The following is a 288,358-nucleotide window of genomic DNA, read 5'->3' on the forward strand; positions in this document are numbered from 1 at the left end:
ATACTCCTCTTTCCCTCCTCTCCTTTCACCATCCAAAGGTTCTCCACATGCCTTTTCTGGCCCCACTCTCTTTTTTCATTCTTGCACATTTAATCTTGTCTTGCCTCATGCAGGTCAGAAGGCCTAAACTAACATAGGTGGTGGCAGGGGTGATCTTAGAATACAAGTGGTAGGATGAAGTTTTGGACCGGCTTTTTCATTACCTGGTAAGCAAGGAGAAATATCACCCTGATTGGTGTGTAGGGCATGAATAAACCCACGTACAGTGTAGTTGCCAACATGCTAGATTTCACCAATAGTGACCTGAAAAAACATCCTAGAGAGGTGACTGACCTTGCACGTAGGATTCGGGCATTTGAATGAAATGGGGAGAAAAATGCCTAAAAGGACAGGAGGGTCGGCTGGTTATTGCCAAGTTACTGTGCTTCTTTGCAGAGGGATAATGAGCACATGAGGGCTATTAACGAGCAGTTAAAGTCTATGTGTGAGAGCTTACTTTAGTAGCTCACAAAAAAGGCCTTATTTCTGACTGTCGAATTGTAGACACAACCGAACAGCTAACTGAAGATCTGTTCTCTAAAGTCGCAGACTTCTAGAGACATTTAAATGCTTATTTGATGGAAGTCTGCTATGCTAAAGACAGGAAAACTTACATGAGGGCACATGAACAGAGTGGCCACAGTGGCAGAAATGAAGACTATGTAATGGGCTCCCACTTACCAAGGCCAATCTAGCTAATGCTGCCTCTAAATGTCCAATATGTTAGCAGCCAATACAACTCTAAAATTTATATAGAAAGGCAAAGGGTCAAGAATAGTAAAGATAATCTTGAAATAAAATCAACAAGGTGTACAAGCATGCTTTCTTGGATATCAATTCTTTCTAAAGGCTATAACCATTAAAAAATGGTGACAGTGGTATAAAAATAGACCAAAGGAACACAAAGCCTATAAATAGACTCGTGTATTTGTGGGTATCTGTATTGTCATCCTGATACAGTTATATCATACACTCATATACCAACATAAATACATAAGTATATATATTTTTTGTCTGTTTATGTATTTTTGAAAAAACTGGCCCTGTAGAGCAGCAGGGAAAGGACAGTCTTCAATAAATGCTGCTAACTTGATTAGATATCTATATGGAAACACAATGAAAGTTAACCCTAACCTCACATGGCACACAAAAATCAATTCCAGATAAATTATAAATCTAACTGTGCAAGGTAAAAAACAAAAGCCTCCAGAAGACAATATAGGAGAATCACTTACAACCTTGGCATAGAAAACTCTTTCTTAAACAGAGGACAAAAAGCATTAACCATAAAGAAGACTGATAAATGGACTATGTTAAAATTACTAACTTATTTTCAAAGAGCACCACTAAAGTGAGAAGACAAGCAACAGAGAGGAAGAAGATATGGCTACTAATAAGCACATGAAAAGATGCTCAACTTCATTAGTAATTGAGGAAAAGAAAACTTACGTGCCACAATGAGACACTGCCACAAACCCACCAGAATTAAACATAATAGTATCAGAGGCTGGCAAGGATGCGGAGCAACCGGAATTCTCAGACTGCAGGTGGGAGAATAAGTTGGTATAACTTCTTTGGAAAACTGTTTTGCCTTATCTACTAAGGCTGAAGATATGCGTATCTTATGACTTAGCAATTCCACTTCTAGGTATATACTTAACAAGAATGCCAGAATGTGAATAGGAAACATTAAAAAATGTTTACACCAGTATTATTTGTAAAAATGCCAAACTAGAACATCCATCAACAGTAGAATGGATAAGTTGTGGTGCATTTATACCAGGGACTACTACAAAGCAATGAAAATGATCAAAGCACAGTTTACATACAGTAGCATGGTTGAATCTAAAGTTTTAAGAGAAGTCAGACACCAAAAGTACAAACTAAGAGATTCTATTTATGTAAAATTTAAAATATGGGCAAATATTATATTCAGAAACGCAAGCTTAGGTGATAAAAAGTTTACACGAAAGAAAGGACGTGATTACCATAGTTAGAATAGTGGTTACCCTTGGCGCTGGAGTTGAGAGAAAGCATGGTAATTAGGATGGGGCAAGAGAGAGGCTTTCTGAAGTGATGATACTATTCTGCTTCTTGGCCTGGATGGTGGTTACATCAGTATTCACACTGTAGTAGATTAATGAGCTGAAAATTTTATGCACTTTTCTATATGCATGTTTTATAATAAAAAAGATTAAACAACCAAAAAAAAGGAATGGACTGATCTTTGATATCAAGATGAAAGGCTTAGTACTTGGTTAGCAGACCCTTCTCTTTGAGTTATTTTATCAATAATGTAAGCAGTTCACATTCAATTATCCAGATGCTTCTACTGAGACTCTCTGCCAGACATTTCTGAGACAGTTGGCTAAAATTAAAGAAAGTTTATTGCCAAAGAGCTGTGGAAAATTAACCAATCCAAGAATCAAATCTAAAAATCTGGCCTTGTTTAACATGCTCTAAAGAACAAAATTAACAGAATCAAGTACAGTATTTATTTTTTGAGCTGAGAGAAGTGTCTTGAAAAGAAAATGGATTCTCACTGACAAAGTAAATGAGGCAGATGATATCACTAAAACACAAAAGGACAGATAAAAAGTTAAATCCCAAAGAGCCTCCCTTTGCTACTTCTTTGTTTTGAATTACATAACCTTCATGGCAGAATTACCTGTGACAGACTCCTCAGAAGATTTCTAGATCTGAAAGATACAGAATAAAGGGTAGCTGAGCATGTTAAAATGGGAATATGGCAGAAATTCTGCAGGTGTAACAGGATAAAATGGAGGAACTGTATAATAAACAATGGTAGCAAGAAAATCAAGATGCTCCAAGCTTTGGGGAGGTGGTATGTAAAGTCTTAAAAAGACAAAAGACATACAATAGAGAAAGGAAAGCCTCTTCAATAAACGGTGGTGGGAAAATTGGAAAGCTACATGCAAAAGAATGAAACTAGACTACTGTCACCATACACTGAAATTAACTCAAAATGGATCAAACACCTAAATATAAGACGTGAAACAATAAATTGCATAGAAGAAAACATAAGAACTAAACACATGGACCTTGGTTTTAGACAAGATTTTATGAATTTGAACTTGAAGGCAAGGGAAGTAAAAGCAAAAATAAATGAATAGGACTATATCAAACTAAAAAGCTTCTGCACAGCAAAAGAAACCACCAATAAAACAAAGAGGCAACCAACTGAATGGGAGAAGATATTTGCAAACAACACATCCAATAAGGAGCTAATATTTAAAATATATAAAGAACTCACAACTCAACAACAAAAAAACAAACGATCCAATTAAAAAATGGGCAGAGGACCTGAACAGACTCTTCTCCCAGGAAGATGTACGAATGGCCAACAGACATATGAAAAGATGCTCAACTTCACTAGCTATTAGGAAAATGCAAATCAAAACCCTGAGACCACCTCACATCTAGACAAGTAATAACAAGTGGTACAGAGGTTGTGGGAGAAAAGGAATCCTCATACACTGCTGGCGGGAATGTAAATTGGTACAGTCACTATGGAAAACGGAATGGAGGTTTCTTGAAAAGTTAAGAAGAGAACTACCATATGACCCAGCAATCTCTCTTCTGGGTATCTACTCCCCAAATTTGAAAACATTTATTTGTAAAGATATATGCACTTTGATGTTTACTGCAGCATTATTTATGGTGGCCAATACATGGAAAACAACCAGTGTCCTTCTAGAGATGACTGGATAAACACACAATGGAATATTATTACCCAGCTATAAGATGAAATACGGCTACTTGCAACAACATGGATAGACCTTGAGATTATCATGCTAAGCAAAATAAGTCAGACAGAAAAAGTTGACAACCATATGATTTCACTCATAGTGGGATATGAAACTGAAAGCAGTCACCAAAAAAGACAAAAACTTATATACACAGACAACAGTTTAGTGGTTTACCAGAGAGAAAGGGGGAAAGGGGAGGCAAAGGGGGTCATATATATGGTGATGGAAGATTTGGCTTGGGGTGGTGAACACACAATGCAATATACAGGTGATGTATTATTGAACTGTAAACTTGAAACCTATAAAATTTTATTAACCAATGTAACCCCAATAAATTTAATTAAAAAAAAAAAGTAATCTGCAAGATTTGACAATCCAGGAGAGCCTGCTAGAGTGTGCTTAATGAGGGAGGAGATCAAACTAACATTACGGCACATTAGATGAGAACAACTTCAACAAGAGAGTTTAATCATGGGATTACGATACTAAGGAGAGCAGAGAGTCTTCCCTAGAGATAGCCTTTCCAACCCACAATACAGTAAGAATCCAACTCTCTCTGGATTTATCCAACTCTTTGTGGCATTGTCTTCAGACTGCTAGAAAAAAAAAATCACACGTTGCAGAGTTGAGTCACTATAAAATTCATAGTCACCAATTTCACTATGAAAACATAGTCATAGTGTTTTCAAGACTGACAATTTCTTGTTTCCCTCAAAAGCTCCCATTTTTCACAATGTTGACTTCAAACCTTATATACTTTCATTACGCTCCTTCTCCTCCCCAATCACCGAGTAGCATCGTCATCTATTTCAATGAGAAAATATATGCCATTAGGAAACTTTCTCAACTTTCTGGCACTGGACTTTCAAATCTAACTGCTCACACAGCCATCCTTGTCTCCTTCCTGAAGGTTTCCTTTCACTAAGATTAATCCCTCCCTCTAACCATGTCAATGATCCTTTCCCTGCCAACATCCCAAACTGTATCACTTATCCTCCCAAACCCGCTTCTCCTCTAATGGTTCTTTTATCAGCAAGCCAGAACTCTGGAAGTTATCCTTGACTCCTTCCTCTCTAATTACCAAGACTAGTGTATTCCACACCCTAAATCTCTCTTGAATCTATCTGATTATCTACCTCCTCTGTCACCACCATTCCTAATTATTATCCATTACCTACTAAAAGAGCTTGACTGATCTCTTAACCTCCAAGTTTACTTCTAATTTGTTACCACTTTGTAGCTGCCAATTATCCTTCCAAAATGCTGTTCTGCTATGTTACTTCCTCAATTTTACTGCCTATGGAATAAAATGAAAATATAAATTGGTACGGCCACTATGGAAAACAGAATGGAGGTTCCTTGAAAAATTATGGTTCCTAAGGCCTTCTCATGATTTGCTCCTGCTTACCTTTCTAATTTCTCTCTCATTACTCCACTCTCTTCATGCTCTGCATCAAGAATTTCCATACATTCGTACACCAATTTCCTTTGCCTTGGGAGTCTGTCCACCCTCACCTTAACATTTTCCTGCCTAGGTCCACCTTGAACTTTAAATGTCACTTCCTTTTAGAGGCCTTTCCTGACTTTTTTAGACTGGATTTGGTCTCTGTACTATGAGATTCCCAAACATAACATTCATTGTTCTTTGTTAATTTATCTGTATGCTGAGAAAGTAGGGCTCTGTCTATTCACTGTTGTGGCCCCAATATGTAGTAGAGTAACTCTGCAGGAATCAAAAAATTTTGTTGAATAAAAAAATATAATACATGTAAAAATAAGTACAAAAGTAAAAATATACCATCTGTAAAAGGATATGTGCTCCTTTACCTGGAATGGTATAGACAGAGAGTTCCCACAGATTTTCTTCAAACTTAGAAATGTAACATTTCAGCGCTTTCATAGGTAAGAATGAAAGAGATACTTTTAAGTTATATTAGAAGCTATTACAATAGGAGACAAATTGTGATTTGATGGCTCTTAGGTCTTTTAGATTGCTTCCAGGTCAGAAAGGTGAAGGGGAAATTTTATTACTCTTGGAGACATCGATGCCCTGTATGAAAAAGAGTAGTAGTACCAGAAAAACTAGGCTAAAGGCAAGATGGATAAACAAGAAATGTGTCAAGAAGGCTTTGAGTATAACACACACATACACAGAAACATATTTATATATACAATAAAATACTTAAAATCATTAGCACACACACACACATGCAAAACTATAATAGGAGAGAGGAAAAACTATAAATATCCCGAGAAAGATGACTTCAATACATGCTGCTGTTTAATTTTTTTTCTAAAGAAAAAAAATGTCAGAGCAGCTGGCCTTACAATAATGAGAAAAGGTATTGATAACTAGTCTGTAAAAAAAAATAGTGCCTGAAATGTTCATTCAAGGCTGGTATTCATTCTTTATTCAGAGCCTGGTTGTGAGGCTTGAAAAGCAACAGAGATTACTGATGCAGTCTACAGCCAAGACATGGAGAACATAAATAAATTTGTTCTTAGTACGGCAATGAATAACGGCAAGAAAAGACTTACTCGTTGTATTACCAGGGTCCTACGCCTTCTGTTTGGCCTTAGTAGGAGGATTTCTATTTACTACATTTATATGCATAATTTCGAAATACTGTAATTTGATATTTCATTATCATTAGTTCAACCCAGTAAAGCGATCTTTAAATCTGGTATTACATGAATAATACCTTGTGCTGGTTTGTTTGTATTTTTAAATTAAGTAAATAATACAGAAATCATGAATTTCAAAAGGAATTTCTTCAACTATTTAGGAGCATTAAGTAATTTATGTTTCCAGTTTAGGAAGGTAGTTTTTAAAAAAAAGCTGGTGTTAAGATAAATGTAGTAAAGTGAAAATGAAAAACTAAACAGCAGTAATGTTTACTAAGGGCAAAGATAAAGCTATGTTTTGAAAGTAATTCATGAGAATTCCTGTTAAATTAAAACACTTGATCAATTTTGCTCTGTCTTAAAAAAATGACTTTATTGATAACTTTCACCTTTTGGCCTGAAGAGCCAATTCTTAAATGTCTGTCTGTCACACACACACACACACACACACACACACACACACACACACACACGAGTTTTGATGAAATTAGGGCTAGTTTTAGGTCAACTGTGTTACTGAGATTAGTGGGGAAAATGTTTTTTAAACAGGAACAGTGTCTACTAGGTAAGTATGATCTTAAGAGCCCTAGTAGACAGAATAAAGAGGAGTATTTCTGAACCCGCTTACAAGAACAGATATTGTAAGCTGCCTATTTAAGACAAGGTCCTAGCTGTCTTGTGAATTATCTATTTGACAAGTTCAAATAGGTAATTATTGTGATGCAAAATGGCTTTAAGTATTTAAGAAAGCTTATAATAAAAGAATTAGATAAATTGAAAAGGAATATGAACTCCTGTGGTGGTCTGAGAAGACTTCATAAAAATGGGGATGTAAGATGATTGTTGAAGAAAGGGAAGGGCTTTCTAAAAGTGAAAATAAAGGGAGGTGTTTCATACTTTACAGAACACAACACAAACTTATCTTTTAATAAATATTTATAAGGTGCAAATGCTTCAGAAGTCATCTCCTCTGCCCAAATAGATGATAAATTATGAAAAGCAGTGGTTATAGTTTAAAATGCCTTTAAAATGTGCAGCTTACAAATATCCCCTACTTAGGAAAAGTTATAGACACACTCCCTCTCCCTCCACAGTGACTGAATTTCATCCCAAACACCACTGTGGCTGCTAGTTATTTCCTCCCCCTCCTTCTGTCCCATTATTGGGAAAGGGAAGGAAATGTTGTATATACACACAAAAAAAGCCAGACAGATTGACAGCTTCAAGGAGGTAGAGCATACACAGAATAAAGAACAAATAATTTAAAGACTAAAGAGTGTGTAATATAGAGGTAAATGGGTGACTTCAAGCAAAACAAACGAAGCCAATTATTTCCCCATGATACACAATTCATTTTTTCTGACTCTATGCTTATGCATGACCTTGTGGAATAGTAATGTAATTAAATGAGGAAAAGATAGCTATCACCCAGTAACTTTCATTCTTCCTAGGATATTAAAATTGATCACTGAGTTATTTGATCCAAAATTCTCTCAGCAAGTTAGCTTGAATTTCTAGACTGAAAGGTGATTACAATTTTAAAATAAATACTATATACATGGCCTCTTCAGTCTATGGGTACTTTTTTTTTTTATTTTTAATGCCTACAGCACCTGGTCTTCCAAGGTGGTCTCTCATCCAAGTACTAACCAGGCCCGACCGTGCTTAGCTTCTGAGATCAGACATCAGGCTTGTTCGGTGTGTCATGGCTGAAGACTATAGACTGTGGCTCTACTGGGGTGTGAACCCAGGACCTTCAGCATGTAAAGCAGACATCCTAACCGCTACACTATGGAACCACATCCTGTGGGTACACTTTTTTACCTTCCAGGAATGTTGTTATAAACAAACAAAAATTATCATAAACTATTTAAGCTTTACAATAAATCCATTCTATTATTAAGAAATCTTCAACCATTTCCATTTCTATCATTCTTGACTGCTTCAACTCCCATACCATTGTATTTGTTATTTAGCTACCAAAATTGAGCTTTATAAAACTATCTACTAGCTACCACCATTTGATCATAATACTTAGAAAGAGAAACTTTAAATTGTGCCTTATTTTCTTTTTATTATTATTATTATTATTTATTTATCTATTTATTATGGTGACATTGAATGAAATCCAGTAAGTTTCAAGTGTACAATTCAACAGTAAGTTATATATATATTTCATTGTGTGCTCACTGCCCATAGTTAGATTTCTTTCTGTCACCATATATTTGATCCTTTTTACCCCATTTACTGTGCCATATTTTCTTGAGTTAAATTCAACACTATAGTTCTGTAAGGTTGGAAAGAAACTTCAAACTGCTATGCAGCCTCTTGTTCCAGGCAAAGCTACCAAGAGTGAAGCAAATCTTTTTGTTTATAAGAGCCATTAGGAAATGTTCTTTTTTATACCCAAACGAGAAGTTTACCATTCCATTATACAAGATTATAAGTTATTACTTACCCGCCTGAATAACTCTCATGTAATCAAGTTACCAATGACAGCAGGTATCAGCTATCTATTGCCACAACAATGTTATGTGAAATAATCTACCTCAAAATTTAGGTGTAAGAGCATAAGCATTTAGTTTTGCTCATGAGTTTATAGGTCAGCCGAACAGTTCTCCTGAGCTAGGCTGATCTTAGCTGGGCTTGCTCATCTGAATACAGTCAGGCAGCAGCTGAGCTTGTACTTGGCTGGTCTAAGATGGCTTCACTTGGGATAGTTCTCTGCATGAGGTTTCTGATCCTCTAGCAGGCTGGCCTGAGCCTATGTTTGCCATATGCTATTGGCCAAAACAAGTCTCAGATTCAAGGGGGTGGACTAGAATCCATCTCTTGATGGGAAGAGGTGGAAATTGCATTGCAAAAGGGGTAGATAGAGGCAAAGATAAAGACTGCAGTCATTTTTACAGTTAAGCTACCAAAACCTCATTTAGTCTTTTCTTCACACTAAATAATCTGTTATTAATGCTACTTTCTCTCCACCCCTGAATCTGGACTGTGTAAACATTAACTACTCATATTAACACTGCAAAATATAATTTCAAGAATGATGTTAAAGTGAAGTCAAGGTGTGCTGAAATTAGATAGGAAGTTGAGATTTTAATTTAAGAGCATAAGTTGAAAAATGCCAATTTTGTGATCTTAAGGAAAAAATGATACAAAAGTTATCCTACACACAAGACAATATGAACCTGTAAAATTAAAAGAAAATTACATTGCATAAGTGGGTTTTTAAATCTTCATTTACTATCTATATATTAAGAGCTTACTTTATATTATTTGATAAACTTTCGCAAAGTTTTATTCAAAGATCAACACCCATGAACCTTTAAAATGAACCATTTATTAAATCAGACTGTTATTCTTAACAGTTATGTAAGTTACATGTATGTTTATGTCAGAGTATTTTACATGGAAATCTTTTGAACTCTTATAGGCAAGCAAAATCGTACCACACAATATATAAGGGTGAAGGGAGTACTGCTAAACATTCGAATAAGGCAAGTATTTAAAAACAACAAAACAATAATTAAAAAAAATTCAAGCATTCCTTTTAAGAGAATTCAATACTACGAGCTAACTGTACTTTCTGAGTGTATTCATATAATCAAGGCAGTGTTTCTTCTTTTAAAACATCAAGAAATAGAATAAGGCTCATTAATAGATACAGCTGCCCTCAAGATTTCAATCTCAGTTGCTTTCTTTAAATTAAAATTCACAAAGTGCACAATTAAGATATATCAAAAAACTGAATCTGCTACTCTAACAACAGCTGTCCATGCTTAATACTTAGTGGTTTATTTGACCAAATTATATCTTTTCAGGGAAAAATAAAAAAGATAAGCCACTGTAAAACATTTAGTTTGAAATGTATGCTAATATTTTTCTTAGAAATCAAAAATATTATGGAGGAAAAAGGGTTATTTATCTTAAGGAAAAGAAAGCAAAACACCGGAATGACCAAACATTTTCAAAGAACAAGCACCACAAAGGACATCTGCATTCAGTTTTGTATTATTTATCAATGCATTTTTCTTACTCCAACCAATCAACTTCATCAAATTCTGAATCATCTTCTGAATCACTATATTCCACAGCAATACGACGGGACAGGATGGTGGCAACGTCATTTTCAATGCGTTCATGTTTAGCTTCCTGTTCACGCTGCTCTTCTACTTTTCGTAGCTGAATACCTGATACATTAAATCCAAACCATTCATTGTAAATCAAAATACTAAATACTAAATATTATTAATCTCTCTGAAATAAAATCAAATACACATGAGAACTATTAATAGAAGAATAAAAAACAAGATCTATTAAAAAGAATTTGAAGGAATCCTATTTAGAGAGATGTTAATTTCTTCATTATGTTATCATCTGTGATATTAGCTGGTGAAACTTACCAGATATCCCAGTGGATATCTACAGTTTATTAAGCCATTATGATCTACTGTGTCTCCCTGCTCACCAAATCCTAAAAAGTTAACCAGATGATACTTTTCTTCTGTTACCTCTCTGGTCAAATAAGATAAACATTGGTTGAATATATTTTCTGTGGCTTTATTCTCCCTGGTACTTGAAAAGAAGGCACTCTTATTCATTCTATCCTGTTAGTGCCTGGCATATATTCTTAGGAAATGTTGGCTGCATTAATGAATTAATATGTCTCTTTTTTTGTTGTTACTGAGAAACTTAAAGACATCTGGTACATTAAGTGTCACTGGGAGCAAGTATCGTTGAGACATTAAAGGGACAGCCTTAACTCTGAAGAAAATATAATTTCTAAGGTTTTAATATACATATTAAACATAACATAAAGGGTTTTAATTTTCTGTAACATTTAAGTCTGCTACTTTTAATTTCTTGCTTATTCAATAAACACTTAAGAATCCTTACTAAGTATGAAAATAAAATGATTAAATGTGATATATTTTCTTGAAAATGATTTAAAATATAAGTGAAACATAGCTTTACTTTCTAAAGACCATTTGAACAAAACACGATCATTTAAAATCTTATAAATGAGGAAAATATTATTGTTTCAAATATTTAGAAAGTTTCTAAATCTACAATAGCAACGCTTTTAATGGCCCCGAGAAAATTACCTTTTCGTATTGCTTCCAGAAGTACACTCCTGGCATCACTGATTACGGGTAGGGTTGATGGATGACGCTTTGGCTCAGAAGCAGGTATAACTTGTGATGGAGGAGATGGAGGCATTAATGGAATATGGGGACCTGGGGCAGTAGATGGAGTTGGATGTAGCCCAGAGGGAGGATGAGCAAGAGCTGCAACTGTGACAGGTGATGATGGTCGAATGCCAGGTGGAGGCAAAGGAGGCGGTGGTGGGGGTGGAGGCAGCCCCTGGACTTCACCTTGTGGGAGTGGATGAACTGGTACAGTCTCACATACTGGGGCAGCTCTAGCTACCGGTGGAGAGGGCTGTACTAGAGGAGGTGCAATTGGAGGAGGAGCTGGGTGAAGAACTCCAGGGGCAATCTGAAGAGGAGCTGGAGGTGGCGGTACTGCTGGAGCTTGCAAAGCAGTGGTTGGAGGTGGAGGTGGGGGAGGTACTGGTGGGGGAGGAGTTGAAGTCATTGAAGCTCTTAATGAAGAAGTTGACAAGGCAGATGGAAGAGGTGGTGGAGGAGGTGGGGGGGTGGGGCTCACAAACACAGGTGTCCTGCCTGTAGCTGGTGACTGAGGGCGAGTTTCTATCAAACCTGTAGCAGAACTGAAATGATAAAGAGATCCTAGCAAGTTATTAAAAGAGAAAAAATTAACCATACAATATATAAATGACTATCAGTAATTATATTAAGGTAGATTCATTAAAATGTTCCTATAAAAATGAAAAAAATTTCCAGCAATATTTAGAATGAAACGAGAACTAAAAGTACTCCAACAAAATAATTGTTAGGTGGTACTTTGGTTTGTAAAATTCTAAATGATCTCATCCCTGCATTTAACTTTCCTATCAACTCAAGCATTTCATGCTTACTTTGATAAGTAAAATGCTCAGTTTAACACTGTGATGTGTGTCTTTGTAATAACTCAACATTTATCATATTATGATATTTGTAGCAATACCTATGGCCAACACAATGCTGTATTTATACTGAAGCTATTAAGAGTTACCATATGGCATTTCTAATTACAAACTACAATGAAAACTAATTACAAACTACAAAAGGAAATTTACGGACCTCTTCCTCCCTGAGGATGAAACATCAAATGAGTCAAAGACAGAGGGTTGATATTTTTAACTGAAAATCGTAACACTTATCTTTGTTTCTCTTTTAAAACTTGTAATTTGGATAACAATGGACAAAATTAAACTTCAAAACAGCTTTACCAAAAAATTATTATGAAGAATTGCCTATTTTCTCTCAAACTCTTAGACTATTTCCCCTAATATCAAATTAACATTTATAACCAACACCTTTGGTTCCATTTTTTAGTCTCTTACAACATTACAAAAATTCTTAATTTGTATTAATACAGAGTTCAGTCCTCTCTTAACACTGTCAATAGGTTCTATGACCTGAAGTGAAATAACATAGCGAAACCAATTTCACCAAAGGCTAACTGATATAAACAATAGCTAAGTTCCTATGACATCTAATCGTTAAATGATGTTGAACAAAATGACATTATTCAAGAACCTGCTATACTGCATGTTATGTGCTTGATAACAAAACTATAGTAAAATGGAATGCACTTTAATCTTTAAATTCTCATTAGTTAAATTTTCCCAAGAGAATGCATGTATCAGCTATTACAGAGGCTGGAAAATTACCTCCCACAGGCCAAATCTGACCCACTCCCTATTTTTGAAAATGAAGTTTTGTTGGAACATAAATATATCTATTTAATTACACATGTGGTCCATGACTGCCTTCATGCAACAATGGCAGAGTTGAGCAATTGTGACAGAAACATATACCCACAAGGCCTAAAATATTTACTATCTGTGCTTTTAAAGAAAAAGGCTGCTAACCCTTGAGATAAAACATCAAAATTTGTTTGAACATACCTGATACAGGTGGGTATGGGTTTTGCGTCTCCTGATCCATGCATTGGTGGAGGTGGAGGTGGTTCATGTGGTCTGACTAAGACTCTTTCCTCAGCTCTAGTCAGAAGTTCACTCATCTGACTAAATGGCAAGGCAGAAAGTGAATAAGATCCATCCATATGATCCACATATGTCTGAGGTCTAAAAAAATATACAGTATCAGTATATTTTTCTTGAATTATTGGTGGAGTAAAGTGCCACACATGAGATATTTAAAGTTCATCTATCCTTTGAATGTTAATATTTTAACAACTTTTAGGAAACTTATTTCAGATATTTATTACACTGTCTTGTTTTTAAAACAAAAAATGCTGCTTAAAATACAAACTTTCCTTGCTGATTCGGGTTCATTTCGGTGACCTTCAGTTATTTTATAATATAACACTAATTCAAGTCACAAGGATGAAAAATATTACATATATAATCTTATGAACATGAAAATAATTAACTTTTAGCAAATTTCATTCCAAGTTATCTGCTTCTATTTTCTTTACAATAAAATGTCACTGACAAAAGCTAAAATAGAAAAACTGGAATTTCTTACCACAAGGATATCTTGTTGCTCTTAAACGTAAATGATTTCCAAATGTTTTAGACCCAAGGAGAAAGGCCTCCCTGATACAAGCACCACAGAGATGGTTAACTACATTGTTTTTGCTTTTCAGTGTTTTCAAAGGTGCTACATATGTATGCAGAAAATAGAATGCTAGGTAACATTGCAACATGTGACTTAAGCAAATTTAAGCAAAATTTTAGATACCTTGAGCATGCAGACATATCTACTGATTATAGTACATGCTAAAAACAAAGTTAGATTTAAAAAATGTGCACAAAACAAGTTAGAAATATTGCATTTACACTACTGAGTCAGCTAAATACCTCAATTGCTTAACAGGAGTTGAAATAAATATTTGCTATAAATGATTAACTTTTTTTAAAAAAAATCTTAATTCTTTCAGTCTCTTTCCGTAATGCATATAGTCTTACATGTATATTACTCCTAAATAGGCTAAAATATTTCACTTATGGCCTAATAATTTACATGTATTATTCAAGAAAAAAACCTTAAACTTTTTTCCATTCAAAATAAATAACTATAATATATATAATAATAACTACAATCAATTAACTATATGCAAATAAATTTCTCCACAGGAGATGCTAGTATGTTTGCTAGGGTGGCGTATTACTTATATAGGGCCCCTAGCTCCTGAGAAAGGAAAATGACCTATTCTTTATTTTTGCAAAATGGGACAAGTAATTTTGTTTGAAAGTCCTGATATATCTGAGGTTGGAGATGTGGTACAGAAAAGAAGTTGGGAAAAAGAAAAAAGAAGAAAATATAACCCTTTCTTAACTCCTATTTTATATATAGTGAATCAGTAACACTTCAAAAAAAAAAAAAAAAACTTCAGACTCCATTCCTCTATTACAAAATTCTAGCAGACTCTGCCTAAAATACTGAAAGGGAATTGAGACTTCATAGGAAAGTTAAAACAATGCTGAGGGTCATATACTCCAAGCAACTCTTTAAAGATAACAGAGCTAAAGTCCAGGTATGAAAATGATCTGCCCAAGAGCAGACTTTAGTAGGCTTACAGTGGTCAAGGTTTCAAAATCATCTCTATGGTTATAACATGATCTGCCAGTTCAGCATTTCAGGACCTAATACTTACAGGTATAAATATTAAAAATAAAGCCAGTAATTTATCATTAATTTTGTTAAAAAACAAATAAAAGAAAAGAAACCTTGTTTCAAAATGAGAGGCTGGGCCGTTAGCAACTTCAATATGCTTATGTAAGAGATTTGCATCATCTTCAGCCAGCTCTGGACCTTGGGCCAGCTTCTGCCATTCTCTCCGCCTGTCATGAGGTGCTCTTGGCACTTTTTCTGGTTCATGAGGACGATCCAGATTTTTCTGCTATAACAGATGTATTGAAACAAAGCCAAATGCTGAAGTGCTAAGTTTTTAAAAAGAGGTTATAACAATCGAAATAAAATTCTAACATCAATATTGAAAAAGACAATGTTATCATAATATAGTAAAAGAAACACAGTTCGTTTGCACATTCAGAATTAAATCTTAGCTAGTTGTCTTGTAATCTGTTTCTTGTCATGTTTCTTTAATCTCTAACTGGAATTGATGCACCAGATAAAAATAGTATGCCTATGTAATAAAATTTGAGGTTAGAAAGTCCTTTTAGATGAAAAATAATTCGCCAACTTTTTAACATTTATGGGCACTGCCTATCTCTAACCAAACCTTAAAATTTACTAACATTATATTATCTGGGAATTCACTAATTAGCTAACTAATATATTAGAAAAAAACCCAATTATCCAATTAACTCATTATAATTGTGTCACTCAACAGAAAACAAGGGTATCTGAAAAATAAAACAAAAAGTGATTTAAATCATGAGAGAAAGCATAGAAAAGTCTAGAGTAGGTACAAAGTCAAATGCCCAAAGGGGCCAGGCAAAGAACATACATAAATGAAGAGAGCAGGGCATAAGATGGGGAAAGCAGTGACTAGACAGACATGTCCATTTAAGACATTCCAGTGAGAAACATTTAAGACCACTGTGATTAACAAACAAAACACTGCTCGTAGGTGTGATTTAGGCCTCCAGACACCAGTTTGCAAACTCTAGCTAGAACACTGGGATACTGTCCAGCTAAGAACATAATAACAAGAAGGCATTATGGGGAAGAAGAGGGGAAAGCAGAGAGCCACAGGAGAAACAGAGGGGAGATGAAGACAGACGTTGTCTCTTTCATAATTCTGCCTAAATTCAACATTGCTTTCTCCTTCTATATTTCTAGTTATCATTAACATGGAATAAAGTAGATCCAAGGGAATTAGAAACCAGATAACAGGAATTTAGGGAGAATAACCTTTCCAAAACATTTAGGATATACTTTGTGGTTAGAAAATATTAGCTTTATCTGCTTTCCCAATATCTGTACCATATGCCTTTGTTCCTTCTTATCAGAATGCCCATCTCTTTCCAGTTCCACTTCATTCCTATTCGTTGTTCAAGATACATTATAAGCTTTGTTGCAAGTGTTTACCAACCCTGTCCTCTGCCTAAAGTAGGTGCTGTTTTGGGCTATCCACACCTTCCATGCATACATCTGTTATGGCACTTATCACACCACATTATAATAATCTAATTGCTCATCTGCTCAAATTAGACTGTGATCTTTGTATGATAATAAAGACTTCAATATTTGAGTATATGGACCCAATGAAATAAAACTGTCAAAGTGTAAGACTAATAAAGTTCCAAATATGCAACAAAAGACAAATACACGAAAACTAACTTCAATATTTTGAATCTCTTGTAATACCTTCTGCTTCCTCTTTTCCTTCCTCTTATCCTCTGTATCTTGCAACATTTTTTCTTTCCATAGATCAAAGAAATATGAAGGATTGGTATAAAACTTCAAACCTTCTTTACCATCATCTCTGAAATACATAAAACCAATTAAAATATATATCAGGAAGACTTAGGTGATCGAAAAAGAAATAGTTTTACTGAAATGTCTTTCCTATTATGTTAATAAAATATAGCATGTGTAAAAATAGTGACAAAATTAATTAGAATATTGTACTGATAGAATATTTCTCATCGGTCAGGCAGAAAACTAAGGAAAATTGAAAACTAAATGTTTTTCAGAGTTGTTATTAACTTAAAGTACAGCTGGATAATTTTCATCCCTAACTTATGCTGAATCTCTAGTTTTATAAAAGTCCTTTGAGAAATTCCAATAATTACAAATGGTTCTGCCAAAGACAAAAGCCTGAAAGGACAATAATATTTAGAATAGAGAAACTGTAGAGGGTTTCTGTCAATATTCTAATTTACTTATCATCTTACCAAACCTCCCAAATACCCCCAATAGTCATTGTTGCAGTAATAGTTGCTTATATTCAAATGACTTGCAAACTGACAAATAGTTTCAAATAACTACCTGAATACCATTTTATTCAGTATATGTGCTGTGAATCTTAAATTACCTATTTAAGAAACCATGTGAAAGGACTCCAAAAAAAAGCTGAATAATTCCAGATCGTATTTTAAGTGGTAAAAAACATTTGAAAAACAGATATTACATATTCACTATGTAAATTTAATTCACTATGTAAATTTAATGCAAGAGTAGATAAAATAAGCAAAAATAATATTTATTTTGTTATTGCGGTGGAATTCTGAGCTCTTTTTTTATTTTTTGTGTGATTGGAAATTAAATTAGAAAGACATTAACTCCTTGGCCGTTCATGATAAGTCTGCTATTAGCTTTTCTTATTAATACCTGTCAAAACAATTCCCTTGAATTAGTCCTATCTTTTGTAAGTCAGAACTTTGGGAACTTACCTAGTGAATAAGAAAATGTTTTCTGAAGGTAGTGGATAAGAAGGGTTCTCTTGATCAAAATAAAGAATGTTTGGGGGCTTAGCGTTTAAAGGTAGATTGCTACCTATCTGAATTTGAAGTCTGAGATAAATAACCATTCTTCATGTTTATTAGTCTACTGACCTGTAAGGAGTGAGTATATTGAGAGGTGGCGGCTGTTCACAAACATCATATGTTTCCTGCAATGGAATAGGCAAAGTCTTGCGATCAAAAAGCTGCTGATCTTGAATTGTAGAACTTCGAAAAGCTTTTCTCATTGTTATATCTTGCAAAGACACTAAAACAAAAATTTAAAAAATGTATTTGGTTTATTTTACTAAGGTGATTTAACATAAAAACAAATTCATATACTTTATTTGTTTAAAACAGCCTGGCTCAGGGGGTTGCAACTATAGAGGCTTATGAATCAGGAACCATATTTGTAAATGCTCTATCTAATTATATCCCACATCATTTTGTGCCTAATTCTCCCAATCAGACGGGTTTCAATGCAACCTTTGATTTCTAAGGATCAGAACACTCTAATGACACCTGAAGCTCATCTGTCTTTCCCACCAAATACACCTTTTTTTCCCTCTATTTGCCATCCCGGGTCCCCACCAACCTATATTCTCTTCTTTCTTTTTTCTCTAACTGTTTTTCCTATCACCCTTTATTACTTTTATTTAGCTTATACCAATAACTCTGAGAAAATTACTTGGTTATCAGTGGCATTCTGAGCAAAACATGCTGTTGACCTCTATGCTATATTGACTATAAGTATTATACATATACTATAAAGTTAAAATTAATTTTACAGTAAAGAAAATATTTTCAAGTACTGTGCAATCTACATTATCATCTACTTCACTTATCTTTGCTCTTGTCCCATAAGGACCTCTACTTAGCTATAAGCTCTTGAAGACTAAGATTGTCTTGTACATTAGCATCTCCAGCAACGAGCACAGCCCCATCGTATATGTGATATAAAATAACTTCATTTACTCATTTTCTTTTGGATTATGAAGCATGTTAACATAAAGAAAAAAAAATGTACCAAAATCCTATACTCTTAAGGCTTTGAGTGATTTCTTGAAATTAAAAAATTAGGTGATTTCGTTTGCATATTTAATATGGCTTTAAGTATACAGATAAATGCTTTATATAATAGCGAGGTCAGTACTAAGCAACCGTAACAATTGTTTAATTCTTCTTCTGCCTATAACAGTATCTCTATTACCCTCACAAGTAAAATTTATTTGACATGAGCCTTTGGATCTATGGAATAAGTGAAGCAGTGAGGCTGCCTCTGCAAAGGCCACACCATGGCTGTACTCCCAGTAGAAATTCCAGGGCACAATGTGTAACACACATAAAAACACCAAAAGAAAATCCAAAGAAATAGTTTTTTCCCTCATTATCACTAAAAAGTAGTATGAAGCTATTTAGTGACTACATACTACATGCGCTAGATGCTTTCATTTAATTTTTATTTTATTTAATCTTTATGATTCAGTGAGATAGGAATTATTATTTAATTTTTTAAACAGAAGAAAATCAAGGCTAGAAAACATTATATAACTGGTCCAAGGAAAAATGCTTCAGAAACAGTAAAGTCAGAACAGAAAACCCAGGTCTATCTGCCTTTGAAGTTGATCCTTTTGCCACAATACCACAGCTGTTCCTCTGGTTCCCGTCAGAAGTTGCCTCTGCTTTCTACAATCAAAATGGATCAATTCTTGCCACTCTCCCACCTCACTTATTAACCTTAAGTACATAACCAGATGGAACCTAGTGTTCATTCTCCCAAAACTTTCTTAGAAAGATATAAGACTATGTAAAGGTCTATCTTCAACTCTTCTCATTTATCATTCGTCTTTTTTTTTGACAGACCACTGTGACAAAGCCCCTTCCAGGAGCCAACAATGACATCTGATATTATTTAAATAATATTATATAATACAGTAAGTTAGCACGATATTTACAACTATAAGTGAATTAAATGTAATTGTACAGGTCTTTGCTTAAAACTCATTTTTACATACTTTCGAAAGTATATTGGTAGTTCTCACCATTACTTACTGTTTAATAGTAATTAAAAAACGAAAATATTGACCTTCCACTCTAAAATTTAGTATTATATTCATAGCTACTTTGTCTGAACTCTTTAAAAATCTAGGTTAAATAACTTTGAAAATTCCTTCTATCCAACATCCCCCAAACAATTTCAAATTAAGTAGTTCAGCTTTTAGGCTCTGAATTTTTAGCCAATGATCCACATTATTTTAAAGAAGACTATAAACAATTCTGACGGCTGTCAGCACACTGGGATTTTTAAAAAACACTTAAACACATTTTAAGTTATTTACTGGTATCTGTATTTTTGTTTTCAATTTTAATAGGAATGCTAAGAGATTTAACAGTTTTTTTAAACTAAATGTTAGTTTTAATTTCTGATACTATAAGAACTGCCCATGTATTTCTGTATTATTAGATGGCATATATTTATAACTTAAATGTTTTAAGTTATTTTAAAAAAGAAATTTTGGATGTAAATGATATATATAAAAGTATGGCCATAAAATATTTTTTCACTACTAGCAATGATTTTATTTCAAGAATTTCAAGAAGTATGACTAATGTATATGTATATGCTTCAAAGGAAACCATCAAGAAAAACTCACAAAATAGGAGAAATATTTGCAAATCATATCAGATAAAAAACCTGGATCTAGAATATATAGAATTCTTATAACTCAACAATAAAAAGAAAAATAAATCCAATTCAAAATGGTAAAAGAATATGAATTGGCATTTCTCTAAAGAAGGTGCACGAACTGCTGATAAGTCACTTAAACCCTGGTTTAAAATCCAAGCTCTACCACTTCCTGCTGGGTGACTTGTCTCTAAAAGGCTTATAAGCCATGAAAAAATGCTCAAAATCATTAGTCATCAGGAAAATACAAATAAACTCTATGATATGAACCAATATGGAAAACATTATGTTAAGTGAAAAAGCCAGTCACAAAAGACCGCATATTATATGATTCCACTCATATGAAGTGACCAGAAGAGGCTAATCCATAGAAACAGAAAATAGATTAGTGAACGACAGAAGCGAGGGGAAGGGGAGATGGAGAGTGACTGCTAATGGGTTTCTTTTGGGAGTGATGAAATGTTCTAAACTTGCTTGTGCTGAGAGTTGCATAACTCTGTGAATATGCCAAAATCCACTGCATTGTACAATTTAACTTTGGATGGGCTAATTGTAGGGTGTATGAAATGTATCTCAATAAAACATTTTGGTTTTTGGTTTTTGTTTTTTAAAAAAAGGACTGTTCAGGTTTTGTTCACAACCAAATCTATGAGTTTATGTCTTTGGAAGCAATAGAAACTTAGCATAGTAAGTATCTGCTTCTTCTTATGTGGGCATTAAATGAGGTTATGTCAAAAAAAAGTTTGTTCAATCACTAAGACAGCTATCATTACGTTCTTTTTGCTTTTTTTCAGTGATATATTTTAATATACTTATTGTTCAAGTTTTGATCTATTAAAGCATTTATATTAATAGTTTTTGAAGAAAGTTATGAGTCACATTTAGAATAAATGAAAATTATATTCTAAATAAGTTCCATTTCTTTTTGATTTTAAAAAAAACAAACAGAAAGGGATTTGAGAAACATCAGCATTCAATGTATTCTATCAAGGCATAAAATGTTTTACCATTGAAGTTTCTACCATTATTTCAGCCTGTAATATAGGTTTTTTTTTAACCTGATATCCCTGGTTTAATAATCAATATAGAACATTTTCGTCCTGTATATGGGCAACTTGGATTTTTCTGAAATGTTCATTTAAAGTGGGAAATAATATTCAAATAACTAAATCAGATTTCAGCAATGTAACATTTTGCACACACAAAAACCTATTAAAAAGAATTACATTCCTATAGAATCAATTTCAATTACTAAGAATTTCAAGTAATTTTAATTTTCAAATAATTTCTTATTTCTAAGACAAAAGTATACAAATAAACTGTAAGAGAGGTAAGAAAAGAGAATAGAGGAAAAGTCTGGCTAAAATTTTTTTCCTGTCAAAAACTCAATAGTCATTTAGTATAAAAAAAGAAGAGGTCAAAAAAGTAAAAATGAGTAAAGTCAGCAGAGTCATCCTGATGGCATTTATAGATGATTCACTGATTTATTACAACATGTACATCAAAGGTCATGGGTAGAAGAGAATTGAAATAAATCTGCATTTACTACTGTTCTTAAATATTTCACTCATCTCACCTAACCTAAAACAAATATTTGAAAGAAAGTATAATATGAATAAACTTACATTCTTCTTCTTTAGGGTCAAGCTGTGTAACACTAACTGATAAACGGTCCACTCGTTCTTGTAATGAGTTCACTCTGAAGGAAAAACTATGTGCTTCATTGAATAATTCTCCAAATATATCTTCAGCATATTTACCTAAGCAAAAATGAAACATATACCATAAAATTTAATGTGATTAGAGATAAATAACAATTTAACACTTAAAAGTTCTGTCCTGATAAATCTGGCATTTTTTGCAACTAGTTTAAATTTTCAACTATAGCCTAAAGTAACTCAAATGTGACAGTCAGAAAACAACACAAGCCCTGGGAAATCTGCCTTTAACCACTAGTTCTATCACTTCCTGCTAGTAACCTGTGTCTAAAATGGAAGTACTCTACCTGCTTTACCCACATCTATCTACCTGTTGAGGATTAGAGAAGATTAAGATATTAAAGTACATACACATATTTTATCTCTTAATCTCAAATCAGCATTCATAAAGAAACTCTGCACTAGAACTGAATTTCAGGCCAGAATTTCAAGTGGCAGAATCCAAGATTTTTTATAAGCCTAGTAGATTACCTGTCTTACGTATGCCCAAAACAGATTCTACAAATTTATATTTTACATTTCTCTTATTCCAGTTTTTTTAAAAAACATCATAAATCTAAAATCATTGTATTTCTCTAGTTGTGTAAATTTCCATTACTGAAAAGAATAAACCAAAATAACCCTACTCTAAAAGAAGTTTTAGAAGACCTACAATGAAAAAATATTCAAGTGTATTTAGAACATATAAACTAATGTATACTTACAACATAAAGCTAAGTCTATTACTATCTATATTTTTGAATTTAAAAAAAAAAAGGTTGATGACGTTCCTAGATCAAGACATTTTAGTCCCAAGTATACTGACTAGATTAAATCTAGCTCAGTAGTAAGCTCTATCAAGATAGTTCCTATGACAGAGAAATACTAAATACTTATTAAGTGAATTCATTAATCTTACTAGTTTTTGAATAATACTGCATTTTTTTCCAAAGCATTTCAATATATTACCAGTAAAACCAATAAACATTTACTGAGGGGTCATTTATGCCAGATACGTGTACGACCTACTGATACACTAAGAAGTAAAATATAAAATTCTTGCTCTAGATGATTATATAATTTTTAGGGGAAAAAAAAGGTCAGAACTTAAGAGAAAAACGATAGTTTTGTATATATTTATTCATTCACATATATTCTTTAAACCAAACCAACTAAAAATATCTTATGTGCCAGACACTGTACCAGAGCTTGGCAATATAAAATGATTAGAAGAAAGTCTCTGGCATTGATGAGATTTGAGCAGACATTTAAACACATGAAAAGCAATTTATAAGACTAAATCTCTCCTCCATTTGCTTTGAGACCTTGGTATCAATTTCTTCACCTATAAAATAGGGATAAAAATATCTGCTTTAAGAAGTTGTAAGAAAAAGAGATAGTATGAACAAAGGGGCTGGCAGAGCACCTGATACAGGGCAGAAGTTCAACATGGGGCTCTCACTGTAATAAGAGTCACGTAGCATATGCAGAAAAAAGCACCTAACTTTTGGATGTGAGCTGGTGTTCAAGACACTTCCAGAGACAGAGTTTCTCTGACAGATGAGGGAAACATCCCAGGTGTTAGAAGAGGCCAGTATAAAGTTATTCATTTATTCAGTGATGTTAGCGATGGAAATGCTAGGGATACACAGATGGAAGAGGCAATTTCATTCTAAGAGAGCTCGGTTTAATACAGGGATCCTTGCCACCTGTATATTACCTGAAATTATATGCACACTTTAAAATGCATCTGCGTTTTTTCTGGAAAGACAGCCAATAGTTCTTTAACAGATTTTTTTGCTCCTCCCACCATAAGTTTAAGTGCTAAGTACTTCAGTGGATAAGATAAGCATTCCTTTTCATATCCTTTCTTATTTCCAAATCTACCTCCTCCTTCCCTGAGAATGGTGAAAGGAATAAAGTTTGCAATGTAAAACTGACTGTATATGTATCTGAACTTTAACTAACCTTACATTTATTATACTACTTCGCTACTTGAGAACCTACAAGTTCTCATTATCTATGATATTAAAATCTGAGTCTCCTCATCTAACATTCTCTCTCCCATTTGTCCTTTTAATCCCCCTTACATATTTATTTTTGCCTCTATTTATTTGTCTAATTCTTCATGCAAGCTGAAATGGCTTCCTTCCTCATTCCTCTCCATTTTCCAAATTCTTTTTGTTCCTTTAAAAGCCTAATTCAATTCATATTCCTTTCAGCAAGCCTCCTCTAAGGACTTCACCTTGTGTTTCTCTTTTCTTAGTTCTACAATCTAAAACTCATGATTTAAATTACATGCATGTGCACACTGTTTAGAAAGGTTTCAGTATTCACCTTATTAACTCTTCAACTAAACAGGGTATGGTCTTTTCAGACAAGAACCATGTAGCTCTGTTACACGGCAAAGTATTGTTATCTGTCCACTGTCTATCTATGTATCCATTAGTCTTATCAAGCCAATCTATTTATCCATCCTCCTACCCATCTATCTTGTTAGCTAGCTAGTAGCTTTGTTTGAGAACAAGAAGTAGGCTCTATCAGCTCTTCTTGGCAGCATGATCTGCCAATATTCAATAAGAAAAAAGCCTTAGAAGAGAGAAAAGTAAAAGAACCCTCCGGTAATTGAGTCCCAATGGTTGTTAAAGCAAGACAACCATAAAATGGGAAAGAAATTTTCATAAAGCAGAAGAAATTTACATAAAATTAATTCTAGGTTTTCCGTAATTACATATTATAAAACAAAAATGTGTTCCATGAAGAAAAAAGCCCTGGGATGTACAGTTCTGTGAGGAAGAGGTCAGGAGTATGTTCGGCCCCACGCCATGCTGAGCCCCGCAGTTTAACTTCATTGCTGTGTCCTCCAGTACTTTTAATGCTAACAATAGTACCAAAGTGAAAATCTCAATTACCTAGAACCATTTTGGATAGCCAAGTTTTCAAAGTGATTCAGAGATTATTTAAAACATTAATTATTTTGACTATTTTTTATGGAAACCAATATAAAAATCTATTCTAAGCTTCTCTGTCTTAAATAGAATACAAAAATTAAACATAACCATTTCTTGAGGACTCATAGTCATGAATTGATTATGAAAACCAACTAGTGCCTTGGGCCAGAAAACAGCTTTGAAATGTATAAGAATATGTGCTTTTAAATTAAATGGCCTCTTTCTGGTTTTTATGTTGATTCTTCCTTCATACAACTTTGTCCTTTGCTGTAAACCACCTCTTTGGGCTGGCTTCCGTTAAGAACTACTTCTATTATCTCCCCCAGATCTCCCCTTTAATGTTCTGAAGCATAAATATTTGGAAATCAGGTCATCAAACCTGTATAAACTATCAAAGTAAAAGTAAACAGGTTCTGATGTGCTCAGTCTTTAGGGCATGGGCTTGCCTATTCCGACTACCTAGAGGCCTTTTGAATTTAATTCCAGGTTCTCCACTGTCAAGCGGGAAAGCTGCCACAGAACTTAATTCCAAAGTGATAAACTACTGTTACACCTTGCTACAATATTTCACAGGTTTTCTCTTTGTTTCTAAATCTCTAAGAACTGCTTACAAAATGCCTATAGAGTCTCTGATTCCAAATCAAGTACTCAAAACTTAATTTAGTTATATTTTTACAATGTATTTCTATTTTCAGAGTTTGGCTACAACATAGCCATGTGCTTGCTGGCAGGTGTTCCTTATATGGACTATTCCAGACTTGAAAACTCATTAACTTTTCACCTTGAAGTTCTGTAAGTCCTGCAAATTAACACCCTTAATCATTATATTAGTTCTCAATTCTATATTGGGTATATACCTAAAATGAGATGTCAGTATTAAACCCAAAATTCATTAATTTTAAAACATCTTAACCAAATTAATCAATGTCATTTCTATGTTAACACACGTATTTTAATATTAACATGCTGATGTACTCGGGTATATGTATTACATATAAATTCTATATACAGTCATGTTATGTTAGAGTCAATTAGGGCTAGACAACACACACAAAAATGTTAGCAAATGTCTTTAAACGATATAGTTAATCATTTGTTAATACAATATCTAGGATTCTTCTTTTGACATGTCTATATTCTATACTGACTTTCCCAAGGAAGATACAAGTAAACAATATGTTAGTGACTCACTGCCAATAACCAACCTGAAAAAATTAACCACCTAAAGGGATAAGGAATATACTTAAATTCAAATAAACTACCTTTTAATTTATTCTTACAACTTATTTCATAGGCAGTGTAGAAATTTACTGCTCTCCCGGAGAGCATTCAAATGTGTTGCTCCAGTTACACAGGTCTAAGTACAAATGTTCTCATTTGAAACAAATGAGATTAACAATCTCTTTCTATCTTATGCTAAGTACTCAATTACAAAAAGAAAGGACAAAAGTTAAAAAAGAAAAGAAGAGCCAATCCTGTCTTTAAGGACAATCTATGTCAGAGGGTAGAGATAAGAAGATCAATGTAAGACCATTTTGAGAATCTATCTAGGCCAAGAACACCTGGTTTTATCTTTAAAATAAATTATAAATGTCTTATTAGAAAACTAATCCTTCAATTCCAGAGATAGACTAGATTTCTTTTTTTAATTTTCTAATATTAAATAAATTATTTCCATTATTCTAAATTTACTTCCTTAACCTCGGTAGCTCTGTTCTATAATCTCATAATGGGAACGCATTGCCTGTCTCCTTCTCTACTATGTGCCCCTCCCACTGCTTTTTATTTATTACCTGGCCACTCTGCTTGCTTTTTTTTCTGTCAGAGGTCAGGTTCACTTGCTATTTTGACATCATGCTGCATATCAGACTCTTGACTGATATCTTAAGGTCCTTTGGACAACTCTATTGGCTAACTTAATCCTGACTAGTGACTCCCCCGTACCGTTTGCTTTTAGATATTTGATAATATAAAAATATTTCCCTAGGCTAATAAAATGTATGTAAAGAGAAACGAGTGCTCCCAAAACACTAACAAGTAAACAGCAATAATAACAACAAGCTAAAGTATAACTCTGGCTCTTTCACAGATCAAATCTTACTTTAAAAACAATCTCAGTAATTATCATGTGACTCTGTTCCTCAAAATTCTATCCTTATTTCTCTTTCCCAGAGGAAACATGCGGGGGAAGATGAAATTATTCTAAAACTCATTAATTATACTTAAATGACTATATTTTTCAAAATAATTTTGTATTCTCATCAAATATTCCCCCAACCCCAATTAATCTCAAGAATATCTTCTTAATACGGTATAGCATAACATTCTAGTTTGGGAGTAGTATTTTTAATCGGGATAAAAATACTTACTTAGACTACTTAGTTGTCTAATTATATTTGCCAAGGAAATGTTGGTTACACATTCCAGTTCATTCTTAACTCCTCTAGGCAGTGCGGTGTGGCACAGATGCCTAGGATCGATGTTTCTTTTCACTAATGGCATCTTGAGCTCAACCTCTGTGCCCGTTCACCTGTAGGAAATCAAACAATAAATTAACATTATTTGAATTCAACCAACAGAGAATGAGATCTCGTCTTTCACATTTAATAATAAAATATTTGCTAGTATTAAACAATGAAAATGGAATCACCTGACTAAATGAATCAAAACTGATTTTTTAACCTTCTTTCATCTTCAGTTATTAGAATGTTAACATTATATAAAACATTGAGGGGGAAAAACTCTTACTTTCAATGTCAGCTGTCAGAAACTGCATAAATTCAAACTTTTTTGCTAGCACTTCAGGCCACTCATCACTATGTTAATATAAGGTGCACATCACAATCAGTAACAATTCACATCACTTCCTTTCAAAATAGGTTAGTAACCAGTCATTCCTCATCTGCTAGTCAACTTGCCTCTGGACAGTAAAGCACGTAGCTAGCTGGGTTACATTCCTGCCTCCCAGTGATAAACCCATGTGAAATTTTACAAAACAGGCAACTAAAAGAGGGAACTGGCCAACAAAAATAAAACTGCAAACAAAAAACGATAATGCTCAAGAAAAAAGGATAATGAAATTCAAATTGAATGCCAGTGGAGTAACACAAGAAACAGTTGATTATGGGAATGTTGCCACTGCCAGTGTTTGAGAGACTCCAGATATGCAGTCAAAGGAATTAGTGAAGGCGAACTTATTGACATATGTGAGGAAAGTGAGTGTGACAAAAAGATGTCCCAGAGGCAATGATGCCAGCAAAAAACTTCACACTAAAAGGAACTCAAAGATATTTCACCACATTCAAAGTGCAAAAAATAAAATGTTGAGAGCTGATCTAAATTTAGTAGACAGGTATAAGACAATTTCCCATGGTACAGAAAAGATGCTCATTCTGCTAATTGTGCTATTCTAAGTTATACAAGACAAAGCACTGTTAAAAACTATTCTTGCTAAGTTTTTTTTACAAAGAAATAAAACTTCAATTCTGTTTCTAATGTTTTATATTATACTAACTTTTACTACTTGTTTCATTTTTTATTCCTCTATACATTTATAACCGACGCAGCAGAGTTTTTAATGTCTTGACAATTTTTTTTAAAGATCATAAAACAACTATAATTTTTCCCATTGATTACTAAGATAATTTTTGCACAGTTTTAGTTTGTATGGTCATTTTTTTGGTTCCCTGTACTTACCTACTAATAACAGTGGTTAATGAAGGAAGTAAATTATTATTTATTGATCTTTAATGACGATCAAATGAAAAGTCTTAGATAAATTTAATTGTACCCAAATGTTATCAACATTCTTTAAAAACAAACTTTTGTAAGAAATTTGTCTCCTCTGACCTGTTCAGCATTCTCACTACATTTTAACCCCTTTAAAAAATTGTATAATATGAAACAGAAAAAAAGTAAGCAAAGTTGTACAGTTCAATGATTTAAGCACTCATGCAACTGCACATAAGACATAAAACACTGCCTTGATCGCAGAATCCTCCTGCTCTGGTCTCCACCCCAATCCCTAACTGCTTCTTCTCCCCATATGTAACCAATATTCTGACTTGCATAAGCATTTCCTTGTTTTTCTTGATACTTTTAAGCAGGTACTCTAAACACTACAGTTTTTATTTTTTGTTGTTGTTGTTGTTGTTGTTTATATAAATGTACTCATATATGTCTTATCTTTTTCAGTCAACACTGTACTTGTACCATTCATTCACATTGTTTTGTGTAGGTTTTTTATTGCTGTATAATATTCCACTGCATTATACATTTACTCATTCAAATGTTCATATAAGTGAGTTGTTTCCAGTTTGAAGCTATTGTGAATGTCAAACTGTTTCAATGACTACCAACGTATGCTGCTTTCAGCTATGTAAGAGGCTGCTGCTGCCCTATATCCTCACAATTGATATTGTCCATTTTGAATTTTAGTTATTCTTGTATGTTGTGGTAAATCATTATAGTTTTGTTTCCCCAATTACTAATGAGTTTAAGCACCTTTTCGTATTTATTGATCTTTTGGATTTTTCTCTTTTGAGAAGTATCCCTTCAATGCTCTTTCTATTTATCATGTATTGCAATAGGGCTGATTTGTAGGAACACTGGATATGTGCCATTAGAAAATTATGTATGATGTAAATATCTTCTCTTGGGTCACTTGCTATTTCATTCTTTTGATGTCTTTTAGTGAAAAGGTTTTTATACTCGATATGGTCGAATTTATCAATATTTTCCTTTTAGGCTTAATATGAAAGCATAAATTTTGAAATACCTTTTCTACAATAAGATCATATATATAATCTTCTATATTATCTCTTAGGTTTGTTGTTTTGCTTTGCACTTTTAATTTCTGATGTGGAATTAATTTTTGTGAATGGTGTGTGGCAGCAGTCAACTTTCTTATGTATTATTTCAGTACCATTTTTAAAAAAGACCTTTCTTTTACTTTTCTCTACAGTGGCACTTTGTCATAAATCACATTTATATAAATTTTTACATCCATTCTAGGGGTCTCTACAATTCCATTTGTCTGTCTACCTAGAGTTAATGATACACTATCTTAATGGAGCTTTATAGTATGTCTTGATACCTAAGGGTAAACCCTCCTACCTTGTTCTTCAAAAATGTCCCATTATTCTTGGTCCTTTGTATTTTAGAACTGGATTATCAAGAACACATACACAGAGAAATATACCTATTGGGGATTTGACTGGGACTGTACTAAATCTATAGATCATACTAGGGAGAACTGATATCTATACAACACTGTGTCTTCCTATCCATGAACATATCTCTCCAATTATTTTAGGTTTTTAAAATGTCTCTTAAAAGTCATATACATCTTTTGTTACATTTATTGGAATGTATGTGATTATTTTTTGATAATGGTGGAAAGGCATATTTTTTATATTTCATTTTCTTTATTGTATATACAAAAAAAAGAACTGGTTTTTTAACACCAAGCCTAGATCCAGAGACTCCTAATCTCTACTAACCTGTCTATAATTTTGGATTTTTTAAAAGTACATAATCCACCATATGTGAATGATTATCTTTTTTTTTCTTTGCCTTGTCACACTAGCTAGAACCTTTAATACTGTGTGAAATAGTCTTTTTCCTGAACAAAAGCAAAAGCCTCAAAATTTCACAAGATGTCCGCTATAGGGTGTTTGTTATTGTTGCTTTGTTTTATACTTTTAATAGATTAATTTCCTATATATTTCTAGTTTGCCAAGATATTTTTTATGTTATGAATAACGTTGATTTTATCAACAGTTTTTCCTATATCTATTCTGATGATCATGTAACTTACTTCTTTTATTGTTAATGCAGTGAACTACATTCTTTTTATGTTAAAACAACTTTGGATCCTTTGGATGAACCCAGCTTGGTTGCGATGTATGTGATAGGCAGAACAATGACCCTCGAAAGCTATTTATTTTCTGGTCCTCAGAATCTGTGAATGTTATATTACAAGGCAAAGGGAAATTAAGATAGCAGAGGCAATTAATGTTGTAATCAGCTGACCTCGAAATAGGGAGACTATCTTTTTTTTTTAATATATTGCTGGATTTGGTTTTGGTTTGTTACTATGTTTAGTAATTTTTCCGTTTATGCTCATAAGAGATCTCAGTCCACTATCTTCCTTCCTTTCCTGTAATATCCTTGAGAGGTATTTTTGTTTGCTTCGTATTAAGGTTATGCTGGCCTAATAAAATAAGTTGGGATATGTTCTCTCTTTCACTACATAATTTTTTTCTTAAATGTTTGGTACAGTTTATCTATGAAACCACTTAGCTTCAAGTTTTCTTTGTGGGGAGGTTTAAAATTATGGATTCTTTCTTTATTGTCATAGAACTTTTAAGATTCTCTATTTCTTCAGTTAATTTTGATAAGCTGATTTTCTAGGAATTTATCTACTTCATCTAAAATTTCAAATTGACCTCAAAATATTCTTATAATTTTCCTATGAATATGATTATAAAATATTCTTTTCCATTTATTATAAAAGTTAATTTTGCATCCTTTATTTTCTTTTCCATAACACAAAGGTTTATCAATTTTATTAGTCTTTCTAGAGAACCAATTTTTGGCTTTATTGAATTTCACTACTGTATGTTTGCTTGCCATTTCATTATCGCTGATTTCCATCTGCTTACTGTGGGTTTAATATGCTGTTCTTTTTAAAATTTATTGATACAGATGTTTAACTTATTGATATTCAGCTTCATTTCAAGTATATGGTTTTAAAGCCATAAATTGCCCTTTAAGCATATATTTAACTGTATCCCTCAAAATGATATTTTGATATCATTTTATTATCAGTCACAGCAAAATATTTATAATTTTACATTATGATGACTATGATTTTTGCATTATGATTTTTGTTCTATTTTTGATCCATGGATTATTTGAAAGTGTATTATTCTGATTAACAAACATATGGAGATTTTCCAATTATCTTGTTACTAATTTCTAGCTTAATGGTATTGTGGTCAAAGAATATACTCTGCATAATTTCAACCCTTTTGTATTTATTTTATTGCCGAGCATAGTCAATTATACATAAAGAATGCATGTGTTGTTGTTGTTAGTTGCAGTGTTCTACATATGTTCATTAGTTAGATTTGCTAATTGTGCCCAAATCTTCCATAGCCTTACTGATTTTGTCATCTATCAAAGAGATGTGTTAAGGTCTCCTACTATGATTATAGATTCTTTAAATTCTCCATATGATTTATTTATTTTGAGACTATGGTATTAAGTACAATTATCATTATAAAGTCCCCTCTTCATTTCTAGTAATATGGCTTTTTGCCTAAAAGTGTTTTGTTTGAAATTAATACAGCTATACCAGCTTTCAGTTTTTTTCCCATCCTTTTCCTTTCAACTCTGTTGTATCCTTGTTTTAGACATATCATATTATAACATAGCTAGACATTTCTTTTTTATTATTTTTTAATCCACTTTGATAACCTTTGTGTACTTCATCAGTATGATGCTGATGTTCCCTCTGCCCAGGATACTCTTCTTGCCCACACTGCCTCCCTTCCCTACTTCTACTTATTCTTCAGATTTCAGCTCAAATGAGATCATTCCCTGAATCCCTAGTCCCAGACTAGATTAGTTTCTTCTGTTAAAATAGCACCCTATGGTTTTCCTGATAGCATGTGTCTCAGTTTGAAATTATATATATTTATGACTGATTTCTGTTCTTTTCTTTCACTAGTTATAAAGCAGAGATTATGTGTTTTGTTCTTCATGGTATGCTGGGTGCCTAATAACATGCCTGGCACTTATTTATTGAATAACTAAAAAATTCTTAATTCCAGCTCAAATCTATCTAAGCTGCAGATGCATATGTGCAACTGTCTCCTTGACACTTGTACTTGAAATTCTGCAAGATTCTTCATAGTGAGTATGTCCAAAACTAAACTCATTATACTTTCTCTTCAAATTTAGACATCATCTTCAATACTGCCCCACCATGTCAGTTCCCAACTACATCCATCAGGACATCAAGCCTTATTAGTTCTATCTCACTAACGTCGCTCATGTTCTAACCTTCCTTTTTCTATTCTAACTTGTTTTGATTCAAATCCCATCAATCACTTGGTTGGACTAGACTTTCCGTCTTTAGTCTAACAGCTTCTCTCTGCCCTTCCATCTATATTACCACTTCCATCAATCTATCCCACATCATAGCTTTAAGATTACTATCAAAATTTTGAATCTGGTAATGTCGTTCTCCTGCAAGAAAACAAACCCTTCAAAGGTTCCTTGCTGTGAAAATAAAGTCCAAACATAATAAACTAAGTTCTTCAAGATTTAGCCCCTCCCTATGTCTCCTAGCCTCATTCTCACTATACTCCTTCTACCTTAGCCTCTATCACTCTGAACACACCTTGCTATTTTACAGTCCTGCCTTTTTTCATGCTGTTCTCTGTTCATGCTGTTTCTTGACTTCGCAGAGAATACTCAGTTGTTCAAGACTAGACTTAAGCATTACCTCTTCTCTGAAGCGTTACCGAACCCCCAGGAAGATGCAACCACCTATTCTTTAGTGCCTACAACTCTGATCCATATATGCGTCTACCTAAACATTACAATTACACTCTTCTGAATTGTACATGTCTACGCTCAAATGAGAGCTCTCAGTGAGCAAAAATCTTGCTTTACTCAGCTGATCTAGAAAACAGAAGATGTTCAATAAAGGGTGAAAGAACAAAACAATAAACTGTAAAAAAAGGCAAAACAAAAATTCTTTAGGTTACTGAGCAGAGAGGACACACAGTAACTATTTGTGATTCTAAGGAGCTACTCTTTTATATATGCATAGAAAAGGATTACATCTGAGAAAAATAATACCTTACTATTTGTATTGTGGGATCATAGGCTTGCTTGTTTTGCTCTCCCAAGAGAAATATGGATCATATCTTACTCATTTCTGCATCTTTAGGGACTAGCTCAGTGTCTGGGGTACAGCAGTCACATAAATTTTTATCAGAGGAACGCTGTACAGCATACAAAGTAGTTTGAAAATATTATCCTAATCTCAAAAGAAAAAGGGCTTTTGTTGCAAGCTTTAGGAGAGAAAAAGCTCAACATTCCCTTTTATTTCAATTTCAATACTTTTTCTTATTTCTCCATCTTACTCCTTGGTGATTCTAATCATCATTAATCTAACTCAACTATCTAAGACTTAGTGGTAAAAAGTAAAATAAAGCCTACCAATTTCACCTCCTAAATCCTAAGAAAACTGCCTAATTTCTGACTGTTTTAGAGAGGTCTTAAAACCATCAGACTGGGAAAGGGTAAAAAAATATCCTAAATGTTAAAAGTTATAATCTATTTAGCAAGCAAAAATAAAATCGAATTTACTTCAGAATTTTTAAATACTATAAACAATACATTTTCTACTTTAAAGCAATAAAAAATATTACATTAAATGAACTAATTACAAACATTTTAATATCTTTAATCTACCATTGCCTAACTTGTCTATTTGAGGGTAAAACCTTTTATTAACCAGAAAGCTAAATTATATTGTGCTAAAAGATAAAATAATAATTTTTTTAAATTGTTAATCTATTTTCTTAGATATTATATCAACTAAAGATATTATCAGAACTACAATTTACCAACTATCATATAACAAATGTAGTTATAAAAGTAAATAAGTTTGCCAATGATGCAAAAAAAAAAAAAAACATTCTTAAGTTTCTTCATATATCTTCCTGGGTTCTTAGCAATTACTGTCAATTACTGAAGCAAACATCACAAGTTGTTAGATTATTAGTATACAAACTAAAGAATATGTCTCCTAAAGAGAGATTTTTAAATTATTTAAGATAAAAATTTAGCTAAAATCTCAACAAACATGTCTTAATTTAAAACACCTTTTCAGGGACATAGTTCCACAGTGTAGTGGTTAGCACATCTGCTTTGCACGCAGAAGGTCCTGGGTTCACGCTCTAGTGGAGTCACAGTCCATGGTCTATATATGCCACCCTGAACAAGCCAGATGTCTGATCTTGGAAGCTAAGCAGGGTCAGGCCTGGTTAGCACCTAGGAAGACCAGGTGCTGTAGGCATAAATAATTTAAAAAATAACAAAAAAAACCCCACCTTTTTCAGTTTAATTTGAAATCCTAACATAGCTTTTTAAAATAAAAACAAAACTATCTACAATACTTCTTAAGACATCAGGCTCAACAAATAAGTATATTAAAAGCCCTCTTTTAAAAGAGTAAATAACACTATTTAAATCTAACCAAAGCAAAATGTTTGACAGAATTCTAAATTAAAAATATATTTTGGTGACTATTATAATAATAGTGCATTGTGTAAGTTGTTTTAAGAATGTCTTCTGTTGGTCCATACGTGTGTATGTGCGTGTATAAATGTATAAAGCAACATATATGTAAAGTGTTCAAAATAACCCAAGATCAGATATGAAGGTGAATTTATGGCTTTAAAATCAAAAAAATTAAGTACCTAAAATTTTCATTTTCGTAGATCAAAAAAGGTTTGTAAAATTTATTTAAATTATTTCAAACACTTCTTTAACTTTTCCAGACATACAAAAATTGAAGGAATTCTCCACTACAAGGCCTGCAGAACAGGAAATACTGAAAGGAGTCAGCTTACCTAAAAAATGACAAAGAAAATACATAATTAGGAGTAAGATGACTAGCAGGATAATAGTAGCAGAGGAGTGCAACCCTTAACAGGAACAGGGCATTATAAGCTTAAAAATAAGAAGAGATTTGCTACAGCAAGATAGTAATGAACATTCAGCATACATAGGGACTGAAAAGGGGAGGATTCAAAGATCCCAACTCTCAAAGGGGAATGGAGATAAGAGGTGCACAGAAGAAAAGGGATGACTGTATGTGTGTATGTATGTGTGTGTGTGTGTGTGTGTGTGTTTGTGTATATAACTATCCTTTACATATTCATAATGGTAACCACATGCCAAAGGTTCAGAACTGAAGTATACAATATAAAACAAGGACCAAGGGAAAATCCACAAAAGCCAACCAAAATAAAGGAAACAGAAACACAAGGACAAGGAAGCAATGGAAACACTGAGCTATCAGAAAACAAAATATAAAATGCCTATAAGAAGACCTCATATTTCAATAATCACCCTAAATGTAAATGGACTGAACTCACAAATAAAAAGGCACGGAGTTGCAGAATGGATCAAAAAACAAAACCCAACCATGTGCTGCCTCCAGGAGAAACTTATCAGCTCCAAAGGCAAATATAGACTCAACGTGAAAGGGTAGAAAATGATATTTCAAGCAAATGGCATTCAGAGAAAAGCAGAAATAGTGGTACTGATATCGGACAAAATAAACTTCAAAATAAAAAACGTAGAGAAAGATACTGAGAGACACTTCATAATTATAAAGGGAATCATGCACCAAGAAGACATTCACACTTATTAATATCTATGCTCCCAATCAGAGAACCCTGAAATATGTAAAAAAAAATTACTAACAGAACTAAAAAGAGAAACAGACCAAAACACTATCATAGTAGAGGACCTAAATACCTTACTACTGGATATGGACAGATCATCCAAACAGAAAATCAATAAGGAAATAACATCCTTATATGACACCTTAGACCAACTGGACATAATTGACATTTAGAGAGCCTTCCAAAACAGTTGCTTATATATTCTTCTCTAGTGCACATGGAACAGTCTCAAGGATTGACCACATACTGGGACACAGAGATAGCCTCAACTCATATAAGAGGGTTGAAATCATGCCAGCCATATTCTCTGATCATAATGCCTTGAAACTAGAGATCAACTGTAAAAAGAAAGCAGAAAGAACCACAAATATATGGAGATTAAACAACACACTACTGAAGAATAGCTGGGCAAAAGAAAGAAAAAGAGATCAAGAAATATATAGAAACGAATGATAATGATAGTACAACTTATCAAAACTTTTGGGACACAGCAAAAAATGGCCATAAGAGGAAAATTCATATCATTACAGGCCTATCTCTAAAAATAAGAATGAGCCCAGATAAACAACTCCATCTTAAAAAACTAGAAAAGGAAGAACAAGTGAGGCCTAAGTCAGCAGAAAGAGAGAAATAATCAAAATTAGAGCAGAAATAAATGAAATTGATAACAAACAAAAAAAGCAACAGAAAAAAATAAATACAACGAAGAGCTGGTTCTTTGAGAAGGTTAATAAAATTGACAAACTCCTGGCTAGACTCACTAAAGAAAAAACAGATAGGACACCCAAAAAAAATGAGGGATGAAAGAGGGGAAATTATGACAAACACTGCAAAAATACAAAAGACCATACAAGAATACTATGAAAAAGCATATAACACCAAATTTAATAACCTAGAAGAAATGGACCAGTACTTAGAATAATATATCCATCATAGACTGAGTCAAGAAGAATTGGAAACTCTAAATAGACCGATCAGCAGTATGGAAATTGAAACAATCATCAAAACCTACCAAAAAGTAAAAGTCCAGGACCAGTGGCTTCACCAGTGAATTCAACCAAACATTCAAAGAAGATTATATGCCATGATCAAGTGGGCTTCATCCCAGAAGCACAGGGATGGTTCAACATATGCAAATCAATTAATGTGATACACCACATAAACAAATTAAAAAATAAGAATCATATGATTATATCACTAGATGAAGAAAAGCCTTCAACAAGATACAGCATCTATTTATGATCAAAACACTAAACAAAATTGGTATAGAAGTAAAATACTTTAATATAATAAAGGCCATATATGACAAGCCCTCAGCCAACATTATACTTAATGGTGAAAAACTAAAAACCTTCCCTCTAAGATCAGGAATAAGACAAGACTGTCCATTATCACCACTGTTATTCAATATAACATTGGAGGTCCTAGTGAGTGCAATCAGACAAGAGAAAGATATAAAAGGGATCCAAACAGGAAATGAAGCCAAACTGTCACTATTTGCAGATGGCATGATTCTCTCTATATAAAACCCTATATAAAACCCTAAAGACTCCGTAAGAACACTACTAGAAACAATAAGCAAATACAGTAAAGTCACTGGCTACAAAATCAATGTTCAAAAATCCATAGCGTTCCTATACCCTAATAACAAAGAAGTGGAAAAAATAATTCCTTTTGCAATTGCAATAAAAAAAAAAATACCTAGGAATAAATCTAACGAAACATGTTGAAGGACCTATATAATGAAAACTACAAGATCCTGTTAAAAGAAATCGAAGAAGATACAAAGAAGTGGAAAAATATTCTGTGTTCTTGAATTGGAAGAATCAACATAGTTAAAATGACCTTATTATTTAAAGTATTATACCGACTTAATGCAATTGTGATCAAAATCAGCATTTTTTAAAGAAATGGAACAAAAAATCATCAGAAGCACAAAAGACCTCGAATTGCCAAAGCCACCCTGAGAAAAAAGAATAAGGCTGGAGGCATCACTCTGCCCAACTTCAAATTATACTATAAAGCAACAGTAATCAAAATGGCATGGTATTGGTAGAAAAACAGACACACAGACCACTAAAACAGAATCAAGAGTCCAGAAGAAAACCCATATTTATATGGGCAAATAATTTTCAACAAGAAAGCCAAAACATATAATGGAGAAAGGAAACCCTCTTCAATAAAGGATGCTGGGGAAACTGGAAAGCCACCTGCAAAAGAATGAAACTAGGCTGCTATCACCACATATCAAAATTAACTCAAAATGGATTAAAGACCTCATAATATAAGACCCGAAACAACAAAATGCATAGAAGAAAACATAGGAACTAATCTCAAGGACCTTAGACTTAGAGAATTTTATGAATTTGACCTCAAAGGCAAGGGAAGTAAAAGCAAAAATAAATGAATGAGATCACATCAAACTACGAAGCTTCTGCTCAGCAAAGGAAACCATCAACACAGTAAAAAGACAAACATCTGAATAGGAAAATATATTTGCAAGCAATGCCTCCGATAAGGGCCTAATATCCAAAATATACAAAGAACTCATATGACTCAATAACAACAACAAAAAACAAAGATCCAATTAAAAAATGGGCAGAGGACCTGAATAGACACGTCTCCCTATAAGACAGACAAATGGCCAACAAATATATGAAAATATGTTCAACATTGCTAGCTATTAGGGAAATGCAAATCAAAACCATAATAAGATACCATCTCACACCTGTTAGAGTAGCTATAATCAACAGGACAAGTAATAACAAATGCTGGAGAGGATGTGGAGAAAAAGAACCCTCATACGCTGCTGGTGGGACTGCAAATTGGTACAGCCACTATGGAAAGCAGTAGGGAGGTTCCTCAAAAAACTAAGAAGTGATCTACCATATGATCCAGCAATCCCTCTACTGGGTATTTACCCCAAAGACTTGAAAATTCATATCCAAAAAGACATTTGCATACCGATGTTCATAGCAGCATTATTCACTGTTGTCAGGACATGGAACAACCAAAGCGTCCTACGATAGATTGATTGGCTAAAAAAGCTGTGGTACATATACACAATGGAATATTACTGAGCCATAAGAAGAGATGAAACACTGCCATTTGCAGCAACACAGATGGACCTCGAAATAATTATACTAAGCAAAATAAGCCAAACAGAAAAAGTTGATAATCACATGATATCACTTATATGTGAGATATAAACCTAAAAGCAACAAATGAACAAGACAAGCAGAGACTCATGGACATGGACAATGGACTAGTGGTTACCAGAGGGTAGGAGGTGGGAGAGGTAGACAGGAGAAAAAAATTTTTTAATCATTTCTTCAATAAAAAAAAAAAATCTTCTTTCGTTAACCTGAGAAAAATCAAATGGCTGCTTTTAAAAAAAGTCATAAAATAATTAAAGTTAATAATAGCTTTTTGGGTTATACAAAGAACATAAGAATTAGAAGTATTTTATTATGTCCTCAATGACAAGTGATTAATTCCTAATACTCAGACATCCATGAAACAACAAAGATATGATCAGATATTGGTGTTTCTGAATTTTTAAATGATAATATTAAATAAAGAGATCTTTGTATTAAATTATAGAAATAGTATTTTTAATTTTCATAAGAGCAGTATTTAAATAATTATATTATGTGACCTAAGGAAACAGGTTGGAATAAAATATTCTAATAAAAACAAATTTTAATAATTTTTGAGGGAGCAAATCTTTTTAAGAAATGTCCTACACCTCCCTAAGGTTAGAAGCCACTTAATATGTATAAAAGAACAATTAAATAATTTGAGCACAGGAATGTTTAAATGAAGATATATTATTCATGAAAACAGCTTTCCTAATAAACTTCTATGCAAATGACATAATGCTTTTTAATTCTGACACAACTGGTTAAGATAATAAAAACAATTTTGAAATAAAAACTTCATATTAACATATCAAATCTAATTTTAAAAAATATGCATTCCAATGATCTAAAACCATACATCTTTAAATAAAGTGACTTAATTGAAAAAATATTTAAAAAATATTGTTTAAAAGTGTATCAAAATGACTTTTTACAACTTACTTTCCCCCCAAAATCTATAATGTATATATCTTAAACTTTTATTATTGTAAATAAACAACTGAAATAGATTGACGGTACCAATGAAAAAATATAAGCTTCTGCAGAATAACCTTAGGAATATATAAAATAACAAATTCCTCCTTTGTCATGAGCAGTAAGCTTTAAAACTACTTACTACTCAGGAATCTCTAAAATTCTATACACAAAGAGATGACAAAGTCAAATTACGCTCTCATGCTGCTCATATCCAGCTATTTGATTGCTGTAAGATGCTTTGGCTCTTGCTCAAAAAATTTGTCCTAAGAATGGTACTATCTTTACCAAAAATAAATAAATATGTAGATAATTATATCTTTTAGTTCAGGTCACAATAGCAAAGTATTAAATTTTGACAGGCTAAGGTTGAAAAGAACAAACTACTATGTGAACTAAAATAAAAAAGAAATAAAGAAATAGTAACGCACTGCAGTTCATTATAAACATTACTGTTAGATTCAAGACGAAAATTAGATGTTAATGAAATAATAAATAGCCTTAAACACCAATATAGTGGAAATGAGATTCAGAATACTCGACTTACTAATACGGTCCACTAGATAGTCGTAATCATGTGATTCCATGTTACTCTCAAAGAAAATATGTTATTTCTTTTAAATTAATCTAACCACTATTAAAACTTAATGGACAAATCATTATATAAGCATAATAGTGCTCCAAGATGTTGTTAGTGGTTTAAGAGATGTTAATTTAAAATTTGAGGTATGTAAACCTCAAATTAAACTATATAAAAAACAAGATCAAGTGTTCTTTATACTATTATTACCTCTAAAAATAATTACATATCAAATATGTTGTACTTTATATAAAAAGTAGCACTTTTTAAACACTGCAACCATCCATTTATTGAACACCAGTGACTCAAACATTGTGCTAAGTGCTAAAGATAAAGGGGTGAGCAAAAACATTCTCCTACGGATTAGCTAGAATTTATCATCTAACTGTACTTGTTAAGCGCAAAGAAGTAAAAGTGCTATTTCCTCAAGGAAATGACATTTAAATTAGACCAAGAGGTTTATTAGAAGTTAGGTAGCTAGGTTAGGGGAGTTGAAGAGGGGGGGGGGGAGTTGTGTGTGTGTGTGTGTGTGTGTGTGTGTGTGTGTGTGTGTGTAACTTTGAAGGTGCATCATAAGCAGAGGTGCTGAACTGGAAAGGCGCTTGATGCCCCGGCAGATATGGACCAGGCCAGTGAACAGGAGTGCAGTAAGCAGAGACTGAGAGGCAACAGGTGATCTGATCAAGTAGGACCTTGAAGGTCATTTTGAAGATTTTTAATGCTACCCGAATGGGAAGCCACTTAAGGATTTTAAGCAAAAGAGTGTCAAGATCAGCAATGGCTATTCATTCTACCTGCTCGATAGAGACTTGGGGGGCAGGGAGTAGCGATGGCAGAATAAATGCATGTGGAACAGCTGGAAGATCCAGTTAGATGATGACTGAAGTAGAATGGTAGTCATTTAGTGATATAGAAGCATGTAACTTCAAGATATACCGTAAGGGTAGAATTAACAGGACCAATGATGGATTAGATGTAGCGGTGAGGCCCAAAATACATATTATTTCTGAAGCAGATCAATTATATCAACATATTATTTCCTATCCACAAAATCTATGCGTTAGGAAGAGATTTAAATGAACACAAGTAACAAGTACAACCAGGTAACAGATCACAAAGAGAATAACAATGGTATTCTGGGGCAGAGTTGTGGATGAATGACAGCTTTTAAAGCAAAACTAATCAAGAAGGTAAGAGCATTTAGTGGCTTTTTCCCCTTTACTTTTCCTTTATGTTTCATTATTCTCTTATATGACATATGCCTTCTTTACCTATTTCAGCCCCAAAAGGAGAAATATTAGATCTACTTAACTTTTCTGTTCCCCTACCCTGTTCCCATTCTCTATACCCTATAACTTGCGCTCACCTGACTTCTAGAGGGCTAAGTAAACACAATATTCCTAACATTTCACCTTCTAATGCCCTTACCCATATGAAACGTCCTATCATTTTCTTTCTGTACCAGACAGTATACTAACGAAGATCTGCATTGCTAACAATTCCACTTCTCCAATGTTTAACTATACCTTCCTCCTCATGCGTGTGAGGAAACAGAATAGCTGGTGATTACTGACAATGGCAACAACTAACTACACTATCCTGTGGAACTGTATATCCGTAACGGCGTGGATTTCATTTCTCTTTCTTTTGTTGAAGTTTACCATTCAAATGAGAGCTAAAAGGACCTCACTAAATATTTTAAGGCTAACAGTGAAGTGGCATACACTATAGGGAAAATTTTAATGTTTACACATCAAAAATTGAGTAATTTATTGGCAATTTTTGAAGGAGAAAAAAATTTTCAGACCCCTAACATTAACTTAAACTATTTTTAATGTTACTTAGCAGCATACAGATATAAAACCAGATGTAAAATCCTTAGGCTTATAACTCTTATACAACTATTAAACTGATTTTAAAAGATTTAAAATTAAATACAACCAATAAAATTCAAAATAACAGTATTAAATATGATAAAATCATTTTGCTTTAACTCATTGTTTGCTGTATGAATCTTATATCAACTGCTCCCAAAATCTGTTTTTTTTGTTTATGCCTATCCTATTATGTGTGATATGAACCTTTTCTCTTTTTGAACTTCTATGAAATTTTATTCATACATTACCTGATTGATACTACGTAGGCTTTCCTATATTCAAATTCATTTATTTAGCAAGTACTGCCATCCTTAGGCTGAAACAAAGTTGGACTATTTGGCACCAAAGTTATTTTAAACATAATTATAAACAAGGATCTAAAATTACTTGGCAGGACTCATTACAAGGTGGACATCTAAATGATTCAGAATGTGCTTTCATTAAGTCCTTTAAAAAAACATATATATATTAAATATATATAAATATATTAATATATATATAATATATATATATATATTTAAATTTTAGTTCTCAGAAAACTCACAAACATTCAAAAATATGCCAGGCTGAGAACCAAGCCAAAGACATGACTCAAAGAGACTGAATGAACTGCTCAAAAGACAGGGCAGGGCTAGGAACAGAACCTATTTGTGTGCATGTGTGTTTTAACACACTCTGTTCCTTCTTTTTTTATTAAGATGAATATATATATACAATGTGCACTTTTCAGAACCATTCTAACAGTTCACTCTCCAGGGGCTGAGCAAAATTTCACTTAAGATGAGAAAAAATGATTCTTTCACTAACCCAAATAGATGAACACATATTATTTAATAAATAGAAAAATGCATCATCAGTACGTATCATAGATGAGAGTGACCCCACCACCACCCACAGACTCCTTATGCATGTGATTTATGCCAAGATATGGAAAATTTTATTCCCTTCTCCACCATCTTTCTCTCATTTTCAAGCCAGGCCTTCTCTTATCTTCAGATATGTAATTCCAAATATTGTTTTATCTCATCGAGACAGCCCTATGAATAAACCTCAAAATCAACAAGCCCCAAATTAAAGTCATTATTTTCTCCTAGCAAAACCTGGCTCTGATATTAGTTAACAGCTCCAGTAACCAAGTTAGAAATAGTGAAATCTTTGACTCCTTCCAATTTCACTATATCCAATCTGTCCAAGAATAGCCATTAAATTCCTGAAAGGCCTGTAGGCCTCAAACTGTCAGTATGTTCCTTAAAATTCTTAAAAATATTCACAAATAACCTTCTAAAATTTTTCTACAAATTTATATTTCTATTTCCTCACAAACACCAGGGGAAATGCTTTCTAGTACCTTTGTTATGGCCTATAAGATACACCGTAATTTATTTGATATTCTCCTAATGCTGCACATTTTGGTGACTTCCAATTTTTTGCTGTAATAAATAATGGGATAAACTTTCATTATATAAATCTTCATAAAAGTTTCAGGTTATTTTCTTGGAACATGAAAATTTCAAGGCCTTTGAAATATTTTTCAAATTGCTTCTCATGAAATGATACCATTTTCATTCTCATCACACATAAGGGTATTTTACTACTTTCTCAACTCCATTATTAACTGTCTATGAGACATCTTGTACTTCAATTTCCTCATCTTTAAAACTAGGATAGTAATAACATCTACCTCAAGGGCTCTTTGTGAAGGCTAAAATGGTTACTGCACGTAGAGTTTTTAGAAAAATCCTTGGTGCTCCTGGACAACCAATAGGTCAAAGAAAAAATCAAAAGAGAAATCATAAAATATCTTGAGATAAACAAAAATGAAAACAACACATACTAAAACTAGTAGGATACAGCAAAAGCAGTCCTAAGAGGAAGGCTTACAGTGATAAATGCCTATATTTAAAAAAAGGAAAGATCTCAAATGAAAAACATAACTTTCCAGTCTACGGCCATGGTACCCTGAACACACTCTATCTCAGTCTGATTTCGGAAGCTAAGCAGGGTCAGGCCTGGTTAGTACTTGGATGGGAGACCACCTAGGAAAACCAAGTGCTGTAAATGTTAAAAAATAAATAAATAAATAAATAAATAAATAAATAAATAAATAACCTAACTTTCCAATTCAAGCAACTACAAAAAGAAAAAAAAACAAACAAACTAAACCTGAAGTTAGCAGAAGAAAGGAAATAAAGTTTAGAGCAGAAATAAATAAAATAGAGACTAGAAAGATAACAGAAAAAAATCAATGAAACTAAGAGTTGGCCTTTGAAGAGATAAACAGAATTGACAAAATTTTAGCTAGACAAGGAAAGAGAGGACTCAAACAAAATCATAAAAAAAAGATGATCTGACATCACAGAAATACAAAGTTTCATAAGCAACTACTATGAACAACTTTGTGCCTATAAATTAGATATTCAAAAATAAATGGATAAATTCCAAAAAACATACACCCTACCAAGACTAAATCACGAAGAACCAGAAAATCTGAACAGACTAGTAATGAGTAAGGAGATTGAATCAGTTATCAAAAACTTCACAACAAGAAAGTCTAAGACCAGGTGGTTTTATTGGTAATTTCTACTAAACTTTCCAAGAATTAATACCAATTCTTCTTACATTCTTCTACTAAACATTTAAAGAAGAATTAAAGCCAATATTTCTCAGACCATTTCAAAAAACAGGAGAGGAGGGAACACTCCTAAACGCATTTTACAAAGCCAGCAAACCCTGACACCAAAGCCAGATGATGACACTGCAAGAAAACCACAGGCCAATATCCCTGATGAATATAGATGCAAAAATTCTCATCAAAACGCTAACCAAAGTCAATAGCCCACTAAGAGGATAACACACCATGATCAAATGGGACTTATCCCTGGGATGCTAACACTTGGTATTGTACAGTAATGATTAAAAAACCTAAGCAAGACTAATCACATTTTATTCTAAAATTGCATCTAGTCTATCAATTTTTTAAATTTCTAATATCTTCAGTCATTAAATAATAAGTAATTATAATAAAACATTAAGTGTATTATTCTTGGTTTAATCCTTTCTCAAAAGTAAACTATGAATAGATAAAACTCTTCCATGCTATAGAAACAATATTCTGTAATGTAAGAATTCTGTACATTTTAAGACTTCCAAGATTGGTTTAAATAACAGGATAAACAAAATATGCGACTACACTAATTCATCTATTGTTTAATAAATAAGAATTTTAGAATATTAAATTTAGAATTTAGATACATATTAAGTCAAAGTATTTATTAATCACAATTTTGAGTCAAGGACTCATGAAACTTACAAAATCATCTCATTTCTATTATGTTTGATTCTTAGTTACATCTTCACCTTTCTACTGTTTCTTCTCAATACAAGTAAAAGAAAATACAAATATAGAAAAACTATGAGACATATTATTAACATTTTAATTCTATTCCCTAACTTGGACATCGAAATGCTATGCTGAAGCAATCAGTGAGAATAATAAACCTATATCTTGATTTATCACCCCTTTGCAAACATTTATTATTGTCTTTTTATCCTGTTTTTAGGGGAAAAAATATGTATAAATTTTATTGAGGTATAACTGAAACACAATATGCTGCATCAATAGACAGAATTCTAAGATGGTGCTCACATCTCAAGCCCTCGAGTGCTATTTCTATGATATTACATGTTTAGAAAGATTTTGAAGATATAATCATGGGCAATAATCAGGTGACCTTAACATATGGAGATTATATGCATGAGCTTAACTAATCACATGAACATTTAAAAGCAGAGTGGTTTCTCCAGCAAAATCAAAAGAGGTGGTCAGAGATTCAAATTATGAGAGAGATTCAGTACCCACTGCAGGCTTACAGGTGGAGGGCGCCACTTGGAAAGGACCTGAGAGTGGCCTCTAGGTGCTAAGAGCAATGCCTGGCTGAAAGCTAAAAATAAAACAGGAACCTCAGTTCTAAAACTGCAAGGAAATGCAAATTTGCATGAGCTTGGAAGCCGATTTTTCCTCGAAGCCTCCATAAAGGAGTGTAGCCCAGTCGATACCTTGATTTCAGCCCTACGCAGAAAACCAGTTGAAAACACTCAGATTTCTGACCTACAAAACTGAGATAATTCATAGGAGTTGTTTTAATCAGCTAAATTTGTGGTAACTCATTAAGCAACAAGAGAAAATTAACAGACTGCTCAACTTAAGAGTTTAAAGTCTGATTAGTTTTTTAAAAGTTTTAACAGTTTAACAACAGAAAATTATCACAGCGATCCCTTCAGTTTTCTCTATGCCTCTTTGGAATCCCTCCCTCCCTCCATGTCCACAAACAACCACTGACTTGCTTTCTAAACTATAGATTTGTTAACTTGTAGAATTCTATATAAGTGGAATCACTTTTTTTATCTGCCTTCTGTCCATTAAGTCTAATAATTTTTAGATTAATCCGTGTTGTTGTATTATCAACAATTCACTTATTTTTATCGTTGAATAGTAGTATTTCATTGTATGGATGTATCATAATTTATCCATTCATCTGTTAACAGACATTTGGGTTATTTTCAGTTTTTGACTAAGACAAATAAAGTTACTATGAACATTTTGTACAAGTTTGTGTGTGAATGTGTGGACATATGTTTTTGTTTTTCTTGGGTAAATTATATGCATAAGTTTGTTCTAAGAGTCTGGGGATGCTGAGAAGTGGTGGTGGGCGAAGAGTTTCACTCAGGAGTGAAAAATGAGAGGGGTTCTTTTGAGTTCCAAAAGTAAATTTCAGGAGAAGCTGTGGATACTCCTCTTTCATATCTGGAAAAATCTTAGAGGAAGTGAGAGTCTACAAACTGTTTGAATGATAGCAAGAAAGATGGATTGATAGGCAGAGACTTAAGTATCTTCTTTCTAAATTACACTTTTTTCCCAACTATCTTTCAATGTTTTTATTTTGTTGCCTATATGCCTAATAAAATAAAACAATGCATAGATTACATTTAATGCATTTTCGATGCATTATTACAAAGATGTCTGTATCGGATTTCTCATTTACTATGATGAACAATGTTAACTTTGTATTCTATGAACAGGTACATACAAGAACCATGGCCGACCCTTAGGCATACCTCTAAGGGAGGACTATATATCAGCAAGAACAGAGACCATATAGGAAGTCTTCAATTAATATGTATTTCATACACAAGCAAATAAATAAAGGAGGCCTAAAACAAAACACATAAAGGGGGGAGGGGCTTTGCTACCAATAACAGAGCTTAATAAATCTAAACTTTATTATTAAGCAATCTGAAAGAGTATAAGTGGTGAAATTCAGAATTCAATCTGTCTCATTGACATATCTGAAATGATTATTGAACACTTCAGCGAATATATTTAAGGAAATTTATTTAAAATGTTTTTAAAGAGTAAAAGTAATATGAACTCATCAAGAATGATTATTTATGAAAAAAAATTTGGCGGGGGGACAGCTCCTAGAACATAGGGAGAGAAATTCTACTTCGCCCCACTCCCATTTTTTTCATGATTACTCTTCTGTGAGTCTACTCTTTCCTAATCACATTTTAACTTTTTCATTGTATTCTCAAAATAAGCAAGATATAAACTATGTCAGATAGACAGCATACTTGTTTCAAAAGTCATAAAACAAAAAATAGTGGAGGGAATACTAATTCTATGAAACCAGTATTACAATCAAAACAAGAAACAAAGCTACGTCAAGGAAACTCAACAGACCAACATCTCTTATGAAGTGAGATACAAAAATCCTCAACAAAAATTAGCAACATGAATCCGACAATGTATCAGTGTATTAAAAAAACTATACACCACAACCAAGTGGGATTCATTCCAGTAATGGAAGGCTGGTTCAACATTTGAAAACTAGTTAATATAATCCATCGCATCAACAACAAGCTAAGAAAGAAAAATCACACTGATATTAATAGATGCAGAAAAAAATGTTTGATAAAGTCAACACACATTTATGATAAAACTTCTCGGCAAACTAAAACTAGAGGATAATTTCCTCAACTATGTAAAGAAAATCTATGAAAAACCTAGAGCTAACATCATACTTCATGGTGAGAAGCCAGAAGTTTTCCTGCCAAGATCAGGAATAAGGCAAGGATGTTCTCTCTCACCACATCGTACTTAGATAATGCAATAAGACAAGAAAAGGAAATAAAGTATACAGATTGACAAGGGAGAAATAAAACTGTCTTAATTCCTAGATAATATGATTGTCTATGTAGAAATCCCAAACAGACAAAAAACAAACAAACAAAAAAAACACAACAACAAAAACCCATCTCTTAGAATATCAAGGTTTAAAGATACAAGGTAAATACACAAAATCCAACTATTTTTCTATATACCAGCAATAAACAATTGGAATTTGAAATGAGAAACATATTTACATTAGTACCCCCGAAAAAATACTTAATTATAAATCTAACAAAATACATATAAGGTCTACATGAGGAAGACAACAAAACTCTGATGAATGAAATCAAAGAATTAAATAAATGGAGAGATATTTCATGTTCATGGATAGGAAGATTCAATACTGTCAAAACGTCAGTTCTCCCCAATTTGATCTACAAATTCAAAGCAATCTGAATCAAAATCCCAGCAGATTATTTTGTGGTTATCAACAAACTGATTCTGAACTTTATCTGGAGAGGCAGAAGACCCAGAATAGCCAATGCAATATTGAAGAAGAACAAAGTTTAAAGACTGACGTTATCCAACTTCAAGGCCTACTATAAAGCTACAGAAATCAAAACCACATGGTAATGGCAAAAGTATAAGCAAAAAGATGAATAAAACAGAATACAAAGTCCAAAAACAGACCTACATAAATACAGTCAACTGATCTTTGACAAAAGAGCAAGGGCAATACAATGGAGCAAAGATAATCTTTTCAACAAATGGTGCTGGTACAATTGGACATCCACATGCAAAAAAAAAAAAAAAAATGAATATAAACACAGACCTTACGCCCTTCACAAAAATTAACCCTAAATAGATCACAGATCTAAATGTAAACTGCAAAACTATAAAATGCCTAGAAGATAATGTAGAAAATCCTAGTGACCTTGAGTCTGGCAAGAACTCTTCAGATATAACACCAAATCTATGAAACTATAATTGAGAAGCTGACTCTATTAAAATTTTCTGCTTTGCAAAAGACCCTGTCAAGAGAATGAGAAGAAAAACCATAGACTGGGAGAAGATATTTGCAAAAGACTGAAAAAGGACTGTTATCCAAAATATACAAAAAACTCAACATTAAGAAAACAAACAACCTGATTAAATATTGGGCACAAGATCTAAACAGATACTTCACCAAAAAAAGATACAAAGACACCAACTAAACATGTGAAAAGATGCTCAACATCATATATAATTAGACGATTAAAACAATGAAATGGCACTATATGTCAGGAAAACTGACAATACCAAATGCTAGCAAGGATGTGGAGCAAAAGGAACTTTTCATTCATTAGGTGTGTATTGTCCACTTCAGAAGACAGAAAATTTCTTTAAAAACTAAACAAAACCTTATCATATGATATCCTTGGCATTTACGCAATGCATTGAAACTCTATGTCCACACTATAACCTGCACATGGATGTTCACAGCAGCTTTACTCAGAATTGCCAAAACTTGGAAGCAACTAAGATGTCCTTCAGCAGGTGAATGGATGAAATATGGTATATCCATACAACGAAATATGGTATATCCATACAATGGACTATTATTCTGGGCTAAAAAGAAATGAGCAGTCAAGCCATGAAAAGAAATGGAAGAACTTTGAATGTATATTACTAGCAGCAAGAAGCCAATCTGGAAAGGTTACATACTATATGATTCTAACTATATGACATTCTGGAAAAGGCAAAACTGGAGACAGTAAAAAATCAGTGGTTGCAAGAGGTGGAGAGAGGGGCTTTGAGTGGTAATATAGGTTCACTGAGTGTAATGATGCACCTCTGATACAGGATGTTGACAGTAGGGGAGGTTGTACATGTGGGGTGAGGGAGTGTGTGTGAACTCCATACTTTGTTTAATTTTGCTGTGAACCTAAAACTGCTAGAAAGAATAAAGCCTATTTTTAAAAAAGTAACAAAAGATATGAGTGTACTTAATCCCATAGAACTGTGTATTTTCAAAATGGTGAAAATGATAAATTTTGTTATGCACATTTTACCACAATTTTCGAAAAGTCATAAGAGAATTCTAGCAACAACTGAAACTACAAAAGTATTCTATTCAGATGTCTGTCCCCTTTCTATCTCTTACTCAAATTACTGTCTTAGTCCATTCAAGATGCTGTAACAGAATCCCACAGACTGGATTATTAACAACAGAAATTTATTTCTCACAGTTGAAGGTTGGGAAGTCTAAGATGATTAAGGCAGCTCAAGGCGGTCCAAGATCAAGTATTTGGTGAAGGCCTGCTTCCTACTTCATAGATGGCCATCTTCCCCCCATTGTGTCCTTGCATAGATGGAAAGGGCTAGAGAGCTTTTATAATAACATCGTCATTTAAGAAAGTTTCCTTTAAAGCAATATTTTTCTAACTACAGCAAGTCCTCACTTAACATCGTCAATAGGTTCTGCAACTTTAAGCAAAACGACATATGACAATACCAATTGTCAATTGTATCATAGGCTCCTTAATATAAGCAAGAGTTAGGTTTCTACAGTATCTCATCAAGGTTGAAATGGCATTATCTGAGGATCTGCTGTACCTCCTTCTGGCTTAGACCTTCTACAGTAGTGCTCGTTCAGTGTGGTCCTTAAACTGCATAAGCATTAGCGTCACCTGGGAACCTGGAAGAGGTGCAGAATTTCAGTCCTACCCCAGAACTTCGATCAGAATATACTACTTAACAAGATCCCCACATCGGGATTCAATGTTTGAGTAGTGTTTCCAGAAGACTTAGCTCTTGTGCACCCCTTCTACCTCCTCTTTTAGGTTCCCAGCAAGAGGCATGAATTCTAGGAGTAAAGGAAGCAAGGTACAAAAGTCAAATGGATAGGCCAAGTTTTTATAAAAGGAGAAGGGTAGGTATGTAGTAGTGCAAAATTAAATTTAAAAGGGTATCAAAGGGACAATTGGAAAAGAGAAACATTCATAAGAAAAACCAGTGGGGGGGGGAGGTAGATGGGGTAAAGGGGGTCAAATATGTGGTGACAGAAAGAAATCTAACTATGGGAGGTGAACACACAGTGTAAATATGTGTGTGTGTGTGTGTGTGCCTTATTGTTAAAATGTACAACTGAAACTTACTGGATTTTGTTAACCAATGTCACCATAAAAATAAATAAACAAACAAATAATAAAAAAAAGAAAAATTGGTAGTATAAAAGGATACCATTAACCAAAATAGAAGAAGTCAATACCAGAGAATAAGGCGAATAGAAAATTAGATGAATGCTTATGAAAATAAACAGTTTGATGGACCAGGAAACTAGAGAGAAAGACTATGAAGAGGGTTTACTAGTGAGAAAAAATAATGCCCTATAATAATTCTATTCTGAATTCTCTTCATTCTGACCAAAATATTTCTTAACGCTTTTACTCTGAATATATTTAGGATTATAATGTTTTTAATACTGATGTCATTCTCAGGTTGCATTTATACACCAAAAGTAGTCTTTACAAAAAAATATCCAGATTACAATGAGAATTGTGAGCTTCCTCATTCTATGGAAAGCAAGGCTCAAAAATGACCACAGACACCAGAAAACTAACATGAAATAAAACCTCTTTCAGTTTCTGTGTCACATACATTATTAAAATAATAAACTAATATTGGTATTTTATTCTCTAGGAATGGATTAAACATTTTTATTTTATCCTCAAGCAAAAATATTGCCAGTTGTACTTAATCTGTGAAATTTAAAAGGCAGTTCCCAACAGTGGTTAGGAATACAGAGTCTGACCATAGAGGAGATGGTCAGACTCTAGTTTGAAACTGGCTCTGCCATTTACAAACTGCTAAGGATATAAACCTTTCTCCACCTCTGGGGTTAGCCTAGTACATAGCAAATAAGGACTCAAAAATGTTCATTATTATTTGTGAAAAATTTTTGGAAAGTATCTCATAAAGGAATCTTCAAAATGTAAAGGGCTACCCTATCTCAATATATTGCAATTTCTTTCATTTTAAAGAACAATATTTGAATGAAAGGGAATAGCAGTCATCTGGATTTCTGCCACCTTTCCTTTCATGAACTATTATTTTGCATGACCACAGATCCATTACGCATATGCTTGTAGGAAAGCGCTTTGTTGAACCTTCAGATAGACTGTTTTGGTCCTGAACATAATCAATAACCAAATACAAATGTTAGTTTTTAAGACTCAGAAAACCAGATTCAGGGTTTTAGGAGCTCTGTACCAGGAGTCAGGGACAAAGACCAACTATATTTATTATACCACAATACTGCAAGAAGCAATTCTGCAATTAAAATGCAGCTATATCTTAATCATTTTTGCTTGTATCTATACTCCTAAGTCTAAAAGTACATTCAATTAAATTGCCTTGGCAACTGACTTTCACCTCCTTTTTATACCAACGGATGAAAGAGGATAGAAAAAAAAAAGAGAGAGATCTAGTTTTCAGAATTCTGAAAGTCCACTTGCATGCAATCTGTTTCTAAAAAGATTCAAACCGTAAGACTATTCTGTGAGGATCCATTCCTTAAGAATAACAGTTCTTTGGGCTACTCCATGCCATTTAAGGGAAGTAAAAGACTTAGTCTCCATCCTCTTATCACTTCCCACATTTTCCTCAGGGCTATGACTCTGTTGCTTGTTCTACCAAATAACCCAAGCCAATTTTGTACGCTATTTAATAACTGTGCATTGTTACCCACAAGTATTATCCAGTTTATGAAACCTTAAGTGCCTCAGGACCTATAGATTAAAAATTCTTTGCAACTCTTTAATACCTTATCTTTATACTTCTTGAATATAGGTTGGTCTTGTGGTTTGTTTTGACAATATCATGTGGTGGAATGACACTATGATTTTCAAGAGACCTCATAGCTCTCATAGAACTCTTCCACAGACTAGTTCAGATCAACTCCTGGAGATACATGGCTCAGCCAATATCCAGAACAAAATGCCAGACTAAGATCCTCTTAGACTATTCGGCCCCAGCTGAACAGCCATATAATTATAGCCATATGAGTGACCTTGACAAGATTAGCAGATAAATTGTTCAGCTAATCCCAGCTCAAATTGCTAGCTTACAGAATCATAAACAAATAAAATGGTTGTTTTAAGCCACTAAGGTCTGGGATGGTTTATTATGTGAGAGATAAGATACGGGACAAAATCCCCCTTCTGAAGAAATGAAATTATTTTTGCATAAAGTAAAACTAATAAGTTGTACTATTTTTGCCTTCAATTAAATCAAACCTGCTAATCTGATCATAACTACTGGATTGGTATTTGATCTAAAAGCAGCCACATATGACAAGACAGAAAAGGCCTATCACCTATAAAGTGACATGGCACAAAATTCTGCCACAATGGACAATCCCATGGAAGATACTGACAAACCAAAATACTTTATTAGGTAGTACAAATGCAATATAAACACTGAAAACCTGGTCACTAAAGCTGCTATTGCATCCTGAATTACCTGGTATGAACCCTTATCCTGTAAGCACTAGGACCCCAGGGCTGTGTCTGCTTGGCTTCCTTAATTCCCTACTCTGGAGCATTTATCTGTACAAACTGAAAAGACCTGATATTCTATGTTAACTTCATCTACAGTAAATCTTTATAGTGGTTTTTAAACATTTATAAAACATTTCTAAATAACCTCACTTGAGAAGCAACATGGCATAGTGGGGAGAGTGCAGACTTCACGTCAAGGAAACCTATATTCAATTATAGTACTTGTGTGACCATTAAGTTATTTTTAAGGATTAGAAGAGAAATACATGTAAATTTTTTGAGTATCTGGCAATAGCGTTACAATAAATTCTTTTTTTATATAACTTAGTAAGATTTATTAAGGACATTGATCTTATCAGTTGGCTTTTTTCATATAACCTCAAAAATTAGCAGCTTAAAATAAACAATTCTAAGTCAGCAATTTAGGCTAGGGTCAGCTGGGCAGTTCTGAGGATCTTGGCCCAGGCTCACTCATGTGCCTGTTGATAGCTACTTGGTACATGGCTCGGGGATGAATTGTTCAGCTGATCCCAGGCTGGGATGCCTTGTCTCTTCTAAATGAGTTTTCATCGTCTGGCTAACCTAGACTTGATTACATGTGGAAACACGTAAGATCTCTTAAGACCCAGGCTCAAACTCACAAAACTACTTTCACTGAGTTTACTAGCTAAAGTATATCATAAGGCAAGCCAAGACTTAAAAGATGGAGTTAGAGTCAAAGAGCTGCTTATTGTGGTCATTTTTGCCATCTCCCACAGATCCATACATTAGACATTGTGTTAATGCTTAGGTAAATATAACTCTAAGTGCTAGGTATTTGCTAAATGCTATTTATAAGTAGATGTGTATGTTTTTACGTATTTAATCATCACATTAAATCATAACAAAAAGTCCTCAAGAGAGATTGGGTTATTTTACATGTGGGGAAATTAAAGTTTAAAAAGGCTAGAAACTAGTCCAAAATACTGTTATTACTTATACAGAGTCAAAATTGGAAATCAGGTTTCCTTGATCATACTTAGTTCAATGTTTTTTTCTACTATATTACCCTAAATTGTCTAGAAATTGACTGCGATATCCTAGTGTTCCTACAACATTCCCATAAAGTAGCCTCTAAATATTATCACATAAATATTTTATCTTATAATTAGAGATATAAGTTTTACTTGACTATTTTGATACAGTCTATGCAGCCTACCAAATTACCTGTGATCAACTTAAAAAAGAAGTAGTTTACATGGCACATAAGACATCTTGTTTCAGTTTGATTCTGGGAACTTTACTTTTCAAAGGGAAGAATCAATTCAACAAATTTCCACTGAATGCCTATTGCCTATGCCAGTCACTAAAATAAATATTGAAGATACAGCAATATAGTTTTCTATGATAAACTTAAAAAGTTTTTCTCATATTGATGCTCTCCTTAAAATTTCTGGGATCTACTGTTTTCATTCCTTTTTACATTCAAACCCTGCAAGAGCTGATGAGAATACCAAGTTCAATAAATTGAGTCATCTATAACAGGTATTCACAAATACGCATTTAGTTGCTGAAGTCAGAAGCATGCCAATAATTCTCAACTCCTCTCCATTCATCATTCACATCTTTTGTTCCATTTGGTTGATTCTACCTTGAAAATATATATCTAGTTCACCCACAATTCTCAGCTCCACTAACACTACCTTGGATTAAACCATTATTGTCTCTTGCTCAGACTATAACTGATACCCATTTGGCTTGTGTCCATTCCTGCTTTTTAGAGGAACCAGTGATATTCTTAAAATATAAGTATGATAGTACTTTCTTCTAGTTAGAGCCCTTCACAATAGCTTCTCTATTCCTAATATAATCCCTTCACTGAAGCCTGTAAACCCCCGCTTACCTTTCCATCCTTACCTTAAGCATTCTCTCTGTTGCTCCAGTCATACTACCCTCTTTCCTGACACACCAAGCTCTTTTCCAAGGTACAGCCTTTGTATGCACTGTTTCCTCCTGGCGTCACTGGCTCCTTTTCATTTCTCAAGACTCAGAAAGGCCTTTCTTATCTCCTCTTAAATAGATCCCCTTGTTATCCTGTTATAATGTCCTATTTGTTTCCTTCGGAATAGTATGTTTTCAATTTATAAGCATGTATTTACATGTCTATTTGTTATATATTTCCTATTAGGCTATAAATTTCATGAGCGTAAGAACAATTTCATTCATTACTGTCCCAATATTTAGCATACGGCTTGCTACACAGTAAGTATTAAATAAATAATTTTCAAAGTAATCAGTATTTACTTTTTGCATGGCACCATATTGGTTTATTCTCTAACAAAAGCAAATAGTAAAAGAAGAATGGATGAAAGAAACTAAATTTAACACAGGGAATGAAGACAAAAATGTTTCCAGGATCAATGCCGGACATGAAAATAAAATTTGTTACCTAAAAATAAGTACCGGTTACCACCACCTTAGATTATTACTTGTCCAACAAATAACACCTAATTCCTATATGCCTGGAGTAGATAGGATTAGTAGTTTGCTACTGGAAACACAGGGATAATCACATCACTGTTAAGTGTGACTTTTCACAATAAGGTTTTCTCACCTCTTCTTTTTCTCTACAGAAACAATTCTCAGGTTAAAACTACATTTTTGAAATAAATATACAGAAATGAAATTTATTCACTAATTTCCAAAGACAGTACAGTGTAGTAGTTCCAAAGACAGAATTTCACTATTTCTAGCATAGGCAGTAACTGTGTTGAAACAGATTTTTTAACAATGGTTGTTTGCAGACAGTTAAAGGGAATTTCTAAGGTCACTTATTTTACAGTAAATAGTATGTAAATTAGTATAATGAACTAAATTTAGGAAGCTAATTCTAAAATATTACACTGAATAATAGCATCAAATGAAGTGTTTCCCCAACTATATTCGGAAACAACACACTTGTCTTTTAATACTGTAAAATAACATTTACTGCTGCTGGTTATATAATCAATATATGTTTCTTGAAAAACATTTGGAAGATAGTAACACATATGAAAATAAAAACCATTCCAAATCCCAGCAACCAGAGACTAACAGTTAACACTTTATTCAACAAATAATTACATTTCGGATTGACTACAGTATTATGTAGATATACTCTCGAGAATCTAATTCTCTAAACATATTATGTCCCTACTACCCAATTACAGACTTCTGTTCATACAGTTCTCTTCTCAAAGAATGAACCCAATCTCCATCTACTCACCTTTGGGATTGAGAGTTATTTAAAATCTCTGAGCATCTATTTTATCATAAAATTTTTGTGGGGATTTAATAATGTATACTAAGAGCCTACTACAGGAAGTGCTATACAAACAGTGGTCATTGCTATTAGCTAAAGTCACCTTTAGTGGAACTTTCCCAGATTACTTCAGTTCTAATATTTATATGTCATTTACAATATAGTGCCTCATCATAGGCCAATTTATGTCTCATCTCCCTCACTAGGCTCTGAGATGATATGAGCAGTTCCCAGGTCTCCCCAACTTTATAACTCCCCAGAATGTATACAAAAACGTAAGGTCAATTCAATTTTTTCACATCTATTACCTATAAATTATTAAGTTAGGAGACATTGAGATGAGTAATAAATCTCAATTTCTGCCCTCATGTAACATAGCTTTTAGAGGAAAAGAGACATTATTTAGTGTAAATGACTAATGCCACAAACTCTTTTTTTGAAATCCTGGGGGACAAATATATTTCAGAATTTAGAATTTCTCAGATTTTAGAAAGGTTATACAGTATATATACTATATATTTAGTAACCACTCACAAGAACTAGGTCAGCACCCTATAATCAAACATTATTATTTCCATAGTGAAATGTATATTTACACCTACTGGCATAAATAAAGACCACAAATAGCCTCACATCAGTTCAGGTCAGGTTTTACCACTATATTGGTTTCCAACTGTTGCTGTAACAAATTACCACAAACTTACTGGCTTACATAATATAAATTTATCTTACAGTTTTGGAAGTCAGAAGTCTCACTGGGCTAAAGCCAGAGTGTCTGCACAGCTGGGTTCTTTCTAGAGGATCTATGGGAGAATCTGTTCTTATCCTTTTCCAGCTATCTGCAAACCTCTAGAGACTGTCTAGAAGGCTCCTGGCTTTCTTTCATCTTCAAAGCCAACAATCCCATCACTTCTACCTCTGCTTCTGCCTTCACACCTTTTCTGACTCTTTTGCTCCCCCTCCCCTTTCCCTTATAAGGACCTTTGTGATTACATTGATCATATCTGGCTAATCCAGGATAATCTCATCTCAGAATTCTTAATATAATCACCTCTGCAGAGTCCCTTTTGCCAAGTAACGTAACATATCACAGGTTCTAGGGAATAAGAAAAGAAATGGAAGTCTTTGCGGGGGGTGGGGGCGGGGAGGGGGGAGGGAGCACATTATTCTGCCCACAAGAACCACCAAATGATTTAAAAAACAAAAAACAAAAAACTTCCTTTTGGACTTTAGAACAATAGATAAAAACATTTTGGACCTGTATAACCCTAAAGAGTATAAAGCCAATGATATAAGAAAAGCACAAGATAATTGTAGAAATATAGTAAGTGGAAAGACCACAACTAGGCTAAATATCAGGAAACACTTCATGAAATATAGTACCTGATGAGAGCCTTCAAAGATGCACAGGATTATGACAGGTGAACCCTGGTACAAAAGGTAATTTTCAGACACACTTGTGCTGAAAGTATGAACAAAGAAATGATGTGATTGATGTTACATTGGAAGATTAACTTGATAGGAGGCATGATTCAAATTGGGAAAGGCAGAAGAATAGTAGATCAGTCACTAATCCAAAGAAGTAATAAGTACTGTAACTAGGGTGGTCGGAGAAGTTGAATGAAGTCAAGAGAGGCAGAATCCATATTTTCATCAAAATAATTTTTAATAAAAGTAGCTACCAATTGTAGTGTTTATTGTGTGTCAGGTACTATTCTAAATGCTTTACATCTCACAAAAAACTATGAAAAGAGTTACGCTTTATAAATGAGGTTAAGGCACAAAAAGTATAAGCAATCCTACACTGCATAAGTAGCATGGCTGCAATGTAAATCCAGGTAGATGTGACTCCAAAATCCAAATAAGGAGGAGCCCCAAGTGACATAATGTTAAGTCCCTAATCTGAAATCTGGACAAATTAACTTCAAGTAAACAAAAGATAGGATATAGTAAAGATGAGAGCAGAAATCAATGGAACAGAAAACAGAAAAAATAATGGAGTGGGAAAAAATCAATTAAACTGATAAATCAAGCTAACGGAGGTCAGGAAGAGATACAAATTGGCACTATCTGGAATGAAAGGAATGGTCTCACTATAGATTCCACAGATATTAAAAGAATAGTTAGGGAATATTATAAACAATTTGTGTCAAGTTAAAAGTGAATGAAATGGATATTTATTGAAAAGATACAACTACTAAAGCTTATTCGAGAATAAATACATAGCCCTTTGAAAAAGAAAAACAATATTGGAGAATTTCTACTACCAGACTTCAGTACTGACAAAGCTACATTATTCAAGGTAGTGTTGTATCAGTGTGAAGACAGAAAAATAGTCAATAGAACAGAATATAGTGTTCAGAAGTAATCCTACACATATAAGGTCAATCGATTTTTGACATAGGTGCAAAGACAATTGAATAGAGAAGGGATATTTTTAAAATAGTGCTACAATTGGGTACCTATATTTTAAAAAACAAAAACTTTGATCCTTACCTCACGTCATGAACAAATAGGTCAAAGACTTAAATGTAGAAAGTAAAACTATAAGACTTCTAGAAGAAAATAGAAAACCTTTGTGACCTTGGGTTAGGCAAAAAATTCTTAGATATAATACCAAAAGCGCAATCCATAAAAAAAATTGTTAAACTAGAATTTAACAAAAGTAAGAACATCTGTTTTTTGAAAGACACTGTTAAGGGAAAAAAGACAATCCAGATTGTGAGAAAATATTTGTAAATCATATGTATGATAAAGCACATATATCCAGAATAAAGAATCTTTAAAATTCAATTAGAAAACAAATAATCCAATAGATAATGTCCAAAGATTTGAACAGGTGCTTCACAAACAAAAATATATAAATGGCATATGAAAAGGCGATCAAAATCATTAGTCTTTAGTGAAATGCAAATTAAAACCATAATGAGATACCACTACACACCTATTATAATGGCGAGGATGTAGACCAACTGAACTCATACCCTGCTTGTAGAAATATAAAATGGCATGGTAACTTTGAAAAACACTTTGGCACTTTCCTATAAAGTTAAACATATGCCTACAGTATTACTCAGCCATTCTACTGCTAGGTAGTTACTCAGGAAAAATAAAAGCATATGTCCAAAAATGACATGTACGTGAATGCTCATAGTAGCTGTATTTAATAGCCAAAACCTGAAAACAACTCAAAAAGCCATCAACAGGTGAATGAATAATGTTATTCATTAGAATAGTATTCATACAATGGAAGAGTATTCAGCAATAAAATGAACTAATGATGGTTCTGATAAAATGAGTGAATTAAAATCATTGTGCTGAGTAAAAGCAGCCAAACAAAAAAAGAATATATACTCTATGATTCCACATGAAGCTCTAGAAAATGCAAAGTAATCTATAGTGACAGAAAGTAGATTAGTGGTTGCCTAAAATAGGGATTAGGGTTGGTGGAAGGATTAGGAAGAGTAGGATACAGGGAATACGAAGGAAAACTAGGACATGGGGTGGGTCATTATCTTGACTGTGACAATGGTTTCAGGAATGCATCCATAAATCAACACATCCAATTGCACAATTTATTGTTTGTTAATTATATCTCAAAAAAGCTCTCAAAAGTCCACTTAATCAAAGAGCATTAACTATTTATTTCAATAGTCATATCATGCTATAAAATTCTTATTTTCTATAAGCTATTACTAAAAATACACTATCTAAAATAATGATAGTGATATTTGACATCAACTTCAATGTGCAAGAGGGTAGCTTTTTAAAATTTTTTCTAGTAATATGTAAGCAAAAAATCTTTAAGACTAATGGATTAAAACAGTGCAAATTCAGACAAACTCAGGTAGATCAGTGAGCCTTGCTATCTTGTGTCAACATATTACAATCCTATTCTTATCCTGAAAATAAATGCAGTTATCACAATGGAAAACTGGTGTTGTCTTTAACAACTCCCATCCTATTACTAAAATTAATCTACAACTATAATAATAGATGAGTTGGGTTACTAGGCATTTATAATTTGCTGATGTCAAAATCAAAAATTTCTCCACAGAAGTCATTTCACATAGTGACAAAGTTCCAAACCAGTTCCCAAACCGTATTTAAGCAAGAGATTAATTACCCTCTCTTTCTTCTGTATCACCATTTTTCCTCTACTGGATCAGCACACATGATATAATTTCATTCATTAAAAAAAAAAAAAATTAACAACAAAAACAAATCTCTCTTGGTCCCACTTCTCCCTTCAGCCACTCTATCTACACCACCGCCACCTGCTTCCCACCAAAAATATACCCTGATTGCTTTGCTCTCCTTTATGGCAAAATCCCTTGAATGAGTTCTGATTCCTCTTTTCTAATTCTCACTTAAATGTGTCTCATTCAGGCTTTCACTTCCAACACTATATCAAACTACCTCATTGAGGTCCATTATCTGCAATATCCAGTAGTTAATTCTCAGGCTTCTTCTCTCAACCTCTTAACAGCACCTGACAGTTGTTCACTCCTTGAAACCACTTTCTTAATTTGGCTTTCAGAAGACCAAATTCCTGGCTTCTTCTCATCTACTGTACTTCTAAATCTCAGAGTGCACTAAGACTTAGTGCTTGGATCCTTTTTCTTATTTTTACCCCTATTGACTTCATTAGTGATTTCATATTAAATTTTCTTAAAATGAGATATACATCTCTATGTAACTTAAAGAACTTGTACAGTTCAGTCATCCTCAATAAAGTCAACTGTAGATAATTCCACAGTTATTACAGGGAGGCAGCTACAGATGAAAAACAGATTCAAATAGAAAAATGTTAAAAAGAAAAAAAAGTGAAAATTTTCAATATACCATCACCATCTTTCTTTAGTTAAAATTCAATATTCCTGGTAGAGTCACTTAAAGATAAAAAATAATAAAGCTAAATTGATGAATACCAAAACAAATATTTATTCTACTCATTTATTACATTAGGAACATTTAATACCACATTGAATATTTCATTAAAATGTAAATCAGAGCCCTAACTATGGTCCTGGTCCCATGAGACTATAACAGTAACTTATATTAATCTAGACCTGATTCAAAAGCCTTTTTATAGCAATTATCTCATTTTTCCCTAAAAAGACTCCATAAGATTATTACAGAAAATACTATTTTAACCAGTAAATTTAATGAATTTAAAATTAGTTGGAGAACTCATAAATCCATCCCTACTATAAGAAATATATTTTAAAATTCATGTTCAACTGATGACAAGTTATTAAAGTCATCTTTCTGTACTTGGTATAACATTACAAAAAAGAAATTTCCATTTTCTTTTTAATGCTAATGAATGAAACTGAGTCCTTTACGTACACATCATTAAAAGACATGCTTTATTCCATTTATCTCCATGACTAGACTAACAACGAAAATGATTTTTATGATATTAACACTAATCTATACATGTGGTACACAGTTGTTGGCTGCCTCTATCACAATGAAAAGACTTATTTTTGCAAGTAAGAAAGAGAATACATTTATAATTAAGCACTCACTAGTAATGCATGACCCCTTTGCTGCCCACAAGATTCCTATCTCAAATGATGTGGCTTGCACTGCCTGCCAATCCCAAAGTGTTAGAAGCATAAATATATACATAGACTGGAGGAAGACTTTCTAAAGCACACCGGATATGAGGGTTCCACTGTCAGTACTTTCAGTCCTGAAGACTGAGCAGTAGCACCTTCCCTTCCATTACTAAGCACATCAAGTATCTGAACAAACTCTTAAATAAAAGTTCCACCTCTAAGAACTCCATCTCTGAAATATCCCTTTTCAGACCTAATATTCTAGCCTATCAATACAATTCCTTATTGTAAAATGTATTTGTCCTTTCCAAGTTCCTGGAATCCTTTAATTCTCCTCTATTTTCAAAACCATCAATATACTTTTGGCTTTGCTTCCCTTCCTACCTCACTAGCATTTCACATTCCTCTTCAAAACACTGCCCCAGACCACAAGGTCTTATCACCTGGTCCCAACAGAACAGAATGCAACACAGTATATCCTCTCTGATCACATCTACTGCATCCTCTTCAGGTATTCCCTTTAATTTTCACTTTGTAAATATTAAGTCAAAAGTCAACAGATTCCAGTTCTTTCTATATACTCTCTTCTCCTCATAAATCTATTTCCAGAATCTTGAACTATCACTATACTTATATAAACAACCCCAACATTCTTGTAAATATTTAGTCCTGTGCTATCAGTCTTCCAGACAGCAACACAATTTCTTATTAATCCAAATTCAACATCTCCAAAATCAAACTTATCATCATCAAGACTCCCCACTCTCCCAAAAAAGACAATTTACCCATTCTTTGAACTTCTCTATTTCTAGTAACAGCAGCAAATCAGTTAAGATTTGAGATCATCTTTAAAGTAAAGCAAAGTACTGGATTCTCTACTAATCAATTCAGTAAACGTAACTGTGAATTACTTGCAAAATAACTGAATTCTCATCAAAAAGATATGATACAGCCATTTTTATTCAACTCCTTTAATGGTACACTAATTTGGTGCTCTGCACATGGCTTGCACTCTGGAACCAATTCCCAACACATACCTCCAGTTTCGCTACCTAACAAGTAAATCAAAAAATTTCATTTTCCCCCTATATCTAGAGGAAGCTTGAGTCAGGAATAACCATGAGAGATTAGGCAGTTAAATTTTATCTAGTATTGTGAAGGATTCTGTAGCAGTCTATACTTAAAGCTAAGTTTCTACCTCATAAAAATGAGAATTGTATCTCTTCATGAGGTTGTCATGAGGATTACACCACAAATGCCTAGTACAGTGCCTACCATATAATAGGTGCTCAAAAAATGGTACTATTATTATTACTGGTGCCACTATGAATGTCAGGAGCAGTACACCCACATGGGAAGCCATTCTGCTTCTCCAGGAGGCATCTTCGTTAAAGTGTTATTTTAAAGCAATCTACATCCCAAATTTCCTAGAACAATTCAAATTTTGATTACTGTATTCTATCCACTGTTCTTTCCAACCATTCAATTCCAAAAATATTCACTTTGCCTCCAAACCTAAGACACCCATACTCCTACCATGCCCAAAGTTCTACAGCACTCAAGGCTGCCAGACTTAGCAAATAAACACACAAGATACTCCATGTATTATCTGACAATTGTAAGATACTCCATGTATTATCTGACAATTATACCCCAAGGCCACATTCTCTCTCTTTACCTTCATACACCCACTACAGTCCAGCAGTTCCCAACCTTTTTGGAACTAGGGACCGGTGCTCCTATGAGAATCTAGTGCCTGATGACCTGAGGTAGAGCTGAGAGCTGAGGCGGTGATGTTAGCGCTGGGGAGCGGCTGCAAATACCAATGAAGCTTCTGCATGTTCACCTCCTGCTGTGCAGCCCAGTTCCTAACAGGCCACAGACCGGTACCAATCTGTGGCCCAGGGGCTGGAGACCTCTGCTACACAAGCACGGTGTCAATATTTTTCCTTACAAAAATAATTCTCTGGAGAATTCACTGAATATGAACTTTCTCCAAATAAAATATACCTTGACTTTACTTATAGGCTGTTGGTAACTCAAAAGAGGAAAATGAAATCATCTTGTTTCTTAGTGGTGCTGGGAGTTAAAAAGTAAAAATAAAAATAAAATTTAAAAAATAAATAAAACAATCACCCTAATGAAAACACTCCTTTAAAAAGCTAAAAAGTCTAGCTTCTAAGAATAGGTATGTGAGAATATTAAGACAATAATCTTTTCAGAGGTAGATCCGGAAAGGAGAAATTCCCTGACAGGAAGTATATAAAGAGTAATACTAGAAAGGGAAAATGAACTCTCAGAAAAAAAAAAAAAAAAAAAAAAAAAAGGGTTATACTGAGCTTCTAAGTGCCTCTGAATTTTATGTCAGTGAAAGGAACCACAGAGGTCATCTACTTCAACATTCTGAGAAAACCAAAGCCCTTGCTTACAAGATAAAATGACTTATATAATTTACATACATTACATAGAAGATTCTAGCTCTTTCAGATTTCTCTCATTCTCTGACATGTGCCCCAGATGATGTAAGGATGCCATACACACTAAGATCCTCTTCGTCTCCACTCCCAATGGGTGGGTATCAGAGGACAAGTTTCTAATAACGTTGTCATGTCTAACACAAAAGAAATGTATTCCTAGCATTTCAAGGTAGATTATGAATTGATTTTCTCATAGAAATATTACCGTACACAGTATTATATTTTCAATATAACACTTATACCAATTTTAATCTAATTTTAAAATTTTCTAGTATTATTAGTTAGCCAAAGCCTTTAATTCGGGTATATTATTGGTTAAATTTGAGAGGCTGTCTGCAAATCTAACCACTAAGCATATTGTTTCTGAGAAAGTAAGTTCCAAGTTCTAAACCATTTTACAAGTTTTAAAGTATAAAAAAAATCCCTTTCCAAGTTAAGAGCTAACAATACACAAAGACTCAAAATTATAAACTAAATGTGATCACTAAAAACACATTTCGGAAAAAGTTTCATTTTATAAAAAGCTCCACACTTCAGAGGTCATTTAAAGTTAGGCATTGTGGCACATTTGGCACAAGATACAATTTATATACACCTTTTTATTAATATTTTACTGGAAAACTGAAGTAAGTCAAAAAGAATCAAACATTATTTCTATACTCATCCAATTTAAGAAAAACCAAGAACTCCTTTAATGTACGTTTTCATGAAATGAGGTTTAACAGGTAAAAAAGAAAATTATCATTTCATAAATGAAAGGTTTACAATCTATACATTATACAATAGCTAGCGCTAGTTCAAAAACATGTGGGTGCAAGAATTATATCTGAACAGGTAAATAAAGTTCAAAGAACCTCCAAATACAATTTTTTTTCCTCGAGATACAGCTACATATTTCATGAATTAAAATTTATGTTTGATAAATGTTTTTAAATATTTACTCAGCACATTTACTCAATGGGTATTCTTCACTCATTCATTTTATGTGTCCAACAACAACAAAAAAAATGAGCTCTTACTATTTGTTAAACACTCTATCAACTTTGGATTTATGACAATAAGCATTAAGTCAGTTGCTGTCATCAAGGAGCTTAGAAAAATCTTGAGGTAAGTGTATTTACCAAGTAATAATGACAGCTGAATTTTAGTTGATTGTTTAAGAAAACATTTAAAATATAACCATTCTCAAAAAAGAAACTATACAAATAGTAATTTTAAGGACATTGAATAGTCTTATCATCTACATGAAGTGTCCCCACAAAGTAACCAAAAGCACTGTTTCGGTAAAAGTTCTAATAACGTTTTAATAGTAGTTTTTGTTATGAAAATTAACTGAGTTAATCCTTCAATAAGGAAATCAAAAGCTGCTATCTACTGTGATAATGAAAATCAAGTACGTGGAAATGATACCAAGTCTGAAAAAAAGCAAAATGTATAATTAAATACAGTATAATATTCATACACTATCTCTGAATATATGGTTATTTATAAACCTGATTAATAATATAGCTCCATATCATACCTTACAAATGATCAAAACTATGTATTTTGGATTGTGTCAGCTGCAAGTTTTTCAATGAAAAAGGCCTTAATGTTTTCTGGAGATTTTATTTTTCACAAATTTAATTCAATAATTTACTTATTACCAAGTCATATAATTTTTTCATCAATATTAACTATATCTATATTTATGAATACATACAGACATTAGGTATAATACCTATTAAATTTACAATTATTAAAAATTCATGATGGATGAGAAATATTCAACTGAGAGCCATACCTTTCCAAAGCAAAAGTCAATGTAAATCAGCCATTCTAACATACCATGGAAAATCCCAATGACATTTTTTCATTGTATTTTACACTGAAATATGTCATCACTCATTAGCTAAAAAATTTAAACATTCTTTAAAAGCATTATGAAAACATCTTTACTGAATTTATGCATACTACTAAGCGGAATCAATGGGTATTTTATCTCCATTTACATGTAAGGAAACCAAGGCACAAAGGTATCCATTTTGTCAATTGCAAGGTCATCTCCTAACCACGCAACTGATCCTACATCATCAAATTATATTATGATGTGCGCCACTTCCAAGTGCCATAAAATAATTACTGTACCTTAAAACAACTGCCTCTGCAATGACTATGTGCAATTCCATTTTAACAAGAGGGTATTGGCAACAAGCTTAAGCAAGAAATGCTGAAAAGGGAAGATTACAAAAACAAAAAGAAAACACTTATTTTTGATAATAAATCATTTATTTTAAAATAATGAGAGGTACGGTTTTTAACATAAAATCAAGTAACCAACAGTTGTTTCTTCTGTATTCAAAAAATATTTCATCTTTCAGTAAATCATGCAAAATTGGAGCTTACACATCCTTGAAGACAAAAGTTAGAAAAATAAGAAAAAAACTTGTAACAAATACATGATATTGCAAAGAAATGAAAAAAAATAAAATTTAGACAGGTTAGGGCATGCTGGTTACGGTAGTTAAAATCTCATTTTAAATATTAAATGCTTCCTTTCAACTGAAGGCTATGATTCACAATCAAATACTGTTACTGAAAAATAAACACAAAACTTTTATTCAGAACTTAATTTTATATCATGTACTTTATTTAAATATTCGACATAAACAAAAATACTTTTCCTAACAGAAACTTATAGCATGAGAATAACTGTTCTTGAGAGTTCAAAGACTGAAACTGCATTTGTATTTATGATATAGTGCTATCTATTGACAATTAGAAAAATGAAAGTTACCAACCATACAAATTAAATTTTAGAACATTAGACAGGTTGAATAACCAATAAATCAATTACATCAATTACCGGACAGAAATAAGACTTAGCTAATACGTGAATTTAAGATCAAAGAAAAAATTAAAATATAATTCAAGGCACGCCTTATACATAAATGGATAGGATTAGACCAAGTCGTATTAAAGTACCTAGTCTAGCCGGGGATTAGTTAATTAATCTGCTATAGGATAGGTTGTGAACGTTCAGGTCAGATGGGCTTTCTTTTCATCATTATTCCAGTTCATCATCCTCAAGTGCAAAAGATAAGGCTTCAGAGTACCGAAGCTAGGGGGCATGCTGTAGCAAGGGGAAAAGAAAAATGGGAAAGGTGCAATGGATGCTGCATAGTTGAATAATTATCTGAGTGGCACAATGGGCGAGTCCTGCCGACATCGGAGCTGAGTGAGCGGCGCCCTAACTCTGCTGAGGCATCCCCCATTAACGGGCATCAGATGCAACGGCCCGGCTTCGCCTCCTCTTCAAGCGAAGAAAGGGATCCCCGCACTCGCTTTACAGTGATGTCTCTAGACATAGACGCGCGGCGCAAACACGCAAACGCCTAAGCTTGCTTTACAGAGCCCCCGGCACGTAGCGCAAGGGCTTCTCCGCCACCCGCGCTGCAGCCTTCCCAAGAGCCAGGACGCACGGGGGCAGATAGTGGGTGCAGGGCAGGGGCGCTCAGGCAGTGGCATCTCAGGTGAGACCCGCAGTCTCTCCCCGCCTAGAGCAACCTTGGGGCGCTCCCTGCAACCCAGACCCCGGCGCTCCCGCCGGCTGCCGTCACCCTCAGCACCCAGCCCGGCTGGCGGGTGGGCGGCGTGAGCTCAGGAACCGGCGAATGGGGGTGGGGGCCATCGCGGGGGAGGCGCACCCATCCCCGTAACCTTTGCCGGGGTAGAGCGCCACACACACCACTCTCCGTTCTGGCCAGTGAAGGAGAGTTCCTCCCCAGAACCCCCTCCCCCAAAAAACAGTTCCTGAGAGACTCGTGCTCACCGTGAAACCTTGGGGGGCTCCTGCTTTACCCCTTCTTCATGCTTCGGCGGCAGCCGCCGGTCCCCCTCAGCTCCCGGGACTCCACCTAGAGCCTCCAAGAGTCAGGCGCCCGAGCCGAACCCGATCCAAGCAGTGGCCGAGGTTCCGGGCCACGGGGAACGCCGCCTGCGGCGCCCGCAAGTCGCCGGACCCACAGTGTGCTCGACGCGCGAGTGAACAACACCGCGAACCGCCGCCGCCGCCCCCCACCCGCCCCCTCCCCGCGCGCTCCGCTCCACAACTGGGCGCCGGGACCCGCGCCTGAATCAGGGGGGATCGCTGTACTCTGGTCACCTAACCTCCCATCCTTCCCACCAGTGGCTATTCCCCGCCAGTAAGGGTCATCCAACTTAAGATTCTCGCTGTCCTCTTCAGCCTCCAGTGCCTAGGTGCAGTGGTGGTGGGAAATACAGCCTCCGCCCACTCACCTATCAGCCGGGGTGAAAAATCAATCTTCCCCCCCCTTTTCTGAGGTTTTATGGTATGGCCCTAATCCTCAGTTTGGGGGAGGGGGAGGAGAGAACCGTGCTAGTCCAGGGAATGAGGGAAGATGATAGCCAATTGAATGAACTATCCACTTAGGGGCGGGGTCAAAGAGATTCCTGCCCGCCCCGCCCCGCCCCCTCGCTCCAAACTACATTTCCCATTGTGCCTCTCCCACTTCTCGACGCGCTGCATGCCGGGAGTGCAGGACTTGGAGGCCGCAAAATATATCGGAATTCGTAGTCTTTAATCTAGCTAAAAGGGTCCTGAAAATTATAAGCTATCATAATTCTCTCTATGTCCCTAGATAACTGTTTCCAAATCCTCAGTTATATTGTACTTATTCTAATGTAATTCATTTGTTTAAAATTTCATAAATGATTTCTTAACAAAGAAAGTATATGTGTATCACAGCAATCTGTCAGGACCTTGGAGTCGCTTCTTCTTCCGCCGGGGCCTGTTCGCCGAAGTTCTGTTGCCGTCATGTCGGCTGCGATTGCATCTCTGGCTGCTTCCTATGGTTCGGGTTCAGGATCCGAATCGGACTCGGACAGTGAGGGTGGACGGTGTCAGCTGCCAGCCGCCGATTCCCTCATGCACTTGACTAAATCAGCTTCTGCCAAGCCTTCTCTGGCAGTGGCGGTGGACTCGGCTCCAGAGGTGGCAGTTAAGGTAAGCGCTTTTGCCTTTTTGCGGTGAGGGAATTGGCTTCTGCTCCAAAATCTGGCAGCACTTGTATGGCCCTGGGTTACTTCTTCCTCAGTGCTGAGAGGTAAGTTACTAACTCTCTTGTATCTTTTCTTCCCACGTGCCTTTTCCTTGGGAGAAGTCGGGGGTTGGTAGTTCAAGACAGACCCTCCACTGCTCCCCGCTCTTGCCTCCGGCCATCAGAAAGCAAGTGGGAAGGAGGAGTGGAATCTGAATTTATGGATTAGGATGTGGCCTGAATAGAGCAAATGTAATCTTAGAACATAAGAAAAGCTAACTCAGGACTTCCCAAACTAGAGTATTTACCGTCAGTCAGTCGAAGGGCTGCCTTTGTTTGGTTCTGAAGTCAGAACTAGATTCTGATCCCAGCTCTACCACTTGTGTGGCCAAGTTATATAACCTCCTGTTTCCTGGCCTGTACAATGGAGATTATTTTTAAAGCACCTATCTATATGAGAGGGTTATTGTGGGGATTTAGTGAAATGATGTAAATAAAGCTTGTAACACAGCCTGGTATATAGTAAAAGTGCGAAAATGTTAGCTCTTTTGATTATATATGTCCATACAGTGAGAAAAGGCCTTGGATTTAAGAAACAGTATGCATGATCCCAAATGAGAAAGGTGATAGAGGGAGAAATTGGATCGTATAGTTCATTAAACAAATATTTCTTGAATATATGTTATTTACCAGGAACTTTCTAAAGGATGAAGATACAGAGGCCAACAAGCCAGATGTCTTTGCCATCATAATGCATACATTCTAGTGGAATAAGCAATAAATAAAATGTGGGCAAATAAAGTGGTTACAGATTAGTTTAAGTACTGTGAGGGGAAAAAAAAATAGGGTATTACAGTAAAGAATAAGGTAGGAGTATGACTTCAGTAGGTTGGGCAGGGACATCCTCTGAAAAAAATCAGCTCTGAACAAGAAGTCAGCCATGTGCAAGCTAAAGCAAGCGTTTCCAGTTAAAGGAGACAGCAGCCCTTGAGATGGTAAAGAGATTAGTGTGTTTGAAGAACTGAGGGAAGATTAGGGTGTCTAGAGCCCAAGGAGAACATCCATCAGTTAATAGCATAGGCCCAGTAGAACCTAATAAGGGTGATCAGAAGCTCAAGATGTGGTGAATGGAGGCAGTGTGCAGAAATTTGTTTTTAAGGTGTTCTCAAGTCTAATGTTAATAACTTAAATCTTTTACAGGTATTTAGTGAGTTGTTTATGAACTTTACTTTTTACTAGTGGACAGCCGGTATGAAAGTGCTTAAAACTCCCCAACCTTACAGCCCTTCAGCAACCTCCAGAGTCTTCGTTTCAGTCCTTTCAGAGCTCAGCTTTTGGGAGCTCTCCCACTTCATTGCATTTTCTCCTCAATGCAAAGCAGCCTAGTTTTCTTGGGAAAACTCTTGGAGTTGTAAGACATCATAAAGCATTTAAAGCATTTAGCACAGTGACAGGCACACTGTCTTTATGATTTCCAACTGTAAACTTGCTAGCTCCAGAACTATTAATCTTTTCTCTTAGTATGGCTCCGAGGCACCTCCAGTCCAGTGTGAAGAAAAAATAATGTATTTTTTCCCCCTCAAAATCCATTTCACCTGTTTTTCCCATTTTGATTAATGATCCCATACATTAATCCAAGCCAAGAATAGAGGTGTCTTCTCTTTCTATTCCTCCTTCTTCAGCACCTGAACTTAGTCATTCAGATGGTTTTAACATTTCTGCTTCATTAATTTCTCTCAAATCAATTCCTTCCACTCTGTTTTCACTGACACAGCCTTACTTCATATATTCCCTCCTCCCAGGTGTCATTCTTGACATGACTTTTTCTCTTAACCCCTACTTTTGGTTAGTGGGTCCTGCCCATTGTGATGCAGTAATGTTTATCAAATCTCTCCTTCCTCTTCTACTGTTACCATGTAGTTCAGATTCTTATCATTTCTCTTCTAATAATGATAATAACCTTCTATCTGGTCTTTCTACCTCTTCTTTTCATATCTCCCAAGTTTCATACCCCATTCTTTCTTCACAATGCACCTCTAAAATTCAGTGGTAATCATCACTTCCCTACCCAAAGACACTGTGTTGCCTACTGGGTAATACTAAGTTCCTTCTGTAACATATGAGGCCTGCCATTCTCCCATGCTGAACTCTACAGAGGCTCAAAAGCCTTCTCTTTTTTCCTCTCAAAAATTTTTCCATACTAGTCTCTGCCTAGAAATCCCTTGCCTCCTGCCTTCCCTTTCCCCTCCCCCCAACCAAACTATACTGTCCTTCAGTCTCCTACACATGTTTCCTCCTCTGTCTACCTTAGCACCATTTCACACTTCAGCTCTAGCACTTGCCACATTCCTATAATTTGTTAACCTTATTCTTCCCCCTGGACTACTATGAGACCCTGGGGACCAGAGATAGTCGCATTGTTAGCTTTCATGTCTCCAATGCCTGGTACACAAGATTAAGGGAAATATATTTGGCGAGAGAATGAATGAAAGAATAAGTGAAAAAGAAGTCTTTTGAAAAGCATGTACATTGAGAATCAATGTATATTGATGGGGTAGGGGTGAGGGGGATGACTCCAGAACTGAGTTCAATGACTACCAGAGGTCATTTAGAAGCAGAGCTGGGCTAGACCCTTCCACCTCCCGCCCCACTGTTCTATGATAATAAAGTAAGGGACATTGATCATCACTAGTTTGTGTACCAGCACTTGCTTATTTGAAAAACAAAACAAAACAAAACAAAACAAAAAACATTGCACGTAGTTAATGAAACAATATAAAAAATGACCAAATGAGGAGATGTGTAACATGTAAATATATTCATTTGTATTTGACTAATTGTATCATGACTAATAGCAAGCATTTTGGCAGAGTATAAACTTTTACAGTGTTTTTAATCCATTTCCCTTAATACAAGGGTCAATTCACAAAGAGGGATATAACAGTTTTAAATTTTATCAACTTTTAAGCAAAAGTTGATAAAATTGCAAGAAGTTGAGAAGTCTACAATCACAGTAGATTTTAATATACCTTTCTCAATACTGAATAGAAAAAACAAAAATATCGATAATGATACAGAAAATCTAAACAACAAAACAATCTAAAAGGGGTAAAAAACATAGCACTCAATGCAGAGTATCGTTTTCAAAAACTAATAAAACAATTTGTTTTGCTGACCATAGGTCAGGGATTGGCACATTTTGGTCCAGGTCAGATAGTGAATATTTTAGATTTTGCTGGCCTCATACAGTCTATCACATCTTCCTTTTCTCCTTCCTTCCTCAGCCCTTTCAAATGTAGATACCATTCTTAGCTTGTTGGTACAAAAAAAACAGACTGTGGGCTAGATATAGTCCACAAACTAGTTCTTCAGCTCCTGAACTAGGCCATAAAATAAGTCACAATAAATTTTAAATCATATTATCATGTTGTCTGACCATAGTGCATCTAACCTGCATCAGCCTCAAAAAGATAACTATAAGATTCTAGTATTTTAAAATTATGAAATTGTACTTTTTAGTAACCCATGGGCCAAAAAAAAGAGAAAATATTTTGAATAAGGAAAAATAATATTCATTAGAACGTGTAAGGTGCGGCCATAGCAATATTTAAGTATAGTCTTAAATGTAATAGAAAAGAAGGCGGAAAGTTAGTTTGGTAAGCATCCATTCTTTTGGATTGATTACTTTTTTTTATCATTTCGTTCTTGTATTCATTTCTAAATTATGCCTTCAGTTTCTATTAAATGGTTACTCCTGGAAATTAAAACATGTCTAAATTAATCCATACCTTTGCCTCTTACTGAACAGTTCATGAACACTTCACTTTTATTCACATCTTCCCACCCCTATTTTAGCTATTATCGTCCTATATTTTTTATATGTACTTAAGCTTCAAAAGATGACAGCAAATGATGCTGATTGTTGCATCTCACATGCAAGAGGTTTTTTGTAGTGCATACTTTAGGATGTTGTTTAGTGAGGGTTAACTGGTGGCAACTGCTTTCAGTTTTAGTTTATCTTTAAAATGTTTTTATTTAACCTTCATTCTTGAAGGATATTTCCACTGGGTTTAGTTTCCTTACCTGACAGTTATTTTCTCTCAGCAAAAAATATTCAGTCTTCAGATTTTCATTGTTACTGATAACAAGTCAGCTGTCAGTATAGCTGGGCTTTTTTTCTTTTGACTGTTTTTAAGACACTTGCCACCAACCCCCTTTTATTTGGAATATATTTTTATTATTTATATTCATAATGTGATGCACAAGTGTGGATTTCTTTTTATTCTGCTCAGAATTTGTTGGGTCTCTTTAATTGTGAATTGATTGGTTTAGAATATGAGTCTTCAGTATTTCTGGGAAGTTCTCTTTTCACATGTTATTTTAGTCCTATTACCTTTTATCTTACTCTTAAACCCCAATTAAACATATTTGTTTTCTCCAGTGTATGGCAATGAGTATTTTTCTGCTTAAAAAATTTTTTTGATGCAACATTGTCAGATTTTGCACTTTGAAAATCATGTAATGGACCCTGTTGGGTTACAAGAGTTGCTTATCAACTTTAAAGTTAAAAAATGAAAGCAGACCTGCTTTCTCTCATTTCTGTCAATGACTGTGCTTTTCGCCCAATGTATTCCTTGCTTTAACATAGCCAACCTGCATAAAATTAAAGTTCTGCCTTTAATTTTGAGCACATTTTAAAATTTCTTCTTGAGTTATCTTTCTTAAATGGTGAACTTCAAATGGATTACCTTTTTCCTCTGCATTTAAGAGCCAAACTCAAAGGCTATCTTTATATGAATTTTTATTCTCTTATCTCATTCACCTACCCTCCCATTTTAGGAAGTTTATTCGTTTCTGCTTTCCGGGGGGAAAAACTATACCATAAATTGAAAAGTAGTTTGTAATACGATTAATATTTGTGTTCTGTTTTATAGTTTATAAAGTGCTTTCACATCTATTTTATTTGTATAATAGTAAGAAATGTGAAAAGGACAGGAAAGTAAATATTACTTAGTTTTGTTCTCAAATTTCTTTGAATAAACAAAAGATAAACTTATTTGACCTATAGGGCACACTTCACTTACTGCACTTGAATTTTTATGTATAATTAAAACTGAATAGAAATTCTTTGTAATTCTGTGGTAATTTCAATTGCATGCCTAATTGTTATTGAACTACTCATGGGTATTAAAACAAGGTGTTGTCCAGGTTTTTCTAATTAAATGTAAAATTAATAACCCTTTATTTTCTGAAAAAATGTTCGATTTCTCCTGTGATTTTAGTAGGTTCCAGAGACTGGGAGCTAGTTATATTTTTTATTAGTTGCCACCATTGCTTATATAAAAAGTAATTCTTTTAAAATTGTACTTTGCATTTAAAACCTGGTATCTCATGGTACTCTGTTCAAAATAATTCAAATTTAGAATAACCTTAATTGGAAAGAGCTAGTAAACCATATTATAAAGTGGATCTAGCAACTGTATTCTGTAAAACCCATTGGGGAGGTATGAATGTGTCTAAGCCTCTTGTTATTTTAAGCAGTTTATCACTAAGCGTTGACTATTAAGAGATGAAGCATTTAATTTAGTTTTTATGCAGCATAAGCAATTTATATATAACCTTTTAACTTTATGGTACTGGGTTTTGCTACTGAGCCCTAGGCAAGACAGTGAAGATTCTAGTGTGCACTCTAGGGTAACATCTATGTATCCTTTTTAGGTGGCCCAGCATTTAAACCCCCTTCCTAAAGAGTCTGAATGGGAAGAATCTCCCTACTTGTCCCCTACCTTCAGAAATGCAGTCCCAGATTCTCATTCTCCTTGCTCCCTTTTAGCTAAGGCTCAGGACTGTAGCTTGGGCTCAGCCAGCCAAATGCATCCACCTAAATTCTAATCTAAAGTCAATCCACAAAGAAAGAAGGAAATATTTTTAAGTGGCAGTGGTGACCAACATTATTTAGTGTCTCAAACTAGTAGTTTTAACAGCAGCATCCAGTAGCAGGTAGCAGTTTAGCAGTGGTTTTTAGTAATAGCAAACTGTTGTCCTCACTGAACTGGTTTTTGATATGACTGATTTAGAGTTGTTTCTATCTGTATACTCACCCTCTATTTCTGCCTAATACCCTAAAATGATTTTTCAGTCTTCTTGGCAATGCTATGAGAAACTCAGGATTCAATACTGTTTAATTAGACTGTGAGGGTTTCAGCTGCTTGCAGTTAAGAATCCTGATACTCTGCAAGCCATTTTTTGTTTGTTGTTAATTGGGTCTCTATAACATGGTTCATTGTGGTTACTCTTCCCCTTCTCATTTATTCTATTAGTACTTTTGGGCAAGTGACTTAATCTTACTAATACTTACCTTATAGAAGTACTGTTAAGTATTATATGAGATAATGTTTTTACCCTAGTCCTGGCACTTGACATTAAAGTAATGTTAAATACTTTTTTATAAACACTTCTAGCAAATTATATAATTCACTTATTATATTGGTTAGTGTCTCTCTCCCCTACTAGAATATAAGCTCCACAACGGCAGGGATCTTTGTCTATTTCTATGAGCCTAGAACAGTGCCTGGCACATAATAGGCACACAATCAATATTTATGACCAAACAAATGAATATGAAGTTACCATACTCACTTTATGAAGATGCTTGTGCCCCTAACTACATGAAGAAAATTATCAGCTATGACTCCCAGCATCTCCCACCAGCTTAAACATCTGTCACCCACCACCTGTTCTTGTCTCTATCATCTCTACTATTTCATGTCAAAGAAGAGCTTTCTCTTTTCAGAGGCTAATCTTCCAACTCCGTCCTGGATTCTCCCCTCCCACTTCTTCCAAGATAACCACCCTTTTGATTCTCCCCTCCTTTTCATGTGTTTCTCCCTACTCACTCCTTTCCTTTAGTCTATGATTGACTAAATCTTTGACCTAGTCTTTTTTATAAGGAGGAAGAACAAACTTGTATTCACCCTGAAAATCCTTAAATCTGGTATCCCATCTCTTCTTTATCACCACATGTCTATTACTGTCTTGTTTTTCTAAATCCTTAGTTATACCTCTGCCTCTTACACCTGGCTTCCCACACTCCACCCCACTATCAAAATTGTTTTTGGCAAATGTCTTTAGTGTTATCATTGCCAAATTCAGTGGTTTTGGTCAGCCTTTATTCTATTTAATTTCCTTATGGATTTGACTTTTCTTCAGTTTAATATAACAATTATTTATTGAACATGTGCCAAGTGCCCTGCATTCTACTAGGCAGTGAAAATATAAAATGTAATTAAAGGTCATGTGCAACAAATAATACAATATCACAGGTGCCATTAGGCATTATATAAAACATTTCCTAGGACTATGGACAAAAAAACAGTTTGCCTGAGCCAGGAAGAGGGAAGGTATCAATAAGATGATGACATATTGTCAGATAACAAAAGGAAATGCTTAAGGTGTAAAGACAGTAACATTGCCCTTATCACAGAAAGCATGAAAATGTGTGATAGTTTTAAAAATCATCAATTAGTCAATTATGACAAAAACAGAGATACGTTAAACAAGATAAAGAGGTATAAGACCACACAAGACATGATGAAGTCCTGAACTAGGATAGTAGGGGTTGGGATGTGAAGAAGGGTGGGTGCGGGTGAAGTTGCTGGAGAAATCGTTCAGAGGTCAATTTAGTGAGACTCATTGTTTGATTTACTTGTGACTGAGGGTGGAGTCATGGCGGAATATCTTCTGTTTTGGACGTAGCAAAGTGTGATACTGTGGAACATCCATATAATATTCAGTAGTCACTTAGATATGTGGATCCAGAGGCCAGGAGTGTGGTCAAGACCGCAGATAAAAATTTGGGGTAGAAATTGAAGTCGTGATAAGATAAAGATACAGGCAGTTTTGAAACTAGTGAGGAAAGAAGTTTAAGGGATACCCAAAGGACTATCTTTGAGAAGTATAAAAACTAAGTTGCCTGCTTTGGTGAAGGGCAAGATACGGGAAGATAAAAATGCCCTGTAAAACTACCCTAGGGAACCATACTTACTTTCTGAGGAGAACTGGTAATGAGCCTTGTATCTTTTGTTAGGAAGCTACTGGAGAGTTTAGAGCAAAGGAGTAATGGAATCTGACGAATATTTTAAAAGAAGCACACTGGCTCCTGTGGGGAGTGTCACTTCCTTTTGTTTCCTCTGCTGTCCCTAACCAGTGCCATCTGAGTATATATCTGATAAGGTTTGCTGAATAAAGGAGTGCTCCTTCTGAATTTGGAACCAGATAATCAGGTCTTTTGCATTAATAACAAAGAGGAGTTGGACTCTTTTAAGGCTTTGAGTAGTGTTAACTTATTTAGAAATTTCTGATTTTTTCAGTTGGGATAAAGTCAGTATTTTGAAAGAAAAATATTTTTGTCATGCGTTCTAACCTCCATACCTATATATATTACTTTTATTAGTCTTCGATTGGTAGAATTGTTAATTATATGGCATTAATCATAAAACTGGTATTAAAATAGCTAGTGTGACCTTAATATAGTTTTAAAATAAAATAGTTGTCAGATCTTTAATGTTCACTTGGTTTTCTTTCAGGAAGATTTGGAGACTGGAGTTCACCTTGACCCTGCTGTGAAAGAAGTTCAGTATAATCCTACGTATGAGACTATGTTTGCTCCTGAGGTGAGAAAACATACTATATATAAGATTCTGTCTTTTGCTAAAGTATTTGCTAAATTATGCATAGGTAGATAAACAGCGAAATTTTCAGTTTTCTCACAAAAGTTTACTACTTTTAGAAAATACATCCTGTTATATGTCAACTATATCTCAATTTGAAAAGAAAAACATATCCCTCTGTTCTCTATAAATTTGAATAGTGTATATGTTTTTGTGAGAATACTTTTAAGAATTCACAGTTGTTTATCTACCAGCCTACCTGATAGTATGGAACTATGTTTTTTGAAAAAGAAAATCTCAAAATATCTGACACTTAGATGTCAACTTAGTTAACGTCTTCCTCTCAGTATTGGTAAAGGAGTATTACAAGTTAACCATCAGGGAAAAATAATTTGCTTTATGAATATCATCAATGCATAGTATATTATGAAACATCTAGTTATAAATACTGCTGTGTTGAACACTAAAAAGAGGTGCCACACTGACATAGCCACTGCTTGAAAGTAGTCACAATGTCTACTTCCTTCTCTGAGTAAGACATCTTATGGATTCTTTTTTCCAGAAGATGGTAATGAGAAATGGTGAGGAAAACATTAAAGATGAGAAAAGAAAAAAAAAAAGGAGTTATGAAAATTGTCCATTGTAGGAACATTTGTAGAAAAGATTAAATTTCTAGATATTTTGCCTTTAAAAAGGAAAAAGAATACTTGATAAAATAGAAATGTCAGAAAATGGTCATTATTTTTTTTAAAAAAGGCTTCTGTAGCAGGATCTTTAAGAAGCACTTTAAAGATGGAAGTGAGGAGCCAAACCTTACTGCATCTTGGTTGAGGAAAAGATACTTTTTAATATTTTTTATTTTTTATTGTATGGTCATTGTTTTTGTTGTTGTTGTCGTTATTTTGATAAAGCAAAGACATAAAGCTGTTTCACAATTTGCTTGCTTGGTTTCTGTAATCACTTAAAATATGGCAATTGAAATGTATAGCACAGCCAATGATGTCAGTGCTAGTATTTAGAGAGTGCTCTACCTGTTCTCTAGGTGTAAGAAAAAAACCTCATTTTCATGCTCTGAAATGTGGTACATTTTAAATTTTATTCTGTTATTTTTTAAATCTTTCTAGCCTGTTGAGCTATAGGCTGTTCCATATTCCCTGGTACCATTTTAGCCAGCATATTGAAGAGAGGTTATATATTACATACATGCTTCATGATTTTTTTAAATGCACAGTACTTCAGTGAAATAGGGCCATGGAAATCAGAAAATGAGAAAATTTGGAAGTAATGTCATGTATGACATTCCTATGTGTCAGTGTATATATTTTCAATGAAGGCTCTTTTTTTTTAATTTTTAGATGCTACGCATAACTTATAATACTGCTATGTGATTACAGTTTTCAAAATTCAAGAAAATTTATAAGGTCAAGATTTTTTGTGGTGATATTGACAACGTAGTAGGTGAATTCTCTTTGTGGGATTAACAATTCTTTAATATTTGGGGGGTTTCCCCCTCATGTTAGGAAGCTTCACATTAAATATATATATATAAGTTTATGTTAGGAACACTTCACTGCTTGTCAGTAATTTAAGAAAAGAATGATGAGACTAAAAAGTGAAAAATTACAATTTTTCCTGGTAGCCAATGAATTGCCTGAGGCATAACAGATTATTAATTTTGAAGTTTATGATTAGGATCTGTATAATTTGGCACAGTCTGGAAAGGTGTTACTAGGAACTTTGCTAGATGAAGTTCAGGTTCTCATATTTGAGAATCCATTGTTAGAAACAAGATGTAGCCCCTTTCCTCAAGCTAGTTTTTACCAGAGAGGATATGCTAAATGTATTTTTTAAAAAGATAGAGAGTAGACTGTTTCCTATAGTGCCTCTAAAATAATAGATAGGTTAAAGGAAAGATTGCGTCTGGTTATAAAGATAAGAAAAAGTTCCATAAGAGAAATAGTATTTCAAGTAAGCAATACAGTCTAGTTTAAGAACATGAGATTTGGGGTTAAACAGACCTCTTTCTAGTTCTTGCATGACCTTGGATTATCTTCTTTTTTCACAAGTCAAATGAAGATAATGTCTGCTTTAGTGAGTTATAAGGATAAATGAGATAATGTATGATATGCTTAGGAAACTCTGGCACAGAGTAAGCATTTAACAAATGTTAGCCCTTACTGTTATTTATAGTACTGTTATTAGCATCGATGGTTAGGAAGGCTTTTAGGGGGAAAGATTCCAGGCAGAACAGAAACACATGAGCCAAATCATAAAAGATCTAAAGAAAAGGAATGCTTTAGTCATTATCAGTAAGGGAAGATGGGGAGGTAAGACTAGAATGGTAGTTTGTATAATATTACACAGGGCTCTGGGGGCTAAGGTGAAGAGTTTGGTCTTGATTTAATATATGATAGATTTCTAAGGTTCTTTAGTGGGGGAGTAGCACAATTAAAGCTACCATTTATTACTGTATTCCGGGTACCATATTGAAGGATTTATATGTTTATATACATTATCTCTTTTAGTCTTCACTACAACCCTATGAAGTAAGTATACTTAGCCCTTTTTTATAGCAAGGAAACCAAGTCTCAAATTATACTGCCTGCAAATTTGAGTCCAGATCACTCTTAACGATCGCTCTATAACTGGAAGACCAGTTTGAAGGCCATTGTGGGTATATCCCTATGCCTTTGACTTTGTCAGCTCACTAAATTAACTGAATTGGCTATTTTATTTTATAAAACATTGTCTCTCCCATGTAACCAAGGACTTTTCCTAAATGGTCTACTTAGTTATCCAGATAAACTTTCTCAAATTCATAGATAGAACTTAAAAACAATAGCCATTGTTTTAGTCTAGTCATTTTTCTTCCTTTCACACAATCCTTTTTGTATTTGCTTAGAGGAAAGTGTATTTGTTAGCTTCTCTAGATTCATATAAAACCCATAACCTCAGAGAGATTTTCATACTTAAAATATAGTACTTTTAGGAATAGAAAAAAATGTAAAAGTTAAGAGGAAAAAAATGCCAGTTACTGTTAAAAATCTGGCTGTGTAGGCTGCTATAAATATTAATGTTAAAATGAACTTTAAAATCATATGGCTCAGCTCTTATCTTATAGATGAGGGAACTGAGGCCCAAAGTCATAGAACTAGCCTTAATAAAATATTCGTATGCTAATAATATTTAAACTATTCTTATGTCTTACAAGATTGAAGTATTTCTCCAGTAAAATTGAATTTTAATGACCTTTTCCAAATTTGTGAAAAATAATAACTAATCAATTAAAATTAATTAATTTTCACCTTAAAATTTATGAGTATTCTAAACATTGATGAATGCAATTAACATTAATGAAAAACTTACCAACAATATATGTATGGTTATTAGTTCAGTAACTTGGGTTTTGTTTTATTATATGTGAACTTAATGGTTATGCTTTCATGTGCTTGTCAGTTTTTACTGGTATAAATTTCTTAATTCCTGTGATGATATACTGCTAAGACATTGATCCTCAAGTACTCAAGTACTCTACCTACTGAAGACTCTAGAGAATCACTGCTTTTTAATATGCAGATCTCTTAGATTTATCAACCAGCGCCTTAAAAAATTAAAATGCTTTCTTCAAACTCTATAAATAAATCACTACTCCACTCAGGTGAAAGATGTAAGAATATTTATCTCTCCCAGAAAAATCATATATTCTTCTGGGTGTAGTAATTTGAATTAATACTTAAATGTATATATTTTTATATGGGAGATTATGCTTCCAGTTGACTACGGTGTACTTCAGTATTATCTGAGCTAAAAACTTTTTAATACTTATACCTAATTACCTTGAATTTGTTTTTTTTAATCACTTGAATACAAATTTACACTTATACATAGTTAACTACCAAAAGTTGAGAAGTATTTAGAAATCAGTTTTGTGTGTGTGTTATGCGTTGTTTTGTTTTTAATGTTTAACCCAGAATTAAAAGAAGTACATATTCATGGAGACCAGAAACATCTGGGAGACATTTGTTGAGTAATTGGGAAGAGCTAAGTCCTACTAAATAACATTCTCTGCCTTCATCTGTTGACATTTAATGCCAGTGAGCCAGAAGTGGATGGCTCCTTCCCCCGGTAGCTTCCTGTGTCGTTAGAAGATTTTTTGTTGTCTCAGCTTAAATATCTATAAAACATAAGACTATGGAAATTATGTTTTCCTTTTTTAAATTGGAAATTATAAGCACGATTGATAATTTATTATATGTTAGGAGTTACAATAAGAATAATAGGGATTTTCATCATTTTAGATTTTTTACCCCCAGAGATAAGCCCATGCTGCTTTGCAGATGATAACTGACTATAGCAGGTAGAGCATCTAGGAAACTTTTAAATTATTTTATTATCTTTAATTTTATGGCTGTTTCTTGTTTTATAATAAATTTCATCACTGAATGAAATGAACTGTGAATTCCAGCATTCAGCAATCTAGATTTTTTTCCCTTTGTTTCCACTTATCAGCACAGAAAGAGCTAATATGAGCTGCAAAGTCTTGTACTATCCTTTGTTATAATTTAGAATAAATAGCAATAAAAGCTTTATATATAAATCAGATATTTTAAGATTGAATTATTTTAAACATATAAATGGCAGCCATCAATAAAAAGGAATATTGTAATTTATTTTCTTCTAAAGCAACCTAAAGCAAAAAAATTTAAGGCATCTCTGACATTTAAATTCAGATTTTCGGGCATAGTCTAATGTTGATATTTGGAGATGGCAACATTCAGATTAAGAGAAGGTCAATAATTTATATTTAGGCTCTGGAAATGTATCATAGAAAAGGTAGTTTCTAATGTTAGTGACCTATGATGTTCTAATATCAAAATATTTCATCATGACAATAGACCTTTTAGAAGTCAAATAAAAATATCTCGTCGAATTCCACTATTTCCAAAGTGGGAAGTTCATTTTGTTCTTTACTTTAAAACAAAAAAAAGGAGTTGGATTTTCCCAATACCTTTTATAATAGCATTAAGTTAATAGCACTGGGTATAATATATTCTGGCAATTTTTTTTACCCAATTTTTGTAAAAGAGGCTACAATTATATGTTTAAGGAATGTTATGATGTAATAGAATGCTAGATTAGGATGATTATATGTTTAAGGAATATTATGATGTAATAGAATGCTAGATGAGTATTTATTTTAGCCTTTGTTTTATTAATTAATAAAACTATTGGCTCTAAGGCAAGTAAAATACATCATAATTGGCTTTTTTTCTTCATTTGCAACATGAGAAAGAAATCTCTCTAACTTTCTAGGATTTTTGTACAAATTAAATAATGTTTGGAAAGCCATTTTGGAAATTCAAAGCATAATAAACAGATAATAATGGAGCTATTTTGTGTAAGACTTTCATAGTGTGACTTTTCAGAGTAGAGGAATTTTATTTATATTTATAAGGTCTTTTCCTTGGGACTTTTTCAAGCACTTTATTTTTGTCTATTTTACTATCTTCTGCCCCCAGGGGGATTCTGATTAATCTTTTCTTCATTAGTACTTTCCATATTTTGAGCACTGTTGTAAGTATTGAGGATTCTAAGTCTGCACCTTTGAAGAACTCATAATCTAGTAGAGGAGAAATAATGTATTTTTAATTACATCATGGTGCCATTACTGATATAAAAGTCACCCAAAATCTCCCAAATCATGGTTTAGACAAAACTATATAGTAAGTCTCAATTATCTAGAGAAACCTGTCAAGTAGAACTTCCTGCAGTGACACAGTGTAGTAGATGATGGCAGTGTAGTAGCCAGTGACGAAATGTAGCTATTGAGCTCTTACAATGTGGCTAATTTAACTAAGGAACCAAATATTCTAATTAACTTAAATTTAAATAGCCACATGTCAATTTGGGTGAGCTAGGTTTCCCTCCTTCTTTCCTAGGGGCTGACAAGCAGTCCTAATCAGCCATCGTTCAGTTGAACTGAACTAAGTGACGTGAGCATGTTCCCAAATAGGTTAGTCGACCCTGATGATTTTAGAGTTGAAAATATATTGTACATTGTATGTTATTCCAGTAATTCAAGCTTTACACACTCAAAATTTAAGTTTTTCTTACCTTCTTTTTTTCTTTTCTTTTTTTTCTTGTAACACTGCAGTTTGGACCAGAAAATCCCTTTAGGACACAGCAAATGGCTGCCCCTAGAAATATGCTCTCTGGATATGCTGAACCAGCTCATATCAATGACTTTATGTTTGAACAACAAAGAAGAACTTTTGCCACATACGGTAAGATGATAAGACTTACAGTGTCAAGTTGACTTTATTAGAAGTGATGTGTGTATGTGAGAAAATCTGTTTTCTATCTTTTTAAATTTATTAATCTGGATTCCTTCTAAAAGGGTAGTGTGTTTTCTTATACACATCTATAAATATTTATTCAAATGGGCAGGTAAATTTTTAGCTGTCATTCTAAATCTGCTATGACTTCTGAGTGCTAGAAATATTCTGTTGTCTTAAAAACAGAATATTCTGTTGTACTTGATAATGGACAATTGTTATTGAATATATATTATAAGCAGATTGCCACTGAAGTTAGTAAATGACAGGATAGATTAAGAGGTTACTTTGGTTTTTTGTCTCATACACTTGTTGGCTTTACTCTGTTTCTCAGGTTTTAACCTTAAAAAATTTTCTGTTGATCACGGAGGGGCATCAGGAAATAGGATGGCCACAAATTTATTGTGTGAAATAATTATATCAATGGCAAGATGTAACAAAGTTAATGTATATGCAAGGCTGGGAATTCCCTTTACAAGAAAATGGTCTTTGTAATGTCCTTGTCAAAAGTTCTGCAGATCATAGGTCCTGATCACTTATATCAGATTTCTACATTTTTGGTAGTGCCTTTCTTTTTTCTTCCTATAATACACATCTGTAAGTCGATACACTGATCACCTTTTTGCTCTAAGGAGCTTTTTGGTAAGAGTGGGTGAGCAAAGTAAATGAGAATGTTTTTATGCCTGTTGTAGTAGCAGTCTTCTTTATGAATTAATTACTTGTGCTGATATTTCTTTCTCAATAGAATAATTGAAAAACTCTGAATTTTTTTTACAATAGTTTAATGATCACATTTTAGACATCAGCAATATTGGCTTTTTATTTTCTTTGCAGTTAGAATTCTAGTACCTCCTCCTTTTATTTCTTTTGGTAAAATTTTATTTATAGTTCTAAACAAATTTTTATGCCCATCTACCATTAACATTATGTTTCTAGTGATGCTTTTTAATAAGAATTATTTTCATGAAAAAGTAATACAAATTTTAGACATTTAAGAAAGAGAAGAAGTTTATTTATAATCTCACTATACTAAAATGTCTCCTCTCAGCATTATGGTCTTTATCCCTCCAAGTCTTTTTTCATATTCATATTTGTATTACAGAGCTGTAATCTTTCTAAATTGAAAATTTTGCATCTCACTTTTTTATTCAATATTTTATCATAAGCATATTTCAGTGTTTATTATCTCAAAGCTTATCAGTTTTAAGAGCTATGTAGTATCCCTTGATTAATTGTGTCATAATTTACATTATTCTAATTTTAGAAAGTTACTTTTATTATTTAGTGAGTGATGCAAATGGATTCACTGTAAATTAAAGGTTTAGTACAAATAGTCTTAATTATTTATCACAATATATTCTTAGAAGCTAGTTGTAAAACAATTATCGTGTATTAGATCATTATTTATTAGATCATATTTCACCATGGGAAGGTTATAATTGACTTAACTCTGTGCCAAAAGTCACAACTAAGACTGTGTACCTCTAAAATCACCTAAAAGACTTCAGTATACTTCCAGTCCAGTAAAATGATTATAAATGCATGTACCCATTGCTTGAATAAAGGATCCCATTTAAGTATATATGGAGCACATAAAAGTCAGCTCTATTGCATTGTGAATTTATTATATATTATCTTATAATAAAACATAGTTAAAGAGTTTGCTTGTCTTTTTAGACTTTAGAAGGGCCTTAAGCCCTTTATCTAATAATTTAGATAAAGTTTCCTTTAAAACAAAACAGGAAAAAAGTCCAGTTAAGCATACTGATCTGATACCTACTTTTCTTCTTAAATTATCCTATGGAAAAGAATAAATATTTAAAATTATTCAATAATTCAGTTGGCTTTAGACTTGGCTTAAGAAATGGGCTTATTTTATTTAAAGCTGGTGTTTTTTGCCTCTCCCATTAGGAGCGGTTGAGTTAGGACACAGGTTGAATTATTTAGTGAATTAAAGACAAAAAAATGAGTGTGGGGCTGTATTAGAGTAGGCAGCCTGGAACAGAGGGACTGGCCAGTTCCAAAACAAAAAAGTTATGATCTGTCTCCCTTATAATATTACAACTGAGAGCATCTTCTTTGAATTTAAATCAATAAACTAGTTAATCAACCTCAGGGTTAACAGTCTCCTTTTTTTTTTCCTCCCCCCAAATATTAAGCAGGTATAGCTTCTGTTAATTTAAATGTCTTTTAATTCCTCATAGAAAGTTCTTGTCTAATTTCAGATAGTGATTCCTTTTAGATAGTGAGAGAAACAGTTTTTTCTCACTCTTGTACATAGCATGTAAGGCCATGAGAACTTTCTTTTACCTTCTCTCATTTGCAAAGGACCAGGGAGCAGACCTGCCTTATACCAGTGTTACATACAAGACATAAAGGAATGGCACGTGAATCCAGTTTTACCTAAGTCTCATAGTTATATTCATATTCTCTGATGACATAGAACAAATAATTCTGCTTCCCCCCACCCTACCCCCCATTTTTAAATAGTTGTAGCAATGTTGTAATCTAAGTATATTACTTCTGGAACATTTATATTGTATAATACATTTAGTTTACCACAGAACCCACCTGTAGAGTCCTTATCAGTAAAGATGGTCTCATTTGCTGTATCATCCCGTTTACTCATTACAGTTTTACTTTTAGTTCGCATTTATGGTATTTCTTCTAACTTCTCAGTCTCTCAATGGTTTGTATGAATTCCTTTGTCCTGTTTGCCTCCCTTTTCCTCTTGGATTCCTGACCTGTTCATCCCTTGCTGGTCTTACTTAGGGATTCTCAATGAGATTTCTTGTTTTACTTTCACCCAGAATTTTCTCTGCATCAGTCTATGGAAATGGAGAATAGAATTTAAACACCTTCAGTTTTACCATAGTTGTTAGTAACTTAGTTTTAACTTCAATATTAGGAACTCTTGATTAACCTTTTTAAATGATTTTTTAAATACTCTGCTGAATGAAGGTGTACTTTATATAAAAATTTCTTATTAAGATTATAAGTTGGTTCTAGTTTTCACTGTTAAAAATATGGTAATGTATATATTAAAGTGCAGTAAAATGCTTTTTAAAGTGTGGTGAAATATCTTTGTGCATAAAATTTTGAGTTTTTTCATTATTTTCTTAATGTGAATTCTCAGAAGTAGGTCTAAGAATATAAATGTTTTTAAAGCTTTTGTTATATATTGTGAAAATGCTTTCCAAAAGAATTCTTTCTTCTTACACTGCCACCACTACTACTTCTCCTTACCCAAGATCCATGATTGTTTTTCCTTTATTTGATAAAATATTATCTGTCTTTGTTTAAATTTTATTCTTTTGGACTACTGGTGAGGTGTAAGGTTTTTACATATATAGGCATACCTCATTTTATTGCGCGCCACTTTATTGCGCTTCACAGATGTTGCACTTGTTTTTTTTTTTTTACAAATTAAAGGCAAGATCCTCCGCCAGGAAAAAGATTACTACTCCACTTTATTGCGGTGGTCTGGAACCAAACCCGCAATATCCTCGAGGTATGCCTGTATTTGTAATCATGCTTTTGCAAATTGCATTTACCTATTTGGACACTAATATTCATAGTCTTCTTAAGGATTCTTATCAACATTGATAGCCATTTCAAATATGACTATAAGGGAAAGATATTAACTCCATTAAAAAAGATAAAATGGAAAATACACTTCAGAAAGATAAGAATATTTCAGAACTAAAATGCAGATATATTTATTTATTTGAGATTAGAGAGTAGAAAACAGATTGGACTGAAATTCTGTAGTATTAGAATTCTATCTTATTCTGATGTTGACTGACTTCTAGTTGGATGTCTAGCTAAGTAGTTTAACGTCTCTTATTTGTAAATGAAATACTATTATGCCCTAATTACCTGGGGTGGGAGGCAATAGTGGTAATGGTGATAATACCAGCAAAGATTTTACCACAGAGGATATGGGAAAGCAGAGGAGCTTAAGTTCCTTTTCTCCGAAACCAGACTATGGCCAAATGAGTTAGGGATTGATGCTTACACAGTTAACATAGGAAGGACCAGGAACCAGGAATCACCCTTCCTTCTGTGCTTCCTACTCCATCCCTCTAAACACATAATGCAATGATGTTTATAGAGGCATATTCTTCAAGATTGAATTATATTCTAGATATGTTTTTATGATTGAGGTGGGGACTTTTAACTTATGGTATGTTGTCTAAATTTTATATGAGCCTTATGTAGTCTCATTTTTTAAAAATACCATTTTACAGAACCCTGTTTTAGATATTAAAGAAGTGAAAAATAATATATAGAACTCCGTTCTACATATTAAAGAAATGAACCTATGATTTCAGAGATTCTATTCCAGAACTACTTTTCTGCCATCAAGTTCTCTCTGGCTAAAAACATGTTTTACATACTGAAAAAACTATATGCAAATGAGCTAATAGCCAGGTGGTTGGTTCTATTCTAAGCATATCACGAAAGTGAGTTGGGCACTTACAACCTCAGCTTCTTTGAAAAGTGCATTTGATGACAAATCTTTTTTTGTTTCCCAAAAGAAGTTCCTTTTTATCTTTAGCTGGAAACTGAAAATTTTAACTATATCCACTAAGATGTGCCCCTAAGAAAAAAATAGGCTAGTACTTTTATGTACTCCATGATTGTTCATGTGGTTGTAGGCTATAGACTGATTAATGATCTCTCTCTTGTAAATATACTAGATTACTGTTAAAACTGATTTTACCAAACATTTATCATTCTAGCCACCCCCACTTGAGAAAAAACTGATCTGAGTTAATATAGACTTTCTTGCCTTCAGTTCCCATAGACCACTGGAGACCACATTTATATGTAGCTACATACTCTATCTCTAGTTGAAGGAGTATATTCATATGCTAGTAGATATCCTTATTCCTCTTATCCAAGGATATGTAAATAATGATTTATGAGGTAGAAATATTTTATTTTAAAATTTGGAGGGCAGACTATCTTTACTAGGAATAGGGTATTCAAAATAATAGCTAGATTTTTTCTGATCCTTCTTACCCTATTTCTTTTATTACTTAATAGTTTATATAATTTGATATACTAAGTTATGTATTATCTGTTGCCAAAAAGAAAAAGTTTCTAAATTTCTGAATGTGTAATACATGTATATTTTTAAGCTCTTAAAAAATTTAACACAGTAGTATGATATCTTAGCCCAAGAGGCTCTTAGTAACACGTCGGTATGCTAGCTTCATCCTGTAAGATACTTCTTATTCTACTAAAGTCATTCATGGTCTAGCCTAGATTTGGGTTAATTATTCTATGTAGAAACGTAGTTTAGGAAAGAAGGATTGGTCCTAAGTTAAAGAGACCATTTTTGACATCTGGGGAGGAAAATGTGAAAGGAATATATTTGCATATAATTAAAGTGAATTGTAAATGACAAAAAAAAAGTCAATATTTTGTACTTTTTTCCTTTTAGGTTATGCATTGGACCCTTCATTAGATACTCATCAAGTGGCTACTAAGTATATTGGTTCTGTAGAAGAAGCTGAAAAAAATCAAGGTAATTTATTTGAGATTATATATAGACCTATAATCACTATCTTGCAAATTGACTTTAGACAGCAGGAAAAATCTAGTATTTTATTTAGCTCTTGATTTTTTTTTTTAACTTGAGACAATAATGATTCAGTTTAGAACAATATAGTTTAGAACTTACAGTTTTTGAGCTTGCTTTTGCCACTTACTGGATTTGTAGAGAAGATAGTTGTACCTAAAACAGGGGAATTATTGTGAATACTTGGCATAGTACCAACCCTGTAGAAATCATTTAATAAATTATAATGAATGTATAGTTAATTTTAGCCATTGTTTCTCAATGCTCATGTCAAGCTCCATTACAACGGAACAGAAAAAATTTCATTGTGCATGTCTGTGGAGATTGTCTTTGAAATGTTACGTAAAAGCTGAATTTTTGAATATGTATTTTAAAATACGTGATTGTGCTCATATTCATTTTGTGTTTATTATTAGGCAAAGTATCAAATTCTAAATGCCAGCTTATCACAAACCTCACCAGCTCACTGGAATTTTATTCATAAAATGCTCATTAAAACAATATGCTGTTTGTACAAGGACACTTAGTTGCTACAGACCCTATGTGATCAAGCTGCCCTAGGTATATAAACTATATAATTGTTAAAATAGAATTTTAACAAGCTTTTGTTATAACACAGAACATAAAGGAAACTGATTTGAATTAACATAGGTGAGCTTTTTCCTTTAAGTTAGACCTCTACAAGCCACTCATGTATATAGCTAGATTCTCAGTTAACAATGGAATTGTGACCATGACTCCTATAAACCTTTCTTTATTTCAATTTAATGACTACACACAGTATGCACCCTTCTGTTGTTCAAATCTAAAGCTCAACTACAAACATCATCTTTCTTTTTTCCCTCTTACTGTTAAGATTTTTATTAGAGGTCAAGTTTAGATTGAGATCACTTGGAAGAAATACCAGATTCTTGTGAAACTTTGTTAAATTTATATTGCTGCGTTATAGGTAAATTAAAGATAAGTTATTAGTTATGTAATGTAATTTCATCTAATTCTGTTTTTAAGTGATAAATTTTAGTTTATTCTTGCTTTCAGAGGTAGCTTTATCATTATTTAGCAATATTAAATTGCTGAGTTTCTTTCAAAGGGTGGTAATCCACTTTTATAGATTTGTGATTCACTAAAAGGATTGCATACTGTTACAAGATTACATAGCTGGGTCTTTTTTTAACATAAATTAGAACTTGCAAAATACTGCAGTGTTAGAAAACTTCTTTGCCCAGGTCGAATCCCTTTTTGTATGACATAAGTTGGTATATCTGGCATCTTCATACAGATTTTATTTGTATTTTTTAGTAAATCTTTGGTCACATGAACAATCACCTTTTTCTAACCATATAAATTAAAATTATACATATGCTGCTATTTCTTTAGAAAAACCCATATTTGTGATGTCTATTTTTTTAAATGTAGGTTTAACTGTGTTTGAAACTGGTCAGAAGAAAATTGAAAAGAGGAAAAAGTTCAAAGAAAATGACGCATCTAATATTGATGGTTTCTTGGGACCTTGGGCAAAATATGTGGATGAAAAAGATGTAGCCAAACCTTCAGAAGTAAGCTCTAATGTATTTCATTGTCAATTTAGGTGTATGCTGTATCTCTCTGAAGCATATCTATATTAATAAACTTGAAATTTCCTTAGAAAACCAAATTACTCATCAAAATTTCTCTACTTTGATTAATTGAAAAAATAGTTTCCTTATTTTTCTTTGGAATATTTTTACTTATATTTTTTCTGATTTACTTTCTTCCATACTTTTTTACTACAATTCAACATTGAACAATTTTTAATAAAAATCCCCTTGATAAAGCTGTTAAGCTGCTATAGTAGCTGCTCTTCCGATGCCAGATATTCAGATAGTAACTAAAAAATCAGCCTTTCAATGATTTTAGAGTTGATGTGGGTTTTATTTATTATTTTATGTAAAATTTTTAAAAAAGTAATATATATGTATTTTTTAATTATACTGCAAAGTTTATAAAGTAAAACCGTAGGCCCCTACCATGTTCCACCCTACTTTCTGATCCTTCTGTCTCTTAGACAGTCACTGTTCTAGATCTTAGGGATACAGTAATGGACAAGATCAAGACAATCCTATCCTCATGAAGCTTGTATTCTATCTGTATCTTACCTCCATCTATCTCAATAATATACATAATGCTGCTTTTTACTTATTTTAGACATCATCTGTTTGACTTGTTATTATAAAGATATTCCACTACCTCACCTTCCTTCCACTGCTCCTCCCATAAAAGTTGTGTCAGAAATCTATTGTCATTACTTATATCCCTATGACTATATAAAAACTGTTTACTGAAGAACAACATTATATACTAAAATTCAGTTTGCTTTCTGGAACTAGATGTTCTAACTGCCTAGTCCTCTCACTTGTGTAGTTAGCATAATATGTTAAATTTATTACTAGATGTTTCGGAAAGATAGGTTTTGTATAAAATGAGTTTAAAAGTATTAACTAGTAACCATTATGTGTTTATTATCATTTTGTAATCTGTTATGGAGTTGAGATTGTTATCCTGGGAGACATACTTGAAGCTATTGCTTCACCAAAAAGTAGACCGCATTATAAAGGATTTATGACCAACTTTGGCCGTGATGGGGTTCTAGAACTTCCATTTTAAAGTTCACTCCTAATTTTCCTTAGGAAGAACAAAAAGAATTGGATGAAATTACAGCAAAGAGGCAGAAAAAAGGCAAACAGGAGGAAGAGAAACCTGGGGAGGAAAAGACAATCTTACATGGTAATATATTTTTTATGCTTCTTCATTTTTATGATAAACTTAGAGATTTTTACTTTAGTCTCTGTTCATATAATATCAGTTGCCCTCATTAGCTCCTACTATTCATTATATTGAGAATTATATTCGACAATCTGTATTTCAAAGAAATTACAACAAACTCTGCTGTGTTCTAATAAGGGAGAGAAATAGCATGATTAATAATAGTGATAGATTTTTTTTTTAGTGCTGATGAATTTTTTAAAATGATAAAGAAGAGACCTAAATGTTCCACACATTCTTTCCTAAGATAAACTTGACCCTTTCTGGTATGTCAATAGTGCCCCAGTCATTTTAACCTTTTTTGTTTTTAACCCAAGTCAAATATTCTCCAAGTATTCTCACAGTAACTAAATTATACTTTAAGAGAATACACTTTGTTTTTCATGTGAATAGATTGGAGATTAGGATTCTCATACTTAATTTTGACTTGTGGAAGGAAATGCATATACACCAAAATAAATTATAAATATTCTAGAATGTACCTGATTCATTAATAGTTATATTTAGGAAATTATGTAATGGTTCCTGAATAATTCAGTACTGATAGTATTGATTATTCTAATGTTATATCACATATCAAATATTTAGGTGTGATGAAGCCATATTTGGTTTCTCAAGCTACAGTTTTATATCCAAGAAGTCCATTTAGCACTGTAGTCTTTGCAGCCATAATAACAACAGCCAGCATTTATTTAGTACTTACTCTACCAGGCATGCTACTAAATGCTTTATATATACTATGCCATTGAATTTGCATAAGTAACTTTATGGTAAAATCTGTGTTGAAAGTAGAAAAGAGAATGGAAAAGGAACCTAGACAGGTATAAAAGAGGAAAGCAGGGGGAAATGATAGCTAATATTTTTTGTTTTGTTTTAACTTCCTTCTTATCCTGTTTTGCTTCTGATTCTTCACCAGTCACTGTAATTATACTGCAGTGAAGCCTTTTATGTATCACTAAAATCTGTAACTGAGTAAAAGAATTGTAGATCTTATTTAGAGGTCTTATATTCTCTAGATATTTAGAAATTCAAAAATACCTCTAATTATAAATAATAGTGATGGTTTCCGGCAGCTAACTGTTAGCTAATCTTGGATTTAACATCATCAGAATGTTATTACCGAATCCTTAATGTGGAATAATACCTCTATGAATAAACGTTCGTTTTCATTTTAAGGATACAGATTTCATGGCTTTGGCTTGTATTTGTTCATTGCTTTCCTTTGCCTTCTTGTTTCAGTTAAAGAAATGTATGACTATCAAGGCAGGTCCTATCTCCACATACCTCAGGATGTTGGTGTTAATCTTCGGTCAGCTGTGCCACCTGAAAAGTGTTATCTTCCCAAAAAACAAATTCATGTATGGTCCGGACATACCAAGGTAAGCAAATTGGTTGTTTTGCTTGTTGTGATGTATAATAGTGAAGCCAATGTAAAGTTTCATCTGTTGATGTGGAATATTCACTGTTTCCGGCAAAGATATAGGGAAGTCAAGATAGAGCAGAGAAAATAAACTGAAGATAAACCTGAGTTAGGCTTTGGAGGTGCCCACACATACCAGTCACAAATGATGACTCAGTCTTCAAGGTTACCTGGATCGGCCATGAAATAAGAGTTTGTGATTCTGTTTTTATCCACTTACGGTCTTTCCCTCCACGTTCCTGCCACAGCTTTCCTCCTCTTGGGCACCAAGTCAGTGAGCAATGGGCTTGTCCTAGCATCAGAGCCTTAGTAATTTTGCCTTAGCTCTTGAGGTTGCCACCCTTCAAAGGTTAGCTGTTCCTGGTTTATAAACTATGATAATATTTAAAGTAATGCCAACTAATGAAACTAATGAAAACTTTTGATATTGATAATCTTTGTTGTCTGCACTATTCCAACTGACAATTTACATCTCTTAGCAAAGAGCAAAGGGACTGAGTGAAAGAAGGTAGAGGTGTGGGGAACATTAGCAATTGATCGACTAAGAATACCCTTGGGTGAGGAGGTCAGTATTAAAGGTTAAAAATCAAATCTTCAGAAGCTTAGTGTCAGTAAAGGCTGCCCTTGGCATCCTAATGAAGCTTATTCTGGGACATGATTTTTGAAGAAAAATAATAAATTAGATTGCTTAAAAATATACTGTTCTTTATGTTTAATGTTAGCTGATTTTAGAATTCTTCTGATTGATAACTGTAATACCTTTTTGTAGGGTGTCAGTGCAGTCAGATTGTTTCCTCTCTCTGGCCATTTATTGCTGTCTTGTTCCATGGACTGTAAAATTAAGGTGAGTTTTCCGTAACAGAGTAGGAATCTACAAAGCTAGTGCTTTGGAGAAATTTATTTGGTTAATTATAAGTAAATTTAGATTTGTTAGGTAATTAGATGCTAATTATTGTCTCTTAGGCCCTGTGAATGCAGCACTTTATGAACTGCTTCCAAACATGTTGATTCAGATATGGCTCTGTGGTCCATTTGACTGGGTGCTTTTGTAAGGGTAGATAACTGATGAGGATGTAATCAGTCACTTTGGTTTCAGACACACAAATGTTTACTCAATAACAATGAATTTATAAGAGATTTTTGAGTATGTAACAGAGTTCATTTGTTCCTCAGAACCTTATGAGGTAGAGAGGACACATGCTAGAAATCCCATTTTTAGAGGGTAAATAATGTAATTCATCCTTTTTCTTATAAATGCTAGTAGGCACCAAGTCTCTGAGAAGAGTGAATAGAATGAATCAGCATGGTATGGCTATTAACTATGAGTTTCATGGTTTCTAGAGTCAGCTCTGAAGCAGGATGACTGCCATAGTCACAGGCAAAGACCCAGGTCCTAGAAGTGCTTGCCTAGTATTTATCCTGCAGGAACTGAGACTATCCTGTTGGCCCTGGGTAGCCAGGAGATTCTTTCTGTTTTAGAGGACTAGCAACAGGACTGGATTTGAGGCAGGCAAGAACAAAGGTAGTTTTGAAGCTTTTATGTTAATTCACTTTAGATGTAATGAGAATTATGAGCCTGTTACATTTTAGTATCATCATTTTCATAATATAGCTTCTGTAATATTTGTTACCTCAGAAAAAGTTTTAAAAAAAAAAAAACCTTTCAGTACCAAAATGTCATAAACATGGCAGTTTTAATAACATTTAATTCTTTTAAAAGTAATTCATAGCGTTACATAAGTAGAAACTTCTCATCATAGAAAATATATTAAATACAGAAAAGAATAAGAAGAAAATAAAAGCACCTATATTAGTTCTAAGTTCTAGTGATATTTTGATATATTTTTCAGTATCCGATTTCAAGTTTAGTTTTAAAGTGTGTGTGTGTGTCCATGAGTCCAAATAGTGTAACACAGATTAGCATCGCCAAGCAATATATGTAATGATATATAATGCCTTTGGTTAAGTCCCCTGTACACATATAGATATGTATACACATAGACTAATAAAAAGTTACTAATAAAAAGTTGTCATTTTATCGAAGTCTTATATTTAAATTTAATGCTTCTACGTGTTGTTTTTTTTCCCTAGCTATGGGAGGTTTATGGAGACAGGCGCTGTTTGCGAACATTTATTGGTAATACATTTTTTTTCTGTGACTATAAATCTTTTTGAAAAGACCCGTTAAACTTTTTAACATTGACCACAATTTTACTACACTAGTATGAATGAAAGTCTTGAGCTGAGTCTTGGAGAGGGAGTAAATCTCCCCACGTAGACAAGGAAAGACGACTAGGAAGAGAGAGCAGTAGAAGCAAAAGCAAAAGTGGTATGAGAAAGCGTGCTGCTTTGGGAGAACCACATATATTTCAGAATTGCCAGGGTGGGGGATATGGTGAGAGATGGAAGCGAGAAAAGCAGAAGGAGGGTGGGCACAGTATGGAAGACCTTGTGTGCCATTAATTAGGAGTTTAGACTCTATCCTGAGGGCGCTGGGAAGCCAGCTGTTAAAAGTCTTTTAGGAAAGCAACATGATCAGATACAAAGATCACAATGGCAATATTGGAGGATGCTTTGATGAGGCAGGCCTGGAGGCAGGGAAATGAATTACAAGATTATTTCATTGGTCTGGATTAGAGATGGTGAGAGCCTGAACTAAAGCAGAAATAGAGAGGAAAGGATTAATTAATTGTTAAAATCAGTGAGATTTAGTCACTGGATGTGAGTGATAAGGGTGAGGCAGGAATCTAGGGTGACTCCCAGGTGGTTGGACGAATGGTAATGTCATTCACCAAGAGAGAGAACAGAAGAGGTTTCAGACTCACTGAATTTGATCTTTCTTTGGGATATCGAGATGAAAATGTCCAGTAAGCAATTAGATAGCCAGATGTTAAGCTTTGAAAAGAGGTTGGGAATTGGCAACCTAAGCATGAAAAGGATAAGATTGAGAAAACTCCTTGAAGGACAGAAGAGGGCCAAAGAGAGGAAAGCTTTGTGTCAGACAAGCCTTTTTGGTAGAGAATTGTTTATTGTCTTTGTCAGATTTTGTGTGAAGGCTAGCTACGCTTCTAAATTTAACTGTACTGCATGGAAACACTATTTGTGCAAATCATAGTGGCTCTGTTTTTAGATTGAAGTGGGAGTCTGTTCTGCTGTGCTTTATGATTTTAAGGCCTCACTGCACAAATAGATATTGCCCAAGAAGTCACAGCAGCCTAAAGAAGAAAGACTAGTGGGAAGGCTCTCAGCAGCATACAGGGGAACAAAATGTCTCCTGCAGATATAGTGGATCCGGTCCCCATTTGTCTCCCCTGTACTGCCAACAGTTTTTTGGTGGGAAACTGAAAATTTCCTACATAGGAGGATGTTAGCAGGTATGACTAGGACTCCTGCTATAAAAAAGAATGCCTAATTGCCATGGTACGTAACTCCTGATGAGAGTTCATTGGTGATGGTTGTTCAGGGTTACTATGTATGGTTGACAATTTTGTGTCATGTATGTTTTGGACCATTGTACTTAGCAGTCAGTCATGGTGGGGTGGTAAGGAGTAGGAAAGTTTCTGCTTTCATTGAGCCATGTTTTATTTTTCCCTGTAATTTTCAAAAGAGTTGATGGCTCTGGCAAGATTGATTTTAAGCGAAGCACTTTAAAATTAATTTGTTTTCAAAATGCCATCTTACAACAAAATAGAAGTTAATATTTATTTATAAAAAGGCTTTGTCTCTGAGATTCTGAATCGATTTCTGTGAAATTTGGTAATATGATCACAAATACACAGTTATTGAACACAGGCTGTAATTTTGATGAACTTTGGGTTTAGGTCACTCTGTTTTCACTTCTAGCTTGGTGAGTAATCTGAGAATAAACATTCAAAATGTCACCAGTCATTTCTCATTCATTGACACTAATTGGCCTATTATGTTTTCTTAAATTCTTAGCTGCTTAGTCATCAGTTATATACATTGCATATTAAGAGATTGCCATGACAGACTTCAAAAAAAAAGTTAGATCTTTTCTCTTGGTTCTTACCTAAATGTTATGCATCAGAATCACCTGAGAAGCTTTTTGAAGGAGGGGAGGAGCGAAAACCACCTACATTCCCAAGCCCACATATAACAAATTCTGAGTTATTAAATCAGGGTGTTGGGGTCTAGTGATTTCAACTCACAAGGTGACTTGAAAAACACTGTTTCATGCTGTTTTCCCTTATAGTGTTTATGTTTTAAAAGGAGATACTTCACCTCACCTCCATTCTATTGTCCTTTGCCTTTAGGTCATGGGAAAGCTGTTAGGGACATCTGCTTTAATACTGCAGGAACACAGTTCCTCAGTGCAGCTTATGACAGGTATCTTAAGCTCTGGGACACTGAGACAGGTAAGAGCTCACTTATACTAATACGTAATTATCTTATCAATTAGCATATTTAAATAAAACATGTGAGTGGTCTTCTGTGGCAAAATGGTACCTTCTCTAACTACTAATTCTCATCATTGACTCTCAGCCATTATCACAAAATGTTTATAGAGTTGAAACTCAGCTATATGAGTAACTCTTTCACTATGAAACTTTGTTTCTACCAAATATAATTTATAAAGCAAAAATATTAATAGACAGGAAATTATGAATCTTCCATAGACTTTTTAATTGATCTTTTAGTTCCCCTGCATCACTTAGCACACTGCATTGTACATATTAGAAGCATAATGGATGTCTGATGAGCAATTAAGTTTAATTGCCCAGATTGATTAAAATATAGGTCTAAACTTCCATGGTCCAGTTGTCTTGAGTATTCACAGACATGAATTGCATCATTACATTATAGCTAGTATAATTTTATATAACTAGACAACCATCTTTCATCTTGCTGAGTTTAAAGAGTAAAGATAATAGCTAATGTTTATTGAACACTTATTGTTTACATTATGTGTTTATACAGGCATTATGCTAAATGCTTTCTATATACAGTATTTCATTCAGTCCTTAAAATATCCCTATAAGATATGTACTATTATTATTATTATAGATGAGGAAACTGAGGCTTAAAAAGGTAACTTTTTCAGGGTCACACAGCTAGTAAAATGGCCAAATTGGGTTTAAACCAAGGTCTCTAATGCCAAAGTCCTCCTTTTAACCTCTTTAGCAGTGCAACTCTGGCTGCATATCCTAATCAGCTGGGGAGCTTTATCTATTCTGCAAATGATTTTACAGATTACTATAATCATTAAAAATCCATGAAAAGAACAATGTAGTTTACAACAAAGAACAAGCAGCCTGCCTTTCCTCAGAATTTATTAAGCAAATAATCTCTAGATCTTAATCCCAGGGTTATCTTTAAGTGGTCAAATTTATTTTGCCTACTTTAACTTGGGTCTTTGGTTTTAGGACAGTGTATATCAAGATTTACAAACCGAAAAGTACCCTATTGTGTCAAATTTAATCCTGATGAAGATAAGCAAAATCTCTTCGTGGCTGGGATGTCTGATAAAAAGATTGTGCAAGTAAGTCTTTTAACAGTATTTTTGTTAAGATTCCAGAGCTTTATTTTGTATCAGGGAATGGAATAAGGAATATTAACTTCTTTAATGTTTGTACTTTTAGGGACTACTGATGCTCTCTTCTTAGTAGAAAGTAGTAAATTCATAAAAACATGCAATTGGAAATCGTTTCCTTTCTCTACTTTCCATAATTATGATCTTTGTTTGTTTTCATAAATTTCCATTTGTCTTTATTTCTTCTCATTTGATATACAGTGGGACATTCGAAGTGGAGAAATTGTGCAGGAATATGATCGGCATTTGGGAGCTGTCAACACTATTGTCTTTGTTGATGAAAATAGGAGATTCGTGAGCACATCTGACGATAAGAGCCTAAGAGTTTGGGAATGGTGAGTTTCTGTCAGTAGAAAATCTGATACTATAAAGCAAGCAATTTAAAAATTTGTGGCCGAAGACAAAGCCAGTTATTATGCAGCCATTTGAATATTTTCACAACTGTGATCTCTGGCTTGCCAGTCAAACTGTTTTTGACTATTTAGTATCCAGAATGTGGAGATAAAACTTTAAACATGCTACTTCTCATAGTCTTTGGATAATCTATCCAAAGGATATTTATTTTGAGTCATTTTTCTGGCAGTGGTGAAAAGTTTGTATTGTGCAGTCTTTAACATTCTTTATTAAGCATCTTATTTATCTTTGCAAAATAATTGACATAGAGGCCACAAATATATAGACTATATCGATTACACTAGAAATTGAGCATAAGATCCCGGACTCAGAACCAACCCAAAGAAAATATTGAAAAATCCCCTAATTTTTTAAATGTCTACATTTTGACTATTTAATACTGAAAATTTCCCCCTGTCATCACCTTTGTTTCCTGCCGTTAATAGCCCATATGGTAGAAAACAAATGTTTTACTTGTAGAATATAATCAATATATTGGTTAATTTCCTTTCCTAGAGAAAATTTAAAAAAACTAAAGTCAAGAAATACTAAAAGCTAATTTCATTAAGTATCACAGATCATGTTTTACAATTTATTTCTCAAGAAATACATGATAATCTAGTTAAAATGAATGTTTGAATGGAACCCAGCTAGTTTTGATTGTTATGAAGCATAGCTCAGCCGTGGGTACAGCCCTGCAGGAAGTAGAAAGTATGTCTTTCCACCCCAGAGGTTGTTCTGCTATAGGAAGTGGGAAGCCTTGAACTACAGCCAGTTTCCTCCTGAAACTGAGTCCCTCTGGGAAGCTGAGGAGGTCCCTAACCGTTGTCAGGGTAATTTAGGTAACTGAAAATTTAATGTAATTTTACAGTTTCTCTCACACTCACCACCGGTGCACCCCTCCAAATTACCCCCAATAAAGGGAGAGTCGGCTATATTTTTTATAGTCTTAACATCATCCTTAAGGTCCATGATTTGAGACCATCTTATAATTAAGATCTTCAAAAATGATGTTACCTGCAGAGAATCTGATAGGGACACCAGGTTTTATATGAATCACCTTAGATTATTTACATAGCACTCTGGAGATTGAATATCCATATACTTGCTTTATTTTGTTAAGATACTTTAACAGTTTGATTGTACTTGAACTTTTACATGTTTCTTCAGATGTTTATATCTTCATTTTTCACTTCTTTTTAAAATGCAGAGCAGTATAAAAGAAATTGGGAAATATTTAAATGAAGCACCAATTACAGGGCTTTAAGAATACTTGTGTGTATTCTAAATTTAGAGCATTGGCCAGCAAAATATTTTGACTTAATTAAGGGGTTGTATTGGCAGGGTTTTTTTTTTTTTTTCTTTTTAGAGCTTAAATAATATTCCTAAGAGGCATAATACTATTTTTTTATAAATGATGACATTCTTTAAATTTCGGTTGAATCTTCACTTGCTGCTGAAGCCTTCCTAACTAATCCTCATATGAGGATAGGTGTCTCTTCACTGTCATCCCACAAACCCTTTGCTTCCCATAATTTTTTAGTGCTTGCATATTTATTCCTCTTCCTTGACAACGTCTTAATCATGGGAGAAAAAGACCTCTGTCTGCTCTCCATCTGTCCCCAGCACCAGCATGGTGACTAGCATGTAGTGTGCACTGAATATCTAAGGAAATTATTATCGTCATAGTTATTAATGATGTTACATTTATTGAGCCCTTTCTATGTGCCAGGTACACTAAGCATTTTATTTCAGATCAAAATGATTCCAAACATGACTTTTTTTTTTTTAGCTATATTAAGGTAAACTGGCAAATAAATTATAATATATTTAAGCTATATAATATAATGATTTGATAGACATATACATTATGAAAGTATTCGCACTGAGTTAATTAGCACATCTATCACCACATATTTACCTTTTTGGGGAGTAGCGGGGAATGAGAACACTTAGGTTCTACTCTTAGAAAATTTCAGTTAATTAATACAACATCAACTATAGTTGCCATGTTATGCATTAAATCTTCAGGCCTTACCACTATTCATCTTACTACTAAATGTTCTACCCTTTTACTAGCCTCGGCTTTTTCCCTACACCCTCAGGCCCCGGCAGCCACCATTCTTATTCTGTTCTCCGCTTCTCTGAGTTTGACTTTTTTTCTTTAAAGACTGCACACATAAATGATAGCATGCATTATTTGTCTTTCTCTGTTCAACTTATTTCACTTAGTATGATGTCCTCCAAGTTCATCCGTGTTGTCACGAACAGCAAGATCGCCTTATTTTTTAAGGCTGTTATGTATATAAATATCACATTTTCTTTATCCATTCATCCATTCATGGATAATTTAGGTTGTTTCCATACCTTGGCTATTGTGAATAATGCTATATTGAACATGGAAGTACGAATATCTCTTTGATAGAGTGATTTCGTTCCCTTTGAATATATACCCAGAAGTAGGATTGATAGATCATATGGTAGTTCTATTTTTAATTTGTTGAGGAACATTCATACTGTTTCTGTAGTGGCCATACCAGTTTACATTTCTACCAACTGTATACAAGGGTTCTCTTTTCCCCACATCCTTACCAACATTTGTTATTGCTTGTCTTTTTGATATTAGCAATCTTAGCAAGTGTAAGTTGATGTCTCATTGTGGTTTTGATTTGCATTCCCTTGATGATTGGTGATGTTGAGCACTTTTTCCTGTACCTGATGGACATTTATATGTCTTCTGTAGGAAAATGTCTATTCAGGTCTTTTGCACATTTTTTAATTGGGTTATGTGTGGGGTTTTTTTTTGTTTGTTTGTTTTTGTTTTTGTTTTGCTATTCATTATATTAGTTTCTTATATATTTTGGATATTGACTCCTTATCAGAAATGTGGTTTGCAGATATTTTCTCCCATTTCATTTTGTCAGTGATTTCCTTTGCTGTATGGCAGCTTTTTACTGTGAGGTAGTCCCACTTGTTTATTTTTGCTTTTGTTGTCTTTAAGGTGTCAGATGCAAAAAGTCGTTGCCAAGACCAATGTCAGGGAGCTTATCCCCTATGTTTTTTCCAGGAGTTGTATAGTTTCAGGTCTTATGTTCAAGTCTTTAATCCATTTTGAATTGATTTCTGTGTATGGTATAAGATAGTTCAGTTTCATTCTTTTGCATGTAGATATCAAGTTTTCCAAATACCATTATTTAAGAGACTGTCCTTTCCCCATTGTATAACCTTGGCTCCTTTGTTGAAAATTAATTGACCACATATGCAAGGGTTTTTTTTCTAGGCTCTCTATTCCATTTGATCTGTGTCTGTTTTTATGCCAATACCATGCTGTTTCAATTACTATAGCTTGTAATATAGTTTGAAATTAGGAAATGTGATGCCTCCTGCTTTGTTCTTCTTTCTCAGGATTGCTTTAGAGCCTTTGTGATCCCATACGAATTTAAGGATTGTTTGTTCTATTTCTGTAAAACATGTCATTCAAATTTTGGCAGGTATTACATCGATTCTGTAAATTGCTTTGACTAATACAGACATTTTAATGCTATTAATTCCTTCTATTCATGAATATAGCTTAAAGTCTGTTTTGTCTGATATAACTAATAGCTATCCCTGCTTTCTTTTGATTTCCTTTTTAATGGAATATCTTTATCCCTTCATTTTCATTCTATGTGAAGTAGTTCTTTTGTAGGCAGCATAGAGTTGGTGGTGGTGGTGGTTGTTGTTATTTTTATCCATTCAGCCCACTCTATGGCTTTTGGAAAATTTAGTCCATTTACATTAAAGTAATTGCTGATAGATATGGATTTACTGTTGCATTTTATTCATTGTTTTCTGGTTGTTGTATAGTTCCTTTGTTTCTTCTCTCTTCCTTTGTGACTTGATGTAGTGGTGTGCTTTGATTCTTTTCACTTTATCCTTTGTGTTTTTATTCCATGGTTTTGCTTTGTAGATAACATGAGGCTTCCAATCATATGGATGGATAGTTAGATAAATGAAAGGTTGGTGGAGAGAGAAGATAACTTGTATCTAGATTGATTAGTCAAAAAGTAATAAATGTGAGGATCAGTCTTGCTATAAAGACAAGTAGAAGCAAAACTACCTCAGCATCCCTGGAACTGTCTTCACTACATGAAACTGACCCTGAAATCAGTTACTGGTGATACTGGCAGCTTGCTTACCATGAAGCTAAGAGAGGAAAGGAGGCCCTGACCACCTCGAAATGAGAAGTGACTCCAACAGTAGGAAAATTATCATCTCTAGGACCTTCAGACAAGTGCTATTTGTCAAACTTTTATATCCTTTACCTGCTTAGAGTAACACAATGATACACAAACAAAAGGAAACTTTCTAATTAGCTAAATTCGTAGACGTCATTGACATGTTTTCTCCCAATGTTATTTATTTTGTTAAAATATTTTTTAAAGAAAATTTTAGAGGTTGATATTACCATTTATCTTTTAGTTTTAAATTTTCATGATTTTTATTAGAGTTTTTTCAAAAATGATTTCATTTCTAGACTGAAGATTATTTGCAAGACATAAGTTACAACTCATACTGAATATTAGTTTCTAATTAGAAAAGCATGTGTTTATTAAATACAACTGTGCCTAGTAGACATTTTTACTGGCAATAATGAAGCTCACAGGGTGTTCAAATTCATGTCTAGGTCTAGAGCTCATTGTACCAAGATCCCTCGAAATAAAGGATCTGTTTAAATTGTTTTGTTTACTTTTAATAAAACAATTTGATATGAACCCGGACTATGGGTATTTTAATTTAGAAAATGTATTTATTTTAGCTACTAATAATAAATATGGAGAGGGAAAAACGATTGAACCTTTTTCAGATTGAGGCTCTTTTCAGTACATTTGGTTCATTCTGATACCTTAAATGTGTAAAGGGTTGTCGATTTTATAAATGATAATGTTCCCCAGGTTATGCCTGAAAATGTTTGTCTTTAACCAAGACCCTGATGGAATTTTTTCCTAATGATTCACTTCTACTTCTGGATGGATACATAGATGGATAGAGAAAATCCTTACTTAAACGCAAGTCATTGTCATTATTATTTTCCATGTAATCAAAAAGTCTTGGAACTTGAATCATGGTTTTGAAATTAAAATTGCTCCTTTATATTTTGAGATTACATCAAATTACATGTCCCACACATTATTTTGTAAAAAATAAAAAAACCATTTCTGGTCTGTTATGAAAAGCAACAGGGCCAAAATCCTTCAGAGTTAGTAAAGCAATTTTTATCATGGAGACTATTAAAAATGAAAAGACCCTTTGAACTTCTGATATAATGCTTTTTCTCCTGCATCATACATATTTGGAATATTTTTCATGTCAACTGAAAATAGAAGATTTCCAGGTACCAAGCACTTAATCTCCCTTACCATCATATCTGGAAACAGCTCAACCTGCTTGCAGATCCCTTTACAGCTTTGTTTACCCTCCACTTGCATCGCATTACTCTCACCTGTTTGCAGAGTAAGTTAAGGTTGACTGGCAGGTAAAATAAGAATGTTTCCCTGTAGGCTTGCCTCAGACATCATGCTTCTGCCTACTGTGATACATTTTTAGATAAGCTCATTATTAAAGAACTTTTAGTAAGTTATTTTTTTAACATAAAAGCCAAAGTTTAAATCAAATAGAGTTAAAAAAAAAAAAACTAAATCATTGACACTGTTATAATTATCACAGAAAGGCATTTGTGAAGTAAAAGATGTATATTAAGCAATAGAATGTCATTTTGTGATTTTCCTCCCCCCAGGAAGTTTCCTGAAAGGTTTATTTAATATATCATTTCAAGAGTATCTATTTGTTTCAGAGAGAGTTCTTCTAGAGATTCTTTTTAAGATTACTTATTCTATATACTATTTTTAATTTTTAGGGATATCCCTGTGGATTTCAAGTATATCGCAGAACCCAGTATGCACTCTATGCCCGCAGTAACTTTGTCTCCAAATGGTGAGTTCGTAGATAGAATGTGTGTTTTAAATGAGCTTGTTAAGACATGGTGTGGTTCCTGTTTAAAAGAATCTTGGCCATTCCCTCCTATGGGAAGTCTGTTGCCATGCCTTACCTGTGTAAAGAAATCTCTTCATTATTAGAAATAAGTATTTTTTTCATATTTTTTCCCAGTCTCTCTTTTTTTTTTTTAAATAAAAATAAAAGAAATAATGATTTACAACTTAATGTTGACTAATTATCTGATTTCCTTCTAAGAATCAGGGTGTTTTTTGTTTTTTGTTTTTTAATCTCCTTCTAACAGAATCATGTCCAAAAACTCATTAGTGATTTATTTTGAGCTCTTTCTTTTAGGGGAGAGAAAAATTTGGTCTGGTTCCCCATAATGAGAACACCTTACCAACTCATTATAAAACATTTTCTCAGGCAAAAATAAAAAGGGTAAATCTATTTAATACTGCTTTCTGTTCCGTGACGCGTTGCCTTTTAAGTACAAGGTAATTTGTACTGCAGATGTGCTGGCAGTATACTGATATAATTATAGCTCTGCATGAGGGTATTTAAGTGGAGGATCTGATGTTTGGGCAACATTGTCATCAAAGCCACAGTTAACTCACATGGCTGCTATGAGTGTAGAGCAAGGAAGAGCAGATAATAAATAGTTTGCTCTTCCATTGGAGCGTCTGCCACAGGCAAATCAGCGATCATTTTTGTCAAACGCCATATGATTTTTATGCGAAGACAACCTAACTAGGTCCTATTTTGATAAATCACCATGTTATATACTTTGTCACATTTGTCACTGCATCTGCATTTCATGTACTGTATATTTAAACTATTCTTTACAAGACTTGTGCCCATCTTTAACAAGGCCACTTACCAGCTCAGACTGTGGGCATTGGTCATGTCATTCCCTTAATAATGTCTGCAAATATACAGGTTGAGAGAAGCTCTAGGGGCTTTGGTGAATCCTAGGTGGATAAAAGCGGTGTGGCCTTTCAGCAACAGTTACTGAAATTCTTCTAATCATATCTTTTTTACACATAGTTTTGTTTAATAATCCTAGGTTTCCTCACCTAAAATTGATCTTTCCTTTTCCTGTAATTAACATAGAATTAACATTTCCTTCCCATGGTTGCATTGTCTATACTTTTCATTTCATAAAATTTCAGTTCAGCTCTATTAATGCTAAACTCAGAATTTCTATATATCCTTATTCAAAAAAAATTTTAGATGAAGAGTACTCAATTATAAATAGATTTTGCAGTCCTATATATTTATAAATACCTCTTGCTGGTGACAAATTTGTAATACTTTATAGATATGATAAATTTATTTTCCTATTATTATAAAGTAGTTGGGAACAAAATATTAATGACTGAATATATTTAAAATAAAAAATCTTTTTTAAATTTTCAATTTTTCTCTAAAATATTTTATTTATTGAATTTACAGGGAAATGGCTAGCATGCCAGTCAATGGACAACCAAATCTTGATTTTTGGAGCACAGAACAGATTTAGATTAAATAAGAAAAAAATCTTTAAGGGCCATATGGTAGCAGGTTATGCTTGTCAGGTGGACTTTTCACCAGATATGAGGTAAGTTTAAATCTTCTCATGTATTCTCATATTCAAATATGATATAAGCTACAGTTATATAAATAGTAATACTTTACGTATCACTTTCACATATGTAATTGTATGAGCGCTATGCAGATTGTCAAAATGCCAAATAAAGGAGCAAGAATAATTACAAAAACTATCTTTTACATTTTTAAAGTTTTCTTGGATATCTCTTTATATTGCTTAGTCCTGTGCCCTTTAACCACATAACAAATCCCTGTCTATATAGGAAATGCCTTATTTTCTCTCTGCTTTTCTAATAAGCAAGGCTTGGAGGACTGTAATCACTACATTGTTATAACTGAATGAACACAGAAGAATTAATTCTGTATTGCATTGTTGAAGTTAACAACTTCACTACAGCTTTTCTGTGCTGAAATCTGAAACCCAGCTTCTGAAAATTTTTGGGTTATACTAGATTTATGAAGCCTAGAGTCTTTCTAAGAGTGAAACTATATTCATTCCCACATTCTTAGCTAAAATATATAGGTATAAATAATTCAGAAATCCCTGTAACCGTGTATGTTTAGCCTGGTAATTGGGCCTTAGACTCCTACATGTGAGTCAGTTTTAGGCATATTCAAAAGATGTTGGAGCCAAAAGTAATTATGAATGTGGTAGAGTGGACTACAGTAGAAGGGGTCTAAACGTGTTTGCTGGCTTTGTGTGAAATTGGTTCTCCTATTTGTTTCCAACTGTCTGGATAGCAATTGTGATACCGCATTCATTGTGACCCTTGGGGCTCCCAGGCTTCCAAGTTAAAAATAATTTTTTACTCTTAGAATAGTGCTCATTGGAGATGGTTTTTGGTAGAAGTTTAAAAATTATAGACTTTTATGTTCTACCTTGCTCTTCCCACTGAGTTTTGTGTATTCATATTGGATTTTTTACATTAAGGTAAAAAAGATAAACTCTGTTCCTCGTCCACTTTACCAATTTAAGGTATTCGAATAATTGAAATTTATTTTTTCTTCTCATTGTAGCTATGTGATTTCAGGAGATGGGAATGGAAAATTAAACATCTGGGACTGGAAGACCACAAAACTGTACAGTCGGTTTAAAGCTCATGAAAAAGTGTGTATAGGTGCTGTGTGGCATCCTCATGAAACATCTAAAGTCATAACCTGTGGTTGGGATGGTCTCATTAAATTGTGGGATTAATGAGATTAATCCTTAAACTATCTAGGATCATTTTTGATCCAGTATCATATTTAACGATATTTAATTATTAAATGTGTTGGATGGCAACTTAATTTACAAATTATCATTTCCTTACATGGCCTTATAAAGTTGATACCTTGTTTATAAAAGAAACTTTGTCAATTTGGCTCATATAATTTCATTGGCAACTATTTTGTTCTTTATGGATATTATTTATACAGAGAATGACCATTGACTTTCTGTTTGACAAGTGGTTACTGTTGGTAGGCAGTTTGGGCTTACCTCCATGACAAATTTAAAGGAACCCTTTTGGAGTCAAGAAAGAATTCTTAGTGGATTTGGGGTTCTAAAGGACATAATATAACTAATGACAAGTAACTAAGAAAGGTACCTTGCACTTACCTCTTCAACAAAAAAGAAGTAAGTCACAGGAATTTAATGTGACTCTGAAAGAAGGATGATACCACCCGCAGTTACTGCTTCCTTTATTTCCAGTGGGTCAAGTTCAGGAGTTCCACTGTTTTTATGACACATGTTGTGTATTTTTAGTTGTAAGCCAGCAATCTTCTCAGACTGCAGCATTCCTCTAATGATTAAACAGTGTAAAATACAAATCAGTCCGGAGTTCTTTCCTTGACTTTCTTCCTGATCAGTGTAGTCCAGGACTATTTATAATCAGAGAATTATGTTATTTTTGAAGATGGAATGCACGAGAATGAGTCGAGACTTTGAATTTTATTTGTGTTTACTGTCAGTAAGGACCTGGCTACACTTTCTGAAATCAGGGTTTCTCATGCTGTTGCCTCACAGATGTTACTGCTGAAATGCTCCTCATAGGAGATGGGTATGAGGACATAGTTCACAATATTAACTTGTAATTTCTTTGAAGTTGTATGTTTTATCTTTAAAATTATTCTGATTTAGCTTGTGGATATATTTGACAGAACTTTTTAAGATTGGGAAATTTTAAACTTCTTTCCAAATCTTTGAGTAAAATTGACAATCCAAGAAAATGACTAGAGTTCGCCAGTTTGAGAAGCAGTGACTGGTTGGTTAAAAAAATACATAAATAATTTTTTTAACTTCAGATTGTGAAATCAAGATGTAGTAGCTAACAGCACTTTAGTTTGACAAGCCATTTCTCCAGTTTTATTACAAATCTGTATCAGATGTTTGCATATGGTTTGAAATATTTCAGTACCATGCTAAAAAGATTGGTTCATAGCTTCTCAGAGTGCTGATTTGGAGACCAAAATCATGTTGAGTGTTCATATCCTAAGCTCTGAGTCCCATGCAGTTCATGCCGCAGTCCTTAAGGACATCCATTTTAAAAATTTTAAAAACATTTTTTTTTTAGAGCCCGATATAGATAACTAGCCACATATTAATAAATTTCAAAGCAGAAAATAGAAAAACAGAATAAAAGTGGTAGAGCTATATTTTTGGACACAGAGGCACTCAAAGAAATAAGAATACACTTCCTATCTGCTGCCATTTCTGTATCTTGCCAGGAAAGGTGGCTGCCATTTCCTGAAGAGGAAGGAATTCAGATAAGACTTTTTCTTTAGTCCCAATCACTGGGTTTAACAAATGTAAATTAATCACATTTTGATTAATAATAAAAGAATTAATCGTATATTTAAACTGTCTTATTCAGTACCAGTGTTATGTACGCTACAAATCATAATTTCTAAATCTGAGTTTATTTTATTGTGTTTTTTACTATTTCTAAACTAAGCAACTGTATATAAAAGTCTCTTTTTTTAAAAAAAAATATTTTTAATAAAGCATTTTTGTAAAAAGCGTTATGAAAATTTTCATTCTTAGTCTCCTTTCAAGGCTGTTGAGACACCAAATTAAAGCATTTATGGATTTTAAATGGGTCATTTTGATTTTATGGAGCGATGATGCTTTAGAGGTGAGTATGGTGTATTAATGGGTTTATTCTAATTAAATAATAAAAATACAGGACATTACCCTCAGAGCATACAGATTAACTTTAACACATTTCATACTCACTTAGTGGTGGCACTGAGTTATGATGGCACTCATTTTAAAGTACACAAATGAATGTGTTTCTTTTCCAGCATAAAAAAGTCTCAAGACAATGATGTTACTGGAATTAAGTGGTTACGAACTAACTCCTTTTCTTTACTGCAGACTTTTTGTTCAGACCCAGTGCACATTTCCTTCCTAAAAGTTTTATTAAAGGTTTAATTGAATGAATATTTAAATATTAAAGCACGACCTAGGACTATTTTTTCTTAAACAAAGAGACAGTTTTACGATAAGGAACAGGCAGCAGCATCAAACAAGCACTTCTCTAAATAGAAAAATATGGAGTGATACTTGTGGATGCATTGTGAGGCTGGTCGATATCCCTAGCATGTTTATAAATTATCTGAAAGAAAACATTGACAGTGAAATAGCAACAATTATAGAGACTCTCCTTGAAGAACAGTTTCTCAGAATGTGGACTGAGACCCATCTGAAGCAGAATCACCTGGAGATGGTGTCACTTATTGAGGTAGAGAATTCAGAAGAAAGTAAAGGTTGGTTGGGGGAGCCATAATGAATCCAGGTATGGGGAAAGGAAGTATAAAGTAGCATCCAGTCAATATATCCTTCTGTAGTGTAAAATTTGTATCTCAAAGTGAGATCTATGGAACACTGATACTGTATTTCATCAATGATGCATGGTTTTTACATTTTGACATCTCCGAAATAGAGCTACATCTTCAAATCAGTGCTGTGTAATAGTTTAATTGGCAGCACTCTTTATTTGTAGATTATAAAATAACTGATTGAATACTGTATAAACTAGGCAAAGTACTAAGGGACCTGAGAAGGAGAAGATCCAATCGATAGAAAGAAGGTTCTATCATAGCCCTTGGCTCAAAATTCATCTTACTGATTTTTCTTTGCTCAATGAGTAAATAAAATGAATGAGCTAACAACAGATTAGAATTTTACAGTTATATATTTATTCACTGAGTCAAAGTTGGCAGTTCTAGCAAGGTCCCCCAGATTATATGCACACTAAGGATGAGAATCAGTGAAGTAGGGTCTGAGTTTATCTTAAATATTTCAGAAACCACACTATTCGGTGCATGTAAACTCAGAAATTTAGCTAACCAAAAATATATACACATGTGCATGTGTGTATATGTATGTTGAATATATGTATATACATTTCACATATTAAATGTACACCTTCATATTCATAGTCACTTTAATAATTGTAGAAACAACTGTCTTAACCTAAACATTGCAATATTATCTGGAACTTAAGTAAAAAGAAGTCATGACTTGCAGCCAGAGTCCTTAGACTGGTTTTAATTTTTAGTGACAGAGATAACTCCTTTGCATGTTTGGCTTTCTATAATTGCAATAACTGTCTTCAAATTAACTATTTAGCTCCCACCCTCCACACTCCGACCATCAGCATTTGAGATCTGAAGGACTCGGATCTCAAAACAATTTAAGTATGTGTTCTAGTATAGTGCTGTCTAATAGAATATCTGAGCCTTGTATGTAATTTTAAATTTTCTAATGGCCACATTTTTAAGAAACCCAGAGGATATTAATTTTAATAATATATTTTACATAACATCCAAAGTATTTCAACATTCAATTACTTTTAAAATTAATATTTTCCTTTTCTCATACTAAATCTGAAATCTGATGTATATTTTACACTTAACAGCACATCTCAATTCAGACACTAAATTTTCATCAAATCCTTGATCTGTGTCATACAAAGTAGACTTACATGCCCAAGTTCCAAACATACATAATAACTGAATCAAGTGTAAGTTTCTTTAAAGTAATTAAAAGTTAATATAATGTGAAATTCAGTTTCTCAGTCACACTAGCCATATTCTAAGTGCTCAGTAGCAACGTGGGGCTGATGGCTGCCATATTGCACATACAGTTCTAGTACAACTTCTTAGACACACTGGCTCAAATAGTCTACTGCTTCATCTTCTGAAAGGTATCCTAAGGTTCAAATAATTCGTAAAGAATATAAATGCTCCTATTTTTCTGGGTAGTTTCCTCAGGTTTATCTTCTAGCTCACTTTACGGTATTCTGCTGTGTCTAATCTGTTTAATTCATTAAACTCATTCCATGACTCGTTCTGTTATGGAAAGTCTATTTGTATTTTTTATAGCTTCCTGTTCTTCAAATGTCTTATAGTTTGTATATAGTCTATTATGGTTTTATTCTTTTTAAACAATATATATTTTACTTTATGATTGCTATTCTGTTATCTCACATTCTTGAGCTGGAAATCCCATTGTTTGTTACCTCTGTTAACTCTCGTCGTGGGCCATTTCCTTATTTGCTGTAATTTTTTATTAGGAGTTTATCTTAGTGAGTCTTGCTTTTTTGAGGAAATCCTTTGTAGCCTGAGTTGAACAGTCTCTTCAGAATGGTTTTACATACCCCTGAGACATCACCCCTTAGAACCAATGTTTTATCTTCATTTCTCAGTTTATAATTTTCCTCACCATGTGATTAATATAAATCCAAGTCCTCAAACAAGCAGCGGTTTCAAATTCTCATGAGAAACCTTTATTTTCTCCCAGAGCTACAGCAAGGATGGGCTTCCTTCTGCTGGGGGAGATTTTTAGGGACCTTCTTCCACTGAGGTGGTAGCCATCCAAGGGTCTCAGGGTTACAGGGGGTCTGTCTTAATCCTTTCCTTCAACAGGTCTTAAGTTATGCTTCAGGCCTCTACCCATCCCTGACATACTGAATTCCTGCCTCTGGGATTCCTCAGTTCTTTGTGTCTAAAAATTTTTCCTTCCTGGCTACTATATTTATATACACATACATACAGGTGCACATGCATACACATGTGCACATATACATACATTACATACACATACATATATAAATACGTATGTATACACATATATATATAAACAGAAGAATCGCCGTAGATATATATACCTGATCTAATATCTTCAGATATTGTCACTTTGTTAGGATGGTCTAAAAACATAAAAGCATAAACTAATGCAGTCTGAAACATTCCGTTTTTGACAACCATCGGAGTTTAAGTGTGCTGTTCTCCTGAGAGCACTTCACTTGATGACTAGAGAGTCATCATAATGGCTCCATCTTTTATCTAAGCTTTTCCTTCTGAATAAGTACATCATTTGGATTCTTCTGAATTTATCCTAAGACTTCCCTTAATAGCACACAAATCAAGAAATTATGCTACCACTGTCTAAGCCTTCTCTAATAACAGAAATCTTAGAATAGTGACATTTTCAAGCTAGAAGAAACCTTGGAAATTAGAGATTCCAACCTAAGTAAGAAACTAGGCCAAGAAAGGTGATAACTTTCTTGATATCATGCAGCTAGTTAGCAGCAGGATTAAAAAATCTTTCTCCTCTGACCCTACTATTCTGCCTCCTCTACATGCCACTTAATTGTATATTTGTAAACTGTCAGGTTGGTGTCATAATCTGTGTGGCTTCCAACTTGCTCTTTCTGAGTTAGGTGATTTAAAAGAAACATCAGCTATCTAGATTGTGTTTATTTCATCCTTTATTTAGTAAAACAGCCTGTAGCTAACTCTCATGGGAGAAATCATGAGAGTTAGGACCTATCACCTCATAACTGTTCACATGGATGTTTCTTGGTCATACTTTAGTCAAATTGTTTGGAGAACACAATATCTTTTCTCATCTTGCTTTTACTCTTTGAACATCTGTTTTAATAATTTTTGTCGAAATACCATACCCTATCCTTAGCAGAACTACCCTCATATCATCATACCTTCCTTCCCTCATAAACTTAAAAATGTACTCCATGCTACTGCGAATTGTGGTTTTATACACTGACTCTAAAAAGTTTGTTTTCTGAGAATTGGTACAAAGAAAGGACAATGAGGAATGAGAAGCGAATATTGACGTTTGATATCCTAGGATAACTTCTAGTCAAAATTGAGCCTTCAGTTATTTATTCGATGCAGTTATATAGTTCTCAAGTCCCCAAGGTCAAGAAAGATTTCCAGATTAGCATAAACAACCATGTCAATAAACAACCATGTCAACAAAAGGATAAATTATGTCTAAATTTAAATTAACCAAAATGAGAGACAGTGGTACATCTAAATTCCAAAAGTATTTTCAATGCCAGAAAAAAAAACTTCAATAACAAATGCTGATGAATTAATTTCACTGAAAAGTCCTATGTGAAATAGCTTTCTTTATTCATATTCGACAAATATTTACTGAGCACCTTTTACCTAGCAGACGACTAGGGCTTACGTGTGTAAAGTTAGGGAAACTGGAGAACATCTCAGGGACACATAGCTGAGGGCCTTTAAATGAGGGGTCCCCTGAGAAAACGATATTAGATCTAACATCAATCTTTAAGAAAAAAATATTGTCTTGTACAGATAATTAATAGTTTGTTTTTATTGACAAACTATAATTGTGGTTTCATTACTTTTATAGACCCCACTTGGACCTCTGGTCATTACATGTACCCACCCAGAGGTGACAGCAAAATATCCAACAACCAGTAACACAGGAGAGCAGTTAGAATAGAAGCTAACCACTGCGCTAGGGCAGGGTCCTGGAAGTTGCCTAGTGTGCTGTGAATTAGTTGCTTGATCTTAAGGAGGTCTGAGGATACTGTGGGAGGGACTACAGTGGAGGAGAACAACTCAGGACCACAGCCATTTACCAACCTGATAGTTCACTGGTACATATTGATTGCATATCTATCTGTCCTATGTATACTGAGCTACTCTATTGAAACAGTCTAGATTAGATTTCAAACTTGACGAGAAAAAAAAAAATCCCTTATTGTTTTAGACAATCTTACTGCACAAAACCGATCACTAAGAAAAATGTAAAATATTTTATACAAGAATATGAAGCTGCTAGTTTTACAAGCATTCATTTTAATGAGTATTGAGAACTATCATTTTTCTATAGCATTCTAAACTGTGACATTAAGCTTATCTGATTTATTTTTCTTAAGGACAGAAATACAATAACATTTAAAGAATTTCAATAATTTCTAAATTTAGGCAGTTTAAGAATATACTAAATTTGGGAGATGACTTTACGTGATAAGTAAAGTTCAAATACCTCTTTCAATGTAAGAAAAAAGAAAGACATTTTAGCATAAGGTTAAAGGTACTGAATTCACAAAGAATCAGCAATTGGCTAGTACAAAAGAATGATATTATTGCTTAAAAGGAAAACATAAAGGTATCTCCAAAGAAAGAGAACAATTATATTAATTGAGCTTGGAGGTACTGTTGTATTGTCAAGTATAATCTGTTTAAACGAAGCCTTCATTTTCAATCTGGCAAAATACGATGACGAGGCTGGCTTCCTGTAAAAATCCAAGCTTTACAAAATCCAAACATGTAATACTCAGGAAATGCAAATCTTGCACTATATTTACTACATGCTAAACTCTTACGGCCAAGGCAGAAATGCTTACACAAATAGCTGATTTGGACTGAACACTGTAAATTCATGAATTTACTTTTGTTCCACCCTGATGTAAATATTAATGGACCTTTATTCAACACTAACGAAAGTTTGTTTACTTCTCCCTCGCTCTCTTCATTTGAACATGTCAAATAGTTAAAAATATTTATATGATAACTTATTATAACCATATTAAATACAATCACTCTTAAGAAATAGATTTCCTTTGACTCGAATCTCTAACTATGACATAATGTTTGTGATAAAAGGTGACCTCTGAATCTCACATCCTCAAGTTTTTCACTTAAAAAATGAAGTTTTTTTTTATCATTTGGTAAGACCATTATTAAATTTGTATTTTCAGTTTTATTTATGAGCATTCCTCTGTTAACAGTTAATTAAGAGATGTTTGTTACAGATATTCACATCTGAGCTTGTTTATCTAAGGTCAAAAACTAGTTTAAAACAAAGGAAACTCATGCTGCATTCCCAAGTGACTCTGCCCTTTCTAAAACCCAGGAGGAAAGTGCCGAGTATTGGGATGAGCCAAGACCAAGAATCACTTCCAAGGCCTTGCAAGAGCTTTTCTGGCAACCTGAATATATTGACAGAGAAGTTATTGGGTCCCCATATTTTTTCAGTCACTTCCAAGGCCTCGCAAGAGCTTTTCTGGCAACTTGACTACATTGACAAACAAGCTGTTGTGTCCCAATATTTTTTTTAGTAAGCCTCCATTTGGCAGGCATATTTTAATTAAGTAGATTGTTTAAATTAAACATGCATGCTACAAAAATGATCCCAACTCAAAGATTTGGTCTTAGTATATTTGTAGTATTTTTCCCTTTTACTACAAGGAAAGCAAAAGTATGTCCTTTGGACATCTTACATTTGTTAGAGGCTATCGAAGCAGCATTGTGGAGGGACCAGCATGGGCCCTACGATCTGACAGACCGAAATGTTGATTCTTGCCCCGTTGTCTACTAGTCGAATGATCTGAATGAACTATTTATTAACCTCTCAGAGTTTCTTTACCCATATATTTAATCATGAAAATTACACTTCCTCGCAGCATAGCTGGGAAGATTAGGAATAATGATTACACAGTGCTGGGCACATAGTAATCTCTCAATAAATAGCAGTTCTTCATTTTGTTTGTATTTCATTTGTGTTTCCTTTGTGGTGATTTTGGTAACCATGATTGTTGTTTTACCTGTTCTTCACCAGCAAGATCTCCCCAAACACCAGTGCTGTGGTAACGTAGACCCTTCTCATGGCCTATGACAAGAGTTCTCCACAGTGGGTGATTCTGCCCCCTAGGGGACGTATGGCACTGTCTGAAGACAAATCTGGTTGTCACAACTGAGTGGAAATCGGGGAAGATGCTCCTGGTGGGAAGGGCCAGGAATGCTGCTAAACGCCCTACAATGCACAGAACAACCCTCTCTCCCCCAGCAAAGAATAATCCAGCCCAAAACGGCAGTAGTGCTGAGATTAAGAAACGCTGGCCAACACAATAAGGATAATAAATTCTAGAGGCAGGAAAACCATAGCAACAGTCAGAAAATTCATCATAAATTTGAAACTCTCCATAAAGGAAATGAAGGACAGTCTTAGAAATAAGCATAAAATAAGTACAAATAACTATTGAACAGGCTGCCTAGTAGGTGGGTGTGGGTGGGTGTGTTGTGATTTATTTTGAGTTTGTCTTTTTTCCTTAACAGTACACTCATTCTTGCTTCAAATATATATAGTGTGAAAAGTCAATGTTCTGTACCACCAATCTGGAATAAATGGTAACTTGCCCGGTACAAAGGGGGCTTTCAGTAATGCCATAAATCTTTAATACCATGAATTAAAAATCTTGATATGCATGATATACATATCTAAAACCTGATTATACTGGACACTTAAGATCAGTACATTTCATACTTTAATGTATAAGAAGGTTTAAAGGTTTAGTGGATAAAAAGGTGTATTGTATATACTTCATTGTATAAAATGTTTATTAAAAAATAAAAGGAAAAAATCTGTGATATAACCCAAACAGGAACTTGATGAAAATTACCCTGTTTCAGAGGCTACGTCATGCAAACCAACAGTGTAACTTCAGATTTTTTATGGACCCTTTGCACTTTTGAAATGCCTATGGACAATAAAGCAAACAAACTGCAATTTCAAAGCACACCTATTCATTTATGTTTTAAAAAATCATCACTAATAATTCAGAAAGTCTTGTTTCTTTTGAAGTTAGTAAGATCAACTAACTCTAATATGTTTTGGTTTCCCACTTGACTAATGGTATTTTCAAACTGTTACAAGAAACAAAACCCCAACCCAGAGAATGTCTAGGGTAGTAGATTAAAAAAAAAAAAAAAAAACAGGAAAATGTATAAAGTTTAGTAGTAGTCAGTATTCTATTCCCTCCTCAGTTTTTTTGAACAAACATAAATGTATGTTTTCCTGCTCTTTCAGGATTTAAAAAGCATCAGGAAATATATTTAATTTATAATAAAGGAATAATTTGGTTTATTTTATACTATTTAATTTATTTGAAATAGAATTTTTAAAAATCATTTGTAGGATTAAATGTCTAACCCTACAAAGAGAAATGAAAGTGATCATTTAAACTTTTGAGAACCTGTATTTTCTGCTTTATTTTTTGAAAAATAAAAAAGATTGGTACTGCTGTAACACTGCGTAACCATCCCAGGCTACAGGCTTATAACAAATGCCAACTGGCAGTAAAGAAAAGCTCAATCTTTGAGAGAAGGCATTAAAAAAAAAAAAGATTTGCAACATAGGTGAGTCTATAGTTGAGAATCAGGTTTCAAGTCAGAAGAGGCAACAGTCAAGACACCCAAATTCTGCTTTGTGCTTAGTTTCATAGGAAAAGAAGGAAATTTAAGGCTGTGTTTGAAAAGAATGCTGAGTTGCAGTTCTTGATAGTCTAGTCTTTAAACAGTGACAGAATTTAAGTATGTCTGAGTCCCCAGATACTAGAATCAGTGGATCTCATAAAACCACAGCATGGCCTCAGCAAAGACTGAGAAGACATGACTGGAATCTACAAATGTAAAGAATGTTATTGATCAGGTGAAAAAGAAAAACCATAAAAGAGGTGAGTTCAAGTCAAAAGAAAGGTCCTTTTTTAAACAGTAGGCTTCAAGCATAAGAATTTCATCGACCCAGTAAAAATGGAAAATTTGTCTAATTTCCTTTTCCTGTTGGTGAATTCATGGATTATAGATACATAATGAATTTTAGGAAAAACGGAGGTAAGTGGGGTATTATCTTAAGTTAAGTGAAGGAGGACAAGCATCCCCACTCTGTCAGAGGCAAATAGGCAAAGAGCCTGGGTCTGTGCAGACGGAGGTTGACTTCTGTGGCACTCCTATGTCCATCTTTTCAACCAGTGCAAACTGTACCCTTACTATATGCAGGTGCCAGGCTACAGGCATTACAAAGGCAATAACAATCTCTGTCTCAAGCAGGTAACAGGCTAGTGGGAGACTGGATAAGTAAACTAACAATTAGAATTGTGGTTACACTTCAACCTGCAAATAGTTCTCAAGTCTTTGATGAAATCCTGCGTTCTATTTCCATCTCGTGTTTACCCAACTCAGAGTATAACAGCTACTTGCATTAAAAATGTCTTTCTTCAGGAATAGCTGAGGTTTAGATAAATCTTTGTAACTGTGAAAAAGCCTGAAGTCCTTCAGTTCTAACTCTTTGAGGAGGCTGTACCAGAACCGCACAACACTGCTGTCACTGCCACTGACCTCGAACCCGGGCCAGTGGAGATGGATCTCGAAAATGAGCTGTCCGATCTGTTCCAGGACATCTTCCAGAATAAGGTTTTCCAAAACTTTCCATTCTGCACTTTCCAGATCTGCTTTGAGAATATCAATCTGTAACAAAATGTTGAAATGAGATTAGCAGATTCAATAAACATGGTTAAACAAGCCATCTTGATATTAGGAACATCACTGTGTAACTACCTCTGAAGAAAGAATTTTTCAAATTTTAGATTTAGAAGTCTTTTTCAAATGGCCACTTATGAATTTCTAACCTCACTCCACACCAAACATTAATATACATATAATGAAATACCAGTCGGAAATCATAATGGACACTCTTACTTTCTGCCCAATGGGAATGGATGCCCGAAAGGAGATGCTAGAGCATGTGTGTCGTAAAGCTCCATGCTCATGGCCTCTCCCCAGAAACCTATATGCTGCTCAGAGGAGCCCAGCCATGTCCTGCAGAATGGTGGCCTGCAGAGAGGGACTGACAGAGGGGCCACTGCCTGCAGGGTCCCCCTCACAAACCTTACCTCCCTCTAATTTCATCAGGACTGGAAGGCAAGGGAAGAGTTTGCCGGTTAGACTCAGTTTTCAGGTTAGAATATTAGAGTTGTAAAAAATAATAATTTCATGATTTCTTTAAAAGGTACATACCAGAACAGCATTCTATTTATTTTATGAATACAAGTTCACATTCCAGTTGAGATGGAATATAGGAAGAAGAGTAGGATGGGAGAGATTTTGCAATTAATTAAGTTATGGGAATCAGCTCCTTTTTACTGGCTTTGCACAAAATCTTTTAAAATAATAGAACTCCAAATACCCCCAGAAGGCAATGAAAGCTAATTACTTACTGAGGGCTTATATGTACCTGGCACTATGCTAAGTGCTTCATCTTGCAATATCCATTTACTGCTCTCAACAATTCTTCAAGCACGATTCTCTTAGTGTCCCCATTTAGAGTTTAGGAAACCAGACTCAGAGTAACCTATGCCCAGTCACACAGCTGGGGAGGCAGTGGTGAAATCTGAACAGAGTCTGTCTATATGGCCCATGTTCTTAACCATTACACGATGCTGACTTTCCCAAATCACTAGAGGAATAACAGTAACTTGGAGTCCCTAAAAGGCTTTTGGTTTGAAAAATAATGTGTTATTGGAGAGTGAATAAGGGCCAATAAGTAGAAGTACCATTATCAACATCACCAACTTACATTCACAGAGCACTTTCCAGCTTAAAGAATTACTTTCTACATATATAATCTCAGGAAAACAGCCCTATCAGCAGACAAGGATGTGGTAAGAATGACATTTTGGTGCCAAGAAATGGATGGGGAATGGAAGGGGATAATTAGACCACAGAGAGGAAGCCTGACCGTGTTCAGACCAGAATAATGAAGATGGAGAGAATCATTGCAATAGAACAAAGGCTATTGTCTCAAGAGGTGACAGCACAACCCTAAACAGCTCTTCAAGAAGCTGCTGACTATAGTCACCAATATCCTGCCTAAGAAAGTGAAATAAATGTGCCTGTTTAGAAGGATGAATAAGGGCCAAGACCAACCCTGCCCCAGCCTCTCCTCTCTCTTGGCGCATGTCTGTTCAGTAAGTTTCTGAGGCACAGCTGACTGAGACATGAGGTTCTCGGTGCAAAGGTAACATTCCCTGTGTGATTTCAGAGTTCAGTGGAGAAGAAACACAGAATTTAGACATAATTTCTCTAAGCAAGTGGTCTTTGCCTAGTATCCCAAGCCCCTAATGAGATGCTTTCACTCTCTCGCCTTGGATAGCAAGCACCTCCTGGTCCATCAGGGCAAGAATGATGCTGATAAAAACCCCAAGAATACAAAGAGGCCTTAGAAAAGGCTAATATCTATAAACCAGCTGATTGGTTCAACAGTTCCAAAATCAAAGAGAAAAAGTTAAAAAAAAAAAAAAAAACCTACAACTTTCTTTTCTGAAAGGAATTGAGCAAAGGCAGGTTCCCTGCGAACATACACAAGGCTGAAATTATTCTTGTCAATTCGACTTGATAGAATTAATTCATTCTCTTCTCATCTCTGCTGCCTGGGCACTTCCTTGGCTTTGTTTAGTCTTTGAAGTTTTAAACAGAATATCCCTGAATTGAGGCAATTAAGCTCCAAAAGAAATATTTAATCAAAACCACAAAGTTTTCTAGTTGGTACAGAAAATATCCAAAACTCCAAGTCACATTTGTTGTGTCAATTCACATAGCCAAGAATTTCTTAGGTTCCTTACAGATGTATTTTTTACCATGGTTTTCTGTGAGTTTGTTGAATGTGATCAACAAATCAAAGCGGTAAAGGGAAAGGTAATGTTAATCAGCCTAAAATTGACCTAAAAACTCTAATAGTGAAATTATGGAAGAATATACTTTACAGTGTTTCCCAAACATTTTTTTTTAAATAAACTATTAATGAGAAGTTATAGTGACTGGAAAATAACCAATTATTAGGCTATGGCACAGCAAATATTTACTTCCTTTGGAAATCCAATTTTCATTTACAAAATTCTACCCATTCTGAAGAGCAGAAAGTAAATTCAAACATGACAACACTCCCAACCTCTTTTGATTCAGTGACAAAAATTATCTGCTTCAGTCGGAATCGCATTGGTTGGTCTAACTCGGGCAGCTCAGGTGTGGTGTGGCCCCGAGGAGCACATACGCTCTTGCCTGCCTGAGAGCACAGGCAGCCAAAATGCTGTGAATAAAACATGGTTTTCTCTTCGGTGTGCCTTTGCTATATCTTATATTTCAGAATTATCTATTACATAACTATTTTGCAAATGTACTTTCCATTATCACTGCATAATGCACTTAATATTATTGTTATTATAAGGCACTAAACATTTCCGACTAAAATATGCCAATTTTAAGGTTCTAATATCAGCTTTCAACAATTATGGCACTAAAAATCATGCAAATGATCATATCGGGATAATCAAGTGCCAATCCTAATATACTTAGATTAAATCAGGTTTCTGGAAAAAAACAACTAAATGTTAACTCTCTGTAAACTTTGAAATAACTGAAGACACACTGTTAAGCGGGAGGGCCTTGAAGAAGGTAGATAAAATAACCAACTTGGTATAATTTCAGAGGGGTTCTCCTATCAAAAATTGTCCCCTTTTTCTTGTGCCTAAAGCACACAACAAGTCACCTTTCATAGAACTTTTTGAGGAAATGAGGATTTTAACTGGATTAAGATGTGAAGCCATCTAAGTAGCTTCTCCATCACAGGCACAAGCTTATCCCTGTGTTCATCCACCCAAAACTGCAGAAATGAGAGTAAAGGGAGGAAGTGGTCATAACGTTTGCATTAGTTTTCTGGGACTCCTGTAACAAAGCACCACAAACCGTGTAGCTTCGACGACAGAAATGTATTATATCTCACTGTCTGGAGACTAGACCTCCAAATCAGGTGTCCAACAGTGTGGGCTTCTTCTGAGAGCTGTGAGGGAGAATCTGTCTGGTGCCTCTCTCCCAGCTCCTGGTGGCTTGCTGGCAGTCTTTGGTGTTCCCTGGCTTCTGCATCACTCTGATCTCTGTCTTCATCTTCGCATTGTGTTGTCCCTGTGTGTCTGTGTCTAAATTTTCCCTCTTTATTAAAACACCAGTCATATTGGATTAGAGGGCCCATCTTGTATGACCTCATTTAAGCTAATTACATGGGCAATGATCCTGTTTTCAATTAAGGTCACTTTCTGAAATACTAAGGGTTAGGACTTCAACATAAGAATTAGGGGAGTAGAACACAATGCAACTCACAACAGTGTTTGAGGAAGCTATTGCTATGGAGCTTTGGCAAGGCAGTATGTGCTTGGGAGCCAATTCCCAAGGCTAATGCCAAGGAAAAATGCCCTGTACCAGCAACTCTCTGAGGCAGTTATGGACATCATCTTGCCAGTCACCAGCCAACAATGACAGCTCCAACCTTGATAAGTGTCAAACCCAGGGCAGGTCAACAAGTCTCCAAGGCCAATTAAAACCACCATCATGAAACCTCTGTGCTTCAGTCCCTGGTTCCTTCTCGGCCACACCTCAAGGCCCAGCAAGTACAGTTTGTCTTTGGTACCCTCCCATTCCCAAGCCACATCCCTCTCCCTCTTTCTGGAACTCCTTCAGGTACTCAACATCTTCATGCCTACAGCTCCCCACCTGAGCCTTTTCCCCTCTGAGGGGGCTCTCCAACAAGATAGGCCGATTTCATTACACGCTGGCTGGAACTCAGGAGGACAAAAATGGTAGTTGGAACACCTCTGAAGACCTAGGTCTGGGACTCACCAGCATCACTTCCACTGCATTATATTGGTCAAAGCAAATCGCAAGGCCAGCCCAGATTCAGGGAAGGTGAAATAGATTCTAGCCCTCGAGGGGAGGAGTGGCATATACAGAAAGGATAAGAAAAATTTTTCATGGCCATGTTTGCAGGTAATTGGCTGCAATGATTAAAAGCAATATTACTTTATGTGCCAATCCATGAATGAACCACAGTATTACAGTAGACATAAATCTACATAAGCAATACTCCAGGAAAAATAAATAATAAAGCCTCTATTCATCAGAATATTATTAAAGAAGGGGCATTTGTTAAAACATGGCATTTGCTATTAGATCTGCCTTTCCTTGCAAGTTGACAGAGAACCAAAGACATCCAACGGGTTAAGGATGAGCAATAAAAAAAATACTGACAACGGCAAGTAAATATGTGTAAGCCTTAGGTATGGTATTAGTTTCCTAGTGCCATTATAATCAAATGGCACAGACTGGGTGGCTTCAACCACAGAAGTTTATTTTCTCAACGTTCTGGAGACTGGAAGTTCAAGACCAAGGTGTCAGCAGGTTGGTTTCTCCTGCGGCCTCCCACTAACTCTTACCTCACAAGCTTTTCTACAATATAGACTTGACCCTCCTCCCATCAAGAGATGGAGTTTGGCGTTCCCTTCCCAGAGATAACTTCATAAGGTACAACTTTTGCAGTCATACCAGGCCCCACACTAAGAAAGGCACTTGATTTAATTCTCAGTTATCCTTGACTTGAAAGGATTTGGGGGTGACTTATTATGTAGCAGTAAATAACTAGAAGAGACCAAATACTGTTTGTGCAAATCTTTGTAAAAGTTAATTTACTCGTATAGTGGCAAATACTATATATCCCAAAGCTGTGATTTCTAGAAATTAATAAACATTTAACCAAAATATTTTCTTATTAAAAAAAGACAATACATAGTCATTATTTAAAGTGAGGAGAGCAGGGAGGTAGAAACGGGTAAAGAAGGTCAAATATATGGTAACAGAGGATATTGGACTTTGGGTGGTAAATACATAATCCAATATACAGATGATATATTATAGAATTGTACAGTTAAAATCTATATAATTTTATAAACCAGTATCACTCCCCAAATCTAATATATTTTTAAAAGATAAAAAGTGAAAACTGTTAAAACTACAGATAAGCAAAAAGAAAAAAATTAAAATACCCATAATCTAGAGTTGAAAAACATTTAACTCTTGAACGGCTGGAATATTTCTTGCCAAGCATTTTTCTTTGCCATAAACACACACACACACACACACACACACACACACACACACACACACACCTCACGATTACATACAGCATGCACAGACATAATTCAAACACACATGTTGCTTATGAAATTAAAATTACACTGTGTTTTCAAATCTGCTTTTTGATGTAACAGACCATGAATATCCTTCCAGGCGATTAAATTTTCATCTAAAGCATTCTCTCAAAGTGTCTCTTGGAGCCTTCTTAAGAATGAGACAGGTGACTGAGGGTCCCTAAGAAGGGAGGGGGAATGTGGGTGAGGCCCCAGAAGTTAACTGGATTCAACAGGAGCAGCTCTCCTTTTCTCCTTTTTATATATTTAGAATCCTTCACAAATTTTTGCTCGAAAAGAAGCTTTTCTGCTTAAGAAAAAACATTTGAAAGCTTTCATCTATAACTTGTTTTTTAATGACTTATCTTGGTTTAATTTACTTAACCAATCCTCCTTCTGATGGACATTTAGGTTCTTTTTGGATATTATAAACTGATGTGATCAATGACTTGTAGCTAAATGTTTAAGTGTGTTCTATTATTTGCTTAGAATAAGAATACTCCTAGAAGTAGAGTAGCAGGTACAAAGGATAGACACAACTTACAACGTTTAATAATTTTACTAACCTATAGCCTCTTCCTGTCTTTGCTCTTGAGAAACAGGACAAACCAAGTTGTGCTAAGGCTGGGAGCTCTGTGCAGATGCACCACAAGAGGTTCCTAACTGTCACCAGCCCCATGAACATCCATTTATTTTCTCACCCCAAAGCCATGTGACACTCTAGAACATTCCCAAACATAGCTATGCCTTTAGGTCTGAACGATTCACTAGATGAGACAAAAGCCTTTATGCCACTTAAAGAAAGAGAAAACAAGACAAATCAATTTTAACTAACTGCATGTTAAATTGTCTTTATATAACTTTTTATTTAAAACATTTTAATAAAAAAAGCTTTATCTATTGTTCTAAGCTAAATCTTTAAAAGGATATAGATTCTTTTCCACCTGAGAAATGTGTATTAAAGCTTAAAACTAGCTATTATCATCAGCTATAAAGCTAATTAACCATTATATTAATCAAAATCCCTGGCTAAGAGCCAAAGCTACATGAGTAACACCAATAAAACGTCAATATTAACCATCCAGCTTATCATTACACTAACACAGAACAAGGGACTTCCCATTCAGGCCATAATTGACTTGCAAACACAGCTGCTTGCCTCAATATCAGCTGTCTGGTTTTGGGTCCAGAATCATGCACTCGATGATACATCTCACATTTTTAAAAAGATAAACTGCTAAAAAAAAAAAAAAAAAAGTATGGAAATTGAGTTCTGTAATTGGGCTCATATTTTTGAAATTATTATTTATTTGATCACTCATCTAGTTATTTTGTGAATTTTTAGAATTAGATTATCATCAATTACCTACCACCCCAACAAATCAAGCTACATTCAATATCTATATCCATTACAGTCTGGGTCGATAGTCAATCATAATTTTAAAATAATTGTATCAATACAGCTGCTTCCTGCTTTTCAGTTTAGTTATGAAAAGTCATTTTTGATGATTAAAGTAGTGTCAATCCAGGCTTTTATATATTGACTGCTTAAAGCAAGATAACGTCTATCTGCACCTACAAAACTAAAAGCTGCACACATTAGAAAGAGGATTAAGCTTTTGTAGAAAAATAGAAGAAATTAATCTATCTTAAATGAACAAGAGGATTAAAAGTCTCTTTAAGAGCCTTAGACTTTACATATACTAAATCAGGCTCAATTATCACTGTCAGCTGGCAGAAATGTAACATTACAAGATTTCTGCTAACACCAGGGAAAGGAAGATAAGGCTTTGCCCTACATTATGAAAAACATTAAAGGGTCACTCTAAGCTAATGTAGAACCAATTCTGAACTAATAATAAAATAAGTTTTATGAAGTAATCATCTCACAGAAATAAGTTCAGCAGGGAGCAACAATCGCAAATAAATTTAAAAGACAATAAAGAAAACATTTATAAACAAAGACTTTTTTTTTTTTGCCAGCTCTCCAGCCTATTCCAAAGAACCCAACCTGAAGCTGCTGAGCAAGAATTTTCTGGGCTGGGTGAGGTGATATAATACATAACTTCAGAAACCCAGGTCAGGGACAGATAATGGGTGAGCTGGTGACGAGGAGTCAGAAGTCGGCAGGACTATCGGTGACATGCAACAGCAAGGAATCAAAAGCAGTGCCAATTTAAGCAGGACTGAGGCGGCAGCAAGGGTCCTGACCAAGGGCAGAGTCAGCAGGAAGGCAGTGGCAGGACCAAGGACAGTGCCAGGCTGCTGCTTTGTCTCTTTATTCCTGCCCCACTTTCCTAAGGAGCTGAAGACCATGGGCCTGTTTCTGACCTTAGATCAGAACCCTGTGCCTTAAAGCTACATCGGCTGGTTAATTTATCTTTCTGGCCTAATCATATTCATGCAAGCATTCTCAAGTATTTCCAGAAAGAGATGGGACATAAAACAGACATATATAAACTATTCCTACACGAATAGAGGTATAAACAAATAAATGACCAAGTAAATACCCAAATAAAATGTCTTTTCAGCCAGATACATTCTTGAGGTCCAATAGGAGGCTTTAGACATGAGACTGAGTCAATTGCAGAGCATGGTGGGGCCAGCAGTGTGACTTAAGCTATATAAAATATGCCCCAAAATGCAAAAGACAAGCACTAATTTAGGAGGACACGAAATAAACTCATTGGGTTATTTAGTTATTTTTTTAAATAAACAAATATGAGTAAACAAATAACACTGGTCTGGTGTGGAAATTATAACAGGTTTAGCAGTGAGCGAAGTCCAGCGATAGAAGCCAGAAACGAGAAGCGATAAGGGACGAGTAAGAGGACTCAGGGTGTGTGCTGTATTTCAGGGTCCCCTTGATGTCTTCCATTTCTAGACCCTGTATTGACTTCTAGGGAAATATGTAACATGGTTTCCACTCGTTCGCTTACATGTCTGAGTCCCTTCCCTTACTTGGGCTGTAAGTTCCTTCAGGGTAAGACCTAACTTCTCTTTGAGGGCTCCTGACAGGCAGTCAGTGTAATATCCCAACAGATAACAAGTCCTGTCCATTCTGCCTCTGTAATATCATACACCTGGCCCCTCTTTTCTATCTCTCCACCTCTAGCACCATGATCAACTTTCTTAAGACCCCACTGATTGAAAGAGAGGAGAGAGGAATCAAAGGTTGGAAGTTAGAAATGAGGGCAGCTGTGAATTCCATCCTCCCACTCTGCACAAATGGTGCCAGGGTCTGGATTTTCAATACTTTATGAATCCTACACTTTAGCCAAATGCAATTCTTTGCTAGTCCTCAAAATGCCATGAAATGTCCTGCCCTCGTTCCTTTATTTATGCTACTTTCTCTGTGTGGGACACCAACAATTTCCTCTGGTCACCATCTCTCCTCTCCACCAGCATACAGAGCACCAAGATTGTCCTTTAAATACAGGCTGAATTTTATTTTTTTAAAGAAATTTGTGTTGTTGAGGCTATTCAAAAAGCCTTATCCTCAGGAACTAAAGCAGAGAAAATTATCTAAGAAGGAGCTATTTACCATAATTTTGACAAGACTTGGAAATATATGCAAATCGTTTTTTCTTATGAAATATTTCACTGGCATTAAACTGCAAGGCTCCCGTTCCAAACATTTTCTAGTTAAATGATAGTAATATTGGAATAAGAAACTAGATAACATCAAGATTTAAGTCTATGTATAACATGCAGTTTGTTGTTTTGTTGTATAGTGTCTAAAGCAGTAAACCGTTCAGCTCTAAAAGAATAGGAATGTTTAGGAATATGGGGTTGAGCTGTGCTGTCCTATACAATAGTCACTCACCGTGCATGGCCATTTATTTTTAATTAATTAATTTATTAAAAATCAAATAAAATGAAAATTTCATTTCCTCTGCCACATTTCAAGAGCTCAAGTGCGAGTAGCTACTACACAGGGCTGTGCAGCTGGAGGACATTTCCATTGTCACACAGAGTTCTGCTGGACAGTGTGGCTTCAGATTGTCACATTCATCAGAATCAGTTGGAGGGCTTCTGAGCACACAGCTTCTGGTTCAGGAGACCTGGAGGCAGGAACCCAGCTGATGGTGATGCTGGGGGTCCAATGGCCACACTCTGAGAACCAGTGGGCCTAGCTGATGACACTGGGTGAGCTTTCTGTGGTGTGTGTGTGCAGGAGGGTCAGCCTCAGCACACGTCAGGTCCCCTACCCCTTCTCATGAGCAGATGCAGAAAGTATCTAAACCCTGGCAATCTTTGGGAAGGTATATGGTTGTTTTCTAACACCAGTCATTTTCTTAATTGGCATACGGTTAGGTCAGAGTTTCCTAAACACATCACCAAAGTGTCAGTGAGGTTTGTGTTCCCTGGAACTGTGTGCAAAAATGTGTGTTTATGCTCACGAGTACTTTTCAAAGAACACTGTGGTCACTGAGATCTTGGCTCTGGGGCCAATTGTCTCATCACATGTTTAGCTTTTCAGTAGCTCAGAGGAAAACAGCAGGATGACCACAGGGCTGTCTTTGGATTAAAGAAGAAATGCACGTAAGGTACCTTGCATAGCACTTAACACAGTTATATGCTCCATTGGTGTTAGCTGCTATTATTTTCACCAATTCTCAATGAGGTCTTAATTGGGTCACACACGCACACCCAATTAAAATTACCTTGTTTACGCTAATACTGAAATTTGCCTTCTCTGTACCATAGCAGCTATATTTTGAGTAATGACTCAGGGGAAGAATTAAAATTTGGTACAAGAAATATATAGAAGTATTTCAAACATGATAGCCAAGAACCATCTCTATACAGAACATTGGCAGGTGAAACTGAAAACAGAATTTCTTCAACTGCATTTCCATCTGACAAGAGGCATGAAAGGTATATACCATGTGCCCTAGACTGGACTATCCATTCCACGAAGGATAATAAGTTATTTATTTTTGAATCCCCAGCTTCTAGCATGCATGCTACCAGGCACTATCAAAAATAGTCGATAGGTGGGCGAGTGGATGAACAGACAAATGGAGAGACAGACAGGTGGACGGATGGATGGGTGGACGAGAAGATGGTTCGATGGACCTCCACGCTTCCAGGTTATGGGGGATTGGCGCCAGCAGGGACTTTGTAAACATCTGGTCCAGCTTCCTCATTTTATAGACAGGGAAAACCGAGGCCTAAAGAGGCTAAACAATTTGCCCCAAATCACAAATTTAATAATTTGCAGCAGATATTCTACATCTCATACATCACTTCCGTGCTCTGAGTCTTACACACACACACACACACACACACACACACACACACACACACAGAGCTTTGAGGCAAGTCTACAAGTCTAAGCTTCATTCTCCTTGAGACTTAAGGACTAGCAAAAGGTTCCGTTTAAGGACTGCTACAATACTTGAGAAAGAAACGTGATCCCTTTCTTTTTCCAATATCCCTCTCTTCCAAGAATCTCTTTGTACCACAAGTATCCAGAAAAGCACAATCTGGTATTTTCTAAATTTCCTTCTGATCAGTACCACTCACCACTAAGCACATTAAAACAAATTCAGATCCTATAAAATGCTTTGCTTTTAATAGAGAAAAATGGCAACATATACCACTATTTAGTTTAAAGGCAAGTGTAGTATGGCAGAGGTCTCACTTGCCCACATATCCATTCTTCCTTCTTTCTCAACACTTAACAAAATTCTGATGTCTTCTTCTTCTTTTTGTTTACATGCTTACAGCACCTGGTCATCCTAGGTGCTCTCCCATCCAAGTACTAACCAGGTCTGACCCTACTTAGCTTCTGAGATCAGATGAGATTGGGCTTGTTCAGGGCGGCTTGACCATTGACAAAATCCTGATTTCAAAGTGATCAAATTGCTGCCCTGATTAAAAAAATATATATTTCCTAGTCTTTCTTATGGTTGAGTGGCCATATGTCTAAAATCTGACCAATAAGATATAAGTAAAGTATCATGTAGGATTTCCAAAAAAATTTCCTTTAAAAACTCTACTTAGTGCTTCCTCCATCCCTTGGCTTGGAATGAGAATGTAATGGCTGGAGCTGTCGCAACAATAGTGGACCACGAGGAGAAGGATTACACTCTAGGGATGGAAGAGAGGAGAGCTAGGTTAGCTTGGATCACTGATGACTTTAGAATCTGTATACAAGATGTGTACTACTTACCTCTAGATGCCTCTTATGTGAAAAAAAAATGTTTTTATTGTTAAAGCCACTATAATTTTTTCACAAGTAACCTTGTTTTAAATACATTCAACGTATTCTAGCATTCTTAGCTATCTATAAAGAGTGGCGTTCGTATTTAAAAAGTTATTCAAGTCGAAGCCTTCTGTGAAGAAGTAGTGCCAGTGCGACAGACCGGCAACCCATGCCTACTGGAGGTTTAAGTCTCCTCTTAAAGGTTTACTGCTCTTATTCAGCACTTCCTGAAATGGTAAGGAACTTTCTAATTCTGGGATCCATTACCCTTCCTTTATATTCCCTACATATTTCCTTCTCACCTCCTCCTCCTTTGTCCCAGAACCACGGCAACTCTTTTCCTGCCGGATTCTCACGACCACCACACTGTACCCTCCTTTCCTCTCTGAGCCCAGAAATTTATAATACGTTCACAAAACGGGGCTGTTAAATCACACTTAGTTCCTTTAGCCTGAAAAAGCTAGATTTGAAACATCACGTCAATGAAGTTAGAGCTCTTCTTTATCCATACATTTCTATACATTTGAAATTCTAGTATATACTTCAGCCAGATACTGATATTATTTTGACCATTCAATGAATCCTACATGTCTGTATATTTTTATTGAAAGCATAGATGCTTCTTGAAGAAGCAAAGCAAAATTCAGTCAGTCCTCAAGTGGAGCAAGAAAATAAAGATATCTTTACTCTCATAATACTCCCATAACAACATTCGCTTTAGACAATTTTAAGTTGAATGTGTCAGGTCTTCCATCTAAGAAACAAATGTAACATAATTGGGGTAGATCCTGGCTTTGTGGAGCTTGAAGCTTATTTAATTCAAGAACCCTCTTTAAGAAAAAAAAATACAAAATTATACAATACAGAATTAAGTAAAATCACTTCTGCTTATAATCAAGACATATGCACAAGTCCCAATCCAAGAGAAAAGAGAAGATTAAGTGAAAGCAAACTATATACAGATGTATGGCTAAAAGCCAGGGGAAAAGCGGGGAGGGGAATGAGAAGAGTTTTAAAAAAAAAAACCTGCAAGAAAAAAATACAAGCAGTATCAGTTTTGAACCTCCTGTTAAATTTATGTAGCAGTTATAATGAGAGGAGAAAAAAACCTTTTACACAAAAAGAGCAGTACCGACTACCACATATAGATATCACTCATGCGATCCTCAAAGGAATGTGCTAGATATTCAGGTATAGACGATACCTAAAAACCTCATTTGAGGGAACATATTAAGACAATGACTTATGGAAATAACCATTCATTGGCTCTCAATGGATATTGCTTAAAGCCGCTAACATTGGCTTCAGAGGTGCCATCCTTCAGAACACACTGTATTTTTTATCTTGTATCTACTGATAATAATAATAATAATAATAATAAATAGCCAACTTTAATTAAGCTCTTGGTATGTGCCCAGCCAAGCAGCATGCTGAGCACTTTACATGCAATGCCCCAATTAATACCCCCCACCCCAAAAAACCCTAATGTTTTATTATCCTTATGTTACGAATGGGAAAACTGAGGCCTAGGTAAGTCACACAGCTTGTGAGAGGTGAAGTCAAAAACAAATCCAAGCAGTTTCCATAGAAACCTGAGATTCAGAGAAGTCAACCAACCAAGCCAGGTCACACAGCTATCCAGTGGTAGAATCGGGATTCTAACTGGTGTGACTTCAAAACAGGCTTCTTAATACCCTGTTAGACTCTGACAGTATTAAAAGGATCCAAGCACAAAATATGATATCGTCGAGAATTTCTGGATTTTGCAAAACTGACAGACGGGAGGAAGGCAAATGTGAAGTATGTATTTAATAAGCCTTGTTGAGCTCCTAGCATGTGCGTGGCCCACTTGTTGCCATCTCAGGCATGACAGGCAGCATTCAGGTCTGCCCTCGGGCACGACACACTCATTTAGCAGTTGTAGCTTATTTTATCATTGAAACTAGTGCCTTCTTCCCTTTGTTCAATGCACTTTTTCTAGAATAATAACATTGTCATTTTTAGTCAGTTCGTAGCTTCCCTATAACCCAAAAACATAATTTGGAGCTGGGGCATTTTCTTGGCCACTTCATATTTTATAAAATTTTATGCAAATTAATATGAATACAGAATAAGAAGAAAACCACCATTTGCATCTATCAAGGCTGGAATAACTGCCACAAGGCCCTGGTTCCTGCTAAAAAGGAGTTTCTTCCCACTAATTCATCCCCTCTACACCAAAAAATGGATTATGTATTCCCTTTAATTCCTAATTTCAGGCTCAGGTCCAATTGGAAGGGACCAGGTTTACAGAAACACCATATCACCCGTTAAATTGTGAAAAAAAAAAAAAGTTTTTTGAGCCCTAACATAGAAACAAACACCTCCAGAGGGTAGGGGAGGCGGGGGTAGACAGGATTAAAGAGGTCAAATACGTGGTAACAGAAGGAAATTTAACTATGAAAGGTGAACACACAGTGGAAACATGTGGATGCCTTACTGTTAAAGTGTGCAGCTGAAATTTATTGGATTTCATTAATCATTGTCACTATAAAAAAAACTAAATTAATTAATTTTAAAAAAAGAAAAAGAAACAAACACCTGACATTCGACCCCACCCCAGTCCTCTCCATTCCTTATTAAGGGGACAACAATTTGGGATGCTGTTTTTTTCTGTTTATAAAAAAATAAGACATGGATTTGTTAATAGTCGAGAAAGTATGAAAAAGTTATAGAGAAGAATTTAAAAATGACCAAAATCTCAGTCCCAAGAGGAAATGACTATTAACATTTTTTGTTATATTTTTTGCATTATTTTATCTACCTTAGAAAATAATTGAGATCAAACAGTATATATAATTCTGAAATTATTTCTAGTGGGAGTTTTCTGTTGTTTTTCACTTTAAAAGTCCATCTGCTTAAGACACATGTATGGCTTCCTTATCCTCCAGGCAAAGATCATTTCAACATCTTGACTAGAACGTTCTAGAGATGGCTGCAAACAGTCCAGGTTTTTCTTAAGTGTAATTTAGTAGGTCATCCTGGGACTTTTTGATTCCATAGTAGTAAAGATGCTCCCTGCACCCCCCCCCCCAATTTACTCTACATAACAAGTTGAGAGCTGACCTTCTTGAAAAATATGAAGTGTGACTAACTGTATTTTCACGCTAATAAGAACTTAGTGAAAAGTTTGTGGTATTTTTACATTTCACAACATGCCTTGACTTATACCTGGCAATCTATAAATTGCACAAGCAGGGAGGATTGCACATCCGAAAGAAGAGAAGGGAAACAGTACATACAAAGGAGTGTAGGACTCATTTAAACATTTATCATGATAAAGGTGTGTAAGAGCCTCATTCGTTTGACAAGGAGGTGGCAAAAGAAGAGTATGTGGAGGAGGAGAGGAGGGGGTCGTGACACTCAACTCATCCTCCAACTGCTGTGCACCTTGGAGAGGACTCTGTTGAGATTTCTCCTCTGCAACTTCCCCGAAACTTTTCTTATTCCTCAGTCTGACAAGGAAAGTAGAATGGCCACCCCAATAGAGAGAAAAGACACCTTTACTACCGTGCTTGATATGAATTGACACGTGGGAGATTTGGCAGATGATTATCTTTGAAAATCATCCAAACCCATGTACTACTAACTGAATCAAAGAGATCAACACCTATAATGGATTTTTGTTTTAAGTCTGTGTTGGCCCAGAACAGAGAGAGCGGAGGTGATCATGAAAGTTTTATGGGTTGTCAACCAGGGACTTCATCATCTCGTTTGAGTCCAGTGGTAGTTGCTTTCATAATTTTTAAATTGAGGCTCCCAGGATTTTCTATAATCTTATTCATCTTCCTTCTTAAAAAAAAAAAAAAAAAAAAAAAAAAAACTGCTGGTGCCTGGAAGGCTTCAGCCATAGGCGATGCAGTTTTATTGGAGCTGGTGGAGTTTTCCAGTTGATTTTTTTTTTCCAGTAGAAACAAAGGGTAGGGTGCAGTTTTCCTAACGTGTATACACCACTTATGGTGCTTGGCAGCCAGTCCATTGTTTACCTGTCACCACGAACACCTTTCCTATAATGGATGCTCTATATTTCAGGGGGTGGGTGGTGTCAGGCAGGTATTTTTCAGACACAAGAATTGCTCTGAATCATGTGAAATAGAATGCTAACCTTTTCCTCACAGCCTACCAGCTTCCTCTCTAGATAACGTAATAACATTTGAACTTCCTGGAACGCCAAATCTCTTAGAAGACATTATGCTGGCATCTACAACCGTGCTACCCGGAACAAGCCTGATCTCGGAAGCTAAGCAGAGTTGGGCCTTGTGAGTACTTGGATAGGAGACCACCTAGGAAGACCAGGTGCTGTAGATGTAAAAAATAAAATAAAATAAAATAAAATAAAATAAAATAAAATAAAATAAAATAAAATAAAATAAAATAAAATAAAATAATAAAATATAAAATAAATAAGGGATCATAAACTGACAAGGTCCTTGCAATCTGTGAGATCAACCAAGGGTTGCCTTGCTTGCATTATGCTAGCAAGTTTAAGTTCCTTCATCTATTAATAATCTTCATACCAGTGTTTTCTATAAATGTCTACATAGAGACACATGTGTTCTAATTGTCTTCTTTCTCATGAGGGGAGAAAAAGCAGTAACATCTTGGTTCTGAAGTGAGTTGCCAAATTTGATTGAATTCCTTAGTAACTGAATGCTTAACTAATGAATTCGTGCTGAAAACAGCTTCTTAATATCTTTAGTTAAGAGCATACATTTTCAATTTGTTGTTTCCAAAAAACCGAGTGTAATGAACTAGATGATTTCAATTGTGGGTTTCTCAATCTATGTGTTAGAAATTGTCACCCAGACACACATTTGAACTTGAAAAAACAGTTTCCAAGGAAGGACCATCAAGAGAGTCCATAGTGTATGTGAAACATCTATATAGTCTACATATATTTTTAAAAAATCAATTCTCAGTTATCTATGGAGTAATTTCCAAAACCCATTTAAAAGCAATTATAAGTGCACAGTTCATAACTAAATATCAAATTTTGGATTAACTAGATCCCTGGAGGAAAATAATAATTTGCTGATAGTGCAAAAACAGCTTTCATTGTTTGTGGGAAATGTGGCATATTTTTGTTTTCTTCATAGACAAAAACCCAGTTCAAATCTGTTTATAACAAGCCCCAAAGGAACTTTAAAAGGATTTAGTAATAAGTATTTCTTTCTAAAATGAATTATTAAATAGAGCTCTAAAATGTTTAATGGCATAGCTTTCATTTTATTCCACTGAGATTTGACTTTTTTTTCAAAAATAAACTTGTTTTATTAAAAAATTGGTTGTAAAAATGCAACTGAGAAATAAATGTATAAAACAAAAAGTAGAAGTCCCTTATTTTTGCCCACATGTTAAATTTTAGTAGAGCTTGATATGATAGATATGATAGCTATTGCTAAAATGCCAAGGCTGACTAATGTCACCTTCACCAACACTGGCTTTTATCAATCTTTTTAATGCTTGCTCACCCAATATTTCTAATGAACTATGTCTACTCTCAAGAGATCTTGGCATTGAATCGTCTGCCTCCCACAATGTTTCCAGAATTATCTACCAAAACCTAATTAGTTCGGCCCCTTGTTCAAAGGCCTTTTCTGGCTCCCTGCAGATAGCAAAATGAAATCCAAACTCCCTTACAAAGCTCACCAGGCCCCTCCCAGCCAGGTCCCCACCTCCCCTTTTTGCTTCATGATCCTACTCTATCCACAAATCACCTTTTGTGCCAGATGCTCTGAATTTTTTTTACTCTTTTTGGAAATTATGATTTTCTCACATCTGTCCCCTCGCATTTACTATTTCCCCTCCCTTCTATCTCTATGGATTCCCATTCAACTTCTAAGAGCCAGACTAAATATCTCTTCTGTGCTACTTCCCTGACCCCCAACGAAAAAAGAGCTACTACTCTCCTGCATTTCTTATGCTAGTACTTATTACATTCCTATATAATTTTTAGACAAATGTTTGTCCGCCCCTATAAACCGTGATGTCTTTGAGAGCAAAGACCAACATCACTGTTTCCTTGTCATTGGCTGAGTTCTTGATGTATAGGAGGTCCTCAGAAAGGGTCTACTGAATACCTAAAGAGTGCTTAATAGCATTCAGCAAAAGTGAACAACAACAGAAATCCAATCTCTCTTCTTCATCTATATTTGAAATATATGAGAGTTGTTAGTATATAAGAAGCATTAAAAGCCTGACTGAGCTATGCCAGGAAAGCAGGCCATGAAACTCTGTGAGTGGGCACCTCCACAGCCTCAACCCAAACGGCAAAGAAGGCAAACCATACCCAAGAGTTTCTCCTTTCCACCTTCCTTCTGCCTTCTCTTTCATCTCCCATGACTTTACAGCCACAGCAGTCAGTCTCAGATGCCCTCTCGCTGGCCAAAGCTCCTTATTATAGAATGTATACTGAGCCATACACAAAATTTTTCCCTTTTCCACCTCGGCCAACTTCCATTCCCTCAGCCAAGTATCATGAGACACCTGCCTAAGAAACAAACAAGATTATATAACTTAAGTAGTTGATAGTCAAGAGTAAGCTCAGTCTACCAGAGAGAAATATCATTTAAATATTAGCTAATTAATTCAAATGAATCTAACTAGCAGGATATACTAAAGAGATATGTTCTTTGGAAGGCCTTCCAGAAGTCCCGTGGACTTCTTGAATCAGTATATACCACCAGCCCCAAGATGGAAGAGAGGGTGCCAGCAACCAGATCCCCCATTTCTGAAATGTTGCCCACGCCTGGCACTCCTGCAGGAGCTTCCCATTGTGCCTTCCTGAGAGAGGCAGTGTTCAGAAGATCACAACTGCTCAGGGGATACACTTTTGGACTAGTGAAAAGAGTTAAAAAAATAAATAGAATTAGGGCAAGGAGAACAAGGAGAAAAAGATTTAAGAGAGATGTCAATATTGGAGCAAACACGTAGGAGATACAATGCCTAAAGAGCTGGCACTGGGAACTCACACAAAAAGCCTCCTGAAAGAATCAGAAAGGCACCCTCCCACCATTCTTTTTCTATTTAAAATGTTTTTCCCCTGAAGAAGCTGAGATTCCTATATTAGTTTGAAAAAAAAAAAATTACAGAAGATTGAGTGAATCCGAAAACCCCAGAGCACTTTTCTTCCTGAAATTACGGAAGCCTACTGAGGAGCTGAAAATGTCTCTGCTCCACCCTCACTGTTCATGACATTAGTTTCCACCTCCAATTTGATCTTATTTCCAGGGTGGCCATTCCTCTTATAGCCACACATGCTGAGATCAAAGGATAGAGAAGCTGTTACATATAAGACTAATGTTGTAGAGAGAAGAGTTGGAAAGAGCTCAAACTTTGTTATATAAAAAAATAATTTCAAGGGATAAAAACCATTTTCAGAGGAAGCCAAAAGCAAAAATAGTAGCAACTTTAAACTTCATCTTAGGAGCTTGAGGGATGTTATACCCTTCCATGTGGTTGCCTAGGGAACGAGATTCCTTTATCCGTTGCTATCCAATAATTTCTTAGAAATTGCTACTCTATATTATATTTATGATTGTTGAGTTCTCTAAATGGAAAAGCCCCTCAAAACTTCACTCTAAATGGAAAATCCCCTTAAAGATGCAGTTTAAGTTATAGTTTTGAGATCTTCGTCAGGAAAATGTTATAGAAAGCTAAGGCTCCTTTAATATTTCTTGCTATCCTGACACATTAACATTCTCCTACTTAAACAGGAGCTGTTTTTATCCATAATATCTCATCTTCATTTTGATTACTGAATGTGGAGTCTTCTTATAGATACATAAATTTGTCTCGATTAAGGACGCTTATCTCAGTATGTCAAAAAATACAAATAGAAATATTCTATTCTGGACTAAGCCATGCAAAATTATTCTGACTTTCCCCTAAGTGTTAATAAAAGAACATTCTTGATAACAAAGTGTGTAAGAAGCAAAAATAATATATTCGGCTTTCTGTACATGATACATTTTCTTCAACTTTTCCCTATTATAGGTCCAATCTTGAGTAAGAAAAGTTAGGGTAACTATCATGGGGTGGTTTATTAAAAGTGCCATCAATGATATTAGCATGTTTGTTTTATATAAAAACAATACTGCTGGCCAAATCCCTCTCTACTTCCTGTAATTCAGTCAGGCCGAAGTAATTATTTCACTGACTGCACTGAGTCTTTCATTTCTGGCTCCCTTGTGTTGTTAAATGAATAAAGGGCGTTCCAAGAGCTGACTCTCCAGTGAGTAGGATATTCCTTCTGGTTATGTTCCTTGCTAATGCTTTTAGCTTCTCTACACATTACCACTTTTTACAAGGAAGCTAGATGAGGCTAAACTTTATCTTTTCATTTCCTCTTTGAAACAGCTTGTGTTACAATCTAGATCAGGGGAAGAAACTGAGACCAATGGCTACAGAGGGGATAATATGTGATTTGGTGAGTTCGATTTTCCATGAAATGTTAAGATCATGGCTGTCCTGCTCCTGAGACCAGAGACTTTGTACCTCAAATACATATCCTCTAGTAGATGGCTATCTCTGAGATGATAGCCATCAGCTGAACATCAAAATCTCAATTAACCAGAACTTAATCACAGAAGAAATATTCCTACTCATCATAAAGCACTATCTTGAGCACTGTGGGGCTTTAAAATAGGCCAAAATAATTTTTCTGCAGATTAATTTTAAGGGAGTTGACTAATAAAAGAACAGATTTATATGAGAAATCTTATTTTTTTTACATGAAAAAATTTCCAGGGAAAGTCCTAAGGTAAGTTCATTCCCAGTACTATTTTCTACAATGCTGCACTATAGGAGTGAAATTCAGAATGAATTTATAGGATTGTCAAATACCTCACTTTGCTCGCTCTATTAAGTAGGGCATATTAATGGCTATTTTAGGCTCCTGGGAAATACTGGGTGGAGGTGTTTGAAGTGAATAAATGGTAAAAACAAAGTTAACACAATCTTATCAATTTTAGGTTTTAAATTAGTAATGTACACTTTGTCTTATTTGAGAGTATTCAATTCTGCTGTCAAAAATGAGAAATCAAATGGGATAGGTAAAACTTGTAAGATGTGTTAAGCATAGAAAGTAATTTATGAGACATTAGGCATAAATAAGTAGTCCATTCAAGTGCTGAACATACAAAGGGATAGAATTGCTAAGTAAACACTAAAATTGTCACTAGACATTAAGTGTACACGAAGCATGCACGTCACTCAGTATTTATGAGGTCTTAAATTGGCCATCCATAGGTTGCATCCATTCTGGCTCCACAGATATTCTCCCAGATAAAACTAATAGCGGCTCACGGACTAACTGGTGAGCTTACAATGGTGGCCAGACATACTTCTCCCTGTGTCTCTCCAGCTGAGCATTCTTGCTCCAAACCTCAACTCTGTTCCTCTTAACCACATCATCAGCAGGGAAGGCTGATGAGAGAGGAAAAAGGAGGAGAAGTTGGGGGAAGAGGAAGAGGAAGGAAGGGGAGAGAGGGATGGAGACGGACCAGGACTCATGCTATGCGCCCCCCATGTCTCTCTTGTACCCACCCTTAAGTACCGTTACTTTCTCCATCTCTTTCCTCTTACTTCTCACTGTATATTTTAAATTGATTCAATAAACCATGTAATTCAAGCATCTCGTGATCCATAACTGATGGGATAGCCTGACAGTATATATTTGGAGGCTACGTTGCATCAAGGTAATTTCCCACATGACAAAACTCATCAGTGTTTCTCATACTGTCAGCTAATTGTCTGCCACCAAGGGCCAATAGAAGAAAAATAAATGAGAGGTGACAGCCAATTATTAATGGGTAAACCTGAAGTAGTCAATCCTGCTTAGTCCTACAGCCTGGTTACACATGATCTTTGTTGTGACTTTATAGTACATACATATAAATAATCATGTTTTTTTTTCTGGTAAAATTATCCATAAGTCGAATCATTAAATTACAGATACTAGTATTTCGTGATGTTCTACAAAGAGTATAGTGGTCTATATACAAGGCTATGATTTCAAGATGCTCAGCCAGCTAAACAAGTTTCACTATCATCATTTTACAAAAATGCTCACTACAGTGTGAAACTAACTCATTTCATTGCACTTGTGTTTATTTACTACATATTTCACATAGGCTAGGCACTGTGCTGTGTGCTGCAATGGAGAAAAGTTGAATATGATAAAGTCACCATCTCAGGAATTTTAGAGAGATTCATAGTGTATCACAAAGATACACTAAGTACCCAGACAATTATGATACAAGGAACTAGTTACATTCCATAAAGCCATGCAAAGAAAACTTTATGGAAATTCTAAGAAGTAAGCAATCACATTTACTAGAAGAATCCCAGTAAAGTAAATGATACCACCCCTCTTGAGGATAATTTAGCAATGTGTATGAAAAGACTTAAGACTGCACACTTTATGGTAGTTAAAAAGTGGAAATAATCTACAGGACTAAAATTTTGAGAGTGGTTAAATGAGCTATGATACATTCATTCACTAGATTATATGCAACTCTTAAAAATTACATTGCAGATGGGTATTTCATAAGATGTTTCAGGAAAAGTATAAAATACGCATGATAAAAAAAAAAAAAAAAAAAGGACAGACAGTGAAATGTCTTTCTCTCACCCCAGAGTCCCTAGTACCTTTACCCAAAGACACCACCATTTTAAAGTACATACTCAAACATATATTTTAACTCAAATAGTGGGCGTCACACTATACTCACCATTTGGCACCTTCTTTTGGGCCCTTGACCATTTATCTTGGCAATCTTTCCATATCAGTAAAATATAGAACTACAGCATCTTCTTTTTTAGTCACAGATTATACAACTGTATGGGTTTTAAATTTATTTCATTTATTCAGTCCCCTATTAAAGGACAATTATATTGTTTCCAGAATTTTGCCATTACAAACAATGCTGCAATATGTCTAGATGAAAACTTTAATAATATGTAAAAATGTTCAAGGTATTTTATATTTAAAAAAGGGCAGATGAACATCTGGTTTCCAGTTCCACATGAAAGGAGTTTGGCAGTCGCCACTGCATCCTAACAAGTAAAAAGCTGAACAGACTGAAAAATCAACAACTTGTCTTGGATCCTTACGAGAGGAAAGGACAGAGGGCAAGCCACTGCCCCCAAGACTGGAGAGACAGGAAATAGTGGGAGAACACACAGAGTCTTGGCTTCCCGAAGCGGAGACTCGGGAATGAAAACCAGGGCAGGAACTGGTGCCCAGACAGAAAACCCTGAACTGTAACTGACAAATTGCTGGAGGCATAGTGTGGACAAGTTTGAGAGTTAAAAAACTCTAGGGGCACCAAGTCATGGGGTGGAGGTTTCCCTACAATATCGTGAGATTTACTTCGAGGAATTCCACCATGTTCCCATGGTAAATATTAGAAAAATCCCCTGAGGTTTCTACTAGGCAGAATGGAAAAGGAACTATTTTGAAATATGCCAGAGCACTCCATTTTTCCTAACAAGGCCTGCCCTCAGGAGAAACTAATTAACCGGAGCCTAACTTATCAGGGTATTCTTAAAGCCTAATTGACCTGAGTGAAGGGAAATATCCAACTCCAGTCCACTCTAGCCATCCTGTTCCACCTAAGGAGGAAGAAAAAACTGAGAAACTTGCAAAGTTCACAGCCTAGAGGCATAGGCTCACTAAAAACCTAAGAACTAACCAAAAAGCTATAGAACACCTCCCCTTCCCTGCCCATCACCACTTTACTAACGGCTTATTTACAGCAGTTTCTTTTACGTGGTACTTCATGTCTGGCATCAAGAAAAATTACAAGGCATACCAAATAGCAAAACAAAACAAAACAAAACAAAACAAAACAAAACAAAACAAAACAAAACAAAAAACACACAAATTTAAACAGACAGACTAAGTGTCCGAATCAGACATGGCAGGGATGTTGGAACTATCAGACTGGGACTTCAAAACAACTGTGATTAATATGCTAAGGGCTCTAATGCGTTAAGTAGATAGCATCCAAGAACAGATGGGAATGTAAACAGAGAGATGGAAATCCTAAGAAAGTACCAAAGAGAAATGTTAGAAATCAAAAACACTGAAACAGAAATGTTGATAAGCTTAGTAGTAGACTGGACAGACACATTAGAGGAAAGAATCTCTGAGCTTGAGGATATCTCAATAGAAGCTGCCCAAACTGAATATTGAAGAGAACAAAAGCTGAGGGAGAAAACACAGAATCGAATATTCAAGAACTGTGAGACAACCACAAAAGGTCTAATATACATATAAAGGGAATACCAGAAGGAGAAGAAACAGAGAAAGGAATAGAAGAACTATTTGAAACAATAATTACCGAGAATTCCCCCCAAATTAATGTCAGACACTAAGCCACAGATGCAGGAAACTCGAAGAACACAAAGCAAGATAAATACTATCACCCTTTCGAAAAAAAAAAAAATTACACCTAGGCCTATTATCTTCAAACTATAGAAAACTAAAGATATAGGGGGAAAAAACCTGAAGAAGCCAGAGGTTGGGGGGGGGGGGGACCCTTTACTATAGAGGAAGGATAAGAACCACATCCTACCTCTCTTTAGAACCCATGCGAGGAAGAAGAGAGTGGAGTAAAATATTTAAAGTGTTAAGAAATAGCGACCACTGACCTGAATTCTATACCCTGCAAAAATTATCCTTCAAAAGTGAAGGAGAAATAGAAAGTTTTCAAGTAAACAAAAATTGAGGGAATTTGTTGCCAGCACACTTGCCTTACAAGAAATGTTAAAAGAAATTCCTTAGAAGAAAAATAATATAGGTCAGAAACTTGGATCTACATAAAGTAAAGAAGAGCATCAAAGAAAGAATAAGGGTAAAATAAAAACTTAGCTGCTTTTGGGAAGTAAAATCTGAAAGGAGAGACTATATTAATAGTAGTTATCTCAGTGGTAGAATTACGGGCAATTTTAAATTTTGTCCTTTTACTTTCTGTGCTCTCTATTATCTCAGTTTTCCATAGTGAACATATATCTTTTATGTAAGTAAAAAACATTAAAATAAATTGTTTTAAGAATAGCACTATGGATGAGACAGTCCTATTTGAAACAGGACTTGAAAGATGGGCGAAATTTTGACTTGTTCCAGTACAGAGAAAATGTTAGCAATGAAACAAATTGTGGCTGGAGCTATATAGGGTGAGAAAGTTTAGGCAAGTTAGAAGTAAAACTGTCTAGTTAGGTTAAAGCATAGACTTTCTGTTGGGAAGCAGTAGAAGAGCAAGAGGACGAAAAACTGGATTGAGACGTTGAACATCAGATGCAGTGTTTACCTAAAACAGTAGGCAGCACAGAAGAGGAACTGTAAAGACAGATGGGCAACAGCACCTCCTCCATTTTGTCAGGAAAATTAGTTATCCAGACTATTCCTGAGCACTTAATTCAGCCAACAGTTGGTATTTTACTTAACATGTCTCTGAAACAGAGAGAAAGAAATCAACCTAGAGGAAATACAATGTCATAAGGCAAATGTGGTGAAAAGTATCAAAGAATTATTGCTATATAAAATACCCTCAAAAACATCAATACTCACCATTCAAATGATTTCGCAATAATATAGTCACTGTGGGACTTTAAGTACTTATGCCCAAAAGGTGACCGAATTACAAGATTTCTACAAATGCCATGACGCAGGTAGACTGTACAAAATGCATACCAATTATATTTATGACTGTCAATGAAGAAAGATTGATCCCAAGGGCATTGAAGAGTATCAAAACATAAAGAGCTTTTTGTCTTTAATCCCAAGAGTCTTACGCAGAAGTTATTATCATCCCCCTTTTACAGAAGAATAAAATGTGGTTCCAAGGGCTTCATTCACCTGGGCTAATCACATAGCCAACAGAAAATAAAGTTAGTATTAAGGCCTTTTTGGCTGAGAGCCAGTGACCTTCGATTGGGCAACATGGCCCCATACTTGCCACCTGCTCCCAAAACAGCATTGTGAAAATGTTGTCATCGTTGTTTTCCTGTGCCAATATTATCATCAGAGCAACTGCAAGAAACTCTCAGGACTCATTTCAGACAGATAACTGGATCTCTCCAACTCATCAGAAGAATAATGCCGTGGCAAACAGCAAAACCAATAAAATTTCTAAGGAAAGAGCAGAGCCAAATCTTTTTGTGACCAGCCTCTTTCTTTGCCTCAGTTGCTAGCAAAATAAAAAATTGGACAGAATAATAACACCGTCTTTCATTGGTTTGAGGATCAACAAAACAGATTCTTTTTCTAAAACCAGGAACAAGAAGTTTAAGTCTCCAAATATAATGTTTATGCATTTTAAATATCTGAAATTCCCTTTTAAAAATTTCAAGAATGAAATTTCAATTTAAAATTTCTATAAATAGCATGGAATTGAGAAAATCTTACTGATTTGAGCCAAATGAGAAAAAGAGGTTCTTTTGCTATCTTTAGAGAACAAAATTCTTTAGAGAATAGAGGCAGTAATCTAAGAATAGAAATAACATTTTCTCCAGGAATACTCACCACTTCCCAACATCACTACACTTTCATCTTACATCCACAGGCAACTTTCTTTTCTCTCCCAAAAGAAAGACAGGGACATATCTGGTGGAAATATCTCAACATCTCTGAACATTAGATGATATGCAGAATTAGAAAAAGAACATTACTGGGAAAATGTTTCCATAATCTCACTCAGAGATCATTAGAGACGATCAAGGAAAAGCTAGTAATCTATTAACGAATGCACTCACAGCTCTCCAGGGCCATCCCTGGAGAATGGAGGGCAGCTGAATAGCAGGAAACAAAGAGAAGGGGTCTGTCTAATCACCAAGGGTCTGAATGGCTCACTTGACCACACGCCAAACACTTATTGAGTCTCTTCTATGGACTAGGCATCAGGAATACAAAAATAAATGGCATGTTAGGTTGAATTTCTCTATTAAACATTCCCATAGCACATGGCATTTCTTCTTTGTAGCACTTATTACAGGATTACATTTTTGTCCTTTTAGCAACATGTTAAATCTTGTTCATGGGAATGTAAAATGGTGTAGTCACTATGAAAAACTGTATGGCAGTTCTTCAAAAACAAAAATAGAATTAGCACAGGATCCAGCAATTTCATTTCTGGGTCTATATCCAAAAGAACTAAAAGCAGGGTCTTGGGAAGATATTTACACACCCATACTCATAGCAGCATTACTTATAACAGGCAAGAGGTGAATGGCAGATGAATGGATAAACAAAATGTGGTGTATGCATGTATGTATATACATACACACACATATACATACATATACACATACATACACAAGAGAATACTATTCAGCCTTAAAAAGGAAAGAATGCCTATCACTTGCTATGACATGGATGAACCTTGAGGACATTATTCTGAGTGAAATAAGCCAGACACAAAAAGACAAATACTATATGATTCCACTTATATGAGGTACCTACAGTAGTTAAATTCACTGAAAGTAAATGGTGGTTCCCAAGGGCTGAGGGAAGAGAGGAATTACTGTTTAATGCATATAGAGTTTTATTTTTGCAAGATAGAAACATTCTAGAGATTAGATGCACAACAATGTAAATACACAACATTACTGAATTATATACTTAAAAATGGTTAAGATGGTAAATTTTATGTTATGTGTATTTTACCACAATTTTTTTAACTAAAAAAAGCTTGTTTATCCATGTATCTTTATTATATAAGCACATGTCCTTGCATATAAAAGATGTTTAATAAATATTTATTGGATGGATAGATGGATGAAGGAATGGGTAGACAGATGGACAGATCAGACAGACAAATAAGGATGTGAACAGAAGTGGAACGTATAAACCAATAACTACTATGCCACATGAACATAGAGAAACGGGCCCTGTGAATATGCAGAAGTGAAGAGTTTTTGTTATGGTTGATTTTGACATAATATTTATCATACAGAATTACTTTGTTTTTATCTACCAACACCACAAAAATTTTTAATATAGATTAAATTCTATGTAGTTGAATACTTCTTATTCTTTCTCTTATTTCTCTTTATGACAGTATAATCTATCTTTTGACTTAGCTGATATTGAAATAAAGAAAAATCCATTTTCTGTCACCTTTGCTCTTTCCAGCACCTCTCTTAATTCAAAAGGGTAATGTGAAATAAAGCTTACACTCAACACTGCAGAAGATGAAAGCAGGTGATAAGTTGCTTTGCCCATAGATTGTTAATCAGCTGTCCTCTGGGGCGTAGTGTTGGGAAGCCGTGTTGTGTAATAAACAGCAGGCAAAAAGAATAATCTCCATTTTCTGACTCTGAAGTGCAGGCATGTGCTATAAAACTAAAGTGACATCTGTTAGCAGGCTTGTCACATGGATGGTTTTTTCCTGCAGAATCTGGAATAAATTAAATCCTAAAATAAAACTTGGAACAGAGAGGCTGCTTTACATAATTCCTTCTAATGGTGTGCTGTGAACCCATCGCTCTGATTTTAAAGGGAAGTTCTTATAAGAAATGTTTCATTATCATTTTAATCGTAAAACTGTTGAAGGGTACTCCATACTAGGAAATCTGTGCTTTTAAAAATGCCTTTACGTGTTTAACTAAAAAGTGGCAAATGAAACCTTCCTTTCCTGATATTTTCACTGGCTGGAAAATAAATCAGGTTTTACCTCCAAACTATAACTGCCTTTTCCCAAGGCCCTGGAGCCTGTTCATGGGTGGTTTGTTATGCTTGGGCACCTCGACTGGCATGGCTGAGCTCCCGAGGCAGAAATATCCAGCCTGGGTGTGACCTCACAGGATTTGCTCGGGAATACACTCCTTCAGAGGATTCACTAATATGATAGCGAGTTCTGGGGCCTCTTACTGTCAAAAGGCATTAAGCATTTTTTAACACATAAAGGAGCTTGCAGATTTGTGACCCAGTGAATCTGAGCTGTGCCACACTGAACATGACATTCCTCTATCGACCCACAGTCTCCTTCAGCAAAGAAAGTCACACAAAGGGAGATCTCTCTGGGCACCTGAAGCTTAGAGTCCCTCTGCTCTCTTAGTACACACGTGGCTCTTGTTCCTAACTTTGTCAAAATGGCAAGATTCTTAGACAAATACGCCCACCCCGGTTCACAGCAAAGAACAACAAATGCCAGCTCTCTGGAGGCTAATTTTCTCCATATGTGAAACTTTCCTCTTTTGTAATAATACATGGCCCCTTTGAAAATCTCAAAGAAGCAATTTTTGTCACAATGCTTTTTTAAATATAAAATCACAATTCTGGTCTCATGAAAACTTGCCCTTCATTTCTCTCACCAACATGAGTTTTTTTGCTTGCACAACCTTCTCAAATGCCAGGCGCTCCGAATCACACACTTTACAAGAGGGGAAACTGAGGCACAGAGGACACAGTGACCTAGTAAGAAAACAGGGAGGGAAGCTGAAGGAGTAAACAGCCAGACTCTAGACACTTTCTTGTTTAAAGGGTTTCATGCGCAGCAAGGGGTGGAGGATTTGCAGATGGAAGGTTGAGCCACTAAAGTCCTGTCAACGCACCTAAAAGGTGATCTTCACATCACTTAGGTTAGAACTGAGTGGGGTATGTTAAAAATACAGGTTCCTGAGCTCCAAAGCCAGACCGCCTAAATCAGAATCTCTGAGGTTGGTCTTGGATTTGACATTTTAATCCAGTTCCCTGGGCTTGGAGCCTTTGCTTGTGGCATGTTGCTGTTATTTTTGGTTTGCTTTCCAGTGTTTTGAATTCTAACAGTGAAATCTGAGAATCACTCAGCTATACAGGTGAAAGTGGGTCTCCAGATTCCAAGGGATCGTTCACGCACAACCTCTCTAGCCATGGCTTCTGCCCAAGGAAAACCGGGGGTGGGGGGGGGGAACGCATCGAAGAAAACACAAACCACCACTAAATCCAGATGTACCTAGTTCATTTTCAAGTGGGCCTTATAATCTGTATCTACTTGTTTACTAAATACTGACTGCTTTGAAAGTCATTAAGTAAAGCTCAGACATTGTGCTTCACAGCAAATCGCACCATTAAAGAAGAGTGAAAGGGTACAAAAACTCATTTCCTAAATGTTGAGAGTGGACATTTTCAATTCACTTTCTCAAGATGGTGTGTCCTTAGGGTCCACTGCAGATTGATGGAGACCAAAAGATGTCTCTGCATTTCAAATTACAATTCAAGATCATGAATGACTCATTACTCCTAAACTGCCACTGCCTTATTTCACAGAAACACTGCACTATCATGATTAAATAGCATTTCTGCAAGATGAAGTGGCCTTTGAATACATAGAAAGATACTCACCTCTCTTTGAAAAAGGAATATAAACAAACCTAAATAGAAGATTGCACTGAGACCTAAAAGAATCATCTGGACGTCTACCTTTACCACAGTGTAGCCTGTTTCCATGGAGTTTTCCACCCCATGTTCTTCTGAAACATCAGTGACTAAGGCCTCCGGAGGCTCAAGCTGCTGCTTATTAATTCCAAAGTAGGTTGTATAAAAGATAAAGTATTCAAACTTTGATAGCCTACACATTTTATTTAGAAAGATACTAGGGAAAAAGTCCAATTGACAAGTACGTGGTACATTTCCTGGGCATTTCACTAGGTAGTCCGGGTGGGATTCCACACAATAAAGGGTCTCTGGCTTTGAGCCACACAAACTTAGCTAGGAACACACATCTAAAAAGCAGGGGTCCAGCTAAACCATTAATTGTCTAGGACTCAGGCATGTCTGGGCCTTGAATTGGTATGGCAGACGACCAGGGGACATTTTTTATAAAGAAGCTTTCCTCCTGAGAAGGGAGGAGGAGCGGGGGGAGAAATGTGTCCCAGGAAAACAGCATGTCTAGTACAAAAATCTGGTGCAATACGCTGGCACAGGAATAAGAATGGAAAAATGATCTGGAGCACAGCACAGCATCTGTGCCTCGCATTACCTTGGCAGGGACTCAGGCTGAGGAGGGAGGACATCGACAGAGCACAAAGTGTTGGGCCTCTGGGGAAATATCACCTAGGTTCAAGTCCCATCATTGCCAATTACTGTTAAATATCTTCTGCTCCTGTGTTTCTTACACCGTGATACAGTTCTTGCTACTCAGTGTGTGGTCCCCCAACCAGCAGCATCAGCACCACCCGGGAGCTTGCTAGAAATGCAAACGTTCAGGCCCCACCCCAGACTTCCTGAATAGATGTCTGCATTTTAATTAGATTCCCCAAGAGGTTCACATACACCTTAAATATGAGCAATCTTGGTTTAGAATATGATTTGGGGCAATAAGTATTTCAAAGTCTTACATTTGTTAGGTATTTTTAATATGTATTAGAAAACATAACTAGAAAAGTTGAGTCTTGAGTCCATGGATATTATTTCTCCAGATCATTCTAAGTAAGAAAGGTAAATGAATTTAAATTTGACTTTAAAAAGTATGAAGACAAGATACACTCCTGCCCATTCCAGACACAAAGCAAAAAGAGAGAACCATAAAAGAAAGAGAACAAAAAGGACAAAGCAGGGATAAAAAAAAAAAAGAAGAAGAAGATGAACATCTCTGTGGACCAGAACACAGAGTAGTGAGCAGAATAGAAACCAGGACATGCTAGGCTCCTGCCCTAAAGCAGGTGCCAGTGGTCCCGGGAGTGCATGTCCAACAGCAAACAGGAACGACAAGTGCTCCCTTGAGAGAACAGCCAAGCAACATTCATTGATTAAAGCCAAGGACTGGAGTAGAATTTCCTGGGTCAAAAAGGACCCTGAAATAAACAACTGGTAACCACTGGCTGAGGCTAGGTCTTAAAACCAGCCACTGCCTAGGGAGATGGGAAGAGAGAGATAAACCCTAGCAAGCAGCAAAAGAGCCAGACCCCAAATACTTCAGTGGCCATACTTTCAACCTCATAGGGAAGAGCAGGAGCCCCCAAATACTTATGTAAGATCGGGCTCTGAAGACTACTGTAAAATCATTAGGCAGAGAAGGATGAACCAAAAAGGAAAGAAAAAAGTGAAACCAAATGAAAATCCTCCTATTGAAAATGAGCCAGCAAACAAAAATTCCAAAATACACACATAAATCAACTGATGAGAAACAGCCAACCAAAGCAATAATTGGGACATTACTTCATTCTGAGATTAAAGGAGTGTTGTTGAACAGTCTGACAAAAGTTTAAAATAAGTATGTTAGGACGCTCAAAGCAATCAATAAGAATAATATCTATTTTCACGAACATGCAAGTGGCAATACATTCTGAAATAAAAATACGCAAAACTAGAAAAGAACAGATTAACAGGAAAAATACCAATTCAAAATCTTGGAAATTAAAAGTACAATCATTAGTCATTGTAATTTTTAAAAACATCAATAAATGATATAAACTCTAGACTGGACATTGTTAAAAAGGAAATTAAAGAATTGGAAGCTAATGCTGAGGAATTCACTCAAAAGTAGGACAGTGATTGATATTTTAAAATATGAAAAAGCAAGTAAGAGACAAGGAGGATAAACCGAGTGGTTCTAAAATACATCTAAAAGGAACTCCAGAGAAGAGAATAAAGGAAAAAGAGAAGAACTATTTAAAATATTTTAACCTTTAAAATATTCATAAAATTCAAAAGATACAGCCATCCAGTTCTTCTCCTTATAGTCAACTGGTATCACCATTTTCTTGTATATATTTTCAGAGATTCTATTCACATAAAAATAATTATGTGTGTTAGGATGATAGGAATCCACACACATTCTTCTGCAATTTGCTTTTATTGAGGTATAATTTATATACAATAAAATTCACTTATTTTGAGTATACAGGTCAATGACTTTTGACATATGCGTATACCCATTGGTAATCACCGATACCCCAAAAAGTTCCTTTGTGACCGTTTCAGTTATTCTCCTATTCCATTCCCCCACCACGTGCTTCAGGCAACCCCTGATCTGATTTCTATCACTATAGAATGGTTTTGTCTCCTCAGATAAGTAGACAATCATACTGTATGTTGTCTTTTGTATCTGGCTTCCTTCATTCAATATAAAGTCTATGAGATTTGTTCATTGTTATATGAATCACTAAGCTTGTTCCTTTTTATTGCTGAGTGGTGTTCTATTACATATGGGTGGAATGGTACATGGTATGTTGTATATGGTATATTCATACCATAACTTCTTTACCCATTAACTTGTTGGATGTTGGGGTTGTTTTCAGCTGAAGCTATTGTGAATTGGGCTGCTATGAACATTCAAGTGCAGGTTTTTATGTGAACTTATGTTTTCAGTTTTCTTGGGTAAATACTTAGGAGTGGGTTTGCTAGATCAATCTTTGGTAAATGTACATTTACCTTAATAAGAAATTGCTGAACTCTTTTCCAAAGAGATTGCTTTCTCACCAGAAATGTCTGAGATTTCCAGTTACTCCACACACTAATCATCGCTTAGTATCATCAATGTCTTCATTTTAGCCATTTTGGCATGGTATTGCATTGTGGCTTTAATGTTCATTTCCCTAATAATTAATGGTACTGAGTATAGTTTCATATGTGTTTTGCCAACTGTATATCTTCTTTGGTAAAGTGTTCAAATCTTTTTCCCATTTTAAATTGAGTTGTTTGTCTCATTTTTGGTTGTAAGAGTTCTTTCTACATTCTTTTGTCTAATATGTTTGTGGTAAATATTTTCTCCTGGTTTTTATGTTCTTAACAATGTCTTTTAATGAGCCGAAGGTTTTAGTTCTGATGAAGTCCCATTTAACTTTTTATTTTTATGGTTTACAATTTTTGTATCTAAGAACTCTTGGCCTGACTCAAGTTCTTGAAAATTTTCTCCTATATTTTATCCTAGAAGTTTTATAATTTTAGATTTTATGTTTAGGTCTCAGTTACATTTTAAGTTAATTTTTCTGATGATGTGAGATGGAAGTCGAGATTCATTTTTTTCCATACATATATCCAGTTGCTCCAGTAACATTTGTTGAAAAGACTATTACTTTTCTTTTTGAATTATGTCAGTGCCTTTGTAAAAAATCAATTAATCATATACTTGTCTCTATTTCCAAATTCTCTTGGAGTTCCATTGAGCTGTATGTCTATATTTATGTCAGCACAACACTCTCTTGATGGCTACCATTTATATTAAGTCTTGAGATCAAGTAGTGTTAAGTCCTCCTTGTTCTTCATTTTCAAAATTGCTTAGCACTTGCTTTGCAATGAAAGTTCCTTTTCTTCTTCTCCACCTCCCCCCCCCTACCCTGCCCCCACTTAACCAAAACACAGAAACTTTAATTGGATCAGAATTACATCTGTCAACGATCTGGGCTGTACATTCATTATAGCACCAACTCCTTCTGAGGGGAAATTTCACAAGCCATCTGAGTAAATGTTCCAGCTGTATCCAGATTGGCTATAGAGATGTCCCAAGCATGGTCATATCAGCATCAATGTCGCAGCACCACTTAGATTTCCGGTTTAGTGTCACTTTCCCCACCACTCCCTTATATCCCAGGCATTTCTCACAGCCAGCAGGTAGCTCTCCCTCCCCACCCTCACCAAACTCCGGAAAACCCAGGAGTGCCTTTTTACAGCTCCTCCTCGGCCCCCTTCTTCGAGAAGGCAGTCAAGATGTGTGAGCTCTTCTGGAGCTCTTCCTTCTTCCCGTCACTCATCTCGTTCTTCTCAATCAGCTTGGCGATCCGGGTTATCTCTGACGCTGGGAAGACCTCGCTTTGGTCTAAGACCTTCCCCATGATCTTCAGATACTACTCGGCCCACTTCTCAATCTCCTTCACACTTGCAAAGTTGTCCTGCCCCTGCTTTGAGAGGGCCAGGAAGGCCTCCACGCCAGAGGCTTTGATGAACTCTTCAGCAAGGGCATCATATCTAGGCAGGCAACCAGGCAAACCTAGGTAGATCCCATGCCCCTTTAGCCAGCACTGGATGGCTCCAACCTTAACTGCCCCACTGTGCAGGATTGGGTTCTCAAAGTTTCCATCCTGGAAGAGGTAGAAGACGGAATAGTTCTCTTTGTCCAGTTTGTATTTCTCACTCAGCTCCATATTCTTGTCACCATAATTGAAATCCCCACCTCTGCCACCAGGAGATCTTCACTAGAGGCCAAGTTTTCAGCCAGATGCTTGAACTCATCCTGCTTCTCACTGTAGAGATACTGAGTGTCGAACTCCACCAAGATGAACTTGCTTTTGGGGATGACCTTGTAGAAAGTGACTGTATCCAGGGGGAGGGCACCCTTGGTATGCAGGCCACCGCAGCCCTGCGGAGCGAAGAGGAACAGAAAGAACAGGAGAAGGGGAAGTAGTAGGGAGACAGAAGTGGCGTGGAGAATGGCAGCAGCCATTACTCCGGATTCTGGCAGTCCTTTTCTTAAAAATATATCTCAGAAATTGTTTCATATCATGCATAAAGATTTGTTTTTGCCTTTTCATGGGGCATTGTAAGCAATCCGTGAAAGGCTGTATAGTAATTTATTTAAACATTTCCACAATGGTGGACATGTAAATTATTTCTCATTCTTTGCTATTGCAAACAATGAAGCAAAAAATAAACTTGTTCATAATTCAGTTCACATATATAGTAAATTCATAGAAGTAGAATTGATGGATCAAAGGGCATTTGTATTTGCAATGTAGTAGATGTTGCCGAACTGTCTTGCATAAAAAGATTGTACTAATTTACATTCATGCCACTTTTTATCTTTGATAATCTGATAGGTGAATCTAAGTGCAGTTTCATTTGCATTTCTTTTACTATGAGCAAGTTAGAATACTTTTTCATATGAGCCATCTGTATTTCTTTTTCTGTGAGCTGATTTTCTATCCTTATCCAATTTTCTATTAAGTGGCTAATCTTTTCCTTATTGATTTGTGGAAGCTCTTTATATACCAATAAAATTAGCTCTCTGTTTATAAAATGAGCTATTAATATTCTCTTAGTTTGTTGTTTGTCTTTTAATTTTGCTTTTGATATATTTACCAGGCAGAAATTTTATATTTATATGTAATCAAATTAATCATTTCTTCTTTTATAACTTCCTTACTCCAGGATTCTTTTTTAATTCCCCATAGTTTTTTCCTAGTAGTTTTATAGCATCAGTTTAAAAATAAGCATTTATTTTTGATTGATTTGGATTTTTTTGGTAAAAGGCATCAGAAATGGATCAAAATTAATTTTTTACAAAAGCCTACCCAGTTGTCCACATAACTTTTACTCAACTGTTCATCTTTCCCACTGATTTAAGATAACAACTTTATCATATATCAAAATTGCATGTATTTGGATCTACTTCTGGATTTTTATTCTGTCCATTAATCTGTTTATCTATTAATGCAAATGTACCATTTTTCTGTAATCATTATAGATTTATAAGAAATTTTAATATCTCATAGGCCTAACAACCTCCTTAATTATTCTTCTTTGCCAAAATTTGATTGGCTATTTTTGCTCATTAATTCAATATGACCTCTAGAATCAGCTTCGTTAATTCTACAAAAAAAAAAAAATTATCCTACTGGCCATTTTATTGGGATCATGTTAAATGAATAGAGTAACACAAGAAAGATTAACATTATGATGATGAGTTCTTCTATCTAAGAACATACTATGTTTTTTTAATTCATTCGAGTCTTCTTTCAAATTCTTAGTTAATATTTTATTCTTGTAGATTTTGCACATCTTAGGTTTATTTTTATCTCTTTCGATTGCTTTTGTAAATGGTGTCTTCTCTTTCTTTATACATTCTAACTGGTTAGTCATAAAAGTACAGTTTTTAAATGTTTGTATACTGTATTCAGACAACTCATGAAATTCTCTTATTGCTTGATAGTTTTTCATTAGATTCTCTTGAGTTTTCCAGTATGCGATTATATTATCTGCCAATGAGTGCATATAATAATTAAAATTTTACCTCTTTCTTTCTAAATTTTATGCCTAAAAGTTCTTTCTCTTTTCTAATTGTGTTAGCTATTATCTTGAAAACTGTGTTAAATAACAATGGTGATTACACATTCTATGATTCCATTTATATAACATTTTTGAAATCACAAAATTATATGAATGGAAAACAAATTAGTCATTACCAGGGGTTAGGGAAAGTGGTGGGGGGAGGAAGGTAGGTATGGCTCTAAAAGGACAACATTATCCTTATGGTGCTAGAAATGTTCTGTATCCAAACTGTATCGTTGTCAATATCCTGGTTGTGATATCACACTGTAAGTTTGCTATGGGGGAAGCCGGGTAGGGTACATGGAATCTCTGCACTATTTCTTACAACTGCCTATGAATCTATAATTATCACAAAATAAGTTTTAAAAAGAGCTCTAATCTAGTTTTTTTAAATGATGACAGACATTCTTATTTTCCCTTGACTTTAATAAGAGTATTTCCACAGTTTTTACTGTATTATGCTGCCAACTCTTGGGTTGAGATATACCAAAGTAAGAAGCAATTAATCCAAATAGATCAGCAATCATGATAAACATAAATGTATTAAACTCACATATACAGATAGTTGTATTATGGAAGTACCCATCCATTACTTTCCATTGAGTTTTTTTTTAATTTGCAGAGACAAAATTGAATACAAATATATATAGAATCAGAGGGTAAATGTGGCAAATAGTAAGAAGTAGTGATCTCAGTAAGGAATATATGAGAGTTCATTGCATTATTCTTATTCTTACAACTTGCAACTTTCATGTTTAAAATTTTTTCATAAAAAAATGTTTTAAAAAAGATAAAACTGAAGAAAATAACAGTGTGGGTTGGCCATGTTCAATAGATACTTAATTTGCAGTGACCCCTGTTGTATTTAGGAGGAATATTAAAATATCGATAATTCTATATGTTGTTTTAACATCGCATAGTTAATTATATACATTTAAAATTTAAGGTAGCCACGAAGGAAAAAAAACAAAACAAAACATGGTTTAGCAAGAATGGAACGAAAAAGTACAGAAAATCAAAAAAGCCCAATTTAAAAGAGTAAAAATTGTCCAAATATGCCAGTACTCACAATAACTATGAACATTGCCTATTTAAAGGCAGAGATGATCAGACTAGATTTAAAAACACAATCCAAGCATATATTGAATATGCCACTCTTACAGGCTACACTTACACCAAAATTATATTTAAAAAAAAAATGAAAATAAAAGAATCTAAAATGGCATTCATAAAAATACTTATAAAAAAAAAGCTGGAATGGCAGAACTAATGGCAGACAAAGTAGAATTTAAGGCAAAGAAGATTTCTAGGAATAAAAATGACATCATATATACACATGGTCTAATTTTCTTCCTGAGTCTATCATTTTCCATCTCCAGCCAGCAGCAAAGCATGAGTATTATTTCCAAAAAGCATTCCAACGTATCAATATCTTGTTTATATTTGCCAGTTTGATAAGAAAGAAGGAAAAGGAATATTTCTATAGTTTAATTTCAAAACTCATATTCTCTCAAACACAGCAGGGACTATACAGCAGAACCAACGTTTCGTAATTAATGGTGAGCTCTCTGCGCAGGCAGGCAGAACCTGCCCCTGCCATAAAAGTCCACGCTGACACTCAGCCTCTGAGGCAGCGTCCAGGGAGGGGAGGGAGGTCTCCCTCCTCTGCACTGAGCAGGCAGGAAGTCTGACTCCACCTGAGTCCTGCCCCTTAGTCTACATCTGCTCTGGATTAATTCTCAGCAGCTTATTTAATTTCTATACAGCACAGTATTACTTTCTATACAATCACTGCAAAACTGTTCAGTGCCCTGAGGCAACAAACAGTAATAGTTCTCTAAGACCACATCTGAAGGGCCAATTGCCCTTCAGTTTCACACACAGCTTTCATTAAAAACTCTTGACTGGAATTAGATGCGGTTAGCAATTTCCAGAGAAATCTCTAATATATTTTTCCTGGAAACAAAGAAGAAAACATTTTCTGTGAAATTTAGTAAAAATGTCCTGAAATTGATAATAAAAATTCTTTAAATTTACAATCGAATGACTAATACATGCCAGGCACTCTGCTGGCACCTTACGCAGTGTTCTCTGATCTAATTCTCAAAAACAATCCATTTAGATAGGATCATTGTCCCAGTTTTACTGACAATGAAACTGAGCATCTTAAAAGAGTCATTTAAGACTTGCCTGATGCCAAAAATCAACAAAAAGACCCATGCCTCCAACCCAGCTTAAGGAGTTTACAGAGGTAAGCTCAAACACAGTCCTGCTACTCATACTACCATCAGCAGCATGGTTAAGACTAAAAATAATAGTAATTTCTCATTAACTAGCCTGTATCATTTAGGATACTCTATGTAATAAAGACCTTAGGGAAAAAACATACATTCTAATTAATATGAGCAGAAATTTCAGACCCAATATTTCTAGTCATATTCTGGAACAATTCTAATGCATAGGTACGACAAGCACTGCAGCAAAGACAGTTAACCATTTCAAATAATGCTGGATTCAGGTGATATTACTCCCTGACAGGGCTTCTGGTTCCTGTGCTTTTGCTGATGAAGCTGCTCTCACTTGATGCTTTAGAAAGGTTTTCTTTGATTTATGGTTTAAAGTTAAAATTACCAAAGAGTTGTAAAAGTGGTATGAAAGCCATGTGCATCTTTCTGTCATCACCTCAGAAAACTGTCTTTCATTTTGCCTACATCTTTGTTTGAATGGCAGGAATCAAGGTATGATATGGAGCAGAAAAAGTAACAGCTTGACATGGAAAATATCTTCAGACTATATGAGATGTTTTAAAGTCACGAAGTGAAAACAGAACAAAAGAACACCCTTCGGTTTCTATAGTCACTTTCAGAAAAATGAGTGAAGAAGGCAAGGCAAAAAGCACTGCCGTGTGTGTGTGTGTGTGTGTGTGTGTGTGTGTGTGTGTGTGTGTGTGTGTTTTGTTTTTCTATTTGCTTTCTTTGCAAGAGCCATGTCCTATTTACCAGTGTATATACACATGCAGAAAAATGAAAACAGACCTTGCTGCTACAGGCCGGAAACGATGTTTCTTTTCATCTGGCATTGCAGAGCCCCTCCTAGAAGCAAGTTCCTAACCGGAGCTATCATTCACGGAAGGATTTATGTTTGTTTTTATTCTAAAGCATTCATATATATATATATATATACATTTAAGAAAGAATATCAGTTTCTTTTAAATTCTCCAACAAGGGTTTGGTTTTTTGTTTTTGTTTTTGTTTTTTTTTTAAGCAGCAAAAACATGTCTGGTAGTTCTAAGCCAGATCACTTTCATTATTACTGGGGTATTTTCATATTCTTTTATTGTGGTAAAATACAAATAAAACCTACCATCTTAACTATTTTTAAGTGACATTATTAATGTTTTTAATAAAAACAAGTAGCCTTAGTAACACAAGAAATTTCTAAAACATTTCTCCTTTCTAGGTACCAATGTAAATGTTTCTGCCATCTCAGGAGCAGTATTGTAAAGGCTTCATGCTTGATCCTCAGCATAAAGGTTTGCCTACTTCAACTCCCACAGAGGGGAACAAGCACAATTCAGGTGTGAATCTGGTTGTCTGAAAACATATTTTCCATAGGTAATGTGGCTTAGATAAATTACATCCACAGATCATTTTTCAATGTTTTATTTTTATCCTCACATTTAGGAAATCTTTCACTAAAATATTATTGAAAAAAGCAAAATGGCTTTGAGTTCCACCTCTTTTTCCATACTCAGTCTTTTCTTTGAAGAGTGGGAGTGGATAGGGCCAGGATGTAAAGAGCATTAAGGAGGAGCTGCAAAATGCTTAAATGAGCACAAAGAATCAGTACTTAGCTCTTTGAATGATCTAGAGCTGACATATTAGAGAATCAAGCCTGTAATTTTCAGCAGTGAAAAACAGGTCTATGAAGGCAAAAACAAAATGAAGTGCTGAAAAATACTCTCACTTCTTTGGATTCTGTTCAGAGATTTTACCCCCAAAAACCCTATGTTTTTCATTAAGGCCCCTAAGTATTAAATGCTAGTTACTCTCAGTGGCAAAGCAAAAATACAAATCAATAGGTAATCACATGTTAAGAGAACAGCAGTTCTTTGAAGTTGTGGTTGAAGAAGTTCCTGCTGTCCAATTAAAGGTATTTGGTTTTTTTATTTTTAAGGTGGGGTTGGAGGAGGGAGGAAAACAATGCAGAGGAAAAAGCCCTTTTATTAAAGATCAAGCAGCAAACTCAAGTTGAAAATTATGTTCCATGTACAACATTTCTCAGAAATACTCATTCTGGCATGTTCTAAATTATATGCCATCTCCATCTGGGAATAATAAGCTTAGATAGGCCAAGCTCAAAAAGGGTTGGTGATCAAACATAAGCCAGCTATGCTCAGGAGAATTTCTCTAGTATCTGCCTACAGAATGCAGTTAGCTCAGTTCTACACTAAAAATTGCTTTTAAAGAATATAGTTCAAAGTTTGAGTCTTTTTCTATCCATTCACAGTGAAGTATTTGTAGAAACTTGACATCTTTTGACATAATTATATCAGTTGCAACATATGTAATGTTCATTCGACTTTACAAAGTACATTTTAATAAAAACTACACATATTTTCTGACCTCTTTAGAGCCTGGAGACTCAAAATAATTGTTACAACAGTGAGAAACATGATACACAAGCAATCTGTTATCAAACATAAACCTGGGTCTGATTACTTTTTGTATTTGAGGCTGACATAAGTGGTTTCTTCTGTCTGGAAATTTTAAATCAATTGTGTAACGGAAATGGTGCTCTGGAGCCTATGCCAGAGGTAGGTTTCTTAGTCTCTCTGCCCTACCTTAGCCAAAGCCTTACTTAGCACTACTCAACAGCAGCTAAAAATTTTCAAATCGATTTAAATGCCTCCCTTCTTGCCAAAACCTTGTGTCTGCAGAAATGACTCTATAAATAATGACAGGTGATTGGTACAGTTAAAACTGGACCTTTCAACTATCCAATCCTTGGTTTGCATTAAAAAAGAAGTTTATGAGTTTGTTCACTTTATTTAATTACGAAAGTAAATGAAAAAAAATCTCACCTTGTGATGCCCAAATTCATTCAAAATCGTTCCCAGTTTTCTGGTGTTGCTATGCGGTTTTTGGGCAGCAACAGCTGGATGGGGGTCCCGCCAGTCAATGGACAAGCGGTGATGCCAAAGGCGCTGACTCTCCAGAATGTGAGCTGATTTAACACTAGGATCAAAACGATGCACTTCACATCCATTGTTGGCCATGCTAACTTCAAAATGGGTATCATCGCTTCCCAGCCTGTAAAGAAAGAGGATGGAAATCAACAATAAAAACATGAAATGACGCAAAAAGTGGTGGATTGACAAAAGGGCGGTACTAAGGCCAATTTTCTTAGTTATATCAAGCCTTCTATTTTAACACATGGCTAACTGTAAACATTAAATAAACCTTCTCTCACAAAAAGCATTGTAGCTAAAAGCTTTTGGATAAGAGAAAGTAGGGAAATTATCTGCTAAATGCAGACAAGAGAATCAAATGTTCGAACATGTAGAAACATATCAAGTTGGTTTTTAAAAAAATGCAAACCACAGTGGAGATGAAACAAAGAAAACCATCCGGCCATCTTAAGAGATTTTCTCTGAATATGTCAAAAATAAAAGCCCTAGGCTCAGATCCTTAGGGAGAGATGCATCCTACTAATGAGGTAATTTTTCTCCATTCTAATGGCCACAGTGCTGTGCGTGCAGTTTGACTTAAAGACAACAGCTGTTTTCTTAGAAACAGAATGTATTTTAAAATAGTACATTTAAAGAAAAAAGCAACTATGTGTGGTTCTCCTGGATATAGTACTCAGGAAGCAGAAGAGGGGCCTCACCTACAATTCAAATAACAAGGGAAAGAAACTCTTTTAAGTACCCAACAGGTAGCACATTGTGTGGAAAATTTATATACCTACAAAATTTTAATTTACTCAGAAATATTCCTTATTTAGTGATATAAGTTTCATCACTCTGATTAAAGCATCAATTTGAATGAAAAACATAAAATTAACCCAGAGATGGTTTTTTAAAGTGGTGATTATTGTTTCTCTGCCAAAATTCCTATAATTAGATATGATTTAAGATACGAAAATCCTACAGAATATCTATAATACATTGGCCAAACCTGAACACATTACAGAAATATGTCATTCTCTTAGACTCTACTAGTTCAGCCTATTCTATAATTTAGAAATATGCTAGCTCATTGGATAACTAGTATTTACCTGGTTCTAGTTAACTAAAATAAGTCTTCAGTGCAGAGATCATCCACTTAGACATTCTCAATATTCTTATATGACTTGTCCTCTCTTTTCACTCCTACTACACTGCTTTTTCCTCACTGGACCTATGGCATGTCAACCTTCTGACGTCCCTCAACTATAATTCTCTCGATCTTTTTGGCCTAGAAAAACATTCAGCACTCCTCTCCCAATTCCTTCTATATTCCTTTCATCTAAGAGACTTTATTATCTATTTTCAACCTCTTATTAAATCCACACAGCTCAGAACATTGTAGCTCCACCCTACTTTTCCTCCAAATTTACCATTATCTAATCTGGTACAGCAGATTGACTACCTAAGAGTAGAAGGAATGGATGTGGCACTGTTTCAGGTCCTTAGTTATTCTTTTTAAAAGAGTCCTGAGAGTATTAAGGTGAGTGTCCTTTATGTTCCCCAGGAATCAAAAACTCAGAAGTTAAATACATAAAAAGATATTCAAGATCATTATCCAACAGGGAGAAACAAATCAAAACCTCAATGAGAAACCACTTCAGGTCCACTAGTGGCTATAAAGTGGTCATCTTTTTGATGGCTATGATCAAAAAGTCCAATAATAATAAGTGTTGGCAACAATGTGGAGAAATTGGAAGCCTCATATATTGCTTAGTAGAAACGTAAATTGGCATATATCCAAGAGAAAGGAAAACAAACATTCACACAAAAACTTGTACATGAATTTTATGGCAGCACAGTCATAATAGCCAAAAAAGTGGAAACAATCCAAATGTGCATCAACTAACAAGTGGATAAATAGAATATAGTGTATCTATGCAATGGAATATAGTTTGGCAATAAAAAGGAATGAAGTACTGATACGCTTATTTCATGCTTCCACTTACACGAAATGTCCAGACTAGGCAAATCCACAGAGACAGAAAGTAAATAAGTGGTTGCCTAGGACTAGGAAGTGAAAGTGGGAAAGAGGGTTGGAGAAAAATTGGGAGTGACTGCTACCGAGTACAGGGCTTCTTTTGGAGAGTGATGAAATGTTATAAAAATGACCGTAGTGACCCAAAACCATTGAGTCATACAGTTTAAATGGGTGTGGCATGTGAATTATATCTCGACAAAGCTGTTAAAAAACCTAAAGAAACAAAATCAGAACAGATACAGGGAAAGTTTTTAACCCTCACCATTGAAAGCAGAAAGGTTGAAAGATGTAAGAATTAAGGTTTTCCCCAGGAGTTTTAGTAGTCCATTCTTCATCCCAGCACAAATCACAGAATCTGGACAAATGATTATCTATTATGATATGGATGATTAGATTATCTAGTATCTGATTTTTAAAGTTATTAGAATTTGATCTATAAATTGCCAACTACTAGAGGGAAAGAAATGGGTTTTTCAAAGCATAAATGACATTGAATAGTAGATTTAAAAATTATAGTTATTATTTTTATTAAATAACATCACACAAAATGCCAAGATTTCCTCTAAAACATATATTCTCAACAGGGATGATCTCACCCCTAAGGGAGCAAAAATTGATTCTTGCAGAGGGGGCAAAAAACTTACTATTTTTTCTTATAAAGCATAGATACAGTACATGAAGATATACAGTATTTCTATGGTATAAAATTTCATGGGGGTCAATTAGGGAAAAAATTGTCTAAATTTCAGTCTACGATTTTCTGGTTTCTCATTCGTATATACTATGAGCTCCTGCTGTGCTCATTAAAATAGTATACGATGAAAAGTTTGGGTTCTGAAGATCATTCATTCCTCTTAAAATGCTCATGGCAACTGGCAGTCCCAGATTTTCTGTATAAAATATTGGCTCTTGTTGCCTAACCATGCGTCATCTATTATACATTCTTCTGTCTTGTGCTGAGAATTCATGTCTCAAAACCAAATGATGCAACCGCCTAGAGAACTAAGGAATATTTGCCTACTACATATTATCCCTTCTCATGTTTTCTCTTCCACTCTCGCTTCTACCCCTGAAATACAACCTTTCACATGAAGGATGAAATAGGTGATTTTTTTCCCACTTCATTTTAGCTACCTCCCGCAGCCCTCACCCTCCCCACCAGCTCCCTACCATCATTTCTCCACTACACACACAAGAATACTTGCAGAGAGGGCCGCACCTGAAGTTTTTCGGTAGATAGTATTATCCGAAGCCACAGCCTCTCCTCATTTCATTTCTCTTTCCTCTTCTCCATAACATAGCTTTCTTTTTTAGTGCCTTTCCTGTCATAATTAGTCTATTCTACCCCATTGCAAAATTGAAAAGGACTTGATTTTAATTTTCAACTGAACTTTACACAGAATGTACTTTTCCAGAAAAAAAAAATATCTTTTACATTAACTGTGAAATAAAAAAGCTTTGACTCCTAGTAAAGAGATTTCAAACATCAGAGAGAAGGTGGAGGTAATACCTGCTCTAGTTCTCGTGGGTGGAAGAAAGGTAAGAAACGGATCCGAAGCAAGGTAATCAGCCTTTGTCCTCAGATCCTTTCTCTCACTCCAGGAAGGTTACCCCCACTTGCAGCTGCATCCATGGTCCTCGGTTAGGATGGAAAAGACTGGGCATAGCAGTCCCAAATGCTGGGAATCCAGGGCCCACATGGCCTGTTCCTGCACCTCATTTCAAGGGCTCCACTTCTGCCCTGGGTTTTGCTCTTCCTTCAGCATCAATTGAGATGCTGTCAGTCAGCTATTTACCTGCCTCCCAGGCAAGCAATTCACCTGAGAAAGGGAACCCTCAGTCCTGAGTAGCAGTGCAAGCAACATATACATCCACAATCCAAAGCATCCTTTTTTAGGGCACAAGAAATATCATCTTTAGTTTCCAGTTTTTAATTAAGCATTTTCGAGTTTCAAATGTGTTGACCCTCATAACCTATTCATTTCTTTCCCCAGTGGAATTCAACTGTTCTTATCTGCGATTACAAAGTTGATTTTGAATAGTGAACATATAAATGAAAATAAGAAACTCTGTTTTTGTATGTAATAATCTGGAATCTTACAGCAAAACTACCTTATCTAATGGCTCTGAAGTATAAGAAAAGCCAAAAGGAATTTTAAAAATTTCTCCAAAAACAGCTTTCCGAGTTTCATTTTACTCAGTTATATTCTTTAAATGAAATTATTCCAGGGTATAAAATATTAAGCAAAATATAAATGCAGTTTGGAGCAAGAAAATAAGACCAAGCTGAGATCTCCGATTTTGCACGTGGTACTATGCAATTATTTTTATGACCTACTTTCATACATTTTTCATACGATATAAAATAAACTCTACTGTCACCACTTCCCATTCTTCCTACAATCTTGAAGCAGAGCCGGTGGGCTCCCAGTAAAAGGGCTCTATTATAATCGACTGGCTAAGCAATGTGTTTCCTAATCCTCAAGACTCCAAATTTAAATTACAACACAACCAGCCTCCCTCCTTAGCCTCCTTACCTCAAGCAATCATTTAGGAAGCAAATGTATACTGAGTGCCTACCGCCTACCAAGCTCCACTAATATATACCATTGCTCTTCGCTTAACCCATAGAAGAACGTCTCTATTTTCCTGAAACTCTTATTTGAACCTTGTTTTTTTAAAAAACCCACAATGACTATAACTAAGAAGTCTTGTTTGGTAAAGTTTGACAATCACTTCTTGGCCTTTTGGCTAAGATCAAGTGTAAAGTTTGACAAGCAATGGATCCTCCATGCATCAGCTCCTTTGGGTAGGCCTCCACACCACCCAAATGTCTGCTCCTAACGCTTCCCATGTAGGATTCTGGTTGGCAGTTCATTCATGGGCCTGAATGTAAGTCATAGAGGCAATGAAACCTACAGGTGAGGAACAAGCATATGACACTTGTTGGGATCCCCAGTACTTTTCTAAAGGACCTCAGAGACCTTGCCTGAGAACCTAACCACCAGCTGCTACAAAGAATCTATGGAACAGGGTGTTCCAAACAAAAATAACTCTCCCCTGCCTATTTTTGGAGACATGTATCATTTGTAAGTTCAGGACTGTTTAATTAATATTGGTGTATTTGGTGAAATAATTTCGTTACTTTATATTCACCCTTTTATAAAAAGCTCTCTAAATCCATTTGTACATTTAGGTCATTTTCAGCCTGAATAACTGAATATCAATATTTCCCACAATTTTGACAAAATTTCATGATTTTCATAAGGCGCCAGGAAGGACTTCAGGAAGGAAGGAAGGACGAAGAAGGCCTGCCTTGCAGTAATTCCTTTCTTTCCTTTTCTTCTTCTTTCTTTCTTTCTTTCTTTCTTTCTTTCTTTCTTTCTTTCTTTCTTTCTTTTCTTTCTTTCTTTCTTTCTTTCTTTCTTTCTTTCTTTCTTTCTTTCTTTCTTTCTTTCTTTCATGTTTTTGACATTGGCACAAAACATAAAAATCCAACAGTGGCCATTTGCCTTGAGTCACTCATCATAACAGCATATAAAATTTCGAATTTCTTTTTTCTAGGTACATTCTTAATATTTTTCTCTCTCTTTATAGTAAGAATGTTCTAATTCTATCTGGAAATCATGGGCTTCACTAAGAGGATCATAATCATGCTGAAAATTGAGGTTGCCAGCTTACTACCAGCAGAATGGGAAAGAAAATGGCCTTGGCATTTGGGTGATCTGCAAGCACCCACAGTTACATAAACAGACAGATGAGTCTGAAATAAGGACAGGAGGCAAAGTGTACGACCTGTTATACACTGCACCCATTCATAACTTCGTGCTGCTAAGAAGCCATAGTCACACGCAGAACTGTTTTTGCTTTCTTCTGCCATGAAACGTACTTACCCTAAGGAATACAGACGACACTGCTTGTTGCGGATTTGATGAGCTAAGCCAAACCTGTCATCGAGACAAACCAACCAGGGCTTCTTTGCAGGGCTGGAGTTGGTAGCCAGGCTGTCTGTGTTCACGTGATCACATGCAATCTGTAAGGATTGGAAATCAATGTGAATAATTTAAAGTGTTGGATGATAAATGGCAGGTAGGGACTTACTGCTTCCCTGATCCCTAAAAACCATAACAGGAGAGTTATATCCTTCTCCACTGCTAACTACGTCCCTCCTCAGGAAAACACAAGACTGCTGGAAAATATTCAGAGGAATTCCAAATACCAGATTATAAGTAACCTCGTGAAGACCATTAGCAGGTTCGAAGGGATGTTAAGAGCTGCCATAGCCTTATTTACAGAGTGCATAGGGGAGAACAAATCGGGAACCAAGATGGCAGGGAGGAGGGGTCAGGCAAGGCTTTGCAGAGGCGTGTTAGTCTTGGAAAATGAACAGAGGTTGATCAAGAGGCTGAGACCAAGAAGGGCATTCCAGACATGGAGAACAATGCTCCCAGAACACAGAGGCCTGTTACGCTCAGCATTCTTATCAGAAGTTGTGAGATTCAACCACAGCAGTAGTAGGCTCGGAAGGATACAAGATTATCGATGCTTTATCTCAGGCAGATAAAGTGGGGCCACAGTCCAGATAGGTAGCCTGTGTTCTCCAAGGTAAACAGCTAATCTGGATCAAGTGAAATTAAACCCTAGTCCCTGTTTATAGGGCAGGACTCTCTGTGATAGAAGATTCAAGTAAGTTTTTTCCCTCAGAGAGAGGAGGGAGGGCCCCAGCCAAGAAGGAGGCTCTCCCTGAGCTAACCAAAGCACTTCTCTTAACTCATCCATCAAATTAGAGAAGAAAGCCAAAGGGAATGTGCACCTAAGTCAAGCAGAAGCAAGCTCTAATTTCAAATGCACATTAAGTAAATGTACTCTGTAAGGAATTTTTGTCTTGTGTTTGAGGCTGACAGTGTGCATGGCTGAGGCTATTGAAACCAAAGAAAACAAGTTGGTGGCCAAGGTATTTATCTTACTGAGCAACAGTATTTCCCCCTAATCCCTCCAAACTCTCACAGTCATCATCATGCTCCACGAATCACGCGGCAGCTCTTGCTGTCACATCACAGACAACAGTCATTGCTTTAATTCATTGGAAAACATAACAGCAAACAATTTTCTTCTGAAGAAGATATATTCTAGGCTTACCCAATTCTTTTATTTTACTGATTTTCCAAAATTTTAAACTGAAAATAGTATATTATGTGGTGCCTATTTTGCTAGGATTTGGACCTTTTAGAGGAAAGCTTAAAAAATGAAACCCTATACATTTATATTCTTTTTTCTCTACCCAGTAACTCTGCCTACAATCACTGTTTAAAGGAAAAATAATAATAAATGGGATTGAGTCTTCGCCCAAGCAACTAGTACGGAATACATTTATTAACTAGGTGTGTCAACATATTAATTTCTGTAATTTGTTCCTATTATTCTCCCACATCTAAATGAAAATTATGCCTCTGCCTGCCCACCTCCTAGTCCCCACCCGTTCACCCAAGGGAGATGAAGTTGCTAATCTAATTAGCCAGAGCTCAGTGTGTTCATTGGGCCTGTTTTTAAGAGAGGGCAAGCACATCCACTGGCGCTCTATTCCATACCCTGCCTCCTGCAAGCAGTTATTTAGGCCAGGGCAGTTCTGTGAGCCCCTAAAGCATTCCTGGACCTTGAAGTTGAGCCATTTGCTCAAGGACAGCTTCCTGGGGTATTTTTATTAAAGTGGCATGATGATGCCCATCTGCTATTGCTCTTTGTGTGTACCTCTCCCTAAGAACCTCCATTATGACAGAAAGGATGGGGGCGTTCACATGTTCTCATTTACAACACCCTCCTGACACCATTAGAACCTAACTCTGGCCTCTCCCACGGTGTTTCTCAGGGTGTGGTCCACCCACTTTCTCACAGACCTAGGAGGCACTTAAAAGTTCAGATTCCTGAGTCTCCTCCAGATCTGCAAAATCAGAATTTTTGAGCTGACACTTGGGCACATGCATTTTAATAAGCTTCCTCGAGTGATTCTCATGCAGTGGTCCTGTGAGTTTACTGAAAGCCCTTTGTAAAGCTCCACTGAAATGTTCAGCCTGGCCTCCTCTGTGCCTTAGCAAATCAAGGGAAGAGGCTACTCTTGGGTCAGAGCTCTAAGCTGAAAACAGCAGCCCCTCCAACCTCACTCCTAACAAAGCCAGAGAGGCAGCGATGATGATTAGCCAGAGGCCTCAAAGAGTCAGGTAAATATTAAGAGTCAAGGTTAGGGCTTTGAGGTTCATCTGCTCCTCTTCTGCCATCACTGGGGAGTATGGTATTATTATATTAAAATGACTCTTCAAGCATTTCTTCTTCTTCCACAGACTTCATCTTGCACAGATATGGAAAGGTATTCTTTTCCATTCAACCTCTCTGCTAATATTCCTCTTTTCCTCTCCTAGTTCAAAAAATAAAACACATTTTTTTCCATTTTAACCATTTATTAACTATCTTGTTGATAGACATTAGCTTTTGAAAACAACTAAGTACTCAGTAAAATTCAGCTCCTAAAAATTAATTAAATATGGATTTTTCAAACGTTCTTGTGAAGATTTATGGCCAAGGCTTCAATAACTCCTCTTGCAAGCAGAATAAGTGAGGGCAATAACTCTTACCTAAGCTTCAACTACAGGAATTGCGTTCTCTCTCTCCTAATTCTCCTTATAATTTTAGCCATATAAAATTAGGCCTAGACAAAGGAAAATAGACTCCAGGAAGAAAATGTTTTCTAAAATGTTTTTTTTTAAGTTATTTAACTTACTGAGACCTGATTTATTTTTATTTAATTTTATATCCCAAAAGCTTGAATAACATTTCTGCCAACCCTTGAATAGAACCTGGCAGAGGAGACCTTAAAATTTGGGGACCTTTGGCAAGAATCAATTCAATGATCAACTGTATTTTGAAAGGTAAAATTTCAAAGAAAAAGTTGTGTTTTTGTTGCTTTTATCCTCCCCCCCCCCCAATTCGCAGGGGTGTGTGTGTGCATGTGTGTGTATTATAAATATTATAAATACTGTTGTTATGAAATTCTAAAGTCTGATCTCCAGAGCTCAGGTTCTTATGTTATTCTCAAAAATAGATAGGTAGATGATTAGAGAGATAGATAGATTTTAAAACATATTTAATATTTCTTTTTTAAAACAGCAACTGTTGCTTAGATTAATTTTGTACTGTAAGATATGCTTCCTGGAGGCATATGGTTTGGGGGTTGCCATAAAAAGCTAGATCTGAAGCCTTCTCTTAGAACAGAGCACTGTTTTTATGATTAACCATTAGTTAGCAGTGGTGTATCACTGACTCCAGAATTCAGAGATGCAATCATGGTCTCTTGCATTAGAAAACAACACTCAATTAAATTGAGCCTCATGTTCTGCACACTCTGCCCAAACACCATATCCTCTGGTGTTTCATAAAAAAAAATACAGGGCCCCAAATCATGTCGTCAGAGTCACAACAATGCACAAGTCCAGGGGCACCATCCTGTTGCAGTCTAATGCCACACTGTCCCATGCTCTACGCTTGTCGCTGAACGACCTCGATCTGGGGAAGCGTCCCCACCTATCTGTCCACCCTGCTAGAATTCTCTCGCACCCGAGCTGTTTGCCAAAGTGAGTGGGTATTTAATTCAGGTTTGAGTGGTATTTCAGCCAGTGTCCGGCATAGTGCCAGCCATGAAACAAGTGCTTAACAAATGCTTGCTGAATTGAGGAAAGAATAAATCGATGACGAACGTAACAAATGCCGGGCCTTGCTTTATAAATTTGAACACAGATTTGAGGAAATTTTTTTTAAGTAGCATAAGAGGATGGAAGTGGAATTTGCTTTAGTACCTTTAGAGATTTAAGTTTTTTCTTCCTTGCCCATTATGACTCACTATGCTAATTGAACATTTTAGGTAATAGTGACTCTAATATTCTGCCAGTTTTATATATTTTCATTTTCAAAATGAGTTCTAAATGAAGCATAAGCCCCAAAAGCAGCCAAAAAAAAGCTCTGCATTACATAAAGATGGGGAGGGAGCACTGGCTAGTAAAAGATTCTGATTAAAAACAAGTTAGTGTCATCTCTGATGAGCTCCCATCTCCTGGCCTTGTAGTGACCCAAAAGTATATGAAAGCACAAGACTTACCCTGGGTAAAACGCCCCTGATTAAAATGTTCCCTGATTATCTCATTCTATCTGATTCTTTCTCGAGGATAAAAATCCTTCTAAAGAGCTTCATCAGCCAAATCTCTATCATTGTACTCATCAAGCTGAACAATCATTGTATGCCCATTTCTCTGCAAATGAGACACTGTATGCTCATTTTTCTTGAGGATAGACTATATCCCTAGGGCCTAGCACAGTTCCTGGCATGTAGTAGGTGCTCAAAAATACTTGGTTAATAACAGTCCTACACTACTGTCAACACAGTTAGTAGAAGGTCACAGAACTGAGAGATACCTTGGAAGTAATTTAATATTCTTCCCTTTCAAGACCTAAACAGCGAGAGACAGAAAAGCAAAATAAATTGCCCAGGGTCACAACATCAGAGCACGTTGTAGAATGCTATTGCTCTTTTTTTTTTTTTTTTTTTTTAGAATTTTTCTCTTTTCAGCTCATAACTTATGGGAAAGACCCAAAGGAGGCTTGGAATGACCCTTTCATGCCTCAAGAGCTTCTTCTAAGTAAATATGCCTCTTAGAAGTTACAGAACATTAACCTGCAATACATACTAAATGGAATTTGGATGCTTTCACTTGGTCAATTTATTTTGGGGGGTGGAGCCCATCATTCTCAAATTCAATTCATAAATTAGTCGTCTCATTTTTCTCTGGGGCCTTTAAGGGCTTCTTAAAGTCACAGTTAAGAGATCCAGCCTCTTATCCTTCACATAAAACCAAACTATAAAATTACAATTTCAGGATTTTAATTAAGTCTGTGTCAGTCCACCAAATTAATCTGCAGCAGCAAAATAAGATAAAAATTATGTAAAGCACAGGGACCAATTTATCATCCCATTACTCATGATTAATTCAACAAGCTTTTACTTCTATGTCTAGGTGACAAGTATTAAAATCCCTGATTGACTGCATCATATGAGAAATGAGGTTTTCTTTTACCCTTTCTTTTTAGCCTTCTAAAGACCTAAAAATATATCCTCTCCCACGGATGAAAAATGGACTTTGCCACCAGTGAGGTTTGGGAGGAAGAGTGAGATGCCAAGAGCCAGTGGGCTAAAGGGACATCCAAAGAACCAGGGTCCACAGTGCCACACTAGCTCCAGCGTGCAGTTTGCCAAGCAGGCCTACACACTCCTCACAGCCAGTCTGAGATGCTAATTGACGAGCACCTCTCAGTTCAGGGTGAAATTTCCCTCCAGCCTTGATTTCTTCTTATGCCTCTCTCTCCCAGGATTAGTCTACTTGAAAATAGAATCTCCCGATTAATGTGTCAAGAAATGTAGACTCTCCTTAATGAACGGTCTCTCTGTCTGCTCGGGGCACTGCCTCAGCCTGCGTGTGGAGCTGGGCAGGAGCTGCCACAATACATTAAGTCACTAACACAGGCCGGTGCTCAGTAATGATTTAAAGTGCCCTAAAGATCAGAAACCCTCTGGATTCATGAGCTTCTCCTTGGACTGCCTGCAAAGTGTCCTCCGCTCTCTGGCCTCGCGTGTCCCTGTCTGCCTAGCATCTGCGGCAGAAAAGCAAAAAGGCAGATTCCTCCAGATACAAGATGGAGCTCGGACCTCCAGACGAGGGTTTTGTTTTGCGACACGTTCGACTGCCTACTCGTGGGCAAGAATCACTTCAGATGGTTTTCCAGAGCAATTTTCTAAAGTGGATCCTTCAAACACATCAGGATGAATCATTAAAACATTTCAGGATGATGATACTCCTTGGAAGGGAGAGGATGCTGAAGCGAATAGATGGCATCTCATCCGCCTCTAAGTGAGGGGATAAATTCAAGCAGCGATGCCTCAGGAACCATGTCCTTATCAAGTCCCCATTAGGAGCGGCTGAGAACCTCCCCACCCCTTACTGAGGAATTCCTCTTTAAAGAGGGCAATCAGTATATTTTACATCATCTCCAAATCCACTTGCTTCTGAAACACAACCTGGGTGGTGCTGATGTATCTCAGGAACCTCAAGGCTTCTTCGTCCAGAGACTGAGTAGGGCCTGCCCAAGGCTGGAGGTCTATACGCCACCGGGGACCCTGTGAGAGAGAAAACGAAGGTCAGTGTGTAAGGGATGAGGAGTTTGGGGCGGGGATTGGAAAAGACATAGAGTATCAGACAGGCAACAAGGCTGCTCTAGCAAAGTAAACGCGTCTGTGTGCAGGGGACAGGGAGCTGGTTCGAAGCTGCTGTCATTAAGGCCACATCAGTCACAAGGAGACAAATGAGACCTGAGAAAGCCCAGTACCAGGCTAAGCAGGAGTTTGTAAAGGCCCCGGGGGACATCTGGTTCTTCTGATCAAAGACAAACTTCACTTGACCCCATCCGGCTCTCTCAACTGCAGCTTTGTATTACACGGTGCTGCTCCCCATTGAGAAGTAATATCCCCTTATCTACTACAGTTTCCAGAGCTTAGTGCTTCAGAAATACGTACTTCCCTAAAAGTTGTCTCAGAACCATCATGCCTGAAATTCTTGGGGTGCTTGGGCATCTTCCCCAGTACAAAAACAGACGAGGCCAGTAATGCCACCCAGTGTTCCAGAACTCCTGACTTCTGGGACCTTGCACATGCAGGCGAGGACCCCGGAGTTGTCACCACCAAGGTGGCCTTCTAGCACTGAGAGGTGGCCCCTATCTCTCAGCAGCGGACATGAGGAGCTCCCATGAATAGAGTAGCTAGAAATGAACCCTAAGGGCTTTTTGTAGTAAAGGTGGTGGAGTGAAGGAAGGGTGGGGGGAAGGTGGTGGTCTGGAAGAAACAAAAATGGGGACCCCTCCAGTCAAAAGGGAGTAGGAGTCATAAAGTCCGTGTTGGAGCTCAAAGTTCCCTACCTATGGTTCTTTCCCTAGAGGCTCATTATAATTCCAGGGGGAGAGTACAGCCCATGGCATAGGGTGGGAAAGGGCTGGGGGCCGGGGGAAGCTCAGCTCCTGGCAAGGTGAGTATCTAACACCTGGAAAAGCTGGGTATCTTAGCACAGGCATTCCTGCAGAGTGCTTGGGATGCACCTCAAACTCCCTCTTACGGTGAGGACAGAAGCAGGGAGTATTCTGGAGACAAGACACAGGGATCATTCACGTATATACATTGTTCCTCAGTTAGATATTATTATAGTCTGAATGTTTGTGTCCTCCCAAATTCATATGTTGAAATCCCAATGCCCAAGGAGGTGGGACCTCTGGAAGGTGAGGGTACGGCCCTCGTGAATGGGATTAATGCTTTTATAAAAGAGACCCCACAAACTTCCCTAGCCCTTTCCACCATGTGAGGACACACAGCCAGAAGTAGAAAGTCTGCAACCTGGAAGAGGGCCTGCACCAGAGCCCAATCATGCTGGCACCCTGATCTTGGACTTCCAGCCTCCAGAACCATTAGCAATAATTGTCTGTTGTTTATAAGCCACCCAGTCCTTGGTATTTTGTTATGGCAACCCAAACAGGCTAAGATAGGTATTAAGGCAAGAACTGTCACCCAGAAAAGAAACACCTTAACAGTCTAATCCTGAGATGCTTTAGTACAATTGTGGTTTGTTGCTCCTAGATCAGGTGGCCCAGGTGACTTAGAGTGAAACAGAGAGCAGTGAGGAGTGGGGGAGCAAGCAGGTTAGTCAGTGTGGGTTTGGGGAAAGGAGTACACTCTGGAGTGAGGGTCTGAGATAACTGCAAACACTTTGCAACTGATAAGAGTTGTTCCAGGGCAGGTTATTAATCATTGAACAGAGTCCCTAGGGCCCATAGTTTTGGCTGCCAGACAGGTCTGTACCATCTTGTTGTGGCTCAGCGTCCCTCCATTCTTAAAGAACCCTCGCCGATTTTTCCACAGCTTGCCCCTTTTTGGGAATCCTTAAGTCAGAGCCAGTTCCACGGGCATGCAACCTGCCAAGTCTTAGAAGGGCCCGTTCTTGGTTTCATGCTCTGCTGACACTCTCTTGAAATTCTTAATGATTTTTAAACAAGGGTCCCCACATTTTCATTTTGCACTGGGCCCCACAAATTATGTAGTCAGGCTGCCCTGAGGGGTCCCTTTTCTTATGGCTGTTCTTATTCTTTGAAAATTGAACAGGCAGAGACTCTAGTCAGAGAGCCTGAGAACATTAGTTCATATACCTTCCCAGTTAATGTGTTCTGCCCTCCCCCTTATTTTTTTTTCCCTTCTCTGAATTAGATGTTGATTATCATTTGGCCAATATTTACGAAGCATCAGCCACTATGCTAGGCATTGGTCAACACAGATATGAATAAAACCTGAACTGTCCCAAGAGGCACTCCCAGTCTGGTGGGGAGATGAATACATCCAAAATAACTTTGGTAGAGAAATGCCGAAACACTAGGGAGAGCCATTCTTTTCAGGAAACTAATTAGGAAATCATAAATGATAAGCACATTTAAATATGAACACCTCCCGTTTTGCTCGGCCACATTACTCTTACATCAAATGACAAAGATGCCTTCCCAGATCGTCACCACCGTCATCACAGCAACACAGTGCTTCAGAATGTGAGCCTGCCCAGGCCTAGGGATTTAAAGCTTCCCATGGCATCGTTGTGGGACCACTCACAAACGCCCCGGCATCTGGCCTAGGAGTCTCTTGATGAAAATGATAAAGTTCACCCATTACGGTTTTCCTCCAAATCAATAAATTTCTTCTGTGATGACCAAGTAGCAAACGTTTTAGTCTTTGCAGGCTGTACGGTTTCTGTTGCAACTCCACACCTCCAGCTGTAACTCAAAAGCCGCCATAGACAGAAAGTAAACAAGTGGTCGTGACCGCGTTCCAATAAACTCCATTTACGAAAGCAGACGAGAGTCTGGATCTGGCCTGCAAGGCTGTAGTTTGCTGAACCCTGCTCTATTTGATTCTAAATCGGAAGTGGACTAGTCCAGAAGAGAGTGTTTACTTAAAATAAGGTGAAAGAGACAGATTATGATATCTACATTATAAACAACTTTGTCATTTGGGTGACCTAGGCAAACATCAGTTAGGGTTCTGGTAAGATACAGTGGGATCCTTCCAACCGGCTAATTTGAGAAGAATTTAATAGACTCTTTACAAAGGCGTGGGCAGGGTTTAAGGAAACCAGTAAGGAATAATGCAATGCCTGAGGCTGGTAGCACCAGAGAGCCCTTATAAACTATAAACTTAAACGAGCAAGTAGTGTTAGGAATTTTTGGAACCTGGAGAGAGAAACTGTATGGAGAAGGTATTAAATAGAGGAACATAACCAATGCTATCACATCCTGTCCTTTCGCCTACCAACACTAACTGTCAAACCCAACAGGAAGGCGGAGAAGACAGAGGCTGAGGTTGGTCTATACAGGTCAGTCTCCCAGGGTGCAAAGCAGGTTTCGGGGGCCAAATGTAAGTTCCCCTGTACAGCATCTTATGGGAATCAATATGGTGAAATTATAGGTTTATCTCAAGGATCCACAAACAATACCCTACTTGCAATCTGATATTTCTCATTTCCAACTGAGTATTGACCTCAACATGGCAGCTGGAACAGTGAATAACATAAGCTGAGGGGTCTCAGGTGGGGATTTAATGGAAACACACAGTAAAGAGATGCCCCCAGAAGTGCTCTGGCTTATTGCTTTGGTTGAGCTGTTTAAAAAACATTTCATGTAATGTTCTTATTGGAATCAATCTGACAGTAATTTGTGATTATTTCCCTAAGGAAACCACTAACTTTTATCATCTCCTTAAGTTTATCATTTGTCTTAATACTGTAATGAATACATTAATATTTGTCCTTCCAAAAATCCCACAAACAGAATTCTCTGAGCCCCTGAAAATACCAATGGGCAGTGTTTAATAGAACAAGGTAAAAAAATTTTTGAAATAAAATAAATTTCTTTCTAAAATAAAATGTATCATTATGATTTTACCCCCAAACAATTTCCTAAACTCCAGAGTACACTCTTTTCTACATGTTCCAAATATCAAGTGGCCAGAACGATGCTAACCCCATTACTCCTGAGAGATGGGAACTTGGATTCCAAGTCCTGTCTGTGCCCCCACTACCTCTTCAGACAGTAAAGGAGCAATTTAAGCAGAAGATGGTTGGAGGTAAACTGTCATTTGGGGCTGGTCTGTCTGTCCCCAGCAGGCTTGAGCTCAAATGTCAAATGAAGCATACACAATGAGTTGCCATAGAGAATCAGCCATGCTCCTGAGGCCCCTGCAGGGACTGGGGGTGGGGGTGGGGAGAGGCAGGGGACTCCAGCCTTTGCAATCAATCGGTAGTCCTGCCTACTAAACCACCAGGTCACTCTTATAAAGGAGCCCCTCCTCAGGCATGGACCAGCATCTCAGGGAAGGCAGAGTGCTGGATTTCTGAGGAGAGGAAGCAGCCCCCGCCTTTGTTTGTGAAGGCATTATCTGGCGCTTTCTCCAGGAAATGTGCATTGAAAAGTGAGTTGGCTTCTTCTAATGAGGAGCAAATGTTTTGATTACATAGAAAAATTTCCCAAAATCAAAATTAAGGACAGCAAATGACGTTATACACAACAAACTTATGTTGTTCAGAGGCTGTTTTACAGACATCTGAGATTGTGTTTCTCAAAGGGTGAAAAGTGGCCGCTGCGTCAGTCCAAGCTGGTGCACAAAGATAATGGATTTGGCACAAAAAGAATGCAACAAGCGTAGCCATGAGGCTTTCGGATATTTTTATAATTTATGATTTCAGCATTAAATGTGTTTCTTGAAAAATGAAAATGATTCTTTCAAGCCAAAAAAACCGAATTCCAAGATTTTCCTCCTAAAAAATAATGCACAAAATAAAGCTATCTCTTAAAATACACTTTTGCCTACAAGCTTAAACTTGTGCACATAAGAGGAATATATTAATTCAAGACTTTTAACCCCAAATAAAACTCTTGCATTATAACAAAAAACAAAATTATAGAAAAGAGGAGACCCACCCATGACCCAGAAAAGAAAGCCACTGGTACTGCCTTGTGCAAAAGCTCGTCTTATCTTGAAATTTGGAATAACAACTTTCTTCTTCACAAGCAGTTTCCCCACATCCTTTAATGACCTCATGAAACCCAAGCAGAAATTGTCAAACTAAAAACAATACCTCTACTGGTTGTATGAGCGAATTTCCTATAAGCATTTTTTTTTTTCACATTTTTTTTGGTATAAAAAAACAAATATAAAATAAGCCATAAAAGAAGGCTTCTAATGGTCCATTCCTCTGTGTTTCAATGTTACAGTTCTTTAGGAATGGAATTGTATGATGAGTGATTTAAACCATCGGGTTTTTTATTGTGATGGATAATTGGTAGAGTGTTTGGGATATTTTCATAAAGTTTCAATACTCCCAAATGCACATTCCCACTGGTAATAAGGTCCTGAAAGGTTTGAGAACTAGCAATTTCTGTTGGGAGAGATGGTTAATAATTGATTCTCTGCATTATGATTGTGCCCTTGGAAAAGAACAAGGTTGTGAGTGCTTGACTCAAACTAAACAATACACTGAGTATATGTTGATGTGTTGATGTCGGGTAAGGCTAAGCTTTCTGGGAAAAACAAATCCCAAAGAAGCAAAATACATTTATTTAGCAATTTCATTGCAATTTTGTGCTAATTAAGAGCATCTGTTAGTGGGCAGGAAACAATGATTGAAGAAAACTGTTTATTCCTTTTTAGAAAAAGAAGAGGGTTGTGCAAGTTGTTGGGGGAGGAGGAGGCACCAAATTATGCCTGGACAGGATGTGAATCTGGCCACAGCTGAGAGTTTGCGAGCATCGGCCACTGCCTTTCTGGAATGCCCTTAGATTGTCTTGGTTTTTAGGCCTTCACCGGAGTGTGACCAGGAGCTCTGAAAGTCTCTGGGGTGGCAGCTCACATCCCTTCCCCACGGCATTCTCCTGTAATAGGCCTCTTCCTCAGAGTCAGCCTGCTTCAAAAAGACCAGGGATCGGTTACACATTTTGTGATAATAATTAAAACTTGTATATCCCATGCAGAAATTTTATTTAAAAAAAGAATCTCAGTTTCCGTTCTGAGTAAGATGGGCAAGCACACCTCCACCCCAGGCTGTCCACTAAATGCAGCAATAAAACATGGGCAGAATGCTTGCAGCAGCTATTTGAGGAATCTGAAAAGCTAATACTAGCAGGTAGATTGGGGGGAAAGACTAGAATTCAAAGTGTCGATGAACTGGCAATAAGGTCACCATTGTTTTTCTTCTGGTATGTTTGCTCCTGCCTCCCATGTAAGTCAGACTCATACTGAAAACAGGCATTGGCACACACTGAGATCCAGGGAAGCCCTCTTGTTCAGGCTCAAGGAGAGAAGGGGTCTCCTAATTCTGAGAGAGTGGGAAAAATTTCCCATTTCCCCCTTGCCTTTCTTTTTTCTTTTCTTAATGCTTGCATCCCAACTCCCAGGCGATTCCACAGAGGTAATGGTGGGGGCCACAGCAGGGGCCACAGGCAACTAGAGCTCTCAGGAGAGGGGAACTTCCTCTCCAATCTGAGGCAGTGGCCAAAGAGGCCAGGGTGAACCCCTCTGAGTATATTCTGTCTCTCTTCTCCCAAAGCTTGGCCTTGGACTTGAGCACCATCGCGGGAAATGTGCAGCAACGCATGGAGAAACTAAAGCCCAATCTTTCTGGCCAAAGGTTCAGAAAATGCAGGGAACTAGATAATACTAGGAAAATCATGGAGAAGGAAAGCAACCTCAAAAAGTGGTTTATGAAGTCCTGGGCTCACCCCCTTGCTATATGTTCATTAATCTGATCTTTGTTAGTATATCAAAAACTTTGAGAACAGAGCTAACAGACAGACCTCTGCCCCTGTCCCAGACAGGCCAGAGGGTGGCATGGATGTGGGACAGGTCTGAAAAACACTGCAAAGTCTTTGAAAACAGAACTGATATTGAAGTCACAATCCATAGAAGCTGGCTGGAACTTGAGGCCTGAACCCAACCAGGTCAATTGCCTGTTAAAAAAAAAACATCAACATGATCTATATAGTATTTAAACACAACTCAGAGTCTCATTAGATTAAAAATTTCCAGGATACAATCCCAAACTATCCAGTATATAGAGAATCAAAACATTCCAATTAATGTGAGGAGAAAACAATCAACAAATGCCAAAACAGGTATAACACTGATGCTGGAGCTATCTGACAAAAACTTAAAAGTGACTAACTTGAAAAATACTTCAAGGAGTAAGGGACTACACTCTTGAAATGAAAGGAAGGGTAGGAAGTCTCAGCAAAGAAACGGGAAGTATAAAAAGCCAAATGAAAATTTTAGAACTAAAAAAATACAGTCACACAAATAACAATCTCCATAGATGGACTCAACAGCAGAACGAATGCGACATGAGTCTGTGAATTTGAAGACAAATCAATTGAAAGTATTCAACTGAACAACAGAGAGAAAAAATAATTTGAAAAAAAAAAAATGAAAAGAGACTCAGGGACCTGAGGGACAACATCAAGAAGTCTAACATTCAGTCATTGAAACTCCAGAGGACGAAGATAAAAAAAATTCAGGGCAGAAAAAATATTTAAAGTTGTAATGGCTTAAAGATTCCCAAGTTAGACAATAGACATAAACCTAAAGATTCAAGAAGCTTGGCAAACCATAAACAGAAAAACTCAAAGAAATCCACATCCATACCCATCATAGTCAAACTGCTAAAAACTAAAGACGACAAAAACAACAAAAAAAGCTGAGTCTCTGTTAACCTTGTGATAGGTCCTAATGTTGGGCCAGGGTCAAAGTGGCTGGGTAGAAAAGGACATAGCCAGCCCACTCCACAGGGGAGCCCCTTACCCTGAGGTTCCCTCCTCATTAAGACCCGGCTCCACCTCCCCAAGTCCATCTGTCTCTGGCAGCAGACAGCACCCAGGCAGAAACCCAAATCCAGAGCAGCATTTTGACTCCCTTCTTCATCCATCTCCTGCCTCTTCATCATTACAGTGTAGGCCGGGAAGCAAGGCACCAGAAATCAAATCAATTCTGACAAGAAAAAATGTACTATAATTCAATCAGGCCCTGATAATTTTTAGAAAGAAATTAATAAAAGAAAGAAGAAAAAAAAAAAAAACAAGGAAGGACAAGGAGGGGTAAATGTTCAGCTCTAGAGTTATCTCTAAGTTATCCTGGTAAGTTAGAAAGAAACGCCAAACAAATTTGAGCTAGGTTTTGTTCTTAAACTGACATCTTTAAATTCAGCATAATTTGTGTGTGTGTCAAAATAGTCTATGTGGTTTAGGTTTTTATCATAGACAGTAAAAAGAAAAGCCAAATTCCCAGAGTAGGCCAGTGAAATGCAGAGGTTTGCACTTGTTTTCATGATGTGGAAACTATATAGCGTCTGCATATGCAGTAAGCACTCAAATGCCAAATCATGGATCTCACTGGGGTAACACATCACCCAGGAAAAGGAGGGAGGAGTGTCATTTGTCTTATGAAAGTAAGATTATGTAAGAATGCGTAAGAAAGCAAGTAGAAATTTTAAAAGAGTATAAACCACATTTTTAAAAATTCTCTCTCTCTCATAAACACACACACACACACACACACACACACACACACACACACACACTCCTCCACTATATATGCACCCTATTCAAAACACATAAGGTACCCAGATTTTCTGGACCTTGAAATCCTAGAAACTTAACATCATCTGAATCAACATCAATCTGCTATGAGTTCATGGACTTACTTCGGTCAAAAAAGTCCAGCCAGTTAACAAGCCCCAAACATTTATCGGTTCCCGGACCATTAGCTTCTCAGGATGCAAGGTCTGCAGCACCCCTCTAAACCCATTTCAAGGATCCTTGGATCCCGAAAGCTGCCAAAGCCGAAGGAGATGTGGAGTTAGCAGACGGCAGGGAAAAGAGAAAAACCACCTGGAGGGAGGGAGAAGAATGGAGAAAGGAAATGAGGAAAAGAGGAGCATGAGAGGAAAGAGGGGTTGCTGCCCTGATACCTACACAGCAATCTCCATCCTCCCCAGGAGTTCACCTGGAACTCAGGGTTTTCCATAGGGGGTGCCCAGAACCTGCTGATGGCTTTCAGCCCACATTGGTCCCCAAACCTCATGCCAAACCATAGGTCTCCCCAAGGCCTCTCTCACTGTGATCCTGAGGCTGCAGGTCACATCCATGCAGATGCCCTCAGTGGGTTTCCCGGCCTTAGAGCCTCTGCTGAGTTTCCAAGGTGCCACGCCGAGCAGAACGCCTGTCAATGGTAAAGCTCAGTGCTGCTGAGCAGTTCTACAGGGAAGATACTTCAGTGCCTGAAATGCTTGCTCACAATTCTGTATGTATGCATGCAGGTCGTCTCAGTTTTGGGTCTGCGTTCATTCATTATTAACTAAATCTTTTGTCATTTTCATATTATTCATGTTTTACGCTGTCCACATCGCCACTCCTTGGCCCTTTTGCTGGTGATAGAGTATTTGGTAGCCTGAGTGAATCCTGCTGACAATTAGAGATAAGACTCTGATTCTGGGACATTCCTCACATGATTCTGTATTTATAGAACATTTTTATGACTGCATGCACTGTAAGTTATAGTGCTGACAAGCAGAAGCAGCCCAGTACATGTTCCTTTTTTGTCTGTGGGTAGCTGCCAGCAGTATAAAATAAGGCACAGAGAGCTGGCCGGACAACTCTGGGACCAAAAGCACTTAAGCCTCCAACCTAAATGGTAGGAAAGATCTACAATCTTTATCACTAAGTGGCCCTTTCAGGAACATGAAGAATTGCTAAGGAAAGCGGATCTTTTTGGAGGTCGATTATTATCGGGTTTGCCGCTGTGTAGCTCTTTGGGCTCAGAGTTCTCTGGTGGCTGAGAGTGAGAATCTCCAAGATTAGAAGGGAAGCCGCCAAACTGGCAGCTGACTTTGGCCCAGTCCCCTTTCCCCATTTCAGACAGGAAATAACAAGAGTAAAGGAGAGAAACTGCAAATAAATATAGCAAAATCTAAGAGGATGAAAAGTTTGACCATATTTCTTAAATGTATGAAAAGGGAGGACTAACATTTTTTTGCATTAAAGAAAAACAAACTTCCTTCCACACGGAAGATCTTAAAAAACAAGCAGGTTATAGAATCCAGAGGATAAACTATTTCCAGCTTTAAATGTTACTTGTTCTATATTTATAGAGAATCACTATATTTAAAGAGACTTTAAGGATAATACAGACAGACACTTTTATATTATAATTAAAGAAAATGAAGCTCAGAGAGGTGAAATGGCTTACCAAAGTCACACAGGTAGAAAGAAGCAAGGATTTGACTTGGACCCAAAGCTGTAGGATGGTAGTCCCACACTTGCTCTGCGACACCATGCTGCCTCCATCCCAAGCCTCAAGAGTTTTATCTTCTCCATATCTAGTTTTCCTTTTAATATAGATAGTGCATGCCTAATAGCAACTTCAGAAGGGATTCCCAGGTAGAAACCACAATGGCTGTCTTGCACTGACATATTCATGCATGCAATAGGTAACATATGTATGAAAGTCTTTATATGTAAGATATGGAACACACCAAAAAGTTTACCAGTGGCTCTGAAAATGTAATAGGTGACTAATCCTCAATGAGTTAAAAAAAAGGAGGATTAGAATGTGTCAAGAGAAGGGATTCAGGCCTTTCTGATAAGTGACAATGATATAGCTCAGTTGAGGAAGGGTCAACCTGAGTCCCTGAAGGACACCTAGAAGCTGAGATCTTGCCTCTCACCCTGACCCACCCACACTGGAAATGTGGCATGAGCAAGAAATAAAAGTCTGCTATTTTAATCCACTGAAATTTTGAGAGTGTTTGTAACTGCCGCACGATCTAGCCTATCTGACTGATACAGACAACTAAAAGGCACTGGGTAAAAGATGGGTACCATTATTATGAATGCATCCTCACAGAACCTTCACCATCAGTGATTAAATGGTAGGCCAGAACAGATCCTTGGCCTTATGGAGATTCTCAGATAGAGAAAGAAAAGAGGAGGTGTAACCAAAGATAATTCACTGCTGATAAGACTTAGAGAAGTTAGAAAGTACACAGATAAAGAGCATAAGAACAGCCTGAATACAAAACAAATCCTACATTCTGGTCTGCTTTCCTAAGTGCATCTTGCCCATAACATGCTGTGCCAGGCCTTTTTCCTCCTACCAAGAATTCCCTTGCTTATTCCTTAGTCAGTTAAAAGTCCACTTATTCTTCAGAGTCCGTTTTTAGTCTCACATACTTCTCCCAAATTTCCTAATCACTCGAGCATCTACTATACACCAAATAAACTATGCAAAGCAGGTGTTTCAGCAATTATTGCTTATACTTCTCATTCTACTTAATCAAACCTTTGGTAGAATCTATTTCAAGTGTGTCAATCTTGTTTCTCTAACCAAACTACAAGCCTTGTGAGGACACCATGTGTTTTGCTTCTTTTAAAGTCCCCCACAGAAATGACTCCAAGAGACATTTTTACATTGATTTAAATGCCAGGGAGGAAAGAACATGATATAATTCTTGGGGTTGAGGACAATTTTTTTATTACTCTGGAAGAAAGTAGGGAAATTCATTAGCTGGGCTTTATGGTTATACCTTAATCTAACTAAATATAAATACTCTTTATTTGTTGAGTAGAAATAAATGATTATAAACCCTAAATGTCTTTGATCCATTTGATCCATGTCTTTATTCAAATTAAAATAAAACCAGAACAAGTAGTTTAGCAGGAGTCCTGAGAGAAACTATAAAAAAGTGTTGAGTTGGCATATAACCTTGAAACTATAAATATTTGTTACCGTAAATTTTAGTTGTTAAATGCAGAAAAATTAATTGTTCAGATAAAGGTAAAAACTATGTTTGCCATGGGAGGCTGATCCCACAAAGCCTTGCAGACATTGACCTTCTGACTGTAACTGCTCTGACTTGGTTCTAAACACTCAACCTGCACAATACTGTGCAGATTCTCTTAAAGTTAAGTACATGCATTCCTCCTTGCAGGAATTTATTTTACAAATAAAATCAAGTAACTCCAATATACTTTCAAACATGGTGCACAATTCTGATTTTCTTCAATATCTATTACAGTAGAAGCACTCTTAACCTGTCTACAAAACCAACTTGTCCGATTAGCTGACCCTCAGTATTTTCTCTACCTGTACACCCCTGCTGCTACCAGAGTACCTGTGTTTTCATCGGGAGTCATTTAGTTTGTTCCCAAAACAGTTTATATCAGTTGTACACATTATTGAAATTATATAATTTAATTAAAATTTAGGTAAACTAATGAAGTCTGTGCGCAGAGAGCAAACAGGTTCTCCTTTCTATAAAAATCAAGTCAATTAAAAGCTAGGTGCTATTTTTAAATACTGTTGTGTTAGGCATCCATGAAGTATCTGTAAAAAAGAATAACAAGATCACTAAAATCTAGAGATGTTCTGCATTCAGGCTGCTTCACAAGTGTCAAGTTCTTGCTCCACTTTGAAGAAAACAACCTGGCAATGGTGGGTGATGCAGTTCAGATGGGTTTTTACTAGAAACACCAGAACTCCAGCCAGGGGCCATACTCAGAACAAAAGACTGGCAAACAAATGTACACGCATATGTTTTAAGTTAAAATAGACCGTGTGTGTACTTTTGTGACTCGATATTTTAACCACCTCTGTATAACTGACCCATTACTATGAATTAGTGACTTTGGATATGATGCTTCTACTCGACTTGCTAATTAACATGGTTGTAGAGACTCCACAAGTGCTTAGTTAGAGACTGCAACATTATTCATCAATTTCTATGCTAGACTAATGACAGTGCACAGCTGGGGAAATAGAAACATAAAGCAGGACCGTGGACAAGGTGGAAGACTGGAGGAGATGACCCATGACTTCCTTTCTGTTTGTTTTCTTAAGAAGCTATGAATTCTTCCACCTTTAAGTTTTTTGTTTGTTTTTAGCATTCAACATTTTTACAGCGTAGAACAAGAACTTATTTACAAATGAAATAACATAAAAATCAATACCAGGAAGGAACCATTGGCTACTACTCTCAAAACAAAACACAGCTCTTCTTCAAGGTGTAGCTTAAGGAAACCAAGGAGGGCAGAATTGGTCATCATTAGAATCGCACATCTCAGCACCACATCTCAGCACCCAGCCAGGCCAGGGGTGGTCCCAACTCTAGAGGCTGTTGCCAGGACTCCTCCGGTTTCTGCCTCCTGAGATTTCAGCCCAGCCAACAGTGAGGTGATTCCAGGAGCAAAAAGCCCCCGGAATTAGGGCAGCTCTCAGTGAAAGGAGAACATAGTGTTTAGAACATCTACCCCAACTTTAGGAATCAACCATCCCAGTCGTAACTGATATGTCTTAACCAGGCACGTGTGCCTCCCTAAGGGAGGGAGTGGTCCTTCACAGGAGGCCTGGGGTAAGTGAGGCTGAAATATCTGTGTTCTGAGAACTCCTGTGAGTGATTCTGATCCACTCTCGGATTAAGAATTTAGGGCTCCATGAGGTCCGTGAACTTCCTGAAATCAATTGCAAATGAGTGTGTATGCAAACACATGTTCAGTATTCTGGAACGCTTGTCCATTGCCTCCATCAAATTGTTTTCATCAAATTTTCATAATGCGAAAAATGTGAAGAATCATTGTTCTGAAATCAGTCCAAGTCTTCACTACTCTGGCTGTCCACACAGTCCAGAGGAAAGCCGAGGAGAACCTGGACATCGGCAATCCTGCACAGAGGCTTCCTGTTGTATTTCTTTCTTTCTCACTCCAATTTTTTTCCTCCTAAGCTCCAATCTGTTCTTATTTCTGCATGTCTATTTTTAAATTGAAAAGCTTTGGTTTCAAAATAACTATAATCTTAGAACTCCTCAGATAAAAGACACAGAAAATTAAATTTCCAATTTCCTTTACCCCACTTCTCTCATTCCTGTATGGTTTTGTTATTAAAACATTTAAAAAAAAAAAAAACAACCTTAAGAGCACTTTTTCATCTGTTTTTCCTATTAAGTGAATGACTTGACCAAACATATATACCTTTATTTTAATTACCAGCATCCTGGTTTGCCTATATTTTTAAAATAAATTTTTCATAGATATAATGCTCTTTTTTCTCTTCTTTATCTCAACACATTACCATCCTAAGGAAGGATACAATGTTGTGTTGTTAAACAGGCTCCAATCTGTGCTGGTGGTTCAGTTTTATAAATACCAACATGCCTTATCCAGGAGTAAGGCCCAAGCATTCAGATTTTCCAAAATAATTCTCTGTATCCAGGGTACCCAAATAAATTCCAGCACTGCAGTTTTAAAACTGACGTAGCTCTCTGCTCCTGATCGAGGTTAATGTTTTCTAAGTGCACATTAGTTAAATAAGCTGGGTTTCTTTTTTTTTACTATTTATGTACAAAATGAATATTCACTGTTCAAAAGAACATTCCCTATCATAATTATATAATCAGTTCAAATTTGTTCTTAAGCAATGTAAGTCCTGTTTGAAATTCCAACTTGACAAAATAGCAAAAATTAAGATTTAAACTATTTTCGTTGACTTGGAAATTATCTAACATCCTTTAATATCAAACTTAAAATCTTGTCTGATCAACATATTTTGCAGAGATCCAGATTTCAGAATGGAGGTAGCCACAGTATAGAGTAGAAATTATATTAAATCTGACCTCAGCCAACCCAGGTTACAATTTTTATATACCTTAAACTAGTATTTAACAGATTTCCTCTTGGCAGAATGGAAAAAACACTAGTCTCACTCATAAGGCCATTATGAGAACCACTTGGGATGACAGCAGAGCAAGCCTTTGGACATGGGGAAGAGTTGTATAAAAGCAAAGTATTGGTACAACTACTGTTCCCTTTAACACAAATACCCTCCAAAATGTACAGGGTGCTCTTGTACATGTCCTTACGAATGAAGTAACAAGAGTCATGTGGGTGAGAACGAAGACAAGAAAGAAGAACCAAGGTAGCCAAAGCAGAAGAACTCACTCATATAAAAGGTGCCATAGGATGACAGGTGCTTGGCCACATCTTTTGACAAACTCCACCCTCCCCTCCCGCCGCACCCCCCTCCCCGCCCCCTGCCGCTCCGGCCCTGTGTTCTGAGTCAGTGCTTCATGCAAAAAGCTCATAGCTTGAGGTTCTCGTTTATCCAGCAAACACCAAGCTCCTGGGTTCCTAGTCGAGGGCTGGCTATATCAGACTCTGTAATGCATCTTCCGGGCCTAAGAAGCGGTTGGGAGAGGAAGCATCATGAAGTTCACCAGGGGAACCAGTCCTGAGGGGCCAAGCCAGGTGATTCCTAGAGAAACAAACATACGGACTCCACATTTCTGCTGAACGTATCCACGTCCATCAGTGAGCACCATCAGGCTGGGGTCTCAGGGCTTTCTCACAGTTCATTTGTCTTTAATTGAATAGAGCAAAGCATGTACTTTCACAATAGTCATTCATTCCATAGGCTTCTGAGAATTTTTTCAACTGAAATATAATTCACATACCATAAAATTTACCACTTCAAATAATTAAGTAGATTTTAATATATACACAGATTGTGCAAAATCACCACTGTCTGATTTCAGAGTATTTTCATGATCTCAAAAGCAAAAAACCAAAAACCCATTCCCAGTAGCAGTCATTCCTCATTTCTCCCTCTCACCAGCCCCTGGCAACCATAATCTACTTCCTGTCTTTATAGATTTGTCTCTTCTGGATATTTAATTAAATGGATTAATGCAATATGTGACTTTGCAACTGTTTTCTTTCACATAGCATAATATCTTCAAGGTTCATCCACATTTTAGCATGTATAAAATGTGATTTTTATGGCTGAATAATATTTCATCATATGGATATACCATATTTTGTATATCCATTCATCAGTTGAAAGACATTCAAGTTGCTTCCAACTTCCAGCTATTATGAATAATGTCGCTATAACTATATGTGTGGAAGTCTGTGTGAACATAAGTTTTCAATTATCTTGGGTATATGCCTGCAAGTGTAATTGCTGGGTCATTTCCGGGCAGTCTCGAACCTAATGTTTATGTCAGCACCCTCTGTGAACTCATTTCTATGGCAGACAGAAGGAAGCGCAGTTCACCAGGAACCCCAAAAGTCAAAGGAGGAAATGAAGACACGTGTGAAGGAAAAACGGGGTTCCGCGTAAAGTAATATATTGTTTTTCCCAAAATGCCACTAATAATATAAAATAAAATAGGAGTAGCCGTAGCTAAGATGAGGGGACTAGCACTGGACCTACGTTGGCACAATCTTCCTAATAATAAGAACGATCAACATGTAGTGAGAGCTTACCACATCCAAGGCACTGCGCTGAGCACATTATGTCAATGGTCTAAATAGTCAAGGGGCTGGGGAAAACATGATTTTTGAAAACAAACACTGATTGCAGCCAATTGTGCCTTCCTACAGAGTGGCATAATTCATCTCCAGGCCAGACGTGGAAGGAAAGAGGAAAACAGAGGAAGCTAAATAGCCTGAGTAAGAAAATGACACGTGTTTGGAATTTATTTGCTGGAAGCTCAAGAGAGTAGTAGCATGGGCAGTGGGGGTTTGAAGGCTTGAAAATGGAAGAAAGAGATTGATGAGCAGATAAGAGAAAGCAGGCAGGGTCAATGGTGCAGGAGTCTAAGAAGCAAGCACAGCCTGAAAGAAATCCTCAATGGCTAAGAAAACTTCAAATAATCAATTTTCAGTTGCTTTCTGTTTTGAACTGTGTTAACGTCTCCCTCTACAACGCCTGCGTTGGTGTCATTCTGGGGGATAACAGAAGTGGGCAGCACAGAGCAGAGAGGAGAAAGCAGTGGCCAGAGGTGAAACACTGAACTAGGAGCAGTAACTCACAGAGAGAGACCAGAAAATGGAAACCTCAGACATTATCGGAACGTCGCAAGGGAGGAAAGGTACCGGATCTCTCAGCACATGACCCAAGCCATTTTAATTTAAGTATTAAGGGAAAGAGTGACCTCGGAAGCTGGAAAAGATGGGATCATCTGACTGTCACAATATAATCTGTCTATTAATCCTATACTTATGTTAGAAAAGGTCAGTAACAGGCAGTGTAAGCAAATACCAAGATTTAAAACACTTTAATGTTCCCTGCACGGCAATGACCTCATAACAAAGGTCTGGAAGACTTTATAATGACATTCCCAAGAATGGTTACAGAGGACCAAAAATTTTCTCCATGGCCCTCTTCAAAGTCTAGGACCATCCTTCTCAGGCTTCAGAGGGAAAACTCTAGCAAGAGACTCTCATGGACTTGATTGGGGTCACTGAAAGTCAGTGGTCACTCCCACCTGGAATAGTCACTTAGGTGACAGACCCTGAGGCCACTCCACAGCAGGGAGAGGCAAATGTTTTCTGTAAGAGCCAAATAGCAAGTATCTTAGACTTTGTGAACAAAGAGGCAGAATTAAGGATATTAAGTAGGTATTTATATAACAAGAGAGAAGACAAGCTTCCACATTTTATTGATAAAATTCAAAATATAATAATTGTACACAAGTTTTTCATAATGTAGATCTAATGAGAATGGATTTTTTTTAAGCATTTATTTCATTGGAATTCAAAGTTAGTGTTTCCTAATATCAAATCAATTGCAAATGTTCATCTATAAAAACCATTCGTAGTACACAGGCCATAGAGAAACAGGTATAGGCCAATGTGGCTCCAGATCTCTGTGGTCTAGTCACTGTTGTCTGAAGCAAAGACAATGCTGGATGTTCTGTTCCAAGAGTCTGTAGTATAATAATACCCTGATTCAGAAATTAGAAACCTGGAGAGGATTTTGGAATAGCTCTCAGAAGATTCAGATGTTCCTCAAACTCACTGGTCTAGTACCCCATTGATTGAAATAACCATTCCTTCAGCCAATATTTTCAGCACATCTACTATGTGCAAGTACTATCATTGTCACTGGGGATATACTGGTGAGCAAGACAGACCAGCTTCCTTCCTTCTTAAGAGATGAGACGGCAAACAAGAATTAAAGAAATTTAAAAATATCAATGAGAATCCCACAGAGAAAATAAGAGAAGGTATTAGGAGGGTGACTGTGATAGGAAGCTACTTTGGATAAAGCGGTTTAGTAAGGAGTTCCTTTTTCTCAACATTCTTATCAATCCATGTTGTAGCAGACATTTTGTATTGTTCCCCTGTTTATTGGTAGGACTTATCATCTTTCTGTGTGCTCACGCTCTCTCTTTCCATAGATGATAGGTAGGTAGGTAGGTAGGTAGGTAGATAGATAAAGATAATATTTCAGGTTTCCTTTTCTGTTAGTTCCTGGTTAATTCCCTGTTTGTTTTTCTGTTCAGTTTTTTTTTTTTCTTACTGTTTTGTTGGTGTTCTTTTAAATTTTTGGATATTAATCCATTATTGGTGATATGCATTACAAATATCCTCTCCCAGCCTATGAATTATCTTTTAACTTTGTGGTGTCCTTTGTTTTAATTTTTAGCTATTAAATAATCTACTGTATGTGAGAATTGATTGTTAGCTGCCAGTCTCAGTGGGAAAATTGAAAAAGTCATGGATTTTGAGTTTAAACCTTCAATTCCATTCCTTATAGCTGCGTCTTGCTTAAATGTATTAATGTCTCTCGGCCTCCGCTTCCTCGTCTGCAAAATGAGGACAATTCCTACCTCACAGATTTGTTGTGAGAATTAAATAAAAGAATATACACAACTCCCCTAGCACAGAGGCCCCTTCACTCTTAATTTGTATGTTTCGTGAAGGCCTTATAGTTCCCATAATACCATGTGTAGGGTCAGTATTCAGGTTTTGTTTATTGTGTTGGTTAAATTGAGTTTATCTTTAAAATGCATATAAAGTACCAAGTATAATAATGTGTACTTAGTTGATAAAAATGTAGAAGACAGGATCAGAAAAAAAGTTTAGTAACTAGCTCTTTAATCCACAATTACTCCACTGGCCTGAACTAAGGAAGTAACAGAGTTATAGTCAGTGGCACAGTTAAAAGGAGATTTGTAAACATTTTTCTGAGTGAAAATTATTTTTTGAACCCTTAGAAATACATTTATCAGTCAACCCTGACACAGACCAAAATTATTTAACAGCATGCTGTAAATATAGTTATAATTAGTTTTGAGAGGAAAAAAATCACAAACTGGTATGAACAGGTAAGCCTCAACCATCTTATAAAAAACAAGCTATATGAGGAATAAATTTATAATAAAAATGCTAACAAAAATTTGCCGGTTACTGCTAGCTTTTATTTAAGTTTTCTAAAATATATATTCCGGCTCCTCTGATGGCTGGGAATATTCTATATGCTTTAAATGTCAAGAATAATAAGATAAATATTAAAAATTCCAGTGACTATTGGGCTTTCTACCCCACAGACACACATGCCTACACCTTTCCGTTGCCTGCGTGTCAGCCAGCAACATGGGGTCGCACAGAGACCATCCTCATTGACTGCACTATTTCCATGGGTGGTGCTTTCACCTAGTGTTCTTGTTTAATCTTCGCAACAACCCTGTGAGTTAAGTAGCACTACTTTTTTTTACAAAGGAGGAAACTAGAGTTCAGACAGAGTATGCCGCTTATCCGCATCCAGTAAGTAAAGGAGCAGAATTTAAAATTCTGACATTAAATGTAAAAATGCCCCACTTTACAGGTGAGGCTGCATCAAAGTAACACAGTTTCATGATATTCGCAAACCCACGCAAGGATTTCATGTGGTGCCTTCACTGGCTTCTCCCATATTCTATCTCCAAAACTGCTGAATGAAGAGGTCTCCTTCTACAAATGATCTAATCGCTCTGTGCTCAATAAGCACATATTTTGCTAATTAGAATTTTTAAGTGATTTGTTGTGCTTCACTCAAAGTAGATGAAAAATAAAACTACTTTGCTATTGTACTGCGCACAATAGCAAACACTATACAATATGAATATCACCTCTGATTTGTGGCCAGATTCTGAAAACACATTTGGAACTCTTTCAGTTTGGTCCAACTAAAAATGATCACCATGAAAATGAATTTAAACATGGGGTTTGATTCATCTCGCCAGAGGACTTCGACTTATTCATACTTATGACTTTATTTATTCAAATAACTTGCTTTTTTTCCCAGAAAAAAAAAAAAGAAAGACCTGCAAACCATCATCCCATTACTGCTCTGCGCGAAGAGTCTAACATAAACAATGTCAACAAGAATCATTGCATTTAACAAACTCCAGGACACGCCACAGCACTGTTTATAAGATGTAAATTGAGTCTTGTTTTATTTCACTGTTCTGTTAAATTCATACGTCTGCTTCATTTTAGATCCGGGCCTCTGAAAATAGCTTCCCATGCTTTATTTAATACTGTCAAATGTGCATAATCAGCAAAGCGTTCAAAACAGCAAACATGAAACATGACCTAGACAATGTCCATTTAGGTATGGATGACTGAAGGATACTGCAGTGGCCGCAAGTGCTGCTCGCCAGACATTTCCAGCTCTCTGACTTTTGAGTACATGGCAGGCCTTTGTCCTCCTGCACTGAGTAGGGCCCAGCAACCAGCTCTGCCCATTGGACTGTGAGCAGGAGTGCTGTATGTGGCTTCCAGCCAGGGCATTTGATAATGCCATGCAAGATCCCCCAGAGCACTCACCTCTCTGCCAAGGTGACAGGCAGTGCTCCAGATTGTGGCTGTGATGCCAGCTTGCGGTCCAGAGAGAGGAGGATGACAGCATAGAGCAGCACTCCACCCCCAACAACCAGGAATGGATACATAACATGAGCAAAAAACATACCTTTGTTAGGACGAGCCCTGAGATTTGAGGGTTGTTTGCCATCACAGCATAAACTGGGCCCTCCTGCCCTAAATCACAGACAAATGGGGCCATGAAAAAGGGCTTGCTGTCTTTAGTGATAAGTTAGCAGATTTGTGTAATTTAGTATCTGATGCAAAATATTATTACCTTGTCAGGGAAAGGTGCCTCAGCTCCATAGTTCACTTGGACCCAAATCATCACGTTCCAAAATATGAATTAAATAGACCAAGCAAAACTGAAGAGGGAAAGTTAAGAGTTGTAACCTTCCAAACTGTCAGTTCTAATTTATTGTTCTGTCCAAGTTCTTAGTTGTAAACAATAGAAACCACTCTGGCTAGTTCAGTAAAAAATAAATTGATTAAAGATTTATTTGTTTACAGATTCTTAAAGGCAGGAACACCACCATACACACCAGTGTAGACTGCACTGCCCCACCGCTGGGCACAGACACCACAGCTCATTTCACCACCTGGATGCCTGGTGCCTTCACTAGAACCTCAGCCACTCTGCCTGCCGCTCCATGGTCCATGTGCCACTTAAATTTCTAAGGTGCAATCCAAACTCTCATATAGGTGTTTCTGAATGGTGAGGTCTAGGTTACATTGGATGCACTTTAGGTTCAAGGAAAAGTTGGGAAAAAAATTGGGGGGCTTTTTTCTTGGGAAGGTGGAGAATTCCCTAAACACAGGAAGGAAATCCAAAGGTGTGATCAAAAAGAATGATAAATACCCACTCCATCTGCAATAATGAGCACTATAGATAACAGGTCTTTAGTGCTCATGTCAGTCTATAATCAAGTTCCCAGAGCCTTCCTTGTTTCAGGCAGCTCTTCCTTCAGTTCTGCCCAAGAGCCCTTCCAATGAATCCCTGTTTTTACTAGTTTCAGTTGGGTTGAGTCACTTGCAACCCAGACAGTCCTACGTTAAAGGATCCCAAACCAGCCAGTTGAAAACGGGGCTGTAAATACTCAGATACTCTGAAGAATTTTTCATATCTTTTTTGGCAAATTCTCTCTGCATTGACAGAAAAAAAAAATCAAACAAAGAACGTTAAGACTAATTTTGGTTTGAAAACCCTGATTGAGATCATGGGCTTCATACTAATTATATTACTTTCTCTGTTAAAAGTCCTTACAAATAACTTTCACTAAACAAAAAAAAAAAAGAAAAAAGAAAAGAAAAAAAAAGAAAGAAAAATATTGCATCGATATAGAGCTTGTGTGCATATACTCAACTGAATAAATAGTTACCTAATAAAGAAATATACACACTCACACAGAAGCATAGATCTAGGCTCTGAGATTATTATTAAAACAAAACAAAAAACCTACACTCTCTTTCTAGGTGCTCAGGTCCAAGATCCCTGAATTGGACTCATTAAAATAATAGAATAAAGTATGAGGAATTTAAAAACCTATGGACAAAACTGTGCAATAATTATACTAAATACTTAAGGAACGCCAATAACTTGACTTCCTGCAGTAACTTAAGAGAAAGTTCCCCCCTTTCTCTAAGAATGGCTTTCATGACAGAGAGGGGGCTCTCAGGCTATGTTTATGGCTTATGGCTAGAGCTAGCTGATCTAGGGTGAAAATATAAGAGGCTGGGCTGGAAGTTGAAGGAGGTGAGTCTGGTTATGGTAGCACTTTACGGAGAAGGTCAAGGAAAAGTGGGGTTTTCAGAGCAGCCCTACTCCTTCTCTCTCCTCCACATGGTGGTCACTTAACTCTTCCTCAATTCAGTGAAAAATTCCCAAGTGTTCTCAATAATTTTTTTCTTTCTATTTTTTTTTTCTTAAGCTAGGCCAGAGTCTATTTTTCTTGATTGCAACCAAAGGAACATTATATCAATTAAGCATACTCTCCTACAATTTTACTCTCCCCAGTATCCAACTCCAGTCTTAGATAACTCATCTTTCTTTACTAGGAATGACTTAAAATGACCCTCAGCTTTGGTGCATCTAGTATTTATGTGTCTTGCTGCCATTGTGTGTAACAGCATTAACCTCGCTTGTCACTTTATAGGAAAAACAGTTGTTAATTTTGACACCTGGTTCAAGGGTTGCAACTTCAAATGCCTTCAGAGATCAAACAGGTTTGGAGAAAGTGCTGAGCTGCACTCCACCGGACACCATATGCCCCATCTAAAGACATTTATCCTCCAATACTTAAAACACTGTGTGGCTCAAACAAAATTCTTCAGAGGTCAAGTTTACCCCCTGTGCCATCAACTAACAACCCAGCTTGCTATTAGTTTAAATTACATATGGTCCTAGACTGTAAGGCTCACGAAACTCAATTTTGTTACTATCATTTGAGCAGGATAAAAATGCTTCTTGGGTAGCAAATTTCCCCATCATCTTTTAGCATAAAACTCCTTTGGCCATTAATAGTATCAACGAGACCTCAAGGGCTTCTTTTTAAAAAGCTGAGACAGAGCCGCCATCCCAGAGGAAAGGCCTCGAACGTCTTGCTCCTTGAAACTATGGAATGTTTGACTTGTGCAAAATAACCTTTGGACTGAGTCAAGCCAATATTGTCTTACAAACAACTGTTTGTAAAGCTAACAAGAAAACAGATTTCCTCTCACAAGGTCTGATAATAACAGATATTCTTTAGAACCGGTAACCAGCCATGTATAGCCAAAGAGGAAATTAGCTTGTTAACACCAATAGAAATTCCTTTCTTCTATTTATGTAATTATTTCCTTTCCTTTTCTCATAAAAACCCCTTACTTTCACCCCATAATCGAAACATTATTTGGGTGTCTGCTGGAATCTATTCTTCCCAAACAGCTATTTTTTGATCTCGAATAAACACTTGTTTGTTGCCTCTCACTTTGGATTTTATTTTTAGGTTAACAGAGCTTATCAATGCTGGTAGATTCCTGCCTTAGTGTGGGTCTTGTGGTAAATGAAGTAGACTCCTGGTACTTTCTATGAATCACAAAATAAAGAGCCAAACTACTTATAAGCAGGGGGACTCCAAAGGTATCATAGCACAGATGGAAAAACTCAAATACCACTCTCAACAGTCTTCAGTTTACCTACACAGCTCTGATTCTCTTCACAGACTAAAAAGGAAATCCAATTCAAGAAAACTGATAAGGCTTTCTTTTCCTTGGAGAAAATGGACTGGATAAATTGCACTCAAAAACCTAAAAGCTCTACCAGCAATTGCTGAAAAACAATGGAACCTGCATTAGCTGTTCCTGGGCCCACAGAATGCTCTCTGAGGAACTGCAGGGTTTGGAGGGAGTACAGAGGCCCATTCCCTATTGAAGGCACATCAAAGTTTTAATCGAAACCTGCCTTTCTCTGCAAAACTAAGCAACTGCTATTTCACACCCACATATTGCTGGAGAGTATTCAATTACCCTCAACGACTTTGTTTAAAATGAAAATGCTTTGCCTCCTGAGGACAGTGTGAGAGGATTGATTAATGTTGTTCCCTGGCGGACAGAAGTGTGGGTACACAGCAAAACTCTGAGCACTGGGAACGACTGCTGGGCTATATTTCACAAGCAATTCAAACCTACCTTCAAGTATTTTGCAAAGAATAAGGATTTCTAAGGCAGTTGCATCTATCAAGACGCGTACTATGCCATTTTTCCTCTTTCTTCCTAATGATAATCACAGAATTAGAAAACCAGGAGGAAGACGAGAAGTGATAAAGACCTAAGTTTGGCATATGGTTTTTCAAGAGGAGAGGAAACAGCTTTGTTTCTTTCTCTCTTTCTAACACACTGTTCCAAAAGATCTGTGACTAACAAACCAAGCCAGCACATAGCTGGGTTCCATGGCTCTGTGACTCAGAAGTCACTTTTCTATCCAACATATTAAATGTCAGGAAAATATCTGTGATAAGAGAGAAGAAATGTCTTCAGGAAGCTTGGCTCCTGGATGAGTGCCTCTCCTGTGCAAATGAGCCATGTATTTTGCTGCTGTGTTTTAGGTGGATTGCCAATATGTAAGAGAAACATCTATCCAAGACTGCATAAAGGAGCATAGATCATAGAGACCATATCTTAGTCCACTGTAAACACCCTCCAAAAAACTTGACCCATATAATCACAGTAAATGTCTGTTTAAGAAAGAAAAACCAGAGAATAACATAGACAGAAAACACGGACAAGAGAAAGGAAAGAATTATGCTGACATTTTTATGCATGTGTAGTATGCAGAATTAGAAGACAGAGCTCTGATAGACTGCTTAAAGCCTCTATAATATACAAAAATATATGGGTTCCAGCCTGGTCCTAATAAAAAAGGTGCAGTACTTATCATTTCACAGTGCTCTAAGATTAGAATCCCTGATGTGAAAGAGGATTTAATACTTAAAGCTGGTTCTTGTATGGCTTAGTGAAAGAAGGGATGAGGCAAGAGGGAAAGAATTATGAGGACTAAATTTCACTTCTCTTTTTTATAACAGATTATTTTCTTTAAGAGAAGCATCGCTATGATTAAAGTGGCAATTTAATTGCTGAATTTTTGTGCCTCTAACACCTGCAAAGGAAGCATGTTGACAAGAAACACTCGGCAACCCAATTATTTCATGCAGGTTTTCATCCACCCAGAAAGCCATCCTCAAAATAGAATGGAACTTTTTCTCCTTCACCAATCTGGTAGGTGCCTATGGCAAGTAACCAAGAACCTAAACAACATTGTTTATCAATATTCTCAACAAACAGAAGTTAAATAAAATAAGATTGAAATAATTTAACACATAACTTCCAAATTTTAATTATATTGATTTTTAACTGTATTTAGCTTATACTTCAGCACATCTTGATGGGAGGCTAAAAAGGAACAAGATTTGTCTCACAGCGGGGATAAGAGATATTGAGCTCTCTGTTCCCCAGAAGTGAGAGAACAGATCAGATAACTGATCTTTCCAGTTTTGAGGAACATTTTAATTCAATCGAAATGGGAAAATGAAACAAATTCAAGATTCTCACCATCTAGGAATTTGGGAAAGTCAGAATGTATACCCAGAGAATAAGTAAATAAATAACTAAACAGCTAAATCAACAAACAAACAAACAAATAAATAAATAGAAGGAAATCCAGGGAAATTTTTTCTTAGGAGACTGAAAACTTAACCAATATTTTAAAAATAACAATAAACTCATCACTTCTTTCTTATATATATATATATATATATATCTTTTTAACCAAAGACTAAATTTAGAGTTACACATAATAGGTTGAAACAGATTCTTCTATATTTTTACATATTGGTATCTCAGGAGTAAGCATTTACTAGGCGTCACTCTGGAAAACACAATCCTTCCCATCAAAAACAACTCTAGAGACAAAACATTCAATCTGAAATAAATAACTAGGTCGCAACATTTGCAGAGCAACTCACAACTCAGAATGCATTTCTGTTGTCATCCCAAACTGGGGGAAGATCAGCATGGAAGTAGGATTGATATGGAAAGGTTTCCAGGTGATCACCTTGACCTTAATGTTCGAAGATGGAAAGGGCATGAATCATAGGAAAGGAGGATGGGGGCACTGTGCCTGAAAGAATCGGCATAAGTCAGAGGAATGGAAACAGGTTATAACAACAAATTACAATTGGGAAATGGCTGAGGCTAAAGACTTGGAAAAGATTAGCGAAAATTCAAGTTACCATTATTGCGTGCTTACAACACACCAAACTATGCAAATATTTCCTTTTGTTTTTTTTTTTCTAATTTAATTTTAATAACACTGAGCCCCAGGGCTCAGACTTGAGAGTTTCATCTCTGATAGCCACCCTCACTCTCCAGTTGATCTCTATGGTCTCATGGCTTTGGCACCACTGTACATTGTTGAACTCCACAATTCTGTCTTCAGCCTGAACATTTCCTCCAACTCCAGCTGCCAATTTGACATTTTTCACCTGGATGCCTAAAAGATATCTCAAGCTCAACCTGTTTAAAACCAAACTCCTGATTTCCATCCATTGCCCCCAAACCAAAAAACTAAACAACAACAACAATGACAACAAAAACTACTTCCTCGTCTACCTTTAGAATAGATCCAGAATCAACCACACCTCCATTTCCATCACCAGCTCCAAGACATCACCATCTCCAGCTTGGATCACTGAAGCCTCCTAAAGGTGGTGGATGTGAACTTTCCCTCTAGTGACAATCTGAGTCTGTGAATTCCAAACTTTTCCATTTGCAGGACAAGCTCCAGTTATAGACATTGTTGTCCCAAGCGGAGACTAAGAGTGATTCTTGGACAGGTGACAACAGAAACAATGGAGGCTGAGAGCGGATGTGAAAGGAAAAGTGCAGGGGGTTGAGAGTTATCATGGATAGGACATTTGAGACCATCCAGAGGGACAAAAGAGCCTGAAGGCTTACAAAATGTCAAGTCCTAGGTCAAATGTTCCCTCTCGTTGGGTAAAGTTGAAGACCTTAATCATAGTACTGGTTGCATTATTAGAGGCTTGTACTGATTGCCTCCCCCACTAGACTTTAAACTCATTTTATGCCCCCCAGTGCCTGATACAGCATCTGGGCCTTGGTAAGCCCTTGGCAAAAGTGTGTTGGATGCATAACGTGTTGTAATGGGATGTGCATTCGGAGCATGGAGAAAGAAGTGGCTACATTCTTCTGGAAGAGTAAATTATGACTTTATATAGGAAGTGAGGTTTGGGAGCTAGGGAAAAGTATTTGAGCTTATGCAGGAAGATAACATTGATGGCGTAGGCAGGAACAGCAGTGGTGTGAAAAGACAGAGGGCAAGGCTTGAAGAGGAGGTCGGGCAGAGGAAAGCAGAAGAAGAAACAATTGGTGGAGGAGATGTGATATTGAAAAGTAGGTTAGAATTAGAAAGCTAGAGAATGCAGCAGAGAGTCAAAGGTAGAGGGTTTTTTTTGTTTTTTGTTTGTCTTTTGTTTTGTTTTCTCTCTCTCTCTCCCAGAGGAAGGGTGGTGGGGAAGGGGGAGAGAGATGTTTAAAAGAAAAGAGGAAAAGCCAGGCAACAAAGAAGTTGCCCCAAAGTATGTGGTTGGGGTTGATGGGTATAAGGACCAGGCAAGCTCATACCTGTAGTTCTTAAGCTTTTCACTCCCAAGTACCAAGTAAATTATTGAGCTCCAAAAGGAGGATAGGAGGCCAGAGGCTTAATAATGAGAGGTTAAAACTGGACTACTCAGTGAAATGTGAGCCAAGAAGTTAATGAGGTAGGAAGACCAACCAACACTGTCAAGTGTTGTAAGACAAACCCAGGTTATTACTTCAGCCCTGCAGGTTTCAATTAGCTCCCCATTAAGTGATGCTGAGGGCTTGACTTCTCACCCCGCGCCAGCCACCTTGCCGCCTGCAGCGGAACTCAAGGGAAATTCGGCTGGAGAGTGGATCTTCATCACCGCGATGAAGGTGAAAAGCCATTCGCAGTGGATAGCCACCCAGCTTTGGCCAGGACTCGAGGAGAAAACTGGGAAAAGTACAGAATATAAACAAAACCACAACTTCTTTCTTTTCCTTTCCATGCCCACCACCCATACTCTCCCCTCACTAAAATTTAAGCTCGGTGGGAACAGGGCTTCACTGCTGGATGCCCTCAGTGCAGGGAGCCTGGCACAGAGTGGACTGGACGCTCCGCAAATGGTGGCTGGATAGTGAATGAACTCTGCTGTCTCACTTCGTTATGTCTGGGCATTGACGGACGCTCCCAGTGGAGTCTCCTGCGAACGCGCAGCATTAAGACTTTTTTAAAGGTCTCGGTGAGGCAGCCCGCGAAGCCGGGAGCAGAAGGCGCCGCAGAGCGATCGGAGAGAACTCGGGTCTGAGGCCCAAGACTGCACGGTTCGCAACTGACCTTACGGCGCGGAAGCCCGCGCAGGGCACAGCAGCCCGGCTCCGGCGTCCCGCTCCCGCCGCCCCCCGGCGGCGCTCGGCGCCCGCTGCGCACGTAGGTCACTTGCCTCCGGCTGGCGCCGCGCGGCGGGCCGGGCGCGGGTGGCAGGTGCGGCGCGGGCGGCCGGGCGGCCGGGCCCGGCGGGGCGCTGCGGGCTGGGGACCGGGGCCCGGCGCGCCGCAGCTCCGCGCAGAGCCGCAGGCCGAGCAGCAGCGCGGCGCCGAGCAGACACCGGCTCAGGGCGCCGCAGCCCCTCCCGGGCGGCCTCTCCCTCGCCATGGCCCCGGCCGACCCCGGCGCTGCGCTCAGCTGCCCGCGCGCGGCGCCCGGCCGGCAGCGAGGATGTGGCCCGGCTGTCCCGAGCTGCCAACTGTGGGAACTCCCCCGAGGGCCGGGGAGCGGACTCGGACCCGCCTCCCATCCTCCCGTCCATGGAAACCTCCGCGTAACCTTATCCTCCTGCCTGCCGAGCGCGCCCGGCAGCTGTAAGGGGCGAGGGGCGGCGGGCCAGGCGCGGTCTCGGGGATGCAGGCGGTTCGGCTGGGCAAGAACCAGAGCCCAGCCTCGCCTCGGGGGTCCCTGAGGAGGCTTCCTCCGCCCCGGCCTCCAGAGCCTAGCGGAGCTGCAAGCTACACGTTCAGAAAAAGCGCATTCCTAACGGGAGGGATCCTGGGCCATAACTTCATTTTCTAGTATTAGTTTTGTTGAAGAAACACGGGATGCGGCTAGGTGAGCTGCCAGGTTTCGCTATAATGAACAAGTTCTGATTGTCAAGCGGCTCGTGCTATTAAGAACAATATAAAAATAAATCGCATTTATGCTCAGGTTCACAACTTCTCTCCCTTAAGAAAGAAGGGAGAGGGGGAGGAAACAATAGCGCTCGCTCAGTGCAGAATAATCAAATTAGAGTTGTTCCATTTCTAAATTCTGCCTGAAGCCAATGGTGCTTTCTCTCCGTGTTATGAAATGGGGGGGGGGGGTGTAGGAGAGGGGAAATGCTAGCTAAGACATCTGACAGCAGGGAGAGAGAACAGAAGTTACCATGGTATGATGTAAATCAAATTAATTTAGCTCTGCTCACACACCTCCCTGCTGTCTTGCAGAGATACAGAGGGACAAATTCATCTTTCGGCAAAATGCTCCCCAGCTGGTATTTTCATCACCACCTTGACCTTAATTAATCAAGCTGAACGTTCACAGCCTGAAGTCCAGTGTTGGCTGTTCCATTCTCAATTGTTAGTAAAATTCTTTCCCACACCGATTAGCGGTTTGGTTTTGGGGTTTAAGTTTAGGTTTGGATTCTGGTTTCCTTTAGCTGTGGCCACATTTGTTCATGCTTTATGCTTTCATTGTTTATGTTTCCATGTGAGACTACCCCTGCTGACCAATCCTTCCCCCCTTAGCAGCCTGCAGAACGGATAACACAGACCAAATATGGAACCCCCTCCCACCACACCTCATTTGAATTTCGGGAATTTTCCATCTGGGAGCCCTCCTTTCTAAAATCCCTCTGCTTAAGAAAGACTCAATTTATTCTTTGTCACTGTACAAAGCGCTTGAGCTATTTCCCTACATGTAGCAAGACTCCTCAATCCAATCTAGCCATTCTCTGGGCACACCAGGTCCTCAGGCTCCTCAGTGTTTCATTACGAATTGATTTTTTTTTCTTAGAAGCAACCCTCCAGCTGTTGCAGATGGGCTCTGTTTTAAAGAACCCAAGCAAATACATTTTTTTTCCTGACACAAGCTCAAAGAGAAAACCTCACATCCTGTGTCTATTTAAACAACTTGAACTGCAGCATCAGACTTGAAGTATGTCTTGAATCAAGATTCTGCCTTTCAGAAGCTGTGAGACTTTGGACAAAGTACTTAACCTCTCTGAGCCTCAGCTTTCTTATGTATAAATAGACCTATATATCTAGTAAGACTACAAAGAGTGCATAAAATATTATATGGTTAGTACCCAAGTAATACCTGGACCACAGAAGGTACTCAATTAATAGTAATTATTTTTTACTATTTATTATTAAAGAAGATCCTGGGTGTTATCATGCAAAACAAAATTTAAGCATTGATTCCAAGGTAGGTAAATATGAGAAAGTATAGGAGATTTGTAAATATCTTATACAGTCTTCTCTGGAATTAGGAGTACTCAACAATGCAAGAAACAACCCATTAGACTCAAGATTCCACAAGCACAAGGTGTGTAATTGTGTGATCTTATTTAAGACACAATTTTTATTGTGCTTCATAAACCTGGATCGCCTATGTTTGTTGCAGATTCAATGGTTTTCTTTGCTATGCAACCAACGCAGTGCCATATTCTTTTGAAAATTGTATGCCCTCCGCTCATCTTTTGAGTTACTCTCCAGAGGAAAACATGAGTAGCCTATGTTATTAAAATGAGGATATTTAATAAGACTCTGAACTGAGGGCAAAGGGGACAGACACACAGAACAGTGTAGCTCTTGAAGAGAATGGGCAAGATGACCTCATATTTTCCCTTATCTCATGTCTATGATTCTCTAATAATGTTTCCATTATGGGAGGAAATCTAAATAAAATGCAACATTTAAATGCTCTTTTTTCTTATCTTTTGCAACTGTTTCTATGTGCTTATTACTAATAAAAATAAACTGTGTATATGTATTTAGCATCATTAATTTTCTAAGAAGAAATCTCCCATTTTTAACTTTCACAAAATATTTCCCTGTGTCATGGATGATAATGAATAGTGAAATGGGTCAGTTGGTAGACTGGAGAGGCAAATGTGATCACTGTCATAGCTGACAAGCAATCTTTCATTCATGACCTTTGCTTTTCTCATAGAGTTGAACTTGTCTGGGTCGTTTCTGGATATGTTTCAAAAATGCAGATAATCATTAACCGCTGAGCCATACATTGGTTAATTAAACACACAGGTCAGTAAACCACAAAAGCAGCTTTCATCAGATCACAAATTATATCCTCCTTGAGGTTTCAGCCAGCAAAATGAGTGAAACAGAACATTTTTGCTACTAATCTCCTAGAAACCATGAATTCCAATTTGCATACAAGCTGTAGTGCAGTAGTTCTCAAGCAGAGGTAATTTTGCCTCTCAGGGGACCCTTGGCAAATTTCTGGAGACATTTTTCATTGTTAAAACAGAAGATGGTGGGGTGGGGATGCTACTGGCATCTAGTGGGTAGAGAACAGGGATGCTGCAAAACATCCCCCAAAGCAAAGAGTAGCTTTCCACAAAGAATTATCCAGCCCAAAATGTCAATAGAGCTGAAGTTGAGAAACTCTGCTGTCCATAGATGTTAATGTGGCAACTTTTAATTACAAACTGTCCAGAGAGAAAACAGGCTAACAGGCAAGGATCCTCACTTCCACAAAGTGGCTATTTCTGTTTCATGATGTGAGGTACCTAGCCTGAAGTAAAGTCATCGAATTTAGAAAGACATAGAGCTAGAATGTCTGGCATCAACATCTTCCTCCGACTTACTCATCCCCATCATGTTTTCTCCAGCTAATACATGTTCATTGTGTAAAATATACAAAAACAAAAGAGGACATCAACAATCATTCATATAGTATGATTCAGAAATAGACTCTCTCTCAGACTTATTTCTATGCATATATAGTTTACAAAAATGAAATTATATTATACATATTTATAATCTGCATTCATAATATAATGTTATTATATAATTTACATTTTAAATAATATGATCTCTGTAATTTGCTTAAAAACAATCCAGTGGGGGAGGTGACAGATATCTGGGAGAATAAATGAAGCAAGAACAGCTGATTTATAATTTTTATAGCTGGATAATAGGGTTCACAGCTCTCTATTATTGAGTATGTTTGAAATTTTTGTAATAAAAATGTCATTAAACAGTAATCCATTAACCTACAACTTTTTTTTTTCTTATTAACAGTCCAAGTTTGTATTTTTTATTGTGGTAAGAACAGATGACATGAGATCTATCTTCTTAACAAATTTTTAAATGTACAGTGTAGCATTCGTAACTAGAAGTGTAATGTTGCACAGAACTTGCATGACTAAAATTTTATACATGTTGAACAGAAACTCCTCGAATTATTTTAAGGCTGTTAAAATACTATCACTTTAATGGAGGAGATTTTAACCTTCTTAGGGTATTCAGGAATCTGTCTAAAATGTCCTCATGGCCCAAAAAGAGTATCTCAAATAGTGGAACTTTGTATAGTCCCAGTTGGAGCAAGGTGTTCATCTGTCATTCCCCATTTGCATGTACTGGACTCATATCATGCCTTAAATGGCCCTCCTTTTATGTTACATCTTGGATTCTTATTTCATCTCCAAGCTCTTCTGTTGGCAATAGGAAATGTCAGTGATCTAAGACAAACCTTAAAGAGAAGAAAAATCAATCAGAATATCTTCAGAGAAACAAAGTCCCCATGATTGTATTCAGTTTTTAAAAATTACATTTTTCTTCAAAAATTATCAAGATAAGTTAATAATGTATTATTATTATTTTATGATTATGGCTCTCATGGAAATTAAAAATAAAATCAATGTTTTTTTATTGAGGTAACATTGGTTTACAACATTATATAAGTTTCAGATATACAATGTTATAATTTGACATCTATATATGCTATGCCATGCTTACCGCCAAAAGTCTAATTTCTGTCCACTACTATACAATTGACCCTCATGATCAATTTTGCCCTCCCTCTATCCCCCTTCCCTCTGGTAACCACCAGTCTATTCTCTGTCTCTGCGAGTTTGTTTTTGTTTTTTTATTTGTTTTCTTTGTTCATTTGGGTTTTTTTCCCCACATATGAGTGAAATTATATGGTATTTGTCTTTTTCTGTCTGACTTATTTCACTTAGCATAATTTCCCCAAGGTCTATCTACATTGTCGCAAATGACAAGATTTCAACTTTTTATGGCTGAATAGTATTCCACTGTGTATCTGTACTACATCTTCTTTATCCATCCACTTGTCGATAGTCACCTACCTTGTTTCCATATCTTGGTTACCGTAAATAATGCTGCAATGAACAGGGGGCTACATATATTTTTTCAAATTAGTGTTTTTGTATTCTTTGGATAAATATCTAGAAGTGGAATTACTGGACCATGTGGTAGTTCTACTCTTAATTTTTTGAGAACTCTCCATACTGTTTTCCATACTGGCTGTACCAATTTACATTCCCAGCAACAATGTGCAAGGGTTCCCTTTTCTCTACACGTTCTCCAACACTTGTTATTTCTTGTGTTTTTGATGACAGCCATTCAAACAGGTATGAGGTGATATCTCACTGTGATTTTGATTTCATTTCCTTAATAATAGTGATGTGGAACATATTTTCGTGTGCCTGCTACAACATTATTTTCAATGGCTACATGTACCATGATTTAACCAGTCTTCCACTGTTAAAGAATTAGATCATTTCAAGTTTTCATTTTATAAATAATACTATTCTGGATATCTTTGTAAATAAACCTGATGGATCAGAGTTGGACTGTGAGAGAAAGAACAAAGTCAAGGATGATTCCTGAGTAATTGGAGGAATGAAGTTGCCATTAATTGAGAAGGGAAAGACTCAGGTAAGAATAGTCTGGGGTTGTCCATGGCCAAGCCATCCTGAACAAGCCTGATCCCATCTGTTCTCAGAAGCTAAACAGGGTCAGGCCTGGTTAGTACTTGGACGGGAGATCACCTAGGAAGAAAGACCAGGTGCTGTAGGTGTAAAAAATTTTAAAAATTTTTAAAAAGGGATTGTAAGCCGACAATGTACTTGCAATCTGTGAGGCCAACTAAAGGTTGCCTCGCCTAAAAAATAAAAAAATAAATTAAAAAAAAAGAAGAACATTTTGGAATGGAAAATCAGGAGATTGATTTTGATGGTCATGTTAAATTTGGGAAGCCATCCAAATCTGTGAAAACGTCCAAGTTTGAGAAGACATCCATGTGGAAATAGTTGAATTTAAAAGACTGGAATTCAGGGGAGTAGTGAAGTCTGGAAGTATAAATTTGTATCATCAGCATATTGATGTTAAGTGAGGGAGGGTGAAATGTATTTGAAGGTTTAGCTCCAGGTCCACCAATTTAAACTCAATACACAATTGTTGAATTAAAGAATAAAGAATAAATCAAGTCTGTGTGCATTCAAAATAATTTCATCGTGTTAAATTTTTAAAAGTTGAATCCCCAAGTTAAAGCAAAATTGTAAGTCTTTCGTGTGAAGTGTAATTATTAATTTCTCAGTCCAACAACAACAACAAAAAAGCTGTATTAATTCCATTTAAAGCCCATCAGATATTCCTTTATCAATGAGAAACTTCAAAAGATAGGTGGAGCCAGCCTCTGACAGACAGACAAACTAGACAATTTATTTTTAGTTCCCTCCTACTCCTTCCATCACTACATGTGAACCCACACTTGAACTCCCCTCAAACACCCGTACAAATCCACAGCCCCATCAGATTTGTGTTCACTCTACTGTTAATTAGTTTCCTCCTCCCTACCCTAAGATACTAGCTCGACATGACCTAAAGCCCCATCAGAAATACCCAGGTTAAAAGAAGAACTCACCAAGATAACAGCTTTCAAGACTTAGAACAACAAAGTTGTATTAGAATGACAGACACTGGAACTGCCGTTTGGAACTGCTGTTTGCGGATAAGGAGCTCTGCCTAAAATCACACCACTGCCTAGTCCACAACCTAATAAAACTGCCTCTGGACTAGCCTTGTGGAAAATGCCTGCATAATGGCTTAATGGCCTGGCCTGCTCCAGAAAGAGAGCTCAAGCGTTTCCTGCCTCTTTTGAATCCCCCTAACACTGTGTTCTCCCATTCTTGGTGTTTATCTTACTCTATCTAGCATTTGTGAACTTGCTTTATTCTTCCTCTACGCAGGCTGTTTCTCAAGTAAGGCATAGGGTCTTACTCACCTCTGACCCCAGCAATGTTTTGCACAAGATGGGCTCCAATCCTGTCTCTGGAATTGTTTTCAAACAAGACATTACACCCAACCCTGCCGAAATCATACCCAAGATAGCACATTTCTTTCAGCAGATCCTGTTGCTCATCCATCCTAACCAAAAAAGAATCATAGTCACACCTGTGGGTGATGACTCACAGGTAACATCTCCAACCTGCTACCTTTTTTTTTCCCCTCAAGGAACTGGAAAGAATCAGGAAATGCTTCATACAAGCCACTGGGGAAAAGGACTAAGGTAAAAGATGTGGGTGTGGGGAGAGCAGCACACAGGGTGAAAACTATGGCGCGCGCGCACACGCACACACACACACACACACACACACACACACACACACTTTCCTGGATTCGGAAAATACACCAGCGGCATTGTTAGATAGGTTTATTTACAGACATTAACTGCCACGATGAGAAATTCCTGGATTTCATGACAATAAAGCAGTTTGGATTAAGAACGATCAAAACATTGCCTGGTTCATAGGACCACCCACAGAGCATTTCCCCTCCCTCACCCTAGGCTCATCTTATCATTATGACACATGCCAGAAATAATCTCCCAGCTACAGATCACTTTGAAGTCAAAAACATTCCTGGTCGAAATTTTCCCAAAGTCAAGGGCTTAAAAACCCTTTTTAGGTCAGAAAAGATCACCAGGGAACTGACAAGATAAAATGAAGCGCAGCATGCCCAAAGGCAAAAATCTCGGTGCTGTCATTCCAGTTTAGCTTGTGAATATATTAAAAATCCAGGGGTCAAAAGCCATTTTACTTTCTCATCACATCACTGCTCTAGCCCCAGGGAAAGCATAAGATGTTTATTATGTCTGATCATAATGCAGGAGCTCTCAAATTTAAGTATGCATGAGAATTTCCTGGGGAGTTGTGTAGATGTAGGTTCGGAAGCCCCACCTCTGGAGACTGAGTCAGAGGTGAGTCTCAAGAACCTTTATTTTAGTAAGTTTCAGATGATCCATGGTTCAGCTTTTAGAAGCCTTGGCATAGACGTTCCCCAGCCATGGTGATGGTTGGGAGGAGGCAGAATGTAGGAAGCAAGTATTACAAGGTGTCCATGTATTCCTGGGTGTAAATGTTCTCCCTCAATTAACAACTAAATACTAAGAATGATTACTAACAAAGTGTTAGCCATTAACAAGGAACTCTCACATTTAAAAGTTCAGGAGCCCCCTTGCTATCCATTTATCCATTCTCTTCTTCCCCATGACACCTGGCTGAAAAGTAAAGGGAATATGAAAAAGAGAGCTTCCTCTCTCCCTTTCTCCCTTCCTTCCTTCCTTCCTTCCTTCCTTCCTTCCTTCCTTCCTTCCTTCCTTCCTTCCTTCCTTCCTTCTTTCGTTCCTTTCTTCCCCTATTTCCTCTGGGACCTTCCCAGAGCTCCAGGATGAAAGGGGAAGGGGTTATGGTTACTCACAGGGATGCTGTGTGGCCAGAGCTGCTCCTCGCTTACTCTAAGTAGAGCAGTATCACCTGGAAGTCTGCAAAGCCCTCTCTGGGACAATGCCCCTCAACTCACTAAAGGACCCCAGAGAGTTAAGGAGCCATGGACTTGGGAAAGCAGGTTAAGGAAACAAAGTTCACAGATTAGGTGAAGCAGAAGATACAACTCTAAACTCGGCTTCTCTTTAACTACTCACTAGCAGTGAAGGCTCGCAAGAGTTCTCTCACCTCCCTGTGCCTCAGTTTCTTCATTTGGAAAATAGAGATAATAATAGAAACCATCTTGTAGGGTTGTTGTGAACTTAATATGGTCTTTAGTGTCGCTCTTTCTGGCCCATAATAAGTGCTGTCATGTGTAATGTGTTATTATTGTTCATCGTAAAAAAAAAAAAAAAAGACATTTGTTTTAGTTTTGCACTAGTTTTATATCACTCTTACCTTCAGGTTAAATTGTTGGTTTGGGGCTTAGGCTTCCTGGGCCTTCCCTGGACTGACAGAAGAAGGAAAATGAAAACCACACCTCTGCTTTGGTGTTACTACCAAGCCCAACCAAGCCCAAGTCTTCTTCCTTTAGAATCATCACGTGCCAGGGTATATCTTACTAAGGTTTCCATTATTTCTGGGAAAGCACATTCAATTTAACTAGCAGAGCTTTTCCCTCTTCTCCCTTTGACCTGCAGTATTTCAACCATTTCTTCCCTTGTGTTTGGGGCGTCGCGGAACCACACCACTTTCCTCTCCTGTACCTTTCTCTTCCTGTTTGCTGTGCTCACACTTTTACACCTTCTCTTTAAAGCAGGCTCTTCCTACTGTGCCAGCTCCATCACCTCTGATTCCTTTTCACCCACCCCTTAGAATAGCCACAGCGCTGTTCACTTGACTATGAATTTGCACCTTCAGTGTTAGGTACAAACCCAGGTGCAGAGCACACATCCCCCAACTCCTCCTTCAGGATTGTTCAGAGTGCAAAGACTGCTGAGCCTTTCCAGAGAGCAGCCCTCATCCAGAGGGGGTCAGAGGCCTAGAGCTACTCCCCTTCTCCCCCAGGCCCCCAACCCTCCTTGGTGACTCAAAGAGTTGCTGGGAAAAGAAGACAAATGCTGTCTTGAAAGAATGTTGCTGTTGCTAGGAGAGAAATCAGGAGAAATATTTCTCCATCACAAAGGGAGGCCAGGAGAAAAGCCGCTCTAGGCTGGATGGCATAGAAGAATAGAAACGAGTTTTGAGTTTTGGTGTCTCGCTAATACTGTGTGTGTTCAGCTGCCATTAGCTGCTTCAGCCACAAAGTCTGAGACCGCCGTAATAGGTTTTTAATAACCGCAGTTCTTATTTTAGTGTCTTTGTGGGTTTTTAATTCAACCTTTAATGTGGGGAGGTTGTATGTAAAAATCAGGACACAAATGCCCGTTATTGCCTTGACTTTGGCCCATCAGGTATCACAGCACTTAACTGCCTCTGCAGTGATTGTTTACCCACCTCAATCCCACAGCAGATGTAAGGATGGGGACGTGGATAGTGAATTATTTATTTTTGCCTCCCTGCAGAAACCCGTCGAGGGAGAAGACCTCAGTAAAATGTGTGCAGCTGAGGATTTCAAGAACTCTGAGAATCTGGACTTGGTATATATGGACCCACACTTCAGGCACTCCACACTCCAGCCAGGCGTCCCCACTGACTGCGCCCCACACGCCCACTGCACTTTCCCACTTCTGGACCTTTGCTCATTCCCCCTGCCTGAAAGGGACACCACCTCCCTGTCGTAGAGATGAGAAGATCCTGGACAGGTTTGAAAAGAGCTAGATGAGTAGTTTAGATTTTATTTAAAGGGCGATAAGGAGTCATTGATGGGTTTTTGAGCAGAAAACACTGGAGTGAATTCAAATCGAGGCCTGATTAAGACCTTTATATAGACCTGAAAAATGCAGATTATGGCATTCCCAAACCTCCACCTATATACTTCGAAGTAAAAACAGTACCAAACTGTAAAACCCAGAACATCAGCTACATTGACTTTGGAGAAGCTTGATTCTACATCCTCTGAATGTAACTCTGAATGCAAAAAGAGAATGCTTTTCCAGGCCATTCTTAACTTCTCACCACCCAAGGCTAAACTGGATCTCCCTCTTTACTGTAAAACATTCTTCCATAAATGTACAGAAATGTGTAAGGTTTAAATACAGAGATCTAAAAAAATTAAAGTGGTCATCGACCATTTATGCATTTTCTTCACATAAAATTAGAAAAAGGTGCAGCATAATTGTTTCAGGATAGATCCTCTCACTTCCGCTGCAGCCTCACAGCATGCCCTGAGAACAGCCTCACAGTGCTGAGCACTACACCCAAAAATTCCTGAACACTTAAAAGCTACGCTGATGAAATTTTAAAAGAATCTTGACTTTGTGTAATACACCAGATTAGAGCCTTCCTAAATTTCGTGGACAATACTGAAAACAGCTTGCAAGCCGCACAATCATATTCCAGCATTCGATTTCGGCGTAAGGGGAAACTGGTGAGTATTGAGCACTATGTATGGTCAATGAAATCCTTCATTTTGTCTCATTCTGGTTTAAAAGCAAAAGGGTGGTGATTTCACAAGGTCCTTCAGCTCTAAGCTTTTTTAACAATTAAATTAAATGCGAAAAGAAGATACTTTAAGATATCATGGATAAGAAATAAAAATCAAAACTAAATCTACAATCTGTCACAATCATCTCTCTTTAAAACAGGAACGCTCTTTAACAAAATGGTTTTTATCTTGTTGACCACCATGCTTTAATAAAATGCAACTGCTTCTATGTAGCCCGTTTCAAATTCCATGTTAAACAAAGAGGAGAGGTTCCATTATTTTTCAGGCTTTATCATCCCAGGATAAATTGGCTGTTCATCTATTATTCATCCACCATTGTTGGAAATTAAGTCTTTGTTACTGACAGGGGTAAAACTTAGCTGGGCAGATCAATAGAATTATTTCTTTCTTCAAACAATAGAGGGTGGGAAGATAATGATTAGCAATGTCTTTTTTTATTCTGTCTTTCATTAGCAGTTTATACTCCAGAAAAGGCTTTTTGAGTTGCTAAACAAAAAGACAGCTTCTAAGGCTCAACGGCTTCATGTATCAGAGAAAATTTCTGCAACTCTAAAACCTCTCCAAGGGCCTAGCAAAAAAGCATATTCTATGCACAGTCCACTTTCAGATCCATAGGAAAGCCTTCATAATTAACACTCTTTGAATCATCACAGGTCAATGCTAAGCTCTGCATCACTACACTCAAGGCCATCGATACCTGTAAGATCAGATGAGAAAGAAGAAAGCACAGACTACACAAAATGCTCCAGCAATAAGACTAACTGCTTGCTCTCAGAAGACAGACTGCTCTGACCGGCTTCACACTTTGGCCCCACATGGATTTTTTGGAAACTAATTGTCATGAAATTTTATGATCTGTTAAAAAAAAAAAAAGTGTAAGAATATTTCTTCTTACCTACCTCATAAAGATGTTAGAAAGATCAAAATTAGATAGTTGTGAAAGTGTTTCTAATTCTCCTAGGAAAGACTGGAGAAATGTTTTGTGGATAAACTTGTTCTTTGGAACTTTAAAACAGTCATAATGATCCCATTTCACAGTCTTCTTCCATTAAAAGCTCAGAATTCTGCTGACCAAGCAGTCTGTTCCCTCATCTCTGAATAGCTCTTTAAAATCACTTCACTTGAAGCCCAAGAGTAATTCATACATGAGTGACAAAAAGAATAAAGAGCTGTGCCACCCTCCAAACCCTTCCTGGATTCGTCAGAAGAGAAATTCCAGCAGTCCTGCCTTGTGGAAACATTCCCATTACCCACTCCCTTCCTATCCTCAAAACATATTTTCCTGTTTTTCCTTCTAAATATAAGAACTAGCAAATGCACTACATATTTTTTACCCATCTGTACACATCAGCATATTTTATTCTTTTACTTAAATCCCAATAGGTAAAAGCATAGCCCATCATCAGCAAAACATATCTTAATACCTCCAAGCTCTGCACACCAAATACTCAGCAATAAACACTTCCAAATATGCCTATTTCTCAAACGTTTCCATCTTTACTCCACCACCCTGCCCACCCACAACTCTGCATTATCAAAACCAACTTTCACCTGAGACCTGCAGCACATTCTCATTAAATTGTAAGTCACTAGTCTCTGCTTAAGGAGCTATACCCTCCTAAATATTTGTACTTCATACGCCTCTCCTTCGGACTCTGATACACTTTCTCTCCCACCCTTCATGTACATATTCTCTCCCACAACCTATCCCTAGTGAACAGAGCAGAGGGGAAATTCCATTACTGTTAAAAATCTCTGTATAATAAGAAATGGTCCAACAGAGGTGTGATGCACATATGAACACTTTGGAGGAGGGAGAAAAAGGCCTTAAATTAAAGAAATGAAATCCTAAGAGTGGTATTTCAGGTGCAATTTGAGGACGGTAAACTCAGGGCATCTCCTGAAGTCACTCAGCTTGGGTGCTACTTATTCTACCTGCAGGGTAACCTAACCCTGGTTACAGTCCCAAGCACTGAGAGCTGAGTGGTGGAGATGGCTTCCCAGGCCCCTGGCATGGTTGGTATGCAGCACTCGGTTGTAGGCAGCAAATGCTACACTTGAGTTGATGGAAGCAGAAAGGTAGTTATTTCCAAGTATTAAGTGACTTCCTAAATCATGGAAAAGTAGAGGAATAAGTTCTGACTGAGCTACTGAGAACAACTCCCAACTCCCTCTGCCATTGTTGGGAAAGCAGCTGCCATTTCTATGGCTGCAGAAGAATCAGGAAGTGGCTGATGGTCCATCTGCTCCAACAAGAGTGGCTGTTTCTGGCCCCACCTCTTTCCACACTTTACTCAGTTCCAAGTCCAAATCTCATGCAAATGAATCAGTCCAAAGGAACCTAAACCACATATAGAACCTTAGCTGTAAAAGGGTCTAGGAAATGCAGTTTTTATATTTTAAGACTCTATAGTACAGAATGATACATTATAATATATATTATATTCTATCTTCTTTCACTACTCATTCTGTATTCCCTTTGCCTTCAGCAAGCACGTTAGCTGGTCGTGATTCTTTTCCAGGTGGAGTGACCCAACTTTTATTCCCAAAGGATCCTGTTAGTAGTCCTGGATTGTTGTAGTTTTCCACTGTCCTTAATCACAGGGCATAGGAATACTAAGAGAGACCCTAAGGGATCGCCTGTATTTCAGGCAGACTCTTCCTTACTTCCATTGTGGAGTAGTAGTCTAATTTCCCCTTGGTCATCAGGATCAATTATGCAGCCAACACATTAACTCCCTGTTGATTTAGAAGCCTGAGGAGCCTAAGGTGACTAGGTGGTAGTCTTTCCTTCCAGTTCAAAGGAATCATGGCTGTGTTGGAAGCATTCCTCCTTCTAGAACTAAGACCAGGAAACCATAAGGTTGTCGAAACAGGACTCAGATTTTGCTAGTGGGTCACTAGGCACAGTAGTGAGTGGTACCACTCCCACATCCACCCCTTGCTTCCTGGACCCATGAATCCTGACCTTTGGAGAAACAGTTCCATATGCATGTGATTCAGAGCATAAACAGCTTTCTAGAGAACCTTGCCCCATCTCTGCAAGGTATTGCCACCTAGTTGGCACTATAACAGAGTCTTCGAAAGGCTATTTCACCATCCTATCAAACCAGCTGCTTCAGGATGGCAGACAACATGGCAAAAACAGTGAGTTCCATGAGCATGGGCACATTCTTTTGTTGTGAAATGAGTTCCTTGATCAGAAACAATGCTGTGTGGACTACTAGGATGGTGTATCAAGCATTCTGTAAGTCCACAAGTGGTAGTTTTAGCAAAATCATTGTATGCAGGGGAGGCAAATCCATATCCAGAATAAGTGTCTATTCCAATACGAACAAAACTTGCCCCTTCCATGATAAACGTTGTTCAATGTAATCAACCTGCCACCATTTGCTGGCTGATTCCTAAGGCAGTGGTGCCACATCAGGGACTCTGCTGCTGGCAGAATGAGCACTCAGCAGTGCCCGTGGCCAGGAGGCCTGCTGAGGGGAAGTCCATGTTGGTAAGCCCATGCATAGCCTCTGTCCTTGCCACCACGTGGAGCCACTCTGTTCACGAGGCCACTGGGTGATGACAGGGTGGCTGGAGAAGGAGGTCATCCTGTCAACTACATTATTAAAATCCTTCTCTGCTGGTCACCTTCTCCAATCATGTTCCTTCCAAGTCCCTGGCCTTCCGGCCAAACCATTGGCCATAGCCTATGAACCAGGACACAGTAGCACATCTGGCCATTCCTCCGTCCAAGCAGGGAGAACAACTGGGTGCATTGCTTGAAGTCCTGCCTCTCGAGAGGATTTCCCTTCACCATTGTCCTTCAGGGATGTCCCAGGAAGGGGCTGTAGTGCTGCACCTGTCCACTTTCGGGTGGTGCCTGCAAATGTACCATATGTAGAACATCTACAAAGCAGGCCCAAGTCTTCTCTTCCACTGATCATAAGGAACACTCCCTGTGGCCATAGGAGCAGCTGAGGGAGAGAAGGCAGGGCAGCAGAAGTAGGGACCATGGACATTTGGGCCACTTCATGTAACATACGTGTGCCTCCAGGACCTGGGTGGCCGCAATATTCCACTTCCATCTGAGGACGGAGTGCTGACATGCATGCTCAACTTCATGACTTGGTGGGTGACATAACACCCAGTTCAGTTCACATGGTAACTGGGTGGCCCATGATGAAGTCTTCAGTCTTACCAAGGCCCAGGAGTAGGCCAAGTGCTGCTCCTCGTGAGAGTAGTTATCTGCAGAGGATGGCAGGGCTTTCCAAAATCCTAAGGGCCTGTGCTATGATTCACCAACAGGGGCCTGCCAAAGACCCCAAAGAGCATCTCTATCTGCCACTGCCACTCTAAGTACCAATGGACATGCTGGATCACATGGCCCAAGTGGCAGAGCAGCTCGCACAGAAGCCTGGACCTGTGTTGTCGAACCTTCTCTTTTTCTGGAAACTGCTCAAAACCAGCAGCTTTTCGGGTCACTCGGTAAATGGGCCAGAGTAACACCCAAATGAAGAATATGTTGCTTCCAAAATTCAAGGAAGCCCACTAGGCATTGTGCCTCTTTTTTGGTTGTAAGAGGGGCCAGATGTAACACTTATCCTTCATCTAGAAGGGATATCGCAACATGTCCCACACTACTGGACCCCTAGAAATTTCACTAAGATAGAAGTCCCCTGAATTTTTCAGATGTATCCCATCCTCTGACATGCAAATGTCTTACCAATAAACCTAGAGTCACTGCTACTTCTTGATCACCATGCCCAATCAACATAGTGTCATCAATGTAGTGGACCTGCAAGATACCTTGTGGAAGGGGAAAGGCAATCAAGATCCCTGCAAACTAAATTACGACGTAAAGTTGAAGACTTGGTATGCCCCTGAGGTAGGAAAGTGAGAGCTGATGGTGTGGATTCCTCAGGTTCTGAGCCAGTTCCACTTCGCATGAGGTCTGACTAGACAGTCAATTCTGTATTCTCAGAAACCTCACCTTTTAATAACCTGTTTTTATAAAAATTAATTTAAATTTTTTTAAAAATAAAAGTAATTATATTAAGGAAAGAAAGGTGATAGGAGCTGGAGCGTTTCAGACCCCTCTCCCCCAATATTTTTTCTTTCCTGTGGTAATTTCAGTAATAAGGACACTTTTTATAGCTATAAGAGTAAAATCTAAACATGGAACAAATTCAGCATTTGGTGGTTCCTAGGTTTTTCTTTAAAATCTTATCCTTTCTTTTTCTATCTTTTCTTTGTCTATCACCAACAGGGGACTTTTCATATATCTTTATATCCTTATCTTCTTTATCATTATTATCACCCATTGTTAGGATAAACAAAGTCAACACTACCCAAACAAAGCTCTTGTGTTGCTCAGGCTCTTATATCAGATATAGCTCTTAATTACATTATTAATCCCCGGTCAAGATCTTGTTATAACCAATGGTGTCCTTAAGAATGTAGATCATATTCTTTAATTAATATAACTGAGTTATGGCCAATTTATATGGCAAAAACTCATGCCGTAGGAGTAACACCTGTATTTTAATTTTTTGTCTCTGGATTCCACTGGGAACTATTTGGTCATAATTTTTCTTTCTCCTTGAGCCCATTTAAGTAGATTTTCTCCTTTCAACCAAAAACCCTTGCCTAAGCTTATAAAAAATAAGTGGATCTCTGTAATGAGAAAACAGTTTTCAACTATACACTAGTCCAGGGGTTGGCAAACTGCTTCTGTTTAAGGGCCTGATAGTAACTATTTTAGGTTTTGTAGGCCACACAGTCTCTCAGCAGCTCAACTCTGCCCCTATAGCTTGAGAGCAGTGAGATAATGTGTAAACAAAAGGTCATGGCTCTGTTCCAATAAAACTTTATTTACAAACTGAGGCAGAGAGCCAGATTTGGCCTGAGGGCTGTAGTTGTTTTATACTAAACTGCAAGTTCCATGTGGGCAGGGTCATGCCTGATTTGTTCAACACTTCATATCCAGAAACTACTATTCAAAAAACACCAAGTCTGATATTCAAACAAAATCTGTTTAATGACTGAGTGAGTAAACTATCAATGTGACATCAATGAACAGATTATCCCAGCTTAAATTTGGAAAATCCAATAAGCTCTCTTGTTGGCTTTCTGATTGATTTTCCTTAAAAACTTCAAAACTCTATCTATTGCTAAAATCTCATGGCTTGAATATACCACAGAGAATACACTTACGCCCTGGATTCTCAGGCAATTGAATTATCTAACCAGCTAAAAGAAATAAGGACAAACAAAATTTTCTTAGGAGCAAAGCCAGTATGTCTATGCCCCCGTCCAGTCTGCACATCTCACTGGCATTATTGTACTGAGCTGGGACCATGAAGATTAAGGCTGCCTTTTGGTAAGGGAACAGCTTAAAGCCATGTCTCTTCTCTGGCTTTGTGGTTTTTACAACGTCCAGGCTTGTTGTGCCTGGGATTTGGCTCCCACTAGAAAAGGAACAAGATGAAAGATAAAAACATCAGACCTGTGTCAGAATACTGCATTGGTCAGAAAACTCCCTGGCGAGCTCGATGCCTTGTCTCAGTTCTGCCCTTCCCCCAATGACCCCTGCATTCTGCTGTTCACCTAGTCCACCAATAGCACTTTCAGGACGTCTGTTTTCCCATGGCTTGCCTTACCTTTGTACCCACGCAATTGTGAGTTAACTTCTTTGAACAAAATCCTATTTGACTAGCTGAACCAGAGGTTCTCAACATTGACTGTGCATGGAAATCACTTGGAGAACTTAAAAAAAAAAAAAAAAAAAAAATTAATACCTGGGCCCACCCCCTGACCAACAGAATTAAAAAATTAAAATTTCTTGGGTGGAGAAAGCAGGCATGGAGATTTTTAAAAAGCTCCCCCAACCCTCAACTTGGTAATTTTCATGTGCATCTGGAGTTGAGACACGTTGATCTAGATTTTGTACATCAGAATCACTTGGGGAGCTTTTAAGAAATATAGATTCTAGGCCTAATAAATCAGAACCTCAGGGGGTGGTGAGACTAGGATACTCAGCTTTTTTCTGCCTCCTCTCTCTTGCCTGGCTTCCTCTGTATAAATCTGAACGGTCTAGACTGTTGGCCCAATTCTTCATGTCTCCAGAGCTTGCCATTACCAGGAAATAGTCTTAGAATTTCTCAGTACAAATTCTAAAGAATCTGACTGGCTTAACTCAATTTATAATTTGATACTTTGAGCAGAAATTGCTAAAACCTTGACCTTTACATTGTCACTGTTGGGGAGCAGGAGAAAATTCTCCACTCTATCCTTCTTTAGTTCTTCTGGCTGGACTAGTTACAAAATAATAAAATTGACACAAGACTAGATGAACAGGAGAAAAAACCTTCAATTTGTACGCACAGGAGAATCACAGTGTGATGCTCACATCATAAAATGAAGCTCAAAGAACTGATCGAACCTGGCACCTTTTTATACTGTTTAGACAAAGAAACAATAAGTTTGTGAGAAATTGGCAGGACAAAGAAAGAAAGTGCTCGTTAGAAAGGAATCTAAGCAGGTTTGAGTATTTGTTAGTGAGGAATCTAAACAAAGTTTGGGCTTGGGTAGTTAATTAGTAAAGGCATTACAAGGTTTATTTACATAAGCTTTTTCTACTCTGGGTTTTATAACTCTTATGATAGATTGTCTCTCAGTCCTTCAGGAGTGGGGAGGGCACCTATCATGGAGATTTATTTCTTGCGTTTAGGGGGACAGAGGAGAGTCAGAGAGCTCTTCTTTCTCTTATAACTTCTCAGGTGATTTTAGTTCAAAATCCTGGGGCAGCATGCCCTGGGCCCTGATATCACCAAGTCAAAAGACTACATCCCAGCTTCCTTTGAATTGCAATGGAGGCCTGAGGCTAAATCCTATGCAAGGAGATCTAAGCAAATTTGGTGTGAGTCTTCTGGAAAGTTTCCTGGGTGGGGCACATGTGATGTGATGGCTGGAGCTCTGACAGCTATCTTGGAGTCATGAGCATAAGAGCCATGTCCTTTGAGAGAGCAGAATGTGAGCAAGAGCCTGGGTCACTGACGAAGTCCCCACACCAGTCTTGGACTACCTACATCCAGGCTTCTTTTATGTGAGAGAGAAATACATGCCTATTTTTTAACCACCTATTTGGGGATGTTTCCATTACTTGCAACCGAAACTAAACCTAACTGATAGTTTCCTCTGATCCAATAAGCTGTGACCAGAAAGGCAGAGGGAATACTAACCAGGGAGTGAACTCCTAGGTTGGAGCAAATTTCTTAGGAAAGGGAGCCTGAAAAGAGTAGGAAAACTATTTGGAGTATTCACCACAATTTCTGAGTTCCATTGCAAGACAACTTGGGTTTGTATGGAAGAGAACTACTATGATGCTTGAAAATGTGAGAGGTGTGCTGATATTGTAGAGCATGCACCAGGGTAAAAATTTTGATTCAAGGGAAACAGGCTCTGGATGGTGGAAATGTGGGTAATGTGGCTGCAGGCCAGGTCGGCAGGTGCCCTGAGCAGATGGAAGTCAATTGTTCTGCTAATAATTAAAGAAACATTGGTTACATTTTTTCAGAGACCTGGTTAACTCATTTCCTTTGGCTGCTTAGGGCTATGATTTATAGGCAGCAAAGTTGCTTAGGACAATCAAGACCCCCAGGTCTTGTGGCAAACTGCTGAGATTTTTCAAGAAGAAAGGGACCATTTGAACATCTCAGTCAACTCCTGAGTGAATGATACCCAGAGGAAACAGGTTTCAAACGTGCCTCCATCATTCACATCCCCAGGAAGAGAGATAAGAGGAATCAAGAAAAAATACTATGCTATGAAGAAAAAAAATGAAGTGCTACATTTATTTCAAATATCTGATGTTTTTGAGAGTCCTGGAACAGGTTTCCCTGACTAAAACTCCCAGCGAACACAGGTCCCCCCAACCCTTTGTTCCCTTTTCTCTAAAAGCCCTTACTTATTGAGTTGGGAAAAATTGGTTCAAATATCAATTGGTTTGAATAGATCTATTCGATAAAAGGAAGAAAATAATATATGTCATTTTTAAAAATACCCTTTCTTCTATTCAACTATGTCCTACTGGGCTATGGCTTTTCTTTTCTTCCTAAGCAAATAAAGCCTAAGAGTAGGTACATAACCTCTGCCTGCTGAAGAAGCACCGTGCCTGCAACACCAGTGCCCTCAAAGCTACAATTTCAGTCTGGGTCCCGGAGCAGCAGATCTGAGCTCAGCCACAAGTGTTAGACACTGTGTCAAACACGGGGATTTAAGAAATCAGTTGTTCTCCATGTTCAGAAAAAAAAAAAAATGTTTTAGTGGTCTGTAACAGAAAATAGGAAAACAAAACAGCACAGTACTCCATTCTGAGGCCTTACCACAGATCACTAACTCAAGTTACACAGACAAGAAATCTTTGGGTAGAGGGAAGAAAGACCAGCCAAACAAGAAAAGCAACGGCTATTTATTAGAGCTTCGCTATAACAAGGGACTTGGCTACCGTCACTCCAAGGCAGGCACAGGAGTGAGAAGCTTTCGGTGACAAAAAAGACAACTTCAGGTGCGTCAGCCGCAGGAAGCTATAGGTGGGCTAACTAGAAGTCGGATGTCTACATTCTGTGTAATTGGTTAGAAGAGCATATTTAGCTTTCTCTTGTTGGTCTTTAATTAGAAATGGGACAAAAATTAGGGGAGATATTAATTAATGCCTGGCCATTCGGGGCCCATTGTTTCAGAAATTATTGTTTTGCTTTCTGGATTGTTGCTAGAGATAGCAACCTGGCTTCCTGCAAACCTGACCTATAGCAGGCTGGCTTCCAGGGCTGGTTATTATAAATAAGGAGTTGGTTTCCAAGTCCAGTTCAGTGGGTCAGAGTTCTATTTTTATATAAGTTCTGGCCATTGTCTCTATATTCAGTCCCTCTTTCAGACAAAGACAGATAGCTGTCTCTGGGCAAATGTGATTCCCAGCATTTCTAGAGATCACCTTTGGGAGACCACTAATCCTTGTCTGCCTTGACCAGAAGTGCCAAAGGACACACCTGCTTGTGAGAGCACATCCCCAAGATGATGACCCAAGATGGTAAGCAAGAAAGGGAGGCTAGTAGCTATGTAGCAGTGGAGCCCTGTGAGGGGAGAGGGAACAGTGTTCAGTGATTCTCAGCTCCGGCTGTCAGAATCCCATGGCAATTTGGAACAAATACTGATGTTAGTGCCCCACCCCATTACCCAAAGATTCTACTTTAATAGAGCAGAACTGAACATCGGTATTTTTTCAGAATTTCCCAGGTGACTCTAATGTGCAGCCCAGGTTGGTAGCTACTGACCCAAACTTTTACAGTGGTCCCCAGGCACCAGGTGCTCCTATGAGAATCTAATGCCTGATGATCTGAGGCGAAGCTGAGGCAGCGATGCTAGTGCTGGGGGGCGTCTGCAAATACGGATGAAGCTTCTCTCGCTCTCGCTCACCTGCGGCCCACCTCCTGCTATGTGGTCTGGTTCCTAACAGGCTACAGACAGGTATTGATCCATGGCCCGGGGGTCGGGGACCTCCTCTTTGAGATACACTTGGGAACAAATGCTTAGCAATTAGTAAAAATGAAACAGGGCATGCAGCCATGATCACTTTCTCAAGAAGCCTCCAACCTTTGTCTTGTAATGTTAGACTTTAGAAATATAAAATGCAGAGAAAGTTAACTAGAGTAGCACATAGACAATGGTCATAGAGCATGAGCCTACCTACACAATACGAAAAATGCTGTAGGTTTAAAACCAGGGGTGTGAGCAACAAATGAGAATTCTTCAAACCACCTTTAATACAACTAAAGACTACCTATTCTGAGCAGCACTCTTTATTTTTATTTTTATCATTAAAATTTTTATTTCCCTTCTTTAAAATGCCATTTTATCATAGCATTATTTCTTACAGATTTTGTATAACTCCGTGTGTGCGCATGTGTGTTTATTTTCAGTCTAAGTTCATACGTTTCTCAAATACTTTAAACAGAATTGGCGTTTGGGGCATATAAACTCCAAAACCTCAAAAGAATCATATACTTACTCAATACACCTGGTATCCATTTTTTATTTCTAGTCATTTCTAATTTTTCAAATTTACCAATTTATCTGAATTTGATACAATACCACCCCCTGCTGGAAATCTATAGAGAAGATCCCTCGTTTGAATGCCGTCCTCCCTGCCTTTCTCTCTCTCCTTCTTTTTCTCTCCCAGTAGAATTTTCTCTTCAAACAAAATCATATGCAAAAGCTCAATGAAGGAAACGATAAAAGCAAAGCTGTGCTGGGGGCTTTCTCTTTCCCACATTCTCATTGCCAACCCCACATTGCCCTCAGGATATCCGAAGGAACTTACCACTCAACATGAGCCATCCCCCCTACCCCCGCCCCCAGATTAAAATTGCACCTATTTCTCCCATGCTTCCTTATCGCAATGAATACCACCTCCTTTACCATTCTCTCACTCAAGACAAAACCCACCTGATGATTCACAATACACGTGAATGGGTTGAAGGCTCTGAGTAGGCCCAAGAAACCAGGCTAGATTTAGTTAACTCAGCAATTCCCAGGCTCATTTCATCATGAGAAACAATCCTCTCCTCCCCAGTGCTTTTTAACAACTTGCAGGAAACTCTGGTCATATTTCATTCAGAATGATTGTTCCATCTTAATTAGCAAATTAGCTCTTTGGCTGCACGTGCTATCCAATCTTCCAAAATGCTTAGGCAAAGTCAACCATACAACCAGCCAGCTCTCAATGGTCTGTGGTAATGAAAAGTACAGCCCTTGGGCAACTGACCCCGGACAGCTACTGAGCTGATGCCACATCCAGAGGCAACTTCATCCCTGACTTCTACCAGGAATTCTTCCAGCAGGAGTCATGCTTTGTCTTCCATTAAATGTAATAAACCTGCACTGTGCGATCACCATGTAATTTATTTAGAGGGATTATAAGGCTTGCTTGGCTACGACTTTTGAGTATCGTGGGCAGCTCTGCAACTGACAGTGAGTTCACTAATGTCCATGCGTTATCTACTCCTGTGGATTTATGAACCAAAAATGTCAAAGTCCCTACAGCTTCCAGCATCCACGTAAGTTAGCATAGATCCTTGAACACCGGATCTAAAAGAAATCTTTTCTTTGAACAAAATCTTTGTTTTTAACAAAAATAGAGCTTTATGCCCCATGTCATTAGTATTAGACTTAAGTCTAATACCAGAACAGTACTAGATTAGATTAGTACTAGTCCTAAATATACTGATACATATTGTATCATTTCTAATTTTGAAAAGAAATTGTATTTGATCAGTAGTCTCCAGGGCCACTTGCTGTCATTTCATGTCACTTATAGCTTTGACTTGGAGATAGGGGTCCTCAAGTCTTGGACACACTTGTTTGCCAGTCTGGAGGCCTCCAGAGCAGTGCCCCAGTGCACAGAGAAGCCCCCGCTCCCGTGGCCATAATGGTGGACCACAGGCAGTCTGCGGCCACCCTGAACTAGCAGCTCTTTCTGCAGCCGAACACCTGCCCTGAAGGGCCTCAAGCCCACCCTCTCCCTTATGTCCCAGGCTCCATGGAGAGAGGGCTCTAGAGCACAGCATCGGGAAAGAATATCTCTGCTAATTTCTGCATCTGGAGACAGGTTCCAGTCTCCCTTTTGCCTAGTTCCACCCAGGGTTACACTGGATATACCAGGGTAAATATAGGTCAGCCCACTCCCGTCTCGGATAAAATGCTTCACCCAGGGAGCCTGAACTTTGAGCAGTTGGCCCCTGACCGGGAAAATCTCCAAGTCTCCTGCAAGCTGTCTGCTCCCAAGGCCTGAACAGTTGATCACGATGTCGAAGGATGGGTGCAGCTCCCACAGGTCTTCTATTCGCCGGGCGAGTATCAGGCCTCCACTTTCTTTTACCCTGGGAAGAACGAGAGACCAGGAGGTGAGCCTTAGCAGATGTAGAGAGATGTAAGAACAGCTGGCAGGGGACAGTGGTCAAAGACCTGGAGAGGATGGCTGGCTCTGCGAGACGTTACGCGTTGTGCACGTAGTATTAAACGTGGTCAATTAAAAAACTTCATCCTTGCTTCAAGCCCAAAGCGTGACACCTTAGTAACAGAAAATAACTATTTTCAGTCTATTTTCATTTAAAATCTCAATTGGCAAACAGTACTCTACATATAGATTCACAGGGAAAAAAATTCACTCCTTCTTCATAGTGACATTTAATACAGCCTCACCTAAAATAGCTTATAATCATTTAAGTTTTAAATATATATGCATGTTTTGGATGTGGTAGGAGTGTAAATAATTTGTACCGAAAGAACCAATGGTGCTGTTTTAAAAAGATATTTACAAATTGTCTGAAACATCATCCATCAAGGCTGAAGCATAATTGCCTTCCCTCTGAATGTGAGCAGAGTCTAGTCACCTGCTTCTAATGAATGTACATATTCATTAAAAATATATATACACATACATATATGTATACACACACACACATATTGCAACACATTACCCTGGACTTTCTTCTGCTATAAAGCATGTTATTGGGACAATTGGCAAAATCTGAAAAGGTCTGTAGATTTCAAAAAAATGTACCTACATTAAGTTAATGTCCTCATCCTGATTCCTTGACTTCGAGTATAAGAGAATGTGTTGGGTTTAAGAAATACATATTCAGTATTTGAGGTAAAGCAGCATCATATCTGCAGCTAAATGGTTCAGGAAAATATATATATTAAAAGGCAAAGGATAATGCAAATATGGTAAGTTTAAGATTTGGGGAATCTGGGTGAAGGATACATGGGAGTTCTTGCATTTTATATATGGTCTAATTTGGACCTGACAACATCGCCACATCGAATGACCACATTCCTCGCTCGTTCTTTTGCGACGCATACTCTACTGCACTCCATTTCCCACTTCTCTGAATCTCCACCCCTGTCTTGTCTACTCCACAAACTTGTATTAATCACTCTAAGCCCTGTTCAGGCATTGAGCAGTCTCTGGTCCCTTTGGGGAGGAGGGTGTGGATGAGGCCCAGGGTTTCCATGGGAAGGGTAGTCCTGGAGGGAAGTAGCATCGCACCCTTAGTCCAGCAGGTGGGGTTTCGAGGAAAAAGTTCACCTCTATAGCTGCCTTAGGGTAGCTACCGAAGCCACAGTAGAAGCCCCCAAAGTTATGGAAGCCTTTGAGGTCATGAAAGCACCCAAGACTATTGCACCCAACATAGACACCTATTCCCTACTAAACCTGTTGCCACCATTAGAAAAAAACAAACACCGTCATTTTCCATCTTCCCGGCTGGTCCCCTTCCACTTCATCCTTACGTAGCCAGGGAGAAAGGGGAGAGTTCACATTAGACCTGTGTCTGGAGCCATCTCTTGCCCATTGCTCCTCCAGTGGGGGTTGGGCAGATGCTGAGAAGGGGAGGAAATCCCTAAAGATGCTGGGAAAGAAAGACTGTGCTCTAGCAGGCATGATATGTGTTGGGCGCAGGGGAGCAGGTCTGCTGTCCACAGGGAGGACCTTTGCAGGTGGGGCATTTATAAGGCAGGGACAACCTGTCACATCCCTAATATACCATTCATATTTCTGTCCAACTGCTGAGAGAGTCACAGAAGTTTCTTTCGTGGACACTTCTGTGAGTCAAACCAAGTGAGAGAACAGATGATACAGGAGATGGGAGACAGAGGGCTTTACTAGGGAAAGTAGCGGAGAGGGCTTATTAGATAAGTAGAAGAAAAGTACTGGGAGAGCAGCCCAGGGTGGTCAGTGCTGTGGTCAGTGTGGGCCTTATCAGGGCCACAGAGTAAGGCATGGCCTCCTGAAAAGTAAGCAATGCACATAAGTTACAGGTCCGCTGGCATAGATATGGGGCACCCAGCCTTCTGGATGTCATCAAAAGTAAGACAATGCTGGTCCAGCTGGGATAATTTAGTTAACATGCCTGGTGAAGAACCATTCTCAGCTGACTTACTGCCTCTATGATGCATTTCCTGGAAACAGACAAGTAAAAAGCAGCAGAATAGGTCTCCCCAGGCCAAAAATATAAAATGTGATCTGTATGACTGATTAAAATTCAGGAGTTTTGTTCATTTGTTCTGGATACTATTGGAGATACATATATTGGTGATATACACACACACACACAAACACACACACACGTATTTTTTTGAAAAGAAGTTAACCCCTTCTGTTCTTTGAAAAATGATACAGATCAAATTTGTGGTTAAAAATATTTTTTTTCTTTCCTGGAAGTTTATATTATTTCAGAAGAATAATGCTTAGGTTGAAGCCATTGTGTGGCTCGTAGAATGAAATGCCTGTTTTTGAGTCAAAACACTGTAGGCTGAACATTCACATTCTGTAGAAGGAATGTAGGAGGCCATGAAACAGACCCTGGGGGTGAGGAACAAGGCGGAATTGTGTGGCTCCTGGGGGAGGAGAGTGGGCAGCAGCCCACAGAGTGAGTCCCCAGGGGCCCACCCCCTCACCACGAGGCTGCCCTGCCTCCCGCCTGGCTGAAATCCTCGCCCTGAATGGCTTGCTTTTGGTCTTAAAGAAATCTCTTCCCTAGAGCTCCTTCCTCGAGAGGAAAGAGGATGTGGGGCCCTCATTCTTCTCCACATTGCCCTCTGGCCAGATGCCAGCCCCTGAGGGAAAGGGGACAACTAGTCTCCACTGATTGGAGGCCTCTGCATGCTATCTGTGCAGGCCCCACATTGGGCAGGAGGAAGCATGAGGCAACAGGGCCCCTGGGGGGTGCTGGGAGGGCTAGGTGGCTCCCCTGCCGTTGACTGCGTGTTCTGTCTGTCTGAGACACTCACGTCCCAGCCACTATCATGGTGAACATGTGTATCGAACAAATAGACTGAAAAAGGCCTCCCCGGGATTCGAAAGGGATAAGAACAGACCCTTGGATCTCTTCTCCCTCATTCTGCCACCCAAAAGCAGACAGGAAACAGTGTGCTCCCAGCTGGCCGGCCATCAGGCTCAATGGTGTTGCAATCAGGAGGTGACTCCCAGTGCAACAAGATACCACTCTCTTGGGGTTATTTTAAGTAAGGTAAAATGCTGACAACAGGTTTCCGACCACTGAGAGGGTAGCAAGGCTTCTACCAGGCCTTCATGCCATAGTTGGAGCTTAGGCCTGAAAATAAAGTTATTATGGAAATGAGGGATCTGTTTTCTGGAAGGTGATACTATAGAAGCAAGCAGAACACATCATCCTGATTATACAGTATACCCTTGAACAAGGTGAGGCTAGGGACACCAACCCATACACAGTCACAAGTCCACCGATAACTTTGACTCCACAAATTTAAATACAGTTCCTCAGTATCAGTGGGAAATTGGTTCCAGGACCTCCAGGGGATACCAAAATCTGCAAAGGTTCCATTCCCTTATAGAAAATGTCATAGACTACACACAGGCAGCCCCCTTTGCCTTCGTGGTTGGCTGAATCCACAAACTCGGAATCCAGGGATATGGGACCAACTACATAATTATTGAAAAATACTTGCATATAAGTGGACCCACTCGCTTGAAACCCATGTTTTTCAAGGGTCAGTTGTATATGTTTCCATGTGAAAATGGTTGAGGGTGGCCCCAGAGATAAAACATTCATTCTCAGCCAGAGTGAGAGAGCCGTGCTGGGGACCGGCCCTCCCTCACGGTCCAGGGAGGGGACACCCCTAGCCCCTCCAAGGAGGAACTTCTCACTGCCCAGAACGACCCCAGGCGAACTGGGAGATTGCCCAAGACTCCGCAGAGGAGGGCACACTTACGCTGGGGTGACGCTGCTGTCCCTGCCTCTGCCTTCTCCCACACGACACAGCCCCCCGCCACGTCGTCAGTTGTCCTGGGCCTTCGTGCTCCCTCTCTGCTCCATCACACTCCCCAACTTCCGAAGACCTTATCTACTATCCGTCACTTAAAGCAAAATGAAAGCAATGTACCCTTTCTCCCAGGGAAAATTTCTATTTAAGTCTTCTGCCTTTACTTAATAGTCTATAACGTTTTTGTAAAAGATTGGGAGAAACTCTTCCCACCCCCACACTCTATTCCAAAGACTCAGAACTTACTCCGGCTAATCTGAACTGTACCTTCCTTTCACTGGGCCACCTAGAGGACCCTGCTCTGGCTCTTCGCCGGCTGTGCATGAGAAGTGAGCATGGGGAGCAGGGGAGATGTGTTCAGTCAGCTCTGTCCCCTCATTTCCTGCCCATGAACTGGGGACCCAGGATCTCCACATTCCCTCTCCACTTCCAGGGCCTGCACTGTCTTCGTCTACAGGGCAAACCGTGCCAGTGTGTGCACTCCTGAGCCCAAAGGATGGGCAAGAGAGGGCTATATTCAAGAGGAGGGTGTAGATGGAGCATGAGTGTATGGGCTAGGGTGCCTCCCTGCACGCACCCAAGGCTGCTGTATTAAGGTGCAGCCCTCCTGGGAACCCAAGAATTCTACACGTAATCTTGGCCTTCCAGTGGTTGTAAGTATTTGTTAAGGTAAAAACCTAAATATTTCTTATTTAAATATTTGTTAGCTTGATTGAGAATTTTTAAATTTATACATCTGCATATGGGCTTCTGTTCTTATCCTTGTCCCAGGCAGGGCAAGGTAGAGGAGGCTCTGATGTTGGGTGTGCTCCCTAGCTCCATCCAAAATCGAAACAGACTAATTTCAGGGTACAGAAGGAAAGAGAAAGGAGAAAGCAAAGGCAATTTATTTCTGCACTAAATCTGTAAATTTAATTTGTGGCATTGCTTCAGGTTTCTATTAAGGAAAAGATAGAGGAAAATATTCATAAACTATGACAGATGATTGGCTAAAGAAGCTGTGGTACATATATACAATGGAATATTACTCAGCCATAAGAAGAGATGAAACACTGCCATTTGCGACAACATGGATGGACCTCGAGGTAATCATGCTAAAGGAAATAAGCCAGACAGAAAAAGCTGAAAATCACATGATATCACTTACATGTGGGATAGAAACCTAAAAGCAACAAACAAACATGACAAACAAACAGAGACTCATGGACATGGACTATAGACTAGTGGTTTCCAGAGGGTAGTGGAGAGGGGAGGGGAGAGATAGACGGAGGAAAAAATTAAAATCATTTCTTCAATTAAAAATATGTATATATGATTAACAATAAAAACATTTGAAAAATTGTTCAAAGAAAATATTCATAAAAAGAAAATGTTTTTCTTCTCAAAACTGGAATGTGTGAAATCTCGTTATTCCTTAACGTAAGACAGTGCTTAAAAAAAAAAAAAAAAAAAAGATGCAGACATGTTGAAAAGACAGGAACAACTTGGAGGGGCTCCCACTGGCCAAATCTTGGACAATTTGAACATCGAAATAAATAATACGAGTAATAGACTGAAATATATTGAATAAAATAGGAATCTATGAGTTCATAGTGGTATAAACACCTGAATAATAAATACAGGAAAAGAAAAGACTCTTCCTTGTAGTAGCAAGCAAACTAAATGTAGAAAGAGTTAGAAAAGTATCACTTGGCAAACATTACTGTAATGGTTCAGACAAGAATTATCAACAAGTACTAAAAATAGTAGGTGAAGTTTGAAGAAAAACAGGGTGTTTACATAGCCTTAAGGTAGATCCTGACAAAGCATTTGGCAATTGCAAAGGGAAAAAGTAGCAACTTCACAGTGGAGATAGGAGGCAGGCCAGAGGACAAACCGACACCGTGCACCTCCTGATGCGAGGCAAGAAGGATTCAACATCAACTCCGAGGCGTTCCACCAAAAATGCATGACTTCAATCTAATCACAACAAAACATCAGACAACTGAGGGACATTCTACAAAACAACTGGTATGTACTACTCAGAGTTGTAAAGGTCATGAAAGACAAAGATAGGCCAGAGACTAAAGAGATACGACGACTAACTGCAGTGTGAAATGTGTTATCGTGGATTGGATCATGAACCAGAAATACACATGTCATATAAAGGACATTATGGGGACAACTGGCAAAATATGAGTAAAGTCCATGGTTTATAGCATTGTACCAATATGACTATCTGGGCTTTTATCATAGTACTGTGTTTATGTAAGAGAATATCCTTGTTTTTAGAAAATACACACCGCAATATATAAAAATAATGGCACACAGTGTCTGTAACTTAATCTTATATTATTCCGAAAAAAAATAATATATATAAATAAGAGAGAGAGAAGATGATAAAGCAAAATGTTAGGAATCTGGATGAAGGGGTTATAAGAGTTCATCCACTTTCCTTATCTCTGCATCCATGACCATCCCTGCCCCAGCCCCTGGCCAACCCTGCACAGAGAAGCCCTTGGTCAGCCTTTGACAGTCTCCATGATGGGAACAAACTTTTTCCCAATCTTCCAGAGACCACAAGGCTCCAGCCAGGTTTCTGTGGACTTTCTAGAACACAGAGACAAAACTCCAAGGCGAGGAAGCCAAACAATAGATGTGGGGTAATAATCAAACTTCAGCCTAAGAGAACTAAAAATGTCAAAAATTATAAAATTCTCTAATGCCACCTCACCTTTTATACCCAACATTTTATACGTGTTCTTCCATTTTGTTTTTGTGTCATAAAAACATACATATATATATATACACATATATATACACCACATTGACAGGAAAACTCTGCCACTTTTGACATGCTTAATAATTTTCTGTATCTGAATTTAATTAAGATAAAATATATGATACCTCAACTTTGTATCACTAGCATTAGCACTTCCAAATTTTTACAGTCATTTTTATAATATAAGGACAAAAATGAAGCGCTACACAAAACTAGCATTCAGGAAAGATGGTGATTCTGCTAAAAGTTGAATGTTGGCTGATGGGCAACTCCATCATATGATGGCTCAAAAGGTTCATTTATCAACTGATGTACTCAGGTAGAAATTTAGCCTACAATCAGTGTTTTATGGGCTAGTGAACAAGGCACAAAAGTGTGGGTTTTATGGAAACTGAAACTTACAAAAATAAAATGACCCATATAAATTGCTGACAGGTAAAAGTGAGAAAAGCACTTATAAAGCTATAAAAATATATCATAATGTGTCTAATGGACTTAGGCCCCTCTTCTGTGCTCCCATTCAGAGCTCATAAATCTAAATTTACCTCTCATTATATGTGTTACTCTAATTGTTAATTAATATATAAATGTAAACACACAAATATATACATCCATTTATGCCATCACCCCAATAGACTATAAATTTCTCAATAAAAATGATATTTTATCCTCCTTTTGACCAGCATATATATAGGTGTTCAACAAAGAATTGTGGAATTAATTAATTATCTGAATCAATTATTCTATATCCTATGTCTGGGACCAGATCATTGTTGCCACTGCTTACCTCCTATTCATCTACCAAATATACAGATTTGGAGATTGAAAGGGCTGTTTCGCAACCCCCAATATGCTCATAATTTCTAGACCAAACTGTAGAGAGATTTATCGATGTGTCTGAAATAAATACGCTCTTGATATGTTTTCCTAACTAACTGGAAACACCAGGAAGTCCTGAAAAATGAGCCAAAATGCAAGTTCGGGGTATTTGGGGCTAAACTGAATGAGGAAGGAATCACATAGTTTAGATAAGCCCTCAGTGTCAGAGTTCTTATTTATAACAAAAGAAAATAATGAAGCTATTTTATCGCTGAGAAAACATTCAAAAATAATGTATAATAAGCATAAGATTCTCTAATCCAAAGAACTAGAGTAACTCATCTAATTTAATAATTGGAAGAGTATTTTCTAAACTCCGTTTTACGAATGAGGAAACTAAGATACTGTTTTAATAAGTGGGTTTTACTTGGGTGGGGAGCACCAACTCACACATCGGGGTGCACACGGAGAAGAGATGGATGCGTTACTACGAGCGTGGCATGACTCACTCCTGTGACGCAAATACGGTCTTCAAATTATTTTACAAAGTCTTAGCCATTTGTGAGCAGCAAGATACAATGCAAGAGCTCTGAGGGACCACAGAGACTTTCCAGTACACATTTTATGAATAGCTATGAAGTGATTTATGGCTATGACAGATGAAGAAAGCAGCAAAGAGCCATTTGTACTGACCTTTTCTCCAACCATGCGAGGTAAGCAGAGCTTTCACATTTGAGGGTCGTAAAAGCCTGACCAAACACATGCTGGGGGAATTTCTTCAGCTCAGCCTCGGTCATCTTTCGAAATCCCAGAACCACATCGGCCCAGAATGGCACTTCCTCAGTAGGAACGCTCCGAAATATCTGCCAACTCAAACATATTAAGTGGAAAATTTTCCTGAAATTTCGTGAAATAACACATTTCTAGTGAATCCCATGTGATATTTGCCAAAGTATTGAAAAATCACACTTCTATAACACATAAAGAGAAAAAATTCTATTCTTCTATACTTGGGTTCAGATAACTCAGTAGCTAAATTTAAAATGTGCATAATTGAGGAGAATAAGACATTTAAAAACAATGTGTCTTTTAAAGATTGAATTTAATTCTCTTTTTCTAAAAAGCTCTTGCTTTTCTTTATTTAGTTATGACTGTGTATATTGAGGAAAAGTTTGTCTGTTTTTTCAAATGCTTTACATACCATCATAAGTTAAAGATTGACCTCAAATCTGAACAAAATATCTAAACTAAAACAAGCAATGTTCCAAAGAAGGCTACATCTCCAGCCCTCTTCGCTCTCCTGAGCTCCAAAACCAGATTCAAACCCATGTTGTCTACTCCCCACTGGATGTCCACCCGCATGTCTCATACCTTAACCACCCTGCACACTTCCCCTCCCTCTTTCCCCAGTCTTATCCAATTCTGAAAACAGTGCCCCATCTACCCAGGTGCTAACTCCAGAAACCTAAGAGTTATCCTTGACGCTCTCTCTTCTCTCACCTTCTACATGTCATCAACTGTCAGACTCTATCAAATCTCCTCTTAAATTCATCTACTCTCTATCCCTACTATCAACAGGTAATCTACCCCACCATTATCTTTCTTTCCACAAATCTGTTCTCCACACTACAGACAGAATATTTTTGAAATGTAAACATGATCAGTTACTTTGCTGTTGAAAATCCCTCAGTGGCTTCCCATTACCCTGGAATTGTTTTGTCTCTCCAATAAATCAGTCACCCTGGATCCAGGTCTATGCCTGTGCCTCTACCTGGTATACTGCCTCCTCTGTCCTGAACCTTATCTCTGCCCCTTCACCTCTCCATCACCAAATCTAACCTACTCTCATCCAGATGGTCTCTGCTGAAACTTTACTTTTTTCTTGGTGACGTCTCACAACTCCCCAAGAAAGTTATTCCCCACATATATACTTCCATAGCACCCCACGCTCTTCCCTTGGTAACTCACGTCTCATTTGCAACTCATTAGATTTACGACATTCCCTACAGACCATTAGCTGCATAAGGGCAGGACAAAGTCTGACTTTCTTAAAAATTCACTCAATACATATTTATTGAGCATCTACTATGTGCCAAGTAGTGTGTACTAAATTGCTCATTTATATATCCTTAATACCTAGGACAGTACCTGAGACCAGCGAATGCTGAAAAATTGTTTAGAAGAAATGAATAGATGAATAGATGACTAAGGTTATATACTTAAGCCAAAGACGTACAGGACATTGTACCCTTGTCTTCGCTTGACTGATCCAAATCCTTTTGGGAAAAAAGCGTGATAAAAAATCATTCCTGTGAAGTAAATACTCTCTTTTAGAATACTTAAAGTATATTCTTCTTAATATCCTCAATGGTGGCAAAGTCTTACTTTTGAAAGGATAGTTGAATTTTGGATATAGCTGTCTATGAATATTACTTAGAGCCAAAGTTTGTGAGTTAGGCTGGATCACAACGGTTGGACAAAAACCAAGTGTGGCCGTATATCAATGAGAACCACTCTTCGATGTGGTTCATCATCTGGCTTTGGAGAGAATTGTCGTTATCAGTCTCTCTTCAGAAGGCAGAGAAGTGAAAGCTGCTACTTTGGACAGGGACTTCAGGAAATTAATGACGTCAACACCCTTTGGTGTTTGTGATGGTGAGGGAGGGCAAGAAGAGGAAAGGGGAGAAAGCTGCCTGATGCAGGTGTGTTCACCAGCAGAAAATGTCAGCAGACAGCCTGATCTTGAAAGAGGAGAAAGGACGGTTTTGTTTTGTTTTTAGAAACAGCACAAAAGAGGCAGTAGATTTGAGAAGTTAGCAAAAGGCAAACCTCCTTCTGTTCTTCAGAAGGCTTAGGGCATGACTGTGTTACCATATGCGATAGTACAGATAACATATAGGCTATGTCATAAATTAAAAGACATAAATTAAAAATGATAGAACAGTTAGTAATATCTGTTTAAAGAAGATACAGAAAGACATCGTCATATTTTAAGTGCTAGTTTGTGCTAGAAATGTTACATAGGATTTATTTTTAAACTCTTTTGTTTAATAATGCATGTCTCCTGAAATTGAATATGAAGAATCAAATAGAAGTGTGCTGTTTCAGAAATATTTTTTTCCCTAGTGGCATTTCAAAAGGTAACTTTAGTGACCTACAAAATTTACTTTTTTTTGGAACATCTCATTCTTCAAAAACACTAAATATATAATATGTCCCTATATTTTGGGTCTCTGTACCCATTCCAGTATCACACCTGTTTGCCTTCCATCAGCCACATCATCCCCTACATAATGTTGCTTACCTGACAAATTTTTTAGCCATTTGAAAATCACTGCATAATCCCTGAGGAAACTCAAAATAGTATTTGTGATGAGAAACTGTACTGGTTGTTTATTGTTAAAACATCTAATATGATAATTTGTCTTTCTTGAGTTCTTTGAAGTAAAGCCTAAAGTGTTTTTCTAAATCCTCCCACATCTAGGTCAGCACTCTGCTCACAGCAGATACTCAATAATAGTTTACGCTGAACTCTAAAGTCTATTAAGATCATTCCAAATTCTAAAATAACTTCAGATTTCTTCTCTTACCCAGACACCAGATGAACACCAGCCTCTCTGGCTTCCGCAGAATTGGCAATTGCAAATAGGTGGTCAAATGTCTCCCTGAACCACTGCTTCTGCTCATGGATGGGTGTGTCTGTAATCACAGGGAAAAGTCAAGAGCAATAGAAAAGAAAGTGATGTTATTGACTATGGTTTACATAAGCTCCTCCCTAGAAACTGGAAAAAATAAAGAGACAAGGAGGAACATTTAGATAAAGTAACACAGTGTGGTGGAGGATACATCAACATCCAAAGTTTTGAATGTTGACATGTGCTGTTAGCTTCTGTTCATATAATGATTAGTCAACAAAGGGGAAACCAATCAATCAGGGCAAAATCAGATATGTGAGCCAGCTGACAGGTACTCTTTGGTACCAGAATTATTCCAGAAGTCCTTGAAAGATCCATAACCAACCTTAGCAGAAGTTAGTTCATGGCTAAGGCATCCAGCTGGCCATATAGCTGAAATGACAGAAGGAACCCAGGGCCTCTTTCCTGGGGCTGAAAACATGGTAAGTGACAAGAGTAGATCTGTGGGGCCCAGGTCAACCAGGATCGAGAACAGACTGCACGTCAATGGGAAGCCCATGGAGCTCGCCCTCCGGATACAAGGAAACAAGGTCTGCACTGCGGAGGTTAGTACCTCGGGAGGGGCTCCCTGCGGCTATCCCAGGGCTGCTATGACCCCCGTGCCCCTCCATTTCATGGAATCACAGGCCAGCCTAGAGCATCATCCCCAGACTCAGCAAGGATATGCAAGGACCGTGCAGAGCACTCCCTCTCTGTCAAGAGTCCTGTGAACCAGTACTCCCTATTCCCTGGGCATCCCTGCCAGAGTGAGAGAGATTGGACCCTTCTGGAAGGATACCAGGCTTGTCCGGAAGGACATAAACATCAAGCCCCAAAATAAGCATTCGAGCCCCAAAGTAAGAGCGTCCAATGTAGGCACAGACAAATCCAGCTCTGGGTGAAGTATTTGGCCATCTGACCCCTGTGGAAGGGTCATGAGGGAGAGTCCAGGGTCAGGCCAGGGATTGGGGAACAGTATTCCTGAAGGGCTGCTACGGGGCAGCCACAGAGGAGATGAGGGAATGGAAGCAGAGAGGATGCTGGGTCAGCCCTGCTTGGAGTGATTCCCTGGAGTTCACCGTAGAGGTGAACAGGCCCCTGGAGTCATCCTGCTCCCCAGACAAAGCCCCTAGGTCAATGCGGGCTTTTCAGTAGCAGGGTTTAAAAGTTGTTAAAGAGTCCATAAGTGTGTCTTTAGGAGTGGATTTGTGCTGTCTTCCTTAAACACTGTATAATGTTGACATTCATGAGCACAGAAGGTATTACCACTGGGGCTGGTTTGAAAGAAGCCCAGGAAGAAGACTTGAGAGAGAAGGACCTTGATCCAGGGCCCCAACCATCCAGCCCAGAGTGTGAGTTCCAGCCTTAGTGGCCTGGATGAATTCTCGGATGAGCCACCTTTGAAGATGATTCCATGACTATCAGGCTACCTGCCGGCCACTCATCCAGGCCTGGTGCAAGCAAGGGGGCTCTTAGAAAATGGACACGAGAACTTGTCACATGAAGGGCACCCAGTGTGAATTAGCATTATGCAAACATGCCAGCCTCCAGTGCTTGTTCCCGGCAAGGCAGCTCCTAGGAGGTAGACACGCATTATGGGTTCTGATAAAGCCAAGTTCCTAGACCTGCAATACCAAGGCATTGCCTTCCCCATCTGGGCAAAAGGTGGGTTTATTCTCTGTTAGGTGAAACTGGGCGTGTCTGCACTAGGAAACACCAAGTAAGAACAGCATACCGAAGAGGAAGGTTAAGGAAACACATAGGAACCGGATGCTAAGACCCCAGCCCTCTCCTCCCTCTGCCCCCTAGAAGGATGCCAGGTAGGCTTTCAACCTTCCCCAGCCAAGAGACTGGAATCTTCTTCTCTGGCAAACATAACCTTACCAAGAAGAAAGACTTAAATATAATGACATTAGAGGTTCCCCCACTAAAGAGACCTGCCATCTCACTCTAGTGAGGCTCAAGGCTACAGACCCTGTGCACGTGCTTAGAAATTCCCATCAGCTATTTAGTGTCCTTCTCCTAACTGTCAGCAGACAGGTAAAGGTGACCACATAGCCAAGGAAAACCTGCAATATGAAAAATGAGAATATCCAACAAAACAGCACAACTTGGAGTCAACAAAAACTATGCAGGGAGAAAAAAACTTTTAAAGCTATTATTAGTATTTTCAGAAAGATACTGATCTTTCAGAAAGAAAATCTGTTGCAACCATAGAACACAAATCGAATAACAAAGGAAATTATTTAGAGAACAAGAAGGAACTTTTGAATATTAAAAAATGGTATCATAGAAATAAAAAAGTCAACAATGAGGTAAAAGACGAAATTGAGAAAATCTTCCAGAAAGGAAAATAAAAAGAGAAATAGAAATAAGAGGGGGTAGGGAAGCTATGAGAATTGGAGGACCAGTCCAGGAGGCCTAGCATAACAGCAATTCCAGAAAGAGAGAGATCCATATCAGGAGGGAAGGGTCAATAATTGAGTAACTTGGGACTGCTTCTTGAACTGAACTACATGAGTTTCTGAATTAAATGAAGAGGGCAATTTTCATAGTCCAGTTTGCTGCTTTTCGTAATAAATCTTACAAATATCTGACTGTTTAAACTATGTGCGTGTATAACTTTGAATTAAAAAATTAAAACTAAATGGAGAGAAAAGAGAGTGCAAATAAGAAAGTGGAAACAGTGAATATTAACCTCATTAGCTGCAAAGTGATTTTGGTTTCTATTTAATGCTATTCCTCTTCCCCCGTTTCATGTAGGAAATACCAAATGGAAAGAATGCATGGATATGTTTTTAAAAATTAATGCATCCTTAGGGCTGAATACATGTTGACTGATTGTTTTTATACTGGCATAGAAGCGAGTATAATTTTAGTCCCATTACATGCAAGTAGTTTCTGACTTGATGGTCATTACTGAAATCGGTAGGGAGACTTAGAGTTACCAGTTGTGATAGTCATTAGTGGTGTTTACCAAATACTTCTGGCTGTCCACCTCCTGTGAGCCTTACAGGTTTGCACTTCCCAGCCTCTTTCTGAAGGGCTGGACAGATCCTTTAATTGCAGAAGTGAGGCCCTCCCCACCCTGTCCCCAAAACTCCCATCCACCTGGCACTGGTACTGATGACATTCAAGACAGTCTCTGCTTCATCAGCTTAGATCCTTGGGTGATAAGCAGGTCCCTTGGTGATGCTCAATCAACATACACATGAGCAAGAAAAAAACCTTTGCTTTTTAAGCTGCTAAGATTTGAAGGTTATTCTTATCTTACAGCATAACTGAGCCCTTCCTAACAGATGAACCAATGAGATGCTAAAAATGTATATTACACTTACATGCACATCCAGCTGTCTTTGTCAAAGGAATTTCACTAACATCATTCTACCTAATGTCTATCGTATCTGACAGAGGAGCAAAAATCCCTCACCTGAATAAGCATGAGGAATAAGAATTCCAGCTGCCACATCACTCGTGGTATCCGGAGTAAACTTGTCGGAAATGACTGTGACGGAGCATCGTGGGATCGATTTGGAAATGCACAGAGCAGTGGAGAGCCCCATCACACCTGCTCCCACAACGGCAACCCGGACGGTGTCCATGGGCCTGTGGGCGGAGAAGCCATGAGCTATAGGCCTTGTTCTAGGGTTTACTCGATCCAGCACAGAGCTGGGCCCTGGGGGTTCTTTCCTGAGGTCCACAGCCTCTCAAACTAAGACCTTCCCTGCCAGCATTCCTTGTGGAATAAAGAGAGGTCCCTGTAAGCTCTCTTTCCATGATGCATTGGGGCAGCGAGGTCTCAATGGGAGTTTTAGACATTATTGCAAAACCAGCCTGGAGTTGCTGCTAGAACACGTGATAGGTAAGTAGTTTTGCATGTTAGGGAAATTTCTACTTATTCCGCCCCCATGCCTAAACCACTCTCCCTGTGGACACAACGTAGGGGAGATTGGTGAAGTAAGCAAGGTAGACACGAGCAGCGAAAGCCTCCTGAGGTACAGCCACCGGGAGTGAAGGGTACATGAGCAATTCAGAGTTCGGCTTTACTATCTATGAGCTGATTTTTTTTTCATTACAACAATGTGACAGCAAGTTTGAACGACGGAACTCAGCCTCTCCTCTTCTGCTCCTCACTCGAACCAGCTCTCGCCACCCGCTTCCCGGCCTCTGTCACTGCTTTCTCCGCCCCTGCGTTCCCACCCTCACTCCCACTCCACGCCTGAAACCCCGCCCCTGAGAGCATGCTTTTCAGGTAAGGAAACGGAATGCTCCGGTGGATTCAGGTGCTAGTTCTGTAACCTGCGGAGTGACCCATGGTCTGCCGGCCTCGATTCCCTCATCTGTAAATGAGGCCAGATGAATTCTTCATTAGTTCCTATGGGTGGTACATAAGAGAGACTCATTGAGGTCGTGCCATAAAGACGGCTTTTTCTGAGAGTCTGTTTGGAAATGCAGGAGGAAGACGTCCAGGAACCTGGGCTGGGCAGCCTGAGACAGGCACCCAGTGTGGGGACTAGAGGGCTGATGAGGGCTCGACACCCTCCCGTCCTCCAGCTGCTGGGCCCTATTCCAGGGGGCAGCTTCCCTGTCTACCGTTGCTTCCTTGCTCGCCTTTGCACTTCTGTTCCCACTCTCTAATTCTCTCTGTTGGTCTCAGGTTGAAACTCTAAAGAGAGAAAATGCAGTTAGTCCAGATGCTCACTGCCATCCCTATCAGACAAAGTTCTAGCACCAGGCCAGCTTACTGGGCGAAACCAGCCTGTAAATCAGCCCTTGGCACAGTTGTCCTTCCCTGTCCAATCAGCAATAACCAGGGCGTAGGTTCATGTGCTTTAAATCATGACCACCTGTACATAAACTTCACCTTTTCTCAGAAGGAGGTGAGACAGTTCCCTCTGCTGTGAGCAGGACAAACCTTGTATGGCTCAGCTGTCTGTGGTCTCTTCCAGCACTTAAGGTCTCTGGCACTGTGATATTTTAAAGTCCTCCAGTGAGGTTTACTGTGTATTATTTCTATTTCTTAAGCAGTGTATGCATTCCCTCAACCATTAGCTAAACTGATTGCTCCCCAATGGGCTGGCTAGCCAAGAAGGAGCAGGATTGCCAGGGCAGAGGAAAGAGAAAGGAAGGGTCCCGGCAAGGGACAGACCAATGGTGGAGGCAAGCTTGAGGAGTGTAGCCCCATATGTGTCCCCCAGAGGTAGAAGGCAGCCACCTAATCCCCTCCTGGCTCTCCTATTTCACGCCAGCCTCCCTGCCCAGCAACTTTCTCAAAATAGCTCTAATGAATTAAGTTGGGAGGGAAAGTAACCCATGGCTGAGAATAACCAGCTGCCGGGGAGAAGGAACGTGAGCCAGCAAGGTGGGTACACCTTGGCCCCGTGACCTGTGAATCAGTGTCACTTACTCCCACTAAGACACATCCCCAAACTCCCAGAGTATGTATAGAACGACCCCTGAGCCTCAAGCAGGAGGATTCAAGTACCTGTCTCTGAAAAAGCAGCCTGGAACCCACAGAAGGCTCTGGCACCAACGCTTGTCTTCCCAGTGAGCGGTTGGTCTAGTGCCCTGAAAAGCGGAGGGGAAAGCAAAACTGCTTCCTATTGGGGAAACTGTTAAGGACATTCCCTTTAATCTTACTCTCCATTGGCCCGTACGCCCGTGGCTCTGTCACTTATTCTCCAAGAGAAAGGAACCATTGACCTCATCTTGGAAGCTCCATGGAGCTGCGGCTCTGCCAAGCCCTGGGAGCGTGTTCACCCTTAGCACTCTTCTCTTTCTAGTTTACAAACCCTCCATTTCACCACCAGCCTGGGATTTCTCCAGCTGGTTTGTAGGCACAGTAAATTACGGGTGAACCTATCTGACTCCCGGCAAGTTCCAGCCCAAAGCGAACCCTGGTTTCCTCATTCGGCTGCCCAGAGTTCCTGCTGCCTCCCATTGGTGCCTGGCTCTGCTGGGTCAGCCGGTGGGAGGGGGAGCGGGGGCTGAGGGAAGGCAGAATAATGTTGTTCATCACTAAAATGATGACTTGATCACAATTGGAAAGATTATTTAGGAGATTATCTAGGATAAAAACCAGACGATTCTTTAGCTCACATATTCAAATATTGGTTGAGTGTCTACCTTGTGGCAGAAACTTTACAATGAACAAATTCGTTTACAGGGAAGCAGTTTGATGCATCAAAGTAATGATAACGATATTGTAATTAATATGTATTTAGCCTTAACCATGTGCTAGACACATGCATAACACAATATAACACAACCACCTTATGAAGTAGGTGCTATTATTATCCCCATTCTATAGATGCGTAACTTAAGGTTCCAGGAGAATAAGGACCCAAGGTCTCTTAAGTGCAAAGGCCAGTCCGAAGGTTCAAAGTGTTCATCAAAGCACACACTTTCGTGCCAGATGTCTATTTTACCTTGAGCAAGTCACCTAACTTCTGAGTTTCAGTTTCCCCATTTGAAAATTGTGAATAAACTAAGATTTCTCTTACAAGTTGTTGTGAACATCTGCTAAGGTATATAAAATTCTTTGTAAGATGGTATATGTAGTTTTTTGAGCACACGTTATAAAGTCAGTCAACGAACATTTACAGAGCAGTCACTCTGTCCAAGGCATGTTGCAAGGACAAGAGATTTAAGGGCTTCTAAAATGATGTTCTCTCCCTTGAGGAAGGAAACAAGGCAGAATAAGACAGTCCTCTACCAAGTAGCACTAACTGTAGGTGCTGTGAGGGCTTAGGAGAGAGGGCACATGATGGATCCAACTGGTCAGTCCAGCAGAGAAGACTGGAAATGAGGAAGGCTCCAAAGAATCAGCGAGATTTGGATAGACAAAGAGAAAGGTAGGAAATACGGGGCGGGGGTGGGGGAGGACGGCGGAGGATAGTATGAGCAAAGCTGCAGAGGCAGAAAGTTCCAAAGAGAGCTGAGGAAACGGTGGGTGGCTACGTGAGAAGGTTTGTGCGAGAGCAGAGTGTGAAAAGCACCAGAAACCTGGCTAGGATGGAGGACTGTATCTGAAAAGCAGTGGGAGCCATGGAAGGTATCTGAGAGGGCTCCTTCCTCTCCCTACTCATGTCAGGACTCTTCTTGCCTCTGAAAGGAAAACGAGAAGGAAACATATAGAAATGAAACCGAGAAAGAAGGCTGTGTTTACATGTAGCTAATAGGACTTTTATTTTCTGCTGCACAGAACTGTAGTGATGTGACTTAGTAGGGGTCATTCAGAAAACTGATAGGAAAACTCATTCAGGCATCATTGAGGGTGAGTTAAAAGGAGCCTCAAGGACCATCTAGCAGGACCTTGTGTTATCATTTTACAGGGGAGCAGCTGAGGTCCAAAGAGTTGAAGTGAGCTTGCTGAGACTGCAGTTGAGCTCAGCTTCATACTCCTCCCCAATAATTTTTCAGAAACTTTTACCTTGGGGCCTCCCTGCCCACCCAGCCCTTCCTGCTCTGCTGTGCATGGCTGCCAATGGCTCTGGGAGTGTGTTAGCCCTGCCGGTGTGTTAGTCTGCCGGCAAATTGAGGGCCTCGAGCCAACAGAACGCAAATTCTTCAGGTTTTTGAGGAAGCCTGGTTCGTGGGTCCAGGGATTCAGTAGTGCATGGCTCCAGGTTGGTGCAGGGAAAGCAGCGAAAGAGTGAACTCGGCGCACTCAAGTCTCTGATGCATGGGCGAGCCCTGACTGGGGACACAGAAGCAGGGCAGGGTCTGTAACTGAACACTTTCTTCCTAGAAAAATAAGACTTTCAAGACTTATGTATTGGAACATGCCTGAAAATAGCTCAAGTTTTGTCTCTGATCATGTAGAAAAGAGACAGGCAGAGAAGGAGTAAGAAAAATGAATTTACTTAGGGAACAAGCAGCTGTCAGTACATAATGGTGCTGTATGGACTTTAGAAATAAAACGAACATCCATTACTGCCTTCTGGCGAATTCGGATAAGACGTGAACACTGCAACTCCCCAACACTGTTGGAGGCAGTTACCATAGACTGGCTGCCACGGTCAGCTTCCCAATCTCAACTGAGAAAATAATCCTCTTCACCCCCTACAAGAATTGAAGTGACCCTTTGCATATGCCATTTACAAAATGAACCCTTTGGATTTAGTATGTTTTCAGTAAATATCTGATAGAGATGACAGAAAGGGGACAAGGAAGCCCCTGAGAGCTGATCATTCAGCTGAATACACTCAAAGCATATTTTTAATAAACATTTCTCTAATAACATACCTTTTCGCAGAGATTTGAGGGAGGTGAGTGCAGATTCAGCTTTTGTGGGGTTCGAAGTTTATACAGTTTTAAGAGCCCTCTTAAGAAACAAAATATAAAATTATAGAAGAAAAAAAAATGCCTGTGACCACTCTGAGGCCATCCAACAAGAGGGATAATGTGACAGAAGGAAAACTGGGTGGAAAGATATAGTGGTCTTAACGGATTTCAGTGAATATATCTCACTTTTGCAAAATTTACAAATTCTAGTGATTTTTATGTTTTGCTGATGGGGACATTTACTGATAGAAAAAACACACAGATGGATGTTATGACTGAAGGTTCGTAGAGTTCAATGAGGTGATGAGAATGGGGCCCTTGTGATGGGATTCGTGCCCTTAGGAGACAACAGAGCGTGTGCATGCTCTCACGCTCTCACGCGCCCCCCCCCCGCCCCCCCTTCCCCTGCTCTACCCCGATCTGCATGAACACAAAGAAGTCATATGAGTACACAGTGAGATGACAGTTGCCTATAAGCCAAGAGACGAGGCCTCAAAATGAAAGCTACCTTGTCATTCTTGATCTTGGCCTTCCGGCCTCCGGAACGGTAAGAAGTAAATTTTTGTTGCTTAAACCACTCAATCTATGGTATTTTGTAATGGCGGCCTACCAAACTAATACAGAACATAAAAAGAAAGTCAAGAATATATCAAATATTAACTAAGAGGAAAAATCTAAATGACAGTAAAATAGGCTGATAAAGAAAAAAAGAAAAAGAGGAAGGATAAAAAATGTCTTCCTCTTCTCATAGCCTATGTTTTTTTTTTTTTCATTTTGTTTAAAAAAAAAAAGTGAAAGGTTTGTGATTTTATATTTTATTTTACAAGTGGGAAGACCAACTGAAGAACAGCAACTATCCAGGGAACTGGATTAATATCGAAAGTCTTAAATAATTCAGGTCAAATGCGTCCTTTTTCCCATTAGCAATGATTTTAACAATGGCATCTATATAATTGTTTTAACCTTTATTTTACTTGCCTCTGCAGAAAACACTTCATAGATACTAATACACTTCTAGAGACTTCATAGATTCTAATATCCTGAACAAAAGACACCTCTAACAGCTAAATTTCAAAAGCAAAGAATAATGAACTTCTGATGAAACCACTGTAAAAAAAAAAAAAAAAAAAAAAACCTAAAACCTATGGGAAATTTATCTGAAATACACTCCTATAACAGAGAACATTTATGCCATAATTTTTAAGTTGAAATATTCAGGATATTAGACTATTTTTGTATGGTTTTAAATGAAGTTGAGGAAACAAAATTTAGTACTTAAAAACAAACCAAAAAAAAAGTCTTCCTGTAAATTATTTTCTTTAAAGGCAAGAATGTTTAACTTTCTTTTTACATTGGCAAAAGATCCTCGTGACACTTAAAGTCAATTTCCTGAGTGATCTGTAAATTTTTAAAAAAGACTGCAATGCACTAAAATGCCACAGTTTCTCTGTACTGTGAAGGTGACTTACAGAAAGAATTTACTAAATTAAGGAAAGGTAAAAACGTCAGACTAGAAAACTCACTCCTAGCCCCTAGCTGACGTGTGCCCCTAACTGGACCAAACACAAGGACATTTGTCTATACAGTCAAGGCCTCTTTGCTCAGAGTGCTGGAAAGCAAAACATCTTTTTTATAGCTAGAGTTTTTATAGTTAAATTATTTTATGGTTTAATGAATATTTTTTTTGACAGGGAATTACTAAAAAAGACTTGAATTTAGAGCTATGATTCTCATAAAAGGAGAAGGAATATCAGAAAATCTTCAAAGGGCTTTGTCAAAACGCACACACACACACACATTTTCATGTGCTCCTTCTTCCCAGGTGACAGTCCTTGGGGGGCAGGGGGAACCCTGGTACTTACTGGAGTAGGTGGTATTCTCTCAGGTGATGAGAGGAAAAATAGTTGAGAAACAATGACACAGAACAAACACAGAAAAATATGTTGCAGCAATAAAAAAAAATGCAGTCTAAAAAAAGAGCATTCTCATCTTGGTTTTTATTTCTTTTACAAAACAATTGTCTTAAAACTATCTTACAATTTTTTTAAAAGACATATAAACAACATGTGGGAGATGAAAATAGCATCTCTCTAATACAAAGGCATTGAAGTAAACAATATTTCAGGTGCTAGACAGCAAACATGGCACATTTATGCACTAAGAAAGAATCCCTAGAATTCATCACTTCTATTTTTTTTTTTCAACATCAGCATTACTGGTTGTGGGAGATAATGCACCTGCACTGTTATATGTTTCCTCATCCAGTCTTGCCGCCTCCTCCCAGGTGGTTGCCAGAGGCTTCCCAAGGGTTTCTGGAAGGTTTAGTGTTAGCAGTCCACTCACAAAGGCCAAAATCCCAACAAACAACTAGAAGAAATTTAAAAATTAATAAAAATAAGTGACACATCAGGAAAGAAATGTACCCTTCAGAGACTAGTTCTGAAACTTTTCAGGGAGCAACGGAATGAAATTTGACATAACAGCTGTCATTTTTATTCGGCAGCAAGACCTTTGGTTACCTATGCAGGACTGGGAATTCTTTCACCCATTCAACCAGGTTTAATTTGATCATTCATTCCACTCATTCATTAGCCACTGTGCAGCACTCAGTAAGTCCCAGTAGCTGCCTGCATTATTACTCTTGTAGGCACTATCTTAGGAGCTACACAGAGAAAAGGTTCCCTGTCCCATCTTCCCAGACTCCAGAGTCTTGTGGAGAAAACCAGCAACTGAACCTTGGGCTGGGACTTAGTCAACCCTGGCCCTGCCCCAATAATCAGCATGGTATCTATCTGCATTCAATAAACGGCGGGGAATGAATAAATGCATACATGCATACAGGCATGAATGCTTCAATAAACCAAACCCACAGAACTCAAGGAAACCAAAAAAAAAGGACAATGGAAACTAATTGCTATTTTGCGGCGGGGGGGGGGGGGGGGGATGGGGAGGTGGGCAGTCCATCTTATTTGTTCTTAAAATTTGGTATTTCTTTACTTTCCAGATTTTGACAAATAAAGGGGGCCTTTTAGACTAGCACCAAGGTGTTTGCCTTTAAAAGTTCAAATCACACTAAAAATTAAAGTCTATATAGCGATTCTTTTGATCATTATGAAGATGTTGGGTAGACTGCAGAATAAATCTCTATACAGTCTTTAAAAATGTGTTCCATCTTTACATAATTTAAATTCCTCGAGCAAAAAAAATAAATAAATAATACTGCCTGGGAAGAGCCCATAAAAATAACTTAAGGCATGGTTTTTCTGATAAATCTACATACTTGGTGCTTTTACAGCCTCCGAGAACAGGAAACATCAAACACACAGTGCAGCTGTGGCACCATGTGAGGCCACATCGGTGACAGACGGGAGCTTTAGGGGAGTCAGCTCTTTATTTTGTTTTGCAGAATGCTGGGAACCTAAGTCTTAGAAAAATCATAAGTACGCCTAGAAGCAGTAGTGACCTTCCAAAGGATGTTTAAAGGCGTTTTCTGGTGCCTCAAGACACAACAGGTATAGCCACTGATGTACAAACCCCGGAAAAGCCCTGTGTCAGGGCCAGGAAAACACTGAGTACGTCTAAACAACAACAACAAAAAAATAGAATCAAATGGAAGATCCAAGACAACACTGAATTTTTCTTTTTAGTTTGGTGGTGAGAATAATGGTCAGGAAATAAACAAACCCAAAACCCTCCATTCTCCCCTCTCTCCCTAAGCAGAAGGCCTGGTCTCCGCCATCCTGGCCAGCTCCCTCCACCCCATAAACATCCAAACAATGCCCTCTCCCCACCTCTCCCTCCCCCTGGCCAGGAGGGGCCTTTCACCCTCTCCAGCTTCCACTGCCTCTTACCTCCTCCTCCTCAGGGTCCCCCACCATCAGCAGACTGCCCTCCTTCTCATATAGTTTTGAACTTTTCCTTTCCACTGGCTAGTTTCCTTCAATAAAAATTAAAGTTCTCAAGCCTCTCATAATCTCAAAAACCACTCTGCCCAGTAACTTGCTACCTGTGTGGCCTTGGACAAGTTACTTAACTTTTCTGCTCCTCAGTTTCCTTATCTGCAAAATGAAACAATAACAGTACCTGCCCCAAAAGACTGTTGAAAGGACTAAATTAAATAACACATGTACGGCACTTAAAACGGTGCCTGGCCCAAGGACAAGGAGTCAATAAATGCTGTCTTTTAAAAGAAGTGAAAGAGGGCCTCTGCCCCAGCCCACACCCTCTCCAGCCTCTGTCACTGCTTCCCTCTCAGCTCTCCGTCCATCTTGCCCTCTGCGGCCTGGCCCACTCCTAACATCCACAGAAGCTGCTGTTCCCAGGCCACACATTCCTGGCTGTCAAACCAAATGGACGTGTTCCTGTTGTGCTCTCTCTTAGCCACTATCCTCTCCTGCCTTCCTTACCCCTCCTCTCCTCCTCTGGGGTCCTGCGTACCTCCCCACCTCCCTGGCTGCTGTGCCTGGACCCTCTACCATCAAACCTTAAGTGCTCCCAGGGTTCTGCTCTTCACCCTCCCCTCACTCTTTCCTCACTTCTTATAATCTGCACCTCCAGAGAGGGCTGCCCCTAAGCGCCAGACCTGTAAAGGTATCTGCCTCCTGGACGCATCCTCCAGTGCCCATCTTGCAGGTGCCCCGCACTCGTGGCATACTGTCCTTCCCCACCCCAACCCGTCCCTCCTGAGTGCCTGCCGGCTCTGTCCCTCCAGCTCCCTGCCTCCACCATACTCAGCTGGTCACCAGATCCTGTGGATACAACTTTTCCATCTTGTCCTCTCAAACACACCATTAGTCCAAATGCTCTTCCTTTCTGACCTCCTCAGAGACCCCTGCCCATCCTTACAAACGTATCTCCTGACTCCTACAACCCACCCTGATCAGGTGTTAGCAATAATGCTTGCACCCAAACCCAAACTGGCCCTATTCCTTTTCCCTCTAAGCCTTTGCCTTTCCGTTTCCTTTGCCTGGAATTCCCATCTCTCTTTCTCCACCAGGCTGACTCTTACTGGCCCCTCCGATACAGATTAATGGCCCCCTCCTCCAGGAAGCCTCCCCTCTGGCCGCAGCCTGGGTTGGTAGCCCTCTCCTACAACCACATAACCCCAGCGTTTCCCCACTACAGCCCTCATCTCTGGGGCTTGCGTCTATTTGTTCTTCTGCCTTCCCTACCAGACTGGACGTCCCTCAAGACAGAGGCTGTTTCTTTCATCTCTACTAATTAGCACCCAGCAGACAGGTCGCTCAAAATCGACCACACTATATTTATGCCAAATGCATTGATGAATACAAAAATTATATGAATCAGGTATCCACTTTTACTTAGATTACTAGAAAATAATGGTTGCTAATAAAAACATCAGAATGAGTGATTTTCATGTGCATCTTTTCAAAAGGGAAAACACAAACTTACTTATCTTCTAGGCTTCTGTTCCTCCAAACTGCCTGTCTAGGCAGTTTGACATCCATAAATAAGCTTAATGAGAAACTGAATACTCTCTTTATTCACTCATTAAAAACAACAAGCAATATCTGTGGCCTCCAAAGGAAGCACATTCACAGAATATTTCCACAAATGTACACAAGACCCTGCTGACAAGGCTTGTCTTAGGAAAGGGGGAGCTGGGCGGTCAGGGTGGCGAAGGAGTTCATTTCTCTGCATTCCCTTTTGCACTGTTTGTACTATGAAAGGCACGCTATTGGAGTTTGCATCCAAGCTCTGTCCCCTTGAAGGTATGTGACCTTGGGCTAATCATGACTTTCTGTAATGTCACCACATCTGTAAAATGAGAAGAGCAATGAACGGTATCTGCATTCTATGAAGACTAATTTTTGTAAAGCACCTAAAACAGAGCTTATCAGAGAGCAGGGGCTACTTAAGGATCTGTTAAGTAAAATGAAAATCCCTTTAAACTCCATAGTCCTTAATTGACCAATATGGATGCCCTTTTTAAAAAATAAATCTTTACTTGGTTTTAGTAAATTTATTGCAGTTTGCTTTTATAGGTTTACCTATCTTCTTCTGTGTGTTTCAGTTCATTGTTTTTTTTTTAAAAAAAAAACACCTTTCCTATTTTTTTATCTCTTATTTATTCAATAAGGAGCATCAAGTACTAGCACAAAGGTGGTGCTTCTAGAAAAGTCCATACCCTAAAATGGGTGATGGACTCTCAAAAACAGCTCCCTGTGCAGGTCAGACAGCCCATGTCATTTCGGCCTCAGAGCCAGCCCAGGAAAGAGGGTGGCAACCCAACGCCCCAGTGAGTGCCTGCTCTGGGACACGGGAGGGATGCCCATGGCAAACCAGCGATTCGCAAGGAACAGGTGGCAACCAGCCTCGTGTCCAAGGCGACTTTAGGTGGTATCAAACACTTCGCTTTACTACTTGTCAGATTCTGCTAGTGTGTTTTAGAAAAAGATGACAGCAGTGTAACACCCGTGATTTCACTGTTGTTACTGTTTAGGGCAAAGCGAAATTTAAAACTTAAATTTTTAAATTTAAATCTAAATTTTTTAATTTAAGTTTACTTTAAATGTTTTTTTAATTTTAAATTTTACTTATTTATTTTAAATTTTATTTTTTATTTTAAATTTAAATTTTTAAATTGCTTAATAAAATATCAGGCAAATTATAACATGAGTGGCACATAAAGCAAAGAAGTGCTTTGCTGGAACCAGCGGCGGGGAGGAACCAGCGGCGGGGATACAAAATGACCTGTCCTACAAGAGTTCAACACTAACTGGGGGTGGGGGGGGGTGGGGGGGGAGGGACAAAGACAAAGGCGCAAATAATAAAGCCAGACTGCGACCGTGGGCTGTGCCAGGGGCACACCCGAAATGCTGGGCGGGCACGGGGAGAGTCACGGGCTCTGAGTGGCTTTCTTGGAGAAGTGGGGCTTGCTCTGCATCTTAAAGACACATGGGGGCTGCCTCTGTCTAACCTCCCACAGCGCTTGGCCTCCCGCCAGTCGCCCGGCAGAGGCGGATGAACTGGGAACGAGGCAGGTGGTTCCACCTACGGTCTTATTTCCCCAGCTGTGGAAGTCACAGCCACTAAAGCTCCGGGACAGCCTTGTCCAGAAGGTCCTGGTGAGGCAGCTGGTCTCCACGAAGCCTGGGAATACCTCGTGAGAGGGACCATGTTGTGCCAACGGCCGTGAACTTCATGGAAGTATGGGGGCAGGGGGAATCAGTGCCTCAACTCATCTTACATTCCTGGGAGTCCTTCAAGGCTCTGCCCCAGATGGAGTTTACTTTTGAGATGTTTGAGTCCTAATAGTTCTTGGATTTACTTCTTAAAAAGGAAAAAAATAAAAAGGTCTATGTTTATCTATCATAAAATATGATTTAAGTATTAAAAAAGGCATAAAACAAATGCACAGTTTAAGAAATAATTACACTCTTGATAGCCCACAACCAAAAGAAGCCTCTTCCTCCCTCCTCCACAGTGGTCCCAATTTAGGAGATAGGAGAGAAACACTCTCTACAGAGGGGCAGTTAGGCAAAGGCATAGGGGGTTGGAGGGCGGGGGTGTGGAGAGGGAGGGGAGAAACAAAACAAACTAGCAAAGGTGGGCAGGGGTTCAATCCGGAAAGGGCTTGAATTGAATCAGGCAGAGTTTGGATTTTATTCTGAAGGTGACGGGGCAGTTGGAGCAGAGCTGTGGTTCAGCAAATTACTGTGATGGGGTGAAGGGGTGGAGTGCAGGGAAAAGACCTGGGAGATGGAAGCTGATGAGGAATTGGACTGGAAGCGGGCAACCTGGGGTGTTTCTGAGAGAGAAGGTAAGGATTCAGTGTCCTGGAGTGGGAGGAGACGGGGGAAGAAGAACAGGGCAGATAAAAAGCTGATGCTCAAGTGTCATGCTGAAGGCCACTGACTCCTAACCCAAAGTGGGAGACAGAAGAGGAGGAAATTTAAGTCACCAGTTCAGTCTGGGCAACAGTGAATCTACTTAGGACACTCAGGGAGGATAATCCATAAGGCTGGTAGAAACGTGTCTGCAGCTTGGAAGAGAAGTCAGAACTTAGGAAAGGTTATTCACGTGGGGACTTAGAAAGACAGCCAGGATGGCTCCTGAAAAATGAGTCTATGTAAGGGGCAGTAAGAAAAAGAAAGAGGAGCACTGAAGGACACCTAGAGGGAACAGCCTGGAGAAAGATACAGTTAAGAAGTCTGGGAGAGGCAGCTGGGAGGAGGAGGAAGAGGGCTGGCAGGCCCAGGGCTCTCCCCCAAGTCACGGCAGCACCTCGGGCCACCTCCCAACCCCACGCTCCCGATCCCTGCCTCCCCACTCCTCCCTGACTCCCACCTCCCTCCTGACCAGAGGGTCTTACTAAACCCAAGTATAAGCGTGCTCCACGTGATTCCCCAACCTCTCAGCCCCTGCATGAGGAAACCTGCAAACGGAACGCAACTGCGTTCACTCTTCATAACCAGGCAAATAGCCCACAGTGCCATAGCTAGACGGAAAGGTTTTTTACATCTGAAAACCACAGGCCCCCAAACCTCTCCATCGGGCACCACAGAATCCTCCAAGGAACAGGCAGCCTCCAGAATTCTCCTTGACCAGCAGGCACACAGAGGGAAGGCAGAGGAGAGGGGTAGGGGTGGGTGGCAGCCTGTGGATCCAGGTAGAGGAGCACAGGCTGGGGTTAGCCAGCTGCTGGAGGCAGAGGCATGAGGTGCTACAAAGACCAGAGCTCTCCCTTACGCAGATGCAGCTTCATGATAGAGGTGAGGAGAGGCCCTTCTCTGGCAGGCAGAGTCGTGAAGTAGAGTTCACTGGTGGTTGGAAGGCAACTGACCAACAAGAAAACAGCAGCCACCACCCTACTTATCAGCTGGTAAGCTGTTAATAAGGCTTCTACAAAACCCCATCATTGAATTATAAATTTACTTCCAATAAATAAAAAAAATACAGAAGGCAATTAGCTGGTCTACCTCTCTGCTATCTCAGTAAGGTCCTATAAACTGATTAAAGACCTGGGGCATGAAGATCCAAATGCTGGAGAGGTAAATGCTGAATGGGGCCAAGATGCTTCCCCCACGGGACACCATACTGCCACTTCCCACAGCCTGCGTCCTGAAAATGAGAAGAGTATTCAGACAGACAGCAGCAAGAACAGAAAACAAGTAGAACACAGATGATGCAGGGCGCGATGGCATGACCTCCCGTAGCCCCTGCCCACCCTGCCAGCAAGGAATAAATAATAAAACTTAAGCTTGGCTTAACATACTTGGAAATGATTTTACTTTAATTTTCCAAGAATCACTCATGATTTAGATCCACATTCTGTGAAACAGTGGTGGATACATGCATGCAAATAATTCAAGGCAATTCAAGACAGGAAAAAAAAAGGTAAACCATTCTTTAGGGTATACAGATGAGGCCCTCATGTATATTGAGGAGAATATCAATCTTCTAGAGTAGAAATTTGTTTGGGGTATCTCAGAGTGGGAATTTCGAAGAACAAAAAATTTATCTACAGAACATTTTATTTTTTAAAGTCAAGCAATATCTCAATGTGCTTTTCTTTAAAAGTTATTTAAAGAAACCTTCTAGAATGTTTAGCAGGAAGGAAAGAATGTACTTTCAATGGGAATAAGTATCTTTTCTTTTAACCAAGCAGAGAGGCCCCAGGAGAAACCGAACCTGCCCAACACCCTGATCTTGGACTTCTGACCTCCAGAACTGTGAGGAAATAAACTTCTGTTGTTGAGCCACCCAGTTTCGGGGTTTCGTTACGGTGACCCTAACAAACTAATGCAACTCACATCAAAACATCAAGAAACACATCCTGAGAAAATTAGCCTTCAGTAACATGGCCAGTCAGTGTGAGTCCTGAATTACATTCAAGATTTAAAATGGTTTTAGGATAATAGAGCATTATTTCAAAATGACTTCTTTAATACCCTTGCTAATGAGGTATAGACAAAGTCTCAGATTCAGAATTACCATCATCATGTAACTTGCCCACATCTTCGAACTCCAATAACTTCCATGAAAACAAATCGTTTATAATCAAAGGCCAAATATAATGAAATGACACGGAAGTGTAAGATAACTGGGGAAAAATAGTAACTCTTACCTTATCATGGTTGGGTACAGCTCTGCTGTATAGAGGAAAATGAGGCCAAATGCTGAGCCTATGCCAAATTTTCCAGCCATTGTTGCCACCACAGTCCATATGTAGCGATCCTGAAAAAAATATATTGGCAAAACAGACCATCATAATATTTTAAAAATATATAAAGTCTTTTATATTTTTTATGTAAAAAAATCTTTTTAATAAAATTATTCCTTAAAACTTTCTAATACTCCAGTATTTTTCAGAACAATGAAGAGTGTTTTTCCATTTGAATTTATTTTATAAATGCTACTCATGGTTGGCAAAAGATTTCTATCCTAATGAAATTTAGAGAAAAGTTTTGTAGTGACTCTCTCAAGCCTTGGAGATTTCAAATTACCAAATAAGAATCCAATACCCCTTGGGAAGATTGCTTTGGAATGAGATATGCCCGGACATGTTGACTGCACTGATAATTGACCCACTCCTTCTGGAACTGATCCAGCAAATAAAACGAAGAACCATAAAAATAAATTGTGCCCTTTGCAGCAGTAATCCCATGGCTTATAAATTATCTTCAGAAAATAATGTGAAAGTGAAAACTGAACTATGAATATAGACTCTTCCCCCACAACCCCCACCACCCCTGCCACTTTGGCTCATGCATTCCTTAACAACAAAACCTCTCCAACTCAGTCCCTACGTTCCTGAACTCAGTCCCTGCGTTCCCAAACTCAGTCCCTGCTTTCCCTAATGTCCTGCTTCCAGTAGTGGCTCGCAAAGACCTCCCCTATTCCATCTCTTCTCTCCCCATCTGCTTGCTGGATGTTGAGACTCAAGTGACCTTAGAGTTCATGTGTTGAGGATGGCAGTGCCTCTGTCAACCTGAGTCCCTGAATGACTCCATGGAGCTGAACACCCCCTCCCACTGCTACCAACCAGGTTACACCCACATCAGACTTTCTCTGAGCAATAAATAAACGTCTATTATGTGAAGTCACTCTATTAAAGCAGTTCGTGTCACCTTGTCACCTTAATTGTAGACAATTTGTTGAATGAATTAACGTGACTTAAAAAATTTGTATTGTGTTGGTATTACCATTTGGAAAGAAATTTTATTAAAGGGTAGAAATTTGTGGTTAGGGGTTAGTGCTCTATTTCTGAAAATCCTCAACGGCCACGTTTCTGCTTTCTGTATTAGTGCCGTGGCTTAATGGCTGGAGAACTTGAAAGTTCTGGGATTCCCCTAAATCTTCACCAACTCAAAGGCAGCTGTCATTAACTCAACTAGTATCACTGCGAACTACTCAGAAACACAAACAACAGCAGGCGTGGGTGAAGTGCTCTCGAACTGGCAGAAGATGCCCTTGTCCTGAGTGGTTTTGTTCCATTCATATCAGTTGTAATAATATCGATCATCTGGAAACTTCAATTACATAAAACATTCACCAACCCTGATAATTAAGTGAAGTAAAGTGTTACTAAAAAAGGAAGTCACTGGTTAGCTTAAATTTCAAACCATCTGCAACACTTAAAACACCTTGCTCTAAACACTGAGATACTAAAATCACTTCTTGGCCTTTTGACTAAGATCAAGTGTAAATGCTAAGATACTATTGCTTACTAATTACATAATCACTGGAGAAAATTATATAAAATATTTTAAAGTATTATTATAGTGACCATATTTTCCAAATAAGAGAATGAAAATACAGGTTATGACAACATTTGGGGGTAGAGGGTGGATGCAAGAGGTATACCAAGGGATGGGGTTTGTCAAAATGTGGGAATGTAAAAGTCGTTTCAGTAGTTCATGGCAGTGTTTCTCACTGAGAAACTGCATGTTTAAAAACAAGCCCTTCAGAGGATTTATGCGTACTAGAAATTGCCAACTAGTCATCTATCACAATGAAAAACAAGACTGTTTAATAGGAACAATGTGACTCGCAGTCATTCCGTATTCCTCGTCCTGTTTTTCTTCGTAATGTTTACATAAACTTGATTCATTGTGTGTCTTCAGCACCTAGAACAGCACCTGACACATAACAGATGCTGGATAGATCTCTGTTGAATGAATGAATGAATGAATGAATGTTTGGAAGGCATAATCTACCTTCCTCACTCAAGATTATTGTGTTTACAAAATACAACACTGGCCAACCCTGGGAGGTAGAACTATAGGCATTTTTTTTTTTAATATTTCTTTTTTTCCTTAAATTTTCCACAATGAGCATGTACTACTCGATATATCAGTGAAATAATGATTTTTTTAAGAAAATATATTTTTAAATATATGTATATGCTCTGTCCATAAGTCTGAATTGATCTTCATACTTACTGTAATAAGCTTAAAATTCTCCCATCAAACCATCATAGTATAACTAATCATTCCCTAAATAAAACATAAAATAACTTACCCTGGGGATCACCATAACCATACCACTGAAAAATGCACTTGAGAGAAGGGAGAAGACCAAAATGTTTCTTCTCCCGAAAATGTCCATCCCCAAGCACACGAAGATGTAGGCAGGAATTTCCACTGCACCTGTCATTGAGCAAAAGGGCCCTGTATAAGCCACGGTGTGCAATTGTGTAAGGGGACCTTGACGTCTGTCTAACCCACCTCTGAGCAGGAGCAACCAGCCTCATCCCTGCTTGGGGAGGGGGGGGCCTTTCAGAACTATCCAACAACTGCCTGAGGCAACAAGCCCAACACTTTTAAACTCCCTGGGAGATGTTTCCTGTGAAATGCACTAAAGCTCCCATAATTCACCCTGCACTTATCACCTGTCCTAGAATCTTATCCCCTACCAAGTGAAAGCTCCCCAGGACAAGGCATGGTGCCTGGAGGACAGGCCTGTTGAACAAATAAATAGGTAAATTAATAGACAACATTGATAATATCTGATCTTTGATTTCTTATACTTGACAGAACTAGGGGGAAATTTTTGTATCAGTACCTTCGAACTTAGAAACTAAAGTAGAAAATTCCGTGTCAGCTAAGTACACAAACTAAGAATGACTGATGGATTGTTAAACATTTTAAAAATCCAATATGAATCACCTACAGAACAGGGACTCTGCTTTGCACCCCTTTTTACTTCCTCGTAACAAAAACTAAAGAGCCAAATCCCTAATTGATGTAAAAGCCCTTCCCTTGAAGAACCGATGTTTGAATCTTGGCTCTTGAAGCTTTATTATCTATCAGCCAGAGCCAAACAGGGAGCAAAGCAAGCAAGAGCTCTCAGCAAAACTGAGTCAACCCAACAATTTACTTTGGGAAACAGTCACTGTTCACCAGCCCATGTAATCCAAAATCCTGTTCTTTCCTCCCTCTGCAGCTTATCTGATCTCAGGACACTACTGACCACTGCCTCTTAGGAATGCTGTGCATTTGTCCATTCATCTATAGAAGGTTACAAGCACCTTGTGGGGGCAGGTCTGGGCCTATATATCTCTCTCCACAGCTTCTGGAACACATCATAGTGATGTATACATATTTTCTAAGTGAACATTCTTAGTAGTACGTCAGAAATTAAACTCAGTTGCAGTTGCTCAGGAAAAAAAACTGGCTCAAGCAAAGGCAAATAATAATAACAATAATAGTAATAACAATATTACTACTACTAATAATAATAATATTCTGAGTATCATCTGAGAGATGATCTTTCTCTTTCATTAATACAAAAAAAAAAAATAGATCTGGAGGAAGCACCTCCCATTCACAGACCTTGCTGTTAAGGTCCAAGCTTCTAGGCCAGGACAGTAGGTATCTCTACTACTCTATTTTTTTAAAGAGTTTAGCAAGCCCTTTTAGGTCAAATAAGACAGTGATCTTCAAAAGAGCCCCATGGGAGTAGTCCTGGATTATTATCCCCACTTATCAACTAAGAGTAAATGATTTTAGCCAAATAAATAAGGGATAGCTCAAGGGCTGGAAACGAGGTCTTGGTGAGCCGAGGCCCCTTCCCTTCAGTCTGCCTCCCCCACTGCCTCCCTCCACGTCTGACTCAAAGCTCTCCCCTGTACAGGACTGTGTGCAAAGCCACCAACCAACCTCCTGGAGTCTAGTAAAGCTGGGCAGCAACCATGAAACAGTGGAAGTGACAGTGAGAGTAGACTACACCGATTTTTCTTGAGTTCTTGCTTCAGGATACTGACACTACATCTAATTTGGGGCTTGACTATGACTGGGATAGAAATGGGGCAAGTAATGAGGCCCAACCCCTCCAGGATTAGGACAATGGGCCATCAATTTCTTCACTTAATAATATAAAATCTCTTTAATTAGCCAGACACCATTCCACTCCTATCTCCACATTACCTAAAAGGTATGCCTTAAAGCTACCGAAGCATTTTCCACCTGCATTTTTCACCAGCTCTGGCACGAAACCAGAGCTGAAATTCCCACCAGCCCCAAATCATCTCAAGAGAGGAAAACTTGCTCAACAATTTCACAGCACAGAAGTATTGACTAGAAGCAGCTATCAGCAAGAAGACTTCCTGGAAGAATATTGACATGAAAAATCCAAGAGAGTTGAGAAATAAAACCATGTATACTTTTCTTGGAAACACTTTTATAATTATGAGATTGACCAGTTTCTTGAGAATTTATATCTCCATCAAAATTAAAATACTGTATCATAAAGATCTAAAACTCCAGGCCACACCCCATCCCTTCTTTCTTTGCTGCTCTATTCTAGGAATACTGCATCATTTCTCAAATTGACATTTAGAATGGGTTTGAAGTCACAAAGGATTCTTTCCATAAACGTATTGGTTTGTCCAAAAAGGGAGCAATGTTGTTTTCTTAAAATGGCTTTTCTCATAATTCCTGCTGAGCTATCACAAACAAAAATAGATGAGCCATCAGAGCACTTTAATGAGAAGGGGTGATGATATCAACATATAAAAATTTTACAGCAAGATTTTCTAAGGATAATATCAAACACGGGTAGCCTACATGGTAATAACCAGGAGTTAAAACTAGATAAACAAATGCAGATTTCTACTATTTCTCTCATATTCGATATGAATTTGGTTTATCCTAGGAGTTGCATCTCAAGCTATCACAGCAATATCTGAAGCTAGTTTTAACCTGCTACTACTACAATGAAAGAAGCATGATAACGTAAGTGATATAGTCACATGTATCTAAGTTATTTTACTGACTAAAATTCTAACGTGAGGACATTTGAAGAAAAAAAAGCAACCAAAATATCTCCGAGACACACTACAGTTTAAAAGGAAAACAACTTACAAAGAGCAATATGTAGTGAATGATCTCATTTATGTTAAAATAGAAAACGTTGATCTGCACAAATATATGGAAATGCACAAAAAGAAATGCGAAAGGGCACAAAACCAAATGTTGCAGAAGTTGCCCCTGAAAGAGGGTTCTGGGATGGGGATGGGCTTGAAGAAAGCAAGCAAGCAATGAGAAGAGGCAGAAAAGAAAGAAGGGGCTAAATTCTTCTGACTGTTCGCATTTTTTCAAAAGAAAATACATACATGTGTTATAGTCTAATAATACTAAGAGAGACCATAATAATATAGTTGGCAGTATTATTCCTGGTAGAATAAAGATAATAAAAACATGGTAAAAATTTCACTTCATCATTATACTGAAATAAATAATTGAACTACTTACCCATGAGAAAGAGATTTAAATATTCATTGCCTCCTAAATTAATAGAATTCAAGGAGAAGGAATAGAATCCAAAACATGCTGTGAACCATACCAGCCAAACAGTAAGTGTCCTTGTTCCAATATTCCAGTCATGAAACAGATCTAATAGGTTGTACTTAACTGCAGAAGGCTTAAAAGCAATAGGGTCGTGTAGATCCAGTGATAAAATTTCTGTCAGCTTACAGGTGCTTGCCCTATTCCACCTGGCCACCTTATCAAGTATTAATTGTGCTTCTTCATATCTTCCCTCTGAGACAAGCCAAAAAGGTGTCTCCGGTAGCAACCAACAGCCAAAGACAAAGGGGAGACTCGCTGTGGAGAGGATCATCTGATAGGTCCACCAAGTCCTGACCAAGTAGCCCGTCAAAGCCACCACCATTGTTCCAATCGCAAAAAAGGAATGCAAATGGATGGATGCCCATGTCCGAGCCTTCATGCCAATAAATTCTGTCACATAGACAAACACCACCACAAGATAGCCACTTGAAACCTGAAAAACAAAGAGGGGAGGGTGGTCCAGATTTAAGATCACATTTGTAACTACTGAGGGGTTTGATCTCTCTGCAAATTGCACAGACACAAGACAAAAATGACAAATAACTGTTTTCTGAAAACCCTATTACATTTATAAAAGGGTATTTAATCCAATCCATCCTTCTTCTTTATACAGGTCCTTTCATCTTCTCTCAACCCTCTCCACCCCCAGTGGCAAAACTTGAGAGGTTATGTATGAATAAATTTTAGATACTGCCTTTTGTTTTATGTAATCTTCCTTTATATTGTGAATTTACTTCTCAGTTCCTTACAAGTGTGCGTATCAATTTATCTATATGCAGGAGGTCCTTATTATTAAACCCTAAATTTTAAACATGGCTACTATCAAAAAAAAAAATAACGAGTGTTGGCAAGCATGTGGAAAAATTGGAAACTCTGTGTACTATTGGTGGGAATGTGAAATGATGCAGCTGTTGAGGAAAAGAGCGTAGGGATGCCTCGAAATATTAAAAATAGAATTACCATGTGATCCAGCAATCCCATTTTGGGTATATACCCAAAAGAACAGAAAACAAGTGAAGTTTCAAAGAGATATTTGTATACCCATGTTCATAACAGCATTATTCTCAGTGGCTAAGATGTAGAAACAACACAAGCATCCAATAACAGATGCATAGATAAGCAAAATGTGGTAAACACATACAATGGGATTATTATTCAGCCATAGAAAGGAAGGATGAAGGATATTCTGACCTATGCTACCACATGAATGAACTCTGAGAACATAATGCTAAGTGAAATAAACCAATCACAAAAAGACAAATACTGTATGACTGCATTTAAAGGAGGTACCTACAGTAGTCAAATTTAGAGAGGGAGGGTATGATGGTGGTTGCTAGGGGATTTAGGGGGAGAGAGAATGGTGAGTTATTGTTTAATGAGTACAGAGTCTCGATTTTGCAAGATGAAAAAGTTCCCAAGATGAATGGTAGTTATGCTTGCACAATATGAACGTACCTACCATCATCAAACTGTATACCTAAAAATAGTTAAGATGATAAATTTTATGTCGTGTGTATTTTACTACAATAAAAGAAAATGGGCAAAAAAAAACCTTTATTTTGAAAAGAGGCCTATCTTTAACAAAATTTAGATTATAATAGCAATATGTGATCATTCTTGGAATAAACGAATAATGAATCAAATGATAGGTTTTTTGTGGAGAAGGGTAGGGGGAAAGGATTAAAATTTTTCCATCAAAATTATTTCACATTTGACTTTTATAACACAAATCATAGTTAATTTTTACAAAATTATTCTAGAGTGCCACTCATTCCCACCCGCCCCCCCAACCCTCTTTTAATCCTTTGATATTTTAATTAATCCTTCTTGAAGGCTCATTATGTCATTATTCTTGAGAATGTTAATTTCTTCAAAAGTTAACTGGTCCATTTCTACCAAATCTCAATTGGTCAAGGGATTTGGGTAGGATTTGGGTGGTTTTCCCCCATCGCTTTCAAAGACTCTTCATAATCAAGCATCTTTTGTAAGATTTGCAATTTCACCTTGCATCAGAGTCACAAAGTGGCTGGCTCACAACCAAGTTCTTGCGATGAGAGAGGACTGGCACTTGTAGTAAGCAGGGAGGTGCTCGATAAGGACTACTGTATTAATGGTAAGGTTTTGCTTTTTGTTTAACGGTGAGTTTAACATTCTTGTGACAATGGCTTTTATTTCCCTACACAACCTTGTATTTTCAGGAGTACTCAGATAATGAGGACTCAGAAGTCTGAAAATGAGGACTCCAGTATCCAAGGATCTAGTTGTCTGGTAAATGTTTGCTGCTGTTTTGGCAAACAAAGAAAAATTATGATAACCTTCACATACTGTGAATTTCTCCATTAAGTTAAGCTGTAACTTCAGTCCTCGACACTGTTTTTTTAATACTTGTTCTTTCTGAGTCCACTCCCACTGCTTACTGGTTACTTCGGTCCCTGGATTCAGACAATCCATACAACTGACTAAATAATCTCGGAAGACATCTTGATCTCTTCAAAACTGTCACTTCCACTTATAATATTCTATTCTTCACATCTACCCCAATCCCATCCCCAAAGAATAGCCAGAATGGCCACTTCACCACACCTGAACCCCTTCAGTGAGTTTCCATTGCCTTAGGACGTTGCGCAAACTCTTTATCACCCGACAAGGCTCTGCCTAATTATCCCTCTCCTCCTTCAGCCTCGGCATTGTATTTCACCTCCTCTTCATTCTCCAGACATCTGGACCTTCAATTCCTTCTCATCTCAGGACCTTCTCACTTGCTGCTCTCTCTGCTCTTCTCTCAACCATCCCTCAGAACTAAAAAGCTCCTGATGCTCCAGATTCCCCCACATACATGCCCACCACTGTTATGCCACCATTGTCAACAACATTGTATGTATTTCTGAAGAAAGCCCATCAATGTCTCGCCTTCCCACCACATGGCAAGGTTACTGAAACAGCCTAGTCTGGTTTACTTGGCATTTCACTCTGTAGAGAGATCAATAAATGTGCTGAGTACATGAATCTGCCTGCATCTTCCCTACTCAGAATTCTACCACAAACACATTTCTCATGAAAATCAAAGGAAAGAGCCACAGAAAATTAAGGCCACATTTTACAGATATATTCTACTGGTGGCTGTCTCATTTTCTCAGCTCCGGAAACCAATATGTAGTATTCTGCTAGACTGAAACAGGTATTTTATCCTCTGACGTCCTTCAAAGGAGGACCTCCATATTCTCTTGATACCTGTGCCTCTCCTGAACCATCATTCCCACCCCGAGGCCTCTTATCAAATCTCACTCTGCAGTTACAGAGCCATTTCCTCTTATTCTGTCCTCAGTGGAGACAAAACTGCTGGTTGTCATCTTTTCTATTAAAAATTCTTTTTCTTCATAAATAAATAAATACACTTTTTTACTTTTTCTTTTTTTAAGGTGCAATACTTTCAAGTCTCCTAATTTTTTTTTTATCCTTGGTCACCTGTGTGGCTTCCTAGGAACCTGTTTCCAGCATCAGTAAGGACTCCAAAACTGAACACACTGCCTTGCTGTCTGAGGGGTGCAGCGACCTCTGCTCTGAGACTGTAGTCCCTGGCTGTTCCCTGGACCCTTGGATCACCTGTCCTGTTGACAGGGAATGCATGCCTTCTCTAAGCTCAGCAAGATGACAAGCTCTTCCCACAGATAGAAACTTCACTCCATTATCCCTGATCATCAGTGGCCTGCTGTTGTCTGGTAGTTTGGAACCTGTCTGAGCCTTACCCAGTGTGAAAGCGATGTCCTCACTCACTACTTCCAACAACAGCTACCATTGTACGACGCACCTACTCCATGCCAGGTGCTGCACCACAAATGTTTTCTCTAATCTCATTGAATCCTGATAACAACCCATGAAGTAGCTATTATTTTCTACAGTCCACAGTTTAGAAACTAAGGCTCAGAGAATAACATGTTTTCCCAAGGTCACATGGCTAAGAAGCCAATATATGACAAAGCTGTATTCAAACTCATGCCCTTCCCATTAGACTTCCCTATTCCTCATTAAAGAAAACCCTAATGCCTTCTTGGTTTCATTCTTACTGCACATTACACAAATGACTTTCTTAACAATACACCTTAATCATCTGTTTGGCTCATACATACAGGGCCTGACAAGACCAATATAATTAATTGCTTGGGAATAAAATAATGCCTTAGTAATTGTGGAATGTGGATCATGTGCCAAGCACAGAGTCAAACAAAAAGTTTCTGCCTGGTAAGCAACAATTTTTCATTTTAATGAGTTCCATTCTAAACAGAGGGCATTAGTATTCCACAGAAAAACTGCTGCAGGGGAGTGGACAAAGATTAATCCTTTATCTCTCTCCCTAGATTCTAAATGAGCAAATCTAAGAGAGTTAAGGTTTTAACATGAAAATACTGCAGTAGAAGTAAAGAGGTTAAAAAAAAACAAACTCACAACAGCAAGAAGAAAGCGTGTGATTATGAAGCTGTAAAAATCAAATGTGAACGCCACTGCTATGCCAAAGAAATACATGCCGATGCTTGTGGACCACATGACCAGTCGTCTCCCGACCCTGAAAAAGAAGAATCAACAGCGGAAGAAGCAAGGTATAGTTGTAGCAGTTTAAACATCCACCCAGTTCATAAAAGATGAGTGTTACCAATATTTTTAATAGCTTATGTATTTGGTTGTTGTGATTCATTCATTTTGGGTGATTCATGAGTAAACACTGGATTTCTTCAAGAGGCCATTCTTTCAGTAGAGAGGCCTCTACCTAAGCTGCTAACATACACATACGATCACTCAGGGGGGATCCCCAGAAGATCTCCTAACCTAAGATTTCTGGTAAGAGGAGGGATAATTTGTCCTTTCTCTCCCAGGACTTCTACTCTCCTACAGAAGATGACCTGTAGGATCATCTTCCCTGCAGGGCTGGCTCTGCCCACCAAGGGTGACACAGCTTTTGCTAAGCCTCTCTAAAGACAGAGGTCTGGCTACATTCTGTTTCTAGAATAAGGTGCTTACTTGCCTTACATTTTTATAATTGAGAGGGGCATTTCTTTGTCTGAAAAACAAACAAATAACAAACACTATATTCCTGACAGGTTTTTAAAAGTTTATATGTAATTCAAATGCCATAAAATTCAACTTTTTATTTAAAGTACACAATTCAGTGGCTTTTGGTGTATTCACAGAGTTGTGAAACTTTCCTCACTATTTAATTCCAGGACACGTTTATCACGCCAAAAAGAAACTGCACCCAGGAGCTATCATTCCCCATTTGGAGCTTCCTCCAGCCCTTGACAAACATTTATCTAATTTCCATATCTATAGTCTATTCTGGACATTTTATATAAATGAAGTCACACAAAATACCACCTTTTGAGTCTGGCTTCTTTTACTTAACATTGTTTTCAAGGTTCATCTGCACTGTAGCACGTATCAGTACTTCCTTCCTTTTTATGGCTGACTAGCATTTCATTGTATGGATATACCACATTTCGTTGATTCATCAGTTAATGGACATTTGGATTGTTTCCACTTTTTGATTATTGTGAATAATGCTGCCATGAAAATTCCTAAGCAAGACTTGTGTGAACTTATGTTTTCAGGTCTCTTGGGTATACACCAAAGAATAGAATTGCTGGGTCATATGATAACTCTATGTTTGAACTCTTAGAGGAACTGAAAGTTTTCCAAGGTGGCTGGCCCGTTTTTACAATCCCACCAGCAATGTATGAGGGTATCAGTTTCTCCACAGCACTCATTTTTGTCTGTCTTTCTTATTATCGCCATCCCAGTACATGTGCATGGGTATCTCACTGTGGTTTTGATTTGTATTTCCCTAAGGAATAATGATGTGGAGCATTTTTATATGTGCTTATTGGACATTTGTATATATTCTTTAGAAAAATATCTATCCAAATCCTTTTGCCCATTTTTAAATTGGGTTTTCTCCTGGATATGAGACCCATATTAGATATATGACTTACAAATACTTTCCCCCTGTGAGTTGTCTCTGGAAGATAGTTATAAAGCAAAAGAATATAGTTCTGAGATTCCAACCAACAGGTTTGCCCAGTATAGCAGAGGATATACAAGCAATTAGGAAACCATCATCTTCATGCCCTCAGCCTTCTCTGCTCCCACACACATTAGTAGGATTGTTGGCCCTCCACATGAATGTTCCCCAATATCTTTTAAGCCTCAAATGCCATTTAAAACTATTTTTTTTACCCATCCCTCATTTACTCCCTCTATCACCCTGAACGTCTTCACTCTCAGCAGATGAGCAGCCATCTCCTGCAGGGAACAGAGACCATGAAAGAGAGAACCCCACAACTTCCTGCTCTGCCAATTTGGCAACACAACCTGCATCTGCTTTCGACCTACTTTTCCCTCCACCACCCTACTAAAGACACATCCTTTCTCTCCAAATTCCATTCTACAACCTTTGTATTCAGTCATGGCTCTTCCCACCTCCTCTGAGACCCTATTCTACCAGTTATTTCTTTTTCCTCTACCTTCCCCTCTCTTCTGACTCCTTCTTTTCGCTTTAAGGCTCTTCCAACCAAAGACAAGAATCTTCTCTCTAGGCACCTTGCATCTTGCATTTCCTCCACTGACAGGCTTATTGGAGGGGAATATCTACTTCCTTAACTCCTACAGTTCTGTCAATGACTACCTGGTTGCAACTGATTTTTCTGAGATGGCTTTACACAGAATTGTAATGGCTACAGACAATGACTCTTTTTTCTCCTTTCTTTCCCCTGATGTCTTTCTCCCTCCCTCTCTTCTCTCATCTCTTTTTCTGTCTCTCTTCTGCTTTACAGTACTGGCCAGAATCTCCGTTACAATACTAAGTGAAAGTGGGATTTCACACATCCTTGTCTCTTCCTGATCTCAAAGGAAAAGTTTTTACCTTTCACAATTAAGAGGTTCATGGTACACCTTTTAGTAAATACCCATTATCAGGTTAAAGACATTATTCTATTTTAGTTTTATCATTAATGGGTTTTGATATTTATCGAATGCTTTTCCTATATTTATTGAGTTGTTAACATGAATTTTGTCCTCTAATCTGTTCATGTGATAACTTCCACTGAATAGTTTCTAATATCAAATATGTTCTAGACCTTATCCTTCTGTCTCCATGAATTTTAATCTCATATTTTCCAACTCTTTGTCTCTCTGTTTTAATAATGCTGATTTTTCTGAGCTATCATCCATTTTACTAATTCCTTCTTTAGCTGTGTATAATAGCTTAAAAGTACCTAGGAAGTTAGTCATTTTTTATTTCTAGATGTTCCAGGTAGTTATTCTTCGACTTTATGTCATTTTAAAATACAATTTCCAGACTTTTGTCAAAGCTTTAAAATGTGTCTTCTGTTTCTTTAAGAACAGGAAACATAGTTACTTCATTATTTATGTCTGAGAATACCAGCATTTAAGCCTTTGTGTAGAAGTCTGCCTCTGTGGCCTACTAATGCCAGGCTACACCTCTTAAAAGATGAGTCTATTTAATGAATAAAAAACATTCAAAGTAATAGCTAGTATCTGTTGAGTGGTTATATGTCTAAGGTAATTTTTTTGTATTAATTTTTCCACTAAACCTTAGAGGTGAGTGCTACTATTTTCATCTCTAGGTTATAAACAAGACTCCAAAACAGAGGTTAGACAATGTGCCCCGGGTCCACAGAGAATTAGTAGATCTAGGATTTGAACACTGGCATACTCTCTTCAGAACCCACCCTCTTATCACTCTGTTATTTTGTGTCTGTACTTTAACAGATCAACAAAGAGGTGGGTATTTAGAAAGGAGGCATGAAAATGACTAAAGTTTGAACATAATTCCCTATCCCCTAAGAAAACCAGATAGGAAAATGAACCATGCACAGAAACAATCCTAAATATTTCATTTTACCTGTCAGAAAGATAGCCAAAAGCCAGCGCTCCCAACAGAACTCCAAACATAAATGTGGGCTGGATTAGCGATGCAAACCATTCTCGATTACAGACTAGATTCCACTGAGTCACCACGGTGTTGTCCCATTTGCTCCTGTCATAGATGAAGCCGTCCACGCAAGGAGAGGAACTCTTAAGGCCATCATAATCATAGTTCAAACTGGACTTGTTTTCCCTCCGGTACCTATAACACCCTGTGAGCTCCCAAACGTCCCCGTCATAGAGCTGCACTACAATGTAATCTCCACGGCCTATGGAAAACTGAGTCCAGATGTCATCCAACTTCCAAACTGATGTATTGTGGAAAACAATCTGACTCACGTTGCCTGGGGGTCTGCAGGTATGCTTAGGGTGCAATGTCAGAAACACAGCAGCCAAGTAGTGCATACCACAAGCAGTGTTCTGGATGGCACACGTAAAATAGAGAAACACCTGGAATCTGAAAAGAGAAGAAAAGCAAGTCATTATATCTGGCCTCCGTGCTAAAGAAGAATCTAAGCAAATATGAAGGGTCTCTATCATGTTTAGCTTAATATATGTATATGGATAGACAACACAGAAACAATTACAGATATGTTTGTATATGTAGGTTAATATATACATATATGTTTTATATGCTTATAAAACATGGCTCTATCTGTTGAGATGGCCTAGAAGTAATGACCCAAGAGTAACAAGCACACCCACTGCCCAGAGCTTGATTTCTAAATACTATTCTCCATTAAAAGGAGCCAGGGAAAAAAATGGTCGATTCTAAGACCAGGAGAGGGAGAATACAAAATAAGCCTAGAACATCTCGTAATATCAGAACGGAAGTGCTCAAAATACAGAAAGATGGAGGTATGTCAATGGAACACAGAAAGAGCTCCAGGTGACCAAAATTACAACAATTTGAACAACAAAATAAAAAATCTAGTATGCCCCAAAGTATAAAATAAATACGTGAATCCCTATTGTGATGGTTAATTTATGTGTCAGCTTGACTGGGTCAAGGATACCGAGATAAGTGGTAAAACATTATTTCTGGGTATGTCTGTGAGGGTGTCTCTGGAGGAGGTTTAGCATTTGAACCGGTAGACTGAGCAAAGAAAATGGCCCTCATCAACAGCGGTGAGCATCGTCCAATGTGTTGAGGACCTGAATAGAATAAAAAGGCCAAGAAAGGATAAATTCCCTCTCTCTGCTTGGTCTGTGACATCCATCTTCTCCCTCCCTCAGACAATAGTGTCTCTGGTTCTTGGATTTTCAGACTCAGACTACACCATTGGCCCTTTGATTCCCAGGTTTTTGGACTCAGACCAAATTACACCTCTGGCTTTTCTGTGTCTCCAGCTTACAGACGGCACATTATGGGACTTTTCGCCTCCATTATCATATGAACCAATTCCTATAATAAATCTCCTCTTATCTATATCTGTGTACAATATATACACCTGTATCTATAAAAAAAATATACGTATATGTTTACGTATACTATTATTTCTGTTTCTCTGGAGAATCCTGACAATCCATACTGATATAAAGGAATGAATGAATAAATATAAAGGAGAAAAAAGACAAATCTTTCTTACAGTGGAATTCGAACTAATATCTATAGATAGTCCCACTCTATAGGAGATGGAGCTTAAGTCCCACTCTTTGCTCCTCGAGGCTATGTTAGACTTAGTGACTCATTTTCCAAGAATATAGTAGGAAAAGGGGAAAAAATAGTTAACTGGCAAACACTATCTTAACCAAATGTTGAAGGTTAACATGCCCACGATGTTTGGATATCGTGTATCCCTCATATGAAGTGATGGATGAGCAGGCACTTCACCTCTGTGGCCCTCGTTCCAAAAACCATAACCCCAGTCTAATCATGAGAAAAACAACGGATAATCCCAGATTGGGGGCATTCCACAGGTTGCCTGGCCAATAAGCCTAAGGCTGTTAAGCTCAAAAAACAAAGACAAAAACAACGAAAGACTGAGAAACAGCCACAGAGCAGAGAAGACTGGGGTAACATGACAACTAAATGCAGTGTGTACCCTGGACTGGATCCTAGAACAAGAAAAGGACATTCATGGAAAAACTAGTGAAATCTATATGAAGTCTAGAGTTTGGTTAATGGTAACATACCAATGTCAGTGTCTTGGTTTTGACAAGTACGCCACGGCAACGTAAGACGTTGACAAGGGAAACTGGGTGAGCGGTATACAGGGACTCTATACTATCTTTGCAGCTTTTCTGTAAATCTAAAATTGTTCGAAACTTAAAAGAGTGTATTCAAAATTTTAATGATCAATTAAAGGTCTCCAAATTTACAGACTCAAACCAACAGTGACATAGTTTCCAAAATAGAAATTGTCTCACAAGGACAACTGTGCTAACAGGACCCCAGGGTAGATTGTATAAAATCTGGACTGCCCCGACAAATTTCACACCTCTGAAATTGAAAGAACAGCCCCTGTGGGCAGGTGATTTCATGATTTAGATTTAAAACAGAATTGGTTCAGACAGTGAACATCAACTATAAAACCATTATCACAGGAGTAGAAAATAGGTCTCACCTGATCACCCTGAAGTAAATTCACATCAACACTTGCGATCTTCATCTCCCTTCCTATTTCCAGGCCTGCCACACACCCCCCTCCCCTCCACAAACACACATGGTCCTGATGCTCCCTCTCACTGAAGGTGCTTCTGACCATCCCTTAGCATAGCAGTTCTCAAACTCTTTGGTCTCAGGAACCTTTACATTTTTAAATATTTTGAGGATCTCAAGGAGCTTTTCTTTATGAGGGTTATTTAAATTAGAAATAAAAATGGAGAAAATTAAAAATATTTATTAATCCATTTAGACATAACAACATACAGCTATAGTTTTCAAAACAAAATAAAACAGAATTAGTGAGAAGAGTGGCACAGTTTTACATTTAAAACTTGGATTAATACGTCGTCGCTAATATTTCAGGAATTTATATGGATTAGTACTGGTTCCATAAGTCGTTCAATAGATAAATGCTGGCTCATATTTCAAACAGATAATAACTACAGTTGAGTAAGCGTATGATTTATTCATACAAAAATTTAAGACAGATGAATATTGTTTTAACATCTTAGAAATTATATAGGAAACACTAATAGATTTCTTGTGTTTGATAAACATATCACACCAAATAAACTTATCCTCTTTTTAAAATAAATAAATGTACTAAGCTAGAAGTTCATGAGTATGTTGTTGATCTTCAGATAAATCTTTTTTAATAAACCTGTGAATAAGAAAAAAAAACTTAGATGAATAGAAGACAGCTAGTTTCTTATATTTGCATCTGCCTTCGATCTGATGACTGTTACTACATGTCTTACAGTCTCTGGAAAACTTTATTGTACTTTCATGAGAGAATGAGAGTAAAGGCAACTAACATGTTAGTCTATGAAAATAGTTTTGGCCTCGTAGACCCCAGAGATCTGTGGATCGCATTCTGTGAACTGCTGGTCTAGTCTGTTCCTTCTCCTCCCTCCACTCCCCCCGTTTTCCCTCTACCCAAATACCTACTTTACACTTCACTGCCTGCTTCTCCCAGGCCCACCTTTGCTATCTGCTTCCCCCTTCTTCACCTTCATTCGTTCTCTCTCTTCTCTGACCACACTATGCAACTGAACTACCATCTTGTTATTTATGTTGATTTTTTAAAGGACACCGGGTGAATGTTTTCTATTTCTCTATCAAACAGATAAAAAAAAGTCCCATAAAAGGTTGAATGAACTTTGGTGTCTCCTAGAGCACCCAGCATGGTGTGTAGTACAATGTGTAAAGAATGTCACGGAATACCATACCTTGGGCTGAAAATGAACAGTTCTGAAGTTAATGCATACTCACTCCTACCTCTGGTAAGGAGAGGAGGTGTTCAAGAGGCCAAACATTTTGACTGGGTTCCCCATTGGTAAAATAAATGAATGTGTGTGTGTGTGTGTGTGCATGCACACGTGCACACAAACACATAAAAGGAGCATACATACATGGACATATTCATATAAAACTGAATTAATATATATGTTGAAATATAAATTCACATATTTATTTACTCATAGACATACTTTCATATGTAACATGGATTTTTTTATAGCACTCCAAAGGATTGTCTTTGCCCACCATAAGGTAAACACACTCTATTTTGACAATTATCACAAGTGACAATGCTAGGCAAAGCCACAGAAGCAAAGCTGTGAAATATCAAGTTGGCAACCTCTCCAAGTCCTCAGGGATGACTGCCAAGCTGGTACATGGCCACCATTCCTCACGTCTCATAGGACCTCATGTAGATAAAAAGTAAAATGGATCCATTTAAAGTGCTGTGGCTATTAGGACACAACAGGCTGGTGATGCCAGCCACAAATTCAAAGCTGAACTCTGTATGTGGCACTGGCCCCGTTGGACGGTTCAGAGAAAAAACACACACACAAAGCAAAAGACAGGCGGGAATTAAGTTTCTTTTTTCTAGCAGTGAAGGGGAGGGAGAACGAACACACAAATTGCTATTCTCATGGTCTCTTTGCGATGAGCAGCCAAGAGAAGAGTGGAGCCCCCAAAGCTTACATCCTTGGGGCTAATGAAAGCCAGCTCTGTTTTTCCAGAAAAGGTGCCCTTGTCAGAAGAAAAATGATTAGAAATCAGCCTCGATCTATTCCACGAGAGAGGCTGGGCAGGAACTGTGGTGTGAGAAGACAACCCTGAGTTGCTGTGGCTCAACCCACTCCAAAAGGCTAAGATCGAGTGTGGTGCTCCAACCCTCGCCCCTGCAGGTCACAAGTCCTCACGCGCTGGATGCTGGATGTCACTGTAGAGCCTCAGGGTCAGGCTCTGCCCTTGGCCTACATAGGCTACGCTACCTGTGAGCGCTTGGCATGGACATTGGATCACTTGCCCCCAGGTAACAACCTCCTGCACTCAGGAGGTATTTTTTCCTTCCCTGGCATTTTTTTCAGGAAGCGTTTCCCAGCCTTCAGGAATAACCGCTAGCTGGAAGGGCTCTGTTAGAGACTTCTATCCAAGTGGTTCAGCCCTATCAGGCAGACTCTAGATGGGCACTGTTCTGAACACAGCAGAGGCTCTATTCCCACCCAGGTTATACCTGTTGCTGTGTTGTACATAACACCTTATTAGGCATTATCTTGGTCACTGTGCATATTCCACTAACACCTAAAGTTTAAGCACTTTCACGTTCATTATCTCATTTAATCATTTCAACACACTTCAAAGTTTGTGGACTACCTGAAATTCACTGATCAAAACATTTTTGCTTAGCAAATTTCTCATGTAAATGAAATGGAAAGCTAACCTTACTAAAGAAAATAGTTTGCTAATATTCGCTAATCCTTTTTTTTTTACTTTGCTATATTAGACTAATGGGTATTATCATCTGCTCTTAAATATAAAAAAGAAACTTTACTTCCCTAAAAGTAACAAGTATTAGACATAGGAATAGCAATTCTCCTAAAGTTAATTTATAAATTTAGTTCTCTGTGCTGTATACAACTGCAAAATATTGGAAACTTAAATGTCCTTCAACAGGAAACTGGTCACATAAATTATGGTAAAAGTATAAATGCCCGGGAAATGCTGGAGAGAAAAGGTGACGTGAACTTCTCCACTAAAAGCAAGCTCCCAGGGTCTAATACAGATTGAGCATCACTCTCTCCAAGTCATTACAGCGTGGACTTTGTGACAGGTCAGCCTCTAACTCCCAGGGTCAGGTCCTCTTGAAACTAAATCCTGTTCGGGGTCCAAGAAGCATCCTATAACAATACCACTACTATATGAACATGACTGAGAATGTAACGTAAATCATAAATAATGCATACATTTAGAACTATTTGACTCTCCCCATCCCCATAAGTTTCAGCTCAAAAAAATATGACACAGCCCCTGCAAACAGGAGACAGGTTTTGTCTCTCTCAGGTTTACCTACCTGCCCCTGCAGGGGCTTAGGTTTGGTACTTCAGTGGTCTCACCACCTGGAGGAGCCTCACCACTGAAAGGCTCCCATTCTGCTCTCTGACCATGACCTCCCGCCCTGCCAGCTCTCCCGCCACCATCCATCCCACTGCCCCCGTTTCCAGAACCATCCAGGTGTCCAGTCTTTGGATCCCGCCAGCTTCTCTAGTTGATCGCCACCTTCCTGGCCTCGGTTCCTTCCCCAGTCAGCCCGAACCCCACAGTCATCGCCGGAACTATTCTCTGGTTCTCTATTCACATTCTCTGACCACACACACTTCTCAACAGAGCGCCCACCATGGCAGGCCTCTGAAGCTAGGATATATCTTCTCTGTCCCAGCCACCACTAGTGATTGTGGTTCGGGTCTGAGATGGGGTCCGGAACGCTACACGAGCTTTAAAAACTTCCTAGGACATTCTGCATGGTTAAGAAACTGCTCCAGGAAATCAGATTCTCTGGTTTAACTCTATGCTTATACAAAGTTTGACGTTCAAAATATTCAACAATTGTTATGGAGCAACTGGAACTCTCATAAACAGCTTATGAGGGTTTAATTTGTCACAGCCACTTAGCAAAACTGTCTGGCGGCTGACCACATGCACACTCGGCAACAAATTCCTCTCCCAGTGTATATACCCAACAAAATGTGTACTCAAGCACCCAAAAAGACACATACAAGAAAGCCTATTCATAATAAACCCAACATGAAGACAATCTACATGTCTGCTGACAGTAAATGAATGAACTATGGAATATTCGTATCATGACATACTATATAGCAATGAAAATCAACTACTATTCCATACAATATGGGTGAATCTTACAAACACAATGTTGCACAAAAGAAGCCAGACGGAGAATATGTGATTTTTTTACTCCATTTATGTAAAGTTTAGAATCAGGCAAAATGATCTATGGTGTCAGATGCGAGGAGAATAGTGAGTTGGGGGGAAGGGGGAGGGAGAGTGCCTGGGAGAGGGCATGAGAAAGGGTGACATGGGGGTGGTAACTCGGGTATGCTCACTTTATGATGATTCATCAGGTTGTAGATTATGGTGCATACTCTTCCGTACATAGGAAATATGTCAGTTTAAAAGTTTTATATCTGTAAAACTCAGGGAGAGGGCACAGTATTCTGCAATGCCCTGCAGAAGCATGATTAGAATGGGTGCTAAGGCATACCCAGTCCACATGGACCCTACCAGCTGGATTTCAGCCTGTAATGGCCACCTAATCTATACTGACAGGAGGTGGCTTGCCTGAACAATACATTATTTACCCAAATGGCTACTGGAGGTCTCGACCTAGAATGCCCACAAGGAACTCAAGTTAGAGACTCGAACAATCTCAAGCTCGCAGCCTGCCCCCATTAGAATGTAACTGTTTCTGGGTTTAGGACACCATCACCCACACAAACCAGAAATATGTGGCACAGGGCATGAGGTGGGAGTGCCCACGTGGTCCTTCCCACTTCTCCTTCATGCCTTAAGGCCAGGAGGTCCTGTGTATTCTACCTGTCCTGCTCTCCGTGCTCACACTCCCCCTGCCTTGGCCCAGACCTTCACTATCTTCCACCTTGGCTCTTGAGTCTTCTCTGGTCTCTTTCCCCAACTTCTGCCTTTCCAATGCACCTTCCATTCTGCAAAGTGATCTTCCTAATACCCAACCTCCTTAGCATGGCATACGAAAATATTCCTGGGAATGACTGTAAGCTTACCTCACACTCTCACACTTTGGACTCCACAAATAATAAACCACGTAGCAATTCCCAAAAGCCACGCTAGTTCACCGAAATATGCTTTCTACGTGCTGGAAGGATTCTGAGCATTCTTTCAATTTAAACTTCCTTTTCCCTTTTGCATGGATAACTTCTTGGAAAAACAAAATCTTCCTTGGTTGTCTAGAATTCTAACATATCACTCTCTACCTTAAAAAGACTGTTGTCCATTAGGTGCCATCCATGTGCCCAACCTAAGGTCCCTCCAGGACAATGGACTTATAGATAGAACACAGCACTGTGCCTACAGCTGGAGAGACATATTAATGGGGAAAAAATCATAGAGACACAATAGGCAGAAAATCCAGATGCAAGGAAAAGCAAAGATGACCAGAACGCCCTGGAAAGGGACCTGTGCAATCTAAGTGATGGGTTTTAGTGCTTGATTTATATTATTCTGTATAAAGAAGCATAGTACCCAACTATGGTTTAAGATCATGAACTCCAGATCCAGACTGCCAAGATTGGAATCTTGACTGTTACTTACCATCTGGGGCCTTGGGCAAGGCCCTTAACCTTGCTGTGCCTCTGTTTCCTAATCTGAAAAATAGGTGGTTGTGGGAACGGACTTAATACATATAAAACATTATGGCACATTGTAAGTACATATAAGTGTTAGCTATTGTGATGTTCATAACGTGACATCAAAAAAGAAGAGCCAAAAAAGGTTCATATGTTAAAGAAAACACTACCTATATCACATATATAAGTCAGCTACAGGGTCCACAATCCAAGTGTGACATTTTAAACCATCTCTCCCCTTATCTCAGAACAACTCAGGGATCCAGGTTCTTAGGTCCCCTAACACAGATGTCTGAATCTATTTCCTCAATTCCCTCGCACTTAAGCTGTGAAGTACATGAAATTTCAATACGGTTTCAAGACAAGTCTTGGAACTGCCTTTTAATTCTTCTTAGGTGTCCTGCTTTCCACTCTTAAGGTGATTAGGATAGTGTTTTCTCACCCTAGAAATGACTGAGAAATGAGAGATAATTAGGGATTAACACTTTCAGTAGGTCTCATTAAAAGAAGACTCATAATACACAATAACCTCCCTTTCTATTTATAAACAATAAGGAAACCAATTAGAGTAAATACTAGAGAAAAATATGGGGTACCATATTAGAGTCACACTGTTTTCAAACCCTCTGCTGTAAGCTTTGGCTTGTTACCCTTTTCTTTCCTACAAGCTGCTTGCATAATCAACCCTTCCCACCAGGATGGGGACTTGGTTAACAATAATAGCCATAATTTCTTGAGAGCTTATGAATAGTAAGACTTTTGCATACATTATTGTGGCCAGCCAAGAGTTGTCCCTCAAAATCCATTTTCCTTTTCTTCCACCATGGTGAACTACAGCTGATCGTATGGGAGAGAACAATGGGAGCAGCTGCCCCAGGTACACCCCCATACTGTGGATGGCAGAGCTGCCTTACCCACTTGGGTCCCCAGATAACCCCATGGAATAGAACCTGCCGTCAACAGTGACTGGAGAGGAACGAACTTTCAGTTGAGGGAACTCTTTGTTATAGCACCTCAGCCAAACCCCAACCAATATAATTACCTTAAATAATCCCAAAATACGTGGAGTTAAGAATAGTGTTGGTACCTCCTACCTCATAGGGTTACTGTGAGGATGAAATGAGAGGCTGCATAGGGAATCCTTATAATAAACATTTATGGTACTATTCTTACCCCATTGTACAGATGAGGAAGTAGTAAGTAAAATGCTCAGGACCATATAGTTAATACATGATAGAGCCAGGAATGGAACTCAGAAAGCTAAAATGAGATAATACATAAAGGACACGGCCGAATCTCGGAGTTGGTACCTAATTGTGCTCAGGAGAGCATCATGGTGGAGAGTATGGGCAGTGAAGGCCAATGGCCATCCAATGACATTCAATTCTGCTGTGACTAGATTTGTGATTCAGGCACAAGCCCTTGTTTTCTCAATGGATCAAATGAGAATGATACAACCAATCTCATAGAGCTCTAGTAAAGGTTAAAGAAGGTAAGATGTACAAAGAGCTGATGACCGAGCTAGGCACAACTCCACATTCAATAATGCAGGTATCCCACCTGCTCAGTAGCTTCATTTTTGCAGACGCTGGGAATTATAACCAAAATCTGTGCAACGCTCCACCTTCAAGAGCAGCAACACACCATTTCTTCACTACACACCTGGGAGAGGGTGGTAAGGCAGGTATTATGATGACTCTCATTTTGTGGATAGGAAACTGAGGTACAGTATTCCCAGAATCGCATTAGAGGCACAGAGCAGGCCAGGAGTCAGGCTTAGCTCCAAATCTCTGATCTGCATGCTGTAAGCCCCTCATCCAACTTCCTCTCCTCCCAAAATAGGGTCAGAGAAGCGTTTCTCCACGAACGAATACCTTTTCAATTTTTTTTTTTTATTAATTTAACAAATGAAAAGACGGTGCCAAGTGTACAAAGGTTGAGCCTAGGTCCCACCATGAGGTAGCTGTGGGTCTTTGGCCCTACCAGCTTCAGTTTCCCAATCATTAAAGATTCGAACACCTCCTTTGCAAGATCCCAGTGGTCATCAAATGGAACACTGTGTGCACTGCGTACCACCTGGCACAGTGCACCTGGCACTTACTACGTATCTATAAATGGAACAAACTCCGACTAACGGTTGTTCCTGAGGCAATATCTGCCAGGCACTGAGAGAGACGCCAAGGCACGGCGGGACAGGGTAGCAGTCGTCTGGGGACGTGAAAAAGGAGCTGGTTTGGCAGATTAGAGAAATGGGTGGCCAGGGACAAGCCCTCCTCTATTCGTACGACCCAGCCTCTCGGGCGGGGCCTCCCGACTCCCGCTCTCGCAGAAGGCGCGCCCCAGGTCGAACCAGCCCCGCACCCACCATTCCCGCAGCGAGCTCCGGCGCCCCTCTGCTCGCTATGGGAAAGTCTCTCCATCAGGGTCCGACAGGACAAGCCCAGCTCAGGGCCAGGAGTCTGGATGCGGGTCTCTGGATTCCCTGGGACACTTGGGGCGGAGGTATTTTCCGAGCGCGAACGCAACGGAAAGAAACAGACCCCACCGGCGCGTCCACCCACGTGACACCCGCTCCCCTTGGCCGCCCTCCCTCCCCACCTCGAGTCCCCACTCCTCTACCTGCCGAAGTGCCCCACGCGGTCGAAGATCACCTCCAGGCTCTCCAACCCCATGGTGCGGCCGTGCACTGCGCTCCGAAGCGGGACACGCCAAGATCGCCAGGTGCCGGGGGCTGCGGTCACCCCGCCCCGCCCCACGCAGCGCGGAGGGCGCGGAGACCGCCCCGAACCACCCCGCCCCCGCCGGCCGCGCCCCCTGCGGGCGGCCCGGGCCTCTGCGTCCCTGCGCGTCCGAGTCCTCGGGCCGCGCGTGGGGCCGGGCTGTGTTCCTCCTGCAGTTACTCAGTCTCTGTCCACCCTCACCCCCAACGCCTTCCCCGCCCGCTGAGCAACCTCCGGCTTCTCCTGGCCGCCAGGACCTCTGCCCCATCGCGCGGTGACGCCGGAGCCCGCCACTCAACCCTTGAGACTCACCGTATCCGCGTGGGGTCGCCACTCCGGAGGGAGGTCCCGCGTCGCCAGAAAAGTTCACCGGACAGCCCAAGGAGAGAATGCAGAGAGCCTGGGGTTTGGCCTGGGGGCAACAGGAACCTAGCATCTTCAGAATGGCATGCCTTGTATCCATCGCTCTCAAACCTTCATGTTTTAGTCGACTGCAGTACTTGGTTTTAGATGTACCTTTCTGGACTCCACTCTTAAGCAGAAATACCGATTTCTCAGAGAAGTCCAACGGTTTGACAGCCAGTACAGAGGTCTACAAAACAGCATAAAGAGTGGATTCTGATGACCCTGAGAAGTGGCAACATCTTACAGGGCTGCGTTACAGTTTTTTTGTTAACCAAAAGAGGAAGGGGACTCTCTCTGGATGGAGACGTAAGCAGAATAGTGAAAACAATTGTACTTAAATAAGATTTGAGAAAAGGAGAAGAAAGCCCATCTCCCAAAGTACTTCCCACACCCGTTGGTCACAGAGACCGAAATAACACTATTAAAGATTTACTTATTTTTGCTCTGCATTATCCTCTTTAGCCATTTTCTTTTGAAATGCAGATACTCCTGGACTGATTAATCCATAAGTAATAAGCAATTTGAAGTGGATTTTTTTATTATTATTATTATTATTATTATTATTATTATTAAGTAGATTCCTGCTAACTAGAGAGACTAAAGGTAAGAAATTCTGGGGAAGTGCAAGTAGCAGGAGGAGGGGAGAGGAGTAGTTTTGCCAAGGGCTGACCCTACAAGGAAAGCCAGGGTCCACGGGGACCAGTCAAAACCCTATATTGCTTCAACTCGCCAAAAGGAGAGTTACCTGAAAAAGGGAAGAAATTGAATTTATTTCATCTGCTATTTAAATTACACCAGATAGAAATATCACAACATAGATAAAATGGACAAATTCCTTGAAAGATACAAACTACCAACACCTACTAAAGAAAAAATAAGTAACCAGAATAGCTCTAAAGCTATCAAAGAAATTTAAAATGTAGTTAAAAACCTTCCTACAAAGAAAACCCCAGGCCCAAACATTTAAAAAAGAAAGAATGCTGATTCTTCACAAAAACTTAAAGAAAATTGAAGAGTAGGGAAACCTGCCAACTCACTCATTCTACGGGTCAACGTTACAGGGATACCAAAATCAGGCAAGAAAACTATAGACCAATACACTTAAGGAACATAGATGCAAAATTTTTTTAAATTTTAGCAAATTGAATGCATCTTTACATAGTAAGGACAATACATCATGACCAAGTGAGGTTTATCCCAAGAAAGCAAAAGTGGTTTAACATCTGAAAAGCAATCAACATAATTCACCATATCAAAAAACTAAAAAACAAACAAACAAACAAAAAACCCATAGTGATCATCTCAATTGATGCAGAAAGAGCATTTGACAAAAACCAAACATCCTTTCATAATAAAAACAATCAACAAACTAGGAATAGAAAGTACTATGATCTGTTTCTACCCGCAGAATACTTCTGACATCGAATGTGGTTTGATTTTTGCTCACACCAACAACCAATATTCAAACTCTCCAAACAGCAGATAGATGACCTAGAACTTAATTCTGGCACCAACTACGTGGAGTTAGCATCAGATCCCACCAAGTTAAGGGCTCAGTCCCATAATCTGTCCCCTACTTCAGATGACAATCACAAGTCCTGAGCCTCCCATACTTCTGATTAACCAGCTTATGAGTCAGGGGTTCCCACAACATCCTCTTCAGTTTCAATAATTTGCTAGAACCACTCACAAAACTAAGGAAAGCACTTAATTTACATTTACTGGTTTATTATAAAATATGTTAAATAGGATACAGATGAAGAACAAGATGAAGAGGTAGAAAGGGTATCTACAGGGGAAGGGACATGAACTTTCCATGCCCTCTCCAGGCACACCACCTTCCCAGCAAAATGATGTATTCAACCCGGAAGCTCTCCCAGCACTATAGTTTAGGAGTTTTTATGAAGGTCTCATTAAATAGGCATGATTAGTTAAATCATTGGCCATTGGTGATTCATTCAATCCCCAGCTCCTCTCCACTCCCCCTACATCAGGGAGTAGGGCTGAAAGCTTCAACCCTCTAATCGTGCCTTGGTCTTTCTTGAAAATAGCCCCATTCAGAAGCTAGCTAGAGGTCTCCAGCTACCAGTTATCTCATTACCATACTAAAAAGACACTCTTATCACTCCAAAGATTCCAAAGGTCTTAGAAGATCTTGTGTCAGGAACCTGAGACTAAGCCCAAATATAACAAAAGATTCTTGTGTACCCCTATCAGGAAATCGCATACATGCCTATGATAACGTTTAATTTCTAAATTAGGCACAAATAGGGGAATTACAACAACTAATAATAAAATAGAATAATTATAATGATATACTGTAATAAAATTATGGCTGGCTTTTGGGCCATCATTAAGTAAAATGAGGGTTACTTGAACACAAGTAATATAATATTGCGACAGTTAATCCGACAACTGAGAAGTCTACCGAGTGACTAATGGGCAGATAGCACATGCAGCATGGATACACTGGAAAAAGGGTTGATTCATGTCCTATTGGGATGGCACGAGATTTCATTATGCTACTCAGAACCATGGAAAATTTAAAACTCATGAATTGTTTGTTTCTAGAATTTTCCATTTAATATTTTCGAACCGTGGTTGACCACAGGTAACTGAAAACTGAAAAAAACTGTGGATAAGGAGAGATTACGGTAAATTAACGATTTCTGGATTTATATGTCCAAGCTGGCCTCATCCCAGCACTGCAGACTTTCCTTCCCCATGCCTTCATCACCTGTCTAAAAAGCCACCTCAGATTTACCGTGGCCATCTTCAATCCTGCTTCTCTCCAATGCTCCCCACCTCAGTCATGGAACCACTTCTACCCGGCTGCTGAGGTCAAAACACTTAATATCTTCTTTACTCCACTCTTATTCTCACGCTCCACGTCATCTTCCATCAGAAAATTCTAGTTTTCTGCCTTTATAATAGAGCCTGATTCTAAACACTTCTCTCCACCCCCACTGCTAAACTTCTTGTCCAAACTATCATCACTTGCCCAGATTACACAACATCCTCCTAACTGATCTTGCTTCCCTCCTTGCCCCACACAGCAGGCAAGTACTCCTTAAAAGTATAATTCAGAACAAGGCACTCCCTTGCTCAGCAGCTTTCTATTGTCTTGAAAGTCAGAGTCCTTCGTGGCCCTCGCTGCTTCTCGGGCTCATCCCTGACCTCTTCCTCACCAACCACTCCACGCCAGCCACAATGGCCTCCTCGCTCCTCCTCAAACACAGCAAATGCACCCCAGTTCCCGCACGTTGCATGTGCTATTCCCTATACCTGAAACTTTTTTCTTTCTACTCTGACTTTCCATTTATTTTTCAACTTAAGAATATATTCTCCAACTGCATTTTAGTTAAAATATATATATATATATATGTCCCCCAAATAAAGCGACCACAGCAATAAAACAAAGAAATCACCACTACCACCCAGTCTGAAACTTTTCCTGTAACTTTTTTTTTTACTGCTTTATTGAGATATAATTGACATATAACATTGTGTAAGTTTAAAGTGTGCAATGTCATGATTTGATATATATACATATTGGAAAATTATTACCACAACAAGGTTAGTTAGCAGTAGTGCTCAGAGAGGTGAGGGCACAGGCAGGGGGGGTCTTGGTGCCTGGTTTCAAGCAGGCTTTTCTTTTCACGAAGAGCTGGATTGAGGTTGAAAAAGGATCCTGATTAGAAAACATGGAAAGGTGAGGATTTTGAAGCAAGGTGTTCAAAGAGTCCTGAGGAGTAAACATGCTTGCTACTGAAAACCTGAAGTTTGACTTTCATTTAATCCATTTCCCATTTGTCCCAAGAATACTCTCCCGCGATGCTTGTGGCTACAGCATTTACGCCGAGATAACTTGTGGATTACAGTCCTAACCTTACCCTCAAAGTTTGCCATGAAATATCTCCCTTCCATTATTATTTTCGCATAGCTCTAGTATATTGATAGTCTTTGGAAACAAATGAAATCATTCTTTTTATAGGATTCTATTTTGAGTAGTGGTATTTCCATTTACAAAACATAGTAATTCTCAATTGCTGAAATGTCAAATCCTAGAAAACGTGGCATTCCTACACATGGTGTTAAATGAACGCTGGCAGTGAGCTACACTTTTTTTTTCTTTTTAATGAGAAATGGGTTAGATGCATCTGGGGAGTTCCTAAATGAACAATGAGGCATTATAACTTTCCCCTTCCTTGACGAGAGCCTCCCGGAATAGTAAACTTACGTCAACATGGACAGTCGACCATGTAAAAGTAGATGGCTGCTATTCTCATCACCCACCCACGGGCTCCTCCAGCCACCTCTCTCTCATGAGCTCAAGCCCTTGATCAAGTCACATCTCTCTGATGTCACTTCTCATCAAAATAGTTGAAAGTAATAGTCCTGCCTCACAGAGCAGTGGTGAAGATCAAATGAGCTAAGCCATGTAAAGTGCTCTAGTCATCGTTTCAATTGCAAATAACGGCAAACAAACAAGCTAAGAAAGAGATTTTCTTTTTACATTTTTAAAAATTTATTTATTTATTTCAATTAGTTTCAAACATATAGTCATATAGTACATTAGTTGGACATTTATATAGTTCATAAAATGATCCCCCCAACTGCTCCCTCCCTCCCGTGGCCCTCCACCTAGCCAACATATTAA

General features: G+C 37.6%; 5 protein-coding genes and 2 pseudogenes across 14 annotated transcripts; 2 read left to right on the plus strand and 5 right to left on the minus strand.

The window, feature by feature from the left end:
• Positions 1-9,757: 9,757 nt before the first annotated feature.
• Positions 9,758-70,433, minus strand: WASF1 (WASP family member 1). Of its 5 annotated transcripts, none has more exons than XM_016161989.2 (9): positions 70,189-70,433; positions 27,647-27,807; positions 22,255-22,389; positions 18,058-18,211; positions 16,868-16,985; positions 15,262-15,431; positions 13,474-13,653; positions 11,543-12,171; positions 9,758-10,627 (listed from the first exon to the last, which is right to left on the minus strand). In XM_016161989.2, the coding sequence occupies exons 2-9, from the start codon at positions 27,777-27,779 to the stop codon at positions 10,470-10,472; spliced, it is 1,677 nt and encodes a 558-aa protein (XP_016017475.1). In that variant the 5' UTR covers positions 27,780-27,807; positions 70,189-70,433; the 3' UTR covers positions 9,758-10,469. The 5 variants fall into 5 exon arrangements, with proteins under 5 accessions (XP_016017475.1, XP_016017464.1, XP_016017453.1 ...); XM_016161978.2 differs by having other exon boundaries at positions 15,262-15,434; XM_016161967.2 differs by having other exon boundaries at positions 16,841-16,985.
• Positions 45,286-45,405, plus strand: LOC118605204 (annotated as a pseudogene).
• A 508-nt stretch (positions 70,434-70,941) lies between the features above and the next one.
• Positions 70,942-112,813, plus strand: CDC40 (cell division cycle 40). Its single transcript, XM_016161953.2, has 15 exons — positions 70,942-71,382; positions 80,002-80,088; positions 86,240-86,369; positions 91,873-91,956; positions 93,427-93,566; positions 94,677-94,773; positions 96,052-96,191; positions 97,002-97,076; positions 98,324-98,369; positions 100,507-100,608; positions 101,617-101,732; positions 101,985-102,118; positions 108,073-108,149; positions 109,605-109,749; positions 110,757-112,813. Exons 1-15 carry the CDS (start codon positions 71,194-71,196, stop codon positions 110,932-110,934), a joined length of 1,740 nt encoding a protein of 579 aa, XP_016017439.1. The 5' UTR covers positions 70,942-71,193; the 3' UTR covers positions 110,935-112,813.
• Positions 112,814-120,595: 7,782 nt separating this feature from the next.
• METTL24 (methyltransferase like 24) lies at positions 120,596-205,488 on the minus strand. 4 transcript variants are annotated; one of them, XM_016137012.2, is made up of 5 exons: positions 205,078-205,395; positions 176,398-176,496; positions 170,177-170,316; positions 164,159-164,387; positions 120,596-122,309 (listed from the first exon to the last, which is right to left on the minus strand). In XM_016137012.2, the coding sequence occupies exons 1-5, from the start codon at positions 205,393-205,395 to the stop codon at positions 121,995-121,997; spliced, it is 1,101 nt and encodes a 366-aa protein (XP_015992498.2). In that variant the 3' UTR covers positions 120,596-121,994. The 4 variants fall into 4 exon arrangements, with proteins under 4 accessions (XP_015992498.2, XP_036076820.1, XP_036076823.1 ...); XM_036220927.1 differs by lacking the exon at positions 205,078-205,395 and adding an exon at positions 185,150-190,124; XM_036220930.1 differs by lacking the exon at positions 205,078-205,395 and adding an exon at positions 183,252-184,896.
• Positions 156,625-157,594, minus strand: LOC107506324 (annotated as a pseudogene).
• Positions 205,489-227,201: 21,713 nt separating the features above from the next.
• DDO (D-aspartate oxidase) lies at positions 227,202-245,836 on the minus strand. Of its 3 annotated transcripts, XM_016137009.2 has the most exons (6): positions 245,728-245,836; positions 244,854-244,908; positions 243,673-243,848; positions 240,159-240,267; positions 237,262-237,438; positions 227,202-229,063 (listed from the first exon to the last, which is right to left on the minus strand). In XM_016137009.2, exons 3-6 carry the CDS (start codon positions 243,842-243,844, stop codon positions 228,496-228,498), a joined length of 1,026 nt encoding a protein of 341 aa, XP_015992495.1. In that variant the 5' UTR covers positions 243,845-243,848; positions 244,854-244,908; positions 245,728-245,836; the 3' UTR covers positions 227,202-228,495. The 3 variants fall into 3 exon arrangements, with proteins under 3 accessions (XP_015992495.1, XP_015992496.1, XP_036076836.1); XM_016137010.2 differs by lacking the exon at positions 244,854-244,908 and having other exon boundaries at positions 245,728-245,831; XM_036220943.1 differs by lacking the exons at positions 243,673-243,848; positions 244,854-244,908 and having other exon boundaries at positions 245,728-245,817.
• Positions 245,837-250,517: 4,681 nt separating this feature from the next.
• Positions 250,518-283,295, minus strand: SLC22A16 (solute carrier family 22 member 16). The gene is made up of 8 exons (XM_016137008.2): positions 283,193-283,295; positions 272,256-272,735; positions 268,787-268,904; positions 264,248-264,776; positions 261,015-261,142; positions 258,619-258,728; positions 257,513-257,612; positions 250,518-250,895 (listed from the first exon to the last, which is right to left on the minus strand). The coding sequence occupies exons 1-8, from the start codon at positions 283,243-283,245 to the stop codon at positions 250,716-250,718; spliced, it is 1,698 nt and encodes a 565-aa protein (XP_015992494.1). The 5' UTR covers positions 283,246-283,295; the 3' UTR covers positions 250,518-250,715.
• Positions 283,296-288,358: the final 5,063 nt, after the last annotated feature.

This window comes from Rousettus aegyptiacus, unplaced genomic scaffold (assembly GCF_014176215.1).
Source record: "Rousettus aegyptiacus isolate mRouAeg1 unplaced genomic scaffold, mRouAeg1.p scaffold_m13_p_1, whole genome shotgun sequence".
NCBI classification, from domain to species: Eukaryota; Metazoa; Chordata; class Mammalia; order Chiroptera; family Pteropodidae; genus Rousettus; species Rousettus aegyptiacus.

Bases quoted from the DNA above. Each gene is read 5' to 3' on its own strand.
- WASF1 (XM_016161961.2), bottom strand. From the start codon at position 27,779: ATGCCATTAGTGAAAAGAAACATCGATCCTAGGCATCTGTGCCACACC. The intron at 18,212-22,254 runs GTAAGTTTATTC...TTTTTGTTTTAG, and splicing joins TGACCCTAAAGAAGAAGAAT to TGTCTTTGCAAGATATAACA. The intron at 10,628-11,542 runs GTAATTTTCTCG...TTAATGTATCAG, and splicing joins TCTGGAAGCAATACGAAAAG to GTATTCAGCTACGAAAAGTA.
- CDC40 (XM_016161953.2), top strand. From the start codon at position 71,194: ATGTCGGCTGCGATTGCATCTCTGGCTGCTTCCTATGGTTCGGGTTCA. The intron at 96,192-97,001 runs GTAAGCAAATTG...ACCTTTTTGTAG, and splicing joins TATGGTCCGGACATACCAAG to GGTGTCAGTGCAGTCAGATT. The intron at 108,150-109,604 runs GTGAGTTCGTAG...TTGAATTTACAG, and splicing joins AGTAACTTTGTCTCCAAATG to GGAAATGGCTAGCATGCCAG.
- METTL24 (XM_016137012.2), bottom strand. From the start codon at position 205,395: ATGGCGAGGGAGAGGCCGCCCGGGAGGGGCTGCGGCGCCCTGAGCCGG. The intron at 176,497-205,077 runs GTCAGTTGCGAA...TCTCTCTCACAG, and splicing joins GCGGGCTTCCGCGCCGTAAG to GGTCCCCGGTGGCGTATAGA. The intron at 170,317-176,397 runs GTTGTGTTTCAG...CAATCCTTACAG, and splicing joins GATACATCAGCACCACCCAG to ATTGCATGTGATCACGTGAA.
- DDO (XM_016137009.2), bottom strand. From the start codon at position 243,844: ATGGACACCGTCCGGGTTGCCGTTGTGGGAGCAGGTGTGATGGGGCTC. The intron at 240,268-243,672 runs GTGAGGGATTTT...CTGTGATTACAG, and splicing joins TATTCCTCATGCTTATTCAG to ACACACCCATCCATGAGCAG. The intron at 237,439-240,158 runs GTAAGAGAAGAA...AATATGTTTGAG, and splicing joins GGTGTTCATCTGGTGTCTGG to TTGGCAGATATTTCGGAGCG.
- SLC22A16 (XM_016137008.2), bottom strand. From the start codon at position 283,245: ATGGGGTTGGAGAGCCTGGAGGTGATCTTCGACCGCGTGGGGCACTTC. The intron at 258,729-261,014 runs GTAAGTTATTTT...TATTTTTTTCAG, and splicing joins TGGTTATGGTGATCCCCAGG to GATCGCTACATATGGACTGT. The intron at 257,613-258,618 runs GTAAGAGTTACT...TCTCATTTTCAG, and splicing joins CTGTACCCAACCATGATAAG to GACGCAGGCTGTGGGAAGTG.